Source organism: Mchenga conophoros, linkage group LG11, assembly GCF_057382185.1.
Source record: "Mchenga conophoros isolate Kocher_MC1m ecotype Shallow Benthic linkage group LG11, M_conophoros_male_GT1.1, whole genome shotgun sequence".
Lineage (NCBI taxonomy): Eukaryota > Metazoa > Chordata > Actinopteri > Cichliformes > Cichlidae > Mchenga > Mchenga conophoros.
The window spans coordinates 27,875,956-28,159,472 of record NC_140536.1 but is presented as its reverse complement, the minus strand read 5'-3'; the positions used below and the strand labels follow the sequence as shown (position 1 = coordinate 28,159,472).

Here is a 283,517-nt window from a genome sequence, read left to right as displayed (position 1 = left end):
AGCCTGTAATCATAGTTTCATACTGACCTTAAGGAGGTTTTTATAGGGATTGAGCTGCTTTTGGGGACAGCCTCAAATGCGCATTTTGCTTTTTTAATTTCCCATTTGTCAAGTTTTTGCACAGAAATGCCTTTGGGACGAACAGCGACCACAGTAATCGAGGCAGAATATTGCTGCTTATAATAATACAGTGAGATGGTTAACAATCAAATATGGCTGTCCACATACTTTTGTAAATACGCCGTGCCTTCAACCCCTATCAGAGTAAATCCTGTTGTCTCTTCACCAGCTTACTCCGTGTTGTCTAAACACAGTAGAGTGTCGACCCTCACTTTACCCTCACAGTGGAAAAAGTACTCTGACAGCCTGTGGATCTGAAATGAACAGGCAGTGTGAGGGTGAGAGGAGCTGTGGTGAACGCCCACCTGTCATCTGTAAAGCACTTATTTGAGGTAGATGAGATAAAGTCTTTTATTAGCTTATTTTTCCCCCTCTCCGTCTTTCTCTCTCTCTCAATCCTGCCAAACACACTGTGGATATTCTGTGGTATTCCCGTGAGAGTTTGCCAGCTAAGCATCACCAGTGGACTTCATCACTCATGATTTGGCACAGCCAGGATCACAGAATTCCCTGTTGCTCAGTCACAACGTAATTTCAGCTCATCCGAGTGGATATTTGGGATATCTGAGAACGTCGGGCTGTGTGTACACGAGTGTGCTCCTTGGCCAAAGATCTAGACAGGATGAGCCGAATACTAAGCTTTTAGGAATTAGGAAGACCGTTTCTGGGATGCCTAGGATTCCTTCCGGAAACTTTGCTGTCTGAAATAGAAGGTGAATTTGGGTCCAATGTGTGTGTGTATGCATTTGTAGCCAAGTGAGCGAAATTTACAGCAACAAACTCCCCCTTTCTCTCTTCCTTTTGAGGCCAGAGCCGGCTGTATCCACTCACGAGACTAGAATTATGGGACAGTTATTTGGAAAAGCCTATTATGGTATGAGGACACATCCACTCCTACACACACAAACACACTCAGAGACAGAGACGGTTACAACATCGCAGGTGATAGGAATCAGGCTGTTCCAGTGTTATCAGACCAGAATGTGATGATGCTGTGGATTCCTAAGATACCTAAGTGGTCAGGTTTATTCCCCACTATAGACGGATGTTGCAGACAATTACCTAAGAGCAGCCCAGAGTGCAATAAAACCAAATCTATGCTTCACTAGTTTCCTCTGCATGAAGTCATACAAGGGAAAAAAGAAACAGGTTCACAGATGAAAGGAATTCAGAGGAAAAATGAAGAGAGGCAGAGGATAAACCCGAATCTATCAGGGTAGTGACACACAAACCAGCTCACAGGCTTTCTTTGTCCCCATTACTACCACAGCTATTAGTTCAGAACCCATTTACGGGGTTGACATCACGAGTGTTTATTTAGTTATTTCAGGGCAAACTACCAAACGATGCCTTAAAGCATGACTCCAGCTGATTGGAACTTCTTATTGTCATCTTATTTTTGTAGCTGTGGTCATCCTAATGAACAAAACAAATAGTATTTTACATTCAGTGTTTTCTGAACATGATATCGTTTTAAAAAATTAAAGTTTGCTGGAACTTTGATTTTTGAGATAATACAACATTTTACCACAATTTTGCATAAACTAAATGCTTATGCAAAATTATAAATGTAACCACATCACCGAAAAAATCTTGAGTTGGCCGGTGGTGGAGAGCTGAGTTAGCAGCTACGGTAAGCTATCTAATTAGTCTAATGTAATTAAACAAATTAACATAGGAGCAATGTTAGTTAACTAAAAACCAACCAGGCAGATTATTTGTCAGATAATTATATTTAACTTCCTAGGAACTCCACATATGTGGGCATCACATTTTGGGACGTCTAGACCAAAATACTTAATTTTTCTCTACAAGGGCCTGATATACACTTATGAGGACATTATACTGCCGCTGTACTATCAAAATTTGAAACAAATGTCCTCATATGTGGATCTCATTTTTCTCAAAAACAAAAATTAGGTAAAAAAAAAAATCTGGTAATTCTTTGTTTTTACATTCTTTAGGTCCCAATCAACCCAAATAGCAAAGAAAAAGTAAAAATGCATGCCATGAAAGATCCCATTAAATGATTCAAAATAGCTGAAGGGAAGCCTTGACAGCTAACATCATCCACATTCACAGCAGCTAAGCTCCTGATAATGTTTAACATGAAGCCTTAATGGTATAAAAATGGGTGATATTAGAAATTAGATACATTTTCACAATCATTTTGTTCTGACCTGTAAATGTGTTTGTTTATACTCACCTGCTACTTCATTGTGTGCACCTTGCTAGCACTGGGTATGATTCCAGTTTAGTAAATGGCCTGTATTTGTATAGCGCTTTACTTAGTCCCTATGGACCCCAAAGCGCTTTACACTACATACAGTCATCCACCCATTCACACACACATTCACACACTGGTGATGGAAGCTACATTGTAGCCACAGCTGCTCTGGGGCGCACTGACAGAGGCGAGGCTGCCGGACACTGGGTCCGGCAGCCTCGCCTCTGTCAGTGCCACCGGGCCCTCCAGAACTATTCTTCACAAAATTATCAGAGGGATTCTTGACGCAGATTCAACAAGGTGCTGGAAACACTCCTCAGAGATTTTGCCCCATAATGACATGATAGCGTCACATATTTGCTGCAGATTTCTCAGCTATACATCCATGAAGTGAATCTCCTGATCAACGAGATCCCGAAGGTGTTCTGTTGGATTGAGATCTGGTGAATGGGGAAGCCATTTGAGGACAGTGTCATGTTTACGAAACCTACCGAAGATGGTAAGGGAAAGTGTGCCACGAAACCACCAGCAGCAGCCTTAACCACTGATAGGATGGATCTATACTTTTTTATTTTTTCCATCATGTTGTGACCCTACCATCTAATGTCACAGCATAAATTGAAAATCACCAGGCCAAGCAATGTTTTTCCAATCTTCTGTCTTCCAGTTTTTGTGAGCTTGTATAAACTGTATCCTAGTTTCTTGTTTTTAGCTCCTGGTGTGGTCTTCTGCTGCAGTATCCCATCTATTTTGTGTTCAGAGATGCTCTTCTTCATATTATGGCTGTAACAAGTGGTCATTTGAGTTACTGTTGACAGCTGGAATCATTCTCCTCTGACCACTGACGTCACCCAGAGAACTGCTGCTCACTGGATATTTTCACCTTTTCAGACCTTCAGACCACAGAGGCACAGCTTGTGGGACAATAATGAGGTTTAGATGCGCCGTTATGTTCACCAGGACACACTCCATCACTTGTGCGCACATACCAAACACACCACAGTTATTTTACATGTTTGTTTGTTTTTACGTGTCCATTTGTCAAATTCCGACAAAAGGGCAAAATTAAAATATGCCTCATATTCACAGACCGTCACGTCCTTGACTCTGTCATTTTTAACGTCAAAGTATTTTTTTTCCTGTTCTTTTTTTTCTTTTTAATATTAAAAAACCCCCCACAAACATACATTTTCAGATCCAGAATGAACTGGAAAGAATTCCCCAGTCAGCAGTTCCCACAGCTCACCTACAGCAGCCAATGAGGAACAATAGGCACATTTAGATATGAATAGCTGGCAGCCTACTGAAAGCATTTGAACAGGATGAAGAGATGGCCACAATTGTATTAGATTTACAGTCACAATGAGAACCTTCAGTCATTTCTGCTCTTTCTCCACTGCCGACTATCTAATATCTGTGATAATACCACCTCAAATTGTCTCTCGACTGCATTGGGAGCCTACAAAATTCATGGCTTCCTCCTTGAGATTTGAACAAGTGTACAGTGAAGTAAACAAACTAACCGACAGAACTGCACCAATATTGAGGTCATATCCTTTTTCCTTAATAAATGGGCAGTGGCTTGTGATGAATGCTTGGATCTCAAAATGACCTAGTGATCATCTACTGTGTGTATTTGTGTGTGTGATATCTGTCACTTGGAGGCTCCAAGCACTATTATAACGAGCATACGGTTGGCGTCACATGCATAGCTCATATTAACCCTTCAGCTCTTTTCTGGATCTTCTGTATGGACGTATAAGACTGTGTGTTTCTGCCTGTTTTTTGTTTTTTTGTAATGTGTATTTACAGCCATGTCCGTGTATGCATGTGAGGGTGCTCATCCATGTTAAAGCAACAGTAAGTGTTTTACTCATGTTTTAATGTCTGATTATGTGCAGTGACTCAAGGAAAGAATGAGGCAAAGTCTCTGGCTCAGAGCTACGACTTGAGCGCCATCTCGTTTATCCTCATCTAGCCTCATCATCCGTCTTTATCAAGCCCGCACCCTCCGGTCGCTGTCCTAAACTTTCTGCAGTCAGTGCCCTGAGACAACTCAACCAAGCACCCAGAAAACTCCCTCAAACTCCCACAGCCGCTCAATAAGGACCATTCATAGCCCACACTATAGGAAGGAACAGAACAGAACATTGTGCTGACACACATTTACGCCAATGTAAGGGTGAGCCAGAGGTGAGCAAGAAACCCCCAAGAAGTCCAAATCTAATTTCACACAGAAACACACTAACGGGGCGAGGGAAAGAAAAATGACACAGTGAGAAGCTTCAAATGTAGCTTTCACCTCTGAAGAACTGCAGCCAAACATCCCGACAATCCCACACTCCTCCTCCTCGCTCGATCCCCTTTCTCCTGCGAGAACAAGATCCATGAGTGGCTCCAGCAGATATCTAACCTGGCAAGCATATGTACGCCTGTGTGTCACTGTGTGTGTGTGTGTGTGTGTGTGTGTGTGCACGCGCATGTTCCTCGGGCCGTCCCACGGGGGATACGTGCATCTCGTCTGTGAGTCACAGGCAGAGTCTGTGTCTGTGTGCGAGTCCGTCAGAAGACATCAGCATCAACATCCTTAGTTCACCTCAGGCAGACACACACACACACACACACACACACACACACACACACACACACACACACACATGCATTGTACATCGTCAAACCTCCCCAGGGCTATGTGCTATCCCCCCCCACCCCACATCCCCTCCAGCTGAAACCTCAGTCTCTCCGTTTGCTGTCGATGTCAAACTGGCCGTTCGCTCACACTGGACAAAGGCGTAGCATATGCCTGCCTGCCTGGAAAACACTGGATGAGATACTCAACACAAACAGACATACATTTTTCACCACAGGATGACTGCCTTTTTCTTTTTTTAGCTTTATCCCTAAATAAGTGCAATTATTACATTTCTTAGTTATTTATTTTGTTTATCTTCCCCCAAAAGTTGTTTTGTTGCTGCAAGAAAATGAAAGAAACTCTTAAACATAACCCAAAATGTGCCTTAAAAATGTCTTACTTTCAAATTGTTGTATAGGTTTGTCTTAGATTAGATTTGTTTCTTTTTAAGGATGTGTAACACAATAGCACTCGTATACATTTTTTTTCATTTGCTCAACTTTAAATGTAACGATTCCCCATTTTAAAAAGAGAGACAACATAGATATAAAAGAAAAAGAAGGAACGAGATAAGCGGGTCAACACTGAGACCAAAACCAAAGAAATAGACAGAAAGAAGCGCAGAGAGACAAACAGGCAGACAGGTAGGATTTGGAAAGCGCTGAAACAGACACAGACAGACAAACGAAAAACAGAAAAATGGACCAAGAGACAGACGCAGACTGAGAGGCGGACAGTGGAGTGGACGGCCAGGCTTCACTCTGCACGAGTGCTCCAGGGAGGCTCTCGGCGCTGAGAGTCATTATCGTTCTATGACACAGATGAATAGTGCATTAGCATAAGGGAGGGCCTGACATGACACATGACAGACACAACTCCCTTTCGCTCCGTCACCTTTTCATTTCCTCCCACCGAAAGGAAGAGTTTTCTTTTTTTGGCTCGTTTACATATAATATAAATATGAGTGCATGATTTTAACTACCACAGCAAAGGTTCACTGCGTTAAAATGCCATTCTACCTAATAATACCGCATGAGACAGTTGCTGATAAAATGTGTGTGTGTGTGTTTGCCCTGACAAATAAAAGAGAATATAACAACTCTGCAGTGCCTCACTACACAGCGAGTGTTTGGTAAGAGCCTCTGAATAGACTCGTGGCCTTGTTTGGAGTGTGCCTCATTCTGGTGTGTTGTTTAATGAAGAGCCTCTCAGAAAATATACATACACACACACACACACACACACGCGCACACACACACACACACACACACTACAAATGGTATCAATGGTTTTGCAGCACATGGAAAAATGAGTGCATGTTTGGTAGGTGAGAGCAGCATCCCAAGGTCTTCCATCCGTTCATTGTTCTCCGTTCTTGTTAATAATTTCCAGTGTTTATATGTCCGTGACTATTCCTGGCATGTAATCAGGAGTTTTGTAGAGACAGGCCTGTGCGTAGGGGAAAGTCTCTTACTCTGGCTAAGCTTTTCAGCTCCCTCTCTGTAACTCTGCTGACTGAGTGGAAGTTGCTTCTTGGCTTCTTCCTCATCTTTGTTGACTCACCGGGTAGGCAGCGTGTATGTCCACAAAAATAGCAGGGGGATCCTTTATGCGTATGAGGTGTCCTCCTAATGTGATGGCACAGAGCCATTTAAGCACCTTACCGTTGGTAAACACAGGGATTGCCTGGCCTATCCATCCGGTAATAAGTGGATCAACGTGTGTCCAAGAGCCCAGGCTGCCACTAACTACTGTCCTAATTGGATTAGTGAGTGTGACTCTGTGTGTGTGTGTGTGTGTGTGTGTGTGTGTGTGTGTGTGTGTGTGTGTGTGTGTGTGTGTGTGAGTGTGTGTGTGTGAGAGAGAGAGAGAGAGAGAGAGAGAGAGAGGGTTTCCCCAGCTTACCGTGTCCCAGGTGTGTATAGTAAAGCTGATGGAGTTAGACGCGCGTGTGACGTCATTCTCTAAGAGAGCCATCCGGTCACCACTGTGACCCAGTGGCAGGTTTTGTTCCTTATCACCTGGAAACGTCAGGCAGGAGATTCCATCAGCAACACGTGACGTCATTGAGCGAGAGGTGGAAGCACAGGGGAGGAAAAGACGGGCATTACCTGACAATATCCAACTGAGCAGGGCTCGTAATAAGTCTTTACTCTATACTGCTTAATCAGTGCGATCAGGACAGCCACAAGAAACAACTGTTAATGCACCCGATAACAGCATCTAATTTGGGAATGTAAAAATTTTTAGACAAAGTGTAAGAATTTTAAATTTGAACAATTTTAGAACCAGTGACCTAAGCGCTCTGTTCAAAGTCATGTTTGGTCGCCTGGTGCCTCCCAGTTGCCACAGTTTTCACAGGTCTCTATGCAGTTCTGTGAACATGAGCACATCAGATGATTCAGCAGCTTGTAGAACCGCTTTTAGCTGTTAAATACTTGAACTAATCATTTTCTAAATGATTTTATTCAGCTCTCATATTGTGGTGAACAAATTTTGCCCCACTCTTCTTTACAGTGTTGCTTTCTGGACAGCTTTCTAACATCCCACCGCAGCGTTTCAATCAGGTTGAGGCCATTGCACCTTGATTCTTTTTGTTTTCCAGCCATTCTGTTGTAGATTTGCAGCTGTGCTTGCAATCATTGTCCTGTTGCATGGCCCAGTTTGGCTTCAGCTCGCAGACAACTTCAACTTTGACTCTAAAATACTTTGGTATACAGAGGAGCTCATGTTTAATGGCTGCAAGGTGACTAGGTCCTGTGGCTGCAAGACAAGTTAAAATCATCACACCTTCACTGCTGTGTTTGAAAGCTGGTATGAGGTGATTGTGCTGGTGTTTCCGTTATTGCCAAACGTCTCAACTTTGGTCTCATCTGAGCCAGAAGTCTTGTGCTGTCATGTTGTTTTGAGAGAGAAGAGGCTTTCTCCCAGCAACCCTTCCAAACAAGCCAAACTTGTTCAGTCTTCTAAGTGTACTTTCATGAACTTTAACATTTAACAAGCTAACTGAGGCCTGCAAATCTACTTACCCTCCTAATTCCTATGGAAGCAATAAGGGTGTGCATTGCATGTGTAGTTTTTCACCTGACTGCAGACTTCTATGGAAAATTTCACTTTCAGATATCTGTGTATATGACCAAAAATGTCTATATTGGGGTTTTTTGGTTTTTTTTTAATTATGTATTTATTTGATTTGATTTTTGGTTGTTACAGATGGGACAGACATGACTGGGGTATAGGACAGGGAGAAAGATCAAAAGAAAGAGAGGGAGAGAAAAAAATAAAGGGGAGAAGAGATGGTGAGTAAGGGGGGAAGAAAAAAAAGATAAACAAACAAAACACCTTGATCACCTGTATGGAGATAAGAAAAACAGAAGAGAAAACAAACAAAAAAGAGCAACATAACAAATACAACACCATCTCAATAAACTAGCTAACAGTAGATAACGGTAGATACTAAATATTACATGTTATTGTGCAGCAAACAAGATCGACAGCGCACAATGTGTATTCTAAAGGTTTCTCCATGTAACGATCTGCTAGGGAGTGTGGGGAGCCATAGCCCCGTCCCTCAGCGCATGAAGCAGGTATGGAGGAGATCCAGGCCCCAGACATCCAGAAGCCCCAGAGTACGAGGACCCACGGAGGACCACCACAGAGGCAACGGTGCCACCCTCCTGGGAAGAGCTGAGGAGAGCCCCAAACGAGAGGTCACCCAGCAGCCACGGAGCAGAGGCCAGAGGGGGTTGCAGTGATGTGCCCGCGGGCTTAGCCGGCAGCCAGCTTTGCCAGAGAGGACCAAACCTCAGGCCCAGAGGCCAGAGGGCACCCCACCCCTCAGAAGGGGCCCAGCCGGGCCACAGGCGTCAGGCACAGCTTCCTTCACTTTCTCATTTATGCCGTATATGAAACGTTTATTTGGATCTGTGATGTTTAAACAACAACACAAAATAGTCTGTCTATCCTACTAGCAATTATTACAATGTAATGTTTAGAAAAGAAGCTATCAGTAACTGCAAGCCTACCTACCACTGGATGAGATCATGCACTGAGTGGGAAACACTCCAAAACCGCATCCTGGTATAAAATACAAAGCAGTTCATCTGCATCTGCAAGATCTCAAAATTGTGCATACTTAAGTCAAAACACAATATGATTTGACTATTGTCAGTTTTTACAGTTTTACAGTTTACACAGATTGAACTCAAAAAGTCCCCTTTCTGTCACCTGACCAGTGAAACAAAGTCTAAACCTAGTTTGTTATTTTGCATGTGTGGGCGAGTGAGCGGGGGTAGGGATGCTGAATGTGCCAATCCATAAGCCCCATCGACAGAAAAACTACCGTTCCTCAACCGGAAAGAGCACTGGAGGAGAAACACTCCAACTGGATGTCCTTAGAGCAGTTCAAACACAATATTCAGACTCTTACAAACACAAAAATCAGGCTGGCAAAGTTGTCGATAGTGTATTTTGGCAAATAAAATGAAAATGAATGGACTGAGTGGGACACAGACTGGAGAACTAGCTTGGGAACAGCTTGTTATTTTTATTCATATTAAGCTATTTATACCCAACAAAGCATTTAAACACTTGTTTCATGTATTTAGCAGGTATGAGAGTACATATTGTGCTTAAAAAAGTCAACACATCAGCAGCCAGTTATGAAAGTTAACAGGCAAGAGATACAAGAGTGAGTCTTGCTACAAAAATGTTCCTATTAATTATCTGCATGGTTGCTACACTACACTACACTACTTGCCTTTGTGTGTTTGTAACAAAAATAGTGATTTACACCAGGTTGGGTCAAATTTGAGTCCGTGACTTCATATGATCGCATCGTGTGGATATATTATATTATAAGAGATAGATACCAGATTCAGACGTGGCATTTATTTAAACAGAAATTGCACAATTGCCTAGCTTTTCTAGGCATTTTAAAAATGTTACGGTGGAAATATGGAATGAAATATTTTTTATTGCTGTACAGCAGTTGTTTCCTATTGCAAATGAACAGCAAAGCTAAATGAATGCAACCCTTATCCTGAAATCCAAGCAATATAAGCAAACCAAGCAATAATTGCCGTACAAGCAATCAAGATGTGACTGAAGTGCAGATTTCCAGTTTTGATTGAAGGGGCAGTAAGGCTGAAGAGATATTGTGTTAAACTGAAGGAATTACGGACAGTTCCCCCATTTTAGATGGACAAACATCTTGAGAAAGTTGAGGGTAAACAGGAATATTTCCTCTGGATGAGTCCGACTCTACCAGAGGAAAAGGGGAAAGATGCAGAGAAGACAGCGCGAATGGTGCGAGAGCCAGCAGAGCAGCCGGGGAGCTGTTTAAAGGAGGAGCTGTGGAGCTGCTTTGCGTCTGAGTGAGAGGTCTCTTTGCAGGGATGCCAAACAGATTGTGTGAGACAAAACATCTGGAGCTGATTCGGTTCAACCACATCTTGATTGTTTGCTTTAAAATCAATCATGACAGTGTAAAGGGGCAAAATTACAAAAATTTTATCACAATCCAAATGCTTATGAAGCTTATAACTATTAAAACAACCCAACTTTGTGATCCTGCCTCCTGGGCACTTTAGGTGACTGGTATTTCTGATATGTAAGACTCATTATGCCAGTGAGTGTATGCCTGCTGTCAGTCAGTCAACACTATTATACCAGGTGGTTAGCAAATGGTTGGCTAGCTGGTGAAATGGTTAAATCTTCAGTTGAAAATTACCAACAATCATCCCACAGATGTAATATTATCTACAGCTACTCTTAGTACCATTGATGTTAAGTTAGACTCTTTTTCTCTAATTGATCTTTCTGAGTTAACTTCAATAATTACTTCCTCCAAACCATCAACGTGTCTTTTAGACCCCATTCCTACAAAACTGCACAAAGAAGTCCTGCCATTAATTAATTCTTCGATCTTAAATATGATCAACCTATCTCTAATAATCGGCTATGTACCACAGGCCTTCAAGCTAGCTGTAGTTAAACCTTTACTCAAAAAGCCATCTCTAGACCCAGCAGTCTTAGCTAATTATAGGCCAATCTCCAACCTTCCTTTCATATCAAAAATCCTTGAAAGAGTAGTTGTCAAACAGCTAACAGATCATCTGCAGAGGAATGGTTTATTTGAAGAGTTTCAGTCAGGTTTCAGAGCTCAGCACAGCACAGAAACAGCTTTAGTGAAGGTTACAAATGATCTTCTTATGGCCTCTGACAGTGGACTCATCTCTGTGCTTGTCCTGCTAGACCTCAGTGCAGCGTTCGATACTGTTGATCATAATATCCTATTAGAGCGATTAGAACATGCTGTAGGTATTACAGGTACTGTAGTGGACCACCAGAGAGGCAACGGTGGTTTGTGGTTTGTATCATATCTATCTAATAGACTCCAATTTGTGCATGTAAATGGAGAGTCCTCTTCACACACTGAGGTTAATTATGGAGTTCCACAGGGTTCAGTACTAGGACCAATTCTGTTTACAATATGCATGCTTCCCTTAGGCAGCATCATTAGAAGACATAGCATACATTTTCACTGCTATGCAGATGACACCCAGCTCTATCTGTCCATGAAGCCAGATGACACACACCAATTAGTTAAACTGCAGGAATATCTTAAAGACATAAAGACCTGGATGGCCGCTAACTTTCTGCTTCTTAATTCAGATAAAACTGAGGTTATTGTACTCGGCCCTGAAAATCTTAGAAATATGGTATCTAAGCAGATTCTTACTCTGGATGGCATTACCTTGGCCTCCAGTAACGCTGTGAGGAACCTTGGAGTCATTTTTGACCAGGATATGTCCTTCAATGCACATATTAAACAAATATGTAAGACTGCTTTCTTCCATTTGCGCAACATCTCTAAAATTAGAAATATCCTGTCTCAGAGTGACGCTGAAAAACTAGTTCATGCATTTATTACTTCCAGGCTGGACTACTGTAATTCATTATTATCAGGATGTCCAAAAAACTCACTGAAAAGCCTTCAGCTAATCCAAAATGCTGCAGCAAGAGTACTGACAGGGACTAGAAAGAGAGAGCATATTTCTCCTGTTTTGGCTTCCCTTCATTGGCTTCCTGTTAAATCCAGAATTGAATTCAAAATCCTGCTCCTCACACACAAGGTCTTAAATAATCAGGCCCCGTCTTATCTTAATGACCTTGTAGTACCATATCACCCTATTAGAGCACTTCGCTCTCGCTCTGCAGGCCTACTTGTTGTTCCTAGAGTATTTAAAAGTAGAATGGGAGGGAGAGCCTTCAGTTTTCAGGCCCCTCTTCTGTGGAACCAGCTTCCAGTTTGGATTCGGGAGACAGACACTATCTCTACTTTTAAGATTAGGCTTAAAACTTTCCTTTTTGCTAAAGCATATAGTTAGGGCTGGACCAGGTGACCCTGAATCCTCCCTTAGTTATGCTGCAATAGACATAGGCTGCCGGGGGATTCCCATGATGCACTGAGTTTTTCCTTTCCAGTCACCTTTCTTACTCACTATGTGTTAACAGACCTCTCTGCATTGAATCATATCTGTTATTAACCTCTGTCTCTCTTCCACAGCATGTCTTTTATCCTGTCTTCCTTCTCTCACCCCAACCGGTCGCAGCAGATGGCCGCCCCTCCCTGAGCCTGGTTCTGCCGGAGGTTTCTTCCTGTTAAAAGGGAGTTTTTCCTTCCCACTGTTGCCAAAGTGCTTGCTCATAGGGGGTCATATGATTGTTGGGTTTTTCTCTGTATCTATGAAGCGCCTTGAGGCGACTTATGTTGTGATTTGGCGCTATATAAATAAAATTGAATTGAATTGAATTGAATTGATGGTGTCAAGTGACAGAGAGGGGTAAACTGTAATAAACGCTAAATTGAGCTTCTTTTTATTGAGAACAGCAGTAGATGACTACAATGTGTGGTCTGCTTCTGGTGAACACCAAGACGGGAGCCAAGCTAAAGCACTTGTAAACAATGCAAAACCACCATATAAGTGCAATTTCTAATTGGCTAGAAGAACAATGCGTGATGAACTACTTGAGATTTAAAAATCTGAATATTCTTATATACATAAAAGAAATACAGGAGACTCCAAATACTGTTTCTCTTTCACTTTGATATAAAAGAAGACGTGAGAAAATGAAAATAAGATCAAAGGACACTCAAGGCAATTTATAAAAATCAAACCTATGTACAACAGTGGCAGTACTGCAAATACAGTAACAGAGATGTACGTGGACAGAGCAGCTTGTGAGACGTAAATGGACATCAGTGCAAATGGCCAACAGCAGCAAGTGTGACAGTAGTGCAGATGGTTGCAGTAAAGTGCCAAAGACAGTAAGCATCACTAAAAGAATCAAATGCATTGATATCACGTGTAAGTGAGTGTCAGGGATAGAGGGCAGAGTAGGGAGGTAGTGAAGTTTATCCTCCTGACATCCTGCTTTAACATGTTTATGATAAAAATGAGGCAGGGCTGGAAGAACCGTATCCCCACACGTTTCGATGGATGGACACCCTGAATGCTCCACCCCTAAGTGCATGGCACTGCTCCAGCTGCGCCATCATCAACATCTTAATATTCTACATGGATACACTGGACCAAAATCCTCAGTCCACCTTCTCTGCATATGTCCAAGACATATTAGCCTTGTCATTTCTAATTTTCCCCATTCTGGTCACTCCCAGTGAAAGCCGTAACATTTTTAACTCTGCCACCTTCAGCTCGGCCTCCTGACTTTTTGCCACCATCAACAAACCATACATCGCAGCAGGTCACTCATGCTGCTATCCTGTCACAAATCATCATCAACATTTTAATAGCTTACAGTGTTTGTTGTTGTATATTGGGGGAACTGTGCAACTGGCACGACAATAATTAATAGGAGCTCTTTTGGGGGGGGGGGGGGGAGAGAAATCTCAGAAACAAGCATAAAATAATTCACATGTACATGCTTGTGTAGTTTCAGTGAACCTACCATTTGAAATGTCATCCCACAGCATAATTAGTTATATTGTCTAACAAGAGTGTTGACACAGCAATACAGTAATCTGTCTCTAATCTGTCAGGTCACACACAGAAAGAGTGTTTGCTCACAACAGAACATACTGTGATTAAATGAGTCACAGAACAGCGTGCAGAAGAGGGCAGCGGTTAGAATACTGAGAGATTTACACACGTCTGTGCTCATGAGAGTGTTTATGATTTTTAGAGATTTATGTGGCTTGTTACCACTGATCCTTTGCGGAATGCTAATTAAACAATCATCTTTCATCAGCACAGCCCACGAAAAGGCACAGTGCAGCGACGTATTCAAACCTGTGGGAAAGCCTTTCTTGGCATTGCATTTCAGCAAAGTCACTTTAAAAGCGGAGCCATTCGAGGTCAGTGTGACACTTGCAGCCTCTCACACCGCTGCAAGCCCAGCTTATTCACACATCAAAAACCTTCTCCCACCTAGACCACACACACAAGCACAGCACTCACACATACATGTGTGAATTTAGAGTACATGGGTAATGAGAGACAGGACAGCACTTGGCTTTATTAGTTAACAATATGACTGCAAATACTCATAGGTCAGTGTTAACGGGTTTAACAAACAGAGGTTCCCCATGTAGTGGGGATGTCTGTACTCTACACTGAACTCTGAGAAAGTAAAAACAGATGAGGTTTGTCTTCCCAACTGTAAATTTAAAGTGTCAATTTTCATTGCTTTGCTTTAAAATTGTAAAAAAAAATAATAATAATAACAAATAAAAATCCAGTCCAGTGTTTCTATACTTCACAGGCTGACCCTTCTTGAGTTATTTGAACTGTTTGAATTTATTTTGGATTTTCTCTAATCCACACAGGGTCAAAAGTACACATATAGGCCCAAATATATACATACACTTCCTTAAATCTCAGGACTTGTGCACCCATTTCTTGTTTTGAGACATATGCTGGGATAATGCACCCATTATCCCAGGAAAATATGAAGAAGCAAGAAATAAAGGGTGACTTAAATGACTACATTTAGGTCAATCTACATTTTCATTAAAAAAAAAACAAAAAAAAAAACGGATTTTTCACAGAGACGTCTAATTGACAAGTAAGGATAGCAAAGGGGAAAAGCAATGAATCAACAGCATCTTAATCTTTGTATATGTTATTTATTTTTGCAAAAAATGTTCTTGACAGAAGGGCTACAGTCACACTTTTAAATATAAATTTGTTCTTTTTAGCGTGGGCTGCACTGACATCATTTGGAAAAAAATTACTCTCTCTGTCTCTCTGTTGGAAACAGGATGTTTTTATCAATTATCACTGAAAAGAAGCCTACAAAGACCCCTCAACACTCTGGCCCACGTGCATATACGCATGCACAAACTGTACTCCTACAAAAAAAGCACACATTCACTGCTACCTCAAATCCGTTGCCATTGAGAGGGGAACCTTAGCCAATCAGAGAAAGGAAGGCAACAGAACAGGAAGTGTGGTCACAGTTTGTGTTCATCATCGGCACAGAAATAGCTCTCAGAGAGTAAACAACGCATCCCATTCATAAAAAAAAGCCGGCAAACGCCTACTCCCCTGCAGCGCAACAAGAGGGGAAAGAAGAGATAAAGACAGGGAGAGAAACAGACAAGTGGCAGAAAGAGACAGATACAGTACAGAGACAGACACAAAGAGATGGAAATATACGGCACAGACAAAAAGAAAATGACAAAAGAGCAGCGTGAGATGGGAGGCCGTGGCTCGAGTAAGAAAGAAAGCCTGACTGTGACATCACATCCTCGTCACTGCTGGTTCCACTTCCTTGGTTTGGAAAACACCAGAAACCTACGTCACGTGGTGAGACACTGCTTTCCAGCTCTCACTTTTTCACTTGCAATGTGACACACGCACAAATACACACATGCACCAATACAATATGCGCTATAAGTTACAAACATCCACCGTAAACCCTCGTAACATGAGCGCCCAGCGCATCCATGAGCCTCAACTGGAGTCGCCAGCTGTTTCCCAGCCCACACGTTGTGCCATTAGACCATCCGCTTTCCACTTACACACATAAAACACACCCGCAACATGCTTACCACGTAATACCAGATAAGGAAATTGTTTGGTTACTTGTGTGTGTATGTGTGTGTGACGTGTCAGACAGAGGAAGTGAAGATCTATTTTTAGAAGAGCGGAAGTGTCCACTTCTCTTTCCAGGATTAGCACATAGACATATAGAGGCATGCACAAAGACACACACGCACAGAGAGACACACACGTACGCACAAAGGCAAATGAGAAAAACCAGTGAAAGTGCACACTTCCTTGCCACAAACACCCACACTGTGCATGCTGGTGAGTCTGATGAAATGTGTGAGTTTTAATTTAAAATTACGCAATCGCCTCTTGCAGGTAAAGTTCTTCCAACGTGGAGACATGCAACCGAAAAAACAAAGCTACGCTCTACTCTACAACAAAGGTGTGAAGACAGAACATAGTAGAAAGTCCACAGCTCACACGCAACAGCCAAATGTAAAATGACTTCTATTTCAACTACAACATATACACGACTGCACCCACAGACTGGTTTAACTGCCATCACTTGCTGATCAAACAGCACCTTTCAAGTTTCTGTGATATCCCACAGGATACTCAGGTGATAATAAAGCTGTGTCATTGTAGTACTGATGTCATATGACTGTCATGGCACTAAGAAAAGAGGTGGGTGTTTTCACTTCCATTTACATCACATGGTAACAGGATGAAACTAGCAAGTGAGACATGAGTGGGTGATATTGTCGTTACCTTGATCACTGGACCACAAACCTATCTGCTGTATGACCAGAGACAAAAAAGGGGAAAAAATGGTCCTAGATTGACTGTACGACTCCAGAAACAACCCGTGCTCGCGGGGAAATTAGGCTCGTTCTCATGCAGCATCACTAATGAAACATACTGTAGGCGTCACCCAGTCTGTTTTCATTTTTCACAGAAAATTGTGAAATATTAACAGAGCCCTTCTGCCAGTTAAAGGACCACACTGTGCCTTAGTAGCTTGCGAGGAATACCACTGATTTTGTAGATCAATTTCCTGGAGACATTTCATTTATTTTTAAGTAGGAGGGAAAACTACGCTCTCACACTTTCTGTAAAACTAGATGCTATAAATGATCTTTTGTCTTTTCAAAGGAAAGTGTGTGGCAGCTAAAGAATAGAATTTATGAAAGGAACATGGGTCAAAATAAATGCAATCAGAGGAGTCAAGAAACAATACGGAAATATCTACATCACGTAACTGTGATACTGTAGTTATTTGTACTAAAATGGCTGTTGTTTGGCATCCGAGACTGGAGTTCCCCGACAAGTCCTTGAACGCATAAACAAACAAGGAGTTTTCCCAAATTCTTCCATTTCGTAGCTGCATCGCTACATGATGAAGCAACGCTGACTCAAGGATTAAGGTGACTGAATGTTTTCTTCGGTAGGCCGGCTGTCTCACTGAATGCAATGTTACTACAGCGTGATTTATGTAGCGTAATTGAATACATGGAAACTGCCTGAATGTCTGCAGACAAGCTGGAAATCAATCCAAAAGGGGGTTTCCATCGATTTATCTTGCCAAAGTCACACAACATGGGGAGAATCATTCGGCCTGTGAAAACAGCTTTGAAATATCTTCATTGGCTCTCGGGGAGTTTTGACAAGTCTGATAAATTATCACATGAGTGTCTCAGCTTGAGCTTTACAAACCAAGAGTTGCAAAGGCTGCGACTGCTAAGTACGGGTACAAGTACCATGTAGGAGTTACCTCTGCAGTAGCCAGAAGGTAACAACAACAATTAGCTCATGTAATGAAACAAAGAGTACAATTGTTTTAAACTGAGAGGACCTAAACTTGTCTGAGCAGTACAGGTAACAGATAAATTAACAGAGAGGCAACAGGAAAAAACATAAAAAGCAATTATTGCTAAAATACATAAATAACGAATAAAAATGAATAGCTGTTTGCTAAAAGTAAATTAGACAGTTGGAAGGAGGTTGACCCATTTTTATTATGGAAAAACGTGTATTCCACAAGCAATTGGAGAGTGGTTGCTGGAAACTGCTGGCAGCCACGAAGAGGTACTGTGTGCTGCACAGAAAGCCTCCTTGTGATTGCATTGGTCAGATTTAGCAGTTTGCATGTAGAATACAGACTTGAGTCCAAACAGTCGCTAAGAGATAGTGAAATGTGAAAAAGTGCAGCCCAAACCAAAAACGGAGAACACCTTCAAAGTAAAGGTTGTGCCTTACTGTTGCAATCAACACGTTTTAAATAGTCAGTCTCCAGGCCTGTGTCACCGAGGCGTAAACGAACCGGATGACCAAATAAACAGTCAACTAAAATTCTCAATAAAATGTTTAGGTGTGGTATATTTCAGCATAGTTGAAATAGATTGAGTTGAATGTATTTGATGGTTTCAGATTATCTGAATGGACAGGTGGACCCAAAGTGGTCAGGGATAAATTTAAGACCACCTGCCTAATATTGTGTTGGTCCCTCGTTTGCTACCTTCAGTAAAAGCTTCAGTAGCTCATCTGCCTTTGCTCCCCACATGTATCAGTGAGCCTTGGCTGCTCATGACAGTGTCCTGGTTCACCTTTGATACATACTGATCGCTGCAGACCGGGAACACCCCACAAGAGCTGCCGTTTTCGGAGATCCTCTGACCCCGTTGTCATAATCTGGCCCTCGTCAAACTCACTCTTACACTTGCCACCAAGCACATAGCAGAAGAATGACACAAATTGTGTAACGTAAAAGCACACTGGAAACGTCTAATTCTTGCAAAGAATTTGTCCTCTAAAACCACACTGTGGAAAAAAAGGAAGTTGGCATCAAGCAATGATGAGCTGCTCCTGATGTTTCTAAACAAGAAAAGGAAGATACAGATTCTGGATCCATGATGAAGAGATAATCAGTGTTATTCACTTCATCTGTCAGTGGTCATAATGTTATGCCTGATCGGCGTATGTACTGAGAGTTTTAAACAATGTGGTCAGCGTAACAAAGCGTAGCTTGTTTTTGTGAGCTTTGACAGTTTTATTTCTTCTCTTGACTGTCTCTAATGTTTCATGGAAGTGAAACAACCTCACTGTAGTTTCCCTTTAATGGTGCAAAACATAAATAACCTCAGAATATAGACACCACGGTGTAGCCGAGGTAAAGAGGAAGCAAAGTCGGAGAGTTTTCTAATGTCTTGGGCACAAGAGACAAAAGGAGCGAGAGAGACAGACGATGTTTTCTGCACTGAAATGCTTTTTTTCAGATATCTAAAGTTCTTCTAACACACTCATATGCACACACGAACACTTAGCATGAGTACAAGGGCCAATCCCCTAGCCCCCCCAGAGGTGTACCTCTGGGCTGGTTAATGGACGCACTCACTCATCCTGATACTTTCCTCCCCCCTTAAGCTCATCTTCTACTGCTCCTACTTCTCCCACTCCCCTTTTTTTCCCCACTCCAGTAACATTTTCCACCCCACTGGAAATGAGAATGGGTGGGTGGCTGGGTGAATGGCAAGGCTCCTCACCAGAGCCGTTACAGTCTACACAGAAAAATGGGTCAGGGGGTGGGTGGGTCCTATATTTCAACCTTCCAGGAGTCCATGTGCTATGGATACGTGAATGAGGTGAGCTTAAGATAACAACCCCAAGGGTGGCATCATCTCCAGGCACAAGCTCCTAGTACTGCTCTGATGTTCTGATCCATTATATTCATGTCCAAAAATACTTTTTTTTTCTTTGTGCAGCTTTCCTCTTCAAAAAGAACCGACTATGTGACGGAAAAAATAAGCACGCTTCAAGCCCTCTCATCTCTTGCATCAGTTGGAGCAGGATAAACAGTGCACCAATTTTATCTCACAAACAAGTAACTCTATTCTGACACTGTTTTAAATCTGTGATATACGTCGTTGTGCATGTGGGCGTCTTTGTTGTGTACGTGTGTCAGTGCGCGTGCGTGTGTGTGTGCAAACGTGCGCATGAGCGTATGTGTGAATGGTGTTGATGCGTAGGAGACAGTTACGTGTTTTGGCTTATAACATGGCTGTTGATGGCTTGAGTTGTCATGACGATTTTTAGTAGGACTTCACCATGGTGACCATGACTGGACACACACACACATACAAGTGCAAACACAAATACAATTTTAATCCAGAGCAGCGGAATATTTCCTAAATAAGTCAATGACACACTTTTGTCTTCTCTTCTTTTTTTTTTAGCTTTACACAAATGCAGCTCTTAAGGCTTACTGTTAAATTAGCTCCCGCTGCCACACTAAACAATTTTAAGATACACATTTAGAAATGAATAATGGATACCTGACCCTGCACCACAGTTGGACAGGTCCAAAATAATCAAGTCCTCTTGTTTTACCTCAGATCTCAGGGTAATGTGTCAATACATTTAGTCCCTGAGTGGATCCAAGATGACTCGCTTTGATTACATGGTGCATTATAATTGTTCTTTCCAGGTTTACAGGTGGTGATGATGTGACGAATCCTACTTCCGGGTCTAAAGTAGTCTGCGTTTAATATGGCTTTTGTGTTGTTAACATGTTTAATGTTTTGTATTTTCTTCTATTTAATCTCAAAAAGCTCCTAAAACAGTCAGTGATCACTGTTGACCTCCCTCGGCTTTTATTACCACTAATCATTTATTTAAGCTCAGTTTTTAAAACCTTAGGGTGTAACTACAGCCCAGCCCATGCAGCAGTATATGAATGACTAACCTCGTATTATGGATGGATTATCTCAGTTGTTCTCCTGGCTGAAGTTTGGTCCTTTTACAGCATCCTGCCATGCGATTACATTTGTTCCTGACCACCGAGAACACTCACGGTAACTTTTATCGAGTGGAAAAAAAGTTAGCTTGTTTATATTATGCTAACATAGCTGTGTCGCTAGCGGTCACGTAGCACATCATTATATACCAGCTAGCCAAACTTCAGTTTACTACAGTTAAACTACAGTTTTTCAACCCTCAGTAATGCCATAGTGATCGTTTGATATATGGACCTGCAGCGGAGTTTAGGCCCAGACACGGCTAGTGACGTCAGACTTAACGACCAGATTGAGAAACTGTGAAAAGGTGGTAAAAATTAAATGGATATTTTTTTAAAAAAAACTGCTTTAATGTTTTTACTATTCACCAGAGTGCCACTCACTGGAGTATGATTTTGTATGGGTGCACCACAAGTTAGCTAGGCTCCAATTATCGTCATATGTACTTAAACTGTCCTTTTTATATTGTTATTCTTAAGGGTCTTTTAATGTCTCATTGCTGTCACTCCCTTTTTTTTTTAAATGCATGCTGGGTTTTAGTAGATTGGTCCATTATACTATTACCCAGCATAATAATGAATTGGAATGTCACCAGAATTAATACCTATGGTACATTTCAATATCAAAATTATTAAAATGGAACAGTTCTTATGTTATTTATTTATTTTTATTTATTTTCTATTTGACCAAATGGAGTCAGAAAATTTGATACTCGAGTACTAATCAGTACTAAAAATTAGATACTCATTTGTAACAGTATTGATACAAACAGTTCCATCTTCGCCTCTACCTGACAAACAACTTCACACAGCCCATCTCCACACTAGCAGCTGAACACATGAACAGTAGCGCAACAAACTTAGCAACGTAGCATCTTGACACCTGGGTCTTTATGAAGAATTTCTTAAGGTCAGTAAAGCTCCTGTTTCAACAAGCATTCTACAGCTATCATAAATATTAACCTAACAGATGCACACAATAACTTCACTTGTTTAACTATTAGCAATTACCCACATTAGCAGTTTGTCAAGTTATCATTAGTGTAGCAGCTGGCTGCTATGGCTAATAATAAAACTATAATACTACAGCATTATAGACAGCAAACATTTATCAGTCCTGCCTGTCTGTAACATTAATAGATAGTGTTAATTTAACAGTTTAACACAATTTAAAAAGTGATTTCTCTTCAGGTTTCTGATTGAAGCACATTAGTTTACCAGTAGGGGTGGGTTTTGATAATCGATTTATCGATTAAAATCGATAACATGATATCATTCATTAAAATCCTGAATCGATTTTTTAATATAAATTTATTTTATTTAACAGCTAAAACAGTAAATGAGAGCAGGTACACAGATTCTGCACAAAGACGTAAACACAAAGCACGGACCCGCCGTCGGATCAGAATCAGTTTCTCACCCGACGGCACAGCTGAAAGCCGACAGCTCACTGATTCTGATGTTTTGCCCTTTTTGCGGTAGATTCTGAAGCTGTAGGTTTTATCTCTCTCCAAACAACATTGACTGAACCAGCAGCAACAGAAGATCCAAACTACGCTTCACATTTCGCTTCACATAAACATCGTCATGAGTTCCCTCTTAGGTTTGCTGTTTTGCTTCCACACGATAAAATCACACTTCATGCACAGCTCTCTCTCTCTCTCAGTACACTTCAAGAACAGTTTCCCGTCTAATAATCTGTTTTCTTCAGTATTCGCTTGCTTGTTACGCACAAGTCTACCGTTGTTTACAGTGCTGTCGGCCGCTGTTTTTTTCCTTTTACTTACTTCCGAAAAGAAAACCTAATTTCTGCTGTTCAATAGGCTACTGAACAAAATCTAATAAAACCTCTGTAACTTTGCTCTGCTTCACTTCAGCAGCATCAGGTAATGTTCATATGTTGATTAATGGTTTTCTTTCGTTTTTGATCAACTGCAGAATATTTTTATAAAATCCCAGGCCAGGAAAATCACCTTCACGTTTTTCTGTGTTTTATCCTCAGCTACTTTGACACAAAGACATCTGCTGTGATGCTTACACCTTTGATAAAGTCTCGCAAGTGTCAGCTTTCCTTTTATAGATATAAAAATATGGAAATGTACTGATGCATGATCTGAATTATAATATTTCTGACTGTCTGAGGCAAAATTTCCTTGAATCGAATCGATTCAGGACCTTGTGAATCGGAATCGAATCGATTCTAGAAATCAGTGACGATACCCAGCCCTATTTACCAGCAATTAGTCCAAAATAGTGACAGCCTATCCTACCAACTCAACTTTTAGCAGCAACAGAATGGCTAATAAATGGTTCTGTAATTGAATACAGTTGCTTGAATACAGGATCTTTATTTTTATTAAGTTGTAAAGTTCAGAAGTAAATTCAAATTTACAGTGGTGTGTTTATGTGTTTCCAAAGCTAACTATATGCTGATACATTTAAATTTGGTGTTTACATATTTTGGTATTTACATGTTTACATGTTAGAATATTTACATGGGTACCTTTCAAAGTAATAAAGTAATCAAAGTAATAATAGCAGTAATAAACAGTTGAATTTACTGCAGAGGTTTTCCCTCATTTTTCTAAGCGGAGGACTTTCTGGACTTATCTGACTAGTAGATAGATAGTCACGGGGGTTCGAACAAGGAAGTGTTGGGTTGAAGTGTTTCAAGACTCAATGTGCTGCTAAGAAAGATATCTATCTCCATCTTGCTGTTCTCTGATCTGAGAGAAAATTAGTACCATATAATAAACCCTGATACAGTTATGTGTCTCTTGTCTGTTGCCCCTCAAGGCCATGTGTCTAAAAATGAACTATTATAGAAAAGTTCATCTAAATGACCTCTGTCAGCATTAAGTGATGTAATAGCCAAGGGATTGAAGTATCTGTTTGTTCTACACTGGGGTACAAGGTAACGGAGACCTGGGAGCAATTTTCTGAACTCAGAAAACAAAACATGGTCAGGATGGTTAATAATGTTTTTTGCCGCCTTTATCACCTGTTTTCCCAGAACAAACACAAATCTCTCTGCCTGACCCCCAAGACTTTGGAGCCGGTGTAATATATAAAACACGACACCAGGAAGGCTGTCTTTTGACATCAAAGCTATAATGAACGATGAAGATGATGAAATGTAGTTCTGCAGTATCATTTTTAATCCCATGTGGTAGAGTCTTAACTCTAAAAGAAAGGGTTGCTTTTCATACCATTTGATTTTGTTTTAGCCATCTGACCAAGCAACCAAATCTCTGCAACTGCTGCTGTGATGACCTGACAAAATAAAAGGCAGCAAAACTATCAACATTAGCTTAAAGGTGTTGAAAACTTAACAAAACTTAACTTTCACTTTTTATGCTCTGATTATCTAGTGAAGCTACAGATGGCACAGAATAAAAGTTAAAAACATCCTCCTTTTATTTTCTTCCACAAAACCTAAAAAAAAACATGGTTTCAACGGAGCATGAATATGCACATGAATGGTTGTTAAACTCTTTGTGTTAGCCCTGTGATGGTGTGGTGACCTCTCTCGGTTGTACCCTGCCTTTCTTCCAATGCCAGCCGAGATGGGTTCCAGTAAGGGGTGACTTTAAAGCACTGGTGGCCAGTTGATGGATGAAAGCCTACATGAGTTCGGGGTCACTAACTTCTTTGTCACTCACCACCATGACACACTCTGTGGTAACAAATATACGCAAGACTTCTGCTGTCGGGTAAGACGGCACACATCAGTTAATGTTGCGTCCATGACCATGACTCTGCGGCACAGAGCGCAACAGGCTCCTGCATATTATCTCCCACATATGAAAGACGCAAGCAGACGTCAACCAATCACACACAACAAAGCTCTGACATCAGGGCTGACATGACAGCTAAGCAGGAACAGCTGTGTAGTCCTTACAGGCCACACCACAGCAGAGTGACGCAACAGTGCGCAGTGTGTAAGCGTGCGTGTGCGCGCTTCTGCCAGTGGGACTGCATGCATGTGTGTGTTCCTAGGAGAGTCTAGGTCAGAGTTGCGTCTGTATAGGACAGGCAGCACTGGTGTGGTCGGCGTGGGAGAGATGAATCACATGGTATAACTGAAGCTACATTCCAGTGAAGGGGGAAAAAGAGGAAGAGAGAAGAAAATTCAGAGAAAGTGAGAGGAAAGAACTCAAAAGTCAGGTAGAGAAGGGGAAAGGCTGACCTGACAGAGGTAGTTATTTTAGTGATGTGGTAACACATCCTCATAAAAATCAACTGTTGGACGTAGGAGCAAAGATCACACAAACTGCGCAGAGATAGTGGACATGTGTTTCCATGCTTCTCTGTACTACGTGTTCATGCTGCGTACGGATAGTTGTGTCTGAATGGGTCTGCTCCACTGGGGAAAAGAGGGAATCCTGCCCAGACATTCCATGGCACAGATTCCCAAAGAGTTTCCACTACAAATAAGACTCTCTCACACACACACACACACACACATACACACACACACACACACACACACACACACACACACACACACACACACACACTTCCTCACAGGATGAATTCCTGTCAGATGTTTGATGGGAAACAAAGAATTTAACTATAACACAATGACTGAAGGGAGGCACAGACACTCTGATAGCTATTGGTGTATTAGTGTCATAAAGAGAAGCAGATAACCAGTAAAATAGGCAGACTGTTACAGAGAACACATGTTACCGCAGGCTGCACCCAGCATGCAAATCCCTAACAGGACAGAGCTCCAGATGGGGTTTCCCATAATGCAAAGTAAGGGCAGTCCCTCCAATACAAAAGAAAAGTAAATATATTTCTGTACACTACACTGAAAAAAATACATAATTTATACATACACACCTATGCTGTAAGTGTCATGCTTCACAAAACAGAAGAATAAAAGTAGTCCAACACTTAAATATCTGTGGGGCAAGTACATATGATTTGTCACAAGATCCAAAGCACGCATTGTACTTTGCATTGTAGAAAGTCACTGAGGTGTGAACACAAATTCCAAGTATAAAAGAAAAAAAACATGAAGGAAAGAACCCAACTGTCCCTTGAAACTGTGCATAAAGACTGACGCTAGTGGTCTGTGAAATTATACTTAGATACAACAGTGTTTCCACTCAGTATGCTCATATGCCCAGCAGGGATCATCTTTGCAGAAGTCACCTTGAGAGGATTGCATGTCAGCAAAAAAAAAAAAAAAGAAACAGGTTCCATGTTCGGTTCACTCAAAGCCACAAATTTCAACCCATTGGAGATACCAGACAGAAAGTCAGTGCATCATCCACCTTCTATTAAAAGGGTTTTTTTTCCTTCCCACTGTCACCAAGTGCTTACTCATAGGGGGTCATCTGATTGTTGGGGTTTTTTGCTCTATTACTGTAGAGCAAGGGATGTCAAAATCATTTTACATTGTCAGTCACTTTGCCCTTAAGTGGGCCGGACAGTGAAGCTATATGATAAATGTGTAAAATGACAGAATCAGTGCTGCTCGTCAAAAGTATAAAGTTTTTGTTCATTCATAGAAAATGTTGTTTTTTCTTTTTATTGTGGACTGTAAAAAGCAGACATTTCTATACTAGATCATCGAAAAATAGGACTTTTCTGTGATTTAATTGTTTATCTATTACTTAATTACTTTGGTGTAGTATCAAAGGCAATGGGGGGTCTGTTTATGAATAGAAAAAAACTGTTAAACTTATGAAAATACAGTTAAAAGTTCAAAATCTAGGCACTCCTTCACATTTTCCACAGCTATATAGTGGGCCGGAGTAGAATCTTTGCCAGGGCCGAAATTGCCCTGGCAAAGATTTGGCCTTATGTTTGACAGCTCTGCTGTAGGGTCTTTACCTAACAATATACAGCACCTTGAGATGACTGTTGTGATTTTGTGCTGTATGAATTAAATTGAATTGAACTAACTTTTTGACGGAGAACCGTGAAGATCAAATACAGTGTCAGTCTGTCAGGTAGATGAGGATATTTTACAGGATAAACTTGACCTGCTGGGATGACAGAGAAAAAGGAAAATACTGCAACATGACACAAAAGAAAGTTTTCATGTGAACTCTGGAGAGTTTGGTCAATGTCCAAAATTGTCTTTTCTTACATATTCAGATGCGTTTTTGTTGATGGAGTGCTCCAGTTTTTTTTGCTTGAGTGTCGCCTGTGCTAGTCTCACAGTGGTGCAATCTGACATCACATGGACTTTGTACTACGGAGATGGGAGGACTGTGTACAGCATTTGCATTCTTACATGCATCTCCGCTGGGTGATGTCAAGAAAAGGTCACTGGTTCAGTGCATGTGTGGAAACAGATTAAACAGTTTAACAGTGGCCTGGGAGGAAATGAATCTATCAGAAACCATTTTTCTCAGGCTGGACCAAAGAAATGGGCATATTAACTGCAAAAAACACAAAAAAAAAACACAACAAAGCAAAAAGGAAAATAAATAAAATGAACTTTGACAGTCAACTGACATAAGCCAGTTGCATCGAGTTAAATCTTAAAGCTAACAAAGACGGTTTGGTTTACATAAGACCGAAGCAGGCACAACTTTTCCTCTCTCGTTTTCCCTGTCTTTCTGTCAGTGCCACCGTTCAACAGTTCTTCCTCTCCACCCAACCATCAGAGCTCCCACACCCCAACTACTCATCCATTCATCCAACCGCTTCTCCGCTGCAGTCTCCACTGTGTGGAGTGGGGCAGTGGAGCATTTCCACAGCTGTGGCCAGCAGAGCTTCCAAGGCATCTCACACACATACAGATTTCCAGATGCACACACTGAACCATAAAGCGCCAAGAATTAGGTAAGTCCTAAGCGTACCTTATATAAAGACCAGATATATTCATGAGGAAAAAGAAAATTTTGAGTATGGAAAAGCCATCCTTCACAATCACACACACACACAGACACACACACACACACACACACAGAAACAGACACAATAAAGGCTACTGGTCATGATCATTGTTGAGGTAATGGTGCTGCTTACGCCACTGTGGTTACCTCATGTGCTCTGTTTCTATTCCTGTCTGCTTTGAATATGATGATTCTTCCTGTGTTTTCTGAGTGTGTGTTCGTGTGTGTGTGAGAGAAAGCTCCTACCTACATTTCTTGTCTGTCCATTAATGATAAGTGGCCAATTATAGCAGCTGTCTTTCAGGAGCACATCAAAAAATAACACGCACAGAGTGATAGATATAGACCTCTGCTTTGCATGCGGCAGTCATTTCAAATGTTGAGCTGATGTAAAACTCTGTCATTTGCATGGGAGTGCCGCTAACTTCAGGCGCTTCGGAACTATTTATATTAACAAGAAGACAAATATGCAACTAGGGAATGCACAAATTAAAGCGATATGCAGTGCTCTGCAAATTTTTTACATGCATTTGCACATGCAATAGATGTTCAAGGTGCTGCGAAGAAAAGTCAGCATCATCACTTGAAAACAGCATGTCTAATTTATCACTTTTGGTTACTTAGTAGCACCAATTAATGTGATGCACGTTGAATTATGTGATTTAAAAACAGTGCCATGACTTGGACTCTTCATGTCACTGTGGAAAGCTCGCTATGGCCCTGACTGTGCATGTGGGTTCATAGCCGCGCAGCAGAAAGAATTTAGGAGCTGTCAAATGCCTCTCTGGTGGTATTGCAGACTGGATAATAATCTAAACATCGAAGCTCAGCTCTCCCTCCCCCACCCACTCTAGTTGGTGTGGAAAGCAGCCACGGAGCACTGTAATGTAGCCGTGTTTCCACTGTGGAAGCTTGTTCCTGGATAGAGGCTGCAGTGGAAGTTCCTCCTCATGGACTGAAGGAACACAAGGAGGGAAACAGAGAGCAAGGGAAGGAGTGAGCGATGAGTTTAAAGAAAGGGCAACAGAGAGAAGGGAGACTTTAGAAGAGAGCAAGACAAGGACAAAGAGTAGGCGGAGAGGAGAGTGGAACAGAGACCGTTGATGGGGCGAGGATTACTGACAATGGCTAAGTTGGTTAGTCTACTCTAGGTCATGACCTGCCATTGACCCGAGTCTGGTCTGGCAACTGTCTGAAAGATCAAAAGAGCAGTCTCTCTGCTTCAGCACACAGAAGAAAGCTGAAGCAGAGAAGCTAAAGGTACTCTGGAGTGTCTGACCACTGGAACACTTACTTGGTTAGCAGGTTCCCATACACATTGATTTCAGATAGCAAAAGAAGTTATCAGACACATTAGCAAAAAGTAGGAGTCGTAGCGTTCTGTAGCGGGAAAAAAGGATTTGTAAAAACGCCAACATGCTCAAAAACATTTCCTTATCTTGGCATCACCCTTTCTTTAAACGCACCAGTTACGCCTTCTGTTTCTTCATTTCCACCTTGTGTTACCACAAGTCTCACGAATACACAGAGTGTACTCTGTGGAGGAGTTTATTAATAAACAATGAGAAAAAAAAAAGATCAAGAGATAATCAGTGATACTACCTGAAAATACTGACAGAGTGCATAGCTACATGATTTGTCTACATTATCTAGTTAACGCAAAGGTCAGTAGGCCTGTACTTTAGTCATATTGTGGAGGATTAAATAAAAACTTCGAGAAAGTTTTTTGTTTTGTTTTTTTGAGTGCTCCTTCAACATGTAGCATTTATTGAGTTCTACAGTTGGCCAGTTTGGGTTAAAACACACACTGTCCGAACTATCAGAATCGTTTATTCACTGAAATCAAAAAATCAAGAAAGAAAATTTTTTTAACTAAGCTATGGTACGAGTGTTTAACTTTATAATTACAGCAGTGACCAATGACAGGTTATTGAACTCTAATTGAGCCAATGAGTAGTTTCTTATTACTTAAAACAGCAGAGGCAGAAGACATATCCCGTGGTCGTGAAAAAGATGTTAATCTGTTTCAAAAGGGTCACATTGTTGGCCCGTGCCAAGCAAAGAAAACGAAAAAATTGCCGAATCTACTAACTGCATCTCCCTGGGTCCACTGCATTATTAAAGCCTGGACAGTGAAACTGTGTAGCCTTAATAACTTATCAGAGTTGCTAATCTCATAAAGATTTGACTTTGGAGAAATGGAAAAGGGTCATGTGATCTGATGACTGCATATTTACCCTCTTCCAGAGTAGCGAGTACATCAGGATGAGGGGAGAGCGGGTGAACTGATGCACACGTCATTGCCAAGTGCCTAGTTCATAAGGCTGTGGGGGCAGTGTTATGATCTGGAGTTGCTTCAGTCGGTCAGGTTAAGTTAAGCAGCATTGTAGTTGACCTGACTGACCAGGTTTTTCCATCAGTGGATTTTTTTCTTTCCTAATGCTAAGGACATATTCAAATCAGATAATGGCAGTGCTCATCGGGCTCAAACTGAAAGAGTGGTTCAGGGAGTGTAGGATATCCTTTTCAAACTTGGATTAGACACCACCGAGTCCTAATTTAACCCCACTGAGAATATTTGGGATGTGCTGGTACCTTAAGGAAAAACTAATCCAACTCTGGATGGAAATAATAAGCTTATCCAAACAATGCCAGAGTGAATGCATGGCATTATCAAAGCTGGAGCTGGTCCAACAAATATTAATGTGACTCTTTTTTCTCCTTGATGCCAGGTAGTGTAAAATCCTCCAGGTAAAAGCTCATATAGATCAAAATTCTCCTTTTCAAGGGTGACGCAAATTTTTGTAGCTTTTTATTCTAAAAAAGTTGTTTTTTGTTTTTGTTTTTTATCTTTGTTATTTGAAGCCACAGCCACAAGTTCAGTGAGGATTTCAGAGCGGCAGATGATCCAGCTAGGCCGAGGCTAGAATGAAGTTATTTATCTCACAGGCACACAACTTTCCAAACATTACACAACTTACTGACCAAACATTTAGACAACAGAGCGCTCTCTCTGCATTAGAGTTAGTTAGGTGAATCACATCCGGTGAGTAAGCAGATTATTCAACACTGAGGGAGGGGAGGAGTGCTATCTCCATCATCTCAGTGACAGAACTAAAGCTGCTCTAATTTTCACTCCTACTATCACCAAAGGATCAATAGCATACAGTCATAATCAGAGATAATTCACACAGACACACCGGTAACTGCGAGGAACAGCTCACTGCAGCATTATTAGCCTTTAAGGAAACAACATCCTTGTTCAGCGTTAAGAAAACTCAGCACTACATGTGCGCATGTCTTTAACAAATATGCAAAATATGCTTTTAAAGGAACAACAGTTATTTAACCTGTGAAAACAGTTTCAAGTCGTTCCTGAAGCTGTCAAAAGTTTGAAAGAAAAAGAGCACAGAAGATGCGCACAGGTCAGCCTACTGGGTTTAATTATAAGAAAATGAAAGATTTGAGCTTGACCCAAACTAAAAACCGAGAATGTTTTGGCCTCAGCTGCTTCAATGTGTTTCTTTTTTCCTGGCTTTTATTGCGACATACTAATAATTAAACGGTGGGCGCTTTGAACAAAAGTTTGAGTTTGCGTAAAACTTTTAGTATTTTAAACGAATGTGTTCCAAAATGTTTTTTTCTTTTTGGCTCCATCTCACCTTATTCCCATCAGCATCCTCCTCTGTCACACCAACCCTCTGCATGTCCTCCTCCACTACATCCATAAACTTCCTCTGAGGTCTTCCTCTTTTCCTCCTGCCTGGCAGCTCCATCTTAAACACCCTTTGTCCAGAATATCCACTATCCCTCCTATGCACACGTCCAAACCAAACACTTCAACTGACACTTTTCTCCACCCACTCCACCCTAGCTGCACTCTCTTTCACTCTCTTCTTCACCTCTCTGTTGCTTTGGATGGTTGACCTCCAGATAAGACTTGTTCCATGACATGGCTGGATTAAAAAACAAATGTTAACATTTTAGTCTATCAGCTCTATGCAAATAAGTAGAACTAATGCAGCTTTCTTGTCCAGATTCCCAGTTTTTGTTTCAGACTTGGCAGGACACTGATGCTCAAAAACCTCCAGTTTGGTCGTAGCTCTATTATGTGGTCATCTGTGTGTGTCTGTGGGAGGGCGCTTAGAGTGCAAGTGGAAAAATTAGAGACTTCAAATGATGCAAACGGTGTTCTTTTAACACAGGCAAGTGGGTGTACTTACAATAAAACCGATTTTTGACTTCCAATATTCCCGAAAATTATCCACACTCCTGGAACTCCTTCTGAGCATCTTGCATCAGCATAAAATTATGTAAGCATTTGTTCGAGTATCATACTCCCACACAGCATGTCAGCACTTCCAGCACTTCCAGCATGCCACTCCCCACTTCATGGGGAGTGGCATGCGTAAAGACGCTTCAGGTATGCAGCTGGCTTAATATCAAAAGGGATGTCCTCATGCTCCTTTTCCACTACAAGAATACCTTTTTCTGGGAGTGCCTCTTTCGGTGCATGGAGGGCTTCTGGGAAGATCACAATGGCACCTGTGGGGGGCGTAGCTGTTTTTACAGGATGATGCCCCCGCAGTGGCTATTATTTATCATAATGGATATGTTATATTCTCAGGTAGTTGTTAAACACCATGTTTCAATCGTGAGAAAGAGGTGAAATTTAAATGTCAAAATTGGCAAACAGTGAATCATAAAACGTAATGTTTTTAAAAGGTCAAAGTTAGGAAGAAGGCAAAAAGAAAATCAAATTATCTCATGCAGATTTTATCCAGACTGGAGACCACTTATGGTTTCAGCAAAACCAACAACTAAAAGTGAAAAAGGCAACAAAGATAAAAGAGAAGAAATAAAATTCCTGTGAGATTTTTCTGTTAACGGCGACAACGCGGGTAAAAAGTTCTAACGGTCTAGCCTGCTGTGTATGATTTATGTTATTGTATATGTGCATTTCTGTATGTCCACAATTAGCAGAAGAATAATCTGAAAATTTCCAGCTGTTACCCCTCAAGCTCCTATTACTACAAAGCAACTGGAAAAAGCAAGTGTTCTGACCTTTATTTCATTTTTTTAATGCAATATCTACACATTTTTCTCTTTAACCTCCTAGGACCAGGCGTCCACATATGTGGACATCACATTTTGGGTTATTTAGACCAAAATACTCAATTTTGCTCTTCAACGGCCTGATATCCATTTACGAGGACATTATAGTGCTACTGTTCTATCAAAATTTTAAACGAATATCCTCATATGTGGCTCTGATTTTTCATAAAAACAAAAATAAGGTAAAAAAAAATCTGTTTTTTCTTTGTTTATACATTTATCGGGCCCCAATATGCCCAAATATCAAAGAGAAGTTAAAAATGCATGCAGTGGAAGAGTTCGGGTCTTAGGAGGTTAAGGTAACCAGAAATTTTAAATATTACTCTTATAACCTTTACAGTTGAACACTGCACAAAATATGACTTGAATAAGAAGTGAAACTACAGTTTTGTTTCTGGCTTTGAGTTATGATAGTGTCTTTCACAATGTTAGATAATAACACATACCTATAAAGTCATGCTGTAGAATAGCTGCAAAGCAGATCATCACTTTATTACTTTTTTATTATTATCTTTTGGGGATCTTTCTGGCGTTCTGAGGACATATTGCGATTAATTACTGAAACTCAAAAAAAAGTTAACTTTTCTCGAAGTGATTCTTTCTGGTTTCTTCTTTTTCCACCCACTGCAGCTTCATTTAGTGAAAGTGACATTTCACCTTTAACTTCACAGGATTCGACATACGTCAACTAGAAAGCATACAAAAAATCCCTAGAGATTACCAAAAAAGATTAAAATACTGTTTTGAACTTACAAGTTTCATTTTAAATTATTTACTTAGCAGCAAAAAAAAAGAAACAAAAAGTGATAAATGTAGAATATCCGCAGATCAAAGTAAGTTAGTTCTGCAAACGTACCTCAGTTGAATGTTTATTAAGGCCAATGTCTTAAAGGGTAAAACTATGACACTGCACTGAAAATGAAGTTAAGCTTGTCCTCCCACACGCAATAAAATATCAAAGGTTAGTGGCATTTTAACAAATAAATACACATCCTGAGTCAACTTGCAAAGTAAATGATAAACTCCGGTAATACATGTACAAGCAGGCACTCAATTCACACTGACAGCCAAAGGCAAAAACATGATCAGACAAGTTCGTCCCAAAAAGTTGACATTTGCCGTTCCTTCTCTCGAGGCTAAACCACACAAACCTGATATTTTCAGCGCCGAGACTTATCATGCTTCATTACCAATTGATGCTCCTCACTCCTCCTCAGTTCATTCATACAGTCTGGGGAGGAGTGGAAGGAAGCCTGGCTGTTTTCAGCTCCACATTATTAAAGAATTCAAAATATCTTGATGAAAGTATTTAAAATGCTGTTTTGGTAACACCAGAGTTGCTAACTTTAGTGGCACCCATATACTCATAACATCATGCGATTGCACACTTTCAGACTTGGAAAATCCATTACAAAAACAGTCTGATGTGTCGCCCACTAAGCGACAAGCCCTCGCTGAAAGCGGGGGTGAGAGCAGACAATGCAGTCAAAGTATTCAAGTCACGGAAACATCAAAATTTCTAAACCCAAGGTGATTTTTCAGTGAAATTTCTAGTTTTATAAACAAAAATCACAGACTGTAAATACAAGCAAAAAAAGCTTTTCAGAAATAGTAGTAGGGGTACTGGATGTAAATCTGTTAGCATTTAACTCAGCTGATAAATTTAACGTTAGCTCTTTCAGCCTCAGGCCCCAGGTACCCGCCATCACCTTCAATATCACGTAACTTACCAAGCTCATGACTCACTTGATCATACATGACTGACTGTTAGTGGAGTTAGTAATAATTGCAGTTTTCCTTCCATTACATGAAATACGTCGACTGTGGGGGGGGAAAAAAGATTACAGAATTCGCCGAAGCGTGCATGTTACAACACCGCACAGCACAGAGTCATGCAAATTTTGACATACTATTGAATGACTTGTCGGCGATACTACTATCATACAACCATCCTACATTCAAAATCACTCCAGCCAGCTTTCCTCCTCATCATGATGCTCAGTTTGAACTTCAGTAGGTGGTCTAGACCAGCGGTCCCCAACCTTTTTTGTGCCACGGACAGATTTACGCCCGACAATATTTTCACGGACCGGCCTTTAAGGTGATAAATACAACAAAATAAAACTATTACCGGTACCGAAAAAAGGAGATTTATTCATAACACACGTGAAAAGACCCAGGAAAACCGAGTTAATGATAAAAACGATAACAAAATAACGCTGAAAACCGATAAAAACCCTGAAAACTATACATTTCACACCTGAGCCTCAACTCTCGCGGCCCGGTACCAAACGACTCACGGAAGTGAGGCCCGGTGGTTGGGGACCGCTGGTCTAGACCACGTCTACATGCCCAACGCAATAAGCAGCTGCCTGTGAACGCCTGTTTAGATATTTGCATTAACAGCCAGTAGAACACCTGTACCTAATGAAGTGGCCAGTGACTTTATATACTATTCTAAAGAGTTACAGGAGTAGCAGCAATGAAAATAGTATATGTAGCAAATAACTATATCTCTGTGCTTTTCTTTCAGGCAGCAGACAGATCAAAAGCTTAAAGAGTTAAGAGGGATATCTTTATCCCTTGTAGGTGAACCGTCCACTATCACTTGACTTGGGACTAGAAACACATCAGATACTTAATGGAAGTATCAAAAGTGTCAGCAGGGGGGAATAGCCCAAACAAGGAAACTTTCCACCTCTGCCCACGACTGTGACTCATGCAGAAATGCAACCACTTGTTTATCTCTGTTCTGTGCGAGTGTGTTTGCAAGCGGGACTGTGTTTGCGCGTGTGCATGCCCATGTGGTCACTGTCTGACCCAGAATAACATTACTCTGAGCTATACGGCAAGGTGTCAATCACAGATTAACAACAAGCACTAAAGTTTTAAAAAAAAAATCGCAGTATGCACACATGCGTGCACGCAGACACATTCGGCTCGTGTGCTGAATATTTGAAGGGCAACGAAGACACTGACTCAGCTACCAAAATGTCATCACTCCTTTATGTGAAGCCAGGCTGAACTACAACTACAATTTGTCAAGCACATACCTAAGCTTAAGCTGTGGGAGTGGAATGAGCGGAGGTGAAACTAAAGGAGGTGTGCAGGGCATCCAGCCAAAGGGCACAAGTGTCTCCCCAAAACAAGGCCCAGATGTGACTGTGTGTGGCCTAAAGGTCAACAGTTTCTCACACCGTCCATGAATACAAGCGACTGCAGGCTTGCACAACTTTAAAAATTGCATTCACTGCATGATTCACAATCCTACTTCTTGTTAAATTCAACTCCATGCCAACATTTGTTTCTCCCTCTATCACTTGCAACACCGCCTGTTATCTAAGTGGAGATTCTGCCTGATAGTATTTCTGATATCGCAATTTGAACACTCAGAGAGGGGAAATCCTGCAGCGCCTCAAGGCAAATGACAAAACCACATCACACACTGACGGACAGACTTAGAGTGCGTGTATTAAATTCACGTCCCTGTTTGTTACATCTCCTAGAAAATGGCCTTTAAACAACTGCCTACACGAAGGTGACTCATACACCCACTGCTCACATATTTCCACACTGTCTTATAAATGACATCCTCACACACTTAAATTCACCACTGGTAGTCAAGTTGTAAACTTAAGAGCAACAGCGCTGACACAGATTGTTGTTTCCTTAGAGGTCAGCAGCTCGGCTTCAGAGTGGTAGGTGTACAGGTTTTAATCCAAGGGATATGTTTGGGGGTTTTCTTTATTTTTGTTTGTTTTTCCAATGCCAGGTGCCAACTTGTTTGGGTTTTTTTAATTTCTTCACACCAAGATTGTCTGATGTTAAACAAAAATTCCACTAAATTCAATGTCTTCCTTTTTTGCAGTGTGGTTACCAGGTGCAAAAAATTTTTTTATTGTTTAGGGACTATCAGCTTTTATGTCGCACATATGATGTGCATCTAAAGCTAATATTTAAAGCTGCCATATTACACCCTTTTCTAGCATGTGGATCTGAGTCACACATAAGTCTCCCAGGGTGCTTCTTGTTAAGTTTCAGCTAAAAATAACTCACTGATCATTCCTTCTACCCGGACTGTATACCCCTGGTTCCTAGTTCTGCTTCAAATGCTTTGTTTCAGTGTCTCGTAGCTTTAGAGGTATCAGGAAAATGTGTTTTTATAATGTTGTAAGATTTTTCTTCAGTATAAGATGTGAAACTACAACCAGTATTAAAGATCACAACCAATTTTTGCAAGACAGTTGAATTTTCTCCATGTGCAACATAGAAAATAGCCAACCAATCCACATTGAGCTAAAGTCCCTCCCATTCATAGCCCCGCCCCCTCACCACTAAACGCTCCAAACCTCGATGCAAGTGAAGCGAGAATACCTATATGACTGTTAACAAAAAACAACCATTATCCTCCATGATTAATCCAGAACCTGACCAAGACATTTCAGAATGAGCAAAGCTATTGTGAGTGAAGAAAAAAATAAATAAAATAAAAGGCTGCAAAGCAGCTGCTAGTTTGGAAATCAAGAGCGCTGTTGCCATTTATCTGGGGGCGGTGCCTAGCCTAGCAAATCAAAATATCTCTTACAGACACACTCTTCCTCTTCTATGAAGAAATAGTAGGGTCATGTAGCTATATTTGGAAACTGTGAAAAATTTTGCATGTGACATTCCCTTTAAGGTGATTTAAGGTGATACTTTTCCCCTTCTGTAGTTCAGCACAGATCAAACACTCCAGTAACATCAGACTTCAACGAGAATGTCAAACATCTGAGAAGAGGACAATAAGATGACAACATGTCAAGAGGAGGGGGATTTTCAGTTCATGGCGTATCTTTTGTAGATCTACTCTGTGAGTAATAACATGATTAAAAAATAAAAGTTCACTTTTGTGTTTATGCTATATAGTAATATATAGAAGCTGCGCAGCATTAAACCTGGTTTATGCTTGCCACCGTTAAACGGCTGTTCAACAAAAAAAAAAAAAAAAAAAAACTGTGAAAGTGGCATCACAGCTCCTGGTACAAGCCGCACTTTGGTGTCCTTTTGACTTGTCGTGCACATCTTGATTTTTGTAATGTGGCGTACACTCTCTGAGCCGCCACGTGTTGGTTTTTAAACGCCATTTTAGTGATACGATATCAGAACTGGAGTTCAGAGGTTATACTGACAATGCAGAAAGAGAAACTTGAAAATATGACACTTTCTGCAGAAAACTTGAGGCTGCCTCAAGAACCAGTCACATGACTGCTAACCAGGTGATTTGACTTTGTTTGCAATTTTTAATGCTTGTCAATGAAGGCTTAAGGAAATAATGCCCTCGTTATACAAGCTAGAGACTGGCAACTACCAGTTCCTAGGGATAATCTGTATTCCCTGACCAGTTGGATGAAACATCCTTGTGATTGCTTAAGTCGCCAACATTCACCTGTAATATGGAATGGCATGGAACATCCCGACTGCAATCACTTGCAGCTACTCTTTGAGCTGCAGGGAGACTGTGAAAAGTGTGACACAAATCGGAAACAGAGACCGAGCATGAAGACAAGACGCAGACAAGTCGGCATCTTCCATCAAAACTACAAGTGACTGTGGCGATCTGCTTGAAAGCAAAGCAAAAACATGGAGGTTTTTGGTGATTTCACCCAGAGACAGCCAGCACCCACTCACTTACTACAGTGAGTGAGGAAATACTCATTTTTCCCTCACTGTGCACATGACATCACACAAGAAACTTCTATAGACATTGACAGCAGTGGCGCTTCGTGAAATTATTCCGAGGCAAAAAAATCCATCCCAAACAATTACAAGAATACAATGTAAATAAGAACAGTTTGCTTATACAGCATGTGTGGTTGGCTGAACAAGCCCACCGAATCCATGTTGTGGTCAAACTTCATTAGATGAAGCGTAAGTTCTTGTAAGATTTAAGTTCTAAAAGTTCTCAAATTAATTTCGTAAATTCTGAAATTATACATTGAATTGTCGTGATGCACACCCAAATCATCCAGGTAAGGAAATCCCAAAAAGTTGATTTTGTTCATGTGGGCGTAGCGTTTTCAGTGGGAGAAACATTTCGTCACTCATCCAAGTGACTTCTTCAGTCTCAACTGACTGCAGGTTTTCCCGACCTTATAAACACTATATTTGCACAATAACTCAAACTAGCACCACTAACTAATGGACTGTGGGGGCAGTTTCTTTAAAAGATTTAAAAAGTTGATGTATATCATAAACCAACGCATACAGATCAATATTTAAGGTTTGACTCTCATCATCCACTGGAGCACAAGCTGGGTGTCATTAGGACACTACAACACAGAGCGAACACCATCCCCACAGATAGAGACCAGGGCATGACTGTGGCGTGCAATACAACCAGTGCAATAATTATAAACCAGCCGTGGCTATAACATCTCCTACATGGGATTGTTTTTTTGTTGTTCAGTGCCAGATAAATCAGAATCTAAAGAATCGGTGTGACCGATATAACTGATAAGCTTATCATTTAAAAATGCAAACTGCTGCAGTGTCTCATTAAACAAATGCAAAAGCAACCATTTCCATTTTATCTGAGTTCTGGCTCTGCGTGCCTTTTGCAACCAACAAATGATATGCCCCAAGACAAAAGAGCAGACCTGCTAATCATGACAATATCTGCCCTGTTTCGCAGGATAGACAGGCTTTGAGGGTGTAGAGACAGTTTTCACAGTTCACAATAACAGTTATTATAAGAGAGACGAACCTGTTTCGCTGATCACCAAAAGCAACTAGAAACCTGATAAGTTGGTAGATTAGAGAGTTTCTTTCTCACTTCTTTTTTATTTCTCCTGGCACGCTGCAATGGAGTTAAACATATTCTAATTTCTGTTAATTTTTTGTATATTTTTCTATATCTGTGGCTTAAGGCCAAATACAGAACTCATCAGCAAAAAGAGCAACCATTTAAGGTTGAAACGTGATACGCTGTCATGTGTTGTAGCATGCTGAATCCTGCCTGACGCACACCTGCTGCTCGAAACCGTACATCTGTGTGTTTACGTGAAGATTGTGTGTATGGTTCCTTTCAAATGGTGCTTAAAGAAGCTTGTGTATAAGTGCTTCAGGAAAGATTCCTGAACTGAGATCAAGAGATGATCCAGTCACACGACACAAGAAGTCTACACCCACTGAGATCCTACCACTGTCAGAACAAGCCTTGACCTCAGAAGAAAATATGGACTTGACAATGAGAACAGATAGGCTTAAATGAACCTTTGCACACAATCCCCTCAAATTGAAATTTTAGAGTAAGGAACAATGTGCAGATGAATATTGGAGGATTTGTAAAAGTGACACTTTTGCATAAATACGCTTAAATACATATAAACACTGTTAAAGCACACAGATAAAGAGGCCCAGAAGCTAAGAAACAAACACAAGGCAGTGTTGTATTCACACTGATACCCCAGAATCCTTTAGTGATATACAGTACACCTCCTGTTTTGGGTTAATGGTAACACTTTTCTACACTCCTCTCTCCTGTCTTTGGGCACTGGTGTGATAAGGCAGTGATGGGTTGTATTTCTTGGGCGCTCCTGGGGGGAATCCCCTGGTATAGCAGTGTGTATGTGTGTTTGTGTGCGTCCCCACAGAAAGGGAAGAATGCAACCATTGAGCGCCTGCCATTGCGCCAGCAAGCATCTCCCCCGCACCCTCACCCCCTCCCGTCCTCGCTTGCACTCTGACGTACAGTTGGAGCAGATTTGGTGACATGAAGATAAAAGCTTTCCACTGTTTCGCTCTTTCCTCTTTCTCCAGTGTCACCAGAACGCTGAGTGCCGGTGCCTTGGCCGCGGACATAGAGAGCTCATTCAAAGTGCCACAATCACTTTTTGCTTCTGTTTTGTGATAAGACAGAGTTCAGCGTGTCTTGTTGCAATATGCCCACCAGCAGCTCGGTACATGTGGAGTAAAGACGCTAGACCGCCGTATTATGCAACGGCAGTGACAAGCTGTAGTTTTTTATACAAATGAACTAACTTCCTGTGTGAGTAATCACACTATGTAGACAAGTTCTGAAGAAAAGCAGCAGTAACTGAATCTGTCAGTAATATTTTCCTTGTGGACATGAGTAAGTGACGACAGAGCAAAGGGAACTGATCAGATAAATAAGATCTTGTAGTATTTCACTTACTGCTAAGATGCGCTGGTACTGCATTAACATAATGGCCCATGACAGTATAATTTCCCAAATTAAATGGAATTTTAATGTACTTTATCGGAATCTGAAGTGAATAATATTTATCTACATAATATTTAATAATGGGGTAACAGTTAACGTTTTTACAGGAAAAAAGAATCAAGTAATTTTAAGTGCCGTGTACGGAATTTTAAGTAGTGTGTAGCTTAAGGTTTTTTACATGAAATGACACAAATAATGATGTTGTTGTGATCCTGGATCTGCCACACTGCATTTTGAGTTGTGCATTCTGGTTTTGTTTATTATTATGTTTTCTGACTAGCTCGTTCTAGTCATTTTGATGTTTCTAGCTTTCAATTCGTTTTATTTTCCATGATCTTATTCTCTGGTTTGCTTAGTTGTAGTTTCCAGTTGTTTCTGTTTGCAGTGATTGCTTATATTTGATTCCAGGAGTTTCAGTTTATCTTTTCTCCCCTTGTTTTCCCTATTGTTAAGGCTCCGTCTCTGTGTTTGGTGTTCTCATGTTTTGATCATTTCATGTTTTACTTTGCTAGTTAGCCGTCTCCTGTGTTTGGTATTTAGTTTTACTTCCCCTGTCTTGTTTTCATTTGATTCGTTTTGCCTGTTACTAATTTTGTCCCAGCTGTTGTTTTCCCCAGATTAGTTCCCAGTATATTCAAAGCCTTAGTTTGCACATGTTTGTTGTTGTTTTTTCCTCTATGTCTGCCTCTAAGTATAATAAGTATTCCCCCATCTGGATTTATTGACATTGTTTTGTTTTTGCGTGTCATGCTTTTTTTTTTTTTTACACTATCAAATTTGCTCTTGTATTCTGTTGTGTTCTTTTTTCCCATACTTTTTTTTTAAATTGTAGAATTTCTAAGCACAGTCATTTTAACCCTATGGTAGGGCTGCACGATTTTGCATAAAATGAGAATCACGATTTTTTGGCTTAGAATTGAGATCACGATTCTCTCACGATTTTCTTTTCCAGTATAAATATTTATTGCACTTATTAACTGCACATCAACTTCGTAACAGTTGAGACTGAACATAAAAACAATAAATAAACATAAAAACAACAAATGTCTCACGTTTTGTTGTTGCTGCAACATGTTGTACTGCTTGAAATTCTGTCTCCACCGTTACTCGACACTGTGTGTATAGAGCAGGTAGTGCAACAATAGAAAAATAGTTGCGGGACGGCACTGTGTAGCGTTTGTCTAGGATGTTGATCATTTTCCTAAATCCCTCGTTTTGCTCAGTGTTGATGGGAGCCATATCTTTGGTCAGGTGATAAGTGATAGCCTCCGTAATTTCTTTGTGCCTGCGGGAGTTCGACGGGGGAGGCGCTGTATAAGGTTCCCGTTATTGATGTTTGGGTGGTTGACCGGGACGGATTTTCTCCTGTCACTTTCTCCTCATCCCTGACGTGCTCTCCTTTGTTTTTTCCCTGTTAATTCACAGGGCACAGCTTCTGTATCACGTGGTATAAGGCTCCGCCCTTGTCATTTGTTGAGCAGGAAGAGTGAGCGCTTGTTTTCATGCAGATTACGTCCCGGATCAAAATGCGGTACAATCGTCATCGTCTTTTTGTTTGTTTTTTTATCGTTGTCATTTGGAAATGAGATCGCACATAAGTATGAATCGAGATCGCGATTTTCTAACGATTAATCGTGCAGCCCTACCCTATGGCTAATTAAGAGTAGCGAACCACTTTAAACGCACATCCCAAAAGAGATAGATAGAATGGCACCCTCACATACAGGATGATTACAATGTTGCTGGATATCTGATCAAATTTGCTCATTAGGCCTCATTGACACAGGCCTAGAGGCGGGTGGGTGTTCCCTCAAAAGCTTCCGGTCGATGAAAACTGCGCATTCTCCCCGACTGGTTGGCGAGTGATTGCTGGCAGTTCTGATGTAAAATACCGTGTTGCACTGAAAATCTCAATGTGATTTAATTTGGATGATAGCAAATCAACAATAATTTGCATGGAAGATACTGATATGTCTGCGAACACTTGCCAAATACTCGCTGAGCTCAAGAAAATCATGATGTTTAATAAATTTTACATCGAGTTATAAAGGTCATACAGTTATGAGAGACTTTGAACATGTTTTTAAAAATTGTTTAAAGACAGAAAACAATAGAAATTATGTTTAAAAATGGGTTAAAAGCTAAAGTCATTCAGCGATTCATTGTTTATTTCATTCTTTGTTAAAGTGGTATTATGAGCGATCTGCACAGTGGTCTGAATCTGGTAGCGTGAGATTAATTGCTTTTATCTTCTCCTCCCACTTATCTCTTAGAAATCTATACATTTCTATCATCTAGACAGAGCCCTGACTAGCGAATGAGGGAAATTCTGCGTTTTCCACATTTCATGAAGCCATATGCAAATTGCACTAAATAGTATATGTTTAAATTATTTGATTCAACTAAGAGTCCTCAATGAGGAAACACTGCTTTGTCCCTCTGGTGAACATTTCTCCCCTTTTTAGTGGCTTAGCATTACATGTGTGATTCAAAGCAGAAGTGGAGATTGTTATGCTTTTGTTTCAGAAGGCAGAGCTTTTTCTTGGAAAGAAACCTCCATTTCTGGATTGCACTACTGCTCTGCTAATAGTTGGCAAGATCATGCAAACTAGTGGTGACCACAGCAATCTGCTAGCATCAAACATTTATTGTAGATTTTGTTATGTTCAATTTGGGGTTTGCACTGACACAAAAACCAAAGAAAAAAAATCAACTATGAGTTTGCTCCATTGTTATAAGATCACATGGCTCTACACCCTGTGACATTTGTTCATTTTTTTTTCTTGTATGCAATAAAGAGAGAACAGTCCTTATCATGTTTTATATGTAATATAAAAGGGCATTTGATTACCAATTATGTTCCCAAAAATATAATTACATTCAGATTCTGATAAAATACAATGAATTTCAATTTAATTGTAGGGAAATTACACCCTTAGTTGTGGGCTGTGTTATAAAGATTGTGGCAGAAGATTTTTGCTATTTATGAAAATTGATCACTTCGTTTACTTTTTAGCTGGAGCTCAGTGTGGATTCATTTTTTGCTTCCCAAAAACTGCAAATTTCCAAGAAAATACTTGCTTTTGCTTTTTTTTGTCTGAAGAAAAAAAAACAACAGAATAATCAACTACAGCATGAGATGCAGTGAGAGAACGCCAGGACATGTGACAGCGGGCAAGAAGAGGTCCATTTAAAAAAAAAAAAAAGACTTGAGGTATAGTAGTATTGGTAACTGCACATCCTTTTTTCTGTTCCACCTGTCTTTTCAGCCACAGCCAAGTGTTAAATTAGGATTTTCTATTTCTGGTGTAACCATAGAATGGGGCAGCAAAGAGGTCACAAAGGTGCCAAAGGAAAAAATATATATACAGTGGGGCAAAAAAGTATTTAGTCAGCCACCGATTGTGCAAGTTCCCCCACTTAAAATGATGACAGAGGTCAGTAATTTGCACCAGAGGTACACTTCAACTGTGAGAGACAGAATGTGAAAAAAAATCCATGAATTCACATGGTAGGATTTGTAAAGAATTTATTCGTAAATTAGGGTGGAAAATAAGTATTTGGTCACCTCAAACAAGGAAGATCTCTGGCTCTCACAGACCTGTAACATCTTCTGTAAGAAGCTTTTCTGTCCCCCACTCGTTACTTGTATGAATGGCACCTGTTTGAACTCATCATCTGTATAAAAGACACCTGTCCACAGCCTCAAACAGTCAGACTCCAAACTCCGCCATGGCCAAGACCAAAGAGCTTTCGAAGGACACCAGGAAAAGTATTGTAGACCTGCACCAGACTGGGAAGAGTGAATCTACAATAGGCAAGCAGCTTGGTGTGAAAAAAATCAACTGTGGGAGCAATCATCAGAAAATGGAAGACATACAAGACCACTGATAATCTCCCTCGATCTGGGGCTCCACGCAAGATCTCATCCCGTGGGGTCAAAATGATCATGAGAACGGTGAGCAAAGATCCCAGAACCACACGGGGGGACCTGGTGAATGACCTGCAGAGAGCTGGGACCAAAGTAACAAAGGTCACCATCAGTAACACACTACAACGGCAGGGAATCAAATCCCGCAGTGCCAGACGTGTTCCGCTGCTGAAGCCAGTGCATGTCCAGGCCCGTCTGAAGTTTGCCAGAGAGCACATGGATGATACAGCAGAGGATTGGGAGAATGTCATGTGGTCAGATGAAACCAAAGTAGAACTTTTTGGTATAAACTCAACTCGTCGTGTTCGGAGGAAGAAGAATACTGAGTTGCATCCCAAGAACACCATACCTACTGTGAAGCATGGGGGTGGAAACATCATGCTATGGGGCTGTTTTTCTGCCAAGGGGACAGGACGACTGATCCGTGTTAAGGACAGAATGAATGGGGCCATGTATCGTGAGATTTTGAGCCAAAACCTCCTTCCATCAGTGAGAACTTTGAAGATGAAACGAGGCTGGGTCTTCCAACATGACAATGATCCAAAACACACCGCCCGGGCAACAAAGGAGTGTCTCCGTAAGAAGCATTTGAAAGTCCTGGAGTGGCCTAGCCAGTCTCCAGACCTCAACCCCATAGAAAATCTGTGGCGGGAGTTGAAAGTCCGTGTTGCTCGGCGACAGCCCCAAAACATCACTGCTCTCGAGAAGATCTGCATGGAGGAATGGGCCAAAATACCAGCTACTGTGTGTGCAAACCTGGTAAAGACCTATAGTAAACGTTTGACCTCTGTTATTGCCAACAAAGGTTATGTTACAAAGTATTGAGTTGTATTTTTGTTATTGACCAAATACTTATTTTCCACCCTGATTTACGAATAAATTCTTTACAAATCCTACCATGTGGATTCATGGATTTTTTTTTCACATTCTGTCTCTCACAGTTGAAGTGTACCTCTGGTGCAAATTACTGACCTCTGTCATCATTTTAAGTGGGGGAACTTGCACAATCGGTGGCTGACTAAATACTTTTTTGCCCCACTGTATCTTTAGGGATGTAGGATGTTTCCTTTTTTGTATGGTTTACTCACTTCACTATCTAGCTGGCTGATGAGGGATCTTGTGTTTCAGGTGAAACACAACTACAGGCTTGAGTTCACTTCAGTTCAAACAGTCACATTGTGCGGATTTAGCAACAGAACGTGAACCCTAATACGTAAACAATTCAATTTTAGGTTTGTAACTTTGGCTCTGGTTACAGTTAAGCCTGGTGTTAAACGCGTATTAGCTGTTTTGAGTACAGTGAGTCTTTGGGGAATGAATGCAAATCAATGCAACGTCCTCCTAAGTGACAAAATAAGTGGCTGTGCGAGTGTGACTGAGTGTGAGTGAGTCACCTGATGCCCGACGCTGGCGGACGCAGTTGATTACCCACACATCCAATTCTATTAAAAGGACACGGTCATAATCTCTAATCTCTTCCAAGTCTGGCGGAATAAGAGAGCAGGTTAATCTGGATTACACGTCAGGACCGTGAGCTCACAGCCCAGGCAGCTGATGTGCCAACGAGCCAGGAACAGGAGAAAAATAATGAACACTAACATAAAGATAGCTATAAAATGAGTTTACGCTATATGATTCATACCTGAAGATAAAGACAGTAGAAATGACCAGTAAATTAATTTGCATATGGCGGCACTAGTGGAAAACTTCATCCCCCACCCCCCGAAAGTAGAGGGAATTTATTAGAGGGAATCCCAGCTGAGAAAAGACAAAGAACAACACAAGACATGCAGAAGAAGAACAACTTGTGATCTATGCCATATGGATATGTATGTAGGATATCATCTAGTAATAAGCTTATGATTTACAGAAGATTTGAATACGAGGAACACACAAAAAACATGTGCATTCTTCAAGGTGCATTAAGACACCTGCACTGTCCAGGCACTCATCTGAACCAGAGCAAACCTCCCACCCACCCGCCCGCCCAATTAAATGGAAGAACATAAGTTTAAACAAGCATGAATTGAGTGGAAATGTGAATTAAGAGGGGAAGTTTACGCATAAATCACAACTCTAATGAGCCTCTGGATGGCTGTGGTCTGGTGGCATGTGATCTGTATACCCTGCAGCTGTGATCGTGGCACAAAGGGACTGCCAAAGACTTTCAAAAGTAAAAGTATTAATCACCAGTCACAGTTGAGCAGGCTACAAGCAAAAACTTGGCAACTGGCAGGAATGTCGGATGTCCTGCACATTTCACTGCATAACCTACATACCTTCGAGAGGAATTGGAAGGGAGGGAGGGAGTTTGGGACCGACGATTTGGTGGACAAGCAAGGCTTTTCTTTACATGCACACATGGTTTCCAAGCAAGTGTTTTGCGCGCCCCCCGCAATTTCATGACTTTTATGAAAAACATCCTCTAGTTGACAACTTTTCATCCTCACCACTCAAAAGTGGTTAAAGCTCCCCTGCAGCAGCAGCAGCAGCAGCGGTTTTGCCTCAGCTGATACGCCTCGTGTGAGGAGAAGCAGCAGCAGCAGCAGCGGTGCTGTGCGAAGCTGCAAAGCCATCACATATACAAACCTGTTGACTGTGTCTGTCTGACGACCTGACGGCTATTTATCTTCACATCTACGGTCTTTTCCACCCTGTTTCCCCCGCAGTGAGTGAGAGTGACAGAGAGAGAGCCTGTGCTGTACTGGAACTTTCTCTCTGGGTATGCCTGCTCTACTCTATCAGCTGACTGAAAAACTATCCGGCTAAAATAACAGGTTAACACTGAGTGTGCTGTTTTTGGGGAGCCGAAACTCATTTTCAAACTGCATCCCGAGGCTTCTTTAGCCGAATAAAAACGGGGTCACGGCTAAAAATACCTGTCTATAGCTATATTTGGCTTGGCTGGATCACAATCACAACGCTAAAATAGTCGGGCCCGCCCGACAATGAATAGGATGTCGGCTATCTCACTGTCTCCGTCGGCCAAGAGCTAAAATTAGCAACAAGGCTTGCGTCAATCACGAGCCTCAGTGCGTCAAGGCATTCCCCGCCCCCAGGGGCTGATCATTGGTCGGAATTAGCACGTTGACTGAAAAATGCGCGCCTTGTGATTGGCGGTTGAGAATTATTATTCCCGGCGTCTCCGGGGGCGTTTTTTAATTTTGAGGTTTGAGAGCGCGCAGAAGCGAAACTGATAGCTGCTTCTCACATCCCGTTCAGTGTCTGCTGCCTTCGCTGGCTGCTGACAGTATTTCCCTACTCAAGACCACATTAGCCTCTCCACAGTTTTAAATGTGAGTTTCAAAATTAGAGAGAGAGGGATTTAAATCCACTCCAATGCCATCCTGGCTGAGCTTTTTATGTTTTATTGCTATACAGACATTAATAAATTATATATTTGACTTCCAGTTTCACAAATCAGGTCATTTCACCAGTCTTCAAAACTGTAATCAACAAATTTTTGCGCATATATTTATTTTAAAACATTTTTTTTTTTTTAAACAGCCTTAGCTCATCCAGCTCAACCCACTTAAAATATCCATGTATCAGGGCTTTTCTTGATGTTGTTATCTTTTACCAAAATAAGGCTGTGGGATATTACCTTTTTGTGGGATATTACCCGTTTTTAAAACATATTTATCTGCATTTCTCTTGGAAAAATAACCCAGTTATAGTCTGAGCTTTAGGTGGTGATTTTTCATTTAATGCCTTTGCCTGAAAATTGTTTTCAGACTATGGGCATGAAGCCTGGTGAGACATGCAGACACTAAAGAAATACAGAGTGAACCAAAGTCAAAATAATATGATTTTATTTGCAGCCAGAATAAACACAATTTTGCTAAAGGCTCTCCCTTTTGTGTTAATCGTTAATTCAAAAAACATAAAAGTATGGTTGTGTGGGTTGGCTCCTTCCCTGTTTCTGAGGGGTGTAAAAAGGGGTGTAAAAAGCCAGGAAAAGTTTGAAAACCACTACCTTAAACAAATGCTTGGAAATGAACCTTAGAGAAGCTGATTTATACTAACGGTGATGCTTGATGGTCAGTGCCCTGACCAGAAAACATATCACACATAGTATTATGGTCTTTTTCTGTGAGTTGTGTTTGCAATTGTGTTCTTGGAGATCTGGATTACAAATGATCACTCCTGTAAAGCACTTTGGGTCAACTGTTGTTTTGGTTTGTTGTTTTAAAATCTGCTCTGTACAACAAATAAATAAGCAAATGACTTTACCTAAGATTAAAAAAAAAAAAAAGTCCTTTCTGAGGCCCTTCATTTACAGGTTCATCTGCAATTTCAGGTAAAAATCTGTTCGGAGCACGTTAAAAAGGCACCAAAATTATGCAAGTGTGCTTTTATGGTGGTTTATAATGATATTATAATCTTCATACAATCCCTTCTGGAAACACACCTTAAAAGAGCTCCATTACATGGAGAAATGCTGCTTTTGACATGTTTGATTAAAGTTTACTTGTGGATAGATGTGTACAATGGGTTAAAACATGCTTCTGAAAAGTAATGGAGCACAAGTATCACCAGGTAGTTGATTGGAAATATTTAGATACATCCCAGCATGTGTTCTGTATGGGAAAACATGCTCATGACTAATATTATTGTTACCTTTATTAATATGCTGTGTTTGCAGAAAGAGAAATAGGATATTTTGATGATGAACCTAAATTTAAAATCTATTTTATTAATATTTGTTTGCATTTTTTAAGGTTTTGTGTTTACTTTATACTTTGTTGATTAAGTAATCTAGAAGAACAGCCTCTTTACAGTTCCTGCTAGTGGTGCAGGCTCGCCCGCCGGATCCCCCTCGGCTTCCTCTCCTGCAACCATCAAACCAACCGCCTCGCTCTCTGGCTCTCTCAGATTCTCTCTCCACCCCTCTCGCTCTCTCTTTCCTTGGCACGGCACACGGGGCTTATGTGTCTTGTACTGTACGGAGAGAGAGAGAGGGAGCTCTACACTGGGTGACGTCACCTCTCCCATGGCGTCACATTGACGTAGCGCATACCAAGAGCTCTGTGTGGAGGCAGAGCCCACATAAATGCACTATTTGACTTTCTCCCCTCAGACGGCGCACATAAACAAACGCGCGTTACAAGAGCACACTTTGCAAAGCACCCATCAGCACTGACACACTCAGCAGCACGGGGACGGACGCAGACTCGCTCCTTAGAGCCACTCGGGAGTTTGATGATTTCTTTTTTATTTCATTTTCTACTTTTTATACTTTAGAAAAAGTAAGTGGAAGGAACGGAACTTTTTTTCCTTTTCTTTTTCTAATGCCGACGAATCCAGCGCCTCTCCGAGATCACTAAGAGTGTTTTTATTATTATTTTTCTTTCCTGTCATTATTTTTATCTCTTTGCGGTTGTTCTGGATGGAAAACGGATACTTCACGCGAAGTTATTAGCCCACTACATGTAAAGACGGAACCGCTACAGCAAACAAGTAAGTAAACTGAATGAATGAATGAATCTGTAAAGCTCTGCCTCACATCTTGGCGGAAACACGCCGAAAGAAGATAACCCTCAGCTTTACGTATTTAATTTTTCGCCACCTATATCAAAAGCCATGATGGATTTACTACTCTAACATCATCTGTGCGCGTGCTGCCCAACTTTGTGTGCCTAACCTGTTGCTGCTCACGTCAGCCACCGGCACACGCGTGTTGCCGGTCATGTTTGTTGGTCTGTGCCTATGTGTGGGTTCTCCTACGGCGAATGAGGCTGAACTCTGAATTTAATTTGCGCTGGAGAAGGTATCTTATCCTTTCCGGTTGTCATGGAAATGAGATGCCTCTCACTCTCACAATGAATAGTGGAGTCGGACGCACAAATGGTCTGAGTGAAGAGCGGTGTAACCTACATTCAGGCAGGAGCTCGGAGAGGAGACTTAATGCTCTTTCATTTCAAGCCATGGTGTGTTTGGGTTTTGTGTGTGTGTGTGGGGGGGGGGGGGGGTGTCTTATCGGAGTTTTTTTTTCTTTTTTTAATTTTTAATTTTTTGAGGGGGTGGTGTCTTTTTATAAAATGTATTTATATACATAGATGTGTGTAAGTGCGTGTTTGTGAGGTTGTGGGTGTGTTTGAGTTTAGATATCGCTCGGCTGTCGGTGCCGGACTGCGCTATGATTTAACCTTCAGTAACATGGAGTGAGCGTACAGTTACCATTAACCCGTATATAATAAAACTGGCCCAAGATACACTGGTACTCAAATTGCCTCCGAATTTCATGAGCCATGTATCGCAGGAAAAACACCCTCAACCATAAAGCCACAACAACATTTCTGAAGCCCACCGTGAAGCATGCTCCAGCAGCTATCGTGCCTCTTGGCCAGTCACATAGTTTATAATAATAAGCTGACAACACCGGGTTGAGGTACTTAAGTAAGTTGCTGGTTTTACCTTCTTTCCCCCCCTCAGTTCCCTCACACACACTCAGGTTTACGCATACACGCACGAACGCGCGCACGCAGGCTCCAGTGACAGGCTCCCACTCAGGGCTGATTTACAGTAGGCTAGGCTACTCGCATATTTCTCTGCTCTCTCCTTTATGTCCTTTCTTTTCTCTGTTTCTGTTTGCTGGAAGCCTCGCGCTGTCCGGGGTTATTGGTGCGAGGGGGCTACCGGGGGCTACCGGCGCTCCGGGGCGCGTGCTTTACAGCTCTTTTGTCGTTCTCTTGGTTACCGGTGCGCGCAGGGCCAGAGCCCCACCGGCCGGCTCGGTCTGAGAATAAAGTAGGGGGAGACCGCGGGTTCATTAAAAAAAAAGTTAGAAAAAGGCAGAATGTCTCACTTTGTACAAAAATAAGTTTGTTTGAAGTAAAAACACATCATCTTCATCTCTTTAACTCCCCTCGGAGGCTCTGATTAGAGCGTATTTACGCAGTTACGGGTTTAGCTTCACAACTTTATGTAAGAATGAGATGACTTCAGCTTATTTCAAATTGACTCCCATTTGTGCTGTTACTGTAACAAAATCATTTTTCAGGCCTAAAGATGTCTCTTTTTTTCTCTCAGTGCTCAAATGGCTCCATACACAATTGAATAATGGCTTAACTGTTCCAAATCAGCCCTAATCAAATCAATGTTATACAGCTTGACTTGTCTGTTTACTCTGGTTTGTGCTTTTTTTGTTTATTCCAACCTATTTGGGGGCTGTTGGGAGGGATTACATCTATATAAGAGCCATATTCCGACAAAAGAACCACCGACAGGGGGTTCGTGGGTGTCCAGTAAATCCTTTGAGAAGTGGTTTAAAGTTTGGTGAAAAGTGGCTACTGACATGAAGCTGCAGGTGCTCCTAGTCTTGATCCGTATGAGGGTTGTGGGTTGTCACCAAGCTGTTTTGCGATACACACAGGGAGACTGCGTGGTCTTCTCAACTTGACCGTCTCATAGAGGGGGTCTATGTGTGGCGGAGAGAGAGCCACAGTGAGAGAGAGATAGAGTATATAGGAGTGTGTTACAGAAAGGGGGCGCTCTGGGCCTTGAAATCCTCCGGCCACGGTGCACCCTGCTGCAGTGAGAGGGAGTCGGAGGCGCACGGCGCACGGGAGCCCGCTGGTCTGGTTTCAGGTCCGACTCACAGTTTTCTAGATTTCTCTCTCCCCTCTGGATGAACCCTGAGCAGGCGAATGCGGCGGTGATCAGAGGCAAGAAAAGCGATGGCCCGGAGCCACTGGCGCAAGCTGCTTTTATAAAAGTTGTCACTTTTGTAGGTCTGTATTATGATTTTTTTTTTTTCATTATTATTATTTTGTTTCAGAAGTCGTGCATAGTTTGTTGACTGGTGGAATTTCTGTTTTACGGTGCAAAATATCTATTAGGCAGTAATTATAATAATAATAATAACGGCGAAGACGTTAGTGCTAAAATGAAACCTGTCGCCCACGTAGGCAAAGTTTTGAAATGAACCCAAAGTCCTCAGTTGTGGTTCTCTTTGTAGGATGCACTCAGTGACATATTTATTGTCAGAATTGCCCTATGTTGGATGTAAAAGTCTAAATCTTATCCCTAATTTGCCTTCCAGCGTGTGCACTGGTAGTTATTTGAATTTGCGCCGTCTCAGCGCAGTGCTTTACATCCCCTGTTATCTCTTTCTACTGCTTTTAAACCCGATAAACTGACTGATTCTCTCAGATGAGATTTTTGTGCCAATAACGATTTGCTTTTGAGATGAAACGAAAGCTTTGCTGGTTGTCTTTAAATTGTACAAAAATGTTTCTCTGTCCGATTTTTTTCTAAAAGTGTGAGGAAATTTTGAACACCGAATTTGAATTTGCTGAAGTTTGTGGAAGCAATTTAAACAAAGGTCTCCATTCTTGAGGGAGAAAAAAAAAGAAATAAATTTTCGCTTCTCTTTGAGTAATCTTTTTTTTTTTTAAGTCTTTACGAGCGTTTGAGGCACTTACCTGATTATTCAGCCTGCCACTGGCTTTAACACAGCCATGTCTCACCCAGGCACAGGTTCGGAAGAGCGCGCCCAGCCGAGCTCGGAGCCCCGGCGGTCGGACACTTCCTTAGCGACGCCCGCCGAGCCCTCCCCGCTCCAGGAGCCCTGCCCCGGCCGCAGCCACGCCACCCCTAAATCCCGGACACCCAGCACCATTCAGCGCGAGGCTCTTTCACCAGGTACAGAAACAAGCGCTCAGTCTGTCTTCACTTTCATCTTACCCTTTTTTCTTTCTTTCTTTTTTAATCTCTTTCTCATCTGATGCTTTTGTAACGAGTGCAGCGGCTCTGACACTTTCATTTCGTGTTGCTGTTGTGGAGTGCTTGGTGATATGAGTCGGGTGATTGTTTTATTGTGGGGGGAAAAGAAAAAAACAACATTCCCAAAAATTGAAAAAAAAATATTTAAATACATATATATAATTTTTATTTAGTAGTTTAAAACACAGGGGTTAGATCTGAATATCAGCTGGTAGGCAGTCGTTTTATTTATGTGTATATTTATGCTCTTTTACTCCTGTTAAAGGTCAAAATATGAGTTGAAGTTTCCTCAATGTTCTGGTGATCTTTTGTTTGTGCTGCAGTCGTGAGCCCATGTGTATGTGTGTGGGTTGATTTTGTCTGGCAAGTGAGCTGACATTTCAGTCATTAAGATAAGACAATTCTGAGGCCAGGCACACCTATATCCAAAACCTGGAGGCGAAATGTGAATCATATATATATTTATATATAATACAATCACACACACACAATTTTGTCCATTGTAATTCAATATAGAAACTACACTGTATACCCTGAAGTAACTGGTTGTGTAAGTGTGTCTCTGTGCTTTGTGTTTTGTTTTTTTGTTATTTTTGTGTGCACAGTGTAAAGGGAAAAAAGTAAAAATCACTCTACGCTGTGGGACGCTGACTCCCCGAAAATGTTTTATAGTTTATTGATATAAAGAAAATCTGTGTTTTTGTAATTTATGTCTGCACCTTCATGTTTTCATTTGTTAGATCTATGGCATTCTGACAATGAACAAGCGCACTCAGTTATTGGAACAGCTGCAGTTTGTCCAGTTGAAATGCACACCTCGAGGTTAGAGACTGTTTCCCTTTGCCTCACTATGCTGCACCACCTATGTCTGACTCTGCTTGGGTTGTCTGTCCTCTTGCTTGCACACACACACACACACACAAACAGACACATATGCACACAACTGCTTCAATGCAAGTGTCATAAAGGCGACCCGATGGTGGTATTGGACTTTTGAGAACCCCCTACACTGACTTGCTTTGGTGACATTAACAACTAAGAAGCTCCGGTGATGGATCTCTATTTGCACTTGTGGTGAGTGTGTAAAAGAGGATGCAAGTTTGTAAGCATGGGTGTGTGAGTGAAGGTTAGACACGCCAACAAAAGTCAAGTAACGAAGACGGTGAGACACTCGCAGAGACAAGTGGTTTTACAGGTTTTCAGGATAAGGGTGTATGCTTTTGGTAGAATGAACATATACAAGTCCATGTTGACATCGTGAACATTATAAGCAGATGAACACACGTGGTGGTGGTGGTGTGTGTGTGTACCAGAAGGAATTTCTTTACTCACCCGACAGACAAACATCACACTACTTTGTAGCCTTCCTACCCTTTTCTCTCTCATTCTTTCATCTCTTCACAGAAAAACCAGAAATTTACCATATTTAAATATAAACATGTGCATGTGCCACGTGCAGTAAGTCTTGCACACATTTCTACACTGATGGCCCCTAATCTGAGGCTTGACCTACTGACACAACACAGAGAGCCGCAACCTTTACCACTGTACTCTCCTTTTTTCAGTTTGTTTTTTCTTTCTCTGGTTCTCTTCCTCCTCTGATGCATAATCAGTTTTTTAAAAAAAGGTCTTTAGGTATAGCCCAGAAAGGCCCCGTGACGCCCTTAATGCTGCATGTGTGTTTTTCCACGTGGGTTGAAGAGCTGGTCACTCGCAGAAGAAGAAAAAAAATCTTGATGACGTCAAGCACACGTATGCCTACAGCTTGACTCATATCCTCAATTAAAATAAAAAGAAGGAAAGAAATGTAGCGGCTTAATGAGCCTGCTGATACACTATGCTTGCATATTTAATGGTTAATATAAAAATTAATAAGAATTATTTCAAAGAAAAAATATTTATAGCAAAGAATTTTTAAAAAAATTATTTATCTCAATATATATATATATATATATATATATATATATATATATATATATATATATATATATATAAATCAGGACTATTTTCCTTTTTTTTCTTGCTTTATAAATAGATAAAAGTTCAGGTGAGACCGCTTTGGCGGAGGTATTTGTGAACGCTTTAACAACTGCAGGACCGATATATCCCGTATTTGACTAGACAAACATGACGTACAGGAAAGGGGGCGATTACGGCAGAGCGCGCGCATGCTGGGCGTCAATGGGAGCAGCGCAGTGTTGACAGTTCCCTGCTCGGGAGAGACGAGCAAACACCACAAAAGCCTGCCTGCGCTGACACTCATGACTGATTATTATTATGCACACACACACACACACACGTGCAGACGCACGCAAACGCAGGCGTTGTATATTACGTAAGAGTTTTGATAAGACCATATAGTCCACACACAAACACACACACAGAGAAACGATGAGCTGGTGGCCTGTTGCTGTAGCAGAATTAAATCAAGGGGGGAAAGTGAAGACATGTCGACTGGCGTCTGCAGCAGTTAGAGGAAATATCTGTGTCTGCGTGTCCGTCTTTATCTCAGTGTGCGTGTGCATGAGAGGGTGTGCGTGCACGCGTGTGTGTGAAGGGTCTGTGCAGCAAGCATCCAGCACCACCATGGGGTTCCATTATTATTTAATGTTATCTCATCTGCTTTTCCATCTGACTAACCAGAATACACACACATACAGATTCTTGTATTTGAGCTTCAGGATCATCAACTGCAGCTTCTCTAACTTGACTAACTAGGAAAATCAGCAATGTTCGAAGTTTTGTGTGTGTGTGTTTCAGTATTCAGGGTTTTTTTTTCCCTTTTTTTGCTGTACTTACTCAGTGCAAGTGCAAGAAGTGTTAACAGCAGAAATGGGTGTAAATTGCATCAAATGGAAAGATTTGGTTAAAGCTTTTCACAGCCTCTTCATTGAAAGAAAAACTTTTATAACACTCTGCAAACTGCCTGTTCCAATAGAGCTGTGCAGATTGTTTTTGTTTCTTTCTTTTTTTTATTTTTTAATGGTTGACCCTGTTTAGTATTGCCACTGTGTGCATGTGCATCCAATAGAGTCTGCCTGTATCCTGCAGATTTACTGAACATGAAGCCCTGCTTCTCTGATTAAATCACTGTTTGTAAAATGTCATAAATTCTTCTTCTCTGCCCAGTGATTGTTGCTATATAGCTGTGCCCTACTAACATGGGAATGTGAAGCTTTTGGGATACATGTGGTCTGATGTGCCACGCAGCTCTAACCTGCGTGTGTGCTCTGTTTCCTCCGACAGATATGCCCTGTGTGCAGGCTCAGTACGGGCCGGCCCCTCCAGGCTCAGCCTACTCTGGCCAGTCCTTCAGCTACCAGACTGAAAGCTACAGCTCTGACCTCATGACCCCCGACTACACCAAGCTGGACCTGGGTGGGGGTGAGATCTCTGCAGCTGCCACCACCTCTCTCCCAAGCTTCAATGTCTTTGTGGACGGAAGCTACGAGCCTAAGTCCTCGTGCCTCTACCAGATGCCCACGCACAGGCCCACCATCAAAAAGGAGGAGGAGAGCTACCCAACTGCCCCACCCCTGGAGGCCATGTCCTCCTCCACCATGTACTTTAAACAGTCTCCCCCTTCCACTCCGACCACCCCGTCTCTGCCACCCCAGCCGGGCACCTCCTTCCTGTGGGGGGAGGAGCACCCCCTGGCTCCTTCTCACCCTCACTCTCTACCTTCCAGCCTGGAGACCGGCCCCCTCAAGTCCCCCCGTTTTCCGCACTTCTACCAGCATTCACCGCCCCACAGTGGAGGCAGCGTCGGCGGTTATGATAGCCTGGGAGGAGGGCTGGTTCGCACCTCTTCTTCCTCCTCTTCCTCCTCCTCATCAGTTTCCCATCCTCACGTCCCACCCCTGGAGCAGCCTCTGTACCAGCTGCACCGCGGAGCAGGGAGCAGCAGCCTCGCCTTTCGCTCCCTGGCACTTGGACCTTGTGGCCCTCTACTAGCAGACAGCTTGCCCTCTCCACCCCCGCGTGGCCCACAGGGAGAGGGAACCTGCGCGGTGTGTGGAGACAATGCGGCTTGCCAGCACTACGGCGTACGCACATGTGAGGGCTGCAAAGGCTTCTTCAAGGTAAAAAAAAACAACAACCCACAGCTATTATTAAAGTCTTCCTCTAGTTTCAACCGTTCTGGTCTTTGGTTTTCTTTTGTTTTCTTGTACTTCTGAGTCTTGTGGTTTCTAATAAGACATCACGCACCTGTCCCTCATTTGTACCCCTCTGCATCTTTTGAAGTATTCCTTCTTGTTTCTAACCTCTCACATTCATAACAGACTTTCCATCTTTAAAATCTCAGCCAGAATCTGTAAACTGGCTGCAAGCTGACTGACGTATTTAAGTCGGAGCAGTTTGCTAGCATTTGCCTTGCTCCCACTCTACACCCTTCTCTGTACTCTCTAAATCGTCTTTAGAGTCATTGCGAAAGCACAACACACCCACAGGGGTCGTTTCTCCCAGCAACCAAGTGGGCAAAGTGTGCATAAGCACTGGCTCTGTGTAAATGTGTGCGTGTGTGTTTGTGATTGCTTGCATGAGAACACAGGATGATAAAAACATATATTCTCTCCAAAATAACAGCTGTGTTCAGGAGCTCAGATACTCAGAAATAACGCGGTGTGCGAGCACGTAATGGTGAAGGAATCCTTGAAATCAGTTTTCTGACGGCGTGTTTTTAGTCAATTGGCGGCCACGAATTTGACCACAATTCTCTTGCATAATGCTCAACCCGATATGAATCTGTTTGAAATTTGGTCCCTCAAGTGATTCAACCTAACACTTCTGAACCTGTTGTCTCACATCCCATGTTGCCGCACGTGCTAACGCGCTGACAACACAGTTTAACACAATCCAAGAGCCGGTTTTTAGTCAGACTCATTTTCCATTTTCCTCATGCTGCAAGTCATAAAATACAACAGACGTGACAAGCGAGATATTATATTGCTGTGCATGTGCGTGTATACATAGATATTTGAGGCTTAGTGGCACATCACTTGGAATTACAGTGAACTCGCACTCGGTGACAGTGGAGTAATTCATTTGCACAGTTTTTGAATTAAAACATTTTCCGGCACACTTGTTAAGCATTCTATTGGCTGCACGAGATGAGAGTTAAAATTAAGAGACAGCAAGAAGGAGGGTGCACACACCGAGGTAATTGAATAATGCCTCTGGTAGGTGGAAATGAATTATCCTTCCTTTCAATTAGTTTCACAATTTGTTTTTATTTAGTAATTAATGAAAGCAGCGTCTGGTGGCAGCAGGCTGCGGGCTGTCTGCTCGCTGCAGTGTTCCCTCCGCAGCCACAAAGCCTGTCAAACCTCGCTATGTTTCCTTTACACTCCCTCTCACACACACACACACACATACACACACATATGCAGATGCAGCGAGCCATCCCCGCCTCACGCAACATATGCAGGCAACCACACATATAGAAAAACATACTGTAACATGTGTTTTTTTCACACTGTTACCCCGTGAATCCAGGATGCAGCGGCAGCAGCAGAAACTAAATCATGTGTCTCACACACACCTGCTCCTTGTTCACATATTCTCAGGCAAATCACCTCCATTATCCTGATGGTTTTATTGTGCCCGAAAAATATTTTCCTGATTATATTTAATTATCCATGAATAGTTATTAGGCATTAAACCGTTGTAGAGGCTTGCTGTAAATTATTATTTCATTAGTGCAATTTGAAGCACATTTTCCCCGTGAATTAATTTTAGCTCTTAAACAAGTCAGGGTTGTTGTTTTTTTGTTTTTTTTTGGGCATGTTTATTATTTTGAATAATGTGTTCCATTCACGGGTTTCCATTAATTTAGTGAACCTATTCAGTATTTCAATTTTTAAAATAAAATAAAAAACTATTCCAACTGTTAGTATAATACATTATGTTATCAAAAAAAAGAACATTAAAGTCCCCTGTTTCCATGCACCCACTGTACTAACCAACCGGTGAGCTGTTTTAGACCTGCTACACACTGTTTTAGTTTTCCAGGGCTTGCTTGGTATGTTAGTCCTAGAAATTATGGTAAGCATCCGTGTGCTGGTGAAGATAATTGGAAAAACAAGCTCGGAAACGTGTAAGCTGATCATATAAACCCAGTGTGTAGGATTTTAGAGTTATAAAAACAATAAAGTCAGCTCACGGATACAGATGTCTACATGTGTTTTTGCACTTTTTTGACGGCAGAAACTGAGAATCAGCGGTCGGAAGCAACCAGAGGGGGGTTGGGATTTAAGATGGGTTGGAGAGGGCAAAGTCCCTCAAGGCTTTTAATTTAAGCCGAGGCTATTAGTACATGTTACATGTCAAGAATCTGTCTCTGCACGCCTCTGTCTGGCCCCTACAACAGCCATAGTATCTGCACTCCTGTCAGAATACTTTCAATTGTGAATGTGCTTTCAGTGCACACCACTCATTCCTCAATTCTGACTCAACATCTAACTGAAACTTTTTCACTTTAATCCAGTTCCTGCCCACAGAAACAATATGGCCTGGTGCGAAGTAAATTTAAACTTGTTATTTTAATGAAATTTGGGGTAAACACGAGGAAAAATGACAGGGAAGATTAAATTAATTGAACTAGAACAAAGTGTACTACACACACACACATACACACACACACACATATATATGTATGTATATTTACACATCACATCAGAGACTAGTTATAGCTTTGAAGCTTTGATAGTGACTCCAGTCATCGTTTTTGCTGATTATTAGAAAGCAAAGTCACAAGAGCCCCAACCAACACACACACACAAACGCAGACACACAGATGATAACAGACAGACAGAGAAGAGAAAGGGCCAGCGCTCGCTCATGAGAGCTTAATTTATCGCGCCCTTAATTGATGATTGCAAACTCAGGCTTTTCTTGGAAACAGACATCTAAATTAAGCCTGAGGTCACTGAAGAATTTCCTCCTTGAACAAACAGCAGGGTTAACTTAGCTTATAGACTACTCCACTTTCACCTTTATGCGCACCGCCCAGCACACCGCCAGGGAAACCGGAGATTTTAAAGTTTCAGAGAGGAAAACACAAAAAAGAGTCACAGTTATCTTTAGAACACGCTCCGGGCGTGTTCGCGTGGGCTTTACTGTTGGTTAGTATCGGGAAAAATCGCGTAAATGACTCCGAACCTCTTTAAAAGTGTAAATAAAAGTTTGCGCACGGAAGACTTGTGCGTCATTCAGCCTTCCTCATGTTTAATTCGGACACCATCTAACTGGATGCATCCCCCACCCCCCTTTCTCGACCACATTAATGACCATAACTTACTTATCCTCGCGCGCACGGGTCGCCGACCATTGAAGGGATGAAAGGAGACATTCACAGCGATCTGCGGTGCCATGGCAACGACTCTCATCCGGCACTGGCGCCCATTACGCGTCGGTTCCGCACTCGCGCCGAAGCATATGGAATAATTGGTGTGTTATTGGTCTCCTGGGGGGGACGGGCATGTGCGGCGCGAGGGGTTCCTAATTGGATTTATTTGTTTTGATGTGTTTTAGAAGCGTTAAAGAAGCCGTGGCACTTCCGTTATGTGTAAATTACAGTTCAGTTATAAGCGCTGCCTGAGTGGAGTGCTGGAGTCACAGCGGGTAAACGCGGTGGTAAAGTGAGTATTTGTGGGGGTTTTACGGTGTTGTCATCGCAGGTTCACCCCCGAGTTTAATCTCCTGTCAGACACGGGCAGCGTGGAGCCTTCGGGCCTCATTGGAACTGATAATGTCGGTCTGCGGTCTGTTCGTGCTGCGAGTGAAGAACTTCGTGCTTTTACTGGGACGGTCCGTTCAAAGTATTGCCTTCAATACGCGGTCACGAGCGCGCAGGATTGGCCCCATAGATGCGCGCGCACTACAATCTCACTTATTGTCCTCCCTGTATTCGCTGAGCCCCCTCTCCACTCCCTCCCACGTGGCCCGTTTCTGATTTCATTTTAATAAGGTCAGTAATAATCGCGCGAGCCAGCGGAGGAGAAAACAGCTCCCGCGGGGCCCATTGAGAGAGGCGCGATGCGCGAGGCCCCGAAGGTGCCACGAGCTGACCCGCGAGCTTCACAAACAATCTGATCAGGCAGCTTTCGCGGCCGCTCGTCCCCCACCCCTCTCCACCTCACCCACCCAACTCTACCCCGTCTCAAGGGACCCGCCTCCGCACGCCACGCGCTGGATCTCTATTGTCAGCTGCGGCGCTAATAAAATTGTCCCTCCTGCAGGCGAGGCTTGTTGGGAAATTAATTTTATCTAATTATACTGATGTCACCGCCGCCTTTCAGCGCGTAATTAAAATCTGACCTGCGAGCTTCGCTTTCATTCTTTGACGGGCAAGGAAAGAGAGAGAGAGAGAGAGAGAGAAATTGAATTAAACAAATCAAATATTAGGTGTTGATTGTGTTTGGAGGCTGATTATCGGCATGCCTGTTTCTTCTTTCTCCAGCGCACCGTGCAGAAAAACGCCAAGTATGTCTGTCTGGCCAGTAAGAACTGTCCTGTGGACAAGAGGAGACGCAACCGCTGCCAGTACTGCCGCTTTCAGAAGTGTCTGAGCGTGGGGATGGTGAAGGAAGGTAGGAGATCACACACCTGAATCACACACACACAAACAAGCACATATGCACACAACTGCTTCAATGCAAGTGTCATAAAGGTGACCCGATGGTGGCATTGGACTCTTGAGAGTTAATCCTAATAATGCAACACTAATCAGACCTGCAGTCAGTGATCATAGCCCCCGTCTCTGCAGTCAGTGGTTAATAGGCCGGTAATGGCCCAGCCTGTGGTAGCATCACACAACTGTCTATGCAGAAACGCCTGTCTGTGGTTGGAAGAAAGTATGATACACATCATACCAATTAGTCCCTGCCACCTTTAAAGCCCCTGAGTTCAGTGTTGTTTAGCAGAGCCTCAAAGCTGACCATCTTATGCAAAGATTCTCCCATTATGTCATTGTGTTCACCACATCTGATGCGTTGACTGTTGCTGCATAGTGCACACACACAGACAGACACGTTTCGATGATGTGTAGAATCAGCGTGACACTCAAACTGCCCCCATTCCCATGAGGTTTGTCACCTGTCTCACACCCTGTAATACCCCCACCCACATATCCACATGCATAAACGCAAACAAACCCACACAAAATGCATACTGGATGTCTCTGTGTTGCATTAACACACGTCCGTCTGCAGCCTGCAGAACAGCTCCACTGCCATCTGCTGGCTCGTGGCCTCCTGTGTGTGGAGATCGTGGCAATGTTGGGAGCACTCCTGCAGAGACCTCTCCCAACCTTTTAGTCGTTATTTCGCTGTGATGAAAAGCTGATATCAAGCCGGTCCGCTGGAGGGTAGAACTTGACTGTGCATGCAGAGTTTATATTTCCACGTCCAACTCAAAAACCTCTTGCCTTCTGTGTTTCTCTGTTTTAGTGGTGCGTACTGACAGCTTGAAGGGGCGCAGAGGTCGTCTGCCTTCCAAACCAAAGAGCCCCCTGCAGACGGAGGCATCTCCTCCTTCTCCACCCCTCAGCCTCCTCTCTGCTCTGCTCAGGGCTTATTCTCACTGCACACCTCGTGACCTTGACTACAGCCAGGTAACCCATGCCCTTAACAATTCATTTCAACTGGAGAAATGCATTAGTTTATTTTCGAATACAGATAGTTTACAAGTTATTTCAGTAATTTCTCTTCTTTTCTTGATCTGCAGTTCAGCGCTGCCGACCCGCCATCCTCCTCCTCGGACGTCGAACACATCCACCTCTTCTACAGGCTACTCACCATCTCGATGGAGACCACAAGGTGCTGGGCGGAGAGGCTGCCCGGCTTCTCCGAGCTTCAGCGTGACGATCAGAACCTGCTCATAGACTCCGCCTTCCTGGAGCTGTTTGTGCTGCGATTGGCTCACAGGTAAGTAGGCAGAAATGGAGCCTCTTTTAACACCTGTTTTAAACTTGGATGTCCACTCCTATGCACACCTCTCAAGCTTTTGAACCACACCGACTTACACTTGTACGGGCAACTTTGTTTTGCTTAGCGTCTCAGAAACAAGAGGCACTTAAACCCTTTCCGATTAAAGTACAGTGCATAACTGTGCTGGCAAAGCTGTGTGCTGCTGTGTTGGTGTATCTCCAGAGTGGGAGGAGTGGAGCTGAGTAATCGCCATATGAACCAAATTATGAATGGAGTCTGTAGCTATGACAGCAGCTACACCCACAGAGTTCCGCTCTGCTCGTCTGATATCTGACGCACAGAGAGATCTGTGTGTGTGTTCTGCGGGCTAAAACTGTGCTAACATTGTGAACTGTGAATTGACAAGATCAATTTCCATCTCAAAGTTAGTCAGCTGAGTAACTGAAAAGAGCCGCTGTTATGGAAGGAAATACATATTCAGTTCAGCTGACCAACATAAAAACACAATGGGCTTCATTTACCTCATGCGCCCCCTGATGTATGTATGTGTGTGTGTGTGTGTTTGAGCAAGAGAGCACGTGTGTGTCTCACTGATGGATACCTGTGGTGCCATTGTGACTGCCCCGGCCCATCTTTGCCTCAGAATTACCCTGGGTTACCAGTTTGCTCTTGCAAGGCATGCGGCTGGTTAAATTTATGGGTAGAAGATGGTGGCGGTGGTGGGGGGCTACAAGCTCATCTCTTTGTCTGCGCTGTCGTCTAGGGCAGAAGACCAACACAGTGAGACACGCACACTTACTCACACTCGCTGATGATGTAGAATCCCAACTTTCTGTCCTCCTCCCAGCGTAGGTCCAGGTGCAGGGTGGGTAGAGGATGGGCGGTGCCATCACAGTCCCAGCAGGAGGGGTGATCAGGCTGGGACTCTGACTCACTCTAAAGGGTGGACTCATAGGGGCCTCTTTCAAACACACGTACACACACAGACACACACTGCTCATCTTCCAATCGGCCAAACTCCCACGGCAGAGAGGAAAATGCACACAAACACAGCGCTGTCTTATTTTCTCTGTCTTCCGTGGGAGCGATGGATGCAGCGCATCTCCTCGCTGACCCCGTGCTGAACCTAGATGCCCCGCAGACCCTCACTCAAGCGTGCGTCTGTGTGCTTGTGAGTGTGTGCTCAGAGTGCATAGAGTAAATTTGCTTCGTTCTTCTGGGCCGGCATTGCTGTAAGCACCCCGTTACCTAACAGTTTCTGTGGTTATTGGTCGATTACCGTGGTGACAGCGTAGTCAGGGGTGAGTGGAATGTGTGGCAGACATCCACCTGTGCTTGTGTGCGTGCGTGCATCTGCCTAGATACGCATCTACCAGCCTGTCTGTGTATTTTTGCTCCAGTGGCACTATCTCACACGGGTGAAATGGTCCTGTGAGATATTATTTGGTCAGCTCTGTGTTTACTTAAGCACAGAAATACAGCCGGTATGTTGTGGAAATAACAGGTACTAATATACATCACCAAACGTGCATCGACAAGGACTGTTCACGCTCATGTTCGCGAAATTCTCCAAAAATGACCCTGCTGACGCTAAACTTTTAATAAAGTTTTGAATTTTGACCGATCTCCCCTTCAAGAGGTGTTCTGGAGCAATGCTGTTGATTTTAGTCCCTCAAATCACATTGTGCTCCTGTGCCCCTGTGATACACGCTCGATCAAATCAGAAACACTTCAGCTTTAATTTTATTTCGGGGAAAAGTGAGCAATGACTGTGCTGGTCTGGTTGTCTGTGTTGAATATTCCTCCCTCAGATGCCTTCAGTGCATTACAGTCAAATCCTGCAAATTCACGAGGCACAACATGGGGAATGTGGAACGTAAACGACGATCATCCCTCCAGTCGTCTACTGCGGTACCTTTGGTCTTGAATGCTGCAGACCTTTCCACTAAAAACTGCTTTTTTGTTTATAAGAGAAGATCCAGCTTTCATCACCAGCGATGAGCCCCAACATGACCGTGGGGCCAGTTTGACACAGAAGTTAAGTGGTCTGTGTGCAAGTCTGAGGCCCCGGGTGTAATCGCAGGCGCACAGGTGCAGGAGTTCAGAGCAGAACTTCCAGGGAGTGATCTAAAAATATGAATTTTGCTGGCTTCAAGGGTGCTCAATGATATAACTTTGATCAGCCAAGTACAAGTTTTGAGTTTCACATGTGGAACATTAAGGTCGCACCTGGTGCAGCAATGAAAAATTAGGTGAATCTGTTCTGTGAGAGATGTTTGACAAGAAGTCAGGACTTCAACCTCAGCCTAGAGGAGATGATACGAGGGATCGAAATCAAAAACAAATTTGCTGTTCTTCCCCAGCAATAGGTGAGAATAGGTGAGGGGCATCGTTTCTCAACCTCTTCCTGTTATTCACTTTCTTCTCTGTGCTCTCTTCTTGTGATTTCCTGGAAGTACAAAGAATATTTTGGTCCCGATCGCTGGTGCTAATTGTTTTTGATGTTAGTTGTTAATGCTTTCTCATGTATGTGCATGTGTCTGGCCTAACGGCGTGTCTCTTTTGAACTGAGTCTAATTAGACACAAATAGCGTTGCAGTTTATCCTCATAACTGCCAAACCAAAGTTTGTGCAGGGTGTAATTTGAGGCTTTCCTCCCTTTCCACACTAATTCCCCTCTTTGCTCTCTCTCTCTTTAATATCATCTGTTTTCCAAGTACACACTTTCTCCCCTAGATCTTCCATCTCTCATAGTTTATCCTTCTTCAACTAAACACAGTTGCAGCTCTCCAAAGAAGAGCGGGCTCCTATTTTAGAGACTAATAGAGACCAGTCATAGGTCTCCATCATCCTCTGCTTGCACTCTCTCTCTCTCTCCCTCCTTCTCTGCTTGATGTCAAAGAAGTGGGATGTTGTGTGTCGTGAGTAAGTGATGGTTAAATACATCTGAGAAGACTTTTCATTTCCTTATTAAAACCTTGTGTTTCCACTGCACACCACAGCCTGGGCACATTAAAGCCATAACAGTTTATCTATCTGCAAATATACACGCACACACAGAGCAACCCTCTGCCCTAACCCTTCACCCCACCCTGCCGCAAGGAAACGCAGGAATGTTTTAAAATGCTGTAATTTGGAAACACAACCTTAATCAGCTGCATGCTTGTGTTTGATGTGTGTCCCGTTTCTGCGTGAGTGCGCACACTGCCAGGTTTCTCATTGTTTTTTATTGTAATTGTTTCCTTGCCCCAGCATCTCAAGCTATATTTACAATACATGAGGGAAAATACAGTTTTCTCTGGAAAACGGCGATCTAATCAGTCCACCATTTCCTTCTTTTTTTTCCCCCTTCTTCTTTCTCTCGGTTCCTCAGATCGATGCTGTCGGAGGATAAACTAGTGTTCTGTAACGGCTTGGTGCTGCACAGGTTCCAGTGCCTTCGTGGGTTCGGAGAGTGGCTGGACTCCATCCAGGAATTTTCCGCTCACCTCCAGAACCTAAATCTGGATACCTCTGCCTTCGCCTGCCTGGCCGCCCTTGTGCTGCTCACAGGTAACCACAGATTTTCAATCACGAGCTTACTAGCGAGAGGAACAAGAATCAAGGGGTCCTAATTCTGTGGTTGCATATAGTCACCTGTGCTCAAAGTTATTAACATCGCCTCTCCACTCCTCATAAACACTGCGAATCATTTAAGCTGAACATGAATATACAGATAAAACGCTCGCTCGCTCACCCGCTCGCGCACGCACACGCACGCGCGCGCACACACACACACACACACACACACACACACACAGCATCTTCCTGTTGTCCGGAGCTTTGCCTCCTGGTGATTCAGTGTGACAGTGATCAGGTGGACACATCCTCTAACGTCAGACACACGCTTAAAGACACACATGTGCATGCGTGTTCCCACACATCTCTGCCCCGAAACAAGAACCTGATACCCAGAAGCACCTGCTGCACCTGCCACACACCTGGCCCTCTAATCAGTGTTCATGTGTGAAAAATGAAAGGAGAATCGCAGCCTGCTCTGAGAGCACACACGCTGCAGGCGAGGCAGATTTCGTTTTTTAAGTAAAATGCATCAGGCGACAGAGACTAGTCTGCAGTTAAGTGTTTAAATTCATCTTTTTAAAACAGTTTTAGGGTGTTGGATGCTGTAAAGTAATGTGCAGTAGCTAAAAAAAAAGAATTAAATTAAATAAAAAAATCCCCCTCCCCCTGCTTTTAGCTTCCTTATTTCACCCTGCCCCCGCCGCCTCCTCTTCCTCAACCTCTTTCTGTCTGAGCCCTCCAACCCCATCCTCACCCTCTGGGGGAGCACTTAACTCTGTTCCTGATCGACCAGCCCACCGTGGAGCGCGGCTCTGGAATGGCGTCTGCGGTGTTCTCAGTGGCGCTCTGCCACCTCGGCAAAGCACACAGTGCAAAGCCACGACAGAGCCACCAGAGCCACCAGGCGATCGACCGCTTCAGAGTGGCCTGTGCAGAAAGGCAGTCATCGATCTCTCCCCGGGAGCTCACGCTCATAGAGAAAGAAGGGGTAGGGAGAGCGGGAAGAAAGACAGGGAAGCGGAATTGTGTGGCGAGAGGTCTGAAAGCCGCGCTGAAAGGAGGGCCGGAGTGACTCTGCAGCGGCAAACACAACAAACAAAAGAGTCACATAAACAAACAGTAAATAAGCTTCGGATAATGGATACCTCAAAGTGAGACGGGTCTTAGTGGCAGCCTCCCTGCAGCACAGCTCGTGGTGTGCCTGTATGTGTGTGTTTGTGTTTGGGGGGCTGGACACCCTGTTCTCTGCAGAATGAGTTAGTGTCACATTAAGCCTTGTACGAGTGCCACTGGAGTTGCTATGGGCAGCAGTGTGTGCATTTCTAATTTCATTTTGCTGCTCACAGGGCCACATAATCAGCTAACTGTTGAGCACTTCTGTTCTGCTCTTTGTCTTAATTTCTGAAATTGCACTGACTTTTTTTTCTGTGCAAATGTTTAAAAAAATAAAATAAAAAATGTGCTCATATAGCCGTGCATGTGGACGTACACCAGTGAGAAGGGGGCTTATTAGATTAGACTGAGTATTGATCTGTAGTGAATGAGCCAGGTTAAGGCCTGTTAAGAACATGAGCCATACGGGCTAATGAGGTGGAATTCAATATAAAAGAAGATGTAGCTAATGCTCTTTCAGCTGAATGAGCTCTGATGTATGTATATGTGTGTGTATTTTTTTTCCCCACTGACTTTATTTTGGCCATTTAATGATTATTCTCCTAACATCTCTTTCTCCGTCTTTCTTTCTTGCGAATCTACAGAGCAAATCCCCGGTCTGAAGGACTCAAAGCGGGTTGAGGAGTTGCAGAATAAAGTGATCTGTTGTCTCAGAGACCACCTGGGCTGCAGTCCTTCATCCTCCTCGTCCAAAGCCGCGCCTTCTCTGAGTCGTATTTTGGGTATAAGGGAAGAGCTTCGTTCCCAGAGGACCCAAGGCCTTCAGCGAATCTTCTACCTGAAGCTGGAGGATCTGGTAGCGCCTCCGCCACTGATTGACAGGTTCCTGGACACTCTGCCCTACTGACGACTCGGGCTAACCATGCAGCAAAATGAACCCACGTCACGTCCTGTCAAGGCCTTTCCCCAAAGGAGCATGCAAACACACCCAGAAGAGAGAGAAGAGGCACTCTCTCTCTCTCTCAAGACTGATGCAGCGCACGGAGAGCCAATCTAATATTTTTGACTCGACGGGGACAACCAAACGAGAGCGCCTTTCACTCAAACGGACTACCAGCTAAATGCTTTTCACCTGTATAAAAGACAATTACTCAAACGCTTTACCACTTTTTATTTGGTCCTCCTGTTTCGCCCCACGCTGGGAGGAGGGGGGAGGATGATGAGGCTGAGATGGACAGGAGAAAAGTGACTTTTTTTTTTTTTTTTGACTGTCTTCGCTCCATCTGGGTTGCAGCTTATTCGGCAAAAAAAACAAAAAACAAAAAAAAACAAAGAAAGAACCGACGTTTATGAGTACTGTTTATCTGTGTTTCGGCCTGGCTCGTTCTGTCTGAGGACTTCCATTTAGAAAGGAGGGCTGGGAGAGGTGGCGATGTAAAAGAGAGAGTGCGGGGAGGGGGAGGTGATCGTTCCGAAATGTGCCGACATGTCAGAGGTGGAGCGGCGTAGGCGTAGGTGGGCCAAAATGTTACGACGCAGGACACAGGTGTTTCATAAACACATGGAAGTGGCTGTTGAGGCGGGCTCTTAATTACAAGTGCAATTCCTTAAGTGCTATCGCGCCACAAGAGGAAGGGATGGAGGAGGAGGGGAAATCTAATTTCAAACTCTAAATTATTTTAATACAAAAACTTGTCCTGTACTGTCAGTAGCTAAAAAGAAAGACAGTCTCCCATCTTGCTTTAGACAGCAGAGGAGATACTGTGCACTAACGATCGATGACTGAGTCACCCAGACTTGAACTTTCTCTACTATGTGGTTTTTTGTTTTTTTTTGTTTGTTTGTTTTATTAACTCAGTTTGAAATCATAGGTCGAGTAGAAGTGTGGAGGAATGAACATGGACAGAAATTGGCTTTGGAAGCACTTACACCCTGAGAGGGGCTAGAAGCACAGACACACACCCTACCTGCTCGCCTGGGGGACAGGGAGAGGAGGGTGCTCGACAGACAGCTGTACGTCCAGGGGTGAAACATTCCACGTTCATGCTCTTTTTCTTTATCGTTTTATATATCGCGGCGGCTGTGTGAGTGTGGAGGACATGATCGCCTACCGTCTTTGTGTGTGCGCTTAGACAAGCCAGGATCATATGCATGGTGTGTTATAAGCTGTCGAGAGCTGGCATAGCCTGTCAAAACAGCTCGACCTGTGTTTGTGTCTCAGACTGCAGCTCTATGGGAATCTCCCCAGGGCCTCCACCACCCACTCACACCCTCATGACGACGGTTTTAAAATAAATAAAAAAAATCAAATTCTATAGATATAAATATATATAAATATATATATATATACAAAACTAATATTTTGAAGTGTTTTTAGCTTTTTCAAATATTGTGGTACGAGTTGTGCATTGTTTTTTGAAGAGAAACAAAAAAAGAGAAAAAAAGTTGCTGTTTTTTCAATGTCCTTCTTTGGTTAGAGTTTCCTGTTCGATATGTTGTTGTTTTTTCTTTCTCTTTGGTTCACTGGATTTTCTGTTCAGCACTTTGAAATCATAAACTAGTTCTGATTATTCTGACCCCGGCTGTGTCTTGTGTTTTGATTCTTTATAATTCATTGACAAAAAAAAAGAAAAAGCACAAACAAAATATTGTTTTCTATATAAGGTAACAAAACATCAAATTTCAGCCACATTTTTACATGTTTTTTTTAAGTGTGTGTGTGTGTGTGTGTGTGTGTGTGTGTGTGTGTGTGTGTGTGTGACTTGTCAGACACAAAAGCCTCTTGACAGGTAAAAGGCCTTGTCTCTCTCCTGGGGGACCCTCGGGCTCTCACAGAGAGTAGAGAGGGATTAGGAAAGTGAGGAGGGGGAGGAAGAGGGCGGGGAGAAGAGCTTCATGTTAGCATGAGGTCCAGATCAGCCTCCAGCCTCGTTAAACACCATCGATCGGCACGGTGACATTTCACAGCACATGCCGTCTATACTGTTACCGCCATCACTCACTTGCCATCCTGCACAACAGCGTTACCGCTAACACAGACACACACTCTCTGTCTCTAACAGCCAGGTGATTGATAGCAACTGTTAGACAATTGTGAACAGCTCTACCTGTGCATGTGTGCGGGGAAAAAAGAAGAAGTGGGTAGAAGCAGAAGAAAGTGCACAAAAAAGTAAAGAGTGAGCACGCACCACCACCTCTTCTGTTTTATGATGTTTAAACTTTCCCCTTTGTGAATAAAATAACCATTTTAGAAAGATGAAGCGCAATGGCTTTCAGTGACACATACTAACCTGGAAATGCCCATAAACATTATCAGTTTATTACTTATAATTCTGTGTGTTTGTGAGTGCATGTGGCACATAACAACAAATATCTGTCCAACACTTCACCCTCCTTTGGTTTGGGGGAAGGTGCGTGGGGACTGTGATGTGTTTTTAATGAGTATGCAGGAAAAAAACATTCACACTTTTGTCTTCTTTTTTTTAAAAAAAGTGGTGTGATTGTGTACATGCGAAAGAAAATGAATGAAGTGTTAATATTCCTCCTACAACTGTGTTACTTACATGTAAAATAACATGACATGAAGCAGAGAGCATGAAATGCAAAATCTACGCACACACACAGACACACTCACACGCTGAGCTGTCACTCTCCAAGCCGATCGATCAGTGCTGACAGATAGCAGATACCCAGAGTCTTAATTAGAGGTCCCATTAGAACATATAGACACACACACACACACACTCACAGATTCAAAGCATGTATTCTTCTGGTTCTCAATTCATAAGTTCTTTTCATAAAGCCATGTATAAACAACAGCAAGCATGTTTTCATGTACACATCAAGAGGGCAGGGAAATTAAAATCATGACTATGTTTATGTAGCAGCTTCAGGTTCATGTCTGCTTTTTGTGGAAGCAGTGTCCTGGCTTATTGGACCACCTGCCATAGTTAATGTTATTAGAAACACCTGTGTTTTCCTACCATGACTTGTCACAAAGTCTACCATGACAAAAAAAAACCAGGCCCATATCCACCGAGGCATCAGGATGTGCTAATCACACCTGCCACAACAAAAACCAGTAAAGATTCATGAGGTAAGACATGAACGGAGCTCCCTGCTTGCTTCCTCTCCTGCTGACAGACCTCCCGGATTAGACTGAAACAAATGGCACCTGAGTCCTCCTGGGACCCCAAACGACACATGTTTAAACACACACGGTGGTGTTTCATTCACGCCAAATCACTGATTCCGACTATTCACTTAAACCGGTGCTGTCAAACATAAGGCCCAGGGCCCAGAATTGGCCCATCAGAGACTCTAAACCGGCCCACTGGACAGCTTTGGAAAATGTGAAAGAGAAATTGTGTTTTACAATGGTTTTTTAAAAAAAGGAAAAATTCTTTGTTTTATACCTAAATCACAGTCTGAGCAACAAGCTAGCAGAACATTTCCTGTAATTTTACAGATTTATTTCTTACAGTTTAAGCCCAAAGAGTCATGCTGACACATTTCTTTCATTTCCTACAGCAGCCGTTCTTTATCGTGTAGAAAAACTGGGAACTGCTGATGAAATTTCATGTAATGTTCGTATATTATAACTGACAGAAAGGGCAGTTTTACTGGTCCAGCCCACTTGATGTAAATGAGTTTGACATCCCTGACATAAACATAACCTCACAGCAAGTCTTCACCTTAGACTTGAATGATTTACATAACGGGACATGCTTCTTCTTTGTAAGTACCCTTGATGTGCCCACATCAAGGGTACAACTTACACACGCTCAGACACCTCCTCCTCCTCCTTCTCTCTCTCTCTCTCTCTCTGTCTCCACAAACACAGAGACAGAAACATTTTTGATGATGATTTGCTATTTAGGCTGTCAGCTCTATTCCCTCCTCCCCCTCAGTCTGCAAGTCTGGGAGTCCCCTGAAAGTGGACAGACACACTGGCATAAACACAAGCAAACACATATGAGCACACACACACACACACACACACACACACACACACACACACACACACACACACATTAACAACATGTGTACAGCACCAGGGGAAATCCCCTGTAGCTGGGGACTGTGTGCTGTGGCCCTTCGCATTGGAGCATCCGCTGAGGGAAGAGTGTGTGGGGGGTTGGCCTAAATGTCAAAGGTAAAAGGTGCTGAAGAATAGAAGTGGAAACATGCAATAGACCCACTCACGCTGGCTGATCTCACAGTAGAGGAGGGGGAACCCCAGTCTTTCTTCCAAACGCAACACAGACAAAAAATATCACATCTAATGTTTCCTTCCACAGGATTGATGCTGTTTCACGCACGGTAAAAAGCGGTGTGGAAGACGCGCAAGTGTGAACAATCTAGCATTTCTAACTTGTATTTATTTATTTGTAGCACATGTTCATTTTAGTTTAAATGTCTGGCTGGCAAAAAAAAAAGAAAAGAAAAAAAGAAAGGGCCATGACACATTTTTGAAATGTCATACATTTTCACTTTCACGGTGTATTTTAAAAAACAGTATGACCACATATCAGGGCTGAGGCCAGCAGCTTGGAAATGACTAAGCTGTGAAGTCCAAACGCCCGAACAAAACCCCAACCAGCTTAGAAATGTTAAGTAGCCACAAAAAGTTGATATCTGTGTTAATTTAACTGGTCAGTTTCGCTGTTATGTCATCGTTTATCTTTAACAAAGAACATCAAATATATTGTTTTAAATCTAATAACAATATTCAGATAAATAAGGCTTTTTGGAGGGCAGGGTGAAACTAGTGGCTACTGCATCCTAAATTTTTTAATGTAAGAAATTGAGTGTGCAAATCTTTTAATTTTTTTTAGATGAAGAACAGATGGTAAACAGTCATTTTCCTGAAGCAATAAAATGTGACAGATGGGGGAAATAAACACTACCGTCAGCGGGAGTATTATTTTAGAAACATGTCACTGATTCGCTATCAGAACAGGGATCACGGGGTAGTGATGAGGAACATTATGTTCTGCGGCTGCTGATTGTGGTCGGAAACTATTCGCGGACGTACTGGGAGCTGTTTATAAACAACACCTCTGTCCGAAGAGGCAGCGAGTTGTTGTCTGAACGTTTAAGTTTTTCTTCACAATATGGAGGCTCGCAGTAGTCATTAGCGAGTGTAAATGACTTTGTCGAGTTGTCTTTTTACTGGTAAGTGTCGATGTGCGCCCTGTGAGTTTATGTTTTCAGCAGCGGGCTGATAGCTCCCTGTATCCGGGTGAAGTTACTGAATTAGCTAGTAACTCCGTCTGGGAAGTTTTCTGCCGTTCACAAAGCTCTTGACGTCCTCAGCAGTTAGCTAGTGACACTAATGGATTAATTTAGCGTTACCTGCTGGGCCAGTCTGCTGTCATTAGCCAAACTGAGTGATTTCACTTTCTGTTCAGGGACAGTTCGTGCGACGTGGCCTCGAAATGTGGACTGAAGGGAACAGTAGAAGGCGTCATCAAACACTTTACGTCACTCCGAAGTTAATTGCCATTAACGCTGGAACAAACGAAACAACAAGTAAAATAACCTGGTGTTTTTGTTCTTGTTCTTGTTTTTGTTTGTTTGTTTTGGTATGAACTGCTAATAAGAGTTATATTGCTGTGCAAAAGTTTTGAGCCACTTGTATGTGGGCCTCTGGGGAGAAAATCCAGGACTGACTGTTCCATTGTGCTTTTTCTATTCTGGTATGCTTTTGGAGAATCTGACATTGTATTTGGGATTAATGTCATTGCTGAAAAATTAATTACCTATGGCTTTTTTTTAGGTTTTTTTTTTTCTTTTTTCTTTTTTTAAAGATATCCCAAGCCCCAAACCATGACAGAGCCTCCAGTGTGTTTTACAGATGAATGTAGACACTCATGATTGTCTCCCTTGAAATTTGTATTCATGAGTCCATTACACCTGTTGCAAATATACATACATGCATGCATGCATGCATGCATGCATGCATGCATGCATGCATGTTTTATTTTCCCAAATTGGTTTTTGTGTAATTTGCCCTTTTCCATACATGTTTTATTTTCCCAAATTGGTTTTTGTGTAATTTGCCCTTTTTCACCATATTTCTATTCCGTATGAAAGGCTTCTTGACAGCCACCCTTCCACTGAGACCATTTCTAATGAGGCTTCAGTGAACAGTTGGTGACTCAACTAAAGGACCAATTTCATTTATTTCTTTCTCAGGATACACTGCTCACTATGCCGAAATATTCCAAGTTTTTACCTAATGGCTGTTGGGAATCACCATGTTGGTGCGAACACACTATTTTATGCCTGTCAAACTGTGTGAACATTGGATTTTTTATTTTTTCTCATGGATTCGACTAGGGCTGTGCGATATGACCAAAATCTCATATCCGGATATAAGAATTCTATCGTCCCGATAACGATATGTAACATTTTCTGTAAATTCTGTGAATCTCGTGCAGCTTGTCTTGCGGGAAGTGTTAACAGCTGCGCGTCATGTAGCTGGAGTCGAGTGTTTTAACAGATGCATGAAACGATACATTTTTTAGCCATAAGTTGTAACACCCGCCGTTTTCTTTGTGAGTATTTATTACACGGCGTGCTGCGGGGAAAAGGCTGTTCTAACGTTTGAGTCTAAGGTTTATTTTTTAGCACCTGGCGGCTCTTTTTTTTTTTTTACTTCTCATCCGTAAATAATCTGCTCTTTCACGTGATTCAGTTTATTTTGAAAATTCTTAACAGGATCTTGAGCTTTATTGTGAAAGGTTTGTGTGGAACATAAACAAGCGGACACGCGATGGTGTTACCGTCGTTGTTGCTAACCATAAAGCATAAAAACAGGCGCTTGTCCGTCTGTAGTGTGGTTATATTAAATATAAGAGAAAGAGAGAACTTTAAGAAATTAATATAGCCACTACAGTGACCATCAAAACGATGAAAAAAAAATATTGCCGTAAACAGTTTATTTTGTGACACCACGAAATAAACAATAGCATAAAATGAAACGATAGACGTTTCGTCATCCGATATATATCGTTATATCGAACAGCCCTAGATTCGACTAAAACGAGAACAAATTGTGTATTTTTGGGACAGGCTGCCAGTAAAAATGTTTAACCAATTTTAAAATGTTTAATTTAAAATTGGTTATTTGCTAAGTTGTCTGTTTTCTGAAGGCATGCCATTGGTTCGTCACTTGATTTAGTGCCTTTGATATGCTTGAATTATACATATATCAGTTTTATTATAAACATCTACAGTACAGTGTGAATACAAAGCTGCAAGCTAGTTATCCTCACCAAAGCCCAAATACATGTCTTCAAATGATAGTTTAAACATTAATATACACGAAAAACTGGAGTTTTATCTAGTAACTGTCACTGTTTTTTGTTTGCTTTGTTTCTATCATTTATTTATTTTTTGCCATTTTTTTTTTTTTTAATGACAGTATTTACTGTACTTAAAAACATTTTGACTGTGTAAACACTTCTGTTATGCAGTCCTGTGGAAAACTGAGTACACCATTTGATCCAGTAGCTTGTAGATCCAAGATTCCACCACAGAATTTCAATCAGGTTGAGGTTAACTTTGAGCTGTTGCCTCAGCTTGATTGTTGTCATTCTTAGCTGTTCTGTTGTGGATTTGCTGCTGTGCTTGGGGTCATTGTCTTGCTGCATGAACCAATTAGGGCCAGGCTTTATCTGTCAGACAGATGGCCTCACATTTGAATCTAGAATACTTTGATACACAGAGGGGAATGGCTTGTACATGTCTGTTTTCATAAACAAATGCAAAACGTTAATGACTTAAGCTTAACTATTTGGTGTACAACAGTTTGGCCTGTTTTTTTGTTTTGTTTTGTTTTTTAAAAAAAGGATAGTTAAATATGATTTTCTGTCACACCCCAGTGTAAGTAATGGTCTGATCATGGCCACACTTGTGCAAACTGTCTGGTTATGCCGCCGGACGCTGGCCTTTTGAGGTGGCAGTTTTTTCAGACTTACATGTGCTGCTGAGTTTATTAATTTTGTATATTAAAATACTCTGCTGGTATTTACAGTATCTGTGGGCGCAGCGAGATAAAGCTGAGCAGGTGTCTTGTCAAAGTTACGCAGTAGTGTTGGCTGTGGGCAGTCAGCGGGACACATGGCAGAGGAAGGCAACAAGCTGACACTGAGGCGCCTGGAGGCACCGATCCACAAGTTCATTAAAGTGGCTCTGCCCACAGACCTGGAGAGACTGCAGAAACACCATAACAACATACTGAAGGTGACGGCTCAAATCTGGCTGCACACAGGATCACAACCTCACTTTCAAACTCTTACTTCCAGCCTTCAGATAAATAACTCCTAGTTTCTTTCACAGTACCAGCATACCCAGCAATGGGATCGCCTTCATCAGGAGCATATTAATGCCAGCAGAACTGTTCAGGTATGAAGTGATAACCTGTGAAGTAAATAGAAAAGCAGAGGCGTGTTTGTGTGTATGTGTTTGTTTAGTGAATGTGACAATTGTTTAGAGGATGACATGACTCACCGCCTATTGAAATTCCTGAACAAGCATGACTCTGCGTATTATATTTTTTTTGTCTCCAAAATGTGCACCCCATGACCTCTTTAAATATCGGATCTTGATGTTTCTGATCTGTGCCTGTCATGTTGTTCCAGTTTGAAGATCGAAGTAAAGACAGAGTAAAAGGGCAGCAACCAGTGTCTTTATCCAGTGTTTAAACAGGCAGCATTTGTTGTGACGTCTGAATGAAGGAGAAATGTGTCAGTCATCGTTATCAAGCCTGTTTGAAATGATCTGTGACTCAAACAGATGCCTTTTGAAGCGTGCCAGTATATTAAAACGAATACTGATTTGTGTGAAATAAGTCACTGAGCAACAGAAAAACAGCAGCTTCGCAGAGACAAGTACTCAACATAAGGTCCAGCTACTTTCAGGCACACCTTTTGCTCTTCCTCAGCAGATAGGGTTGATGGAGTATTGTTATAACTCTGCTGGGCGGGCTGGCAGGCAGGCAGGCAACACAGACACCCAAGTTTATGAATGTGATAACTCGAGAGCGAAGCAATGTAGGATGACTTTGAATCTCGGTGACCTTGATCTGAAGGTTGAAGGTGAGAGGTCAAGTTTTCTGAAAGTCTTGTGAATGCAATACCTTGAGAACGAGGGGACGTGGGGTTTTGGAATTCATACCTTCAGTGTACTAGGAGGCTGAGGGGTACCACTGGCCACTGCCAGTATTTTTTTTTTTTTTTTATTTATTGTTTTACAGTTGTGATGGAGGTGATTTGACAGTGAAGTATCCAACAGCAGAAACCACTTTTGAGACTGAAGTCTCCCTCTCTATGTCACCAGCTACGCTGCATGATGTTGATGACAAGAAAATTGCCTCCTGTTGAGCAAATCAATAGCAACGAAATCTGTTCAGCTGGAATTAACAGCATGTGTACATATACACAAACACGTACTTTTGGAAACCGCGTTATCTATATAAATTTACTAAATCAGGACAAGAAAAGAGCTGCTGCTAAACCTAGAATCCATCTTTCTTGTGTTGTGTCCGCATGTGTGTGAACTTGTTCACATAGTGAGTGTGAAATGCCTCAGGGGATGTTGTTGCCTAGAAGCCACCATGTCTCTGAAGGTGAAATAACTCCAAACAGGCACACATCTATCCTCTCACCATTACCTGGCGAACCCTCAGGGGTCCACACAGAGTGCTTTCCCATGTCTTCATGGTGTAAATCCAGAGTAGGAGTTTGTCTGCCCTGCTTTAGATGTTTGTCTGTGTGCTTAATGTTCAAACATAGGAAAATAGGTTGGTTTATGTCATTCAGAGTTCCTATTTTGATCATTGGCACTGCATGCTTATGTTGATTTATTTTATCTGTTTGGAAAAAAGCCTGTTTTCCCACCCATCACCATAACATACTCTCTAGCTAGCCTAGCACCAAGCTAACTCCCAAGAGAAGATTGCAGACAGACCTCAGTAGCCCCACTTTTGCCACACGAGCTACTGCAAACACTTTAACACAGGAGAGCAGAGTCTGTACTGTTTTTATTTGCGGCATTTGTGTTTGAACTACATACAGTCACAGTTAATTTGCAGGCTAAAAGGCACATGACCTTTAGTGTGTTGGTTTTTTTTTTTTTGCTTCTGTGAACAAGGATATGCATATTCATGTCATGTAATTAGCAGAATGTGTTATTGGCACATCTCTGACAACAAAACAAAAGACAAAAACCTGTGAACCCAGGTCATGCTGCTGCCTGGAGGGATGATCGCTGCGATGTTCCTCAGCCTCATATCTAAAGCTTGCACCACTCTTCTTTTATATTCTGGTAGGAAAAAAAACAAAAACAATATGGGTGCAACAATGTATTGAAATACATGAAAGCGTACATAGAAATACAGAATCTGAGGCATATCAGAGTTTGTACAGTTCTAACAAGCTTGAACGTTAATACTTTGTATGACAACCTTTATTCTTCAACATAGCCTGAACTCTCTTAGCCAGATTTCTTCTCATTCAAAGCTCTTCTTTGGGTGTTGTCTGCCTTTTCTTCCATTCTCTGTCAAGGTGATCCCACACTGCTCCAATAAGGTTGAGGTGCGGGTTCTGGGGAGGCCAGTCCGTGACTGATAGTGATGTGATGTTTGCTTTTCTATCCAATTAAATTAACAGACAACTTAGTTAATTTATGTGTAAACACAACACTAGTTAATCTCTTGAGTTTGGGGCCTTGCTATGCTTGAATTACTCGGTGGTCAGTGCTAAGTGGTTTAAGAAACAAACATTTAATTCAGTTTTATTTATATAGCGCCAAATCACAACTACAGTTGCCTCAAGGTGCTTTTTATTGCAAGGTAGACCCTACAATAATACATAAAGTGAAAAACCCAACAATCATATGACATTCCTATGAGCAAGCACTTTGGTAACAGTGGGAAGGAAAAACTCCCTTTTAACAGGAAGAAACCTCCAGCAGAACCAGGCTCAGGGAGGGGCGGCCATCTGCCGCGACTGGTTGGGATGAGGGAGGAAGACGGGATAAAGGACATGCTGTGGAAGAGAGACAGAGATTAATAACAAATATGATTCAATGCAGAGAGGTCTATTAACACACTGAGTGGTAATCAGTGATAATCGACAGGTACAAGAACACGACTGAAACGGAGTAAAATCAGTCCAAAGACAACCTTTGAATGACCTTCACAAAGTCTGGTGAACTATTGTTCAAGATGACTTTAAAAAATAACAGGACAGTCTGATTGCTTGGAAGTAAAATATGAAGGCTCAAAACCTTTGCATAATACTCTAGTTCACATCATTTTGGCAATACAACACACTGAATATGTGTGTGTTGTATTGCCAAAGAAGTTCATTTAGCCAATTGCTAAATGAACAAGAACTTGTGTTTTCTCTTGAATTCAACTGATGTTATGTGTAAAGTAAAAATCATTTTGTTTCCTATTGTGTGAACGGTTATGTTATATGTTTTTGGGCAGAATTGGTTTCAGTGATGGAATATATGATTGTTTTAGCTGTGAGTTGAATATAGTGAACTGTAAGGCACCTGCTCAAAGCACCAAAGGAAAAAAAAAAGTTTAAAAATCTCATCAGAAGCATGTTTCTTCACAGAAATCATTGAATTCAATTCACTTTTAATTATATAATGTCAACTCACAACAACGGTTGCTTCAAGGTGCTTTATATTGTAAGGTAAAGACCCTACCATAATACAGAGAACTAACATATGACCCCTTATGAGCAGGTGCTGTGGCGACAGAGGGATGGCTCAGGCAGGGGCGGCCAGCTGTTGCCACTGGTTCGGGATAAGGGGAGGGGGACAGGACAAAGTAACCATAGTGGTGTGTAAACGCATAATGAGTGAAAAATGTGCGTCAACAAGAAACATTCATCGTGGGAAGCCCCCATCAATGTAATTAAGAGAGGATTCAGAGTCACATGATCCAGCCCTAACTATATGCTGTATCATCTTAAAAGTAGAGAGTTTGTCTGTCTCCCAAATCCAAACTGGAAGCTGGTTTCACAGAAAGGGGGCCTGAAAACTGAAGGCTCTGCCCCCCCTCTTTTAAATATTCTGGGAACCACAAGTAAACCTGCAGTCAGAGCAAAGTGCTCTTTTTGGGTGATATAAATCATGACCTGGTTGCTCAGAAAACTTAACATTGTGACCAAGAACCATTTTAATTGTTACTGAACTACACCCTGCAGACGTATCACAGTGCATCTACTGATGATGACGTGCTTGTGCTCTTGACAGGGTGACAGGATTTAATGTAAACGTTAAGGACTCCCCATCGGCTGAGCTATAATGTCAGGTAGCTGTGAGCTTCCTTTAGCTGGCGGATGTAGACAGCAGAAAGAAAGTAGTGTGTTTTATTTATTTATTTTAATTTTTTTTTTTAAAATGTCACCCGATCATGTTTTGTGCTTTGAACACAGAGTGAATGCCATCTAGTTCCATTAAATGAGGGAAGAAAGAAATTTCACAACTCTCATCCAAACAGTCTTTACAACTGGAGTGTCTGCATGCCAGAGGGAAAATGTATGTTTGATATTGAGATGATTTGAGATGTTACTATTTCCAGATTGGAGATTTTGGATTTGTTATGCCACGTCTGCCTCGTCACATTTTCTATTTTTTTTTTTATTTTTTATTTTTTTTCTTGCATGTTTTTGTTTTGGCAGTGACGGCTGTATTTAACCACAGGTTTGCTTGTCCTTCTGGCCGTCCAAGTGTCCCTTCTCCCTCACATTCATACCACTCACTGTCATTCAAACTGAAAAATGTTCTCTTCTTCTGCGCCTCTGCAGCAGCTGAGAGCCAACATGAGAGAGATGGAGAAGCTGTGCACGCGGGTCCGTGCTGAAGACGCCGACGCTCTGGAAGCACTCATCAAGCCGGTCAGAGACAGGGCGTCAGCCGCCGCACAGGACTTCCTCCGTTTGCACTCTAACCCCGAGCCTCAGCCCGCTCCAGCGTCACCACCTGCCACTCATTCATCCAGCTGTGCATCCAGTAGCTGCCACACTGATGACAATACGAGCGACGTACCAGGATTTGGCAGGCAAAGCCAGGTCCAGCTCCCAGAAATCCCTCCTGATCAGAGAGCAGCTGAGTCCTGGGATAACCTGGAAGAGGTATGCACGTCTGGAACAAGCTTTAGTCTGCCAGTCATAGTCAGATATGTTCTAATTGTTAGGTAAGCTGTATGTATGTATGTATGAATGAAGGAAGTCCTTGGGAATATTCACAAATGTCGTGCTTTAAGCCTGTGTGTTGATTATAAATAAAAAAATCATTTGTCTGTTATGGTGGGGTGTTTTTATCCTACAAGTTTTGACTTATTTCTTTGCTGTGATCTCATAGCAAACAAAGAAGTCGATTTATTGTTTCAGGCATGCAATTTCAATCTCTCTTTTTTTTTTTTTCTTCTTTTTTAGGCCTAATAGGATAATAGCAAACCAACAAAACTATGCCTTACATTTGTTGCTGTATCCACAGTCGCTGCTACTGACTGGGTGGTGTTCTGTGGTCCTTTTTAGTGTGCTGATAGAGAAGCGAGGGTGAGGGGTTTCTCGTATGCATGAACTCTCACCTGGAAAAAGACTTTAAAAGCAACACAGCGGGCGTTTTTTTTCACAGGCGACATGTCATAGTTATCAGCATGGTACGAGAACCCTGAAACTCACACAGCTAAATTTAAATTCATGATTTATTTCACATGTATGCCATGATATCTGTTCCTGCAGACACATTTAGATCTATAGCACATCCTAATTAGTCAGTCTCGTTAATGCAGTTATGAATCCCATTCACTGACAGTCTGGACACTTTGTAGCTGTAGATTTGTACGATAAGCACCTCAAACAAATCAATACAGCATTTTAATTTATTTATTTTTCTCCCCCTTTCAGGATCTGAAGGAGCTGAGCGGTTTGGTGACAGAGTTTTCTATCCTCGTCCATGTGAGTACAAACGCTCAGCTCTGCATTTCTTTGTCTACATGTGTGCACAGCCACCCCTGTGAACAAAAACAATGTGATAGAGGTCTGAGCACCTCCAGGAGGTGGGTGGTGTGTATTTGACCTGTGTGTGTCTGTGTGCGCGTGCTCGCTTGCGTTGCTTGGTAAGGCCCCACTGAGACAAGCTTACACAGAGCAGCTCCGGAGTAGTGCTGGGGCCCCAGAGGCCCTTCAGCGGAGGAGAGATTCAGAAGTAGATGAGTGAGAGTGAAGCAGGGAGAAAGGGGGGGGGCAGGTTTTCACAGGGGGAGGAGAGAGGAGGGGAAACAAGGGATACATCGGAGCAGGTGGAGAACAGACGGCTCAGATTATCAGTCTTATCCTTAGGGATGGAGGGAGGCTGAGTGAAGGAGAGATTAACAGTGAAGAGGAGGGCGGGTAAAGATGTAGCTAGGCTGAAAAAACACAAAGAGGCACGGGGAGGGGGTGTGGCAGAAAGAGCATAGACATGTTGTGGTGTCTCAAGGGTGAAAGGAGCCGTTAGGGGAGTAATATTCCAGCACTCAGCCACAGTGGAAATACTGAGTGAGTGTGAGTGTGTGGTTGTGTCTGTACATGCGTCATGTTTGTGTCTGTTCCGATGTTGGGGCGCCTTCAGGCTTATCTGTATGTTTCTGTGTCTGTACTGAGGCAGAAACACGGCATGAAATTAATTCCCATTACAGTATTATAATAATAGAGCTGTCTGATTGTTTTGGAATTACTGGTGTTAAATGTTATAAACTAACAGCTACGAGGATCTTTTAAACATTCACCAAAACTCATGAACACAGTCAGAACATGGTTAACGTCAAATAACTATTCTAGTCAAGATTCTTTCTTTTGTGAGTGCTGTTATTATATCTGGTTATATTAGGATATTTTTCTTTTAAAATAAAAGTGAACAGTGGGTCATGATCACTTTTAATGGGAGAGTTACATTAACAGTTTTGGGCTTTGGCACTTTTGGTGGAGCTAAAAAAGGAGCTAAAGCTTTTTTTCCCACTTTTTTCTGACATTTTACTGGTTAAATTATTAGTAAAAGCCAAATCTGCAAATTTTTGATTAATCAGAGTAATTATAATAATTGGTTGTTGCCGCTCATTTTATCCCAATTCTCTGTGCCACTGCAGCTTTTAAGCTGGAAAGAAGAATGGTGCAGAAAATGAAAATGTGAAAAATCTAACACACGATCTCTAAGTCTAGGGTTACAGGTTTAAAATCTCCGAAAACCATCACAAAATAACAGGAAGCTTTCACGCGGGTATTCATAAGAGAAGCGGATTTTTAGTTCGCGAGAATGAAAGAAAGAGAAAGAAAGAAACCGTTTTGAGGAAGAAAAATGCTCCGGTTGTTATTTGGTCACTGTGTCCATCCAACCCTCACATGGAGAGAGACAGCTGCCACTCTGAATATTTCATGAGATCTACACAATGCCACACACACGCACACACCATATGACCCCCACCCTCACTGAAATCTCCCTTGAATATACCTGCAGCCTCCAAACACACCCCTCTGTTGTTAACTTGTCCTGCGGAGCAGAATTTGGATGGGTAAAAAAATATCTGCACAACAATTGTGCTTACACGTGTGTCTGTGTGCGCGTGTTTGTAAGTGAATCTGCTTGCTAGCATATGAGTGTGTGTTAATACGTGTTGTGTGTGTCTAACCCCTGCGCATCAGTCCCAGCAGGAGAAGATTGACAGCATAGAGGACAACGTCAACACAGCCGCTGCCAACGTGGAGGAGGGGACCAAGAGCCTGGGGAAGGTGTGTATTAATGTGTGTGTGCTGATAATCTGATGTGTGTGCATGTGTTTGGGAGATGGGGAGATCGATGGCACTTTGCCTCCCAGCCATTCCACAGCGTTTGTCCCTATTGATCTGTTCGAATACGGAGGAAAGCTGCAATTAAGGAAATAGAGAGAGGAGAGGGATGGAGAGAGGCGGGATAAGAGGGGCGACAAGAGACAAGAAGAGAAGTTTGTTTGTATGTTTGCACGTGTGTGTGTGTGTGTGTGTAGCACTGAGAAGAGGTTTAAATGATTGTTTAATAGTTTTCCAGGAGCAGCACTGCCTTTAGCTTAGCACGCCCTTACACTGCTCTGCGCTGAGTGTAAGTCAGCAGACGACTCAGTGCCCTTCACACGTATCACACACTTGAAATGTCGAAAGGTTTGTGTGTAATACCCAGAATGAATCACCTGTTTTTGTCAAATGGCAAACACATGCACGCGCACGCGCACGCGCACGATGAAAATGAACAATCGTGCTTTTCGGTACAGATTTTCCTGACTTTACATTTAGTTTGAGAAATCTAAGAAGCCGTCCATGTTTGTCTTTGTTTGAGCTCACTGTGGAGTAATTGGACTGTAATTACAAACACTCAGAGATGGTGATGACACACAGTCACACCTGTAAATGCTTACATAACTAAAAAAAACAGCCCTCTGTCATCTGCTTTCCTCTTTTGCTTCCTTTAGGACTATCTGCTTGCTTTTGAGTTTTCTGCCAGCACCAAAATACAGTCAGGGTAAATTTCTTTTTTTGAGATCATGACGTAGAAAAAAAATGTATTATATCAGCCTCTCTAGCACAGCTAACACTACTCAGTAATCTGCAGAGTAGTTGAGTTTAAATAAAGGGTCAGAACAATATTGACAGGCATCTTGTTTTCATAATTTTATCATTTTTCAGTTAGCTAATGAGTCTGTGTATGAAATGTTTTAAAAATGTATGAAAATTGTCATTAAATTACCCAGACCAGGCTGATTGTACTGTTTTAGCAGTACAATCAGGGATATTCGATTAGCAGCAAAAGCATCTTTTGGAAGAAATCAGGCAAAATTTATTATTTTATTAAGATTTTCTACCTTAAAGTGGACTTTAAATTGTGAATCAACCAAGTAAAAAGCAAACAAAAACATCTCTGTAAATTATTTGAGCTCTACATCAGGGTCTGTGCATACAGACTGATTAAACAAAAACCCTGTGCTGTTAACAGTCAGGACACACTGACCTTTAAACTTTTTTTCAATAAAGCATTCTTTTTAAGCAGTTTCTTTAAAATTAAATTGACCCAAATAAACTAAACGAAAGCTGACCTCTCTGTAAGGTCACGGGTAGATGGAGTGGGCCGCACATTAGAGGAGGTTGTGGAGAGATAAGGCGGGTGCGAAGGACGTCAGATGTTTTAACGCATTTGAAAGCTTGTAATCTGTCATCAGGTCAAACGGCATTACACACAGACACAGACTCATAGTCACACACGACACCCACGCTTCCTCCACCCTCCACACCTGCACCCAGACTCCTTTTAACTCAGCTCAGATGAAATTAACATTCCCTCAACTGCCACAGGGGTGGGGACAAGCGATGCCAGCTTTTGAACTAGATTAATTTAATGGTGAAGTGTTAATCAAGTGAGTGTCCGCGTGTGTGTGTGTGTGTGAGTGTGAGGTTGGTCAGGGAATCAGTCATTAATTGCCATCAGCAAAGAGCACCTTCCACTCTGATGATAACAGCTGTAATAACACACACAGCCCACATCTCTCTGATTGTTTTTTTCCTAAATGGAGATAATGAAAACGCTTTGATGCAGCCGTGGAAGGTGGAAGTGACGGTTTACATTTACATACGCAAGGCTGTTTGTGTATTTATTTTCTAATATCTCCCTTCTTCTGTGAGTTGATGTGTGATCATGAAAGACGCATCCAAACTCTATCGCTGTCTTGAAGCCACAAAGTACTAATGCCACCAAAGAAAGGTAGGGGGGGGTGTGTGTGTGTGTGTGTGTCTGCGTGTGTGTCTGCGTGTGTGTCTGCGTGTGTGTGTCTGCGTGTCTGCAGCGGTGTTAAATTAAACTAGAACATATCTCTTTTTCCTGTCTCTCCAGGCAGTTGGCTACAAGTTGGCGGTGTTGCCGGTTGCCGGGGCGCTGCTGGGCGGTGTATTAGGAGGCCCACTTGGCCTGCTGGCTGGCTTTAAAGCTGCAGGGGTAGCTGCCGCCCTGGGAGGCGGCGCCCTGGGGTTTGCTGGTGGCAACCTGGTCCAGAAACACCGCCGAGCCAAAGTGGATCTACAGATGAAACCGCTGACGGCGACGCCATCACCGCCACCATCAACACCACCAACAGATGAACCAGAGGCGAGGAAGGACAAATGACCCATCAGCCCCTGGTGTTCCACTGACCTATCACTGACGGTCCTGTATTGACTGACCAATGAACACCTCTGGTGTTGTTGAGCTTCAGAGAGACTGAATGTCGGGTGCTCGCCTTAAACATCGCTGTTACCAAGCACTGTGTAAAACAATTATGTAATGACGGCCTTAATTAAGAGTCACCTGCTGATGTTCCAGGGTGAATGGTGTTTCTGTGGGGATGTTTGTTTTATACACCACTGATTTTGTTCTGAACACAGCACCAGTTTATACTTCAGGGTTTTTTGTTTTTTTTGTGCTTTTTGACTATTGAGCACAACTCTCTACTAAAAACAATGTTCAGCACTCAAATCAAATTACTTTAAGACGGTTTTATCAGACCCTACCAATAATGTGAGCAGTTAATCCATGTTGCTTAGGCTCATTTCCAGGGTGTTCAGGTTTACCGATGGCTATGCCTCAGTTGTTTGATGCAGATAGTAATGTGAACAGCTTTGTGTAAATTTAAGTGATACTTGGTTTTTATAAATTATATTGATGCACAAAGTGCTACTGTCCATACCTTATCCTGCTGCTGCCAAATAAAACATTTCTTTTTAACACTGGCTCTTCATTGGATAAACAGAATGAACTGCAGAAATGACAAAGCTGTAGACAACATCCTGTAAAATGGTTTTTAATTTACTTTTTTTTTTTAACTCTTCTTCTCCTCTGAGATGACAGGTTAAGAAATGGCATCACACTCCCCCCTGTTGGTCTGTATGTGGGCTGATATGTCATTATGCAGGTATCTGTTGGCCTCTGTGGGAAGGGCAGGATGCGCAGTACAAACTTAGCAATGGGTCCCCGTATTCAAGAGCTCCAACTGTGGATTCTCAAGGATCTAGTACCAAAAACTTGTAGACGTATAAAGACAGAAAAGCAATTTTAAGAGAACTCAATTTTAAGTGGCAGACTAAATTTCCACCGTTCATCATGTGGGTTTTCCCCTCATGTTTTGGCCTTTTTACTTTAGCATTGGGAAAGTCTCTTCTCCCCCAGCACGATGACACATTTATCAGATGACAGCAGAAAAAAACAAAAAACAACAACAATCATCATGTTAAAGTACAGTATTTCAAAAAAGCTTCTTCTTTACTTTTGACTCCCAGGAACAGAACTCCAAGGTGTCACTGCCACAACAACCCCAATGAAAAGTACCCAGCCTGCCCTTTGACCTTTAGATTTCACCATATGTCTGTGGATTTAAAAGATTTCTAACAAAAGGATCCTGGCTAGAAATGTTCTGACTGCAGGATGTTTCTCAGCATCTTCAGATGCTTTAGAGGGTGGAGTGGACAGATCTGCCAAGCATTCGTATCCTTCATGACTTCGTTCTGAGTCAGCAGCAGTTCCAGCTTCTTGTGGATTGCTGCCTCAGGTCTGGACACTACAGCTTCCCACACTTTTTCTTTTTTGGTTGATCAAATTACAAAAGAAAATGTCACGTTCCTGTTAATTTGCCTGTGTGTTGCTTTTTCTTCTTCCTCTAAAAGAAATAACATAGCTGAAGGGTTTTCTGTAAAGTATTTCTCTTTGCGGCATGCATTTGACCTTCTGTAAGATCACACGGCTGCTGCAGAGAGGGCCTCCATGCAGCATGATGCTGCCACCACCAGGCTTCATGAAGAGGGATGATGGTGCATTTCTGGTGCAGATTTGTGCTACGTTTATACAAAACATTAAATCTGGTATGACATCCTTTTGATTGGTGGTGGAGGGAGGGAAAGAAAAACCTAACTACAGCCACTGCGGCACAATACGGTAAGAAAAAATATAATGTAAGAAGACCCCAGGGATATTTTATAAGCACAGTAAGGGACATCATAATCAATGACCATGGTACCACTCGTACCAGGGAGAGAAGGGGTGCATCTCAATAGGCTGGAGTAGCTCAGTCTCTTTATCTTCAAGCCATGATTTAAAGTTATGCTACCCCTACCAAATATTCTTCTATTTCTTCTTTGTGTGTGTGTGTGTGTGTAGAAGATATGGAGATAAAGCTACTTCAAACAGGCATACAGTTATAACTTGTGCTATACAAATGAGTTACACTTGAGTTGGTCATATTGAGATGCAGCCATGAGGTCAGTGAGACTAAACGAGTATCTCCTGTCAGACAGGCTGAACTGGACTACCCACAGATAAGAACCGCACAACCGGAGTGAGTGAGGGATCTGTTCTGTTTTTCCTTTTAGTTTTTTCCCCTCAAAAAAAAAAACAAAAAAAAAAACAAAACACAAAATAAAATAAAAAATGCAGGGTGATGTAAAGGAATAAAATAAAGGAAAAAAACAACAACACTGCATTTAATTTAGACCAACATTGAGAGTCCAATGTAGCTCAAACATATTTACAACCTCCAAAGAATAAAAGTAAAAACACTTCTATTGATGTCCCAATGCCCCACACACACATTGTCCCTCTTTAGCCCACCCACGTTTTTGATTCAAAATAAAAATTGTGAAAGTGTTATGAAAATATAGGTTAGCCCAACATGGTTGTGTCATGGACTCCACTCTCCTCCTCCCGTTCTTCTTTCTCCTCGTCGTCTCTTTTTTTTTTTTTTTTCTTCAGTAAGGGTGTTGGGTGTTGCTGTTCTGTCCCACTAGCCTGTCCCAACCCTAACCCCCTCCCTGACCCCGGGGCGTGGCATTGAGTCAGAGGAAGGCTGTTAAGGTCACAGCTCGTCACGGTCTCGGCTGAGGATGGTGTAGCGTGTCTCGCTGGGTGCCAGCTTCTGGAACGAGCTCTCTGGAGGACTGCTGGCTGCTTCTCCGCCCGTCTCCTCCTGAGAGAAGAAATCGGATTTGAAACAAATGGTCAAATTTTGCCTGAACTCCCCCGAAAAAAAAGCGACTCTACTGCCTCCGGTGACTAACCTGTCCAGGCGTGCTGTCCGTGGGGTCGGGCCCGTGGTGGAACTCTCGGTGAAGCTTACCAGAGTGAAGGTCCAAAACAAACTGTTTCAGTTTGCCAGGGACACTAAAAACACAGAAACACATGTTGGACATCAACCATCTTTTATCCAATTTGAGGTTTGTACAGTTGTTCCTAAAAAAACAAACAAAAATAATCCCTAATACAGCTGAAACAAACCCCACTTATTTAGGAGGCTTGTTACCATAACCTTCAAGGGTTACTCCTAAAGGACTTTCAGGGGGTAAAGAGCTAAAGAGTAAAAGGAAAAATTTAATACGGTGGATCATTTATGCATACCAACACACAATGTCCGACAATGGAAAAAGAACTGCTTCAACTACAGCGATGATCAGAATTAGACGTTAATATGAGACGCAGCAGCAGCAGAGGACACCAGTCCCTGCGGACATGTCATCAAGCAGCATTAATCCATATCTACGCCGCCCTGTAAAGTCTCCCTATTAACGACAGGTCATGAGCTGCTGTCATGTCACACAGGCAGCGCTGGTCCCGAGTCACCAGTAACCCAGTGTGCACACGCACATATATATGTATGTGTGTGTTTATATATATATATATATATATATATATATGTATATATATATATAAAAATAAATAAATGTACACTGTGCTAATGCAATTACAAGCCATGTGCCACATGTAGTGGTGATGTGATGTAATTAGGCTGTGGAGGGCTAGTCAGTCCTCGGGGCTTCTGTCTATCTGATCAGACTCTGATTGGGGACGGAGTGGGGGTGCATAATGGTGGGGGCACAATAAATAAGATTAAATTAGATTAGACTGGATTAGTTTAGCACTTATTGCACGTGCCAAATCATGTCACATTAGCTCCAGTGTCCTGGCCCATTCATAAAGGACAGATTTGAGGAGGTGTGACATTTCTCTGGTGTCGAGCGGACAGAGGATTATGGTGTGTGTGTGTGTGTGTGTGTGTAACAAAATTTGTCTTATGAAGAGAAGGTCTCATTATGAAATTAACATTATAACAATACAGGTAAATTTTATATAATTTAGCTGATCAGTATCCAACAGTAATTCCTCAAAACATCCAAAAGAATGCTGGTTATGAAACTGATTGAACACGAGAATGATTCAATTGTAAATTACAAAGTAAAGTCCAGTCGTGGACAGGTTTCATTTGTAGCTGGCCATTTGCTTTTTCTTTCTTTTTTTATTATTGTATGAAACAATAATGAGCCTATATTCCTGTTTGTTAAATCTTGGATATACTTGGATATACTTTTCTTATTTATCAACTTAAAACAAGATTGCCTCATATGGGCAGAGTAACGTCGTACTTACTTGAGGTCTTTGAAGTCGGGGAAGACATACATGTGTCTGAATGAGTCTATGGCGATAACGGGACAGTCAGCTGGCGTTTTTTGGATATGGAGCAGAGGATGGCGGAACTTATCGCAGTCCGCATGAAGGAAGTTTATTGACCCTGAGGGAGGAAAAACCAATAATACCACTTATTGTGAAATATCTAGGAGGGAAGGAATTTACTGACTTGTTGCAATGAATGCACCCTGTTGCAGTACCACGCTCAAATTCAGCAAGCTCTTTAGAAAGAGCCTTTCTTTCACAAATGGCTTTATAAACCCGAGGCAATGGAACTGGCCCGATTCTTGTCAATACAGTATAAAAAGAAAAATGACTTCCCTGACAGATACAAAGTGCACACACTCACCTTTCTCACCGATGAGCTGGCGAGCCACTTCATGCTGGAACTTCTCTAAGCTCTCTGTGTCTTCTTTAAGATGGAACAAGATGAGGAAAGGGATTCCTTCTTCAGTCAGCTCCTGGAAAACACACAGTCAAAAACAGATGGAGTCAGAACCTTTTAAGGCCTCAGCAGTTCCACACAGACTCCACAACAACCCTCCTGTTTTTTGAATGTAAATATATACTTACATCTAGAAGATAAAAACTAAGCAAAAGCAGGTAACAAACCTCTCCATTTTCAAAGGTGATCTCCCTAACCAGAGGCACACACTTGTCCTGGGCCCAGGCATAGGTCAGGTCAAAGTTGGTGAGGGAGCCGAGGTAAACCATGTCAGGAATGCCCTCACCCATAGGTTTGTAGACCACATTGTCTCCACTGAAGCGCTCGGACCTAGACACCTCACTAGGACAGTCAATTTAAGGATATAAACATGAAAGGAAGAATAACGCTGAAACCGTGGACCATCGGTGGATCTAGTTGGTGTCTGTGTCTCACCCGAAAGCGGCCAAGAATGTGCAGTCATCTCGAAGGATGTTGGCAACTTTCTGAAATGTTCGATAGTTGTCAGAGTCCTTGTTTTCAAAGAAACCAACGATGTTTCTCTTGCTCCTCTGTTAACCCCCCCACACACAAAAAAAAGTGTGTATAATTAAATGATATTCATTTTTAAAAGGGGAAACTTGCACATTAACAGAAACTTCCACCTACATCCACAGAATTAATCTCCTCCACTGAGGGCAGCTCTTTCACTGGGTCGACCTGCTGCTGGCGGATGAAGTCAGCGATGGCCGTCACTGACCTCTGACCCCTGTACTCCCTCTTCATCATCATCCCATTGCGGAACAGCTTCAGTGTTGGATACTTGGTGATGCGGTAGCGCTGAGCTATGTCCGCTGCGCTCAGGCAGAGGGGGAGAGGAAGTTAAGCAAAGAAAGAAATCAATTGATGAAGAGTGAGAAGAAGAGTAAAAACACATGGGGATGGGTGGATGGGGAGCGGCGCGGCGACGGAGACAGCAGTTAAACCTCAGTCTGAAAACAGTGCCTTCAGTCAGCTCTGAGCTCTGATCTCCCACATGAAAGCAGCCCCCCCACCAAGAGTAAATATTCTCTCTGCACACAGTGTGTGTGTGTGTGTGTGTGTGTGTGTGTGTGTGTGTGTGTGTGTGTGTGTGTGTGTGTGTGGGGCAGGTGTCAATCTCCCAGCAGGCGGTCTCTAAGCCTTCGGTCTTCACAGGAAGCAGCAGTTTTGTCATTAGCCTTCAAACAGTTTGCAGGTCATCAATAATTCCCTTTAATTTGCTTTATCTCAAAAGGCTGAGGCCGGTGGTTTATGTGGCTGTGCTTTGGTGTGTCGGGCATCTATGTGTACATATGTGCATCAAGTATAGTAAAAGTATAAGAGCGCGCGTGTGAGTGTGTGCGCGCCTTTTTGTTTCCTGTATACAGAATGATGCCGTTAAGAGTTTGAGGTATTAGATCACCAAAAACACGAACCAGTTGGCTCCATTTTCATAATACAGGTACAAACAAATCATAAGCAAATGTCAGTGTCAGAAAGGAAAATTATAAGTATTACTCACAATGCTGGTCACAGTCGACGCGAGCAAACACCACCTGCTTTGTATCAGGGAACTCCTCCCTCACTATGTTAGATGCCTCCTCAAAAATTGGATGGAGCATTTGACTGAATCTACACCTGTGGGATGATCAGGAAAGTGTTTTCTTTATTCCCACTTTAACTGTAGGAATTTCCTACATTACAACAGAAAGCAGTGCATAAAAACCCTTTACAAATGAATAAGGAAAATGTGGAACTTTAGCAAAACACTGGCATTATAATGAGGTGGTCCAATGACACAGAGAGAAACAACACACTTACCAGTCTGCGTAAAAATTCACTAATGCCACCCCAGCATTATCTGCAAGGAAACAAACAGGGAAGAAATGTAAGTCTCTATGTATTACTTGCTCTAATGAAAGTATGTGCAGCTAGTAAAATTAATTAAGAAACCAAATTAAATGTGAACCCCGTCATTTTTCTGTGACTGATGGAAGAAAACAAAACAAAACAAGAAAGCAGTTAGAGAACAATTTAGCCACAGGAAAATGAAATGCTGCTTAATGAAAAGTGGATGAGCCGAGGAATATCAAACAACGGCCATAACAGTGGCGAGCTGCTTATTTCCAGGTCATCTGAGTATTGTAGCAAACACATCTAGAGATTTTGGGAAAGACGTGACTGTGCGACACTACAAAACGTGTTGACAGTAAGATGACACAAAAAACAAAACACAGATTTAAGATGCAAAACCAACAATCAAGATCTTCCTTTGCTACCAATTTAATAAATAAAGAAATATACTTATTTACTTTATTGTCGACACTTAAATGACTAGAGACTGTTTGAACTTGTGTAGATTTGAGGATGTTATCATCGTTCTCTAAAATATTTTTCCCTTTTATATAATGTTTGCTTTAGGACAAATGTGAAGAATAAAGCGTGACGTCTTACTTAGGACGTCGTCAATGTTGTTCGAGTCCAGGCTGACGATTTCTGCCTGTCCGGGAGTAGAGAGGCCCATCACCTACAGACACACATGGAATGGACGGATTAGCAGTTACAACTTAAAACACACATGCCGAGTAAGACCGCTACATCTCCATCTGTGTTATGACTGGGGAAGGACATAGATCAGATTTTATTGATGTGATAGCTCAGTTTGCTTACTGATCAATTATCTGCATGAAAAATAAGCAGAAAAAAGGCTATGAAGTGACTCATGTGTGCAAGAGATCTGCAACCACATCAATAATAAAAAAAATTAATTTATTTTATTGCTCCTATTCTGCCATTGTTTTACTAAGTGTTTTATCCTATTGTGAAGTGTCCTTGGGTGACTTGAAAGGCGCTCATAAATAAAATTTATTATTATTATTATTATTATTAATAATACAGCTTACGATAAAATGTGATTTAAAACAAAAAAATAAAATAAAATAAAAACCACAATGATAATTTTGGAGCTGTTTTCTGTGATCTGGAAGCGCAACTGGAATTGATTTTCAATTCTCATCCTTAATAAGGATGAGTTGAACACTCCTTCCTTAAAACGTAGCACACCACAGTGCTGCTTCACACAATTTTACACCTGAAATCGCCGACAACCAACAGGTTAAATTTAGGGCCACACACAGAAAACCTGGGTCGTTTTGGAGAGCGGTTGAGCCAAGCCAATCAGCTAAAATGTACTTTTGGCTCATGGCTGCCAAAGCAAATATGCATGGCACCATGTTGTTAAGTTCCCAGATGACTAAGTGACAGTGTTTTTTTTATGACCCTGTAGTTGGAGAATTCACAGTAAGGTGTAACGTGTCCATTTGAAAATGAAGGGATGGTTGTGGATTTCAGAACTAAGACTAGAACCATCTCTCCTGTGGCGATAAATGATCAAGACTAATCAGCTTAAATATCTTCTTATAATAAAACACGAAAACAATACAGAGGGGAAGATCAGAGTCAGAATCAGTTTTATTGGCCAATTATGTGTAGACACACAAGGAACTGAGTGCTGGTTACTTCTCTGCTCTCAATGTACGTAACACAATTGCAATAAAATTGCAGGTATGACCTTGAATGACTTTCCTATGATTGCTGAAGAAGAACCAGCCAGTCCTTGATGACCATCCTCCGTCTATGATGTTCAAGGTGCTACCATCTGGCTCCAGATGCGATATGCCAACATGTGGGACAAAAATTAAAAACTCATCTCTCCCAGGTCTCTCTCTCGCCTAGTGTTGGATTTTTAAATCTTTGTGGCATTTTTATGTTGTGTTTATAGTTTATTAATAACTGTGTGTTTGGTGATTTCTGCTGACTGTACAACAAATTGTCTCCAGGTGGAAGTAAAGATAAAAGTAGAGCTTCATGACAGTGGATCCTTTACCAAAAACTTTCCCAGTGTGCCCCAAGAAAACTGAGCGTGAGTGTCATCTTTCCACTGTTTCTTGTTCCTGGGACTGCCCAGAATTCTTCCCTGCAATTCCTGGTACTGAGCTAAATATACAGTGCACACTCCTACTGTTGCCCTGCTTTGTTTGCAGAGCTCTCAAGATTTTTCCACATATGAAATCTGGAAAATGTCGGGTGAATTACGTGAGGATATCATCTGGAGTTGCCCATTCTCACAGGTAGCACATAATATGTACTTCATGTAATTCTCGTCCTTTTTACAGGAAATTTCTCTCCACTCAGTTTATGCTTGTGAGCTGCCCGGAGTAAAGCGCAGAAGACACATTACGACCACTCGTTAGCTGTGAATTACCTGGATTATCATTCTTGGCACAAATCAGCGCAACCAGACATCGCAGAGAGCATGCACTGGGGAGATCACATGTGTCGCTGTTGTGTAATGTCTAGGAAAATGGGAGGTATCAAGTGCAAGCTTCAAAGTGGCCTTGGATTTCTGAGTAAAATATTTATTTTCCCAGGATTTTTTGTTAATTCACTAAGGTTTATATGGAACACAGTATACAGGAAAAGCACTATTTTTCTTTTTTGTCCACACTGTCCAAAATGCACTATAATGGTGGAATGTAGACGTAATAAAGATCTTTGAACATTGAACCATTACACTGAGATGGGTTTTTATTGTGTTTATTTATTTTATACAAGTCGCTTCCGAGATTAAGCCTCAAAACACTCAGCCTTTTTAGGTTTTTTTTATTTATTTATTTATTTTATTTTTATGGTTCAAAGGTGTGAAAATAAGTGTCATAACTTTCTTTCTTTGCCTTGAGCCCTCAAAATATTAGCCAATTCTTAATGTTTTATTCATCACTCAAAGGTGTTCATTGCAAACAATTATTTTGTACGTTTTTGTACAAACATCCTTTTGTCGTCAAATATTTGACAACGCTTAGAAGAAAACACGGGTTGGAACTACAACATGTGCATAACCGGATTACAGCGACATTCCAGGTCTCACATTCTGCAGGGTGCAGAACAGGTGAGACCAGGTTTCTGAGATACAAGTACAATCGAGGTTTCCTATTCACACCCTGCGGGTTTCTAGATTACTTTGTGATAAATGTCAAAGCATTTAAAATGTACAGGAGCACTGACACATGGGAAATTTTACTTTTACTTTGTGGAAAATGGCGAGAGGAACTACAAACACACAGATGCAAATATAAAAGGAAACTGTAGCTAGAATAAACTGTTACTAAATGAGCCTATTTTTAATCATGCAAATGTTACGACAGAAGACAAAACTTTCCTCTTTTACCAATTATTTCATCAAGGCTGTCAGATATTACTCGTGGATCTCCATGCCAGAGCCACTGTAGTCAAAACGTAACATTACAACACACCATCTAGTTATCTGTTGTTATCTTTGCTGACTTAAGATCCTCTTTAAACAGGATACGTGAAGGTCGGCCAGTTCTGAGGAAGTCGACAAACTTGTAAAGAGTGACACAGCTCAAGTGGCCTTAACGTTTGCTCGCACACAAGCCGTCACTGCCTTTTACTTTAAATAAATAATGATTAAAGAAACAAAACAAAACAAACAAAAAAAGACTATCCTACAAAATTAGGGCCGCAAACAACCAATTTCTTCTGTCATTAAATCACATGTTCATCAGGCCTAAATGAAAAAAAAAAAATGCTAACACAATATAGTTTTAATTTGATAATTTTAAGTAAGGAAACAATTTCTCACATTTGAGAAGTTGTGACGTGCAATTTTTCAGTGTTTAACCTATTTTTGTTAATCGGCCCTTATTTATCACAGCAATTCCGCACACAGAGGCAGGCAGATCAGGTGAGGTACCATCCCTTCACGGACACCATCCATCTTGCTTCATATGTGTTAATTAAATTGATTTTAAACTACTTTAAACAACATGTAAATGTGGCACTGGTCTCACTTTTTGGGGGGGGATCGGCCTTGGATGTTTCAGCCATGTCTCAAATAATATTAAGCTAAATACACCTCATGGACAAAAGTGCTGGGCCATACCTCTTAATCAGTCCCATTGCCACAGGTTTATAAAGCTCAGGTGCCTAGTCATGCACGCTTCCTTTAAACATTTGATAAGAGTGGGTTGTTCTAAAGAGATCACTGAAATTTCTTCCCTCCTGGAAATTCCAGATCACTTGTAAATGGTATTATTTCAAAGTGAAAGTGCTTATGAACCAAAGAAACTCAGCTACAACATTGTGCCAAGCTCCAGAGCAATGTCACAGAGTGTGCAAAAGTCACCAGTGTTTTGCTGAATCACTAACTGCAGAGCTCCAGACATCTTCTGGCATCATCATCAGCACAGAAACTAAGCACCATGAGCTTCATGGTACAGGTTTCCATAGCCAAACAGCTCCTGTAGGCTTAATATGATGTAGCCCAGTATTTTTTATATATAAGTGACACAAGTGTTAATGATGTTGACATTTCCTCAACAGGGTCAATAAACTTTCTTCACATGGACTAAAGTAAGTTCCGCCATCCTCTGCTCAGTATCCAGAAAACTCCAGCTGACTGTCCCGTCATGGCCATAGACTCATTCAGACACATTTATGTCTTCCCTGACTTCAAAGACCTCACGCTTTCATTTAAGCTGACCTTGCTTTAAACTGATAAATGTCAAAACTGTGTCTTCATGTCAGTAATTTACTTTGTGACATCATTATGTCATCATCTTTGTTGAAATATATTCCAGATTTTAAAAAATAATAATAAAAAAAAATACAGGTTCGTTTTTGACTTTCTTGTGTATGTGACTAGTTTTCCATTACCTATGGCCCACCTCCCTTCCGCCTCCCAAAAGGAATCACTCACTATTAACACCAGTTTCCTTATATTTTATGGAGTTCTACTTAATTATGTTAATTTACCCAATATTTAGCTATATGTCTGGATCATAAAACTCGGCACCTCATCCGTTTGGTCTCCATCTATCTATTGCTTATATGTAACTAAGCTTTCATGCTACCCAGCTGTTTTCCTTTTTAATTCAAATTGTAATGTTTTTATTTATTTGAAATTAGCACAATGAATCCTTTTGTTGACCGATTAAACTACAGCAGCACCAAAGTATCAGCTCACATCATCAAAAACGGTAACGACTTCCTCAAAGAAGGCACCGCACCAGATTGATATTCGATATCACGGTGGTCTGAAGCTCGCACACAAGTTTTAAGTTTTCACTTCAGGGCACACTGCTCTCTGGCTAGTTCCGGGTTGTCAGCCAATGAGAATGAGCCACAACAGAGGAATTCACCAACCGGCGAGCTTCATTCAGAGACACATACAGAAACACGAATAGTCCCACATTAACTTCAGCATCAATACAGGAGCTAATATTAAAGAAGGTCAAACGCAGCAAACCTTCATAAATCTCTTAAATTAACAATGCTAGCAACTAGAAGTTATCTAACTGCTGTCAATGTGTGGTAGCGCCTAATGCTAGCTTGATGCACTCCTACACCTTAACAAAGTTACCTGCACTCAAACTCTAGCTTTTAACGATTATAGCTACTGCAACTCAAACACATACTGTAAATTACAGCTAGTTCTAACAGTGATGTTCAACACTACCGGCTACACTGCAGCCGGATAACTTGACTAGTTTTGAGGGTTGCAGGAGGAAACACAGCCAGAAGGCCTCCTCTGTGAACCTGCTAAACATCTGCAACACTAACAGCGTACATACTGGTCAACTCAGTCACTTCATAAGCCACGTCCCATGCCAGTAGAGGCTCGTCGCTTAGCTAGCAGCTAACTAACCAGCGGCAATTACTTAGCTAAGCTTAGCTATGGAAGCTACCAACAGCCTGCGGTTACCGTGCACAGTCCACGGCTTTCATTTGAATACATACCAGCAGTACAGCCGTGACAAAGCGGACATCCACAGAGGGAGGTAGTGCTAACAGTTTCATTGTATGGTGCATTTATTGGAGGTGGTGGTGTTAAGTCTTCCCAGTATGTCTCGACGCCGCTCTTCTCACTGCAGCAGGAAGCCGACGGCGAACCAATCTCACGGTGACCACGGAAGCGTGAGCGACACTTCCTGGTAGTTGCTAGGCTTTGTGGATACTGTAGTTTTTCTGGTACCTTCAAGCGGCTCACTTGAATGAAGAGAAAACTCAAATTATGGCGAGTTGTTGTTTTACGATACTAACGGGAGTTGTAGTATTTTGTCAACACAGACAGTGGCGATTCAACGGGACGTCTTGGAAGAAAACTTTTCAAAGATTTTCATCCTCGCCGAAAGAAAACCAAACGGTAAATATGACGACGACGAAGAGGAGTGAAGGGAGCACTTTGTTAAAATGCTATGGCACGAGTGTTTTACTGAGCGGATCCATTGCCAAACACAGTTTTTTTCCTCTGGACTTTTTCAGTGCGATTATGAATAACTGATTTCTCTGAACACGATGGAGTTGCATCATTATGCTTGAGTTTTTTGCAATACTCCTTTGTTCACCGTCTAGCTATGTGCTTTATGTTTTCCAGCTAAAACAAACTTGGTTGCACAAATCTTTTTTAAATATTTAGATACCTACTTTGATTCACAACTCTCCAAAACCTCTGCAAATGTTCTCCATAAAGAACAAGAAGGAGGAAAAAAGACCGTTTGTGGTTAATTGCTGGTTTTTAAATCACTGTTTAACAACTCAGAGCTATAACTATTATAAACAATCTGTTACTCTGAGACATGTCTCCCCTGCCTGTAATCAGTACAGTGTTATGCTGGCAGTTATTTGTTTGAACAGGTGGGCTGATCTCAGTATGTGAGCGAGCCTCTTTCTCTGCCCTGGCAGGAGTCAGGATCAGGACAGGTAGGGGACCTGGATGCACATTCACACCCACTGAGGATGCTCTGAACTGGGAAACATCTGCTGAAGTGTCCCCCTTAACGCAGATATGGTAAGACTCCGGTGCACTTAGTGCAGTTAACCAGGTCTAATTTGATGTATAAATCCCTGAAGTTTGTTTTTCTATTGGTAATGTCTTTAGTGTCTCAGCTGAACTCCCGGTCTTTAAATCTCTCTCTAGAGTCAAGACCGTGTGTAACAAAGCTAATTGTGTGTGTGTGTGCAGCAGCAACCTAATTGTTAAGGAGATTAAGCTGGAATGTTGAATTGAATCCCAGCATTAATATTTTATGGGCTAAAGCTGTCCATAGGGGGCTCACAGTGTGCGAGCAACTCGCAGATGGAGTGGGGAGGATTTCTCAGTGATAAAGAGAGGGAGGAGCTCCATATCCTTTGGGTGTCAGTGCACATTTTATGTATATATATGTAGTTATGAGGTATGAAAAATCCTTTGATAAACTGTCTTTACTGTGTTTGCTCATAGATGATTAATAATGTGAATTAAAGTTGGATCAAAGTTTTGAAGAGCAAACAACTTTTACTGTTATTTTAATTTAGCAAAAATATTATATGTTATTTATATAAAATTACTCATTGAGAAGAGGTAATGATGTAAAAGTTGAATATTGGTCAATTAACTAAATACTACTGAACAGAAGGACATAGGAAAAATGAATATATTGTGGAGGTATGTATGGTGGTCCGCCACAATATATAAATAATTTGGGTGTTGCAACTACTTATTTTTGTGAAAAACTTTGCTGTTGAACTTTAATTATGTTTTGCATACAGTCACAAAAAAGAAAGTATACCCTCTCTCATTTCTAGAGTTGTACATATCAGAACATAAAAAAATCATAATCAACACCAGATATGTTAAACTGTCATTATTTATTTAACAAAAACTAAGCCAAAAAGCAGAATCTGTGTGTGGAGAAGTAAGTACACAGTAAGTAAAGTATTGTTTCCATAGGAGTTAAGAGGTTGATTAGCATCCAGGTGCTGCTAATCAAATCCACTTGTTTTACTCATCATCGGTAATGGTGAGCACCTTTATAAAAGCAGATGTTTTGGCGGCTTGCTGGGAAGGCTTATAAAGCCATTTCAAAACATTTTCAAGTTCCTCATTCTACCATGAGGAAGATTATTCACAAGTGGAAAGCATTCAAGGTAGTTGCCAATCTTTCCAGGATTGGACGTCCCAGGAAATTCACCCAAGGTCAGACTGTGCAATGCTCAATGAAACTGCAAAAGACCCAAGAGGTGCATCTGAGAATCTCCAGGCCTCAGTTTGCATGTTAAATGTTAACGTTCATGACAGAAAGACTGAAGAAAAAACTGAGCTACTACACAGCTTAGGTTTACAAAGCTGCATCTGAACAGACCACAAGACTTCTGGAACAATGTGCTTGACATACAGCAAGACCAAAGTGGAGATGTTTGACCATAATGTACAATGAAAACCAAATACAGCACATCAGCACAAACACCTCATACCAACTGTCAAGCTCGGTGGTGAAAAGGTGATGATTTGGTTTTGTTTTGCAGCCACAGGACCTGGGGACTTTGCACTCATTGAGTTGACCGTGAACTCCTCTGTATATAGGCCATCCTTTTGACAAAACTGGGTCATGCAACAGAAAATTAATCCCAATCACACCGAATCTACAACAGAATGACTGAAAAGAAAAAGAATGAGGTGTTGCAATAACCAAGTTTAAGTCCAGGCTTCAGCCTGATTCAAATGCTGTGATGAGATATTAAATGAGCTGTACATAAACAAATGCCTACGAACCTCAATGAACTGAAGCAACACTGTAAAGAAGAGTAGGTCGAAATTCCTCGACAACGATGTGAGAGACAGATGAAGTCACACAGAAAATGACTGCTTCAGGTTGGTTTTAACGGGGGTTCAGTAAGCTATTGAATGACTGTGTGTACTTCACACATTGCTTCTGTGTTTTGGCTTAGTTTTTGTTAAATAATGTCATGGTGTCATGTGCTGTTGTTCATCTCAGCTTGCTGTGATGTTGTGAGGCATGGAAAATAAGGGTACGAGATGACTAATAACATACAGCGTGTCAGGGTGTTTCCAGGCTCAAAGTGGGAATGCTCCACATTGTCTTAACAGAAGTCTGCATTTCTTAAAAATATATATATGTATATATATAGCTTTGTAAATGATCTCACCGTTTTTTCCTCTTTTTAAAAAAAAAAAAAAAGGTTCAATCTTAAGTATTTTTATAACAGTTCTGGTGAATGTCCTTTGGTGGAAAGACCTAACCCTCATTTTCTGGGTGCCAAAATTTTTTACATGCAGGGAAACCCCAGTGAACATGTTAACCCTTTTCAGCGTCCTCATCTGACAATGTAATTTGTCGTCACACTAGCTGCAGAGTAATGCAGCACACTCTCACACCGATCTGATTTCCTCTGTCCATCTGCTTTCTGTTTTGCCCTCGCCTCCCTTTTCTGCTTTCTCCATCTTTTTTCCATTTCGCATTGCTCCCATTGATTTTTTTGTTTGTTTTTCCAGCTGATTATGTCCCTCTACTCTGATTCGCCGGTGGGCACATTGCTCTCTGCACTTTAATTGGACATTTAATTAGATCACAGTTTTAGTCCAATTAGACTCAGAGGTGTGGGGAAAAGAGGATGGTGGGGAGAAGAGAAAAAAGTCCCCAAGCTGGTGTCTCTGCCCTCCCTACACTGCCTTCTCATTCTCTCCTCTATCTTTTTTCTTCATCTCTCTATTTCTGTCTGCCTTACTGTCTCTCTGCCCTCCCTCCTGAGGGTGGCTCATTAGTGATATAATGGGATGACACAAAACACACAGCTCCTCTAACTCTCAGAGTGTCTCAAGCAGTGGCTGAACTACAGAGACAAGGTTATGGGGACTCTGCTGGTAGTGTTAGAGAACTTGTCTGTTGTTGTTTTTTTTGTTATTGTTGTTGTTTCATCCCTTCTTCTTCTTCTTCTTCTTCTCTTTGAAGCTAAAAAGAGGCTAAGTGAAAATGTTAACAGTCTGCCACTCAAGACAGAATTGATCAGCCCACAAATGTGCACACACACACACACACAACAAACCAATCACAAGCTGGGCAGAACCCTATCGACTTAGTGTGATATCACAACACCTAATGACACTAAGATAAGCTTCACTAGCAGCAGTCAAATTCAGGGCTGCACCAGTTCCCGCCCTCTTTCTCCCCCTTTTGTTGTCGTAGTCTTTGCACGGAGCATAACAACACTGTTTCCCAGTGGATGAAAACACATGGGCGAATGTAAACACGCACAAAAATACACCCTGATGTATGCAGATATGCACGCACTTAGGCTCAGGTGTAAGTTCTCAGAGGGCACAAAGCCAATCTCTGTGTCCCTTAAGCAGTTGTGCGCACACACACACACACATTCTGTGCTTTCTGAGTATCTCAGGAGGAAGATAGAGAGCCAGGCTCTAATGTGCCTCTGCCCACACACACGCCTTTCCATCCTACACTTCATATCTGCATCACTAATCTCTATACATATACCATATGTGTGTGTGTGTGTGTGTGTGTGTATCGCTGGTGTGTGTCTGAGTGAACGGCAGTCAGGCAGGGGTGTTTTAGCCACAGGCGTCACTACCTGACCCCCGTGGCTGTGAGATTGACAGCTGTGGTCCCACCTAATTGCATTACTCTCCCAGGTGATTGGCTCACACCCTAGGGGCTCATTTGTCAGGATGCACTGTGGTAATGATGTAAATTAGCAGATCTATGTGTCACTCAGCCTGCTTCCCTCCTGCTGATTGGCCCCGCTGTGCCCAAGGGCTCGGCCCCCAGCTGAGGGAGCCAGCTCATTGGTCCTTAGGGAAACAGGAAGTCCCCAAGAAATAGGGCTTTACAGATTGGGGATCCTTAAGGGCTGATATTATCCTTCCTCCAACATCTATACCTGTCAGTCAAAAAAAATCGAGGAACCGACCCCTGAAGCTTCTCTCTTCTATCAGATACATGCATGTAGGAACCCATAATAACCCCGTGATGGCTAAGAAGCTAAGGGCTCTCTGCTCTAACTGTATAAACGGTAATAAAAATGTTTGCGTGTGTGTGTGCGTGCTCTAGAAATGAAATAAAGGCCACAGGCTCAGGCTCTGTCCCCCATTGCTAACCCAGCATGCCCTAGTCATGTCGCCTATCAAAAGCAGACACCTTCACAGTGACAGACAAGTAGAGAAGCACACACACACACTTTTTTACCTGTTTGTCTCAACGGCATCAATTGAAGCGTTACTTTCAGTGAGTGTGTGTCTGTCAGGAGGCAGCAGCGCGTATGTTTGCAGCACTCCTGTCGTGTTTCTGAAAGGTTTCGTCGGAGTGTCTAGATTCTTTGTTAAAATCTCTGCAGTTATATGAGGCAGAATATGAATAAAGACTAAATAATGTCAGCATCAGCATGAATCAATACTCATACAGATGCACAATCACTTGGTCTGGACCTCAGTCCATGATCAATGGTTTACTCTGAGTTATTGTCTTCATATTAACAAGCGGAGTGCTCCCTGAGGAACGCGTATGAATGGCTAAATGAGACCACTCCAAACCTCTCAACAGGACCTTGTGTTGTGTTTACACCCTCCTTTGTCTAGTTTCAGACGCTGCATTGCAAAAGCCTTTTTAGCCAAATTTGGATGCACTGTAGGTGTTTCCAAAACACTCAGGTCCTCATAAAACTCTAATTGCCCACTCTTGGTGATATGAATGTCCCTCGCATAGATTCAGATATTGACTCGTGTCCCTCATGTTGCTGTTTGGCCAAATTATAACTTTTGTTTATTTATTTATTTATTTTCCTGCATCTAATATTATTCATAAATCAATTCATATTTTAGTCTGACTGCTGGGGGCTTTCAAATAGACTTGAGAAGTGTAGAAAAGGGTAAAAATTAATGGACAGAAGGAAAGAAGTTTGGCTTGAGTGCACGACTTAAAGGAGGTCTTGTGATCATCTCTTTTTTTTGTATAAAAGAAATCATAATAATAAAATTGTATTACTTGTTTGTGCAGCTCTGGAATATCTGCTGTTTGTGCGTGCATTAAGTTAAATATTTGCAGACTCTGTGAGTGTCTGAGTGAGCATTTCCATCTGCATTACTGACTGGGGTAATGACTTTAAATTAGAGACGTTTGTGGTTGATTTTGGTAAAGCTCGTGTAAAAACTCTCTCTCACGGAAAATCCCTTCCCATGACATGGCACATGTGCCAAACACACACGCTGACACACTAACACACACCTTCAAGGTGCCGCTCCCCCACTACTACCACCACCACCCGCTTGATCTCACACATAGCCTTACCTCGCAGTAAATGTTGTAACGAACTTGTATTAAGTCTCTGCCACTACTTGGCAGTGCGTGAGAAAGCAGGAGCATGATGGGTAATTGCCGTGCTGCACGCAGTGTCTACGGGAGCTCTCTTTACGAGGTGACTAGGGGGAGGAAGAGGGGGATGAGAAACGATGGATGGAAGACACCGCAGTGTTCCCTCACCTCCCCGACCAAAAGTTTAGAAGTGTTTTTAAAGCTGCGAATGCTTAACACTTATCAGTAACTCCCCTCTGCTGTATCGGCATGAAGTCTCTTTAGATGGTCAGTTTTGGGTAGCATCAGATCTGGGAGTTAATGAAAACGTCTCGGAGAAAACTCTGATTGTGGCATCAGTTTGTACCTCCAGCATTTATGTGTTTAAGGGCAATAATTGATTTCTGTGCTGCGCTCCGCAGGGCTTGTCCCACATCTCCAAACCGAACACACAAACTCACACATGCATGCGCGCTCACACACACACACAGATATAAACACGGCAAGGCATGCTGCAGTATTAATGAGACATGAATAAGACATGAAGAGAGACCCCCCTCTTACACGCTCACACAGGGTCTCCCCCTCCCCAGCTGCTTCCTGTCTGCACGTTACCCAGCTTTCACTGCGCTCTGGTTAAGTGGGGCCAGGAAGAGATTTAACCCCCTCAGCGGGAGCACACACACACACACACACACACACACACACACACACACACACTCGCAGTCCCTACTGCCAGCTCACATTAGCTCCCTGATTTTGTTATCGGCTGTACGCATTTTGCTGTACGATCGACTGCTTGTGGAGCTTCAGGTGTTTATTATCTGCCCGCAAGACGATCCGTGTGTAACATAGTAATGGCCTCCTGAATGGCTCAATCACTGTTTGCTTAGTATACAGAAAAACTGTGTCTATATTCTCTGATCTCGAGAAACGCAGTTTTATTTAGAATATATTTATTTGTCACACAATATGATATTATACTGAACATGAAGCACTTAATTGTGAGTGTGTCCAGTAATGAGGGTGTGCTTTGAGTCAAGTGAATGCAAAGGAAACTGTCTAGACTCAGTTTAATGTCACTTTGTTAAACTGTGTGTGTGTATATGTGTTGCTGCAGCTCCAGTTGTGACCTTCCATCTGTTTGTGTTGCAGGCCTCAGCGACGTCCAGCCCGGGACCTGCCTCTCTGGGCTCGCAGGTTCATGCAGCAGCTGTCAACGGAGACAGAAGCGCTCTCCTCAAACTCATCACCGGTAAGCAGCACATCTTAGGTTCATGAAGTCACACGAGTCATGGCATGTGGCATAAATTAGAAATGTGCAGTAAAAGAATATAAGAGGGCAAATATGAGGATGCAGGTTATGAGTGCTAAAGTGCTTCCTTGTGACTCTTAGCAGCTCCAAATAAATAGTTTTTTCTCTTTAAGTACAAGAACTTACAAGAATGAATTCTGTGGATTTTCACCAAAATCGTGGTCTCTATTGGGGTCTTAACCTCTGACTTAAACCTTCTGTTGTGCTTCATGTGTGTCCACATGTAGCAGAGCCCTTGCTGAAGGACCGTGAGGACCAGTTCGGCCGGACCCCTTTGATGTACTGCGTGCTGGCTGACCGTCTGGACTGCGCAGAGATTCTGCTGAAAGCCGGAGCATCAGTCAACAAGACCGACCTCAGCCAGCGAACCGCTTTGCACCTTGCTGCACAGAAGGTACGGGCATTCGCAGATGTGCAGGTGAACACTGGAGCACACACATAAAGCACACTAATGTCATCAGTTACGTATGTCGGCCCTTTTTATGTCATTATCCTGACAAAATTCATTCGCAAAGGCCATAATTGGATAGATTTATTAAAGTGAAATGAATATGAACCCAAGGTGTGATCTCATAGAAGTTAAATAACAGAGAAATTTTGACAGTCTGTCAGCTCCAATGGGAAGCCAGTGCCCCCTAGTGGCTGTAATTATGGCCTTAGGGCAGGGGTGCCCAATCCCGGTCCTCGAGAGCTACTATCCTGCAGCTTTTAGATGCATCCCTACTCCAACACAGCTGAATCAAATGGTTTGATCTCTTCAGCATGCCATCATGTTTGGCAAAGGCCTGATAACAAGCCATTCATTTGATTCAGGTGTGTGGGAACAAGGATGCATCTAAAAGCTGCAGGACGGTAGCTCTCGAGGACCGGGATTGGGCACCCCTGCCTTAGGGCTTATTGAAGATAATATGACCTGATTTATGGGCCTCAGACACAAGCAGTGTAGCTATGAGCTTCCTATGCACATGCTTGTACATGAAGAATTATTCTGCATGGAGTATTTCTGCTGTTTCAATCTACACACTTAGGGACAATGAAGACAAAGAGTTAATGACAAAACCTCCAGAGTGATGAGAACAACGGGGATGTGGTGCTAATAATATCTCTTTACCTCTCTGTTATTTATTGGCAGCTTCTTTTATTAGAGTGTACTGATACAGGATCATCATATCACTGAAGGGAGAGGGAAGGTAATAGGTTACTAGGATCTGTCTCGTAGATGGGGAGTGTGTGTATGTTGGGGGATGCTAGTGATGGGAAGCCCTGTCTCTTTGACATCTGATCAATAAGTGGCTGAGACAGCGAGAGAGGCAAGGGATTACTGATCTAATTGGACTGAGAATAGGAGGACAGGAACACACACACACTCTCTTAGAGTCTAGATGCATGCTCACACACGAGATAGATCTGTCAGTCTGTGGCTTTGTGGTCACAGAACGATACTAAACACCCTCACACATGTTCACCCTCGCACTGCTGCTGTGTGGCCACTGTTGCACCCAGTGGCCTGCTGGTGAAAGACCAAAAAAGTGAGTATAAAGATGATGACGATGATGAGGAGGGGATGGCAGGCAGAGTGCTGCTGTTTACTGTTTAACAGCTCATCACACACACTGAGGAGTGAGGCAGGAGGAGGGAACGAAGATGGATGACCTGTGGATTGAACCAGACGTGGCTAAAAGCCCGGGGAGTGTGTGTGTGTGTGTGTGGGAGTGTGTGTGTCATTGTTGCTGGTTCATGACTAATGTTGAGGAGAATTGGCGATTTCTGAGCTTCTTATCAGCACAGTTTGTCCCTCTTGGTTGCTGCAGGGGAACGTGCGTTTCCTGAAGCTGCTGCTGTCCAGGCGTGCTAACTGGCTGCAGAAAGATTTAGAGGAAATGACCCCACTCCACCTGGCCACCAGACACCCCTCACCTAAAGCGCTCGCCCTGCTCCTCAAACATATTGGACCTGGAGAGGTTGACACACAGGACAAGAATAAGGTAGTGGAGTAGAGTGCGTAAATATCCATCTGTCTTTATAACTGTTCTCAGTCACAAAACAGCCAGCCAGGGCGTCAAGCCATTAACCTTCAAACAGACTCACTCAAAGCCATTTGGTAGATGCAGCGGCGGTTTTAAGTCATACACACATTAAGTCATACATACATAAACACGTTCAGTGAAAAGCTTAACAAGCTGTAGCTTTGTCCTGTGTTCTTGCTGATAAAACCACAAACACACAGTGTTCTCTGTCTGCTCAACCTGATGTGTATCTGACATCAGTAGTTAGTTTTGTAATAATCCAATATGCATCATCGTGTCAGATGACAGTGGTTTCAGCAAATCTCAGAATAGCTCAGTTGTCGGCATCTAGGTTTAAATCTCAGCTCACTGGTGGATCTTCAATATGAGCTTTGTGTAGCACGTTCCCTCATATTTCCTGGCTGTATCATAGTGTAGTGATTTTTTTTTTGAAGTGGAAACCTCAAACCCAGTCTTACGACTGCCCATTTTAATTTTAGCACCATTGACAAATCTTTGTGTCATCTTTTATCGTCATTCTGTCGACAGCAAACTGCTCTTCACTGGTCAGCTTTTTATAACCGACCAGAACACGTTCGCCTTCTGATCAAGCACGACTCCAACATCGGCATCCCAGACAGTGAAGGCAAGATCCCCCTGCACTGGGCTGCACACAGTCAGGAGCCCAGTGCCACAGAAACTGTCCGCTGTATACTGGTACACGCCATATCCACACACACGATCACAAATTCATTTGTCTTCATTTCCCATCCTCACACATCAAACCTGCATGTTTGCATCTTTTCTTGTTACTGTCTGTGTTTGTGTAAAGGAAGCAGCACCCACTGAGTCCCTGCTGAACTGGCAGGACTATGAGGGTCGGACGCCCCTTCACTTTGCCGTTGCTGATGGCAACGAGGCAGTAGTGGAGGTGCTGACGTCTTATGAGGGCTGTAATGTAACAGCTTATGATAACCTCTTCAGAACACCGCTGCACTGGGCTGCTTTGCTGGGTGAGTTGACACACATCTTATATGCAGTTTATTATTACAAGAACCTGCAAGAATTTCAGGCTTTTTAGAAATTATATCCTTAAAAGCTAAACTACCAGTCGAATTTAGAATCCACATTTTTTCCTTTCTAGCAGCTTAGGTTTCAGTCTCTCAGCCACTTTGGTGATGGGCAGGTTTGCAAATGAGGTTAGGCAGAAGTGTCCATTTACTCCATTTCAGTGTTTGCAGATGACACTGTAGTGAGAACAGGGAGCAGGTGAAAAATAGGTAAAAGGGTGGAGGTATGCTCTGGAGAGAAGAGGAATGAAAGATGCTTGAAGCGAGACAGAATACATGTGTGTGAATGAGAGGGAGACAGGTGGAAAGGTAAAGATACAGGAGTAGAGGTAGTGGAGATGGATGAGGTGAAATACCTGGGGTCAATCCGAATCCAAAGCAAAAGACAGTGCACAAGAGAGGTAAAGAAGAGTGTAGGGATAGGGTGGAGTGGGTGTTATGAGTATGAGGGGTGATTTTTGACAGAAGGACAGCAACAAGAGTGCAGATGGTAGTGAGACCTGCAATGATGTATGGTTTGGAGATGGTGGCACTGACACAAAGCCGAGCTGCAGGTGGCAGAATTTAAGATTTTCATTGGGAGTTGCAAGGATGGACAAGATTAGAAATGAGAACATCAGAGGGACAGCTGGGGTCACATGTTTAGGAGACAAAGTTAGAGAGGCAAGGCTAAGATGATTTGGACATATGCAGTGGAGGGATAGTCGGTATACTGGACAGAGGTTGTTGACGCTGGAGCTCACAGACAGGAGGAAGAGGAGGAAGTACTCATAGGAGGTCCATGGATGTAGGAAAGGTAGGACCTGTAGAGGGTTGGTGTGACAGAGACATGGTCAGATTTCATGACTACTAGTGAGAGCAGCCAAAAGAAGAAGAATGGATCAGATAAAATGGCATTAAAATGTGTGGTGTGAAGGCAACACCCTGACTTTTTCTCTGGTTCCTCCAGCAGTTCTATTTATTTAGTCCTATTGTGTGAACACTTCCAGTTATCTTACACTTTCACTCAAAAGTTTGAAGTGCTTTTTAGATCAGAAATGTTATAAGTGACCATCAAAGATTAATACTGTCATTAATCATAAGTCATTTTTAACTGAATGTCTGTGGAAGGAATACAGACGCACATTTCAGCAACCACCCTGTTCCAGTGAGACTTGAATCGATTAAGTTAACACAGCAGATAGCAAATGTGCTGTTTTTAAAAAAAGGAAAAAATGTGCCTATTTGGGCGTGTGGCAAATCATCCTAAATGGGTTTGATCATAGTCACACAGAAAATAAAATAAAATTCCTTCAGAAACTTCACAATATACAAGTTCTGAGAAACTGAGTCTTGTACTTAAAAACCAGTTAAAGCAAACAAACAAATGATTTCATAGAAAAGTGGGAACTACTCAGTAGTCTCAAAAGTGTGCAAAATTGGCTTTAACCAGAACAGAAAGAGAAGTGGGAGGCCGAGGTGCAAAACTACGTCTGTGGTTTAAAATAAGACATCTCACAGGGGCACAACTGAAAACATCATTAAACAGTCGTCATACAAGCAATTTTTTGCTGGTTTGTGACGTATTTTCATATATTTGTCGCTCAGAATAGCCTTTATTTACATCAAAAATGACTCCAAACTTCTGGGTGACAGCATGTGTGATAGCGACCTGTTTATTTCTTTAGTGTCACGTTAACTGTACAAACAAAAACACACGCTGCATCTGTAAGATGGTGTGGTTGAGCTGTCGTCCTGGCGCTTCACATCCTTGTTTCCCAGCATGTCCCTCTGATGAAAAACGTGTCTTTTTCAGGCCATGCGAAAATTGTCCACCTGCTGCTGGAGAGGAACACATCAGGCACTATTCCCTCAGACAGCCAAGGGGCAACACCTCTGCACTATGGGGCACAAAGCAACAATGCTGTGAGTCACTGACTCACATATTGTTACCTCCGCCAAGGAGGTTGTGTTTTGGTAGTGTTTTCCTGTCGTGCTGTCTGTAAACACGATGTCTCAAAAAGTTTTGAAATAATTCCAATAAAACTTTGTAGGGGTGTAGAGTGGGCTTATGTTAACAATCCATTGAAATCTGGCTTATATCCACCAAGGTCTTCAAGGTCCCCTTAATGGAAAATTGACAAAAAGTCTTATAAATGAGAAACTATTTAACTTAGACTCTTACAAGTGTTACTGATATTTGAAAGTCCTACACCAGACAGTTTAAACGCTTGATTATTCAAACGCCTGTTTTAAATTACAGCAGAATAATAAACCAGATCTTCATCTTGTTAGTTTGTTGTAATTATGTTTCAGTATCTTCACCTTGGTCCAAAAAACAACACAAATAACCTGCGTTTTTCTTTCTGTGTGCATGAAGGAGACAGTTGGCGTATTCCTGTCCCATCCGTCGGTGAAAGACGAGCCCGATCTAGAGGGGAGAACAGCGTTCATGTGGGCTGCTGGGAAGGGCAGTGACGATGTCATTCGCACCATGCTGGCCCTCACCCCAAACATTGACATCAACATGGCAGACAAGTACGGTGGCACTGGTGAGGACTTGACAAACCAGAGGAGGAACTAAAGCTCCTCCGAACTGCTTTGGCCCACTTCCCCTGTCCTCTGTGTGCTTCGAGGGAATGATGACATAATTTCCCTGGTCTTAATGCTCTATGTACACATACATACATACCTTTGTCCTTACTGGTTGCTTGTTTTAAAGTTGGGATGATGATGTCACAGGGGATTCCCCCAAAAGTGCAAAAGAGGCAGTGAGATCACAGGAGAGAGGGAAGTGATACTGTGAGCAAAATTAATGTGAGCTCGTCACAGACACGCACTACTGCCAGCACTGTCCTTTGACAAACACACATACATGCTGGCGCACACGACTTCCCGCCACGCTTTGACCCCCCGGGGCTATTTGAACCTATAATCTCCATGGCGATAGCCCCTCTGCTCGACGGTCATTGTTTATGCATGAATTACATGCAACGGTTGAATCATGCTAATTAGACAGTGTGAAGGGCAGTGTAAATGACCGAATCACTTCCATGCACTTGACTCCAGTCTGTACTGTCTGGGGACTGGAGTGAGGGCAAGGTGGGATTTCCACAAGGAGGATTAAGTGCACCACTCCTCATTAAATGTCTCCCCCTGTTTAACCCTTCACTGACCAGGCTTTAGTCACAGCCCAAACAGGAGCATCAGTCAAAGGAGTGATGTGGAGAAAAAGAAGGGACAGACCTGAGGAGTGATTCAGGACATCATGTTTTATCATGTGCATGTGTGTGTGTGTGTGTGTTTAAACAGCGCTCCATGCGGCCTCCCTGTCAGGCCATGAGAGCACAGTGAAGCTGCTTTTGGAGAAGGGCGCAATGGTTGACTCTCTGGATGTCATGAAACACACACCACTGTTTCGTGCCTGTGAGATGGGACACAGAGATGTCATACTAACACTGATCAAAGGTGAGTGTTCATTAACATATGTTAGTTACACTTTCTCAGTAATTTCGGGAAAGTCTTATTTCCTTTTTCAGTTTTCCTGTGGTCTTTGTAGTCATGCGAATGTTTTGAATAAAGGTTCTGCACGTGTTGACCTGGTGGACGTAGATGGTCACACTGCTCTACACTGGGCAGCTCTAGGAGGGAACGCTGAAGTCTGTCAGATACTGATGGAGAATGGGATAAGTCCCAATGTACAGGTATGCATAAACATATTTCACTAAGGGAGTAGTTGTTTTTAATACTTGGATTAAAATCATTTGCAGGCAACGGGCGTCTAAAGTATAGAAGCCTAGCTAAGCTAAGCTGTCTTATTTATAAAGAGATTTGAAACAGCAAGTGCTGACTAAAGTGCTTAAGAACAGAATAAATATACAAAACCATTTATACAAAAACAATTAAAACAATGAAAATCACCTCTCACACTGTGGAAAGTGAAAAGAGGTAGGTTTAAGAAGTGACTTAAAATGGGCAGTGCAGAAGCCTGTCTAATATGCAGTGGCAGCGAATTCCACAACTTAGGTGCTGCCACAGCAAAAGATCTGTTCCCTCTGAGCTTTTGCTGTGCCCTCGCATTATCTAGGAGCAGCTGATCAGCTGACCTGAGCAACCAGCATGGTGAGTGCACATGTAAGAGCTTAGTTAGGGTGGGGTAAGACTATTTAAAGGCTTAAAAACAAACAAAAGAAGCCATAGACATGTTGTGTTTCCTCTCCTATGATGATCCACCAGATGTGCTGCTTGTTTGTCAGTCTCTCCATTATATAACTGGGTCATTATCCATTTGCAGTGTGAAGTGTGTCTGATCTGTTGACAGCATTTGGCTGAATCTAAGCAAAGAGTACACTCTACTGTTCATCCTGCAACTTCTGTCAGCAGCCAGATCATCAATGAACACTAGTGACCCAGTTCCTCTGGATCATACATGCCCATACCATAACATTGCCTCTGCCATGTTTGACAGATGATGTGGTATGCTTTAGATCATGAGTTGTTTCTCTCTTTTTCCAGGCTTTTCTCTTCACATCATTCTAGTACAAGTTCATCTTGCTTTCATCCATCCTAGAATTCTTCCAGACCTGTTTTGGCTCTTTTAGATAGTTTTCTTGCAAAGTGTAATCGGACCTTCTTGTTCGTGAGTGTAACCAATGGTTTGCACCTTGTTGTACACCCTCTGTCTTCATATTCATAAAGGGTGTCTTTCAATTGTGGACTTGGAAAGTGATACTCCTACCTCGTCAAGTGTGTTCTTGATTCAGATAGGTGGTGTAAAGTTGTTTTTCTTAATCCTGGAAATAATCCTCATCACACACTCTAGTTTTAGTTTTTAGTCCTTTTGGTGTTTCACAACATGGCAGCCATGCCAAAATGGGTATCTCTGCAAGTTTGATTTGGTAGAGTGGAACACCAGATGCCCTTCCTGACACAACCCCAAAAGGGATTTTTGTCTCCGACTGCAATCTAACCAGCGACCCTTCAGGTGTCTAATTTATATGTTAACCACTACACCATTCTTTTTAAGAATGTACCAGGTTTCTGATTTGGCTTCTACTAAAGTTTTTGCTATCTGTCTGATAGGTTCATTTTGTTTCAGCCTACTGATAGCCTCCTTCACACACTAGATAACTATAACTGATAAAGTAACCATTAGGATTAAATCGTCCAAATTCAGTTTAAAATTACAGGTTAATAAAAGGTTACAGTGAACATACTAGAGCAGGAGAGGGGATGAAAGGATGTTTTTTTTCTTTAATATGAAGCGTGACCACTCACCCTCTACCTCAGCCCTGCAGCAAAATGCAATAAAGTTTAACCAAAGCCAACGTGCTGCTGCAGTAGTGTGTCATATTAAATTGTCATGGTCAATTGGAAACATTTAGTCATAAATTTTTGTTACAGTTACTTCTATTTCATTTAAACTGCTTTCATTTGGTAGTGTTTCACCTGTGTGTTCCGTTCTTTAGAGCAACAGAAACTATCTCTGGTTAATAATCATAAAACAACATTGTTATGGATAATCTAATACAGCACCGAGTGACTTCCTAGTTACATACTGAACATGAATTTTGGATTTTGTCCTCATTAACGACCAAAAACAGTTTGGATTCTCGTGTCCAGCGTAAAGCATATGGCTGATCATTGTGAACTTCAAAGCTGTCTATGTCGTAGCTCCAAAACTTCTGATCTGCTGTGTAAACTTTTTGCAGGATCATGCAGGAAGGACTCCACTGCAGTGCGCAGCTTACGGTGGTTACATCACCTGCATGGCTGTTCTCATGGAGAACCACGCTGATCCTAATATACAGGACAAGGAGGTAAGAAATTGCCTGTATTTGCTTGAATACACTTTCATGTCTGACTTTTTTTTGTAAGGTTTAAACATACAACGTTAATGCTGTTTTTTTCTTTATGGGGGTCCAGGGCCGGACCGCTCTCCACTGGTCATGTAACAATGGCTACCTTGACGCTGTGAAACTGCTGCTGGGCTACAATGCCTTTCCCAATCAAATGGAGCACAGTGAGGAGAGGTGAGAACTGAGACCACAATGAAAGCAGCCGAGGTGAAGCTTAAAAAGTAGGAAAATAGATGTATGAATCACACTGTTTATGCTGTGCAGGTACACCCCTCTGGACTATGCTCTGCTGGGGGGGCACAGTGAGGTGACTCAGTTCATGCTGGAGCATGGTGCTCTGTCCATAGCAGCTATCCAGGACATCGCTGCCGCCTCAATCCAGGCGGTCTACAAGGGCTACACTGTCCGCAAGGCCTTCAGGGAGAGAAAGCAGCTCCTCATGCGACACGAGCAACTGCGCAAGGATGCAGCCAAGTGAGAGACACATATAGGGTCATGCCAGAGTTATAGGTATAATGGTAAAGTGAAGGAATTGGCATAACTAGCTTTTATTAACCAGCGTTAACAGAGCCTAGCAGTGATCTCCTTATGGCATCTGACAGTGGACTCATGTCTGTGCTTGTTCTGCTAGGTTTCAGTGCAGCATTTGACACTGTTGACCACAATATTGTATACATTAGAATACACAGTATTAAAGAAATACACTGCAGGGGTTTCAATCATATCTGTCTGACGGACTCAAATTTGTTCATGTAGATGGGGAGTCTTCTTCAAACGCAAAGGTTATTGAGGGAGTTCCACAGGGTCCTGTGCTGGGACCAATACTGTTTATATTATTTCCCTTAGAAAGCATTATGAGAAAACATTACATATATTTTCATTGCTATGCAGATGATACCCAGCTATATTTGTCTATGAAGCCAGGTGACACACAGCAACTAGTTAAACTACAAGCATGTCTTAAAGACATAAAGATCTGACCTCTTCACTGGATGGTATAATCTTGCCTTGCAATAACACTTTGAGGAATCTTGGAGTTATTTTTGACCAAGATATGTCCTTCAGTGCGCATATTAAACATACAGGCTTTACTATTGGAATGTATTATTATCGGGCTGTCCTAAAACACCCTGAAAGGATGATCCAGAATGCTGGAGTGAGTGTACTTACATATTTTTCCCATGTTAGCTTCTTGAATCTTTCTACTCATATAATCAATCTGAAATATCAAGCCCCATAGGTATATGTTAAGGATACATGGAGCATGCATCTGCATACCTCTGTTGCATTTCTGTGAAAAGCTGAGGGACACCCAAGTTTATGAATATGATAAATCGAGAATGAGGTGACATAAGATTTTCAAATTGACATCATAGGTCGATCTCCTAAAACTCTTGGATGAGTTAAAATCCGAGTGAGCTTCACCTCAAACTCAGAGGAAAGGAAGTTTTTCCTCCCCTCCGTCGCCGAGTCCTTACTCATAGGGGCTCATCAGACTTCTCTCTCTAACATTGTAGGGTCTTTACCCTACAATATAAACAGGTGTCTGACTGAATTGAATTGAAAATATTATTTAGTGAACATTAACACATTTGGTTTGGTTAACATTTGGTTGCCCAGACAAACCCAGAACCACCACACACTTAAGCTGTAATCACCGATTACATGGCTTCATGGTGTTTATATTCATTAGAAGTTACTCACTGACATCCCTCTGTTTGTCTCACACTGTGTCTCGCAAATTACATTTACTTTGCCTTTGAAGCAGTCACACTCTCTCCATATCTATCTTTCTTTCTGTCAGCCCAGCACACACATACGTCTCCTCTCTGTCTGCCTCTTCCGACTCGTTCTTCTTCTGCCATTTGCTCACCAGTCTCATCTTTATTCTCTTAAACAACACTTTTGACAAGTAAATTTGTTTTCAGAGGGCACATTGACTTCAGGTTTTTATGGTAATCCAAGCAGGCAGTTTTATTTAGACATGCCTTTTAAGCAAAGCTTTTTTTCCACATATTACTAATGATAAGCTAATATCCTTATCAGATTATATTCAAGCTGTATAGAAGACGTCCAGGAATGTTCTTAAAAAAAGGTCCAGAGTTAGAAAATAACCAGAAACCTACAATACTGCCTGTACCAAATGACGAGGTTTCTTTTGCATTTTTTGCCTGGTTTTCTTTGTGTTTAGAAAGCGAGAAGAGGAACAGCGGAAGAGAGAAGCCGTGCAGCAAGTTTCAGGGGCCACAGCAGAGAAACGGAGGGTTTCACCCGTGAAAGCAGAGCAAGAAAAGCTGTCCTTAGTGAGCATTATAGAGGACTTATCCTTGAATGATTCGTCTGTGGAAACAAAGAAATCATCCAAAGCTGAACGCACTAAGAGCAAAGAGGAGAGACACAGAGGTACAAAAATACAGAAATCCTCAAATTTAGTCTGAAGTGTAAGTGTTAATGCGCTTACAAGTGAGGACACGCCTGTGCAATATCGCTTTAATAACTAACCATAATCACATCCCTTGTCTTTATTTTACCCTGTTAAAAAAAACAAACAAGGTGTGAATGCGGGAGTGAATGTGAGTGCGAATGGTTGTCTCTGTCTATGTGTTAGCCCTGCGACGGACTGGCAACCTGTCCAGGGTGTACTCTGCCTCTCACCCTAGGACAGCTGGGATAGGCTCCAGCACCCCCCGCGACCCTAAAAAAGGATAAGCGTCAGTGGATGGATGGATGGATAGATAGATAAAAATATAAACCACACTGCAACAGAAGTCAGTAAAAGTGTTTTATCAGTACTTTGTAAGTCTGCCTTTCTTTTTGATGAGACACTGAATCCTCTTCAGAATGATGGATGTCACTGTTGCATACTTATTTGAGGATATATTCTGCCATTCTCCTGGGACGGTTTTTTCAGCTGGTCTTTGCGGAAAGTTTTGTGCTCCTCTGCTTTTCACCTTCATACCTCAAATGTGTTCTGTTAGATTCAAGCCATGCAACACATTTGGCCAGTTTTTACTTTACTTTACACCGATTCTGCCAGTGTGCTTTGGATCTTTGTGATGCAGGAATATTTGGCTCATTTGTTTTGATAATTTTCTGTAATACTTGTTGCCATCATGGAGTCTGATATCATCAAACCACTGCCTTTGAGTTTCCCGCTCAGGTTTGCAGTGAACTTGCTGGACTCCATCGTAGACAGTCCTTTACACTGTCCAAGCTGTCAACAAAGCTTTGACTCCCTTGTGTCTGAATTACTTTCAAAGCTGTGCAGTAGCACGCTGTCTGTGGACAACCACTACACCACACTTCTGATTAGTGATCTTGTGGCTCGTTCTGTTCTTTTCTGCAGCTGCAGCTCAGTCTTTGCTGATTTTTAGTGGCTCACTTATCTTCCCGTGTCCTTTACCATCTTTTTGATGACAATCAGATTTTTTAATTTCACTAAAAAAATTATTTTGTATAATCATGATGCAAATATACAGATATGCACAGCACATCAGATCCAAAATGAGAGAAGTTCCAGTCTTCAAAGCTAATTTCATAAACTCATTCATGCAATTAACTAACTAGAAATCAGAGGTGGACTCAATTTAGTTGGTCAGCAGCCTGTATAGTCAGTTTAGTCTGGAGTATTTAACTCTGTGAAATAATGCATTTTGAATCATTGACTTTAAATTGATATTGCACAGAGGTGTACTTTTAAACACTAATTTTAAACACTTTTTAGGTGTTTAAAATGAACTTTTAATTGAGCAAATGCATTCATCTTGACTAAACAGTACAGACAGTGGTGTTTTATTCATTTACATGATCTTTATTTTTTCATTTCAACTCCACTCCAACCAGTTCACAAAAGCAGGTCCTCTAGAAGAGGTAAAGAAGCTGAACCGCATGATTGTCCTGAAGCTTTGGGCTGCAGTCATGTGAGCAGTGATGCTTCCCCCGATGCTCTGCAGACCACAAGGCTGACAGAACTTCTCTCCCCTTCCGGCTTCAGACCCACACCTCCCTCCATGCCCAAATTCAGGGAACGACTTTTGTCAAACTCACCCAGTCCTTCCACAGCGGTTTCCTCTGTGGACCAAACTGAGGCCGGTAGAAGAGACTGCATGCCTCTAAAAAAGAGTAATGCTCACATGAGCGTGCAGACTGCCCGGGCAATTACCAATGCCCACACCTCTCCACAAAAACACAGACGACATAAGGCGCGTACTTCAGAGAAGGCCACAACCAAAGACCAAACTCGCTCAGCCTCATTAAGAAGGAGTTCATCTGTAGATCACAAAAGCCCCCCAAGAAAGGCTCAATCTGCCGCACACGCACCAATGTCAACACGTGCACACAGGGAGTACAACAAGGAGCATCGCAGGAGGAGGAACGAGGCTGCACGCATCATCCAGCGTGCCTGGAGAAGGCGAGTTTACATTTTTCTCCTTGATCGTGTTTGTGTTTGTACCAGGAGGGTTGGGGGAGATTGGCAGCGCAGTATGATATCATAAGGCACACTTTATTGTCACCTTAGGGAAATTTTTTGTGGACTCAAGTGCCGTCACAGAAGCTGCCTTCACTAAGAGTCAGTAAACATTAAAAGAAAAGAGAAATTAATAAATAGATTTTAAAAAGGGGCCTATCACAACATTCAATACACACATTGCAGATAATCTTAAAAACTGTTATTTAAATGCTTGATCGATGCTGGGACAAATGAATTTTTTTGAAGCGATTCAGACCGCATTTAGCATTCAAAATTTTGGGGCAGTGCCATGTGGCACCCACATGTGCCCCCTTGTGAATACTTTCCCGCCCCCGTCTTTAGTCTGGATGCCATGAACAGTGGAGCAGTGGGGGGGAGAGCGTGGGAGAGGGTTGAGACAAGAAGACGTAGGACATAAAGGCTGTAATCTAGAAGTTTCATAGTATTTTAACAAGAGGCTAAAAGTTCAGCCGGGCTGCTCTAATAGCTACCAGAAGCCTCTCGTTGCTTTTCTCTCTGTCTTGCACACACTGCGTTTCTCTTAGTGGATGCCAGTCCACTGCAGGAGGCCCTCTGTTTCTCCTCAGCTTCACAGTTATATTGTGTATATGTTGCCTATTAATTTCCTTGAGTAAACTGTTTACTTTGTTTATGCTTAGTGAGAATTAGTGCGAGGACTTGCCAGCTTTTAAAGCTTTGAACGCTGTTAGAGATGATTTTTATAGAACTGCGTGCATGTGTTTGTGTGGATGTGTGTTTGCAGGTTTTGTGCACGCAGACGGAGGGAGGTAAAAGCCCATGAAGAGGTGGAGTCCAGACATTCAAACTACACCCATAACAGGAAGAAGGTGGAAATCCGAGCTCAACCTGCTAAGCCAACACAGAGTAAGAGCTCTGTGCTCCAAAGCATCTACGGTAAGATCACCAGCATACTGCCCCAAAACTGTTTTTAGTTTCCCGAATCATTCTATTGCTTTATTTACACTCACCAGACACTTTATTAGGCACACCTGCTCATTAATGTAAATAGAATAGAATAGAATAGAATTCAACTTTATTGTCATTGCACATGCACAGGTACAGGGCAACGAAATGCAGTTTGCATCCATCCAGAAGTGCTTTAGTGATATAGATATATTACAATATATATTAGCAATAGTATAGATATGTAAGTATATTACAGAAATGGGTCTATTATGGTATGTTATAATGTACACGGTATGAAGTATGTTGTGAATATTCTATAACTATAAGTATGTACAGGCTGTAGTGAGTACAAGCTATGTACAGGATATGAACAGGATATAAATATGAAAAACTATACAGAATATGAAATAAATAACTTTACAGAAATCTGAGATATACAGCTATACAGAAATGGGAACTATGCAAGTTGTAAACAGTTGTAGGATTAAAGATTATTGAATGTACAGAATGATTATTTACACAGAGCTATACAGTAGTGCAGTTAAGATAAGTGAGGGTGTAGATAGTTTCTACAGAGGCTATATAAAGTGCTAGTGGTTGTGAGTGGTGGTTCAGTCCATGTTATTATTGTGTTTGAGGGTACAGTTGTCCATTGTGGGTGTGTGTATGTTCAGTCCATGAGTTTAACGTGGGTCAGATGTCAGGAGGCAGAGTTCAGGAGTCTGACAGCTGTGGGGAAGAAGCTGTTCCGGTACCTGGTGGTCTTAGTCCGGAGGCTCCTGTGGCGCCTCCCAGAGGGCAGGAGGGTGAAGAGTCCATGTGATGGGTGACTGGGGTCTTTGATGATTTTCCCAGCCCTTTTCAGACACCGCTTCCTGTAGATGTCTTTTATGGCAGGAAGTGGTGCTCCGGCGATGCGCTGGGCAGTTTTCACGACCCTCTGCAACGCCTTCCAGTCCGAGGCAGAGCAGTTCCCGTACCAGACTGTTATACAGTTGGTCAGGATGCTCTCGATGGTGCAGCGATAGAAGTTCACCAGGATGTCTGAGGACAGGTGGTTCTTCCTCAGAGTCCTCAAGAAGAAGAGGCGCTGGTGAGCCTTCTTGACCAGCTTGGAGCAGTTGGTCGTCCAGGTGAGATCCTCGGAGATGTGGACTCCCAGGAACTTGAAGCTGCTCACACGCTCCACAGCCGTCCCCTTAATGTGGATGGGTGGATGTGGGTCAGCATTCCTCCTGTGATAAAAAACCGCTAAATAGCAGATTCTGGAGAGACACTGAGCCTCGCGTTGTTCACGCGCCGCCATATCTAATCAGGCAATCACACACCTGCGATTCAGTGTATTTCGGCTTGTAGATGTGGTCAAGATGACCTGGTTAAGATGAAACTGATCATCAAAATACGGCAGAAAAATTATTTTCTACACTTCACAGGCTGGTCAAACTCTAAGGGCAAAATGAATGAAAAGCCTACTTTTCTATGGATCAGAGAGTTTTAATATCATTGTCACTTGATCAAAACTGTAAGTCAGAGAGGAAACGGTCAGGTAATGAGTGAGAAACAGTGGTGTTATTAAAGATGTTTAAGGAATTGAGCATCTGCCCGTCTTAATTAAAAGTGGTATTAAAAGCAGATGAAGCTACAAATCAAGGTGTATAGAACAGACCGTAAGCAATATCTTATAAACGTTGAATGACAGAAAGATCTTAGTGTTAAAGAAAATGTAGATCTTCTGGGATTTTCCCACACAATCATCTCTGAATGGACTGGAAAAAAAAAAGACATCCAGTGAGCAGCAGTTCTCTAGTTTGAAATCCCTTATTGATGCCAGAGGTCAGAGGAGTATGGAAGCCCGTTTCTGCCACTAAAAAAAAAAAAAAGTATCCAAAACTCTAAATTTCGAGTTATCTTTCTCAAAATTTTGACTTATTAATTTGAAATTTTGAGAAAAGTAGCTTGAAATGTTGACTTTTTTCAAAAGTTTGAGTTAATAATCAGTAATCTACATGAATGACGTAATTTCCTTGTTACCCGGAAGCGGAAGCCCTCAGCTACAAATGCTACAGTTAAGCTACCAGTATAACAGCCAGTCATGAATGCACAAATTGCTGATTATTTTCAGCGTAGCGTCACAAATGATGAAATGCTTGTGTTATGAGCTGAATCACATGGTGTTACTATCAGCAAACGTACTCTTGAAAGCGCCAGTTTGTTGCGATCCGGTTTTGAGTGTGCAGTCCACGTAGATTACTGATGGCAGAGATAACTCAAAATATCGAGTTACTTTTCTTAAAATTTCAAGTTAATAAGTCAAAATTTCAAGAAAATAAGTTGAAATTTTGAGTTAATAAGTCGATATTTCGAGTTATGGATACTTTTTTTTTTAGTGGCGGAAACGGGCTTCCATAGAGGAGAATGCCCAGAGGCAACAGTAACTCAGTTAACTACTCATTATAGTCAAGGTATGCAGAAGAGCACCTCTGAGCACACAACATGCCTGGTCCACTGAATCCTGGTTTCTGCTGTGACATTCAGATGGTAGGATCAGAATTTGGCATAAACAGCATGGAAGCACAGGTCCACCCTACCTCATATCACTGGTTCAAGCTGCTCTTGTTTGTGATGTGGGTGATATTTTCTTGACACACTTTGGACCCCTTAGTATCAAATGAGCATCATTTAAATGCTGCAGCTTACCTGAGTGTAGTTGCTGACTGTGTCCATCCCTTTATGACTTCTGATGGCTGCTTCCAGCAAGATAATCCACCGTGTCACAAAGACCAGACCATCTTAAACTGGTTTCTTGAACCAAATAGTAAGTTCACTGTACTCAGAAACCACTACAGTCACCACATCTCAATACAATAGAGCACCTTTGGGATGTGGTGGAACAGGAGAGTCACATTGTGGACACGTTTACAAGAACTGTGCCGTGCTGTCGTGTCAATATGGTCCGAAAATCTCTAAGAAATGTTTCCAGTTCAATCTTTGCCATAAAGAATTTCATAATATATTTCACATATATTTAATATATCTTTCTCTCACATCTATTTAAAAATGTGTGGTCGATCCTGTGACATTCCACTGAACTCTGAAAAAGGAGAAGCATGAAAACTGAGCAGAGCTATTTTAGACTAAACCTTTGAGAGCAATGCTGCACTTAATTGCTCTGGTAATGTAATATTGGATTAATCAGGATGATGGCTCACCGCTGAAATAATGACTTTTCAATTTCCAAACATTAAGTTTTAATGTTTCTAGTGGCTGAAAAGCTCAACAAATGCAACACTGTGACCTGTGAGTCTGCCTGAGTGCACACCAAAACACGAAAAACACTTTTTTGGGGAGGAGTGTTGTCATGTGAGCAAAGAGATGATAGGAAATGAGGATGCTGGGAAAGCACTCTTAACAGAAGCAGGCACCTTGCAGTTTGTAAACAAGCAATAATGGCCAAAAGACAGCCATGCTAATAAACATGTTATAGAAATTATCACCTGCAACTTTGCCACATTAGAAACAATGGATATCAAGTGTAGGAAAAGCAGCTTTAATTTTAACTCTAATAGTTGTAGATGAACTCTTGGTGTGCACTGACCCTTTGCAGTTTTAAAGCAGCTTGTGCACGCTGCAACTCCTGAGTTAAATATGCTTATTAGGAATGTTTTTAATTGGCTAAACCTTGAACTCGTGTTCGGTTAAGTTAGCAGAAAATAGTGGCTGAGAAATCAGTGAGTCGGATGTGCAGCATGAATTAAAGCTTTAGCATTTGAAGATTTTGTAAGATTAAAAGAAGAAGAAGTTACAAATCCAGCTGTGTAAGAAACACTGTAAGCGACCCGTGGAAATGTCTGGCTAATGCTTCAATCCACACGCCGGGACGGTATCAGCCTGGTTTCCCGCGTGGAAGCTCTGGTAAGGTTTCGCCCTCACAGACAGGCCTGACCTTCTTAACACATCACCAGGTGATGATGGGAGGACAGACAGAAGCCTTGCTGCGCCAAAACACAGAAGCCCGCACAGCCTCTCTGCTCACGGTCCGATCCGGTCTTCTGACGTTGTTTTCCCCTCCCCCTTCTCGCCTCTCCTCCCTCTCTACCTGACAGTGCTGGCACTGTGAAAAGTTCAGAGCTGTCAGGGGGAATGTCAGACGACTGCGTAGAGCTATCTGCTGAACACACACATTAACAACACCCCCCCTCCCAAACACACACACACACACACACGAGAGTCATTTTATTACTCCGTCTCTCGTATCTTGAAGTAGACAGATGTATGAACTGTGGACGCTATCACCTGCACGCTTAATTATTATAAACCATTTTTAAAAATAGCTTTCCAACACTCTTATATCTAAAAAATCTGTGTCAGAACAAGATCTTGTTTTCATCACAGATAAAAAAAAATTTATTACTTGTTTAATTTGCTAATATAAAAAACTTATGTGTTTAAATATTATTTTTAACGTCCCAGACAACAAGACTGGTAGTGGTTAATGTATTTCTCTCATACATGAAAGCTCCCCAGTTGAATTGTATGAGTGGACACAAACCCCGCCACAGAGTCCTAGAGCTGGTCTCAACCCTTAGATCTTGTAAAGGAAATTTGTAAAAATCTGTCCTGGAGTCACCTTAGAATAAGTGGGCAAGTGAAACTGCAAACCCCACCCTCCCTAAAGAGTGTACATATGAAAAGTGGAGTAGTAAGCATACAACAAGTGGAGCTCAGTGAGAAAAAAAACTAGATTCTGTCCTGGGCCACTGTGCCGCTCCCTGACCTGTCCTTTAAAACTATGACCTACAAGCCAATAAAATGGGGTTCCAAAGTGATTAACCTGTATTTGGCTGACTTCCAGGTATTTCTTGGAAGGAGTCTACGACTTGCGATTAAAAAAATTGAAACTTTTATGTTAGCCTGCAATTAAATAGGTGGTGATGGCTTTATATTGGTAGATAGTGGTTAGGTCTACTGAGAGCACGAAGGAAACCAAATATGTGAAAGCCTATGTCAAAACAGCGCCTTTCCCACTGCATACTAGGAGCAATTGCCCTGGCCTATATTAGCAGGGGTCTTCACATTTACTCAGTTTTATGGGCAAGATGTAACAGGACCAAACCTGGCACATTCTCCCCTGTGAAGTGCTATTGGGGACAGTTGTCTTCTTAACAGTCATGTCTAGAGATGGACCGATCCGATATTACGTATCGGTATCGGTCCGATACTGACCTAAATTACTGGATCGGATATCGGAGAAAAATAAAAAATGTAATCCGATCCATTAAATATCACGAAAGCACCTCACAAAACTTGCAACACGCCGTAACTCACCTCAGAACGTTAGCACGTCGGAGCAGTATGCATCACCTGATAGAGCGGCTGTGGCATGCGGGACCTGTCGGTGGTCTGGATAGCATTTGGAGCTTCGCTAGCAACCCGGCATTTCATCTCCGACAAAGTTATCCCCGAGAGAAGTAAAGCAAGTGTGTAAGTCCATCTCTGAATGTTTGTAAAGCATTCCTGCGTTAAGCTTAACAAGCGACTGCCTCTCGCTCTCCGGCTGCTACTTCAATCATGAAACTGCTTAATGATCAGCTGATCGGCTTTTCTGTCGCGAGTCCGTCTCTCTTGTTTGTTTTTGGCCCACTTTGCACCAGAAAGAGGAAACCAGCGGCTGAACAACAGCAGCACGTTTAAGCTTGATCAGCTGTTGTTAGAATTTATTTAATATTACTTTCTACTCCAGGATCGTTTTCTACGTAGCTGACGCTGGTAACTGTGCAGGGGCGGATCTAGCAAAGTTTAGCCAGGGGGGCCGATAGGTGGTGAAGAGGGAGCTGAGTGTAAAAGCGAAGCTCTCAATTTACCGGTCGATCTACGTCCCTACCCTCACCTATGGCCACGAGCTGTGGGTAGTGACCGAAAGAACGACATCGCGGATACAAGCGGCAGAAATGAGCTTCCTCCGAAGGGTGGCTGGCCTCTCCCTTAGAGATAGGGTGAGAAGTTCGGCCATCCGGGAGGGGCTCAGAGTAGAGCAGCTGCTGCTCCACATCGAAAGGAGCCAGCTGAGGTGGTTCGGGCATCTGACAAGGATGCCCCCTGGGCGCCTCCTGGGTGAGGTGTTCCAGGCATGTCCCACCGGGAGGAGGCCCCGGGGCAGACCCAGGACATGCTGGAGAGATTATATCTCTCGGCTGGCCTGGGAACGCCTTGGTATTCCCCCGGATAAGCTGGAGGAGGTGGCTGGGGAGAGGGAGGTCTGGGCCTCTTTGCTTAGGCTGCTGCCCCCGCGACCCGGCCCCGGAAAAAGCGGATGAAAATGGATGGATGGAATAGAAGTCAATTACTGTATATAGTGACTATTAAGTCTAATATATATACCCTAGTAAGCTATAGTACTTTTTTCCTTTGGGAAGGTACCATCTGTGCAGTCTGCAATTTTGTTGAAGAAAGATGTTGAATCTATTTAATATTTCTTGAAAAATAATTGATTTCTGTGCATTTTTTTTCACACTGCATCAAATTAAGGTTGATTACGTCGATTAAGCATCATGAGGTGGAGCGTGAGGGGTGGTTCCCTATTTTTTATTTATTTATTTTTGTTGTTGCTGGGAGTTGGAACCCTATTAGTTAGGTTGCTTAATATTTACGCTAAGTACTCTTTAAAATACCAGAATAGGGAGGATGGTGTAGGTTTAAGTTTATTAGATTGATCAGTATTGGTGAACTATGAAATTTTTTTTTTTGCATACAGGTATAACAGAATAGCTTTAGTGTAGTTGTTGTTTTAAACTTCAGTATGAACTTATACAAAATGCAGCAAGATATTTAAAAAACAGTTTTGTTGATTAAAAAACACTATATCGGATTCATATCGGTATCGGCAGATATCCAAATTTATGATATCGGTATCGGTATCGGACATAAAAAAGTGGTATCGTGCCATCTCTAGTCATGTCTGGCAATCTGGTAGTTAATATTTCTAAGCACAAAATACTAACTAAATCGCTATTTCTCTCATAGTGAAACACAAAATGAATGCTATGAAAGAGAGCTTCAGGTTATGTTTTTATCCCTGGTTCTCTGAGTAGCATGAGCGAGTGTCTCACCGAACCAACCTCTTTGCTAGGGAAGTGAGGAAGAGGTGGGCTTTTTTGAATTACATCTGACGCTATGTGAGCCTATTATATAGGAAGGCCTATATAACATGGGCATCATTTAGCTAACAGTAAAGGCTGTTGATCCAAATCGTGGCAAGCTGTGGCGAGTTGATCTGAGTAGGTTCTAATGGAAAAGGGGCTTATGTGTCCACCTAAAGGAGGACGGGGGGGTATGTACAGGACAAAAACATTTACTAGGCCCCAGCGAGATTTGAACTCGCGACCCCTGGTTTACAAGACCAGTGCTCTAACCACTGAGCTATAGGGCCTTTGCTGAAGTAACACCCATGGATACACTACATAAAGACAATCAGACCATTGCACAAGCATGGGTGTGAACTGAACTTGATCAACCAGTTAAAGGAGTGCTCTTACAAGGGTGTTTTGTAAAATGCACCTTGGCAGCAGTGGCCCTGCTCATGGAAAAGGCTTTCGGTTAGTCACATATTCGACGACAGGCTGGTGGCAGCCCCCAACTACCAGGGGGTGGCTTGTCAGTGAAATGCTCTTATACACCACCCGGGGAATTTGGGCTTTCAGATAAACGTGGAAGAGAGTAGTCTAAGGAGCTTGGAAAGAAAAGCGTCTGGACTTCTTTAAGTTGCTTGAAGATGTTTCACCTCTCATCCAAATGGTGGAGAGTCCCAGATTTAAACCCAGTGGGTCCCCCAAAGAGGGACAAAGGACCCCCTGATGATCCTCTACCTAGTAAAAGAGAGTACATTGAGACCATCTACTTTCATAGGGCTCAGGTCTAGACTTCTCCGGGTGAGAGCATTTCTATCTTAAGGCCATACAGCCATCCCTAGCACAGTTTCACAGAGGCAACACAAGTTAGCCTCAAACAGTGCAAGAGGCTGCTAGGCCTGATAGCTTAGCAGCTGTAGCTTCCTCTGTAGTGACGATGCCACTGGACATGAGACTTCACAGGTGGGAGCTTCTTCCCTGTGATGTACTACTGGGGACAGTTGTCTTCTTAACAGGCATGTCTGGCAATCCGGGAATTAGTATTTGTCCCCCTAGTGTGACACAAAATGCAAAACATAACCCCGGTTCTAAAGTAGTACTCGTCAGGCTAGGACTCCGCAGTCTATTTACACCTACAGACCAGTGGACACTCTTTCAATGATGAGGATGTACACATCCTGGACAGGTAGGAATGCTGGTTTGAACGGAGAGTCAAGGAGGCCACTTACTAGGGGTGCAACGATACACAAAATTCACGGTTCGGTTCGATACTTTGGTGTCACGGTTTTTTCGATACAAAAAAAAAAGTTCATGCCTTTTTAACTTGTCATTTATTAAATTTTCACGGCACATTCCGCACCACATCTCTGTGCGTTCATCATTTGTTTGAAGCCAGCTCACCTCCTGCAACTACTTTTCCGAGAATACGTGCTTCTTTTGTGGTTCGGACTCCTTTTGACATTTCTTTGGAGGTGGAGGAACATCACAGTAATTGCTTAAAGGAGCTTCTTCGACATCTTTAAGAGTTTTAAACAAATGTCTGTCTTCCTCCTGAAAATCTTATGTACGCAAACACGCGTTGCAACTTCTTATCTTGTGCGCGTTTTTTATTTTGACAGCGAATGCGCACCTGCAGACCACTTATGTGCAGCCCTGGTTATTTAGCTTGTCATATTGCAGCCACAGAAATTCTTTGTCCATGAAACCATAAAGCTACACTTTCTTTTTGCCTTATAGTCTGATTTGTCATAACTTTTCCGTTTTGTGGTGAGCTTTTCTTTGGCTGTCACTTTGTTGTGTCCTCACCCGTTGCCTACCGGTGGTGGTCAGAGGGCCCGGTGGCGCCAATGTCCGGCTGCCTCGCCTCTGTCAGTGCGACAGTGCCCGACGGGCAGGGCAGAGATAGATTTTGGTAGCCCGACTGGAAAAATCGCTAGCCCCGGGACGTCGGGCTAGCGATTTTGCGAGCCCTGTATCTGATTGAGGAATCACTCATCTTTGGAAAAGAGTGTTTATTACAGAGAAATGGCTCTTTCCAAAATAAAAGCTATACTATACGCTTCTTCTGGGCTATAGTCTCAGCAGCATATTAAACATATCAGGTCCCCATAAGGAGAATCCTGTGCTAACGGCTGTCCAAATGACTCGGTTAAAGTTTGTAGCATGCGTGCTTGTTGTTTTTGTCTGCTTCCACTTGTCTTTGCACTAGGATGATGTCGGCGTAAATGTGCAGTCATATTCGTTGTGTTCCCACTAGTGCTGTCAGTGTAAAAAATCTCGTTGAAATGACGTTAACGCCACAACACGGCAAATCTCCGTTAACGAGCTACCGCAGATCGCCCCGTGCGTGGGGCTGGACAGCCAACACGTTAACGAGCTAACTGCCTAACTGCGCTAACACACTAGCTCCCACCCATGTAATTGAGCATTGCGTGGCACATCCAACATACTGTTTTACTTTAGTCCATGACGCGCTTACCTTCAGGGTCATACTTCACATGAAAACCAAAATAGTTCCAAACGCCAGATCTGAATGAGGGTGGGGGAGGTTCAATTTGCCATGTTGCAAGGAGAGCTTAACTTCTGTCTCGCTAGCTTGCCCTGCGCTCAGTGAATCTGCATTCGACTCCTCCGCCTAGGCTGCAATGTCGAGCGCAGATCCACTGAGCGCTCAACACAGACAGCATCGTCAGACGGAAAGTTGATAAAATAAATTAACATTTTTGTATTGTTCGATACATATGCGTACCAAACCGAAAGCACTGTATCGAACGGTTCAATATCGATACGAGTATCGTTGCACCCCTACCATTTACGTGAAAAGGGAAAGACCATCTCTGAATCAAGGAGGGGACCTAATGGTACGTCTTTTGCCATCTTAAAATGCTGTGATTGCAGCCATTCCCCAACTCTCTGTGAATGGTACTCATGGCCATTGATCTGTGGTCTTTGATCAACGAATTGGCTTTGAACTGGTTGTTGATCAATGGGCATGACAATTTGCATATTATTGATCAAGGAACTGACCTCACAGCCCATTGTTCATTCAGTGGGCTGGTTTCAGTTATTGTGCAATCTACTGTTTATAAGGTTGGGGAAACCTGCAGTCTACTGAGACTGAAAAAATCACTTGGATGAGTGACGAAACATTTCTCCCTCTGAAAACGCTACGTCCAGATGAACAGAATCAACCTTTTGAGATTTAATTACCTGGATGATTAAGAATGCATCAAGACTCTTTTTAAGGGAGTTTCTGTCCAGGCAATGTGTGCAGCTGCATCCTGGGCCTCACCTCACACATTTGCTAGATTTTACAGGCTAGATATAACAGCACCTAACCAGGCACATTCAGTCCTCAGTGCATGTTCTTCACAGCTGGGAGCTTCTTCCCTGTGAAGTACTACTGGGGACAGTTGTCTTCTAAACAGTCATGTCTGGCAATCCGGGAGTTAGTATTTGTCCCCCTAGTGTGACACAAAATTAATGCTATGAAAGAGAACTTAAGGTTATGTCTATAACCCCGGTTCTATGAGTAGTATGAGCGAATGTTTCACCAGACCACCCTCTTTGCTAGGGAAGTGAGGAAAAGGTGGGCTTGTTTTGAATTACATCTGATGCTATGTCAGCCTATTATATAGGGAGGCCCTAGCCTCTCCTGACATGGGCGTCACTTAGCCAGCCTGTAAGGGTTCGGTGAGTGATTAGAGCATCTCGTTTATGAAACTCAAAACCACCATTTTTGAAACCGGAGAAAAATGGCTACAAAAATTAACGCTGTTGTCCCCAACTCTAACAAAAAGTCCCAGACCAAGCAACAGGTATAAAGTCACATCGACGTCCACCTTTGCTGTAGCGTTTGTTACGCATACCAAATACGTCATGGGATGCTCAGCCGAGTTGCTATAATGACAACAACGCACTTTCTGTGGTACTTGATTGTAATGGAAAACCAGTCGTTCCGAGTTGATCTGAGTAGGTTCTAAGGGAAAAGGGGCTTATGTGTCCACCTAGAGGAGGACCAAAACATTTACTAGGCCCCAGCGAGATTTGAACTCGCGACCCCTGGTTTACAAGACCAGTGCTCTAACCACTGAGCTATAGGGCCTTTGCTGAAGTAACACCCATGGATACACTACATAAAGACAATCAGACCATTGCACAAGCATGGGTGTGAACTGAACTTGATCAACCAGTTAAAGGAGTGCTCTTACAAGGGTGTTTTGTAAAATGCACCTTGGCAGCAGTGGCCCTGCTCATGGAAAAGGCTTTCGGTTAGTCACATATTCGACGACAGGCTGGTGGCAGCCCCCAACTACCAGGGGGTGGCTTGTCAGTGAAATGCTCTTATACACCACCCGGGGAATTTGGGCTTTCAGATAAACGTGGAAGAGAGTAGTCTAAGGAGCTTGGAAAGAAAAGCGTCTGGACTTCTTTAAGTTGCTTGAAGATGTTTCACCTCTCATCCAAATGGTGGAGAGTCCCAGATTTAAACCCAGTGGGTCCCCCAAAGAGGGACAAAGGACCCCCTGATGATCCTCTACCTAGTAAAAGAGAGTACATTGAGACCATCTACTTTCATAGGGCTCAGGTCTAGACTTCTCCGGGTGAGAGCATTTCTATCTTAAGGCCATACAGCCATCCCTAGCACAGTTTCACAGAGGCAACACAAGTTAGCCTCAAACAGTGCAAGAGGCTGCTAGGCCTGATAGCTTAGCAGCTGTAGCTTCCTCTGTAGTGACGATGCCACTGGACATGAGACTTCACAGGTGGGAGCTTCTTCCCTGTGAAGTACTACTGGGGACAGTTGTCTTCTTAACAGGCATGTCTGGCAATCCGGGAATTAGTATTTGTCCCCCTAGTGTGACACAAAATGCAAAACATAACCCCGGTTCTAAAGTAGTACTCGTCAGGCTAGGACTCCGCAGTCTATTTACACCTACAGACCAGTGGACACTCTTTCAATGATGAGGATGTACACATCCTGGACAGGTAGGAATGCTGGTTTGAACGGAGAGTCAAGGAGGCCACTTACTAGGGGTGCAACGATACACAAAATTCACGGTTCGGTTCGATACTTTGGTGTCACGGTTTTTTCGATACAAAAAAAAAAGTTCATGCCTTTTTAACTTGTCATTTATTAAATTTTCACGGCACATTCCGCACCACATCTCTGTGCGTTCATCATTTGTTTGAAGCCAGCTCACCTCCTGCAACTACTTTTCCGAGAATACGTGCTTCTTTTGTGGTTCGGACTCCTTTTGACATTTCTTTGGAGGTGGAGGAACATCACAGTAATTGCTTAAAGGAGCTTCTTCGACATCTTTAAGAGTTCTAAACAAATGTCTGTCCTCCTCCTGAAAATCTTATGTACGCAAACACGCGTTGCAACTTCTTATCTTGTGCGCGTTTTTTATTTTGACAGCGAATGCGCACCTGCAGACCACTTATGTGCAGCCCTGGTTATTTAGCTTGTCATATTGCAGCCACAGAAATTCTTTGTCCATGAAACCATAAAGCTGCACTTTCTTTTTGCCTTATAGTCTGATTTGTCATAACTTTTCCGTTTTGTGGTGAGCTTTTCTTTGGCTGTCACTTTGTTGTGTCCTCACCCGTTGCCTACCGGTGGTGGTCAGAGGGCCCGGTGGCGCCAATGTCCGGCTGCCTCGCCTCTGTCAGTGCGACAGTGCCCGACGGGCAGGGCAGAGATAGATTTTGGTAGCCCGACTGGAAAAATCGCTAGCCCCGGGACGTCGGGCTAGCGATTTTGCGAGCCCTGTATCTGATTGAGGAATCACTCATCTTTGGAAAAGAGTGTTTATTACAGAGAAATGGCTCTTTCCAAAATAAAAGCTATACTATACGCTTCTTCTGGGCTATAGTCTCAGCAGCATATTAAACATATCAGGTCCCCATAAGGAGAATCCTGTGCTAACGGCTGTCCAAATGACTCGGTTAAAGTTTGTAGCATGCGTGCTTGTTGTTTTTGTCTGCTTCCACTTGTCTTTGCACTAGGATGATGTCGGCGTAAATGTGCAGTCATATTCGTTGTGTTCCCACTAGTGCTGTCAGTGTAAAAAATCTCGTTGAAATGACGTTAACGCCACAACACGGCAAATCTCCGTTAACGAGCTACCGCAGATCGCCCCGTGCGTGGGGCTGGACAGCCAACACGTTAACGAGCTAACTGCCTAACTGCGCTAACACACTAGCTCCCACCCATGTAATTGAGCATTGCGTGGCACATCCAACATACTGTTTTACTTTAGTCCATGACGCGCTTACCTTCAGGGTCATACTTCACATGAAAACCAAAATAGTTCCAAACGCCAGATCTGAATGAGGGTGGGGGAGGTTCAATTTGCCATGTTGCAAGGAGAGCTTAACTTCTGTCTCGCTAGCTTGCCCTGCGCTCAGTGAATCTGCATTCGACTCCTCCGCCTAGGCTGCACTGTCGAGCGCAGATCCACTGAGCGCTCAACACAGACAGCATCGTCAGACGGAAAGTTGATAAAATAAATTAAAATTTTTGTATTGTTCGATACATATGCGTACCGAACCGAAAGCACTGTATCGAACGGTTCAATATCGATACGAGTATCGTTGCACCCCTACCATTTACGTGAAAAGGGAAAGACCATCTCTGAATCAAGGAGGGGACCTAATGGTACGTCTTTTGCCATCTTAAAATGCTGTGATTGCAGCCATTCCCCAACTCTCTGTGAATGGTACTCATGGCCATTGATCTGTGGTCTTTGATCAACGAATTGGCTTTGAACTGGTTGTTGATCAATGGGCATGACAATTTGCATATTATTGATCAAGGAACTGACCTCACAGCCCATTGTTCATTCAGCGGGCTGGTTTCAGTTATTGTGCAATCTACTGTTTATAAGGTTGGGGAAACCTGCAGTCTACTGAGACTGAAAAAATCACTTGGATGAGTGACGAAACATTTCTCCCTCTGAAAACGCTACGTCCAGATGAACAGAATCAACCTTTTGAGATTTAATTACCTGGATGATTAAGAATGCATCAAGACTCTTTTTAAGGGAGTTTCTGTCCAGGCGATGTGTGCAGCTGCATCCTGGGCCTCACCTCACACATTTGCTAGATTTTACAGGCTAGATATAACAGCACCTAACCAGGCACATTCAGTCCTCAGTGCATGTTCTTCACAGCTGGGAGCTTCTTCCCTGTGAAGTACTACTGGGGACAGTTGTCTTCTAAACATGCATGTCTGGCAATCCGGGAGTTAGTATTTGTCCCCCTAGTGTGACACAAAATTAATGCTATGAAAGAGAACTTAAGGTTATGTCTATAACCCCGGTTCTATGAGTAGTATGAGCGAATGTTTCACCAGACCACCCTCTTTGCTAGGGAAGTGAGGAAAAGGTGGGCTTGTTTTGAATTACATCTGATGCTATGTCAGCCTATTATATAGGGAGGCCCTAGCCTCTCCTGACATGGGCGTCACTTAGCCAGCCTGTAAGGGTTCGGTGAGTGATTAGAGCATCTCGTTTATGAAACTCAAAACCACCATTTTTGAAACCGGAGAAAAATGGCTACAAAACTTAACGCTGTTGTCCCCAACTCTAACAAAAAGTCCCAGACCAAGCAACAGGTATAAAGTCACATCGACGTCCACCTTTGCTGTAGCGTTTGTTACGCATACCAAATACGTCATGGGATGCTCAGCCGAGTTGCTATAATGACAACAACGCACTTTCTGTGGTACTTGATTGTAATGGAAAACCAGTCGTTCCGAGTTGATCTGAGTAGGTTCTAAGGGAAAAGGGGCTTATGTGTCCACCTAGAGGAGGACCAAAACATTTACTAGGCCCCAGCGAGATTTGAACTCGCGACCCCTGGTTTACAAGACCAGTGCTCTAACCACTGAGCTATAGGGCCTTTGCTGACATAACACCCATGGATACACTACATAAAGACAACCGTAGCATAGCTCAAGTGTGGGTGTGCACTCTGAACTTGATCAAACAGTTAAAGGAGTGCCCAGGGCTTTAGTATCCAACACTAGCTGCCTTGTGTTCAGAGACCATTCACATTGCATTGCTGGAAACCTTAATTTCACCCACACTTTACTGTGGGCCGTTTATTTCCACCTCCCCATATATCCCCACACAGAAAGTATCTAAGATTTGCTTTCCAGGAGATAGCATATGAGTTTGTGGTCCTGCCTTTTGGCCTCTCACAAGGGTGTTTGTAAAATGCACCGAGGCAGCAGTGGCCCAGCTCAGGGAAAAGGCTTTCGGGTAGCCACATACTTCAACGACTGGCTGGTGGCAGCCCCCAACTGCCATGGGGTGGCTTGTCACTCAAATGCTTTTATACACCCTAGCAATGTTTCGCAGAGGCAATACGAGTTATCCTAAAACTGTGCCAGATACTGCTAGGCCTGCTAGCTTCCTCTATAGTGACGATGCTACTGGACATGAGGCTTTCAGAGGTGGGTGGTCTTACAGGGACTAGACCTTCACTGTGATGGCCACCGTCATGTAAGAGTCTCCCTAGACTTTTTCCCCAGGATGGTTTCAGCCAAGAAGGTAAAAATTCTGTCCTTTAAGACAGCTCTATTGATTGTTTTAGCTTCAGCTAAGCTTGTAGGAAAAATCCACGCTCCCTCGGTGTAGAGGTTGTGCATTCAGTGCTCCCCTTATAATACGAAGGTCAGTATGCCACTCAACACCACCTTTTCCCCAAAAGTTATTTGGATATTTTCCCCTATGGAACTGCCGGCCTTTTACCTGCTGCCTTTCTCTTAAGAGGAGCAACAGTGGCTGCATACCTTGTTTCCAGTCTGTGCTCTGCGTATTCATATGGACAGAACCCAGAGTTTTAGACAAAGTGACCAGCTGTTTGTATCTTGCGCTAAACCACATATAGGAAAGCCTGTGCCTAAAGAGCGTCTTTCCCACTGATAGTTGGAGCAATTCCCCAGGCCTATTCTAGTAGGGGTCTTAAGCCTCCTGCTGGCCTGTGTGCACATTCCACTAAGGGTCTGGCAACCTCATGGACTCTCTTTAAGGCAGAGGTGTCCAACTCCAGGCCTCAAGGGCTGGTATCCTGCAAGTTTTAGATATCACCCTGGGTCAACACACCTGAATCAAATGATTAGTTCATTACCAGGCCTCTGGAGAACTTGAAGACATATTGAGGAGGTAATTTAGTCATTTAAATCAGCTGTGTTACATCAAGGATACATCTAAAGTCTGTAGGACACCGGCCCTTCAGGCCTGGAGTTGGACACCCCTGCTTTAAGGGATCCCAAAAGGTTGATTCTGTTCATCTGGACGTAGCGTTTTCAATGGGAGAAACGTTTCATCACTCATCCAAGTGACTTCTTCAGTCTCAGCTGGCTGCAGGTTTCCCCAACCTTATAAACGGTACTTTGCACAATAACTGAAACCAGCCCGCTGAATGAACAATGAGATGTGAGGTCAGTTCCTTGATCATTAATATGCAAATTGTCATGACCATTGATCAACAACCACTGATCAAAGCCCACTGATCAAAGACCATTGATCAACTTACTTGTTTTGCATCGGAAACCATAGCAAAATACAGAGAGTGTCCCTAGCAGCCATAAGAGAGAAGGATGCCACACTGAGGATGTGGACAAGTAGGTGAAAGATTTGTCTGACATACAACTCACCCAAGCAGCGAAAATCATCCTTACAAAAAGGTTGAACTTTGCTGTTATGCTGAAACAAATCCACGAGTTGAACTGATCACAGCCACAGAAACAGAAATTTCAAACAACAATGTTGTAGATGTGGAAGCAGAGCAACCAGGGATGAAAGTTTAGGCCTGTCTCAGCAATGCAAATCCCCAAGCATCCAACATCAGGATGGAGGAGAGGAAGGCACTCACACCACTTAGTAATGACAACAACATAATCATCCTTCCGGCAGACAAGGGTAGGTGCACAGTCTTGCTAAAATCAGAAAGACTATCGTGAGAAAATGTTGTCACTGTTCAGTGACAAAAATACTTATGAGCCCCTGAAACGAGACCCAGGAAGTGGTTACAGGAAGAGGGTGATAGATTGTCTGAAGCAGTTAGAATAAGACAATGCTATTGACCGGACCTCATACCACAGGCTATACCCAGGGGAATCTACACCAAGTCTGTATGGTTTACCGAAGATACATAAACACGGTGTACCTTTAAGACCAATTGTCTGTATGATCAACTCGGTCACCTATAATATTTCTAAGTTTCTGGCTTCGATCCTCAACCCATTGGGGTAGGCAGCTCTGAACACCACACCCAGAACACCTTGGGTTTTGTTTAAAAGGTGAGAGATGACCATCTACACTGCAGACTTCTCTCACAACTTCACCCAGTACTTCTTGCAGAAATTCGCTGACGACTCTGCAATAGTTGACCTCATCACTGATGGGGACCACAAGGGTTACAGAGAACTGAGCCAAGGCTTTGTGAACTGGTGCCAGCAGAACTACCTCCAGATCAACACTAGAAAAACCAAGGAGCTGGTGGTAGACTTCCGCAGGCACAAACATCCTCCACTGCAACCACTAAACATCCAAGGTATGGACCTGTAGACAGCTACAGGTACCTTGGTGTTCATCTAAACAATAAACTGGACTGGACTCACAATTCAAATGCTCTCTACAGAAAAGGGAAGAGCAGGCTGTACCTGCTCAGGTCTTTTGGAGTGAAGGTCCCACTCCTGAAGACCTTCTAGGACTCTGTGTTTACCTCAGCCAACTTTTACAGTGTGGTCTGCTGGGGCAACAGGTTGGCCTTCTTAGACTGGGAGATTTCCATCAGTAATGGGGGACATTTAAAAGCTAATGTGTACTGTAAACCTGTGCATACGGATCAGTATTTAAGTTCTGACTCTCATCATCCACTGGAGCACAAACTGGGTGTCATCAGGACGCTACACCATAGAGCGAACACCATCCCTACAGACACAGCAGCCACGGAAGCAGAAGACCAGCAGGTCAAGAAGGCCCTGAGTAAATGTGGTTATCCCAGCTGGACATTTATCAGAAATCTTCAGGAGAGAAGGACAACTGATGCCTAAGCAAAAACACGTAGTGATCCCCTATGTTTCAGGAGTATCAGAACTGTTGCTACATTGCTACGTCCAGATGAACAGAATCAACCTTTTGAGATTTAATTACCTGGATGATTAAGAATGCATCAAGACTCTTTTTAAGGGAGTTTCTGTCCAGGCGATGTGTGCAGCTGCATCCTGGGCCTCACCTCACACATTTGCTAGATTTTACAGGCTAGATATAACAGCACCTAACCAGGCACATTCAGTCCTCAGTGCATGTTCTTCACAGCTGGGAGCTTCTTCCCTGTGAAGTACTACTGGGGACAGTTGTCTTCTAAACATGCATGTCTGGCAATCCGGGAGTTAGTATTTGTCCCCCTAGTGTGACACAAAATGAATGCTATGAAAGAGAACTTAAGGTTATGTCTATAACCCCGGTTCTATGAGTAGTATGAGCGAGTGTTTCACCAGACCACCCTCTTTGCTAGGGAAGTGAGGAAAAGGTGGGCTTGTTTTGAATTACATCTGATGCTATGTCAGCCTATTATATAGGGAGGCCCTAGCCTCTCCTGACATGGGCATCACTTAGCCAGCCTGTAAGGGCTCACAGACCGAGCAGCAGGTATACAGTGACCTCGACGTCCACCTTTGCTGTAGCGTTTGTTACGCATACCAAATACGTCATGGGATGCTCAGCCGAGTTGCTATAATGACAACAACGCACTTTCTGTGGTACTTGATTGTAATGAAAAACCAGTCGTTCCGAGTTGATCTGAGTAGGTTCTAATGGAAAAGGGGCTTATGTGTCCACCTAGAGGAGGACCAAAACATTTACTAGGCCCCAGCGAGATTTGAACTCGCGACCCCTGGTTTACAAGACCAGTGCTCTAACCACTGAGCTATAGGGCCTTTGCTGACATAACACCCATGGATACACTACATAAAGACAACCGTAGCATAGCTCAAGTGTGGGTGTGGACTCTGAACTTGATCAAACAGTTAAAGGAGTGCCCAGGGCTTTAGTATCCAACACTAGCTGCCTTGTGTTCAGAGACCATTCACATTGCATTGCTGGAAACCTTAATTTCACCCACACTTTACTGTGGGACGTTTTTTTCCACATCCCCATATATCCCCACACAGAAAGTATCTAAAATTTGCTTTCCAGGAGATAGCATATGAGTTTGTGGTCCTGCCTTTTGGCCTCTCACAAGGGTGTTTGTAAAATGCACCGAGGCAGCAGTGGCCCTGCTCGGGGAAAAGGCTTTCGGGTAGCCACATACTTCAACGACTGACTGGTGGCAGACCCCAACTGCCTCCAGTCAGTGTGGAAAAGAGCACGTTGAGACCAACTCAACGCACTACTTTCATAGGGCTCAGGTCTAGACGTCTCTGGGTGAGAGCATTTCTGTCCTCAAAGAGAACATTGGCCATACAGTCATCCCTAGCACTGTTTCGCAGAGGCAACCCAAGTTATCCTCAAACAGTCCCAGAGGCTGCTAGCTTCCTTTGTAGTGATGATGCCACTGAACATGGGACTTTCAGAAGTGGGTAGGATCACAGGGACTAGACCCTCACTGTGACGGCCACCATCATGTGAGAGTCTCTCCAGACTGTTCATTTGTGCTCCACGAGTGTAAGAAACAAGATTTCCTGTCTCAGATTGTTACCGTGGGGATGGTTTCAGCCAAGAAGGTAAAATTTCTGTGCTTGAAGACAGCTCTATTGATTATTTTAGCTTCAGCTACGTTTGTAGGAGAAATCCACGCTCTTTCAGTGTAGAGGTTGTGAAATGAGTTCTCCCCAAATAGGTATGCCACAGTGGCTGCATACCTTGTTTCCAGTCTGTGCTCTGCGTATCTATATGGACAGAACCCAGAGTTTTAGACAAAGTGACCAGCTGTTTGTAGCTTGCGCTAAACCACATATAGAAAAGCCTGTGCCTAAAGAGCGCCTTTTCCACTGGATAGTTCGAGCAATTTCCCTGGCCTATTCTAGTAGGGGTCTTAAGCCTCTTGCTGGCTTGTGTGCAGATTCCACTAAGGGTCTGGCAACCTTGGTCCTGTAAAAAAATATTTACAGGACCAAAAAGTTTGCTAGGCCCCAGTGAGATTTGAACTCACGACCCCTGGTTTACAAGACCAGTGCTCTAACCACTGAGCTATAGGGCCTTTGCTGAAGTAACACCCATGGATACACTACATAAAGACAACCGGACAACAGAACAAGCAAGGGTGTGAGCCCTGGACTAGATCAACCAGTTAAAGGAGCGCCCCAGGCTTTGGTATCCAACATCAACTACCTGTGTTCAGAAACCATTCACATTATGTAGCTGGACAGCTTAATTTCATCAGCTCTTTACTTTACTGCCCTTTAGGCAACTCAAAGTCCAGACGAGGGCGTTCATTTCGGGACTCTCAGTCTCAGCTGCTCTTGGACATCCCTCAACGCACCCAGAGCCAGTGTAAGTGCCTGTGCACACAAACACACCTTTATTTATCAAGTACAAGTTTCTACAAAAGTTATTAAATGCTTGTCTTTTTTAGTGAGCGGTATAGACTGTGTGCCTTTGACTGACACCATGAATCAAGCCAAGCTCTACTCTTACCACCTGAGACCACATAGCGCAGGACAGGGGACACGAGGCCGGGGAAAACATTGAAAAACCACACACACACACACACATCATGTTCTTTGATGTTTTCTCAGCTGGCTGATAGTCTTGCCTCTATAGAATTACTCTACGCATTGTTCACTCAATGTGCCAAGTTTTCTAAAATTAAGCCATATGACATCAGAGCCATGACCTCACAGGGTGGGGTTAAGTCTACAGAAAATGGTGTGTGTAAAAGATAACCTTTCATCCATTGTGGAAGGAACACATACACACTCCATCTCCCTCCTTCTCCGTTGCTGTCGCACACACACTGAGATAACCTTTCCTCCCGTTGTGGAGAATGAGGCAGTCTATCAACAGCCAGTCATAGAGATAGCCCACCTGCAGCCACCGAGACAGACACACACACACACACACACACACACACACACACACACTCTCTAGTCTTAAAGTGCTTTCCCTCTCAAAAGTATTATTTGTGAACTATGCTGTTTTTGCTGTTCTTTTTTATTTGCACAGAACAATCTTTATTATGTACTTTTATAAATATATACTGGATGTTTTAAAATGTGTTATTAAAAAAAAATGTGAAAAATAAAAACTAAAACAAAAGAAAGAGTCCTCTGATTTAACTTCATTTTGCCTTTATTCTGCTTACCCACCACTCCTTTTAATACAAAGTCACTTAAGTAGCCACTGGACGACCGTTCAGTATTAACACTCAAAAAAGAGAATACACAGTTACCAGGGCTGTGAAAAAAACAGTAAAGAAGAAAGGACAAGAATGTGGAGTACTTTAAAACAAAAAACAAAAAAGTTCTCATTGTCTTCTGTATGAAAGTGTGATCATGTGTACTTGTCACTACTGAGCCCTGCGTGTTGTCATTGTGACTGTAACATGTTTGGGAGGCTAAACTGAGCAATACACCACGTACTGTTGGGCGCATCCGTTAGTATATGTCTCGAAGGCCCAGATTACCACGGTGAGCAGACGAGCCGTGAGCCACGGTGACGCTGTAACAGTAGAGCAGGTCTGTCAGCCACTGCTCCCTGGTTGCACCCCGGGAGAACCTCTGAAACACACGTACAAAGTAATCTGGTGATCAATCTCCATCCGTGTCATTCAAATACCTTCAATTGAATATGCCTGCATCTGTGTGGGCGCGTTTACCGTGAGGTGCTGGAGGATTTCTTGCAGCAGAGTGGTGTTGGCCAGCAGCTGGCTGTGGAGCGACGTGTGCTGCAGCAGCATGGAGAGAATCTGTCCAAGCTGCGGCAGCTCCTCCTCGTTCAGATTGGCAACGCGCAACGACTGCAGGACAACCCGCAGCAGGCGAGGAATGCTGCTCAGCGCTGTCACGCAAGCACCCCAAATTGCTTCCCTGCAAATGTCAAGCAAGGGTGTTAACACATTCGATCAAAATCAATCAGCACAGATCACTGAAAGAGTTTCAAGCACACCTTTTGTGGTTGGTTTCAGTAGGTGCCTCCTGCTGCAGGGTGAGGAGCAACGACAACAGGCTGAGGCAGCACTGTGACAAGAAGCGCAACACAGGCTCAAGGGGCAGGACTGAGAGATCCAGCAGTCTGGATACAGCTCTCAGCAGCCCGGCCGCCATGCTGTCGGAAACCACCTCTAACTTGGTCTGAGACACACACACACACACACACACACACACACACACACACACACACACACACACACACACACCAAAAGTATAAATAAAATAAAACTGCCATAAACAAACTTTATGTAAAAAAATCAGTGTGATTTACTGCATGCTTAATAACAACAGTCTCTTACCAGGTAGTTGCAAATGCCAGTTTGTAAGATGTCAAAGCACTGAGACTTTGAGCCCAGAGTTTCCAGACAGTGGCACACTTCCTATAAATCAAACAGTTATTTTGGTTATGACCATATTCATACATGTGTCTCACTGATGCAATGATTTCAAAGTCCGAATGTGTGACTGAGGGATCTGACTGCAGATATGTAAGCACACGAGCTCTAAAACAGACATACACACTCCATCAACAGATTTTCTGCTCTTATTTCATCTTTTTGTTAAAAAAAAAAAAAAAAAAAAAAAAAAAAAACACAACTTTTTATTTTGTTGCATTCTTCACAAATACAGGTACAAAAACAAAACAAAAACAGGAAGAAGGAAACTAAGTATGTAACTGGATTACATACATCAGTTTCTCCCAGTTTATTGTAAATTGATCACCATAATATTTGAATAAAAAGTAATTCTCTCAGTTTCTTGAATATTACTCACTATGGCAATCCATTTATTCTCAGCTGGGGGTTCAGATTTAAAGATTTTACAGGTTACTGCTAAAATCCTTAATAAGTATTTATCTTTGACAGGTAAACTGCTCATAATTGTACAAAAAAGAAAAATTACTCTCTCTTCCAAATAACAGTGTGCACTGCCCTTGTTACCTCCTCCCAACGTATTTTTAAAAAAATATTTTAACTCCATGGTGGCCCATAAAAAAAAAAAGAAAGCATACAGAAAGAATGCAATATTCCCGATTGTCACTTGACTACCAAAGATGTGACATACAAATTACTTTTAGTTTCAGTTTCACTATTTTCACTTTCCAGATTGTCAGCAAGTGAGTGGTTTCAGGTCTAAACCACCGACATGCCACTAACTTTTTAAAAGTGAAAAATAAGGCTCAGCTTTCCGTCATTAACTTGAAATCCAAATCAAATTTCTCATTAACTTTTATCAAATTTAGGTGCGTGTGTGTGAGCCGGTGGGTGTCTGAACGGTGCACCTGTTGGCATTCTCGCCGTCATTAAAAACAATCCCATCTCATTAGCCGAACTGGAGTTGACACAGTCCGTCCTTAATGCCGCCCCCCCTTCCTTCCATCCTCACCAAGCGTCCCCCTCCGCTCCCCCTTCCTTCCACTTCCCTATGATTGACTCAGACAGGGAGATGAGAGAGGTAGGATCTGAGACCTTAATTGAGGAGCTGAATTAGTGATTATAAGCCCCCCACTTGCTCACACACTCACACACTCTTGCCCCAGGGCACAGTTACGTTAACGGTAATTTCTGTGCAGAAATGTCACTCTCCCATCATGCCATGGGCTCTCATTAGCATTTGTGCATATCCACTATGCCCGATAACCACGCATCTCCAACCTGCGCAACGCGATAAACGTTCCCCTCTCAGCCGGAGTGCAACGATAAAGCTTCCACCCTCTGAGCTCAATAGGAGAGACGAAGAGAGACCGGGGGGAACGACAGACCACAGCTGTGTCCAGAATATCAAAACAATGTCTTTTCTACCCCTTCCTTCACCTGTAAGTCTGGGTCTCCTCCAGATTTATTTCTAATGTTAAATTAAGGGTTTAGGTGTGGGATTAAAAAGGTGAACAGTGAACACACCTCAACAATGTCCCAGTGGTGTGTGAACTGCTCCAGCGGGGTGGGGTAGAGGCTGAGAGGTGAAAGAGCGACGGGAGGCAGGACACTGTCATCCTCTGCCTCCTGCAGGGAGGCGAGCTGTTCGGACGAGAAGCCTATGAGGGTGGAGAACAGGAAGCTGAAATAGTCCACGTGCTGCAATGCCGCTTCCTGGCTCCCAGCTGTCCAGCTGCTCAGAGGGGACCTGGAGAACATAATCAGTGATCATGTTACACAATCAAAAACCCTGAATTGTTATTTGAATCTCAGGCTTTGTAAATTTTGAAAGTTCTCACATTTCAAACACTTTAGGATTATTCAGGATTTGATTTCAGTGTTCTTCTATTTTCAAGAATATTAAGAATAACAGCACACTGAAATATAATTATGAAAACTTCTTCCTTGCCCTGTGGGGGAATATAGATTTGTAACAGTGAGAAATGTGTGTGAATAACAGGGTGTTTCATAAAGCCCGGGAGACACATGCAGACCATCTTCTCAATACTCCATGACGATCCTGCATTCCAGCCTCAAAAAGAGCTCTTTGTACAACACTCGAGACACACACACACACCCGTACACACACTCCAAATTTGTATAACACTGCCCCACTGACATAAGAATAAGGTCAAACATGGCAGCACACACATATCATCACAGAGAAAGGTTAACTGGGGATGATAATAGAACAAAATATAATAATAAAAAAAAAGTGGTTTAATTGTCACAAGGAAGTTGAATATCAAAAATACAGAATATTCATCTCAGTTTATGTCAACAAGCAGGTAATAGATCATAAAAGCTGTCACTGATTTGTCTGTGAAAGAACAACACTGCCATCTGATGGTGATCAGGCAGAGCGTCGTTTGTGTGCCTGTGTGCCAGCAACCATCTGCTGTCAAACACAACTGTGTTCATGTGCTTTCCAAAGCGGGTCTGAAAGCTCACCTAAGATGTATGATACGAATCAGAGAGGCGGCGAGGCCGGCAGAGATTCGTCCAGCAGTGCAGCAGCTGCTCAGATTGGCCAGAAGAGGCTGGGACATCTTGGGGAGGAAGTAGAGCAGCTGCACCATTCGCTGCTGGGACTCTGATGGTAAGAGCACCACAACCCCATCCTGTGGATCTTCACAGACAAACAGAGATGCACAAGTCACGTGTAATTATGGACAGACAGCAATGCTGTGCACCCTGTGGGGATTTAACGAGGAGCTCTATCTGGAAAATTAGGACCAATACTTGGAAAACCAGACTATGTTGGGACCAGTAAAAGAGAAAGACGAAAGACATAACTACTACAGTATTGGCTCAGATAATGCGTCTGTGTGTGTGGTGTTCTGCCCGTCTCTGACGCACATGCTGATGTCAGAAGCTCTCAGACAAAAGGAGTCTTGTGATGGTGAATTGCTGGCTCTGCGGCAGTTTCTATCAGAAACACCCCCCCTCCTCCCCTTCCAAACCCCCTCTGTTACACACCAGCTATCTAACTATCTGACCATTCTCTGAGCTGTTCTTATGGACGGGTTTCCAGCAATGTACAAAGTTGCCTGGAGTGGCTAACACAGCGTTGTAGTGCCTCCTATGGGAACTACTCTAGTTAGAGAGTCAGATTTTTGGAGGTCTGTATACCTTTGCTAGACCTATGCATGCAACATATGAATATAAGGAAAATGACAGGAAAAAAAAGCTTCTACACTTCTTCTTTTAGGTTAATTTTGTGATTCCAACCTCTGATTGCAAATTAATGCATTTCTACACCTACAGTATTTTTCCCTGGTCGTGATGTGTCTGTAACCTCGGAGTGTTCTTCCCTCAGTTTGGTCTTTTACACACACAAAAGTTCAAGTGAACTAAAGTCGATCAAGAGCTGCAAGAATTTGTATTTTATAGAACAGATTTAAACTGTAAAAATAAAAACTCCTTCGAGGATGCCAATGTTCACATTTTGGATAAAGACAGATGGTTTGAAAGAGGAGTGAAAGAAGCCATCTATGTCCACTGTGAACGACCATCCTTGAACAGAGGTGGTGGCTTGCGACATGAACCGCTGCCACCTACAATCCAGTTTTGAGGCACCTTAACGCCCACTCACATCTTGCATCAATTGATCTCAATAAGTCACATGATTGTTTCACCCGAAACCTGTGCTGATAATGACCCCACACCCTTTTCCACACCTTGGCTCATGTGATGAGACACATGCTCAACAGTGGGCCAACAGCCTTCTTAAGGGACAACTCCCACTAGGGCTTAAATACCTCTCCACCATGTGGTCTGAGGAACGAAGAGAAAAAAAAACAAAAAAAAAACCACACACACGGAGAAACTAACAACAGGTCAGTAATATGATTTGGTATAAAAAAATTAATTAATTAATTAAAAAAAAAAGAGCCTCTCAGAGAGGCAGAGGTTCATCAACCTGGAAAAAAAAAACCTATGTCTACAAACTGGAAAAATTTCAGAAAAATGTTCCTCAACGTTAAATTACTACGTTTGTTTATATTGGAGGCCCGTGCTCTCAGGTGTGATTCCATCATGGAAATGATTGCACCGGCTCAGGAACACTTCCAGAAATCTTTGTCTAAGAACACAGTTCACCGTCCACAAGTGCAGGTTAAAGCCCTGTCATGCATATGTGCAGATGATCTACAAACACTGCAGTCTTTTAAGATGGACTGATCCAAAGAGGAAAAGAGTCCAGTGGTTAGATAAATCAAAATTGAAAATTCTTTTTGGGGGAAAAAAAAAGAAAATGGACACCATGTCCTTCAAAATAAAGAAGAGAGGGATAATCTGGCTTGTTGTCAGTGCTCAGTTTAAAAGCCAGCATCTCTGATGGTATGGCAGTTAGCACATGTGGAAAGGGACAATCAACACTGAAAGGTATATACAGGTTTTAGGGTAACATGTTCCCATCCAGATGATGGGGGTGGGGGGGGGGGGGGTGTCCCCCAGGATAGGCCTTACATAAAGACACTCTTAAAAAAACAAAAAAAATTAAAAACTTTAGACTTTCGTGATCTGAAAAGATCTTCATGCGCAACAGTGATATTATATTTCAGAAAACTGATTCAATTTGGAACATAGGCTACATCCACATGTACTCGGGTATTTTTGAAAAAGGAGATTTTCTGTTTCCTTAAAAAAAAATAAAAAATAAAAATAAAAAAAATCCCGTCCAAATGTGCAGTTTTGAAAAAAATATCTCCGTCCACATGTAAACGCTAAAAACAAAAGGTTGGCCAATCAGAAGCCTGGGAGGGAAAGACTAAACAGGGTTTTGTGCCCTCACAAAACCTTAAGCACTTCTGAAAAGTTTTTGTTTTTCTGGAACGGCAGATAATTTTGTGTTACTTTTCAAGTGCCATTTTCAAGTGCCTTAATCATTTCAAATGTTAATAATAAAGACAGTATTTTGGCTGTTGTGTAGACTCACAACTTAGGAATGAACAAAATGCATACAGCATAAATGAATTTAATTTAAAAAAAAAAATTATTTATTCAAAACCGACATTGGGATTTGGGTTGTGAGAGCGTCTGTGTTGAATGTAGAGGCCACATCCGAAGTTCACTCTGATGCCTCTGTCTTTCTAAATGGAGGGACAATAACTCCGTGTATATGTAAGCGTGGAAAAACTGCAAATAGTAAGATTAACAGCAACACTATTTTGTCTATATAATTTATTTCATGTAAACAATAAGGTGTGCGTGAGTAAATCTCCGTTTCCACACCTAAACACAAAAACTGAGTTTTCGAAAATCTCCACCCTGCCAGGAGTTTTTTTTTAAATGTCCGTTTTCAGTGAACCAAAACATCATTTACATGTGGACGAAAGGCCCAAACGCATAGAAAAATCTGCGTTTTCAAAAATATCCGTGTACGTCTGGACGTAGCCATAATCTGTGCTGGTTAGGTCTGCATCATGAATAACCATGGCGATGTATCCTGGTAATAAGTGAACCACCTCCATAATACTGAAAACTCAGGACTAAACTTGAGGGAACCTTTAACAGTCCAAATCCTGCTTCGTTGTGCAGATCTCTGGTAGCAGGAGTCACATCATGACAGATTACACACTTCAGGGGTCTCAGTTCTCAAGTATGATTGCTGCATTTGCTCCCCCACCCCAAAAAACATTTCTCAAGCGGCCCCAAACATTATGATCACTGCATTTTCATGCTCACCATACAGCGTGCAGGCATGCGTCTGCAGACTGCTGAGCATGTCTTTGTTGCCTCGAGAAGCAGCGGCCTGGATGGAAAGGATGAGCTGCGCAGACAGCATTGGGTTACGGTGGCCCAACTGGGACAACTGCACAGGAAGAGATGCCAACCAGCGAGACAGCACCTTGCTCCTTCAGAGAGAGACAAAAAGGGCATGTGAACCCAAGGCCACCACATCAAGGCCTGATGTTATTACACAACTGTTACAGTTCTTACATCTGAGCACAAGTTAATGTGACCACAAAAGTGAGACAGATTTATTTTTACACTACATTTTGTTTACGAGCAAAAATAAAGCTATTCAGGGAAGCCACAGATGTGATAATGGTTAGTTTTGATTTTGTTCTTTGTAGTTTGGGACAGTTAAGAAACAATTACATGAAAAAAAAGCATAATTTCATGTGGACTGTGCAACACATGATCATCATAAATCTTCTACAATCTTTTATTCAGAACAAGTTAAATGGATAGTCTGAAACTCAGAAACAATGCAGCTGTAGGAGAGGACTGTGGTATATGTGCAGTGCTTCACAGTTTAATAATTACTCCATGTTTTAGATGTGTTAAGAGGGATACATGAGTTTATTTTTGCTGTGGTGACAGTTACATGATTTGGCTGCACAGTCACACCATATAAAAATAAAATCAATCAATTCCGACCTCCTCAGAATCAGCTAGAATATTTAATGAAGGCATGAAAAACTTTCCTTTCACAATAAGACAATTTTTTTCCTATTTACGGGCCCTTAGAGTACACAGCATAGGGCTGAAATATGACTAGTTTTGATTTATGTTATTTTTTCTAGTATTTTTGGAGCTCTTATAACTTATAGAGCGCAAAAGATATCCTAGTGGAATTTCCAGGGCTGGAAAATTATTTTAAACTCTCTTAAACTCTTTAAATCAACTCCATTTTACACACACTTCAATGCCGCAATCTAAAGCCAGTTCTGGTTCTTGTTCAGTACAGTTTTTTTTCTATGACCACCAGTGAGCATCAATATCATGGGATATATCAAAGTTCAGCAGCAGAACTGATCCAATTTACTGGCTTTGATGTGGAGTAACAAGCATTTGTACTCTAGATCTTTTATCTGTTTGCTGATTTACTGGAGAAAACTTCAAAAAGACAATTTTGGGCAACAGCATATTAAAGCTCTACTTTTCACCTACAAGTTTTCTTCTTTATCAGAATAACCTGTAATATAATTAACATTATAACACTCTTATAACAGTTTTCCCTGCAATTTGAGCTTGGATCACAGAGGGCCAGGGGGATACTCTCCTTGCATTTGTTGCTTTACTGCCTATTCAGCTTGTGACTATTTTCTTTTGGCATGTCCCCTTTACTCACTTTACTAAGCTGCTGTCACCTCATAGTCCTGATCCGGGGACCCTCCAGAGCCTTCATCGTGAGAGGCTTTGATTGATTTTACATGGAATGACCCGTATACAAGAACTCTAAATCAGCAGCTAGCAAAATGTGAGCTGGGACAACTGCTTGGGCATAAAGTCACTGCAGGGGATGCCTGAATGATGAAGGAGAAACTACTTTCAGCTGCTTCCTTAATCATAAGTGGATGCTACAGCAGGTAGCTCTGTGTTTGCAATTTAAAATATATTTTTCCTTAAACCAGATTTTTGTCCTGTCACGGCAGAGAACCAGGGATCTTTTGCTTGTTTGGCCAAAGTGTAAACTACTAAATTATGTAGAAAAATACGACAAAAAACTCAAATGAATGATTATTTATGCTGATGCTATCATCCTGCCTTCTATATCTCCAACAATTATGCCATGTGGTTCATGAACTTTTGGAAAACAGCTGTTCAAAAATCCTACTTGTTAAGGCAAGGCAAGTAAGAACAAGTTACCTGGTTAGGTGTGCATGCCCTTGCTCCTGCAGGTAAAGCTTGCTGTAGAACGATAGCAGCAGTGATCGTGTCTGCAGAGGGAGGTTTCTTTGCTTGTAGTAGATATACACTGCTGCCAACAGGTCCTCTGTCACTGCTGCACAAACATGGACATTATGACACAGTTTTAACATCTCTCTCTAATTAATATATATAAATATATAAATATATATTTACTTTTGCTTCTTTGTGTTAGCACCATCTTCCACACGGTACCCAGCAGCATTTGCAGCTGCCTGTAGCTCAGCTTCACTCCGCTACCCAGAGTGTCTCGGACAAACGTACTCAGTGGTGTCAGCCAGTCTCCATCTGCCTCTTGGCCAACGCCCTGCTTCTGGCTAAGGGACACCATCACCTGGCAGAGTGTGATGTTGAGGGCAAGAGGATCCACAGTTGGACCAGGAAGGGCTGCTGTCTGTTTGCTCCTGAAGAGTGCAGAGTGAGATGAGGGCAATCTTAGCTAGTCTGAATTTCATACACAGTAAATAACCACCAGTAGAGGATCAGACTGTATTGACTGCTTAAATCTTTTACAGTTTTTAAAACGAAGAACTCAAAACTTGCAGTTTAGCGCTATGCACAAACATATAGGTGAAAAAGAAAAAAAAACAACCAAAACTTTACAAAAAAAAAATGTATGAATTAAAAAAAAAAAAAAAAAGTTCTTAAATAGATGGCAGTCAGCCTCCAACAAGTCAACATCTATTATCCATTCAAATATGGCAAAAAAACATACAAATTTGTATTAATACAAATGTAAATAAAAGAAGATGTGAATTTAAATATTTTGAGAAATGTAAACATTTTAAGCATATCATGTTTGTGTTCCTCATCAGTGCCTTTGATGGCAGATCGTTAAGCTTCCCTGCATCTTATCACAAGCTGTGAGTCAAGAGAAAAGTGTGAAACAGGCAGAGGAAAAGTGTAATGTGATGCATCCTTGGGCAATGAGGCATCTAACTTATTTATTAATAACATTAAATCTAATGTCATTAATAAATAAGAGGCAACATTGCGGCACAGTGGTTACAGCTGTCCCCACAGGTTAACAGAACTCACCTGCCTCACATAAAGTAGGTTCTGGGCTTAAACCCCTCTGTGGTTTCTTTGCTCTTTTCTACTCAGTTGATTACTCAAAGCACTTTCTTACTGCAAGTCTCACTCACCCAATCACACACATCTATGCCTAAGCACTTTCTCACGTTCACTCAAACTGATTCACCGCGGCAACGCGAGGATACTTTATCATTTACAATTTGAACTGATTTTCTGATTGGTAGACAGCCGACTCTACCACCTAAGGCCTGATTTAGACTTCTGTGTTAGGGCTGTTCGATATAACGATATATATCGAATGACGATATAAAAACGTCTATCGTTTCATTTTACGCTATCGTTTGTTTCATGGTGTCGCAAAATAAACTGTTTACGGCAATATTTTTTCACCGTTCTGATGGTCACTGTAGTGGCTATATTAATTTCTTAAAGTTCTCTCTTTCTCTTATATTTAATATAATCACACTACTGATGGACAAGCACCTGTTTTTATGCGTTGTGGTTAGCAACAACGACAGTAACACCATGGCGTGTCCGCTTGCTTATGTACCACATAAACCTTTCACAATAAAGCTCAAGATCCTGTTGAGACTTTTCAAAATAAACTGAATCACGTGAAAGAGCAGATTATTTATGGATGAGAAGTTAAAAAAAAGAGCCGCCAGGTGCTAAAAAAATAAATAAGCAGTGTCAGCTGATAGAAAAAAATAAATAAATGTTGGGACTTCTTTCTCTCCTGGCCTGCTCTTTGTTGTGGTCAGATTTCTCTGGGCAAACCGATTTGTCCCTCTAGACTTTTTTGTACATTCTCACACGTCCATTCTGATAGTTTCCAGTAATTTTCTGATATTTGTGAGTCCTTACAGTGATGCTAGGGTTATTATTCCTAATAAACAGGCAATGATTGTTAAATTCAAAAACTGTAGCAAAAAAGGAGCCATAAATGCACAAAAGGAAATAACGGTACTAAACAGGCCAATCAAGGCAGCTGCAGGCTGCGTCAAACTGCCGTGTAGTTACATTTCCAGCAAGATGTACGTCAGGTTACGCCATAAGGTTTCAGATGGGTTTGCAGTTATGGCGTAAATTTCCAACTGAAGCATTAGCCACAGTCTCCCTGGGTACTCCAGCTTCCTTCCAGAGTCCACAGAAAATCGACTGTAGGCATAAATTTCAATAGTTGTCTGCCCTTCTGTGTCAGCCGATCAACAGGCTGCTGACCGGCCCAGGATGTACACTGGTTGTCTTTACAGTGGTTGCCTGTCCCTTTTAAAATGATAGACCTTCTACACCTATACACTCCACAAAGGTCTCTCAGATAAACTGACAAGTCACTCCTTGCTGTCCCCATGTCGAGACTGAAACACTGGGGGGACGGAGCTTTCGCTGTTGTGGGCCCTAAATTATGGAATAAGCTGCCCCTCCATATTAGGCTGGCCCCAACACTTGAAATGTTCAAATCACTTTTAAAAATACACCTTTTTTCCAAGGCTTTTTAGGAGTAGTACTAGAGTCAGCTTTTAGTCAGTTTTAGGTCACTCTTAATCTTTTTATTTTGTTAATTTTATTCCTTGTATATTTTATTGTCCGTTTTACTCATGTTTTATATTTAATATATACTGATTTATTTTTATCTTCCTTTTTTCACTTATGTATTTATTTTATTGTTATTTATATATACTTCTTTTTCTGCTTAATGCATGTTTTTTTAACTGTTATCTCTGTTTTTTTTATTACTGGAAAGCACTTTGGTCAACTATGTTGTTTTTAAACTGCTCAATAAATAAAGTTAGATTGGACTGGATTGGATGTACCCCACTTCTCACCCCATGACAGCTACGTATTAATAAAAACACCAAAGATAAAAAGAATGCCAAGAATGAACTTTCTTACCTTTTGAGATCAATTTTCTTTTTATGTCTGGGTGTATCCCGGCTCCCATAGGGAAAGTTTTTAATGAAGTGCTGCTTAAAATCTCCCAGGTATTCTTTACGGAACCACGCATCCTAAAGAAAACAAAAATATCTGTGAGGTTGATCAAACATTTACATTAAAATAAAATGAAAAAACAAAACAAAAACAAAAGACATGCAAGTCACATCTCACCAGTGCATCCTGGTTCTCCCGCTGTGGGGCCAGTTTTCTCAGCAACTGCAGAATAGACAAGACCTGGAACATTACTGACATGGCATCTGGAGTGAGTAGGTGGGCCCCCTCTGTGTTATTCCACGGGCTGTCATTGGTGCTGGCCTCGACCCACACTTCCAGCAGGAGAGGCACAAGAGTAGCTGCAAACTTTTGAACAGTCTCAGCTGAGTCTAGACCCTCACTTACTGTAGCTCCTGGATCCTGCTCAGGTCTGCACAGTGAAAGAATTAAAAAAAAAACCAAATGAAAAAACAAAACAAACAAAAAAAAAGAAGCTTAAACTGAACTATTTCTGGACGGCTACTAAAGTCAGAGATTTCATACCTAAGTTTAAAGGTGGAGTGTGGAGTTGGTTTGGCCCCAGAATGTTCATAAATCTTAACTCCAACCTTGCTGTACGTTAGCTCTTCCCAGTTGAGATGAAGAGGTGTAAATCGGCCTTCTCCACTAGAACCAAAAACTCTTTCAGTTGGGACAGACATATCACTTTCCTCCGTTGGTCTTTCCTCAACAACTGCCTGGAGAAAGCGCCCAAGCCTGAGATACAAGTACAACAAACAGGAAGATTGGGATTCAGAGTTATTCACTTAGATTTTTCCTGATTGTGTTTACATGCAGCTTCCATACCTGAGAAGAACAGAAAGCCGCCACTGCTGGCTCGTCACAGCCCTGTTAGGGTTGATGGACAGCGCCCAGGTCCAAGCCTTGGAGTCTGAAGCTTTTTTGGCTCCTCCACTGTTCTGTCTGTGAGAGATCATCTCTAGGAAGTTAGTGAGGAGAACTGCAGGCCGTGCGGCTAGCAGAGCAGGGTAGTGCTCTAGGAACACGTCGAGGACATTTATGGCATCCTCCTGGATTCCTGTCTCGATATGCGTCATAGCACAAGACAAATGAGCACTGAGGAGGGGGAAAAACGGTGCCACGCGTTCTGCAGGCACACACTGTGCAATATACCTGTAAGCAAGTTAAAACAAGTTTGTTTACTTTAGACACATTTAAACAAAGAAAAAAAATGTGTTTGTTGTAGTTTTGACATGCTTGTCTAACCTGAGCACACGTGCAGCTGCCACACGAACATTGTGATCCTTGTCTGTTAAAACAGCTGCCACTTCTGAAAGCAAGCGTGAAAGATGCTGCTCTAACAAAGAGGGACTGATGGACAGCAACTCTTTCAAACCTAACAAGGCACTGTGTTTCACATTCGCGTTGTAATGGTGCAGCTGAGACAGGAGGTCCTGTGGAAGGAGGGAATAAAATGAGATAAATTTGTTTCTGTTGTTCTTCTTCGTTTGGCTGCTCCCTTTAAGGGTCACCACAGTGATCATATGCCTCCTCACAGTAAATGTCTCCAAATTACAGCACTCTTGCAGCTTTCCTTCAGTCAAAAATCACCCATCTCCGTCCACTGCATGCACTCTTTTCTTCACATCTTATGTACACTGTCTGTTGCTTTGCATGTCTGACACCAGGTATTTAAACTCATCCACCTTCACAACCTCTAATCCTTGCATCTTCGCCTTTCCACCTGCCTCACTCTCATTCACACACATTTATTCTGTCTTGCTTCTAATGACTTTCATTCCTCTTCCGTCCGCAACATATTTCTACTTGCTCTCTACTCTCACTACGGAAGAAGACGAACTTGTTATATTCAATGAAACAAGCCTATAGCATGCTTTTTTTTAAACTTGCTAAAATCTGAAAAGATCTCAGATCTTACATTAATACCGAGCTGTTTGTGTGTTGTGGGTCCACTCGTGTCTCTCTTTAGCTGCTCAGACAGATAGATCCCCTTGGACCGAAAGTTGGTGTTGGTGGCGTTATCAGCTCTGGGCTTCTTCTTTCCCACTTTTAGCTTCACTTTCTGGAAGTCATCCTGCCTCTTCTTCTTTTTGGCCTTCATCTCTGCAGTCTAGACTGCTGTCAGTGTAATGACACATGAAGGTAGCGGGAAGTGAATTAATGCACTCATTTTAATGACACATAAACCTATGGTAAATCGAACACGTATCAATAATAACATAATTTGTGTCAGGACCATTAACATTGTTATTTTTACTCTCAATAGTACATTTCGATACTCAGCAGCACAGCTAGCTTGCTTTGCTAACTTATCTATCATTTCCCTGCAACAGTTTTTAGCGGTAGTAGTTAATTGTACTCACCACAATAAAAATGTCTGCAGTCTAAAGTCGGAAATTTACACTACATAAAGCATCCATTAAAATGTGTCCACCCGGCTAACGACTAAACATACACACACATAAACAAAGAAAATGATCTTTATTCGGTCTCGTGTGGCTACATTGGGTCCTTTGATTATGTGTGTGTACATGGTCACAAAGAGTGCGCCTTAGATGTGTGCACTTCAGCTGCTGCTCCTGCGGGGCTTATAATAAATGAAACCACCAAACTGGGGAAAAGTGCGAGTTTATAGCTGCTCGAGCGTCATCATGTGCGCAAACTTGAAATAAAATGAAAAACACAAGCCTTCTTTTCTTAGGTAATTCACTATTTCTCTTCAATTTTGCTGCTGGACGCTAATGCGGTGTATAAAATAAACGCACCAAAAAAAAAGCTGCCCTCGAAGATGCCTTGGAACAATTAACTTAATAGTTTATAATAAAATTGAAAGCACAAATAAATGATAATAATTGTCATTTTGTTTCCTCTAAGAGAATAGATTAGGTCTTTCTGTGAAGCGCGGACACAAAATAGCGCTACATCATGTTTTGGTTTTGGTTTTTTTTAACCGGCGAGTTCATCAGACTACAATCTTCTCCCGAAGCTCGGTTTGTATTGTATTCTCCTTTCACCTTGAGCTAGGAGGAACTCGCGGTTTGCACTTAATTATCTCGTGTAAGTTTGATAATATAATACACTTGATTACGTTATGTGGATAGCTATCATATGTGGCGTTTGCGGTCGCTAAGATGTGTCTTACAGGCACATTTTCTTTTCAAATAATTTATGTAAATTAAGGCTCTGCTTGTGGCCCTCCCACAGCTAACAGCGCTAACATTTGATGATTAAAGAAACGAGACGTCTTTAAATCTTTTTGTTTTTTAAATAAAACTACGACGCATTGAAGTTTGTTTGGGCGATACTGCAGAAAATTGTGTTTCTGGTGATAATATTTAACTAAAAGACAACACTTTTGAGACTCCCTGTTTCGTTGTTGTTCCTGCATTCAAATGATAATTATAAGCAAAATAGATATGAATTACTTAAATACAAATATAAGATAATTAAAACTGAGTTTTCAATATTACAAGATTTTTTTTAAAGGTGGCCCTTTCTTCTTTTGTATTTGTATTACTTAGATTTATTTCCGCCTACGCTGCTACCTTTTCAGAATCAGAATCAGAATGGGGTTTATTGCCAAATATTGAGCAGGTTTACAACATTAGGAAATTGCTGCGGTGCTTCAGTGCAAACATAGTGTCATAAATAGCACTTAAATAGACATGGAAAAAAATAAAAGTAGGGATAAGAATTAAAAGTGCTACGTGGAAAGATATGTGCATGAGATATACATGAGATATATACATGAGAATAAGAATTAAGAGTGCTACGTTGAAAGATATATACATGAGTGCAGGTGGTGATCAGTGCCAAACATGGAATGATGCAGTGACACAGCGTAGGGTCATGTGTTAGTGGCGGGTACAGTCATATGGTTATTGTTCATGTGTCCAACAGCAGAGGGGAAGAAACTGTTCTTATGGCGAGAGGTTCTGGTGCGAATGGACCGGAGCCTCCTGCCTGAGGGGAGCAGGTCAAACAGACTGTGTCCAGGGTGAGAAGGGTCAGCTGAGATCCGAGCTGCACGCCGCAATGTCCTGGAGGTGTACAGGTCCTGCAAAGATGGGAGTCTGCAGCCAATCACCTTCTCAGCAGAGCGCACAACACGCTGCAGTCTCTGTTTGTCCCTGATAGTGGCTCCAGCGTACCACACGGTGATGGAGGAGGTGAGGATGGACTCGATGATTGCAGTGTAGAACTGCATCATCGTCCGTGTTGGCAGGTTGAATTTCTTCAGCTGCCTCAGGAAGTACATCCTCTGCTGGGCTTTCTTGATGACGGAGGTGATGGTGGGCTCCCACTTCAGGTCCTGGGTGATGGTGGTACCCAGGAAGCGGAATGAGTCCACAGAGGTGATGGGGGTGTCAGTCAGGATGATGGGGGGGAGTGGGGCTGTGTGCTTCCTGAAGTCCACAATAATCTCCACTGTCTTCTGGGCATTCAGCACCAGGTTGTTGTGGCTGCACCAGGACACCAGACGTTCAACCTCCCTCCTGTAGGCAGACTCGTCCCCGTTCGAGATGAGTCCAATAACGGTGGTGTTTTCACCAGTACTGTTGCTGTTCTGTTTCGTTGATAAAGTTATTAAAATATTGAAAAAAGAAATCTAAGATCGTTTAAAAAGTATTGTCTGTAGTAACAATACTGCCCTTTGTTTTGAATGGCTAGTCCTCGAAAGCACATGTAGATGGGGTGTAGCATGTTTCCCAAAACAAATTTAACAGCTAATCACCTGGCTGGATCAGAAAGTCGCAACTTAGAGAAAATGTTATAAATTTATAAATTCTCCTTTTTGTTTTTTGCAATCAGATAAACATTATCAAACTCTAAAATATAGTATAGATTTGCATATTTTAAAAGACGTTACATATCTTACAACATATAGTGTGATCCGAGGACGAGTGATTAACACATCAAGATTTGAGTATTCACCCTTGTGAAGTCCCCGTGATCTTATCACAGTACTAATGCAGCCACCATATTTTGTGGTGGCTGTAGCTCAGGAGGGTAGAGGAGATCATCTACTCAGGTTGGCTGCTCCAATCTGCATGCCAGATGAGACGGTGAATCCCAAGTTGCTCTCAGATGCGTTCATTTGAGTTTGAATGTGTGTGTATGTTGGACAGAAAGCAGGTGTAGAAAAAAGTGCTGAATGGGTGAATGAGGCATGTTGTGTAAAAGAGCTTTGAGTGCTCGCGTAGAGTATTTATACTATTGTGATTGTCAGTATGTTTTATCCAACAAAATGAAGTTATCTCACTTCATTTAATTTTTACTGAGATTGTATAAACATACAACAGCGTCACTAAAACCTGCTATAAGTATTGCTATTCATTTTGTCAATTATTACTGATTACATGCAATTTGTTTATAACACAGCAGTTAACTGTGGTAAATTGTTGGAAATCGTGAAAATCGTGTATCTGCCTAAACATGGGCACAAATTCACATTTAACTATTACATTTATACTCAGCAACCTTTTTTTCCAACAAGAATTTAAGCAGACTACAACCAGCTTGCAGTCAGTTATGTCGAGTACCCTCGAATTGTGCTCATTGACACAGACTCATTCAGAGTGATGGGCAACATGTTGCCAATCTGTCTGCATTTATAAATTAAATGGTAATTATTTGTAAAGCTTCAGCAGTTTTTCTGAGAGTAATTACTGTCAGTCCAAATAAGAGTGTGACTGTTTCCAGAAAGGTTTCCTTCTATCAGACCTGTGCAGTCACCTTGTGGTCAAAAGTAGTTGTGGGTGTGCAACTCTGGGCAGGCATCTAGTCACCACAACTTGCAGAATGTGAAAATATTTAATACATCGACCATGCGGTGTTAAGGTTTTAGTTGTTTGGTTGTTTTTTAGTAGCTGCAATCAGGTTGCTCTATATTTTTACTCTTGACTGAGCCATTACCTTGATCTGAATTAGGAGGTACTACTCTTCAGTTATGGAAAACCTATACCATGAAGCCCCTTGGGCAATGTTTTCATGCTGATGTCAATGCCACAGGAGGTTTGGAGCTCTGCAGTTACTGAGTCAGCAGAGCACTGGTGGCTTTTACACACTATCCATCTCAGCGATACTGCTCTGTAACTTTACATGGTCACCGATTGTGTAATATCTATTAGGGAAGAAATTTCACAAACTGACTTTTGCAGTGGTGTTATAGTATATTAGGAAATGTTTTTGTCCATATAGTGTATTTTGGACTGAGAAAAACATAATTGTTACAATTGCAGTTAGCTCACAATGCTGCTGATTCCATGTACCAGTTGATTCCCAAGAAATAGTTGGAAGAATTATCATATAACCTTTTAAATTGCTACATAGCATGTTGGTCCTCTTTAAAATATTGTTTCTCACATATAAGTGCTTGCATGGGCTTGCTCCAAGTTATTTATCCGATCTCTTACAATCCCATGTCCCATACCTCTATGATCAGCAGCTTTTAGTAAATTAAAATTCCCAGTTCAGAGCTCTACTTTGCTCACCCTATCACTAAAGAAAAGCTCATCCACTTTTCAGAGAAAGCGCATTTCTGCCACTTGTATCTGGAGTCTCATTCTTTCATCTTTAAAAGAATTAACAATTATAGTGTTAACAAAAAATCAGACCTAGAGTAACAGATTTGTGGCATTTTTCAACACCGATGCTCCATCTAGTGACAGATGGCTGCATAACAATTTAGCAGCATTGGGCATCACTTAAAAAATTTAATTTAGAACAATTAGATTAAACAACGAGTATGTTTAATGTTGACTAGTGACACAGCGACGATTAGTCGACTGGTTGCACGCATCCCTAGTTTTAACTGTGCAATTAGTTCTAGTATGTGTAATGATTTGATAACCAGCAATAAGACATCATTTGTCTTGTAGTGACAAAGCTGAGGAAATGGAGGATGAGAATTCAGGAAACCAGCCTCCACCACAAAGTGGGCCCCCAAATCCAAAGAAGAATCCAAAGGTAAGTGTCAGTCCTTGGCTCTACTTCAGTGCCACATGAGCCCAAGTGTGCAGTATCAAAAACCTAAAGTAAAAATGTGGGATTTCCTATAATATCCCCCCATCCTCCCCAAATTTTGCTGTTGTGGTACCTGATGGAGTGCCGGGGTGCAGCAGCCCTGAACTTGTGGGCTTCCTGCTTGCTCCTGTGCCATCAGGCCTGCTTCATTTGCAGTCTTGTCACTGAAGACAATATTCACTGGCTCTGGCCTCACGTCTGCGGCCTGTCAAACCTGTTGTGGTTTAAAGAATTGTTGTTTTGTTTGTTTGTTTTTAACACTGGTTTTATTCACGTTGGTGTTCCGAATATATTCTAAAGTGAGATAAACTGGCTTCTCTTAAACGGTACCACATGGCAGGCCACTCATTTTTTACTACTGAGCGCTGTCACATTCAAAAGTGGTAGTCACGGATCACTTGCTGATTCAAATCCTCGAGGACTTAAAGTCAATGGCGACATATCCAGTCCAGTTTTTCCCTAAGAGACGTTGTTACATCACTGCTCAATTAAACGGCAGGTAGTAGACACGTCACCGTTCTGTACAACCACTGTGCATGAGGTTAAAAACTCAAAAGTTCATTATTTGCTACAAAAATTATGATCTCCCACCAGTGAACAAAGCTCCACTGGTGAAGTCAGTACTTTACAGCAGAGTACCCTCAGTCCTGGATTTCTATCTCCAAACCACACTCTCCTGGTGTTTATCAGTAACATGCAGTTACTTAAAATGTAAATTAGCTGCAAAACAGTAAATCACTGCAGGAATTACAGTGATTATTTACATTTCTGCTTAGATATTTAACTTCAATAATCTAAACTCAGTGTCTTCAATTTTTGGCTGCTTATGTCTGTCTTATCTCCTTTTGCTTATCTTGAAGAAAGTTGTATGCTTGGAAATATGTTTTCTTTATTAGTAGGTATCCTCAAATGAAGTGGCGTCCACCTCAGCACCTGCCTCTAACGGGAACCACCTCCATATTTCACACAGCTGACATCACTCTTATCATTGAAGGGGGTGTATGTTTAGTTGTTTCCAAAGGGTTTCTGTTTGCTGTTGTCTGTCAAGCTCAAATTTGGGGCTTTCAAACACATCACACTGACCACAGTGCACGGTGGTAGAAGAGCATGTTCTCTTCTACCAGTTTCATTGTCAGATCGCTGAGGTCTTGACCTCAGCCTCCCTCAGTGCGGCCACTGCGGCAGGTGTAACAACCCAGTTTCTTCCCTGTAGTAACAAATTGTTGCTGGTCTACATTCTCACTTGGTGAGGATTTAGACACCATTTATACACATTCCTGTGACTGTCACTGCTTAATGCAGGCGTCAAAGAGGATGAGAACGTAATGGTTGTGTGGCGGACCTGGACAAGGAGTTCAGTCCTCTGCTTAGTGTCATCCTGTCACTAATTTCCTGTGTGTCTCTCTCCTTCTCGTGGGTTTATTCCCTCTGCTGACAGAGAAGGCAGCTGCAGCATTCTGCTGATATAGGTAAGTCCTTTTACACACGGTGCCACTTCCAGTGTTGAGAGTTGAAGCTTGAGACCTTGGTTTCCATGCTTCATGTCACGTGTGGTGGCATGTTCACCACTCAGTGAGGCTCACAACCTCAGAGATTTGAGGATGGGGGTGGTGAGTCTTATGTGGTGCAGTCTACTGTTTTGGTCTTTGGAGATCACTGCAAAAGTATTCACGCAAAACATTTCCTGCTTAAAAGTTTCCTATTTAGAAGTCCAGTTTTCGGAATGGTTTTTGGACGTTTTCTAAATAATTTTAATAACAACCCAACCCAGTCTCATTAAGATGTTGCTACACTGAAGAGCAGCACCATTATCCTTAAAAGCGCACGACACATGGCTTATGCTACCATGCATCTGCACTGGTTACTAATTAAGTTTTAATGCACTTGTTTCTTTTTAATACTGCTGAATGCAATATCAATTTTTTACCAGTTGCCTGTGTTACACTGGCTTGACTTTGTTTTTAAATTATGTGTTAATTTTATCGTGCGTTTGCAAAAGGAATGCTTTGGTGAATGCAACACAGAAGTTACCGCTCTGCGGCTGCGCACGGTGAGAAGCAGTGCATCACGGGATGTGTTGTTCTGCAGCTCAGTTTGGGCCTAAATGGGGGTTAACTTAGAGCTCCTGTTATTTTTTGTTTGTTTGTTTTTTCTCCCAAGCGCACATGGGAAGTTTGGGTTGATCCATCCATGTAAAATCTGGAATAAATTCCAGTCCATTAAACATTGCAGGTTGTGAAACAGTACAGTATAATTGCAATTAGTTTTTTACTAGTTTTCAGGATATGTCTTGTTTTAGTTATAAATTCAGCCTCTACTTAATGCTGACCACTATTATGTTTTCCCAGTTTTCTCCAAAGGATCTTCTATCCATACTGTGCCCTCGCTCAACAAAATCTTGAAGGGTATCACAGACTGTGTGATTGGTAAGCAGCGTAGGGATTTTCCTCACATCTATCTACTTTACCTCCTCTCCTTCTTGCATAAAGAAGTGAATAATCAATAATCATTGTGTCTGCAGGCCTTCAGTATGTGTGGGAGTACCGCAGCCCCAGTAAATCTGTCCCTCCACACTACCAGTGCAAACTGTGCGCCATGGCCAGCTTGCAGCATGACATTGTTGACCATGTGAAAGGCTGGAAACACTGCTATAGATACATGGTGAGTGTTGTCTGTTTCAAAGTCTGCACACGAGGTTGCAGAATCATTTGCATTGTTTTATTCTGATTTTCACACAGAAAAAGACCCACCCTGACAAGATTACGCATGAGGAGGAAGATGCCGTGAAAGACCCTGCTATCAGAAAATCCATTAAAGAAGCTGCGGCTGAATTTGAAAAGACGGAGGGGAGGGGACAAATCAAGGTGAGCGCTACACCTGTGATAGTTCAGTTTTTATGTTATATGTAATGTTGGTCTGCTGAATTGGTGTGTTTGCTCTGGGATTTTTACTTTTCTCTTACTAGACAAAAGTTCAAATTCTGTCTCCAAGGTACTGCCAGATAACTTCATCTTTGTTTGGTCCACATAAAACTTTTATATTGCAGATGGGGCTAAAAGTCTCCCATGTTTACATTCGAGGGGTGGGTGCACTTAACAATATGTTGGATTTGATCATTTTCTGTTCCCGTTGTCACATTTAGGTGATCCTCAGGGAGCCCTTTGACATTCCTGCTTTTAAAGGACTACGTAAGTTATTCTGCTCTGTTTGCATCCAATGTTTTTAAGTTCTCAAAAACTAAGATCAGCTTCTCAGTTTAAAAAATAAATAACAATTTTTCCTACTTAGCTGGGGTCAAAGCTTAGCTTAGCATTCAACAACACTAAAAGATTTCCATTATTTCGCATTAGTTGTTAATTTCACACATCCTTCCATCACAGGCTCTGCTATTCCTAAAGCCGGGCCTTCACCAGCTCCAGGAATGGGACAAATGGGGCCACCCTTTGGCGAGTTCTTTGTGATTGACATTAATTTTCTCAGTGTGCATGAATATCTCTGTTCTATTAAAATAAAAATATGTGAACTGAAATGTAATAAACCTGAATCTCACAGGTCCCAGGTTCTCTGAATCAAGATTCCCAGGGGAGTTTCATCCTGATTATCCCGTAGATGAATTTGGGGAGTCCGGCTTTGGAGGCTACTCCTCCAGGGAAGACTTTTCTGACTCTGGTATGGATCGGGGAAATTTCATGGATAATATGGGTCGCGGTTCAGGTAGTGGAAGAGACACCTATAGAAGGAGTGGACTGCTGGATGAACGTCCAAACAAAATGTATTCAGGCGAGTACCAGGGCAACCGGATGGGTAGTAGCTTGATGGACAGACCAATGGACAGGCCGGGATTAATGGGGGCAGCTCCAGAATCTAGCAGCCTTCCCCATACTTTGCTCACATACCTGGTAGGTTTCTTACAATAGGTTTAAAGTCAGCATCTTTTTTTCTTTTTTTTTATATTCATATTTATATTCAGAAAGTAATTTTACAAAATGTGTTTTTAGGATACTTTCAGGATAGAGAATGAGAGCGATGCCCAGCTGGTGCTGAAGGTGACGCAGAAACTAACAGATGTGCTGATGGAGTATCGACTCAGGAGTGTTTCAGGGGTGTGTTTTGAGTTGTTGCTTCTTCTTCTTTTTTTAACAGTATCTATCCTAGAAATAATTTTGAAACCAAACACTAAAGATCAGCCTTCAAACCTTATTTGGCGAGCTGAGTACTAAAGTTCTAATTTAATTTTAACCATTTCAGCTGTGTGCACTAGGTTTCCTTTGCTCTGAAAGGATGAGCAAAACCAGATTTACTTTTTCAGATGTTTCACTTGTCCCTCAGATTAAAACATTTATTTTGTGGCATCTGTTTCCTCCTCAGGGGCCCAACAGCTTATCATTGAGTTCCACAAACTTCTCTTCACCCCCTAGAATGCAAAGCAGTAGCAACCGATTCTCAGGTGGCCTCTCAGGTATACATGCACCTTCTCCCAGACTTTTTATGACAGATCCATGGCTCAAATATCAAGGACTGTTAAATGAAGGACTCCAAAGGAGTGTGTGGCATCATTCTTTGCTGTCCACTTATTAATAGTTTGCTTTTTTTGCAGGTCCATCCCGATACAATGACGGTCCGCCCAGGTATTACAAATAAGAGATGCAACAAGTCTGTCTTCTCATCTTTCTGTACTACATGCACAGGGGTCATTGTCCAGATGTTGATTTCATGTACTTTTGAAAAAAATATATATTTTCATGCACTGGGTTTTCAGTCTTTTGCTGTCCTTGTTTTAATTATGTTTATTTCTTCATAATATGGCAAGATTTATAACGTGGAAGGATTTACATGTCTGCTGTTGTATCCAGCAACTTTACCTGATCATTTTAGTTTAAGTTTCACAGCGATTAAAAGCTATTAATGGACATAAAGATATGTTTGTGGTTGATTTCATGTCCCCATCAAAGTATTTCCAGATGCTGACGGATCCTCTAGGTTAGGAAGTTGTATTTGAGACCTTCCTTGTGCAGTATCGGACACAAATAACTAGCTCGATTGGTTTCTTTTCATCTTGGGTGCAGGTTCTGAAAGTTCCATCTTCCATCCAACAGGGATTTTTCCATTGGCAGTTGTATTTGGTGAATAAATAAACCAACAAAGTATTTCAGGATTTATTTTAAACAGTACAAATGATTTATGAACAGGAAGGTATTAGAAAAGCAGAATCATGTTTCATGCAAGAAATGTTGCCACAAACAGAACTGGTCAAAAACTTGAATGAATAAATGAATGAATGAATGAATAAAGCTTTGAACAGTCTCGCACAGCTCTGTCCACATTAGAGCGCTGTCTAAAAATAGTCAAACTTATTTTGCCAAGATGTCCTCCATCTGCCTCATGGTAATGCACGTCAGAAGCACCTTCGTCCCCAGAAAGTCTTTCCCGTGGAGCCTCTGAGCCAGCGCAGCAAGCTTCTTTGACTTAAACTGAATCACGGCCTCACCGATGCCACTTCCCTCACTGTTGCGCAGTAACGCAATGTTGTCCTTCTTTATTTTGTACTTGCTGAAAAGGCTTTTGATTTGATCTTTCTGCACATCTGCCGGCATGTTTCTTATAAACAGGCAAGTCTTAGCTTCCAGGCCCATGTCCGCACCCAGTGACCCCTCAGAGGCATCAACTAGGCCAGATTTCCTCTTTAGATTTGGTTTCGTTCTTGGGTCTTTGGGCTTTAGACGATGCTTGAGACTTTTAAGATGCATTTTGCTCATCTTTTCTCTCATTGCCTCCTTTGTGATTGATGAGACTGTAATAGTATTGGAGCCTACGTGGCAGCCAGTGAGATTCATTGCATAGTCGAAATCTTCAGTTCGATTAAAAAGGAGAAAAGCAGTGTCTGTTCTGTTGCCTTCTTTGTCGAGCAGATGCAGTACATTTTTGTGTGGAATGGTTGCACATCCAAACAACTCTTTTATTTCAGTCTTGGTCATCGTTTTTGGCAGATTGCTTACCATAACAATGTACTCCACAGCTGGAGTTCCTGACTCACTGTCAACTTTTAGCTTTTTTGGTCCATTAGTTAGCAGCTGGTTGATGGACTTCCTCTTGGGGCGCAGTACAGAAGCAGATTTTTGCCTGTGGTTTACACTTTCTTTAAGAGGGTACTGGTGGCGTTCTTGTATCGCCTCAACATCAACAGCATCTTCACATTCCTGCAGCGCGCTATTCCATATCTTCTCACACGCTCCACGAACATCCACGCAGAAGGGGCCCAGTGATTGCTGGTTAAAGTTAAGAGCAGCACTTGCATCCTGCATTGTAGCAAACTTCACAAGGCAGCCATGGTTTAATCCCAACCTCACATTTACTATGGCTTCCTGTACAGTCAGCCCTCTGAAAAAATGGCAGATATCATCTTTTGTGGTTGAGGGTGGCAGACCAAAGAGCCTGACGTAGCCTGGCTGTGAGTTTAGAGTTTGCTCTGGTGTCCTCTCCTCTTTCCCTACAGCAGCAGGACAGTCTGCGATGAGGACATCTCTTTGGTGGGTTGGCTGAAGACCTTGGAGAACAGTACAAATCCCAAGAAGAAAGGCTGCACTGGGATCAAGAGATTGTGCATCTGAAGTCTGTATATCTGCAGGACTGTGATGAACATTCTGTGCCTTCACAGATAGATTTGAACTAGCACGACTAACTGGGTATGTAGAAGAAGGTGAAAGACTTGCAGTATTATCGCGAGGCCTAGTATTTGAACTCATGCGATTTACAGCGGCACGTGGTCGCAGTCTAACAGCATGGTGGGAGGCTTTCTTCTTCTCCTTTAAAACTGTCTCTAATCTATGCTCCAGCTCTTCCATCTTGCTTATGTGCAGAGTCACCTTAGAGCCTTTGAGTACATTTCCAGTCAGCCGCATGGCCAGCTGGGCCTCTCTTTCTGTGTTGAATGCAATAAAGGCCTCTTGGAGCCTTCCTCCCACAATGCACACTCCACCATCAGGAATTCGCACAGAGCCAAAGAAAGCCCGAATATCTTCAATACCCGCCTTGGCATCCAGACCTTTCAGTCGCAGGATTATGGTCATTTTGCTGCTACCAGGTCACCAAGTTATGAGATACCTTTAAAAAAAAGTGAGAGAGAAGGAAAACGGCTGAAATGAGCCAAAATATGGGCTGTGTGTTAGCATACGACCACGAAACGCACATTCAGTGAGAACACGTGTCCTGCTGGTGGAAAGCAAAAGAGAAGGCGCAGGAAAAACACGTTTTCTTCTTTCCTTGAAATCCGAACAAATACTCACCACAGCCACTCACAACAGATACTGGTTAAAAGCTGGCATGGCGGGCGTTGTCACTGCTGTAAACCCGACTAAACTTTTAGTCATGGACCCATGCTTAAAATCTCTTTTGTCCCGCCTCTCCCGCTTAACCCCTTACCCCGTTGATTTTTTATAGACTTACCGCCACCTGCTGGAGGGGAGCGTAACTCCTGGGAGAACTGGTACATCACTGTACATCAAAAATAATCTGCATGACATTGCCCTCAGCTCTCTTTTTTCCAGTGTCCTCGTTGATTCAACACAATCATGTCCTGTGAGCCTAAACATATCCCCGTTTCTATGTGTGTGTTGTTGTTGTTTTTTTCCAAATAAAATAAGAGCAAAAATGGTTTCAGCAAATTACTAAAGTGCAAATTATTAAATAAAATTAGTAATTTATCCATAAAAAGCTAGAAAAAAAACATACCTTGAGTGTTGGTTTCCTAAACTAAGAATTGATCCGTCATGAATTTGAAAATGAGTAAGTTTCAGTTATTTACCTGAACTCTCTTTGTAAGGCTTGTGCAGCTGCTCTCCTGTTTTAAAGCGTTTCACTTAAATCTTTAGATTTTTAAAATCTTACTTGATCACTAAGAGATGCGGTCTCTCCTCCCCTGAGGTCTATGCCGATATATTAACATACGTACTTTGTGTAAGGAAGTGGAAATGCAAGATGCAGCTGCAGATTATGTTTCCTGTCAAAAGTCCCGTATGACTCACACGTTAAAACCCAAACAAAAACAAGTAATTACTACTTTGCAATAGGTGTATTTTCTAAAATCTTGCTCTTCTGAAAAGCTGGTTAGATCTTCAGCTTGTGTTTATCAGTACCTTAAGCAGTGAAGGTTTTCAATGTGCCTATTTGCAGTGAAATCGGTGAAAACACCCTTATTTATTTTATTTTAAACTACCCGATGTGGTGGCCTCTTGTGAATAAAGGAGCAGATCAAAGTAACTTTATATTATTTAGAACAATGTAGGAGGCAGGTGTAAAAATTAAAGCTGAGTTTAAATACTTTGGGTTAACCATCCAAAGCAACAGACCGTGCACAAGAGAGGTAAAGAAGGGCGTCCAGACAGGGTGAAGTAGAGCAGCAAGTGTGAAAGGGGAGGTGGCAAGGTTTAGAAGACTGCCGTCAGACCTGCTATGATTTATTGTACTTACAAAAGACAGGAGACCAGAGCTAAAGGTATTAACGTTTTCACTGGGAGGGATCGGACTGGACAGAATTCGAAACATTTACATTTAAGTACACATTTAAATAAAGTTACAATCAAATTAAAATAAAGTTACATCTCATATATGAAGAAAATCCACTTTATGAATTTATAATGGAGCTAAACTAATGGTCAGATTAATACTAATTAATTTCCCCTAAAATAAAAAAAGTATTTTATATAGAAATCTTTTAAATGAATTTAACTGTTTTATTTCAGGTATGGGTTGTTGTTGTTTTTTTTGGTTTTTTTTACTCATTTGCGTCATCACGTCATCACGTCGCATAAAGCACTGTGGGTAAAAAAAGGGGAGAACGTTGTTTACCATGGCGACGGAGACGCTACAGTTTGTCGTTAACAGACACAAAGTGCCTGTAACGTTGTTTATTTTAATGTACATCGACGTCCTGCGGTGCCAGCCGTTCACCATCCCCTTCAGGACTCCATCAGACTGCGGCGCGGAGGAGTTTTTCGATATTTCGAGTTTGTCGTGTGTGAGGTGCGGTCCAAATCAGCGGCGGAGCACAACAGGTCGGTTAACCTCACCATCATCACACCGCATCACCGGAATCGAGCAAACGACGCCACTTTGAAAATAAAAGTGTCTTACCGTTAATCAAATAAAGTTTAAGTCTAACCACAAAGAAGCCAAAGTAAGCTAGGGTGCTCGGTGCAAAAATAATGAGCTCAGGAGCTAGCACGCTGCTGAGATAAAGAGGTATGCACGGAGTCTGTTTGACGTTAAGTAAAGTTAGACAGCAGGTTTGAGCTGAAATGCAAGTAATGCTGAACAGAGCTGATCACATGCAAATAATATTATTTCAAACAAGAGCACAAAGCAGCCAGGTGCGCTTGGAGAGCACAGGAGGACACAAACACTGCTTTCAGAGGAGTCCTGCTTGCTGTAAGCCTTCTGACTTGTGATAATCTGAGAGGAAGCTAAATAGATGGCTCTTTTATAATTTATAATTCTCAAACTAATGACGGCTTCTGACATGAGCACCGTTCATGTTAGAAGCCTCCGTTTTCCCACAGTTACCGTTTGCTGTGTATTCTCAACTACTGTGGATTACTTTGATCATAAAGAAATCTTATTGCCAATTCAACCTTATTTTGTAACATATAGGTCTTCATTTTAGTTGTACTTCTTTTTCCTTCTTTCTTTTAGCTGCTCCCCTTAGGGGGTCACCAAAGCAGATCATCTACCGCCATCTCACTGTGTCCCTGCATCCTCCTCTGTCACACCAATCCTCTGCATGTCCTCTCCCATCAATAACCTCTGTGGTCTTCTTCTTTTTCTCTTACCCTGCGGCTCCACATTTGGCATTCTTTGTCAATTGTACCCACTATCCACCCTCTGTCCAAACCATCTCAGCCTTGCCTCACTAAGTTTGTCTCCAACATTTTAGGTTGTAATTAAACTGTCTTAAATAAAAGATCCTGTTACACACTTGATCCTAGATCCCAGAGTGCCTGTGCTCATCTAATGCTTTCCCCAAACTTTATGGGTGTATGATATATGTATATGTGGAAAAGGTGACCATCGTTGTTTTTTTGTTGTTGTTGTTATTTGTTTTTGGGGGTTTTTCTATTGTCAAATGGGAAAAGATGCAGTGATTAATTTTCTCTAGCCATTGCAGGAAACTAGAGGAAGAACAGCCTTCCTAAGAGCCCTCTTTTATACTCATTTGTCAGGCACTTCACCTGCTCTCTCTCTTCCCATTTTTTCCCCTTCTTTCTCTCCCTTTACCAAGCATGGCTTGCTTGTTGAGGCCCATCCCATTGTTTCTCCCGTTCTCTCTGACCTCTCACCCACATAATTTAAGGCAAATTCAAGCTCACTTAATCACGATAGTTACATTTTCTTTTTTTCTATGTTGTACACAAACATGATTTCTCATTAGCTCAATTACATATGATATCATGACACTTCAACTGCTTTACTTCTTTTCAGCTCTGTCACATGTGAATATACCTTTTGTCTTCATGACTCTGTGTTTATCAATTGCAACTTACTCAATATAATTCTTTTATTCAAAATCATGCATGATGGACCAGAGACTCACATTTCTCTGTCTTTTACGCGCTGCCCGCTTAGTGCTCTCACTCGCATAGAGAGAGACAAGGACACACCGTAGTTGTAACAATGTGCCCAGAATCTAGGCAAAAGTCAAGCATTAAAACCATTTTATTACTCAAACCACATTTTCTCATTCATCATATTGATCAGGTTTACTCTTGATTATGTTCTAGAAAGAGTTAAGTAGGATTCCCTATTAGCAAAATTACATATGGATAAACTCTGTTTTAGCACTATGTATCACTTTAACCATAAAAAGACTGGATGTTAGGTCCTTTTTTTTCCACTTTTGACGGTGTTTCTCAATCTTTCACAAAATAAAAATACTTCAGATAGGGCAAAAACAGAGTTTATTCAATTCTAACCAGCATGAAGGCCAATATTTATTATGATCACCTTTATTCTTTATCACACCATGAACTTTCTTAGACCAACGTTCTCGTAATGTCTTAAGTACTCTTCAGGAAACGTTCTCCAGGCTTCTTTGAGGACATTTAAAGCTCTTAGCTCTTGGATGTTTGCTGCTTCATCTTTGTCAAGATGAAGCAATGAGAAATGTTGAATGTTTTATTCCCTCCTTTTCCAAATCAGACACTGAAACCATTGAACCGAAAGTGTGAATCTTTTCCCACAAAGTGCCAGCAGCAGCAGCATTATAGAGTCACCACATAAATCAAATGTAAGAAGGAAAAAGAGCATAGCGGGTAGTGCTTTCACTTTATTACACGATTGCCCAACACTTTAGTTTAACAATAACAAAAGTAACTTAACCGTGTAACTCTGGGAGCTGTACAATGTTATCATATACTAAAATTTAAAAACTGAAGAAATATTTTCTACCTGGGATGTTGTATCCTGTGTCGAGTTTGTAACCAGCTGCGAATCAGTGATTTTAACCCGTCGTTTGCTCTTCCTGTCACATGAAGTGAAGCTACCGAGTGCTACAGCACTTGGTTGAGTAATTTGTTTACTCTGTGTCGCACATCTCCAGCTGCTCGTATCTCCTCCTCCTGTGCCGTCACACCCTCTATGTACTCATGCAGTGTTTTTTTTTTGTTTTTTTGTTTTTGTTTTTTGCTTCATTTGATGAAACAAGTTTGTCGTTTCCAGCTTTAGTGGGGACAGTTTTCTTGCCTGTTTTTGCAAAACATGGAGGTTTTTGTTAACTAAAAATCGTCATCGGTAGCTCACACGTGGCTCTCGCTTTCAGGCACGTCTGGGTTCGTCTCCCGTTATAGGCACCACAGAAAATAAATTAATGACATTGCTGTACCTGATGGTACTTCTCTGTGTTCCGAATTCCTTCAATTTTCACAAGTTCTTTGACACCACTGACTGAAATACCATTTGGTGGGGGGTTTTATGATTGAATGATTCATATGTGAATCATCTTAAAATTGTTGGGTATAAGGATTACACTGAGAAAAACTGAAGAACTATTGTTCAAGGCAGCTTTTAAAAAAACATTACAAGAAGATCTGGTTCCTTGGAAGCAAAATATAAAGAAATGAGGGGTCCCTCAAGACTTTTGCACAGTACTTAAATTAAGAGAGAACTAGACCACAGCAGATTATCTAGACTATGAAAACTGTCTGCTTTTAAAGGAATCCAGCATCAAGGACTTAGTTCTAACTTCTGATTCATACAGTGAGTGACGGGGTGGTTAGGGTTAATCTTTTCACACTCGAGTGTGTTTGCCCCTCCTGAACATCAGTGCAGTTATGCCATCACTTTCAAAGCCAACAAACAGTGCAACAAATTTCTGATGTAGATTATCAGTTTGACACTCAGTAATAATAATAGATTGGATTTATATAGCGCTTTTCTAGGCACCCAAAGCGCTTTACAATTCCACTACTCTCGCATTCACACACTGGTGGAGGCAGCTACACATGTAGCCACAGCTGCCCTGGGGCAGACTGACAGAAGCGAGGCTGCTATATTGCGTCATCGGCCCCTCTGGCCAACACCAGTAGGAGGTAGGGTAAAGTGTCTTGCCCAAGGACATGATGACCAGGACAGAGAGCCCAGGTATCGAACCGGCGACCTTCGTGTTACAGATACGCTTCCCAACCCCCTGAGCCACGGCCAGGGTTATGACAAAATATGACAATCTGCTGCTCTGAATTGCTTTCATTTACTTAGCCAGGGGTAGTTTTTATGCTCCAAATGTCTGCTGGCACTTGTTTGCTGCTGATTGAAGAGCTATGCATGGATCAGTGTGGGTTTAGAAGGATACAGGATCAGTCTACTTAGGAGTGCTGGCAGTGAAAGTTGGATTCTCATTTCGTTGTAGTTTGGCCTACAGATAGCATTAAGCTTAGAGGGGAAGATAAATGTCATCCCCTTTTTTTTCATAAAAAAAAAAAGAAAACTCAGTAGAGGATGTGTAGATCAAAGCTTGTGAAATCACATCCTGTATCCTGTGTATTTGCTCTTTATTCTGTTTGCAGAAACTGCAGAAACAATTCCTTTAGAAAGAACAAAAAAAGACTGAAGAAAATGAGATACATGCAACTAAACCTGCCAATCTAGAAGGATGTGTGCCTGTCATTGTTTTGTGACACATTGTGGCAGGGCCACTTCTTCGCTTGGTCTTTACTTGTAAAAAAAAAAAAAAAAAAAAACCAAATACAGCATAAACACCACATAAAAACACTGTTAAAACATTGTTTAAAACATTTTGGAGGGGTTGTCATTGCATTAATATCTCTGAGCTGAAAGCTACGCAACATATCCAGTGTTCCCTCAAAGTTTAAATTGGGTTTCTTACTGTTTTCAGGACTGAGCTGTGTCTGCCAGAGTGGGTACAAAACTGTTACCACTGATAAAGCGTCCATTTCTTGTGAGAAATGTCTCCCAAACAAACCGGTACGTATAGTTTTTCACTTTTATTTCGTTTTTGTTTTGTTTTTTAATTTGATGTAAGATAGTTTGTATCTTAGGTTATGTGAGCTCTTACAGTGTTCTCTGTTTTTATTTACAGGGCGTCACAAAAGATGGGTTTGGTTGTATTCGCTGTCCAGGCGGCCTCAGTAATGACGGAAAGTGCCAGTGCCCCCCTGGTGATGTCCTGGGTGAGTCACTGGTAATAGGAATGCAGTAAACAGTGGTACAGTCGTTGGTACTGTCATAGAAGAAGGTACTGGGTTTGAATCTGCCGTCCAGCTGGGGACCTTTCTGTGTGGAGTTTGTGTGTTCTTACTTTGCTTATGCAAGCTCTCTCTAGCTTCATCGCACAGCCCGAAGACATGAAATGTGAATGTGCATGGTTGTCTGTGACCCTGTGTTGGCAACCTGTGCAGAGGGAATCTCCCTCTCAAACTAATAAGCTAATAAATTGAATGAAAAACCGTAATAATTGTGCATTTGCTGCATGAAAGGTTGTTTTTGTTTTTCAGTGGAAAGAGATCTCAATGGAACCCTCTTGGAAGAGGCCAGGTGTGAAACGTGCGATGAAGACAGTCCTGCTTTGTCGGTACCAAACAGGAATGGAGACAGGTGTTTTGTCTGACTAAAATCTGCATATTTGAAGAGATTAATTAAGTACAGTCTCATTTCGTTCAGAGACTGTACTTTGAACGAAACAGATGATTTCACTGTTCCACTGTGGCACAGAAAGGCAGCATTAGAGATTTTAAAATGTCCAATATTGATCCCAAAAAGATGATTCTGTTTATCTGGACGTAGCGTTCTTTTTGTATGCACAGACATTTGTTTTTACTCCTGCTAGTTCTGTCTGAGTTGTAGTAAAGTCTGCCTTGACTGCAGATCTTGCTTGTATGGTATGTGAGAAATGGAGTGATACCTAAAATTGCCTTTTAGGTGTGAGAGATGTCTGGCTGCCTACGTTAATACCTCTTGTGCATGTAAATCTCCTAACGTCCCGGTGAGTCCAGACAATCTTGACCCTTTTGACATCTTAAACATCCCACATCATTAAATTAAGAGGCTATAGGATTGCATCTGTGATTGTTTTGTGATTTATTTTTTTCTCTCTCCCCAGGGAGGAGGTTTATGTTTCCCTCCTGGTATCATCTCCACCAATGTCAATCCCACTGTCACTTATTCTCAGTTGGTGAGTCTCCTTCTCTCTGATTTCTTGGTAAATTTTTTGATGTTTTTTTTTGTTCTTTTTTTCTTTGTCTTTTTTATTTTTTTTTTAAACTCTGATCTGTTTTTCGCCTTGCAGAAGTTCAGTGTCCAGTCAGCCTGGTTCCTGGAAAACCTCTACTCCTCTTCCTCAGCTTGCCTTGTAAATCCAAGACTTTATGTATTTTATAAGTAATTCTTCATCTAAAATCATGGGAAGCAAGTTTAAGTCACATTCCAATATTGTCATAAACAATGTCCCTACTATGTCACTTGTCACAAATCATTAGATTTTTTTTAAAGCCAACCCCTGAGGTGGCTTTTAAAATATGTGTAATGTGCTTTGTTACGAGTGCTGTGTGCCGGTATTATTCTGATGTATTTAGCAGTGCTGTGTAAACAAGTCGTGTTCCTACAGGGCTTCTCCAACCTGACGGCGTGTCAGGCTCTTGGAAACATGTGTGTGATGAACATGCACTCTTTCAGCAGTGCATCTACAGATGCCTGTGCACTCTTCAACAACATCTTCAGATTCAGGGCTGCTTTGAGCTCAACCCAAGGCATTTCTTACTGGTAATCATGTATAAATTATGCGACCTTTCTGTAAACGTGAATGAATCGTGTTGTAGTTTACCCTGAGTGAATGCTCACAACTCTTCAGGAGAGCTAATCTGCCGTGGCTTTATTACGGGGATGAACCAGGAGTTGCCATTCGCGTGCTTCAGACTGATCCTGTTCCAATTGGGTTTAGCTTCAGAGGTAAAAACAAGGTAAGTACTTGAATTTAAGCCTCTTTACATTAAAACAGAATAGTAATGAAAATAACTGTGAAAGACAATGATAGCAGTAAATAAACATTTTTTGGCACCTTAAATTGAGATGTAAAATTAAAAAGTAAATGTTCTTTTAATTGACATTTTTGTTGTGTGTGTTTTTTGTCAGAACACAGACTTTAGACTGCTTGCTGCTGTCTACAATGTCAGAGGAGAGTTCCTCAGATGGGAGCAAGTGGGAGGACAAAATCTGCAGGTAAAACCCTTTGAATACTACTCTACAGCACAGCCCCTTAGAAAATTAGACTTATTTGCAGAAGCTGTTTAAGAGCCAAATGAGTACAGTGAACTCACTGTACTCAAATGGCCTCCACAATCACCAGATATCAATCCAGTAGAGCGCTTTTGGGATGTGGTGGAACCAGAGATTCACATCATGTATTATCAGCCAATAAATTTGCAGCAACTGTGCGATGCTGTCATGTCAATATGGACCAAAATCTCTACGGGATGATTCCAGCACCTTGTCAAATCTGTGCCATGAAGAATTAAGACTATTTAAAGTGTCCAGTGAATGTAAATTGTAATTGTAAATTGGGACATTTTGTGAGTTTATTACTAATAAGAAAACAAAACAGTGAATATTCCCCTTTTTGCCTTTTAATGTTAGTTTTTGTTTCTCTGTAAAGATGTCTAATTGTATTGCAGATTATTGTCTTGCGATGTATCGAGTGTAACAGAATCACTGTGTCATGATGTTATCCTTTACATGAAGTATTCCGATAGTTTTGTTAACTTATTCTGTGATTCTTACCTAACTAAAAGAGTTGGAGTTTTTCCGTGTTAAGCATGTTGTCGTCTTCCTCTCCTCGCTCTTTTAGCTTTGTCCACAGCCAAAAACCAAACGGGCAGCAGCCTTCAGCTTTGGGACAGCTTACAAAGAAAGTGTGAGTTTCTTTTATTTCACTTGACTGAGAAAAAGAATACAAACTCTCTAAAATGCTGAGTGGTAATATAAGCTGTCTGTGTGTGCGCAGTGTGTTCTCTCAGTAGCACAGCTGTTTGCCACCCACCCCGAACCATTGTTCTATGACGTCTTCCTGGACCTCGGTGGAGGAGAAAACACAAAACTTCTACCCCTGCCCACACTGATCCAGAACCAGCAATACAATGGAAGATTCATCAACCAAGGTTGGATTTATATAGACTGTTGTGAAAAAGCATTTGCCCCCCACAAACACTTACATGTTTCCAATAATCAAACAAAAAATAATCAAACAAAGAAAGACAGAGTAAGTACAAAATGAAGTTTTTAAATGATGGTTTATTAAAGGGGGGAAAAAGCTATCCGACCTTACCTGGCACTGTGTCAGAATTTATTTATTTTTTGTTTACTCAGGTTCTCTTCTTCTGATTAAAATTTGTTTGATGACCTCAAACACGTAAGTGTGACAAATATGGAGCCAAAAAATAAGAAGGAGGGGGGTAAATACTTTTTCACAGCTATAAGTGTGTTTTTGCTTGCATTTCTTTGACAAATGATTTTGTTTTTATACAGAGAGCATGAACAACTGGTACTTGTCTCGACGAATGTTTCTCGTCGACACCCTGAGCGGAAGAGAAAAGAGCACAAGTTCTCAGCCTAAAGTCATCCGTGTAGCCAGCAGTGTTAAAATAAGGTAGGCTCCCGCTGTGGAAATAAGGAAACTCATGTTTTTTATGAGTTCTTAATGATGGTTTCTCGTTTGGCTCTCGGCGAAGGCGGTCGCACTTTTTCCCTCCTCCTCCTTCCCCTTATCTTCCCTGCTTAGCCTCTTGTGTCCTTGTCCTGTCTTGTGTGTATTACTTTCCCTGGAACAGTCTCTCACTGTCGTTCTCTAAGACCTAAAAGAGAATTATGGATTTGATCAACTGGTCTCTGAATGCTATTGACACCCTTTTCTCAACGAGAAGTCTGGGCTCGGGAGAGCCCGAGTGCCCTGGAGGGACTTTTCCTGCCGGATACACGATGGACGGGTGGCAGAAATGGAGGCTCATGTGCCTGGCGGAACTGTCGATCGAGGACGCTGAAGATATCTGCCTATTCGGAACCATGATAACAGGGTTCTTGCTGATTGGAGCTGGTTTGGCCCTGGCTTATCGGAGAATTAAGAGAGCGGAACCGGCTGTTCAAACCACCCCAAGGCTGCCCGCTGGGATTGAAACGATGGGACGAGGCGCGACTTCTCACAACGAAAGCAGCATGGTTAAGACCTTGGAGACGCTTACAGCTGCTGTGAAGACTCAAAATAACACCATTGAGCGTATATTGGGATACATCAAGGAGAGGCCTGCTCAAAATGACATCTTTGAGCGAAAGTTGGATCACATCGCAGAACGGCTCACTGCAGTTGTGAGGTCTCAGAGTCAAAAGAATGACAACACCACGGAACGGAAGTTTGATACCATCATGGGGAGGCTCGCGGTTCTCCAACGGGAGATTGAGAGACCAGTGTCGGAGTGTCCAAGGCTGGAGCCGAACAAAAACTCCCAGATAATGACTGTGTGTTGACTATTCTTCCCATTCAATGCAAGGCCACCTGGGTTGGCTGGCAGACTGTTTACTTAGCCTGATAGGGCGGAGGACACTGTCTCAGCTGAACTCTGGACACGCACACACATACACTTACACTGATAAACATGCACTCATCCCCCTCCCTTTCCAAACGCCTTCGATGCTTGTTTCCTGCGTGGGAACACGGCGGGTCTGTGTGCGGCGCTGGAATGGTAGCGCTGTGCAGGGCGGCTGCTGTGTTCGCTTCGGATTACTCTTCACCCCCCACCCAATCCTGTGGCTTGTAATGTCTTTCACAAGTTGTGCTGTGGACATTTATGTGCTTTTTGTGCAGAGGAGTTTTTTTGTTTCCTGTTCTCATGCTGTCCTACCATGGAAGCACAGCATCAGTAGAGGTCTCTTTTTGTCCTCTTGTACTTTCCCATTGTTGTGTATATTTCAGTGTTTTTTCTGTAACGCTACCGATCTCTGACTTGTATCCCCATTTAATGTCTGTGTTGTGTGTGTAAGGTCAGGGGGGTCCCATTTCACTGCAGGGCAACCTGCATGTGGCGAATAAAGCATTGATTGATTGATTGATTGATTGATTGATTGATTGGTTTTGCTGGTATTGATGAGACGTGTTTGGTAGGTTTCAGTTGGTTCCACGAACCCAGGAAGGGAAGGTGTTTCCCCCTCTAATGACTGTGACCTACACAGATGTTCTCATCACGGATCTCAACACTCAAACTGTGGCTGTGAGTGGGTCGCACACTCGCACATTGTTGTCATTATGCTTTCGTTTAAAGCTTAATTTTGACGATTACACCTAATCCCTTGATCTCAGTTGTTAAGTTTGACTAAATTAGTTGATTTGTTTATCTCGAAGCAAGTTTTTGAGTGTTTGCACTGAATTAATTTGTGTTCTTCTAGACAACCTTTGCTGTAGAGTATGAGATGGATCAGAGTGAGGCTCGCTTAAAGACAGATGTGAGTAAAAGTTTGAAAGAAATGTTGATGAAACACAGGGGAGGAGTTCTTGTATGCAGCTGCTGTTACAGCAAAAAGCGATGCAGGATCAACTCTGATTTTTTTTTCTTGCTTAGATTGCTCTGGGTGTGTTGGGTGGGGTGGCCGTGCTCTATTCCCTGCTGAAGACCATCAGCTGGAAGAGGAGGATTGCATCTTCCTTCATTGATCTGGAGGTCCTGTGCCTTTATCCTTTAATGTACTTCAGAACTATCTGTCGCTGTAACCACATGAAGTAATGTTGGTTTCTCCTGTCTTTCTTCAGACGATGGTGAAGTTTCTGTTGTTTTATGCTGGTGACCTGGCCAATGTTTTCTTTGCTGTCACTGTGGGAACTGGACTCTACTGGCTTATCTTTTACAAAGTATGTCTCATTCCCTTAAACAGCAGGTCTTTCTTTTATAGGATTATTTCTATTCTTGTGAGCTCTTTAATATGAATGTCAATGTCTCCTTTCTCTAGTTTTTTTTCCACTTCAGTCTTTTTGCATGGCTTTTAACAGCTTTTGTTTTCTTCTCTCCACTCTGTAGACATTAAAGGCAAGTTTTTTTCCTCCTCTACCTTTCCTTATCAGCACTGTTAATATTTAGATGTAGTGATTGCTGCTTTCTGGTACTTATTTGTGTCTGTGTCTGCTTAGGCCCAACAGTTTGTGTCAGTCCTGTTACCACTGCCGGCTCAGGAGGAGCAGTTTGTGACATACATCGGCTGCGCCTTTGCTCTAAAGGTTAGACACCAGCTGAGCAGATATAACAATGAGCAGTATCCTTGCTGAAAGCTAGATGGTATGCTTCAATCTGGAATACTGAAAATGTGTTATTTGGTGTGATTGTATCCAAGGCTGTCCAGTTTCTCCATAAGCTGGCCCTGCAGGTTACGGTTGATATATTTCTCATCGACTGGGAGAGGCCACGAACTAAAACTAATAGATCTGTGCCAGGTATCAACATGCTTACTTTTAGCTTCATAAGTGGTAAATGACTAGTTGCTTAAAATAATTATCCACATTGACTACTGTTTCAGTGAGTGGCGAATCAAAACATGACACCTCGCCAGTCAGCATCTGGAGGACTTACTTTGTGGCCAATGAATGGAATGAGATTCAGACAATCCGCAAGATCAGTCCGACTTTTCAGATCATGACTGTGCTTTTCTTCCTTGAGGTACATCTCCCACAATTATGGCCCTTTTGTTCATTTTGCAGCTTTTGCTACATCTCAAATTCTTGTTGCTGACATGCCATCCTGTCTTATCTAGGTGCTGGGCTTCTCAAACCTGGCCTTGAGGGACCCCTGGTCAAATTTACAGCGATCTCCCGAAGAATACACCCCCTCATACAGCCTGACACTGCGCTATGGTGTGGCAGCCTTGCTGTGGCTCTGCATTGGGCTTCTGCAGGTGCACAGCCTCCATTTGCTCACTTAACTTTTCTTTCCTTCACATCCATTCTCACCTCATTCTTTCCTAAGGTATCAGTGAAATGTACCCCTTTGAACCCCTTAAAAGATGTCCTTTAAACCCTACAGGTGATTTTCTTCACTGTGTTTTATGCACACTTTGTGGAGGACAAAATCCGTCAGTTTGTAGATCTCTGCTCAGTCAGTAATGTAAGTAGCGGGCATTGCATGAAGCCATTTTTTTCTGTCTTTATGGCCTGGATAAACATTTTTTTTGTGTTTGTTTCTGTGCAGATTTCTGTGTTTATCTTATCATATCGCTGCTTTGGATACTACATTCATGGCCGTTCGGTTCATGGACATGCAGATACAAACATGGAGGAGATGAACAACAATTTGAGAAGAGAAGCCGTATGTACCCCAACAGGCTTTTAGTCTACCTCTCACTAGTGTTTTCAGCTGACTTACATGCTTTTTTTAAATTTATTTTTTTAAGGAGTCACTGTGTGCTCAGAGGGGTTTACTCCCCAACACAGAAGTCCAGACCTTTCAGGTGTCTCTTACCAGCCGTCTGGGGATGCATTATAAAAAAATACAGGAATCAATCAGCAGGGTAAGTCCTGACCACAGTCATGTCTGCACCTCAGCTATGAATGTTCTGTTTAATGGTACTGTTAGTCTGCAGACTGATCAGTACAGCTGCCTATCCCTCTAATAAGAGAGTAAAAGTGTTTAAAGCAGTTGTCTGAACGGAACTTGTTAAACAGTACTCTACCAGTAATGACAGACAGCCATGGAAAAGCTGCTCTGATGTTTACATTTATTTGGCTTCTTTTCTTTGCATCACAAATATCACTGCACAGTCTTGTAGTAGAAATTGGTATTACACAAATCATATAAAATGTGGTTCCCGGGGTTTAAAAGTGAAGCCAACACAGAAGTACTTTAAGCTTGCATTCTTTTGTAAGGCCACCAGGGGGTGACAGATGTGGTTGTAAAAAGTTTATGTAAAATAGACCCTCTGTTCAAATCTTCCTAAACACTTTCCTGTTCACTGTTAAGTTCTCAGTCACTGACTTCAGGTCATACTGACTAAAACATTCAGTCTGTTTTGTATCTTTGAGTCATTCTAAGTTTCAGGAAGGGTGTTTTAGCATTGACAGTGAGCTGGAAATGACAAGTCGTTAACCAATGAGCATCAGATTTAATAGTCAGACCCATCCCCACTCGCCACATCTGGTTTCAAAACACCAAGATGGCAACAGGACTCCCCAAACAAGTGGGCGACATCATGGTAGCTACACCCATGTTTTATACTGTCTGTGGTGTTGCACTAAACTATCACACGGACTAATTTTAGCTTCAGGTCTTGTCCTTGCAGTACAACTCATAAACATTTTGGATATGAAAATGTTTATGAGTGGGACGATCGTGGCTCAAGAGTTAGGAGTTCGCCTTGTAATCGGAAGGTTGCCAGTTCGAGCCCTGGCTCAGACAGTCTCGTCGTTGTGTCCTTAGGCAAGACACTTCACCCGTTGCCTATTGGTGGTGGTCAGAGTCCGGCAGCCTCGCCTCTGTCAGTGCGCCCCAGGGTGGCTGTGGCTACAACGTAGCTTGCCATCACCAGTGTGTGAATGTGTGTGTGAATGGGTGGATGACTGGATATGTAAAGTGCTTTGAGGTCCTTAGGGACTATTAAAAGCGCTATATAAATACAGGCCATTTACCATTTACCATATGAAGTCAAAGCAGTGGTTTTCTTGGGGGGGTTTTCTCAGAGCTTTTATCAATTTGGTAACTTTTATTCATAAGTGCCTTTAAAGGAGTTGATTGTGTCTTGTCCTCCAGAGGAACCAGCCATCACGACTAACAGACGCATCCACGCTCAGCTCGCTCGAGCCGCACTTCAAAGCTTACCAAGCCATGAACCACTTCCTGGGATGTGTTATTGACCATGTTAGTACAAACACTCAAGAATAAACTCACTCAGCAAACTAAAAGCAGCAGAGTTTGATCTGACCTGATTCTAGTAGAACAGTTTGCTTATTTCTGTCTTATGTCGTATCATTTGAAAAGGCCCACTCTGACATGGACTACATAGTGAAGGACAAGCTGACGTTTGAGAGTGTCATAGGGATGGAGTTTCTTGAACCCACTGAGAAAAGCATCTTTTACAATGGTGATGGTCTGGGCCAGAGTACATTTCAGTTTGTTTGTCTCCACCTACGTGTGTGTACATGATGTCTGTTTGCACTTCTCGTGGCAGATAAGGCGCACACTTTTAGTAACGTGCTGTATTATGGAAACGAGGCCACACTGCTGATCTTTGACACCTTGTTCTTCTGTGTCGTCGACCTTGGATCCCAGAGCTTTTTGCTTGCAGCTGTGCTTACATACGTGCAGCAAGTGGTCAGTATTTTTTGTCCGTACTGCATGTTCTCAGCACCGCCTAAAAAGTACTCGCAGTAATCAACCTTCTCGTTCTTTACAGATATTTCGCTTTTTGCGTAACAGTTTGGGAAGGAAGAACCTCGCCAACAAGACTCTGGTGGATGAGAGGTTCCTAATTTAAAATTCGTTGCTAGATTGTTGATATCATCTTTGTTAATTAGCTGCATTTCTTTCACAGATGTTTACTATTTACAGATTCTGTCCTTTTTGCACTTATTTTAATAAGTGGTTCTGTAATAAGTGTTTTTTACTGCTGATTTTGATGTAAATATTCAAATTTTTTGACATATTTTTGATGATTAAATGTTTTTTATGACATGATAATCATCCTGTTTTTTATTAAATTTTATTATATTTTTTAGGTAAAGAATAGTAGCGTATCCGGTAGCTATATAAACAAAGGATGATGTACATGCTCATATTCTTATGAACCCAATATTATTTATAACACAATATATTTAACATCTCTGGGTATGTTGGTGGATTCTTGTTGACAGTAAGCAGCGCTATTACATGTCACCACTGGATTTTAGATGAATCAAACATGCTCATAGATTTAAAAAATCAGTCTCCTTATTTTATTCCATAAGAAATATGTGTTTGGGGGGGGGGGGGGGGGGGGGGTTGTTTTCTTTTGTTTATATATATGTAAATCCAAACAGAATTTTAATTGTATAGAGGAAGGTTCCTGACTGAAGCTAGAAAAACACTGGCCAGCATGAAAAAGTTATAATCTTTTATTTTTATTTCTCTCTGTCTTGGTTTTCTTTCTTGACTGTGTGCCTTTTAATGCAGATGCTTTACTGAAATATGTCTGGCTCTGTTACCTCAGGCATAGTGGGGAATGTTCTCATTGCCTTTTGCTGTTGCATATTCCAAATCCGGCACACTACCAGTGCACTGTTCATGCTACCATGGTATGGTATTGCATTAGTACACATGGTGTTACATCTGTGAAGACTCCATCAATGATGAGTGGTGTAACTCCTACAAAGAGGTTTGGTGCATTGAAAAAAAATTTGGGAAATATTTCAGCAAGGTAATGCTTAACTGCACTGCATGATTTACAGTATGGTGGTTCCATAGATTAACTGACTAACCTGGCCTGCCTGGATTCCAGACTTGTGAAGACATTAGAACACCTCCAAGCTGCTGAACTCAAGAAAAAATATTAATAATTTTCTTTCAATAGTACAGAAACTGGGCTCATTAATACACAAAGTGTTCTTAAAAGAAGAAGCATTGCAGTGCGGTGCTAAATAGACCGAATCCTTTTTTTTTTTCTTTAAACGTCTTGCTGACATCAAATTTAAATCCATCCATAGCCCAACCAAGGTAGCCCATCTGCTTCAAGTTTCAACATACCATAGATTATCATCTGCATACCTGCATAACGTGTGGTTTTTGAGTTACTGTTGTCTTCCTATCAGCTCAAACCGGACTGCCCAGTCTCCTGTGACATCAACAAGGCATTTTCACCTAGTGAACTGGATGTTTTCTGTTTTTCGGACCACTCGCTGTGAAACCCGGAGAAGTGTGGCACCAACCATTCTACTTTCAAAGTCACTTAAATCACTGTTCATCCCCACTCTGATGCTCCATTTGAACTTCAGCAGTTCGTTTTGATCATGTCTACATGTCTAAATGCATTGAGTTGCTGCCACTTGATTGCCTGAGTGGATATTTAGAAGGATAAGAGGAACAGATGTACTTAACAAATCTTTTTTTTTTCTGGTTTATTTTAAGACTCTTTTATTCTTCAAATGACAAATTGTAAATTCAGAAACAAAATAAAACATTATAAATGTACAGATTATAAAATTGTTTATTAAATTATAAAATTTACATATACTAAAAACTAAAAAGCGGATCGCTTTTCTTGGGTCACAGCAGTTCTGATCCTATCTAGAAGTGGGGCTTTAAAAAGCACATCCTGACTTTGTGCATGTGGTTATGCTTCTACGTCATCACGTCTGCTAGCCCTTAGCCAATCAGAGTTCACTCCGCCGGGTGGCGCTCCCGAATGATACACAGAGGGGTCGGCGTTAAGCCATGAGCTCAAATAACTTCTTTACATCCGCTGGTTGAGGTAAGCCATAACTTTGCACCTCGTTTGAACTTTTCACTCTTGCAGGTTAAGATGCGTTGAAGTCCGGAGAATTTTTCCCGGGTGTAGTCGCGTCTTATGTAAGCAAACCGTATCCAGTTTGGTGGGTGTAACCTGGACACCACTAGCAGCCGTTAGCATGAATTTGGCTACTGTACCCATTTAACTAACCTTGTTTGACAGCTTTCCTGTTCCTATTTTATTGTCATGTTGTGGCTCTGAGACTACGCCTCCATGTTTTTAGTCGGACTCCTCCAATACTGGCTGGTTGGTTTACAGACCTGCTTTGCAACTAGCAAGGAAAGGCTAGTGATGACAACAAACATGGCAACTTAGTTGCAGAGATCCAAGCTGGGACGGGCCCTCAGTGGTCTGTGTGCCTCACACATAGTTTGGGCTTTCTCCATATGGGGTCAGCCTGCAAGACGCCGTCACTGTAAGGAGTACGTTTTTACCCGAGCATCCATCACCTTTGTTGCTCCATCACTGTCCGCACACTTTAAGAGTTTTTCCACATTTTGATGGTCTGTAGATATAACAGGCGAAACATAGAGCGGAAACGTCTTTTTAGGAGCTGGTAATTTTATTTTTACAGTTCTGACGCTATTTTACTTCCGTAATACAGGTCTTTTTCCCCCTTTCTTTTCTTTTTTAGACTAGTGGAAAGAAAACGCTCAAAGTACACATTTGCTTGTTTATTCTATTAAGGTTTGACTGCTGGAAGTGTATGCACACTGCCTTATTTGCATGTCTGGATATGTAGCTTCTTACCATTTTAAATACATAAAGGTATCTGACTGTTTTCAGAATCAGCTGAGGAAGTTTCATATCTGTTGGTTTCTCTTTTCACCCTGTTCTCGTGACTCGTCTTAAATTATTAAATGAGGGCAGATTTTATGAACAGTTGCAGTGAGGATCCGGTTTACTGGGTCATCCTGACCAGTCATTTAGATTCAAGAACTAAATGTCAGGGGCGAGTTACTGCCAGGGCTATTTTTAACAGTCAGTGTGCAGAGTTGCTGACCTATAGAGAAGAGTGCAGAGTACAACTCACGGCAGATGTCGTCTCCAGTGGCGCTATCTCTAATCCAGGTTTTTCTCAATACTCCAGGACAGAAATGGTTAAACCTCGTCAAACTATATAAACTAAACTAAAACACTTTCTATTATTCCTGAAGGAGGCTCTACACTGGCCCCTATCTGAGATTATGGGACATAATCACTGTAACAATATCTTTGAGAGTTGACATTTCTTCTCTAAATATTCAACACAGTGTTCATGCAAATTTAATTTATGAATAAGAGCAATTTTGTTGAGAGTACACGCTCACCGGAGCTACTTTATTAGGTACACATTGCTAGTGCTGGTTTTGACCTCCTTTTTGCCTTCAGAACTGTCTTAACTCTTTGTGGCACAGATTCAACAAGGTGCCTGAAACATTTGTCAGAGATTTTGGTCCATATTGACACAGTGGCATTAGACTATTACTGCAGATTGGTCAGCTGCACATCTATGATCTGAATCTCTGGTTTCACCACATCAAAAATTGCTCAATTTGATTGAGATCTGTTGACTGTGAAGGCTATTTGAGTGCAGTGAACGTGGTGTGTTATCCTGCTGGAGGCAGCCATCAGAAGATGGTACGCTGTGGTCATAAAGGGATGCATATGATCAGCAACAATACTCGAGTAAGTTGAGGCGCTTTATCAATGTTCATGTGGTACTGAAGGGTCCAAAGTGTGCAAAAAAAAAGAAAAAAAAACATCCCCCACACCACAAGGATTAATACAAGGCACCATGAGTCTGTGTGAATTTTTCAGTTTCCTGTTACTAGCTGACAGAAGGGACACTTGGTGTGGTCTTCTGTTGTTGTAGCCCATCTGCTTCAAGGTTTGATATATTTCGTGCATGCAGAGATGCTCTTCTGCATACCTTAGTTATTATTTGAGTTACTGTTGCCTTCCGATAAGCTTAAAGCAGTCTGGTGATTCTCTACTGACCTCTGGCATTGATGCCTTTTCACCCACTTACTTTTTCACCTACTTTTTTCAGACCTTTGGCTGTAAGCCCTAGATATGTCTGTTTGGTAGAATCCCAGTAGATCTGTAGTTTCTGAAATACTCAAAACCATCCCTTTGGCACCATCAACCATGCCACATATAAAGTCACTAAAATCACCGTTTTTCCCCATTCTGATGCTTGTGAGTTGCTGCCATGTGATCGTCTGATTGAATAGTTGTACTTAATAAAGTGACCAGCCTCATAAATGTTTTTACTTCAAATTGAGGCTTTGTGGTCCTGCACTACTGTAACACATTATGCAGCAAGGACCTTCTGTTTGTCTCTCTTTCTCTATTGTTTCAAACTAGGGCTGCCACAAACGATTATTTTGATAGTCGACTAGTCACAGATTATTTTTGCGATTAGTGGACTAATCAGATCATGCATCCATTAGACGTACAGCGTGCAGCTTATTGCACCGCACCAGCATGCATCTGCTCTTATATAACTATCATTAGCTTACAGCTTTAAGTGTTTAAGGTATGTGCTAACTAAAAGTAAAGACAAGATGGTAGTTTATTAAATTGTAATGAAATTTGCAGATTGTTTCGGTGAAGTTTAATAAACTCCTTGCTATCTAAAATATAATGGGACGCCGGAGTACATTCCCGAGCATCTCACACTTCTGATAATCGGTTGTCTTCTTGAGGTTTATTCAGCTGTGTAAAAACTACAACTTTAATCTCAGCCAAACCGATTTACTCAGGAACAAATAAAATACAAAAAAAAAGCCAAACAATAACATTTTAAGTTATCTAAGTGACTTATATTACATGTTTAACCTGAGTAGCGAAAGACCATGGTGGGTTTGAAACCGATTTGCCGGGAGTCCGGTGTTCTCACAGGCTCTAGTGAGCCTTGCCCCCGGCTAGCTATTGAGCTAGTGGGTAACAGACGTCTCCGAAAGCGTCGGAGCGCTTTTGAAAATATGTTGGTGTCTTGATAAACTGAGAAGATATTTGAGGTTTACAAAGCTACATTCTCACCTAAAAATATGTTAAAAGTTTATTTTGTGACCCAGAAAGAATAACTAGAAAAATTTGCATTTCCTGCAAAAATGCTGTGTGGATGCCTTAACGCTGAAGATTTCTGCTGAAAAAGTTGAAAAAAAAATGTTGCCCTAGAGCAGGATTTGAACGTTGCCCTTCTGGTCTCAAGGCGGCTTCTCATCTCACTGAGCCAAACTGATTCTCACAAAGAAGAGGCGGAGAGACTGACAATTGTGCTAAAATGAGCGGAAGCGGCTGAGAATTGTGCTGATAAGAGGTGAAAGGCTGAAAACTTGGCAGAAAAGAGGTGAATTAGCAGAATTTCTGCTGAAAAGAGTATTTTCTGAAAACAGCTGAGATTTGTGCTAATAAGAGGTGAAAAGGCTGAAAGTTTTTCAGAAGAGGTTAATTAAGCAGAATTTGGGCAGAAAAGAGGTGAAAATTCTGCTGAAAAGAGTTCTATTAGCAGAATTTCTGCTGAAAAGAGTTAAAAAAGTTTAACTGTTAACTGAAAGAAATGTTTCCATAAGCGGGATTTGAACCCAGGCCTCCCAGTCTGAGAACGGATGCTCATCTCACTGAGCTAGAACACAGGTCAACCTGGCAAGGAAAATCAGTGAGGCCACTGATAATATGGCAGAAATGGGCAAAAAATATTGCAAAAAAATTCAATATCTCAAAAAGTATAGAAGTTATGAGCACCAAAAGTCATAGCCCGCATTAGCAGAAATAGCAGAATTTTTTAAAAGTTTGAATGGCGAAAATCGGATAAAAACTGTGGGAGTCGTTAAGTGCCAAAAAGTGTACGGAAGCAACTAGAATATAGTGGAATAAATAGAAACAGGAACTCAATAGTGTGGATGCCCTCAAAGGGCATCCACACAATAAGAGTAATATTAAAACTAACTAGCTGCTGCCATTGTTGGAAACTGAGCTGGGCTGCGCTATGAATTCTGGGCAGCGCTGCCATCTTCTGTTTCAGTCCGTTATTACACTCTTAAATTCAGTCGTAAACGATTTTGATTGTCGACGTAATTGTGACTAGTCGACTAATTGTGGCAGCCCTATTTCAAACAATGAAGGACTTGTTCATCCAGTATGTAGTTGGTCAGCATGCTGTGTGTTTAAGCGCTAAAGAAATGGCGATACAGAGATCACAACTATTTAAAGATCCCCTCCTCAACACAACTATTCCTGAGCACAGAAGTAGGGCTGCTCAATTAATCGAATTTTAATCACGATTACGATATGGGCTTTCAACGATCATTAAAAATGACTGAGCCGATTATTAGCCCCTCCCTCATTTATCTGCGACACCTTAAAGGCCGGTCCGTGAAAATATTGTCGGGCATAAACCGGTCCGTGGCGCAAAAAAGGTTGGAGACCGCTGATTAAGAGGACCCGAGGGAAGCTCGGAAAGCTAAGCAGAAGTTATTTGGAGAGGAGAGTGACTGCCGTTGGTTGAAAAGAGAGGTAAAAAAAAAAAAAAAAAACTTCAGTGGTGTTGCACACTATTTTATATTATTTTTTAAAGTCATTGTTAACCCTTTAAATCCGGTCAGAGCAGCACGCTCCGTTTTGTGTAACTACTTTTAAATCCCTGTAGAATCTGAACCATGTAAGCTAGCGCAATAATTTGTTTTGCATATGAAACCGGAGGAGTTGTACTTACAACTTATGCCATCAGCTTGTCCTCGGTCACGGTTTCCTTCCACATAAAGCTTTGCAAAAATTGCATAAAAAGCGCTTGCAGGAACAAAAACATAATATTCCAGAAACACCAGCTGTTCATAACACTTCCCACAGTGAAACAGATGTCAGCGCGAACTGTCGCATGTCCGCCATTTCCTGGCCGAAACCGGAAGTGACGTCATTTTCGCGGAAATGTAGTTTTTTACTTGTATATCTTAAAAACCTCTACTGGTCATGTTTGACTTTTCTGAATAGTTTCTGGGATGCTTTGAACTCGAATTGCACTGCTGGAAATAGTTTATTTTGATGCACGTGCTGTTTTCTTTGCAAATTTGCATCATAGGATTGTTTTTTTTGTTTTACCTGCAGTTTATATAAAAATTGGTGTATCTCCAAAATAAAACTATGAAGACACTCAAAATAAATTTCCTGTTGTTGTAAACTATTTTTTGCAACTTTTTTGTATTTAAAGTTTTGAAGGATAAGCCTCTTAAATTTCTCCAAGTAGAAATATATGTAAAAAAACAAAACAAAAACGATTTTCAATTTTTTTGTAGTTTATTGCACTTTTTTGCAATTAATGTAGTTACTATGGACTTAATGCATACATATTATTAAAATATGGGCTATAACAGTTATTTAGCAACTTGAAATGCTCCCACAAATGGCACTACAACATGTAAAAAAATAATATAAGCTCTGGCGGACTTGGTTCTATAGTAGGTCTTAAAGGGTTAAATAAATATCGTCAAATAATCGCGATCTCAATTTCAGTGAAAATAATCGTGATTATCATTTTTGCCATAATCGAGCAGCCCTACACAGAAGTATTGAAATTCATGTATTTTTTTACTGCATCATCTTTACATGGATCCCTTACTTTGACCTATTCTGTTTCACAGTAATGTTGGGCTCCATAAAGTTTCCAGTACAGCAAGCAGTCAATCAACAGCCCAACATTTAACCAGCGAACTGATTTAATCTGAATTGCCCACAGGCAAAATATGTGAATGGTCACTGCAGGAGTCAGGTTTAAAGGATTTGTCTGAACATTAACTTTCAAGTATCATGTCGGCAGTTACTATGGAAAAACTGTTTTTACGTTATTCTGTCATAAAGCTTACGACCAGCTGCAAAATCTCGTCACATCATCCCAGTTTGTTTGCACAGTGTTTGCTTAATGGTCTATGCCAGGGACACTCTGCCCCTCTGCTGATGAATGCAGCTTAAAGAAAAGGACCTCCATCTGCTGCTCTCTGACCGCTGTACCTCTTCAATAGGTGTGGTTACATCAGCACTGCAGAGTGTGTGTGTGTGTGCGCGCCTGCCTGCCTGCCTGCAGGGTACCGTCAGCCATGCCTGTGACATCTCAGCTGCTCAGGGCTTTGCCTCGCTCCAAGGTCTTGGCCTCCAGTCTGTTACCATGCCAACAACACCAGTCCCAGTTTGGGCCTGTAGCTCACCTACCTGCCTCAAGAAAGTCGGCTCACATGTGGCAACGACGCCAGCCATCAAGAAGTTACCAGACATCCTCAGTTCTCCACAGCTACATCCTCACCCCTCCGCAGGTCAACTCCATTCTCAAAGCCAACGAGTACAGCTTTAAGGTTTGTTGGGTTGTAGATAAAATGCATTTTGCCATCCGTAGTAGCATTGCTGTAGTTTACTATTCATGCTGTAATCCCAGGTGCCAGAGTTTGATGGGAAAAATGTGTCTTCGGTGATGGGTTTCGAAAGTAATCAGCTGCCAGCCAACGCTCCCATCGAAGATCGCCGCAGCGCAGCCACGTGCCTGCAGACGCGAGGGATGCTGCTCGGCGTGTTTGACGGCCACGCTGGCTGCGCCTGTGCACAGGTAAACTGGGACACTTAGCCTGCGTGTCATTTTAACTGGTTATCTTACTTTTCTCCAGCAGCGTAGCTTGGACTCAAACTCAAACCTTACTACTTTTTCTTTCTTGTTTTTCTTGGCAGACCCTCATTTTCTTCATCAAACTTTATCCAGAAAGTTGATTATTTAGCTCGTATTGAATTGAATATTGAAAGAAAATGCTCAGACATGTCAGATTGAGTAAAAAAACCTCATAATTGTCGATAATTTGTGGTCTATTTTTCCTCAGTGACATTTATTGTCACTAGCTCTGACACAGTTATCCTGCATAGCATTTTAACTGATTAGCTTTCTTTGCTCTAAAGGCGTAGCTTGCAAATCCAAACGATTGTGATTGAATTTTTTTTGGTGCAATCTGCAAACTATCCATCCATCCATTCGCTTCTGCTTCTCCTTTTCAGGGTCGCGGGGGGCGCTGGAGCCTATCCCAGCTTGAATTTTTTTTGGTGCAATCTGCAAACTAACAATGTGTAAATATTTCATTTTGTGCAAATATTTGAAAGGCTGCACAGCTGTTGGGGCACGATGCACCTTTCTGTGTTATGTTTGCCACTGTGTGTCGTTCCTGTGCAACAAACTCTTCTCTGCAGGCGCTGAGTGAGCGGTTGTTTTACTACATAGCAGTGTCACTGCTGCCCCACAACACTCTGTGTGAGCTTGAGGCAGCGGTGGAGGCCGGCAGGGCTCTTAGTCCCATCTTGCAGTGGCACAAACACCCCAACGACTACTTCAGTAGGGAGGCTCAGAGGCTCTACTTCAACAGCCTTCGAACCTACTGGCAGGAATTAATCGATCTAACCAGGTGAGGAATGTGAAAGTCAGCAGAGTACACACTTCTACGTCTAAAGGCCACTGTGTTAAAAAACAAAGAAACAAACAAAGAACCCCCCCACCCCGGGCGTTTTGTATTAAAATGAGAGCAATTCGTTTCTCAAACTTTCTCAAGCAGCCTCTGCTGGACTCAGCTCAGCGTTTGCCTCACAAATGTGTGTTCATTGCCTGGGTTTTCACTGGGTACGTCTAATCAGATCATCACACAGCAGCAGCTAAGTGCATTTAGGCTTGTAGACATGGTCAAGACGACCGCCCAGTGGTGTCAGCTAGTAACAGAAAACTGAGGATGCAGTTTGCATGGGTTCACCAAAACTGGACAAAAGAAGCTTTCCTTGTCTGATGAGTCTCAAATTCTGCTGTGACATTTTGGATGACAGGGTCTGAATTTGGTGTAAACAACATGAAAGCACAGATCCATCCTGCTGTGCATCAGCAGTTCAGGCTGCTGGTGGTGTAATAGTATAGGGGAAATGTTCTTGGCACAGTTTGGGCCCCCTTAGCATAAACATCATTTTGCAGCCTACCCGAGGAGTCGTAGTGGCCTGCATCTTCTGTTGTCTTCAAGGTGTACCTAATAAAATGTCCAGTTAATGTATGATGTTTACAAATGCATTCTTTGTCTTTTGGCCTTTCCAGTATGTCAAAAGCATTAGTAGACCGTCATCTGTTCTGATTCACAGAAGTGTAATTTTTCTCCCCAGTGTTTGGCCTTGGCAAACATTTCCTTCTTTCTCATTTTATTTTCATCTTTACCTGGTAGCAGCACACCCACACCAACATAGGCCGGTGTGTTGTTTTCCAGTAGTGCTGTTTTTGGTCTCTGTTCTCGACCTGTGCCTCCTGCTTTTATCCGATTCACTCAAGTGTTCTCCCTGTTTTCAGCCCAGGTGACGTTCCAGACACCCGCGAGGCGTTGCTGAATGCCTTCAAGAGGCTCGACAATGATATTTCACTGGAAGCTCAGGTATGAACTGTAAAAAATCCAAGGTGTGCCTTGTGAACATGCTAATACAGTTTGGTGTGACTAGTTTATGTTCCAAGTTTTACTTTAAGGAGGCAAACTTAGGAGCTCTGAATTAACTCCCAAGTGAGACCCTGAGTGTCATCGACTCATTTTATCATTAGAGTAATTTCTGGCCTTTTATCATCTCCCTGATTTACTTTCCATGTCTGACATTATTTCAGCTTCATTATGAAACTTGCAGTGGTTATTATTGCAGTTGTAGCCCAGGGCAGTCCTCCTCATAGTGTGCCCGCATGCAGTGTAAGCTGATATTGGCTGAGCACAAATTCAGAATATCACGGACATGTTAGCCTGATTTAAATTGTGCCAAGACTTGAGTTCAGTTTGACACATTAAGCCACATATTGAATAACATTTCTCCACAGCAGCAATGCCAAAAAATGTGAGCATCCAAATTTAAACTTTTATGGCTCAAAGGGGAGCTTGTGTGTCAGTGCCTGCCTGTCTAGTAAGCACAGTCCTTTCCTGCTTTATTTTGCTCTGCAGGTTGGAGACCCAAATGCTTTTTTGCACTACTGGGTTCTGAGAGTGGCCTTTTCTGGAGCAACAGCCTGTGTGGCTCACATTGATGGACCAGACCTGTATGAACAATAAATACATGGTTTAATGCATTATAGCAACATTAAAGGGATGAAATAGATTTTTTTGTAACGTTGTCTCTTTGTTTCTGAAGCTTTATAGCCAATGCAGGAGATGCTCGGGCAGTTTTGGGTGTCCAAGAGGAGGATGGTTCATTCAGCGCTCACACATTCTCCAATGACCATAACGCCCAGAATGAGAGCGAGGTGGCTCGGATACGGAGCGAACACCCTCCATCAGAGAGAAAAACGGTCATCCGTCAGGTACTGCACTCGTTAATCTGCTCATTGTGATTGTGTTTACAACCTTTATTAAAACCTCGCCACCATATTTTTCTTCTTTGTCAGGAGCGGCTGCTCGGCTTGCTCATGCCTTTCCGTGCGTTCGGGGATGTGAAGTTCAAGTGGAGCATTGAGCTGCAGAAGCGCGTCTTGGAGTCCGGACCTGATCAGCTTCACGAAAATGAGCATACCAAGTTTATCCCCCCGAACTATCACACCCCTCCTTACTTGACCGCTGAGCCCGAGATCACGTATCACAAGCTGAGGCCACAGGATCGCTTCCTGGTAAGATGCAGCGGCGGTGCTGTCACCCATCCATCCATTCTCTTTTGCTTATCCAGTTCAGGAGCTGGAGCCTATGCCAGCTGTCACAGATGCAGGGTAAACCCTGGACAGGATCCCGGCCTGTCAGTTAACCTAACCCCCGCTGCTGTGTCATACAAAATACATACAATGTGTTTTACATCAGGACATTTATTTCCTGGCAGTCTTATCGTTTTTCCACATCTGTCCCAAAAATATACTGCCCTTCAACATTTTGAAAACTTGTATGTCTACAGTCACGATGATCAATGCAACATCATCCCCATTCTTAACAAAGCTCTCATTCTTCACTGGTTAAAGGGCCCAGCATTAGTTGATTTAAAGCCCCGCATAAATCCGAGACGTAGGAACTGATCCAAAGAGTTGACACCTGGACATTTATTCTATTTATAAAATTAAACACATTATGGATCTGGGGTCTATATTTTATGTCAATAGGCTGAATAATGTCAGATTTTATGAGTCACATCTAATTAACTCTGAGAACTGAATAATGTGCTCTGAATCCTGATGTTTGTACCATTGTTCTCCTCAAAGTAGGCATCCATCCTCCAGATGTACCTTTTTTTCATTGCATGTAAAAGTGGGCTGTGCTATTTATTTAATTAAAAAGAAAGCTCTTCTTTTGAGGAAATATCTAGCTAATGCATGCTGTGTGACCTTTTCAAACAAAGGCTGTATTTATGAAGAAATAATTAGGTTTAGATGACTTATTCTCAGTGCCAGTATTTTCCCAAGCGAATGAATAATGTTAGCTACAGCTCCCATGCCGGCTTCAGTTACTACACTTGAATGTTTTCTGACTTACAGTTGTGGTTTTAAGTGTAAATACATTCATCATGGGCATGAATCTCATTGTGATTTTGGTCTTTTAATGATTTCTTTCGGTAGATTATATATACAATTATATGACTCTTCTCTCGGCAGGTGATTGGCTCTGATGGCCTTTGGGAGACCCTCCACAGGCAGGAAGTGATTCGTATCGTCGGGGAGTATTTGACTGGGGTCCACCAGCATCAGCCGCTCAAAGTCGGAGGATACAGGGTGACCTTGGGACAAATGCAGGGGCTGCTCGAGGAGCGAAAGGCTCGTGCGTCCTCAGCATTTGAAGATCAGAACGCCGCCACCCACCTGATGCGCCACGCGGTGGGAAACAACGAGTTTGGCACAGTGGACCACGAGAGGCTGTCAAAGATGCTGTCACTGCCCGAGGAGCTGGCTCGCATGTACCGCGATGACATCACCATCATCATCACGCAGTTTAACCCTCATGTGATTGGAGCACAGAGACAGGAAGGCCAGTCATGAGCTGCTCATTAGCCATGTAACGCTGATCACACACACACAGCAGATCTGTATCTAAGCACACCGAGGACAAACCGGCCATATTCAGTATCTGTCCACCGGTAAATATCATTGTTTTAACACTATATAAAGAGTGTTATTTGTCTGTATGCAGTGCTGCGGTTTCTTATTAATATGTCAGCTAAAAACTGGATGACGTTTCTTATAACGTGTTATTTATGCTGCCGCTCGTTGCCATTTTCGTGTACACTTCTCTTTGTAATAAGACACTGTTACAAACTGAAAATCTAGAAACTTCCAAAAAGGGTAAAGGACGTGGGAGTGGCTTAAAAAGCAATGAGGCTTTTAGCAACAGGGCTGACTCCACCTGTTGTTCTATTATGGATTTTAAATAGGCTGTGCCCCGACTGTAGCGTGCTCTCGTTTTCGGCTACAAGCAGGATGCAGTCATTTCTCTTTGTAGTTTGTTTCTGAGGGACTGTTGTTACGACCTGGGCTGATTCATTGACTTGTTTTTACCCTGTGACATTGTATGAGATGTTCTTGGTGAATCTAAACACAGATGCTTTGTTCTGTGTTTACAGTGAGATCTACTCCACTGATTTCAGAGTGTTAAGGTGTTCACATTGATGTCCACGTCCAATGTGGAGGTAAATACTCTAGAATGTAGGCTACAAGCCAACTCTTAAACCTCATACGGCTCAAAATAAAGTTGAGGGCTCACAGTTTAAGTTAGAGGGAAGTCATTCTGTTACACAGAGAAACTAGGGAGGAAGGAGTTGTAGTTTGAGTGCTCGCTGCTCGCATTAAAGGCTTAACTTGGGAAGAAGAGATGTTTTTTTCATCCTTAAGGTCACAAACTGGAAAGGTCAGGAACTGGTGACATAAGTGATCGTTTTCACTTTGAATCCAGTGTACTTTCACACAGAGCAATGACAAAAGCACCTCACTGAAGATCTGAGCTGTATGAGTACACTGATATTTACCTGTCTACTAACAAATGGAGTTATTCTCCATATGTAATGCTGCTTTGTATCCGTGATAATAGAGGATCAAAGTCAGACTTCCTGTTAATGTGCACCTTAATGCACACACTGACCTTGTTTGTTTGTTTTTTTTGTTTGTTTTTTTACCTTGAGTTTCTTTTCCAAATATTGAAGGGTTAAAAACCATATACATATGACAGGTCATTTATAGTGTAACAGGTTGTTGCAGATTGGAAGTTTATCATTCATGTGATTAATAAGAATCAAAGCAGCAAACAAACCCCTCCTGTTACTTAGAAATCAGGGTTGTGGTTGTTGAATGAGCAGAATGTACATTTGAAAGAAGCTGTTTGAATAGTAAATATTATTTATTCAGCTTTTGGAGTATGTGACACATCATTTCTGTTGTATGTATAAATTTTAACTTATGTGGGTTGAGTTTTGTATATGGAATGCTTTAATAAAACGCCAAATACAGAAATCCTGGTACTGTTCGGTTTGTTTTGGGTTATACAAAGAAGGCCACCAGAATAGTGCTTCAGCCAGGAAGGTTCTGACCTTCAAACACCTGGAAGGTCAGTATGCCTCAGGTGTGTCGTCACTATACACACAGGTAGGTTAAATGTTACATGTGGCGCAGTGCTCATGGGACAGTTGGAGCTTTACTGTGTTTGCTGCCACTAGGTGGTGCTGTTGCGCCAAACAGGCCAAGTGTCAAAAAGAGGCCAGAGGAGGTTTAACTACAACACAAACCTGTCGCTATGCTGTCGTCGGAGATTTGTGCTACAGCTGTGTCCTATAAGTTAACAGATGCACTTGGGCCAGCTTCAGTAGAGACACCAGTTCAACTGCTCGTTAATGCAAATATTGATGAATCAGCAACTTCATTGCATTTAGGCATGTAGACACATCAGGGTGCTCTGCTGTAGTTGAAACGGAGCAACTGAATGATTTTAACTCTTTATGAACCCAGCAAAGTTGTTGGTTCCTGATGGGCTGGTTTGAGTATTTAAGTTCAGTATTTCTGAGTGCCATGAATAATTAAAGCTGCTCCGAAGCAAAAGAAGCTTCAATCTGGTATTACCAAGCTGGACCTAATGAAGTGACCGGTGAGCAATGCAGCATTCAGATGCAAAAGTCAAAAATATCTTCTTTTTTTTTTTGTAGCTTGTGATTAAAATAAATCCAAATTTTAATCTTTCTTCTGATTTTTTTTTTCCCCCCACTCCTTTCACATGGAGAAGATCAACATATTAAAAGAGGATTGTAGTAATGATTTTATAAAATCTTTATTTGTATAAATCTGCATTTTACTTGCTTTTAGTTAATCCTTTAAAAGATCCTTGAACACACAAGCACAAGCTAACACAGCAGCCTTGTAAAGTTGTTACTACACTGGATGCACCATAAAACGATTTCAGCGTTTTTAAGACTTGGAATGATAATGACCCCGCCTCCAGGGTACAACAGGCTGTGTGACTGGGTCGTGAACATTGCAGCATGGCTTGTGTCATCAAACCCTGATGTACAATTGTCCAGGAGCAGCTGTTGCTCTCACCCCCAGGTTCTGCCAGAGAGGTTTCTTCCTGTTAAAAGGGAGTTTTTCCTTCCCACTGTCACCAAGTGCTTACTCACATGGAGTCATCTGATTGTGTGTGTCTGATCTGTCTTTACCTTTCAATATAAAGGACTTTGAGGAGACTTGTTCTGAACTGGTGTTTCAACTGAATTGCTATGTCACAAAGAGTCAGTGAGAGATGAATGCCTTACTGTATAAGCATTTTATTTCATTGTTGCGCTCACACTCAGTGGGTGTCTGGAAGAACTCGTGTGCATAGGTGACATTAGCCACTTTACTGGAAATAAACACCTCTGCGTATTTTGGTCAGTCACACACGTTGCTTCCGCTGCTCCAAGGACGTTATTTCCAGATTAGTGTGTAAATGATGAGTGAGTGCCTTTGTTTTACGGAAATTATAATGCAAATCACCCTTCATAATAAAACTGACTCACCAGAGTGCAGTATTACAACAGAGGCAAGCAATTAAATCAATCCTATCCAGCGCTAAGAGTGGCAACAGCTTCACTTATAATCTTTATGCATTTGTTGTCATGGAGCTAGATTAGCAATGAATGAAATTTTGAAGCAGGAAGCAGGTGAACTTCTGTTCGGGGCTTGTAAAGAAATAAAGGAGAAACTTGCACTTACATATGTATGTATGGAATACCCACACAGACATTTTTATTAACTTCTTTGGCAGCAGATATTCATACTTTGCGGTACTTTGAATGTTTTCATACACATATAGTTGATTTATTAGACAGCTGGCATCATACTAAAGTTGATTTTATGTTTGATTTAGGCTTATGGAATACATGTGCAGTACAAATAAGCTGATTTAAGTGGGAATACATCAATATAATTCTTCTATAATAGGGGAAAAGGCTCCTCTTGTAGAGTAGGGACTTTAACATGTGTGTGGGTGGGTGTGTGCTGATGGTGAGGCTTGATATCCAGAGGTGGTGGTCATCATTCACACCGTTAGGTCCAACTGTCTGCCCCTCCACCTCGTCTCCTCTGTACCTCAACATTTGAACTTCTCCCCCCAGCTCTGTATGAGTGTGTGTGTTTGTGTGTGAGCCATGTGTGTGTATGTTGTGGAAAGTGTTGCTGGGATACCGACAAGGAGAGAGTGCAGACATAAACACTGAAAAGGGTCCACGCCAAGTTCATCCTCATCAGCATGAAAGATGAAGCTCAGCCCACTCCCCCGTTTGGATTTTGGTATCTGCAACAGGCTGTTCGATGACTCACACACACAAAAACATGGCACATGGATCGGAGGGATACAATATTCATGGCAGCACATGTGATCCCCACCTTCAGCTCTCACATGTAAGTATTGTGCTTGTTTGGACCACTTTGTGTTGCATAAAAGCTAAAAAAGAAATCATGCCATGCCCCTTTCAGCACCGTCAACAATCTGCGTCTCCCACTGACAAAGAGATGAGTCATCGCCCTCTGAGGCAGCATCGTGGCCTTGACTGCTCAGCGGCAGATGAGCAGGAAGGAGGATGGGGGACGCAACAGTACAAGCAGAGCAATCCCAACCCCGGGCTTCCACAGGACAGAGATACTGTATAGCACACATACTGTACCTTACATCACCCATCACCTGCTGCACCACATGTCTGCCCTGATGTGTAGGGGGAAAAAACGATGCCGTGAAAACCAAAGTGGTCCCCAGTTTTTGTCGTTTATTGAGAAACAGAGCAGTAAACGAACTTTACAAAAAAAACAAAAAAAACAACAAAGTTGTTCGTGACACAAGTGATCTGTTTGAGTTTGATGTTAAACAACGTTTAATGGTTAGCTGTTACAGTCAAGGTAGAGAAGAGAGTAACACACAAAGTGTCTGGGCCCAAAAAATATATATAATTAAATGGTGGGAGATGATGAAATAGCTAATGAACCGGCCAGAGTCTGGCAGTGAAATCATAATATATTTATTCAACAAATGAGTGATTAGCATGGGACCACCTAACAGATTAATTAAGGGATGCACAACATTTGTTAATGATGTTCATGTTGTAAATATAATAAAATAAGCTAAAGTAGATGTGCGAGGACTCATTTGAGTTTCAGGCCTGGAGTATTTTACCACAGATATTTTATGGGTCAGTGTACCTGTCCTATCTTATTTAATAGGCAGGTGAGAATTTAAATCTAAATAATCCCAAGTTGTGTGTGTAGTCTAGTCTGGTTTTAAGAATCTAAGTTATAATTAAGATAAGGACCGAGCAGGAAGACTGGTTTAAGGCTCTGGTTGGAGAATTTTCCTCCTATCTCAAACATTGTACACACTGTTGATCTCTTGGAGGCTAATTTCTGATTTGTGTTACTGGCACATATAAATAAGAGACTCGGAAACCATCTGCGTCGTGTCTACATCATGGCATTCCTCTCGTCCTCTTCGGCCTGGGCTTTTCTTTGGCTCTTTTTGTTGATGCGTTTGATCACTACAACGAACACGATAACTGCGAAAGGAGGAGACATAAAACAGAAGTCAGTCACTGGAACACAAAACTTCACACTGACACTGTTGGACAGTCTAACGGTTTGTGTGAAACTTGGTTTTATCAGATAACAGATTTATTTTGGGGTTTGTTAGAATTACCGCAGAATCCCAGAATGCCAGCCAGGATCCCAATGGTGGGTCCCATTCCATAACTGAGCGCCGCTCCTTCTGGTGCAACGTAGCAGTAGCCCAGCTCTGTGCAGTTACATACTTTCACTGTGAAGGAGACAAAATGGAAAGTAAAGTATGACGGGCCAGCTGATTACACTAAAATATCATCAACTTTTCCTTATTTTGTTCCTAACTTTTAGCTTTCTATCAGCAGCCTATGATGAACTGGGTGATTTACTGGATACAGCACTAAACTGGGCACTGATGCAGATAATCAGTTATGGTAAAAAGAAAAAACACCCAGATTAAACTCTAAATTAAGATTTTAGAAATCAGGAAATAATAAAAAAAAGACTATACATGTCTCATTTAGCATGTTAAATGTAAAAGTAAAAGAAGTGTGGCTTGTTTGGAAGGGCTTTCACACACTCTTTCTGCATTTTGGTGTAGATTATGTGGAATAATTAATGAACATGTTGCGTGATTTTGGATTTTCCTGATTTTTTTTAAAACCTTATAAGAACTATATTTTTTTATTATGTCCTGGTGTGTAAAACATTAGAAGGGATGCCTTTCTTGCCGTGACTGTAGAATATTGCCAGAAGTAAGGCTTACAAATGTGACTCACCCTCAAATGCCTGTGGGACTCCCACACCTGCTTTGTCTTTAACGGTAATGGGAAGTGAGAAGGTTTTATCTTGAGTTGGTGGTTTCTTCAGTTTCAGTTCAGCTGTTGTATCTGTGTGACACACAAAGAAAAACACATAAAATGTTCTAAGCTGAACACAGAAACGTGCGTCTTTACATCTTAGTTTGATGTTTTTCGTTTTACATTACAGATGTAAGCGTACCGTCAACTTGGTTCAGCTCCCAGTTGGGAGATTTCCCGGTTTTGGTGCCAAAGCTGAAAGTGAACGGCTGGGAGAAAGGGTCGCTGTCTGAGTCTTCGGCCTTTATGAGAACAGGTTTGGGATTCTTCATGCAGATGAAGGCCTGGGTCTCCATCAGTTTGGGGACGTTGTCGTTCACGTCCAACAGCCTTACATGCAGGTCACGCTCAGTGGCCTTCTCCGGGTTGGCTTCAGAGGGAATATCAGAGAGTATGAAAAATGTGGTCTCACCCACAAGTAGTTTGTTTTATAAAGGCGAGCAGCGGTCAGTATTTAATGGTCAAAAGCCTTAAACACATGAAGATCTACAGGAGCTTCTGAAAGGTAATGAAAGTGTTTGTATGCAGATGTTTCTTATTGTGTTTCAAACTATTTTAGCCGATATGTCTCACACTGTGTGGCCTATAAAGGAAAAGCTGTAGAGCAGTGTCTTCTCTCACCCTTTTCGAAGGCAGTGACAGTGACTTTGAACGAGTCCACCTTCTCTCTGTCCAGTTTTTCTTTGGTCCTGATCTCTCCTGTGGCAGCATCCAACTCCAGCCAGCCTTGAGTGTCACCGTCCAGCTTATATCTGCACACAAACACAATCATCAATCATCGGTCTGGCACAGTCAATGATGAAGCGCACACTGAGCTGGTGGCCAGGGGAAACATCGGTAGTCAAAACGAATCAATGGTCTGTTTTCTGTACATGTGGTAGTCAGAGAAGAGGATAATTCAAACTAGCAGTCAGTGCTCAACAAGGCCAAAGCCATCAATGCGCTGCATGTGGTGTATCCAGCCACTTCATGCATCAGCTAAGAGGAAGATTAGGATCAGTTAAGGAAAAACAGTTTTGAAAAGCAATGCACTGTGTGAAAGAAGTGAAACTTTGTTTTTTAGACCACGCTTTGTGGAGGAAGTTTATTAAAGTAAAGTCAGGAATTCTCTCAGCTGCTTCCGTTCTACAAAGTTTCACAAAACTGAAATATACACTATATTACCAAAGGTATTCACTCATCCATCCAAATAATTGAATTCAGGTGTTCCGATCACTTCCGTGGCCACGGGTATAAAATCAAGCACTGACTGCATGAAAACTGTTTCTACAAACATTTTTGAAAGAGTGGGTCGCTCTCAGGAGTTCAGTGAATTCCAGCGTGGTACCGTGCTAAAATCCCACTACCAAATTTTCCACAGTCAGCTGTTAGTGGTATTAACGTTGGGAATAAGAGCAATCCAATTACAGAGCCAGGACAGACGATGTTGAGGTGCATAGTGCACATTGTTCACCAACTTTCTGCAGAGTTAGTTGCAGACCCCCAAACTTCATGTGGCCTTCAGATTATCTCAAGAACAGTGCAAAGAGAGCTTCGTGTAATGGATTTGGCAGTGCCCAAGAGAACAGTACTTGTCTGATTGCATTGGGCCAACGTGTGAGCTGTTTTGCAGGAGTTGCGCTTTTAGTTCTAATGAAGGAACTTTTAATGCTTCAGCATACCAACACATTTTGAACAATTTCATGCTCCCAACTTTGTGGGAACAGTTTGGGGATGGCCCTGTCCTGTTCCAAAATGGTTGCACACCAGTACACAAAGCGAGGTCCATAAAGATGTGGATGAGTGAGGCTGGTGTGGAAGAACTTGACTGGCCTGCACAGTCCTGACTTCAACCTGATCCCAAGAACACCTTTGGGGTGAATTACAGTGGAAACTGTGAGGCAGGCCTTCTTATCCAAAATCAGTGTCTGACCTCACAAATTCCCTGTAAACACTTGTTTCCAAGACAAGCTAAAGCTGTTACAGCTGCAAAGGGTGGGCTGACATCATATTAAACCCTATCAATTAAGAATGGGATGTCACTCAAGTTCATTTGAGTATGACGGCTGATAAGTGAATACTTTTGGGAATACAGTGTAATTGTAACAACAAAAAAAATTGCAACACAAGTTTTGACTTAAAATGTTACACATACCTTAACCCCTGGCATTAGGTAGAGGGGCATTACCCTTAGCTGCATCTTCCTGTACACTGTGTATATTTCCTGTATTATGTAGCAGCTTTCACTAAATCTTTAAACAGCTACAACTTTTTAAGTACTTAGGACCCAGACACTGTGCAGTCACTGGTGTGTTTACCCGATCTCTTTGCCCTCTGGGTCCTTTGCATGCACAGTGAGCAGCACGGATCCTTTGGTGATGTTTTCATATATGGTCACATCCAGGATGTCCATGCTGAACTTTGGAGCCTCGTCTACATCGATGACCGACACAGAGAAAAAGGCGGTGGACTCGCTGCCATACTTGAGACTTTCCATCAGCGGCTCTGGGTTACGAGCATCAATCTGGAGCCTGTAACTGGGAGAGGTCTCAAAGTCCAGAGGCTGTTAGGAAGGAGGAGAAAAAAAAGGTTTTAGAGGAACCACAAAAGAAAAGAGAGGCAGAGATGATGATGAAAGTTTACAACAGAGTGTTGAAAAGCACTAAAATCCAAATGAGTTATATGGACATGCAGGTTTAGGGGTAAACAAGGATCATTTACTATGGCCATAAAATCATGTATGACCAAACTCTAATGTTGCTGTTACATGCATGATGACTACTAGCTTCAGCTCTTTCATTTTCAACAATTATAAGCAAAAATATAAAAAAAGATACAAAGACAACAAAAAACTCCATCACGAGAAATTAATAATCTGAACTATTTAAAAGGGACCAGAAATGTTGGAGCAGCTACTTAAAGATCAAAGTTTGCAAGAAATGAAACAGAGAGAATGGAGATCACCACCTTAGCCAGAACCAGATAACCAACACCTTTGCCGTCAGTTTCCACGGCAAAGACGTCGTCGGTGTTTCCTTCAGAGATGATGAACTGGATCTCCGAGCTGCCGGTGTCTGGGTCGTCATTATCTGTCGCTTTGATGGTCAGAAGTGTGTGTCCCAGAGGAGTGTCCTCTGTCAGAGTCTCGTTGCCGTACTGCATACGGACACAGAAACAGACACAGTAACAATGCCAGCCAGTCAGAATGAGGAACAAGAGCCAGCGTTCGAAAGGTTCCCATACTTACATCATTCTTCTCAAACTTGGGCAGCTCATCATTGACGTCAATGACCTTGACGACAACCTTACAATTTGTGCTGAATTCTGTGAGAGAAAAGCCATAAAAACTTCATCCAAAGTTAAAAGCGTTAACTAAACTCAGCCTACAGGTGTGCTTTCATACAGTATGTTACCTGCGTCACTGACTCGGACATTGAGGTTGTAGACCGCATTTTCCCTTCGCCGCAGCAAGTGCAGTGTACGAATTGCTCCAGAAGATTCGTCGATGGAGAAGGTTTTGGAGGCGGTGGGTGGATTTTGGGACAAGATGGTGTAAGTCAAAACAGAATTCAGTGTCCCTTCTTTATCGCTATCATGAGCCAGCAGCTCTCCTACGAGACCACCTGAAGGAGATGCAGTGAGAATCCCTCACGTCTGTCATGAAACTTCGAAAAAACTTTTTTACAAATTGGAAATATTCTTGAATTCAACAGGCTGCCTGTGAAGAAACCACCACCCATATGGATGCTGCGCACCTCGACGGAGGCATCCTTACCTACAGGCTCATTCTCCTGGAACTCAAACACAGTCTCCTCATCGCACACAGGTGCGTTGTCATTCACATCGTCCACCAACACGTAAATCTCCATGGGTGGATCCACTTCGTTGTCATTTTCATCCTTTGCGAGCACCACCAGGATGAACTGGAAACGGAATCAACTGAAGCTCAAGAAAAACTCCTAGAAGTGCGTCTTTATTTTTATATAACTTATTGAACAAATGTGTTATCTACCCTCTCTTTGCTTTCTCTGTCCAGCTTCTCTGTCACCATTATTTCTCCATTTTGTGTGATCTCAAAGGGGAATTTCAGCTCTCGCTCCTTCTGGACCAGTACGTATCTGGCATCAGGGTCATTAGACTGGACCTGGATGGAGAGAGAGAGACAGGCAGGGTCCAGACTAGGATGGTCAGTTGATGGATAAAGATGAGAGGCAGTTAGGAGTATGAATATATGAATCTCAGCACACCTTAGCAATGGTTAGTGGGTATGTTTCCTCTAAGTTTTCTCTAATGCGTATGGGTCCGGGATTCTTCCACAGGTTTTGCTGCACAGCAATCTGGACTCTGCTGTTTCCACTTAGTGCATTCTGCGAAGCTCCTTCCAGGTCCTGCACGCGCACAAACAGGGTGTAGTCTGGGTCTTCCAGGGGGTCCAAGTTTTGCCGTCTCATCTCTGACACCACAAGTGGAGAATAAATATTTTAATTTGAACCAAGGAGTTTTTCTTTGGGGTAAAACTCACTAAAACATTCCAGCAAATCTCTTATTCTGAAAAGCTGAGTCCGATGGACGCGACTAAACCTCTCTCCCCAACTGAACTCATCAACTCAGCACCCAGCGCTAATTGCTGACAGCAACTTCTTCATTACAGTCTGTTTATCTACATTAACACAATCCTTCAATCTGCACCATCATATGCTCCGACTTTAAAGAGCACCATCAAAGCCCAGATGTTGTTGTCTATGTTCTTATTATTCTTCGTCCTTCATCGTGAAATTTCTCCACTGTTGCAGCTGCAACTCAAGCTTATTTTCAATATTAATCGTTTAGATGAGTATTTGCTCCATTAAACTGTTCATCTTGACTATAAAACGTCTGAAAATTGTGTGAGATTATGCCCAGATCTTGTTAACTGACAGCGTTAACTGTTCAGCTTTACTGACGACTCTTTTGGAAACAAACCTGCTCTCTGCACACAGGTGAAGAAGGGGTTGTGTTCGTAGGGGACCTCCTGCACCGAACAGTAGTCATCGAACTTTCTCTTCAGAGTTTCAATGCTCCGATCTTCTCCCCTGGCATACTGGATGCCCTCCCTTGCCTTTAACAGCTGCTGCCCTGTTAAAACAACACACACGCATCAAACACCAGCGAGCATGCTCACACACATCGCAGACGCGCTTCAGGTGATCTAAGAGGGGAAACAAACTCCTAATTGAACTCAAAGTAATCAGTGATGAGCGTCACGCGACACATTTAGGCAACCTGCCTTCAATCAGCATTAATCTTGAGTACACAAGATGATCTGCCAGATTACAGGCAGAGACGGTGGCCACAGATTAAAGACTTTTCCACGGATGCCACACAGAGTTCTGTGCTTCTATGGCTGGCTTCAGGTCTCTGTGCAACCCAACGTTATTGTTGTAATCTAAAACTAAACTAAAATTAGATGTGAAAAAACCAAAACATTTTATTTAACTGTGAAAAAAATTTAAAACCAACTGAAACGATTTTGTAAACTTGGAAAACTTACTAAAATATATATATTATGACCTAAATCCATTAAAATAGTGGTAAGTGAAGAAGTGTGCAGAGGTTATAATAAATATATATTTATTTCTCCCTGTATAAACCGGTCATATATACACATGTCAGGTGTGCAGAGGAAATGTCCTCACTTGTTAATTTGGTAAAATTTGTATCACAAACTGCCTGATGAGGATTCGATGGATGTTTTTATTGAGGTTTGGATGTCTACAACCCTGTGAGTTGACTGCTTTTAAAAATGTTCTTTATATTGTAATATCTAAGTTGATTTTCCAAAATCTTGCCTCTGGTATTTGCTATAAATAATAAAGTAATAAAGACGAAATTAACACTGAAACTAATAAAAATTAAACAAAAATGAAACATTTTAAAAAACAATAAAAAATAAGGTAAAATCATAAAACCCAATCTGGAAAGCAAAAAGTCAAAATGAAATCAAAATAAATACTTACTAGAAGCACAAATCCCCCTGAAGCTGATCTAAAACTTTGATGTTTTCATTACAATATGAAGACATCGCCTGGTTGTGGCTTCACTGTGATGTCGTAGTGCTTCTTACTGAAGAAATAAAAGGCATGTTGTGCAGCTCTCTTCGTGCTCTTTCACATGATATATTACTCAATATTGTTTCTTGAATTTTCTTTCAAGCTTAACTTTGACCTTGGGTGCTAACAATGAAAGTCAAGGTCAAATGCTTAACCAACCCAGATACTGACCTAGTAAACTGTTGTTAAACTTGAAAAAACAATGGGTAATGTAAAGATTTTCCTGATTTTCACATTTTGTGTGGCCTTCACCTGATTTTCACTAAAATCAGATCAGCTCGAGCTGTTATTGGTATTTACCATCACACTGAATGATAATCATAAAACTGTGGATGCTGCACTGCTAACACACAGACTGATTACATACTGCTTCCCTCTCCGGGGGGAGAGCTGTGAGAACTTTGGTGCTACCTTGCTCTGTTGTGGAGATCTCTCCAGTGTCGGGGTTGATCTGAAACAGCTTTGTGTCTCGTATGCTGGGGATCTCGCTGACCAGGCTGTATCTCAGACGAGCGTTTGGAGTCTCCGGGTCATCCTGATCCGTCGCAAACACTCGGGTAAATGGGACAGCTAGAGCCACACAGAAAACTTACGTTAAAGTCATAGAGACAGGTATGGTGACTCACACTGTCTACTTAAAGAAATACTGCTTAACCCACATGCATAGAAGGAATCCTTTAAAGGGTTCTCTGAAAAAACAAATACAGTGGTGCACGCTTTATCCTTTGAGCTACACATTAGCTGCACTTTAATTTAACACCAAACATATTACTATGTACTCAAATTGATGGTTGTAGGGTGGCTGGAGCCAGCTGCCATTAGCAGAGAGGCGGGGTACACTATTGGCAATATGTCACATGATCAATTAACTTAACCCAACTAACTGCATTTCTTTGAACTGTGGAAGGAAGCCGGAGTACTTGGTGAGATCAAGCAAACTCTACACAGAAAGGTCAGATGCAGGATTCAAACCCAGGACCTACTTGCTGTGAGGTGCTACCGCCACGCCACACTACTGTCCCAAAACTCTTTCATTTTTGACTTACGTTTAAAACTCAAATGTGTAGATCTAAACAAACTTGGTGTCACAGCTTGAGTTTAAAGTCCCAGGTTTGAGCAGAAAGCATTCAGTGGCAAAATGAAAAAGATCAAACATCCACTGTGATGACTGCCCGGCTGCACTGAAGACCTCTGCAAGCTGACTTTCATAATCAAGTAAAATTAAAGCCTCGAAGGGGAGAAATGAAGCTCTAATTCTTTTATCTGCTTTGAAAAATCACTCTCATTAAAATGAATAGCACATGTAATTTGCAGGTTATGGACTAAAAGATGCAAACTCCTTAAATCACGTGTACTCTTCAGCATAAAGGTTTACTTAAAAAAGATGAAAGTGTTGAAATCAACAGGGGGCAGCTGTTATTACTGCCCGTGATGAACTAGACGTAAGGCCACCTGTTCTATCATAAGTACTTTAAAAAAGATCGAGCGAGCAAGGATAAAAAATAAATATATGCAAAGCAAAAATGTCACAACAGGTAGAAGTGTGCACAACCTGCTGGCGTATTCTCCCGAACCACAGCTGTGTAGACACTCTGGTTGAAGTACGGTGCTTTGTTGTTGACATCCAAAACATTTATGGTCACATAAATCGGGCCCTCCACCACTTCTTCATCTGCCAGTGCCTCCACCTGTGCACGAACATGAGTTTTTATGCACGAGTGTGTGTCCCGTGTGCCTAATGCAATGTGAGCACGGTTTTCCATGTGTTTGAATAAAGATATCGTGTTACCATGATAATGTAGTGCTCCTCTCGCGACCAGTCCAGAGGTTGTTCCAGATAAAGCCACCCATCCTTTGAAATACTAATGTCTTGCCCACCTTCTCCACTCAGCCTGAAGTTATTAACATGTGGATCTGTCACCTGAAACTAAGGAGTGAAAGAAGCAGACGAGAAAAATCAGGACACTTTGACCACAAAAAACAGGTCTGTTCATCGCTTCTTGAGTTTCATTTGATCTCAGAAAAAAAAGTGGTAACTTTTTAAGTGAACAAAAAGGGGAAAACACCATAACTTCCTTAAAAGATCACATACTTGACAGTTAATCTGAGTATGACTGCAAGTTTCTGATTTGCACGCATTAATGGAAGAAGTACTCTTCTGCATTTTAAACCAGTATATAAATACAACATATTCAAATAAAAACACAAGGATCCGCTGTAAAAACCCCACTGAAGTAAAAGTGCACAACAGTAAAAGTGATCAATGTTAAATGTTTATATTAATGTATCACCGCTGTAACATAAGTAACATCCAGCTGCTGTTGCCATTGGTCCAGTGGTTTCCAGATCAGAGGCTACACTAAAAGAATGGGGTGTTTAGAAATATCTCTATTTTTAAAAGAAGCATGTATCTGTTTTTGAAACTGAAATAACATTAAAATTAACCAAAAACTCACACAAAATGCCTAAAATGATTCATGGAAACATTAATCGTGAAGCATTACTGAGGTATCTGTAAAGGAGTACAGAGTACAGAGCCCCACTTCATTGTAACTCAATGAAAATTCATTGCATTTGGGCACCGCTACAGCTCACCTGGCTGAACAGATGACTCATATGCCAAAAGGTTGCTGAGTTCTGGGTCTGATTCTGGCCCAAACCGTTTGCTGTGAGTCAGACCCCCCACCTGCTCTCTAAAAAAGTCTAATCGATCTAAATCCCATCCGATTACATTAGTGCGTCTGAAGACAGCTGTAGCTAGTAAATGTAAAAATGATTTAACTTTGCCACGTCATTCTCTCTGTAAACATGATAGCTCGAAAAGTTTTTAATGAATTTGGATAAAACTTCATAGAGATATAGATTTGGGTCACGTTAACGATCAGTTAAAATCTGGCTTACATCCACCAAGGTCTTCAAGGTCATCTTGAGATTTAATCATCAAAAATTGACAAAAAATATTATTTTCACAAGTGTGGTGTGGTGTGTCAACATATAGAAACCACTGTATAACGATTTCAAATATAATGTCACATTTGACCTCTGACCTCTCCTTAAAGGTAAATGGACTGATCTGAAGGTCAAAGTGATAATAATGCAGAGCTGTTTATAACTATGTTTCTTACTGCCATTGTTTGTCTTGATGACAAGGTATACAGGGCACATAGAGAATGAAATATGGGCATTCTAAATATCAGATTAATGTGGACCTTTGACCTCTCATTTCACATCTGCCCTTCTTTCAGGTTCACTCCATAATGCGCTAAAGAAAGTGTTTGATGAGAAAGAGAAGAAGCTGCCTAGTTATCTAGAAATAAATTGTAGTGTAATATTGTATAACAAGCTCAGGTTATTCATGTCTAGTTATTTAAATCAATGCCTATTATCCATAACCTACTGCTACATAATGTTTGTGTATTCAAAGTAAGCATCTGTGATACCACTTTTCTCTGATTTATACTGAACTATAAATTTCTTAAAGTACTTTAAAAAGAAGAAGAGAAAACATAATGAATATATACAAAATCCAATAAAGTTCCCATAAAAGTAACCACTGTCCAGAGAGTGAGCTGCCTTGGTGGAGGATTGCGCTTTCTGCTGCTTCTTGTTTTATTAATAAATTTGATTGAGTGCTGAGCGTCAGGAACCGCAGGCTTTGTGGGTGTGATTATGCACTCAGAGCGGTTAAAGAAAAACTTTCCCCTGGAGCCAGTCAGAGTATTCTTGTTCTAGGAAGTAAAAATGAATTCCATGTGGACATTTACAAAAAAGGAGATGGATGTAGCACCTATTTTTCACAGAGCAGGTCAAACTGGTTCGGACTCTCTAGAGACTAAAATGGTACCTACAAAACCCACAGAGTCAACAGAAAGGAAAAATCTTTTAGGGCCTGCTAATAATAAAGAGTTACGTCTGAAACTGGCTACCTGGTGGAGCCAGTTATCTCCAACAACCGGACAATGGCCCCAAATACAGCTCCAAACTGTGTGACGACAATTCGAGAGGAAGCAGTCAGCTCATTATGAAGTGCCCAGCGTGGTCACCGGACCTCAAACCGGTGACCACACGCAGGCAGGTGAAGTACAGCAGCTGTTGTGGGAATAGTTTGACTGCATGGTATGCAAGAAATGGCAATGAAACCAATCGAACCGATGGAGCTAATCAAAGTCCAGCAGGAAGTCTGACTTTAAATCCAAGAAACCCAACTTAAGTGTTAAATATCTGCAAAGCTACAGCTGCTGCAAATAGACGACTGATTGATTAAAATGGAGGTTTGATGGAGAGCGAGAGTTTATGGGAGATAAAGTATCGAAATTTCAGGAGCGGGACCATGCCTCCAAACACGCTCCTTCCGGTTCTTATCTATATATGTTCCCCCAGTTCTACAAGCTGTTCATTCTCATTTACGTGCCCCAGCCTCCCTCCCCTTTTTAAGTCTTTAATTTCTTCACTTGTATTTAGTACACTGGGATCTGGTAGGCCTAGGAGCTGCCACAAGTCCCCTTCGAGGCCTCAATTCACATCCAAGCCATTCACCTTTATCTACTAAAACACTGTCAAACCTAAAATGAGAACACGCTCCCAGCTAGTGAAAAAACAATATGATGATGATGTTACCAAACTTTTACAGTAAACGTGAAGGCTTGTGAGATGGCCGACAGAGGAGCAATAACAAAGCAACAAAGATCTGCAACAATACTTTATATTCAGAGTTTTTCTTTTTTACTATTTATTATTTTCCTATCTTGATTAAGATAAGATAACTTCTCAGGTGCAGGTTCTGGTTTAGTGACACTTATCTGACTGAGGTGTTTGATAAATGGAGTGCGTGGCACATGTGCAGCTCATCCACCTCAAAAATGGACAATATTACACCAGCTGCTGCCATGCTTATATTACCTGAAACAAAGGATAGGGCACTGGGGTCGCCTCTGGCACATCCAGCACTGTGTTCTCAAAGGGGCCCTTCTTCTCCTCCAGATCCTTCCCACCAGCCTATTACAGCGCAGAAATAAAGGTTAAAGGTCATCGAGTACAGAAAAGGGCAAGAAAAAATGAAAACCTCTCACACTCATACCTAAATTTGCCATTTTAGCTTTAGCTCCGGTGAAATCAGTCAAGCATTGAGGGCAGTATTTACAGCCCAGTTATTTATTGAACCAAAATGACTTAACAGTGGAGGAACTTTTATATTCGACTACATGATGGGAGAGCAAAGTCTACAGACAAAGGGCCCACGCTCCGTTTAGCAACCCTTTCTGTGAGTGTTTTAAAATGAGTCACTGAGGGCTGTTTCACAGACTCTTCGTTAACCTTGCTGATAGTTGTAAGTGTTTTCTTTCATGCGCTCCCTGTGTAGCATTTATCAACGCTGACTATTTCACAGATCTTTTAACAGGTTCATGCATTTGAATATGTATTGAAGAACAGCAGCAGCAGTTGGCCGGCGCTCGTGTACTCACAATGCTGAGCAGCAGCGGGAGCAACAACAGATGCACCATGGGTGTCATTATCACAGCCTGAGAAGGAAGAGGAAGACGAGGAGGAGGGTTAGAAAAAAATGTTTAAGGAGGTTTCAGAGGTTGTGTCATTTTTGTGGAAAATATTCACTGTGCTCTACTGTTGCGGAAACACTAAAAAACCCATGTAGTGGATTATTACCAATTCCACAGAGGAATCTTTAAACCCTCTCAACCCTTTTCTCCGTTCAGTGCAGTGTGTCATTGATGTGCAATGTCCACAGTGTCACAAAGAAAGCGTGTCCTCTGTCCTTGAATCTGCACATGTGCACTGTATCTCGCTTTGTGCATACTTTGTGCTGAAGTGCTTACACATGGGACTCCACCTACACCTTCCAGGTTAACCACCCACCCGAGTGCACAGAAGAAAATGAAAGTCGATGCCTTTTAAAGCAGCGTCAGGTGTTCGTGTCCGAGTCTTTCTCTTTCTGTAAAGTGGGTGTACACATATGTATATATGTATATGACACCAAACCAGTGCAATGACTTTAGGGCTGTCTCCTCAGACGCTTGAATAAACATAACTTCAATGAATCTGTAGCTTTTCCTGCATTTTGCATTTAAAGCAACCGTTTCCCCTGAAAAAAATGTACTACACAGAATGCACTGAATGCAGAAGCATCCAAGTTATAAGGCCAGAGTAATGCTTGTTTACTAAAGAAATAATGTGACAGTCGCTACTGACAATTAAAGAAAAATCACACTTTTAATTCTTTTAAGTTGGTAAATAAGATATGTAGAGATTCTGGAGCTGTAAAGTTCAAGCGAAACAGAAGGGTAAAGCCAAAGGGTTGAGTGAAGGTGACATTGAGTCGAGCCAAATGACCTTTTTGTGCCAAAGGACACTTTTGAAGTCACCCCATTGTCTGAACACCTTATTTATCTGCAGGTTTTCTGCATTTTATAAGAATATCTGTCTCCATGTTGTTAACTAACATCTGCTGCGAAGCAGACCTTTAACTGGCAAGTCCCTCAGCAGTGTCACTAGTTTCTAAACGTCCACCTACAGCGACTTAACTGGTATGCAGAGGAGAAACTAACAGACGTTTGACACTTGATTAAATTGAAGCTGGGATAAATACACAAACATGGATCCAAAGCTACAGGCCCCTCTCGCTTTATCCTCTTAGATCAATGGCTGGATGACCTTTGTCTGGCTATATTCAGCTGCTATGATACCAAATTTAAAGTCCCGTTCACTTACCTTCCTCCTATTCTAAAATGCTGAGAACAACCCAGGAAGAAGGAGAGCAGTAAGGCAGTAAAATATGCCAACACCTTATCTAAGGCCCTGCCAAAGTCAAGTCAAGATCATGGCCCTTCAGCGATAATCTGAGAACATTTTAAACCCGTCATCGCACAATCTATAAAAACCAACACAAGCAGTCCTGTTTGTTTCTGGCGACACACCCGAAAAATAATTCTCCAAATTCTCCTGAAACAAACCTGAAACTTGGGAGACAAGAGAGCGAGGTGGCTTACCTTAGAGGAGAGAGCAACTGAGACACTCGTCAGACTGATCTGAGCAGCTCCATCCTGTCCTGGTCAAACGTTAACCAGCCACTAACCAGCAATGTTTTATTGGATCTAATGATTGTCTAATCACCCTGCCCTTCTGCCAAGCTGGCCAATGGGAAAGAAGCAGACAAAAGCAACAAAGACAGGAAGAAAAGAACAATTATAAATAAAGAATTCAATAAAACACCTGTCTATTAAAGTAAGATGGGGGTTTTATTGAAACACTCAACTGCTTGTGGATTTGTAGAGTACTGATTAGTGTTTGTAAAACAACAAACTCTTTAAAGGGAACGTCTCAGCAAAGCATTTGTGAATTTTAGCCGGCATGTACGTGAATTCTGGACAAAAATAGAACAAGAAGCGGGGAAAACGAGGGGGGGAAATTTGTGTAATCGTTCTCATTTCTTCGCTGCTCATTGTTTAAGTTTCTGATTACCTCTTAGACTTTGACCTATGCACCATTGCTGTGCTTCCTGGCAGATTTTCCATCAGCAGCAGCGCCTGATAAGGAGCTATGCGTAGACAATAGGACCGACTCCCTGATTGCACTGACAATCCACTGCCTCATGGGAATGCAAAGCTTTGAGGTCAATTCAGGAGGTCAAGACGCACATGAAACTGTAAAAACAGGAAAAAGAAGGTGTGTCTTAAAGGCTTCATCTTTATGACCCAACCTCACACGTATCAGCTGGAATTATCTGTTATATGACCTGATGCATAAAGTCATCCTGAGCTGAGAGGTTTACAAGCTGTGGAGAGCTGCTTGGACACACAAACCACAAAACTGTGCGACTGTAGGAAAACAGGCTGCGAGTGAGTCACTGTTTCACAGGCCTCGCTATTTAACCAGAACCTATGACTGGAGAGTCGATGGTTCAGCAGATGAAGCTGGAAGTGACTCTGTTATGTAAAGCGTGGCTCTGTATGTGCACACAGCCCGGTATTGCGGCCAACACCATCTGCCCGACGCTCTCTGAACCAAACACACTTCCTCTGAATGTTACCTTGGCAACACATTTTTCTGCATTTGACCGTTTTCCCAACAACACCGAGCTTGAGAGCTTGTCCGGTGCCACACTGGGAGCCAAATCACCGTACCCAATCAGACGCGCAGGGGACTAATGTTGCTGAAGTAAGTTCAGGTTTAATGTCACCACCTGACTCATCCTGCATCAGCGCAGTGTTGCTGCGAGACCCTATTTGTCCAAGTGTGTCTCCTTTGTGTCAAAGCTGAGTCACCCATTATCATTTCTCATCAGTGATGTGGAGATGGCAGACAAAAGAGTGTTATTTTTTTCCCTTCCAAAAGCTGTTATGTCACTTTATTTAATCAAGCAACACTTAAAACAAAAAAAAGATACATTATCAATGTGGTTTTATGTACAACAAGTGCAAAATACGACACGTATAAATAAAGTAACTGTCAAAAGATCATCGTACACATAATCAAAGACATTAACTGCACAAAGTAGCTTACAAATCATAGCACTTTGGGATCAACAGTCAAAATTTGGCAAAAATCGGAGCAAACTGATCAGGAAAAAAGAGAAGAAAGGAGAGAAAAGGCTGTTAAAATGCGTTTGTTCGAAACACAAACAACAAAATAAATAAATAAATAACTTCCTTTTCTCAGTTTCCATCAGCTGGTCTCTAATCTTAGACATTTCTGTCACACAGACACGAGGCCTCTAACAAAGTTCATTTCAAAGGCAGACAATCTAAGCCGAATCCTCTCAGTCTGTGCCGGATTGCAACGCGTTCCTAACACCGTCCCGGCTGTTTGGAGGGTGGATGTGAACACCGTGAAGGCTGCGTGCGAACCATCCAACTTTGTAGCCACCTCAGATGTAGGCTTATCCTCCACCTAGTAACTTGTTCTCCTGCTCAAAGGTGTGATGTAGATCTGGCTTCATCCATCAGGCTCCTACAGCACAGAGAGATCATGGCAGGACTTGGATTTCAGCCAGAACGCCACGCTGGGGTTGTTCTTTGCCACCACTTTGTCAAGGAAACGTTTGGCTTTCATAGGGATGCTCTCTCGGCGGGTAGTGCAGCTTCTGTGCCTGCGGCGTTTGTTGGCTTCTTTGGAGTCCCGTCGTAGACGTAGCTGTCGCACTATGCCGCGGAAAGCCTCCCAGACGTTGTGCTGCATGGCGGCCGAAGTCTCGATGAACTTGCAGTCGAACACAGCGGCACAAGCGCGGCCCTCTGAAACAGGGAGGAGACAGTTTCAGGCACTTGATCATCTTATCAAAAGAAGAGAAGCATAAACAGACTGAGATTAGGCCTCCTTACCGCTCACTGACACCTCTCTGCGTCGCACCAGGTCACACTTGTTCCCCACAAGGATAATCGGTGTGTTCTGGGCAGGGCGGAAGCGACGCAGGGTTATCCGGAGCTCAGATGCTCTCAGGTATGAGGCCCGGTCAGTTATAGAGTACAGCAACAGGTAGGCATCCCCAGTCTGCATGTACCGCTCGTACATACATTCACTGTCAGTCTGAAAACCACACACAGGGCTTAGTATGCTCACACACAGGCAGGTGAAGTCTCTTCTTTGATTCATTTTGTAAAAAAACTCACCTCTGAATCCCAGGTGTCAATCAGAGTTATAGAGGCAGGCTCTCCATCCACTTCAATTTCCTTTTCAGTCACTTCATCTGAATTTAAACAGGAATCAAACACTTAGATCTGAGTTAAATCAGCAAAACGTCAAACAGCATTATTATTAGAATAACTGCAGTGCTAAGGTTTTATTATAGAATAAGATTTATTAATCCCATAGCAGGGAAATTTACATTGTTATTGTAAATTTACATTGTTATAGCAGGGCAGCTAACGCAAAAATAGAAGACAAATATGCACTATACAAAGTAGAATAAATACAATTTATTTCTTCTACTTTATGATTTCTATTACTATGTTATTTTATATATATTCATATAACAATATATACACGAGTATTACAGGAAGAATAGAAGTGTAACTTTCTCGGGCACTTTAATAAGGTCTTTCTCTCACCTCCACAGAGCTCGCAGTCGTCGCTGTCCATGCTGTCCGCTGCACCGGCGAAGATGCTGGCGAAAGCCGTCTTACCGACCCCGCTGGCCCCCAGCAGCACCACCCGATACGGTCTCCCGGGCTCCGCGGAGTGCTCCCCGGCGGAGTCGGTGGAGATGACTGAGTCCGAGGAGGACCAGCTCCCTCTGCTCCCGTCCGACTCCCCGGCGGAGCTGGCGCAGGATTTGGAGCGAGAGATGCAGGCGGGGACCCTCGCCAGGAGGCTGTCCGAGAGCGGGTGGCTGCCCGCGTCGCAGATGCTCCACCGGTGGAGCTCGTTCTGCAGGCGGAGGCTGTGACGGCGCACACTGGACAGCATGGTGCCGGCAGCAAAATCGGGATGGACTGGATTATACACAGCGGTGGGATTAAACCTCTTCCAGCACATACAAACAGCCTTCTTACTTCTTAAAAGACACTTCAGAAGCTTTTTATCCTTCTCAGGTGAACCAGAAGCGTCTCGTTTCTCTGGGATTAAAGGTGACTAAACTTAGTCTCAGATAATCAGAAGTTCCCCCCTGTTGGTGTCTACTGCATTAACTCAGGCCCAAGACCTCAATATGCTGCTTAAACCTGTTTCTGCGGAACACCGATTTCAAAGTTTAATTCGTGCATTTCCAAAAATACAAATAAAACACACTTTCTGGATAAATCCCGGAGCGAAATTTACAGCTTCTGCCTTCTTGATGTGTCTGCAGCCTCATCCCTCGGTAATCTCCAGCTGAGTGAAGTCTCTTAATGCCCTGATGGGGTTTCCCTGCAGTTTATATAGACGGATGGGGGCGGGGGGAGGTCACACAAGTAGAGCATGGGAGAGTGGATGCAAAGCCGTGATGTGCTGGGTACTCACTGTTTTGGTTCATGCGCACGGTGTGCGGCAGCTCAGATGATATTAAAATGACTGTGCGGCAGTGACATACGGTTCAGCACCACCGCATTACACGTGTGCAGAGCCTGTAACACTGATATGCTCCTATAGAGACGCCTCACTGCTGAAATTTATTTTATAGGATTCAACCAAAGGTTTGTGACACGTTCCCAATTCGTATTAGAAAGTTTATAAATCCAGGATCAATCTGCTTCTGATTACTGTCACAGTTACACTCACTGGCCACTTTGTTAGGGACACCTATTCAACTGCACATATTGCAAATATCAGCCAGTCACATGACAGAAACTCAATACATTTAGGCGCAATACTGAGCATCAGAATGCGGAAGAAAGGTGTTTAAGTGACTTCAAATGTGGCACAGGCTGGTCTGAGTATTTCAGAAACTGCTGATCTGCTATCTGTAAGGTATCTCTAAGGTTTACAGAGAAGGATCTGAAAAAGAGGAAATATCTAATGAGCCACATTTCTCCAGGGGAAAATGCCTTGTTGATGTTAGAGGAGAATGGCCAGGCTGCTTTGAGCTGATAGGAAAGCAACGGTAACTCAAATAACCACTCGCTACCGCCAAGATATACAGAAGAGCATCCCTGAACACATCAAACCTTTAAGCAGATGGACTACAGGAGCAGAAGACCACTCTGGGTTCCACTATGCTGAGCTAACAGTAAGAAACTAAGGCTTGGGATTGCCAAAACTGGACAAGAGAAGATTAGAAAAACTTAGGCTGGTCTGATGAGTCTCAATTTCTTCAGCAACATTCAGAAGGTAGGGTTAGAACTCGGTATATATCATGAAAGCATGGATCCATCAAGCCTGGTAACAAAGAGAGGAAAAGAGCAACCGCTTTCACTTTGCACCATTTCTTTGAAAATTCAGAGTTTATAAAAAATAAAACCTTTTGTTCCTAGAGTTTCTGAATAAACTTGTTAGTATATTAGGATCCATATGTCTGTGAAGGTTCTCAGTCATCCAGGTCATCGTAGTGTAAAGTGTAAGGAGCTTGGAAAGAAAAGCGTCTGGACTTCTTTAAGTTGCTTGAAGACGTTTCACCTCATCTGAGAAGCTTCTTCAGTTCTGAAGGATTCATAGGTTTAGATCAATACAGTAACTGAATTATTGAAAAATGTAAAACAATCAGTAGCGTATGTATGTTCCCAACTAAAATGGCTTTTCTTTTAAATTTAATACCATCACAAGCAGAATTAAAACCAGCTACAATAAAAACAACAATATCTAGACTTCAGTGGTAACATAAAACAATCAAAATGACTATTTGGATGCTCAAGTTTTATAATGTTGCGTCCATCATATGACCAAAAAAGTGTCTGCTGTGAAAAACATCTTTTATACAAATGCCTGGTGGTGAAATCACTTGTGATCATTCTCTCTTGTGAACCTCCAGCTTTTTCTTTTTGTGAAATCTGTAATTTGTGAGATGAAGGTCAGAAAAAAAAGATTACATAAGTTTTAATCAATAGTTTTATTATCTTTAATGTTTGGAATCTAAACAACGTAAATTTATCTGCACTTCATTAAGAGAAACTGGTGAAGGGCTGCAGATGAAAACAAGCTTTTACCAATACATTTTTCTGTTCAAATAAATAAATAAATGCATACAGTGCATTCAGGTGTAGTTTATATAAATATGGGAGCACTGTGTAAGCCCATGCATGCAGGTCACAGTTGTAAGCATAATAAAAACTCTCATGAATAGAGCGTATCCAAACTGCTTTGGTCTGATCGAACGTCCTTGAGGATAACAGATGGAGGGAGACAGCGCGATGAAGAGCTCGGTCCTTCATACTGTAAATATGCTGTTCAGTGCGACTCGTTCAGACATTCTGTTTTGTTTTCTTACCCTGCAGACAGCATACTGTAAAGCCGACATGTTAACAGCAACCGGTTCACATAAAAGGTTTTTCTCTGTACACAATATTTGCCGCAATGTTCAGAAGCAAGTGGGAACAACCACTAGTATTGTTCTTTCCACCTACACTTTTACCATCTGAAAGCAACAGGCGTGTGTCAAGAACACAAAAAGCCTTCAGTACTATGGTACTATTATGCCAACAGAGCACGTCGCTCTCAGACTGCCAGCTTACTTGTGGTTCCTAGAGTATTTAAAAGTAGAACGGGAGGCAGAGGCTTGGGCCCAGTTTGGATTTGGGAGACAGACACCCTCTCTACTTTTAAGATTCCCTTTTGATAAAGCATATAGTTATGACTGGATCAGGTGACCCTGAATCCTCCATTAGTTATGCCTAGACTGCTGGGGGCTTCCCTTGATGCACGGTTTCTTCTTCACTTTCTTTTTTTCACTCACTGTGCTTATAGTGATTATTATTCATCTCTGGCTTTTGCCCGTGCGCCTTTGTCCCGTATTCCTCCCCTCACTCTCAACCGGTGGCGGCACATGGCCGCCCCTCCCTGAGCCTGGTTCAGTTATAGGTTTCTTCCTGTTAAAAGGGAGTTTTTCCTTTCCACTGTTGCCGAGTTGTTGCTCATAGGGGATCTTCTGACATGTGGGATATTCTTGAACTGAATTAAACTGAACCAGAGCTGCAGCTATTAGTAATTAATTTAAAGAAATGTAAAATAATGATAAAAAAATTATCTTTAGTGTTAACTTTTGCCACTTTCTTTTGTCCAACATGACTGTAAATAGAGATCCCCTTTTATAGAATACAGTAACAGGTTAACTGATAACAAAAACAACAGTCTTTAACTGTGAGTACAAAATGAAGGTGAATCTGCATTGTGTCTGCTCAACTCTGCTCTAAACTATAACAGATGCTGGCTTATTTTTTATATGGACGAGTCAGTAATTACCATTATTCATGTATCAGCGTTGAGAAAGTTCTTTGAGCATAAATGAGCCACACCTCTGCTGCTGCCTGGCCAACCTGGCAGATGATTAACAGACATATCATCATGGAACAAACAAAGGGAGCGCGATTTATTCCCAAATCCTAGTTTTCCCCCAATACAGACCTTTAACATGGCATAAAGCAGCTAATAAATATCAAACATTAAGAAGTAGCATTTAATGGGTTTATTTTAATTTACTAAACTTCCTGGTTAGGTTAATCACATATCAAAAGCTGTGCAATATTTCAAAAAATATTTAACTAATTATTAATTCACTACATTTTATCAGCACATGCAAGACAAAAACAGAGATTTGTTCCATCTAATTAGCACTAATACTACAGTGAATGTGGCTGCACCAGACGCTGAACAAGCTTTGAAGGAAAAGGAGTGGCTGCACCTGATAACGGAGTTTTATATCACAGAATCAACACACCCTGGCTACATAGATTTATTAGCTGCAATTCAGCAGTCGCTGGGTTAAGAAACTGATAACTATCATGTCAAACACCCTCATTATCATCGTACGGTGATATTTTCTGTTTTCTGTCAGAGAATCCTCTTTCTGCCAGAAATGTCTAAATAAAAGCTGCCCTGAGATCAGCTGGCAGCAGCATACTGCCAACGGATTGTAAAAAGTAGTATTTTATGAATGACCTCTCTAACAACATATGCAAATGTCCAGAGAGACTGCATTCAACTTGTAAACTGCATTCAACTCGCAAACATGAGATTCTCATTAGGAAAAGCACTTTTTGAGTGAGGGATTGAGCGACTGAGGGTTATTACAGTAATTGTTGGATTATGCACCCCACCCCCGACTGTTGTTTTTCCAGACTTTCGGGACTGACGGGCTGCGCTCTCATCTGCGGGACCTGCTGCTCTGCATTATAGCTCTGATCTGCTTGACAGATGACTGGGAAACATTAAATCCTTGTTAAGTGCTGGAGCAGGCCCAGGGTCAGGAGGAGGGGATTGAGGGAAGGGTTACACTTTGGCGGGCTGCAGATTGGCAGGGTGATGTTGATGGTGAGAGAGTGAGAAGTGACCTATTTTTTTTTTTTCCTATCGCCTAATACAAAACAGATTTTGATGAAGGTGCTGCTCATACACGGAAGCTGCCCAGTTCAACCCCGGCTTAATCCCAGTCTGATCTGATGGTTCATTTTGGTGTAAAACGTGATGCAGCAGACAATTTAAAGACAAATACTACACTTGGGGAGAATGTCTCTTGGAGGAAGTATAGTAATGATAGTTGGTCATGTACCTGAAATTAGAAGATGGACGTGCACCTTAAAATAAGGAGCAGCCTGGAAAACTGGGAGATTCAGTCAAAGTTGAAATGAAATGTAAATGCTGGTGGAGGAGAAACCAGTTGCGCATAAAAGACCAGGAAACAGTTTTAGCTTTAATATTTGCTTTTGGGAATTTACACTGAAGTTGAATTGAGTTTTTGTTGTTGTCTAGATGTGTCAACTGGTTTTAATCTGACAATATTATTAACCTGTACAAGTCAGGCGGCATGTACTGCATTTACTGTTTGTCAATCTGTGATGTTATGTGTGTGAAATCGTTCCTCGGCACAATAATTGTCATCAACAGGAGATAGAAGGGATGCATAAATGTGCCAAAATATCTGTTTCTTCTGCTTCTCCACTTCAGGCTCAAGGGGAGGATGGAGTCCATCCCAGCTGTAACAGGGCGAGAAGCGGGGAAGACTCTGGGACAGTTCGACCTTCAGTTGGAGGACTAATACACATAAACACAGACAACAATTCACGCTCACATTTATACCTGCAGTTAATTCACCAATTAATTAACCTTATCTGATTTATGTCTTTGTACTGTGAGGGGATGACAGAGTACCTGGAGAAAACCCACACAGGCCTGGAGAGAACATGCAAACTCTCCACACAAAAGACCCGCCTTGGATTCGAACCCAACCCCTTCCTGGAGCAACATCTCCCAAACCTCATGCTACCCACAAAAGTGTTGTGATGTAGACAAAGAATATTATCTTCAGGTTTGAGGGATAATCACATCTGTGTGTAAGCTGTTAAGTAGCGAGATAAAGAGAAACCAGATGGAGGCGCACAATCTTAAATATGTGGATCTCAAGCTTTATGCATTTTATAAACCAATTTAACATTAACTGGCTTTTCTGCTTATGCAGTTGCTGCAAGAATACATATTTAAATTTTAAAAGGACTAACACAAAAAATTGTCTGTGATTTAAATTTAAAGACATTAGTTTAAAGATTTTAAACTAATATTTTATGCCTTTTATTTCTAATCCTGTAAAGTTATACAGAGAACAGTACAGGAACAATAACAAAAGGAGCACCACAGAAAATCAGAGAATAAGTAGGTTGATCAATATTGTCCATTGGATTGGATTCCAGCTAACTGATGGTGAACATTTGTTTCAGAAGGGCAGTCTGCTTTTCAACAATGTAAGCTGTTAATTCTTTGCTAGGTAGCAACCACATAAATCTGCTCAAGCTCAAGTGCGTCCACAGAGGAGCCACCAAGCATCGAGTTCACATCCTGAATCCTAAATAAGAAGCACAGATGGCATCTAGTGACCATGCTGATGCACAAGCGTCGGAATATTTCTGAAACATTTATCCAGCTTTGACGTCAGAGACACCTTGACTATTAATGAATGAAATATGGGAAATGCAACCTCAGTGGGGGTTACATCAGAGGTTTGGCTATCCAGCTGTGACAGTGTAGTTAGATCTTCCACTCAGGTCCTGGGATCACAAGGACTAAGTGCCCAATCTGTCTTCATCAAAACCACCGTGTCCCTTCCTCCCCCTCCAGCGGCGGAAAGTCATTCACCCTTTAAATCGTCGAGCTGGAACTCGGCTTAAAAGGGGGATTGGAGGTTCAGCCAGCGGCAGCCAGTAAGAGCTTTACAGAGAGAGAGAGAGAGGAAGAGAGAGACAGACAAATTCCACCTCACGCACCCACCAGCACATGGCCTCAAAGACCTGATTAGGATCAATATCCTGTTTGGAAGAGTGACACTCTTCAGTCCGGCACGTGTCCGATAACAATAGCGAGGAGATGCGACGCAAAATACAATTACTCTGAAACAACAAACAGCATCTTACATCAGCAAAGCCAAGCTGCAGCAGGACCCGTAGTAAGTTGCTTGGTGACAGTTGCTAAGCCACCACTGGTTTCTGTCTAAGGTCTCTCTCTTTTTTTTTTTTTTTAATGTCTGAACTCAGGGACTTTCAATTGTGGTGAAGATGCTGTCCTTACTTTACGAGGTTACCAAGTTTTCAGGCAGATTACCCTGAAATTTTGTTTAATGGTGCTTGAACTAAGTTGGGGAATATTACACATATCAGTAGAATTCTTTTTTAACTTGGTTCTATTATTCACCTACTAAAAGGACTAAAACTAATCAGAAGAGCAGGAGTAATCAGCCTCAAGGTGCTTTAGGTTGTAAGGTAAAGACCTTACAATAATACAGAGGAAGCAGAAAACAATCAGATAGCTCACGGAAATCAGAAATCCAGTATTGTAAGTCAAGAGTGTTGCGTTTCATATTTTATTATAAATTACTATTTAAACAGTATAAATACTGTATGTAGGTATTCTTCAGCCTAATTCAGTACATGCAGCTACAATCATGTGGGAAAACTGCAGATTTGAGAACTGTCCAGATTAAGATCTAGACGGTTCTCCACCCAGAGGGTAAGTCGCACAAAGTCACTGTTCAGGATGCTGCAGCGAAGCCTGTTGTTGGAAAGTTCATTGGAAGGGAAAAAGTGCAAAAAGCAACCTATGGTGACCTTGAGAGGATTGTTAAGAAAAGTTAATTCAAGAACTTGGGAGAGGCTCACTAAGACTGACTGAGGCATGTGCTGGAGCACCATCAGCACAGATGTCTTCAGGAAAGGAGCTGTGGCTGTCATATTCCTAATATCCAACCACTCCTGAACCAGACAGTTTTACGTCACTGTTGCTCAATGATCCGAGGTAAGTAAACTTTGCATTTCATTTTGAAATCAAGGTCTGGAAGAACTGTGGAGAGGGACACAATCCAGTGCAGTTTGGTGATTCAGTGGGTCATCTGCTGATGTTTGCAGTGGTTGCTCCTCTGTGTTTTACCAAATCCAAAGTCAGTGAAGCATTTAACCAGGAAACTTTAGATTCAGAGAATTAATGCTTCCATCTGCTGACTGCTGATCTATGATGAAAAATATCCGACTCAGAAATACAGATGATCTGTAAACTGCTGTAAAAGCAGCCTGGGCTTCAGTGACACCTCAGCAGTCCAACAAGCTGATCACCTCCATGTTACAACACACTGACACAGTAATTTGTGGTAAAGGAGCTCCAACCAAGAAGTAAGCTTATAAATAATTATACCTTTCAGAAGCTGGACATTCCTGTTAATCTCTTTTTAAAAAAAAAAAAAGGTCTCAGGAACTATTCAGTTCTCCGGTATTTCCTGTACACATAGAGCACTAACAATAAAAATAAATAAATCTTTGAATCTTTTTTTAATGGGTGATTCAATTTTATTTATTTAGCCCCAAATCAAACCTGTCGCCTCAAGGTTCTGACAACATCCAATATGCCACCTCCTCCAGGAGGACAACAAGATGTTTCCAAGCCAGCCAGATGAGATAATCTCTCCAGCGACTGCCCCGTGTCGCGAGGTCCTGGTGGCTAGGCCTTAGCCCAAAAAAGTGATGTGGGTTCAGTGCTTAGTAGATCAGATGGCAGTCCCAGGTGAAAGTCCTGGCGCTCCGATCTCTGGTGTTCAAAACTGGCTATACTAACACTGAAATATTCACCTCACGTTTATTGAAAATAAAATATATGAAAGTTTCTGAGGAGCACTAGCATACTAAAACAATAATGTATAACACCACATATCTGTGTACATCTTGGCTCTGTATGTAGAAGCCAATTATCTATAAATTGTATTCCCAACACCAGTCAGTTATCGAGTACCTGCACATCTCAATTAGCATCCACACATTTACTTAGGCAGGTTCATTTTGCTGTTTTCTTTCATATACTTGCACTTCTCTTTGTGATTTCTACATCCTAAACTGATGAGCTTCCGGAGGGCCTACATTTGATAGCAAAATGACATATTTAATATATTGCACAACATGCAACGTTCATATGAGGCCGAATCCTGGCACAGGAAGTGTTGTGTTTCAATTCCCATTGTGTCCACAGAATAACAGCAGGTGTGTGCGTAATCGTCCAACTGTCATATGCATACAAAAAAGTTATCATCCCAGAGACCCATTTATTATACAACAAAGTTGCTTAACAATCACGCACTGTGGTGATCCTCGAATAAATGATAATTGCACTGCATGGAAATGCATTGTATACTAGAGCACAGTCAATCTGACAGACCGAGACTCAAATCATATGTGAATTCTGGGTGTGCACACTCACACGCAGAAACTACATGCTGTAACTCCCACGCGGCAGCTATGTGTTGTAGAGCATGAACAGACCAGTGTCATCCAAAATAATAGACTGAACAGACTGCAGTATGGCCCACATCGACAGCCCAGCAGATTTGCTCGCTCCACAGTAACGTGTGTGGTCATTGCATAACAAATTCTGACATTAAAGCACGACAGTGGAGGCCAGAGATGCTTTGCCCTTCCCATTGGGATGGGTGGGTGGGGGGTGGGGGCTCATTCTCACTAAGCAAACTGCTGTAAACAAATTCTTTTGAATGTAAATACATTCTCTCCATTCACTGGGCACCCCACAGAAACATAAATCCTACCAATGACATAATAAATATTCCCTTGGATAGAAATGTCTGTTGAATGGCCGTACCCATGATATAAATCTGTATTTTATATGCGCCTCTTCCACCAGCAAGAACTTTTCAAACGCTGACAAATGTTAAACATTTCTTAATCATTTATGCTTATTTTATAGAATTATACAGTGAATTATTTTGCATAAATAAACAAAAGGTGAATATTTTAGGGCAATACAGAATCTCATGAGCAAAGCGGTTTTAAAACTACTGGAAATAGCGTAACGTGCAGCAGTGGTGGAGCGTTATTCATACGTCAAATCGAGGCTGACAAAGTCCAGAGGACCTGAAGAGGTTTGTGCAGAAAGCTATGCGAGTGTGCGTCACGCGAGTTGGTTGTTTACTGGGTTGCGTGAGAGATGGTGGTCTGGAAGGCGAAAGTGATGTTGTTTCGCGCGTGATCGAGGTAGGGGTCAGAGAAGGAGTGTGTGTCACCGGAGAAATGTCTCCACTGCATGAGCTCGGACATGCTGAGATGCTTCTGTGTCGCCCCCTTACGGTCACCTTGACGACCGAGCTGGCAGGGCCGTTCGGAAACCAGCTCCTCCTCCTCTGTGATAGCTGAAAATGAAGACCGCAAAGATGTGAGGAGGCATGATTCTTTGTCTTTTCGTGCTCTGGTGTCAGCATGTGTGGCGTGTATGTGAGCCTACCGCTGAGTGTGCCATCCATGCCGCAGCCACAGTTCAGCAGGTCATGAGTCAGGCAGGGCGTCTCCGTCAGGCTGAAAAGATCTCGCAGGTCACTGGTGGAGAAACTCGTGTGCTCTGCCCCTTTCCCCATGTCAACCACGGTTCCAGAGAGTCCCTGTTTGGACACCTGTCGCTGAAATATACGCTCCTCAATGGTGCCTGAGAGAAAGAAACAAAACTTTAAAACACTGTTGATATGGTGCACTTTTTTTTTTTTTGTTCGGAATTTGTATTTACGTGTTCTTGCCTGCAGTGAGAAGACGGTAGATGTGCACAGTCTTCTTCTGTCCATCTCTCCACACCCGAGCCATGGCCTGGACAGAGAAGAGGGGGGAGGATAACACACATGTATTCAGTGCCCTCTGCTGGATTTGCATGTACTCGTACACAAGGGCAGCTTCACACTTGTTCGATTCAATTCATCTCCCCTAAGCAACGACCTCCGGGCCATAAATATTGGGCCAAAGTGTGTCAAAGGAAATCAGTTCTCACAGATTTCCATATTAGAAATGCCTATTTTTTTAATACCTATTTGATCTTTTTCTCCCTGATAACAACACTGATAATTTTCAGTTTCTTTTAAGTGTGTCTTAGTGAAATCCTTCACATGTTTTGGTTCCTGTCATTTCCATCGTGTTCTTTTTTTATTTTCATCGTGGGGTTTTTTCCCCCACTTCTGTTGTTTTTTAATATTTCTGTGTCATGGTTACCATGTCCATCTTTTACATACAGCTCACGATGGATACCAATAAAACCAAAGGCACTTTTAAACTTCAAACAACCCCAACATTTGAGTTTTTCTACCTTTTCAGACTATTACTGTTTGTATTTTACCTGAATGTCATTGGCAGGGTTCCAGTCGATGTCGTATAGCACCAGGTGGGAAGCGCCAATGAGATTAAGCCCAACCCCACCTGCTTTAGAGCTCAGCAGAAACAGGAAGTTCTGAGAATAGGGACTGTTGAAACTGTCGACCAGTCGCTGCCTCTGGTTCGTGGGGGTATGTCCGTCCAGCCGACAGAAGGTGTAGCCCATGTGTACACACAGGTCCTGGAGCAAGTCTAGCGTCCGAGTGTAGTTTGACACTACGACCACCCTGCAGGAGCACACCTACTATCAAATGTGACGCTTGATAAATAAAGTTTAAAAAAAATCCAGATGATCCAAACAATCAATAGCATCTTAGCGTCACACAAAAACACACCTGTCTGAAGAGCTCAGCTGTCTAATGGCGGCAAGCAGGTCCGTAAGAACCAGCAGTTTTCCAGAGTCAGCCATGGTGAATCCTCCTGAAGAATAGGATTCTGGGAAGAGATCTGCCAGCCCCTCATATAATGAACTCTCCACAGAGCCAGCATCTGTCCTCTCCTACCAACAGAACAACCCATGTTCATGGTTAGGACTGGGATTCACGATTATATATTTATAGTTTCCACTATGATCACAGGTTTCTGTCCCCCCAGCCAGCTCATAAAAAAATTAACCTTAACAGTGACGTGGAGCAGTCCGGGGTGATTACAGAGCTTTTTCAGTGCGGTGATGCAAGCCAGATGTGTGTGGGTTTGAGTGGAGCCCTGAAGGCAGGCCCTGAAGACTCTGTGGCAGAGGAGGTGCTTGTACAGCTCTCGTTGCAGAGGGGACGGCTCGCAAAACAACGTCCAGTCGAGGCGAGGAGGCAGGTAGCGGTTGATGATTTCCTGCGTCCGCCTCAAGATGAACATGCCAGTCAGACGAGAGAGCTCGGTCGCTCGCTCCTCTCCCAAAACTCTCTCCTCCTGTTGGCAGTGGAAGATGTAAGATCAGGTTTAACACCAGATAACATTTTTATAACAACTGCACAGGAAAGAGAAAGGAGATGGGATTACCTCTGTGCATGAGGGCTGTCTGGAGCGCAGGATTGGTTCCTCGTATACTTTTCTATAAGCAGTCGATGAGCCCAGAATCCCAGGGTTCACAAACTCAATGATGGCGTAGAACTCCTGCAGGTCGTTTTGAACTGGAGTGCCTTCAAAAGCACAAAAAACAGTCTGTTATAAAACATCTGCAAGCAGTTGTAGCTGCCATTCAGAAACTCCCTTATCGCTTTCACCTGTAAGTATGACTCTGCGATTACACTTGAGGCTGCTGAGGGCTGATGATGTTTTGATGTTGCTATTCTTTAATCTGTGACCCTCATCACAGATTATAAGACCAAAATCAACTTTCTGGACCTGAAAACAGAAGGAAATTACAAGATAAGAGTACAAAGATCAAACAGCTTCGTTGGAAAAAGCACGCTATGAGACATCGGGAGAACATACCTGCTCCAGGCAGCGCAGCAGCATTTCATAGCTTATCACAAGAACGGTGTGCAGTGGGGACAAAACAAACTGCTCTATCCTGTGGTCCTAAATACATTTCAATGAAGAAAAAAATGGAATTACTTAATAAACTCCAGATTAAAGTAGATGATTCATTCAGATACTATTATATTATTTACAAAAAAGATATTAAATCAAGAAAAGCCGGCAATAAAAATGGAGTAACATAATTAAGTTATTGAATAAGAGAGAAGAATTATTGCAATAGAATAAAATAGAAAGCTTATAATAAAATGGATGGATTTTTTTTAAAACCACAGACATGTAACTAAGAGCATGTGGGTTCCTTCTGAGTTTTAAGCAGTGTGACTTGTTGCTGTATGCACTTTAATACAGAATGGATAACAGGTTATATACATATGCACTAAAGCAGTGAGTTCACATTCGCTTTCCAAATAAAATCATGTTGTTTCATGATTAACTGAACCAAGGACTTGTAATTATAAAACAGAATAACCTGATCCACAGTGAAAACACTGATCCTCTCACGGCCCAGCCACTTGTTGAATTCTGCGGCCCAGTTCTGTACCAGGCTGCCAGGTGTAACCACAAGCACACGCTTAGCAACTGGCCTCCCACCATAAGGTCCCTGCTTCAGCAACGTCCAAGACAGCGCCACGCTCTGGAGAGTCTTTCCCAGACCCATTTCGTCGGCCAGGATCGCACCGTAGCAACCTGCAGCTCTGAAGCACAGACACATAAGCACAACATCAAACCAGTGGCTCCGTTTTGTTTTGTTTTGTTTTTTGTGTGGCGCTACAACAGATTAATTAAGAGGTTTTTTGCACAGCATTTCATGATAGCCAAACAGCACTGTCACCTCATGCCCATGACACACTCGTAGAGGAAGAGCAGGCCATCCCTCTGGTGCGGTCGCAGGTGTGTGGTCAGGTGTGGGTCAAGCACAACATCGACCATAGGAAGCCCTGACTTGTTATTTAACCACTGGTGGTTGGCGGAAGGGCGAGGCATCACCAGTGCACCTAAAACGATATGAAATAATATTATTAAAATACATTATAAATATATTTTTTGCCAATTTATGTAGGTAATAACTTAATGCATCATCAAACTCCAACTTTATCCACACACCTGGAGCGAGGGGGTCATGGCGAGGTCTGCGAGTTTGTTCCTCCTCTGGTTTTGTTTCTCTGTGGCCCGCTCCGCCCACCATTGTTGGAGGGCAAAAAGGTTTGAATGCCAAGCGGCAGGAGGGTGGTGGAGCAGACTTTGTGTTTAACTCCACTCGCTCTGTTTGGACCTCCTGAAAACAGCGCCCCTTGGCAAAGTCCTCAGCAGAAATGACTCCCATCACCTCCACCTCTTTCCCACCAATCATGAGAGTCTCTCCCTCGGAAAGCGAGGCCAGCTCCGACACCTTGTAGCCACTACCTACAGTTCAGATATGCACACTTGTCAGGATCAAGGGTAGTAGGAGAAATCAACTAGTATTGACCTACTTAGCCCTTTAGCATATTTTAATGTTTAATGCAGTAAGCTTCAGTTAAGTGTAAAAAGTATGCTTGTAGAATTTTATTTAAGATTTGAGTATTTAACTATTTTCCAGTGTTTCATGATCCAAAAACAGGCCTCTGGGGCTGACTATGCACAACTAAGGCAAAGAGGCAATAATACCTTACTTGACAGAAGCCTGGGTATTTTCCTGTTATTTTTATATTTGATCTTGAGTAAATTAAATGTCAGGTAAATAATTTTAATTACAGTACTGATTACTTTGCTTTCATTGAGTCTTAAGTCAGTCTTAATTTCTTTATATTTTGCAAGGAAAATGTGAAATAAATAGGTTCAGCAATTTACTGAAATGTGTAAATGGAGTTTTTTGGTGCAAAAATCACATTTTATGCCTTTCACACTCTGTCACCTTTGATATTCTTGTTAGATTAGACAAAAGAAATGTAAAGAAATTATGTATTTTTCTGACAAGCTGCTAATGATAAAGTAATTGTCTTTGCCAAGTTGTTTGTTATGTAACACTGGCTCATCCTTCGAATTAGGTGCCTTTTTATTGCTTGAATGATTCATAGATCTGCATTTACAAGACTGCAGTGAAAATGAGTGAAAAAGTAGCTGAAGTTCAAAGAAAAACTTTGAAAGTCCTCGAGAAAGCCTGGAGAACTACAAGTCTAGCTCCTTGGAAGCCAAATATAAAGAAATGCAGGCTATCTCAAGGCTTTTTGTATATAGTATTATATTAAAATTGGGCAGTTGTCATTTTAAATACAAGCAACAACTATACAGGTGACGAATTAAAATTTGATGTTGGTGTCCGTCTTACCCTTTCCGATATCCTTCCCCTCCATATCTTTAAGAGTGACTGTGCGTCCTCTTGTCACCAGCACTGCGTCTCCCTCCCAGCGCTTATGTTTCTTCTTGCTGGCCTTACACCACACCACACTGAAGTAACGCGCCCCCTCCTGACTGCAGCCAGAGTCTGAGCCTGCAGGAGGCTGAGGGGTTTGGGGAGACCCAGGAGGGCCATCATTCACTCCTGTAACACAAAGACATAAAACAAAGTCAGATCCACCAGATGTACATGGGAAATTGACCAGCAGAGGTCACTGTCGCATCAAGCTTTTCAGCATAAAGGCTTCTACACGCCATTGTTGGCTCCACCTATCATGGAAACAAAATACAACATGTACAAGGCTCAAACAGTTAGCACCGTGAAACAATGCAAATGTCAGCAGATGCAGTCACCTTATGATCTTTCATCAGCTTCTACAAGACGGATTAAAGATGATTTCCTATAAAAGTGGAACACGTGACTTGGAAATAAACAGAGGACCAGAGGAAAATGGATCTTCTTTTTAATACAAACACGTGAACGCATAGACAAACAGTAAGAGAAATGGGCAACACTTGTATAACAACAGTACAATACAATCAATGTTGAACTCACAATAAATAGCAGTAACACCAAAAACCATCAGGGCCCCTCCCTTCTTTTGTTCGCGCAGCCGGTCAACAGTTCAGCAACCAGCGAGAATTACTCACTCGAACATTTTTGTTATCCCAATAACAGATTAAGGCCTTCAAAAGTTTACCTTGTGCTTCAGTCCTGGTATCTCTAAAATTTGCTACTGGAGTGCTTTCTTGTGGCGACATGAATGGTTTTTGTACGAAGTCTACAGAATGAATAAAAGCGGCTATAAAAATTGTTTTGATAACCAAAACCTCTAGTGGAAAGTGGATTTCTACAGATGCCAGAATGGGTGGAAATGTTCTTTACACAGAGATAACAACACGTCGCTCACACTGACATCAAGTGCTTTAACTCTTACATTCATATTTTTCCAACAATCTTAGACAATAAAGATCATTAATGCCTTGCTGGCACTCCTGTAATTAGAGACTGATGGTAGGTGTAGGCAGGAAGAGCACCACTGAGGTACATTATCAGTCAATACTACAAATATTCCCTTCCAAAATTTGGACTTTTATACATATTGGCCTGTCACAGTGTTACTGATGTGAGCTTTGTTTTATTACATAGATGTTTGTCCCCACTTTTGGTACTCATGGACACGATGATGCATTTTTAACACAGACAAGCACAAAGACGGATGGCAGCAGGCGTTATTATCCTAATTATCCTGCAGGACGTAAACAGGTTATCTGTGTGTATACGAGGCACTATGTTTCCAAAAGAAAGTCAAGTCCTGAAACTGATCTCACACAACCAAAATAAAACAAAATTAGTGACTGCTCCAAAGCACTTTTTTTCCTTTTTCTTTTTTTTTAAAAACTGTACTACTCAGAGCCCCTCCCTTTCTCACAGTGACCACAGAAGTGCATGTTGATACTTGTTATAGAGAAATGGGCAGTCCGTGTCTCAGTCGGGTTGCCTTCAGTTTCTCCACTTTGATCTTGGCTCGCAGCAGTTCCTCCTCCAGTTCCTGCTTCCTCTTCAGCCCCTCTCTCTTCTCCTCCAGGTACAGGGCCACCTTCCTGTGATTGGCCAGCACCAGCTCGTGCTCCTCTTTGGCCAGTTGCAGAGGCCGAAACCTGTCCGGCTCGTGGTGAGGGTAGATGTCGTTGGGGTAGAGCTCATGGCGTAAGGGCAGCGGCGAGGTGGAGAGAGGGATGTTAACAGAGGAAGGAGCTGGAGATAACGACGCTTCATAATCATGGATGCTGCCCAAGTCCTGCTCTCCCTCTCGCTCCTGGCCTCCTTCCAGCCGTGGTCCTGTGTGCGCTGGGAGGATGGGAAGGTCTGGCGGTGGCTTTACATCCTGTTCAGCGTCCAGCTGGACCACCTCATGGGGGATACTTGGGACAGATGCAGAGTAATCCTGAAGTCCAGCCAGAGATGAGCTGCTGCCAGGATGTTCGATAGGAGAGTTGTGCTTGCTGTATATTAATCTACAAATGGGAAAAACAGGATTAAAAAAATAAATAAATAAGTGAGCCTGGAGTGCTTAAGCAGCATTTACTATATCTTGTTTATGTGAAGTGTGTTGAAACCTCTGCAGGTAGGTAAATCAATCAAAGAATTAGGTGAATGATCAGGGTGGTTACAACCTCACACGTGTGAAGCGTTTTTGATCCCACTCTTATTCATCACTAGGATTTCTAACTGTGATGACTGCCTTTTAATCTGAATTATTCAGTGTATTTTTCTCCTCTGCGTACTCTCTTAATCCAGCATGAGGATATTTAGCAGTGTCTTACTTTTTGTAGTGCTGAGAACACAAGATAAATAATTGTTTTGGAGCCAAGTTTCTGATAGAATTATCAATGTGAAAACCAGACCTATGTATTTTCCAAATGTACTGATGAGCCGCCAGTAAATGATGGCAGGTCATGCAGTATGTCCTCTTGAGCCTGACAGTGTTCAGTGAGTAATCTGATTGGGTTTGGGAGCATGAACGGCAGCCCCTCCTCTCCCTCGGTATGTCCAAAACTCTCATGTGACTTGTGTTATCCTTTATCTTTGTGTGTGTATGTGTTCTCATAAGTGCAACCGTACCTGCGCAGCGCCTGGTCCTTTTCGTGGATGGGCACGTGGTGAAACAGGTGAGGGATCATCTCCATAATTCTCCTGGTTGGCTCGGAGATGCTTGCTCTGTACTCTGGCTGGGCGTGTCTCCTCTGCATCACTTCCTGCTTGGCTGACTCCTTCAGTCTCTTGTAGAGGGTCCGGAGGCCCTGAGCTGTGCGATGGGGTCTGTCTCCTCCCAGGGCATTGTACTGTTCAGCAACAGTGTCCCAGCACTTGTTCTTGTCCACGATGACCGCGTGCTTGTTGGTGTGCTCCTCCAGGATTCGGATGTGAGGCCGGACCAGCTTCAACAGGTCCAGCTTCTCAGAGAGGGTGAAGTTGGAGGAGCGGGCTTTACCCACCATACTGGACAAAAACACAGAGCTGGATGCCATCTTCTAGCATACTGGGCTCACGCAGACCAAGTCTGGCCTATGGCTGTCACCCTTTAGTAACCACACTCAGTGGTGTGGGCTTCTCTCTCTTCCCACCTGTCTTTTTTTCAGTCCCCGCCGCTCTCTTCTCCTGGTCCACGGTGACACACCAACACTGGTCTAACTCAGAGACATGTCACATTTCCCCCCTTCGTCTTCTTCCTCTCCAAATCAAACATAGGCTATGTCTAACAAGTGCATGGATTCTCACACTACTCCTGGACTCCCTCTCAGCTACGTTGCACAACAAAAACAGGCTGTGCTGCACACAATAAGAATCAGGCTTAACTAGGCCAGCCTCGTTTAGGCCCCCGCCTACCGCGGAGGGCTTTGGATGAATTCCTCCCAGCTTAGGCTGACGTAGCTAAGCCGCTTAAGCCCAGCCCGACCTACTTACAGCTCGGTCTCTCTAAACCCCAAACCGAGCACAGCACAGAGCACAGCAGAGATACACCGGCTCTACAGTGTGACAAAGGGAGTGCTGCAGAGGGACACTGCCCTCTGCACATGTGCCACAACAGTTTGCAAACAGCACACTGTAAGGTGTTAAAGTGTCACATGTCTAACGTCCTAAAGTGAGTGATGCTTTGAATCAGCGCCGGCTTAACTAACTGAACCGGGGGGGAGGGGTCTGTGAGCGCGCTGCGCATGTCCGTGGAACCCGCGCTTCTGGCCGTGCTTCAGTGTAGAATGAATGCAGACGGGGAACGCCAGCTCCGCAGCGCACGCGGCGACTTCGTTGATTAAATACGTGTGTGGGGCGCGTGCAAAAACAGCTCCAGGAAAGCGTGCTCGCGCCGCGCGGTCTCAGGAAGTAAAACAGAAGCACTGGCTGCTCCGACAGGAGGAAGGGGAGGAGAAGGAGACGCTGATCCCGAGCACAGTCCGAATCTGGCCGCTAATTTGCATAATGCTGGACCTGCTGTCACTCAGCCTTCGCCCGCCCGGTTTAACATCTATCCTGTGTGCGTGTTATTATTAGACAGAGCGGAATGCTATTTATATAAACGTTATATCTCATTATAGTGTCTGCTTGAAGCCTCTGCGCGGGGTTTGCTCGAGTTAGACTTTGCAATATAACAGCGAATTTAAACAGCAGTGGTTGGTACGTGTAGGGCACATTATGAGGAATAATCGCTAATGTGGTGGTGATGACGATGATGATGATGTCCATGTAATTTATAATACTGGCTCTGCAGTGTTATAAATTACATGGACAGGCCAGTAGCTGTAAACTCTCTTTTGGGACCAGCCATACCTTATTTTACACAGCAAACATGAAAAAGCTTCAGGTCCTGAATGATCCATTTAGGACCGACAACCTCAAGCCAAATATTTGTAATTAGTAACGTCCCTCCCTTTAATGCTGTGTATCGATTAACCGATTATACAAATGTAGCCCAAAAAACCCCAAAATAGATTGCACGACACATTTTTAAGGAATAAATTACAAAAAATAAAAAGCAAAATGCCCGATGTTGCAAATATGATACAAATTTAATCTCATATATCAAATTACTATTTTTTTTTTTTGTCAGAAGGGTCATTGTACGCTACATTTTCAAAAAGTTGGAAAGTTATTTTATGGTTCAGGGTTTAAAGGATTTAGAAACACGATATATTATCTTGTATATTATTATAATTATGTTGTTTATAGAAATCCTGGAGGATTTTCCGGTTTGTGTTCTAGTCACTGCACATTTTTGTGTTGTTTATTTACTATTTAATATTTCTTCTTTTGTACTGATATGGACTGCAGGTGGCTGTGAATGCAAAGTAGATGGTGTGGCTCAAGTAAATATACAGCAGAGCTTTGTGTTCAAGGTGACAGTGTTTGTATCATCTCTATCTTTCTTTTAAAAAGACAACAGAATCAGTATTGTTCTGTATGTACACATTAATATACATGATGCTTTTTGCCTGAGGCAAAAAAAAAAATTGCCAGCAGTGTGACAACGTCTGTCCCCCTTCCTCATCTTTTGCATATTTGTCACATTTACATGTTTCAGATCATCAAACAAATTTAAATATTAGACAAAAATAACCTGAGTAAATTCAAAAAGTAATTTTTAAATTATAATGTATTAAGGGGGGAAAGTTATCCGAGCCTACATGAAAAATTAACTGCCACCTTTGTAAAATCATAAATTAATTGATTAACCACAATTTTTAGAAAGTTAAGTTCCGTTTCTCTGTCTACACCCGAGTCTGATTAATGCCAGACCTGCTGAGTTACTAAAACCAGTCTGACAAAGTGAAGTAGGTTCAAAGATAAAGCAACACATCATGCCACGATCTAAAGAAACAGCTGAGAAACAAAGTCACTGACTCACAACTGTCAGTCAGGCTTTGGCTTTGGGTTCCAGTGAACCACAAATGCAGAAAACTGAACAGCGGTGAACCTTCCCAGGAATGACTGGTCTACCAAAATTACTCAAAGAGTGCATCGACGAGTCATCCAGCAGGTCACGAAAGAACCCAGAACAGCATCTAAAGAATTGCAGGCCTCACTCACCTCAGTTAAGGTCAGAGTTTATGATTCAACAATAACAAAGAGAAGGCATCCATAGGAGAGTTCAAGGAGAAAAGTACTGCTGACCAGAGAGATCACAAAGGCTCGTCTCACATTTGCCAAAGAAAAACATCTTGATGATCCTCGAGACTTTTGGGAAAATATTCTGTGGACTGACAACACAAAAGTTGAGCCTTCTGGAAGGTTTGAATCCTGTTACATCTGACGTAACACAGCATTACATAAAAAGAGCATCGTACGAACAGTCAAAAGTGGTCGTACAGTACTCTGATGTCTACGTGGACGTGGACAATTTGCTGCAATTGAACCATGAATTCTGCTCTTTATCAGAAAATCCTGAAGGAGAATGTCCAGCCATCTTTTTGAGTCCTGAAGCTTAAGCTCAGGTTCTGCAGCAGGAAATTGATCCAAAACACACCAACTCAAAATGTCTTAAAAAAGAAAAGAAAAAAGAAGAAGAAGAAGAAGAAGACGGTTTTGGAGTGTCCTAGTCAAAGTCTGGATTTAAATGTGTTTGAGAGGCTTTGACATGACCTTAAACAAGCCACTCATGCTGGAAAACCCTCCAATGTGGCTGAACTAAAGTAATTCTGCAAAGAAGAGTGGGCCAAAATTCCTCCATAGTGATGTTAAAGACTCATTGCTACTTATCGCAAACACTTGATCGCAGTTCTTGCTGCCAAGGATGGCACAAGCAGTTATTAAGTTCAAGGGCAATTACTTTTTTCACACAGCATCAGGTAGGTTTAGACAGCTTTTCCCCCTTAATGAATAAAATCATCATTTAAAAAAAAAAACCCCACTTCATTTTGTATTTGCTTGGGTTGTCTTTTTCTAATATTAAAATGTATTTGATGATGTCAAACATGTAAGTGTGACAAATATGCAAAAAAAAATGATTAGCAATAAAGCAAAATGAAATCTTGCATAGATTTATTGCTCCAGACGCCTTGAGGCTAAAAACGATTGAAAACCATAATTAACGACATTTTAGAATATTTGTCATAAATAAAGTACAATTATCAAAAACAATAATAGTCCCATTAAAAAATATTAATGTATAAAATATAACAGAGCCCACAGCTTGGTCACTTGAGCGCTAATGAAACAGAAACGGCTGTTTCAGTAGAATCTTCATGACTAAACTACCTAAACCTAATGAGGCATCAGGTATGCTGCATGCTGAGGCTTGCACTGTCTTTGTCATTGTAACACACAGGGTTAATTGGTTTAGCTTTTAATCTCACCTGCATTTAATTAAAAACTAATTGGAAGTCTTGTTTGGTTTAAGAGCTATCCATCTTAAATAACAGCTTGTAATGGAACCATGATTTTGTTTTCTGGTGGAAATCTTGAAGCTTTTCTCATTTTCAAACGTTGCATCTCCTTGTCTCCTCAAGGAGAGGGGAATGCTTGCTGGATTAACTTTAAGCAAAGACACGCAGGTATACTCTTCACGGTCAAGAAAAATGGTGGGAGGCACAGCTGGAATACTTAAATCATGGTACAAGAAGAATCCTATCTGAAACTCTACCTCTAAGTTGTAGCAATAACTCAGTGATCACACCATCAACCCTTCACTATTTGTGGGTGTGATTAAAAAAATAACTACGTTTAATTAAAAGAAATATAAAAGTCATCATGAGCAATGTTATGTCCATCTGATTCATCAGACTCCTTTCCTTCCTGGCCTTCCACTCTTTGTTGTGGTCTTTTTTTCCTCTCTCTCTCATATGAGGCAAACATATTTGTCCCCATATTTGTCTTTGCACATTCCCTGACATACATTGCTGAAACTATGAGAATCTCCCTCCAGGAATCAACTGACATTTGTAAGTTTTCATATTGCTGCTATGATTATTAAATTGGGCATAAGAAGTGAGAAGATGGGGCAAGAAAAAGGCAAGGCTTTACATGGCTGTTTGTTTTTTACCTGCTGGTTTATAGTCTTCAGCAGAGGCTCCTAATCCAGGGTTCTGATGCTTTGTCTCAGCCTCATTTTCCTTACTCTCAGTTGCACTGAGAACACGAGCCAGAACCTTTGACAAGGCTGGGGCAGCTTCAGGCTGGACGTTAAACTCTGTCTTACTTGCACCTGGTGTTGCAAGGCTTCTCTGGATCTGCGAAATGAGGTACGGACAAAAGAGAATTCTTAATATGAGGAAGTGTGATTAAAAAAATAATGGAAAATAATCAAATTAGAATTATAAATACTGAGGGTTTAATACTGTAGGAAAAATGTTGAGAAAAAAAATTACTTTATCCAGTGCATTGCCTGAACCAAGTTTGGGGGTCAAAGGCTTGGATTGAGCCACAGAAAGTGAAGTACATGCACCAGGTGGCACAAATCGAGACTTTTTCACTGCATTACCCAAGAGCTTGCTGGGAGCTCCAGAGCGCCGCATCTTTCTTTTTCCTAAAGACAAAAAGCAACCGATACAATAGTCAGATTGTCTATTCTTATTTAATTCACTTAATGTACAGAATTCACCTGCTTGCTGCATACATGCTACTACTGTACATTACCTAATGTATATATTATATATAATGTCCCCCCTTTGCACAAGTCGAGGAGCGTGTCAGGTTACATTTCACTGTGTGTTATACTTGTATAACTATACATGTGATGAATAAAGAACCTTGATCCTACAAGCAGATTAATAAAATACAAATACAGTAACATTTGGTTGACACAAAATCCCAACAAACACCTGGACTTGCCTTAAGGCGTTACTGCATGATTACCGCTTATTACAGACGGTTTAATATCCTTTGAGTGGTTTAAAATCAGGGGGGGAAAAGAAAACAAAAATATCTTCCTCAAAGGTACTCACTTTAATAACTTCGTGAGGCATGTAGCAAAAACTATCTCGTCCGCTCAAAACAAATCCAACTCCAACACTATTCCTTTTAATGTCACAGTCCTTTAGCATTATATGAACACATCTAGCTAATGATTTGTCCCTATTAATAGCAAAAAATTGAAAACTTGGATTATTTGCATATGTAAATTCTGCACTGGGTAAACTGTGCATATCGAGACGAAAATAACTCACTCAATCCTTTTTTATCATACATAAATCCTTGGGGTCACTATCCCTCTGATGGCTTTCTAGCTTTTTCACGTCCTCAATTCCTGCTTATGCTGGAATAATCGGCATATCACGATAATTTCTAGATAGCAACATGAACCTGTTACACAGCCAGCTAGCTAACACTAGCATAAAGATGATAATAACGCGGTTGGAAGTCTAATTTAGGCTTTATTATCAAGTCAGATAACGTGTGACAACGTATTGTACATACCCCGACGAGCTAAAAGTTAGAAGAAAACACCTGACATCGCAGCCTTTAACTCAATTGCAACAGAACTCGTCTTGTCTTTCCTCTTCAGTGACTCTAGCAGCGGTTCAGTTTCTCCCGCTGAACAGTTTGAAGAATCTGATTCGTCGAACCAATACAAATGGGCGTGGTTAAAACGAAAGGGTACGTTTGGTTCTTCTGTCCCTACAGTTTAGCCGTCGCATTCAATGTAGTTTATATCCCGCTTGAATTTCAGCAACCGGTCGATCGATAACTTGTGAATCGAGCTCACCTACTACTCACTTCATCCCTTCATTAAATCACAGTGAAAGCGTGAAAGGAGGAATATTTGGGAAATCTAAATATTGGTATAACCGTTTAAGTAAGCTGCTAATCGTAATATTTTGTTTCACTAGCACAGCTACCACAGTAAACTCGCCTCACATGTTTTTTGCAAGGCTAAGGCAAACGTGTCAACTTTTCAAAATTTACCGCAAATTACTCAATTTGAGGGTACCTGAAAGTAATACTTATATAGTAGTTGTATTAAGTTATTTTCGCTAATACTTAATTATATTGACATTTAATAATATTAATTATTAATACTGATATTAAATGATAATACTGACAGGACATTTATTAAGGGGGGAAAAAAACTATCCAAACCTCCAAACCTTTCTGCATAATTCAAGTGAGGTTGAGCTTCAGGGTAAGAACGGATGGCTGGACATTCTCCTTCAGGATTTTCTGGTAGACAGTAGAATTTATGGTCCCATCAATTACAGCAAATCATCCAGGTCCTAAAGCAGCAAAGCAGCCCCAGACCATTACACTATCACCACCTTGTTTAACTGTTGATATGATGCTTTTTTAATTAAGTGTTTTATGCAGTTTAGTTTTATGCAGTTAGTTTTATGCAGAGGTAACCAGACTCAACCCTTCCAGAAAGTTAAATTTTTGTCTTGAGGATCATCAAGATTGATGTAAAATGACTTTATTTACACTGGCATCCCGAAGATCTTTGTCTAACATTAAAAATTAGTTTGATGATCTGAAAGATTTAAGTGTGAAGATATACAAAAAACTAAGAAACCAGGAAGGGGGGAATACTTTTTCAGAGGACTGTATGCATAAGAGAGCTTTACTTGGTACGGGGTCATTTTGAATTACTGTTTGTGTGATTGTAAGTCTTACTGAGAGGATATAAAGAGAACAGGATGATGAGTCCAGGCATTTGGTGTGCTCTTTGATTTTTGTGATCATGCGTTCTTGTGCCATCTGATATTGAGTCTGTAATCCAATCATGGAGGGAGAGAGTGTAATCCATCTTAATCCCACATTCAGAGAGAGAGGGAGAGGGAGAGAGGGAGAAACCTAGGATAGGGTGGGTCATTAAGAGAGAGAAAAACAGCTGAAGGACAGCAGTAATCTCTGAATGCTTCACAACAGCAACACAGGTTTTTAATAGCTAGACAACAACACTGCTGCAGAACTTGTCTGCTTTAGACTCGGTGTTCAGTGTTTTACTGTAATTCGGCCTGTCTCTCTCATCTGATCTGGTCCCGTCTGACAGCTGCCTTCCTGTGTCCTGAACCCTTGTTGTCAGGGTTACCTCTCCACGGAGACGCACTCTCAAAGGTAGGGGAGGGCTTCAAAGGAGAGGAGACCCTCACCTTTATGGTGTTAAGAGTGAGGATGTGGCAGAGATAGGACGGCAGGTTGCCCGTGGAGGAAAGAGTGGAGTCAAAACCTGCAGAAAGAAGGAAGTAGGAGTTGGTTGAAGTGAAAGTTGACATCTGAGGTAAGATAAAAAGAAAAGAAACAAATGAGGAAACAAGACTGCTTCCTGCTTTACCCGTGTGTTGTTTAATCTGTTTAACTTTTTTTTTCTTTTTTTATTAGGATGGGCTATGATCTGGAGAGGTTTGTAGGTTACGTGAATGAGGGTCTACTGTGCTGTGTATGTCGAGATGTGCTGGAGCGCCCCCTCCAGGCACCCTGTGAACATGCTTACTGCAGCTCCTGCATCAGCACCTGGCTGGTCCATCACCACTCCTGTCCTGAGGACAGACTGCCACTGGATGTGGGTAGCCTCAAACCACTGTACAGGTCAGTCTCCGTCTCCTGCAGTTGTGCTCCTTGCTTCACTTCCTCGTAATCATGCACTCTTAAGTTTTGCAGATAAGTTTTCATGCAAGTCAGTAGCGTTATAACAGTATGCTGCTTTTCTCACTCTAAGAGTTTCTGTCTGTGTTGGTTTGATTTGCAGGTACATGCGTAATGATCTGAACCGTCTGCAGATCCGCTGTGTGAATGCAGCACAGGGGTGTGAGGTGGTCTGCTCCCTGGAGAGCCTCCACTCACACGAGGACGAGTGTGAATTTGCCTTCATATCCTGCGCTAACACAGGTACATGACAACATCACACCGGACAAAACACTATTCATGCAGTGTGTTTTTATAAGTCTTTATGACAGTAAAAGTCAAACTGCAATCCTCATGGATGTGTATGTTACAACTGTAATGTGACACGTCTGTGGGGGTGAACAACAGGTGGGCCCTGTTGTTGTCTTGGCTACCCCAGGAACAGGTGCACTTTTAGGACTGAAAGCTCCCACAAGCCTCACACAGAGAGCACTGTGTGAGAGTCGGCTTTCATTCATTCTTTAATGAGTGATTTTTAGGTCTGTTTGAAACATGTACATGCAAGTGTGCGCTTTTGTGCTCACCATGTGTCTGTGACCCGTGTTTGGCAGGTGGAGAGTACATATGTTACCACTGTGGTAGGTTGAATCACATGCGGTGTGTGTGCATGCGGTGTGCAGTTTAAGTCACTAAAATCACCTGAAATTTCTGCTGTTGTGTGACTGCAGTGATCTGTGACTACATTGTAGATTTAATAACTCTACTTTAGATACACAAAGTGTTTACAAAGTACATTTTTGGTGGTGTTAGTAGATTATCTCCTCTTTGTACACACAGATGATTTTTATGGAAAAATTCGTGCCTGCAAATAAATTTCATCTTTGTGGAGATGCTTTAGAAGCCTGTCTTATACACTGATAACGTGGTGGCTCCATGCGAGGCCTTTGCACCCTTGTGACTTTTCCCTCTCAGGCTGTCCCGTGCAGGTCGAGAGGCGGGGCTTGGAGGCTCACCTGTCAGAATGTAGCTTTCGCAGCAGGGAGTGTCCTAATGGTTGCGGCCACACGCTGCTCTCCATTGACCAGACACAACATAACTGTGTAGCGGAGCTGCGCACTGAGGTGGAGATGCTCAGGTAAGCTCTTCTGTGCTCTCTTCTAAGCCTGAACTCAGAGGTAACACCACCATCATGACTTGGTCTCATTAAATGTCAACTGTAGGGTGGAGATGCTGTGCAAGGTGGAAGAGGTGAGACGAGAGATGGAGTCTCGGCTGGACTCGCAGAGGAGACACATGGTGCAGAAAGAGTCTCAGCTGAAGAACGAGGTGGAGGAGCTCAAGGTAAAATGTCCTGTTACCACATAAATGCAACAGAAGATAGTACTAAAGCACAGATTTGTGACCATGGGATACATTTACTATGAAAGTACAATGCAGTGCAAATCATTTAAAAAATGCTGAAAGTTTAAAGGCAAAATGCTTTTAGAAGTCTGAACTGTGTGAATGTCATCTTAGCATTCAGACTTTTTTGCTCGGGTGCCATATTTTTTAAAAACAGTGAGAACTGTTTTTTTCACTGTCCTTTTGAAATAAGCAAGGCCTGAAAATTATATCTGATTCCTCACACTGCAGGACACCTTCTCAGGCCCATAAATGGTGGCAGTTTACAGATCTTTTTTAAGTCCATAAAATCACAATAAAAAAAAAAGAAAAGAAAGTACACTTATCGGTCATTTAAAAAATAATCTGTTTCGTAGCAGGTTCTAAAATTAATAAATACAACCTCAGGTGAACCACACAGCTAAATGACATAACACATAACAAAACTAAGCCAGAATGCAGAAGCAGTGTATGTACAGTTTTACTGGATACAAAGGATTTAAGAGGGAATTGAAGCCACGTGCCGATAATCAAATGCACTTAACTGGCATGACAATCTCTAAAGAAGCAGGCAGTTTGCTGTTTTGGAGCATTAAGATGTGTGTTAAGACAATACCAATGAGGCTTAACATCAGTAATGATATTAACAATCTGGGAAAGGTTATACGGTCATTTCCAAACTGTTTGATTATACAGCAAGGAAGATTATTTACAAGCAGAAAACACTCAAGACAGTTGCCAGTTTTCCCAGGAGTGGATATCCCAGTGTCAGACTGTGCAGTGCTGAGAGAAACTGTAAAAAAAAAACAAAAAAAAAACAAACTACCTCCAGACTCTACATGCCACAACTTATTAAAAGTTGAAGTTCATGACAGCACAATTAAGTATGGCGTGTTTGGAAGGGTTGCAGGAGAAAGCATCTTCTCTTTAAAAAGAACATGGCAGCACAGCTTAAGTTTGCAAAGATGCATTTGAACAAAGAGTTCTGGGACAATGTTGTCTGGACAGATGAGGTGAATATTTGGAAGTCAAACACAATCAAAACAAACACGTCACACCAACTGAGAAGCACGGTGGTGGTGAGGTGATGATTTGGGCTGGATTTGTATTCACTGGAATACACCATGTAATCATTGAGTTAACCGTGAACTCCTCTGTATACCAAATTGTTCTAGAGTCAAATGCGAGGACATCTGTCCAGGAGCTAAAGCCTGGCTGAAATTGGCATCACACATAAAACTACTCTATTGCTTCACGTCATATCCTGTCTGTGCAGGGTCAGCTATCCCGTGTGATGTGTGACATGCGTGCACTGCTAGGTGCAGAGCGTTTGAGGAGACAAGAGCTGGCAGAGGCAGAGCTGGAGAAAAGAGAACTGCTACAGGTCCTCAGAGACCTGCAGCCCACCAGGAGCCAGAATCCCACTGAACAGGCAGCCAGGGACCAGCATCAGGGAGAGGTGCAGACATCAGGCTGGGAACTCCACACCGAGCCAACCAGACATCAACAGAGAGAGGCTTCTTCACATGCCTCCAGTCTGTCACTGCATTCAGCCCAGGCTTCACATGCATCAGGCCCACCCCCATCACCACAGCTGGGTGAGGTAGGGCGCAAGGGTGGGACCCGGAGTCTGACCTTGGACTGCATTAAAAAGAAGAGCAGGGAGGTGACAGTGATCTGAAAAAGCTGCAATATATGAAATCTTTATTTTTGTATTATTTAGCAACAAAATTAGGGTTTGGGTAAAACATGTTACAAAAGAAAGGTTTTGCTACGCTGTGTTTTTAATGCTTAAAGATCAGCTCTTTGTGTGTTGGATTTTTGAACCACCTGACGTCATTTTAAGTGTATCGTCAGTGAGCTTCAAGAAGTTGGAATCCCCAAACGTATATTTTTTTTTTACACCTGAGGTTAACCACATAACGATTCAGCGTGAGTTTTTGTGAAATGTAAAAAAATAGACAAGTTTAAAAAAATATATGTTGAATTCATTTTTTCAATGGGAGAGAACGTTCAATAAAAACGGAATTTTCAAAAAATATGAATTTTCTGGCAATTATTTCATGGTTTCGACTTTTAAGGGTTAACGGTCACATATTCCACCTATTTAAGATATATTAATGTTAGTCCCACATGACCACATAGTTCAAGTTTCCATAATATCCCATAATACCAACCGTGTCTGTATACCACTGGTTTTGTGCTCCTTTTCGAACAGTTTCAGGGTTTGCGAATGAGATCAGCCTTAGAAATAAAAAAAATCACCACCAACAACAAAAAAACGGGAAAAATGCAGCAGCTGCAGCCGTTGCAAACACAGTGATAGACAGCACAAGAGGGATCGCATTTTTAAACATTTTATCTGAGAACCACAGACGATTTATTTATTTGACATTCCCTTAAAACACACACAAAGGCCTCATTTTGCTATCACTTTTATTTTCTGAATACAGCTAATAATAACAAAACTGAAAACATCAACACAGTCTGTACATTATTTGTGACAACATCATACCACCACGTTTCCATGGAGACAGCATATATAATATCCTGATTGGCCCTTCTGTTGCCGTGAGAGGCTGCAGTCATTGTCCAGGAGGATTTACCTGGTGAAGGAGCGAACATGTCTGCCCCTCCCACCTCCGCTCCCTCCTCCACCGCTGAACTTGCTCCCCTGAGATCCTCTTCCCCCTCCACCGCCTCCACCGACGCCTCCCCCGGCACCACCGCCACCTCCTCCGCCGCTAATCCACGACAGGCCAGTACCTCCTCTGCCGCGTGGAGCTCGATCCCGAAGAGCCAGCCGATACGCACCTGAAGTGTGGAACGAGTGAATCAAACTTTTTTTTCCCCCTATAACACCTTTAATACAGGTCAAAGCGATAAAAAAGTAAAACAAATGCAATAAAACAGAACATAAAAGACTGAAAAAGAGAGCGGTATAAAATGTAAAACTGTGTGTGTGGTCCTTACTTGCAGGGGATTGCCGAGAAGGCAGTGGCCCTCGAGTGAAGTTGCTCTGTCCTCCGCGGGGTTCACTGTAGGTCCCTCTGTGAGTAACAGCTGGAACCTGACCACTCCACGATGACCCTCGGCCTCCTTCTCTCCGAGTGTAGTTTCCTACAGAACGGGGGAAAAAAGGGGGGGATTTGTCACCCTCTGCTGGACAATTGATGTATTTTAGTTGCAGTTTGTGCAGGGCTAAACGAAACACAGTATTTCCCAGGATAATGACCAGGATTCCCTGCTGTGTGCTGCATGTAATGATGAGGCAACTATGACAATGTCCTGGCAACTATGAGACTCGTGCGTATCTGATAGTACATACCTGACAGCAGTACACCTTTAGGCTGTGGTGGAGTGAAAAAGCGAGTCTGGCTGTGGAAAGTAGCTCTGCCTCTGTTACCAGTGAACAGCCCTCTGGTGGGAGGTTTGGGGGCGCTTTTTGGAGGTCGTTTAGGAGGCAGAAGCCCTAGAGGGGTCGTAATGTCTTTAAACTCCGCTGCAACAAAGTCATCCACGTGCATGCTGGGAGGACGGGAAGTATTCTGTTTGCGCAGGCGGAAGATATCATGCGGTCGGCAGACATTCTGCCCAAACCCTCCTCGACCTCCTCGGCCACGAGGAGCAGCCATGATGTGAGCTCTCTTTGCAGGCTCGACGTAGTCAGACTTCCCACTGCAGAGACAAACACAAGATGACACCATGAAACTGATCTTAAACTAGATTCTGTGCGAATAAAAATATATAGAAATCACAATGACGCTGTACCTAGACGTAATGAACGTCTCATGCTTGTGTTTGCCCAGCCGGAAGCCTTTCGTAGGTTTTGTGTGACCCGGAGAGGACGGCTCAGACAAGAAGGAGCGCTCCAGCTCCGCCTTCAGGTCCAGTTCTGGACAACACTCCTGAGCCAGACCCACCAGATCCACCTTCACCTGCCACACAGACAAAAAGGTAATCATACATATTATATAGAAAACATAAACAGACCATGTAATGTTGTTGCTTGTGGTATTTCCAAATTCCTTACAAGCCAGAGAAGCAAAGAACCTCAACTTAAAAAAATCCTTTAAATCCCTTAAAGATAGAGAAGCAAAGAACGTTTACTTAAAAAAGAAGAGGAAGAACATAGCACTGAACAGAAAGCACTTAAAATATGTGAGAGGACTCTAAGAAGTGGATAGTAGATAAATATAAATATCCAAAATATAGGACTCATCCTATTGAATCTTCCTGTCATAGTAGTCATTTTACATCCATCCCATCCTCTTCTGCTTATCTTGGGTCACGAACCCAGAGAAACTCAGACCTCGCTCTCCCCAGCCACTCCCTCCAGCTTATCGAGGAGTTCCCTCGCCAGACCAGGTAAGACATGCCCAGAACACCTCACCCAGAAGGCGCCCAGGAGGCATCCTCGTCAGATGCCCAAACCCCCTGGACTGGCTCCGTTAGATGTGGAGGAGTAGCAGCTCCAGTCGGAGCGCCTCTCAAACAACTGCACTCCCTATCACTCACCCCATCACTAAGGGAGGGGCCAGCCACAACAACTGCAATTTTGTAGTTACACCCATATGGTGCACAGTGAATCAAATACTTTTTTACAGACCATGATGCTCCCACTAAGCTAACACGGTAACAGCAACAAATATTTCTTTTTGACTCGATATACCAGAGTTTCAGTAGCAGAAAAGGATTCATAACTGCTGGTGATGTGAAAAAATTCTACATCAACAAAGATCAAGTAAAAAAAAAAAAAAAAAAAAGCAATAATACAAAAACGCATAAAACAGTGAATAAAACAGAAGCTGTAATCAAATTTTCATCCAAAAATGATTAACCATAAATGTGCACGCCAAACATAAGCTCTAGAGATTCTTGGAAATGTACACACACACACACACACACACACACACACACACACACACACACACACACACACACTCTTACCATATCAAGGTCTGTTTCAATGTCATCAGTCTGGAACGGAGAGAACCACAGAGCCTTCAGCTGCTCATCCAGAGCTTCAGACAGAATGAAAACCGTCCTACAGACAATAAAGGCCCAGGGCAATGATCAGTTTACCGTTCCCATTAATTTTTCACATGGCTCATGTGTAAGTGGTTGTTGTTATGAATATCTGATTCAATCAATCTGTCACCGCAAACTGCGATCCTCCCTCGCTCCAGCTGTATAAGCTTCACAACTCGAAGTGATGAGGAGAAAATGATTCAGTATTAATACGTCACGCGGAGGACCAACCTGTGATTAAACTGGGCCCCGAGTGTTTCTGGTGCTGGCAGAGTGGGCTCGGTGTCAGCTGCAGGAGGCGTGTCTGTGGCCGCCTGCAACGTCTGCCTCAGAGCAATCACGTTCTCCAACATGGTCTCCAGGGAATCATCATCTTTACATAGTTTCTAAAGACATAGACAAAAGCATTGAAAGTTTGAGGTCAAGGCAGCCCGGACCTTTATTTTGATAAACACAATGTACTTGTGTGCATCTTTCATACCGCTATCTGTTTTTCCAAAGCAGGTATTGGATGTGACTCTGACTCCTCCCACTGGAGCAGAGCTTTCATTTCAGAGCCCGACAGCAACCGTGGAGGAACAAAAGCAGGATCCTCGCTCGAGCCGTGACCCTCTTCAGCACACTGGATTAAAACGAGGACAGGTACAGAATGAAGAGCAAATATGATTGGAGATAAGCTGGAAAAAGCTTGAGAAAAGAAGCGATTATCAGAAGGACAAGACAAAATATGCAATGAAAAAGCCTTTCCTTTATGCGGAGCCAGTCATTTCTGTGAGGTGATGCATTATTAATAGAGCTTTTTAAAAGCGGCTGCAGAAGGAAACTCTTAGAAAAGGAAAACTAAATTACTAGCATGAACACGTAAGGACAAGGAGGAATGCTTTCAAAGAAGCGACGTCCTTGCTGTAGTCTCTTTTGTAGTCTTTTGTCCAAATATTTTTCACAGAAGTAACACTTACTTAAAAAAAATGATGCTGCTTACACTTCTGATTAAACACCAACCGACTCTGATCGGCTCCTCTTTATGACTCCGTCTCTAAAGAGGATTGTTTGTTTGCTTTTATTGTTTAGGGCTCCTCCAGACTAATCATTTAGCTGTACGTATTCCTTCAGTGCTTCATTTGTTTTTTTGAAAAACTGCTCTGTTCTCAAACAGATTACCTTTAATTTAATGCTGAGCCTTTCTTCTGTTTTTATTGTCAAATATACAGTTTTATTTATTATGTTGTGATTTGTGTTTGCTGTATTGCTTTGTTCTCTGTTAGTTTAAAGGGACAGGATCCTGATTTTAATGATCATCTAAGCAGTACTTACCATTGGTTCTGTGTGGAGGATCTGCCTGAGAAAGTCGAGCAGAGATGAGAGCAGATCTGCTGAGTCTTTGTTGAAGGACAACACCAGCCTCTTCAGCAGCGAGCACAGCCCAGCGCCATGTTTCTTCAGAGCACTGAAACAGAGATAATCAGAGGTAATCAACGTCTCCTTTAACTAAGACAAAGGCACAGTGTGCCGTAGCAACATGGCAGGGTGGTATTGGTGGGGAAGCAGTTACGCCAAATAAACAAGAAAAGGTTCTTGTTTACACTTTGAGGTGGTAGAGTCCGTAGTCGTGCTCTGTGAGGAATGTCAAAGTCCTGATGCAGGTGAGGAGGAGGGGCACGCTGCTCTCTGCGTTCCCCAAAACCTCCAACAGAGAACTGCACACCGATGACATCATCTCTCGTCCCGGAAGTGCATTGGCCAGCTGCTCAGCCTCTGACACACAGCTTTCACCAGGTGGAGACACCACGAGAGAAATGTCCTGGTGAAGACAGTTTTACAGTTTTTAGTATTTTTCCATTAAAAGATTTATTTTCTTTTTTAAATTTGTGTACTTCCAGCTTTACCTGGTCACACAGTGACTGTAATATTGTCCCCACTAGTACACTGCACTGCTGCTGATGTATGGAGTGATCCGTTGGAGGAACCAACAGAGACAACAACAAGGGGAACAGGTCGGCCAGCTGTTCATCTCCAGAAACTGACCCGGACAGCAGATGCAGTGTTGCACTCTTACAGGCTCTCTGAGACACCAGAGTATCCATCAAAGAAAGGAGCCGCAGGACCTGGGCCCAGGAGACGCTTTTTCCCTCTGCCCTGCAAGTAACAGGTTACAGACATTTGAAATATGATTTACAGGAAAAAACACAGACGCTATGTTGATGTGTGAGTTTGTGCATCCTTCACTCACGGCTGCAGCTCCTCCAGTAGGAGCTCCAGCAGGGTCTTCATGATGTGTGTTGCAGTGGGTGAAGACAAGTCTGCCAGCTGAACGCACACTCTCCTGAGTATGGCCAGGAGAGGAGGGCAGGTGGTGGTGCACACACATTTGAATGCCTCGGAAAACACTTTCCACTGTGCGCGAATGTGCATGCTCCACAGCTTCCTTGTGTTTAAGGCTACAGCCACATCTTGGACTGATGTCACCTGTGGAGCCAAAGGCCTTCTAATATTAATGTGTGTATGAAGACAAGAATATCAGAGCAGGTTAAAGCGCAGGATAGAGAGAGTTACCTGAGTGCTATGCATTGGCAGTGGAAGAGGCAGAAGCTCAGACAGCAGTGTCAGACCAGAGAAAAGGCCTTCAGAAGCTTTGAGAAGTGAGCTCAAAACCTCCTTTAGCATCAGAGACCACGTGTTGCTGGCCAGAGTCTCTTCTGTATGGGTCACCTGTAGCATGACACAAACATGGTGTCTCTTAAAAATCTCAACTGAAGCCCCATTTAGTATCAAAACTGTTATCTGATGCCGCACACACCTCCTCATTAACACCCTGCGTAAAGGTGAGCAGGACGTCAACAATGAGCACTTGCACTCTGGTCTCCTCCCCATCAAGACGCCCAGAAGCAGGAATGGAGCACACTATCATGTGAAGCGTCACCAACACGCTGGCCACGCGAGTGTCCCTGAACTGGAAAGCTCCGCCGCGCAGCAGCTCGGTGAGCATGGTGCGAAGCAACCGCAGCGTGCTGATACATATACTGAGGATCATGCAGCGCTGCGGCGTCGGACCCATGTGCCCGTGCACGCGCCACGGCTGCAGTAACACGCTGCATAGCTTCTGCAGGACACGCACACACGTATCGAGACCCTCCCCAGAGAAAAGCTGGACTCCTGCAAGGCTCCACTTCAGATCCCTCTGCTGACCTGTGGAGTGGAGAAGGAGCTGCTGAAAAACCATCTAATCTAATCTCAACATAAAGTGAAAACTATAAAAAAGCAAACAGAATAAAAACAAAGTCATATTTGGGGTCAAAGTTTGGTTGGGGTCCTTACCTTCTACAGCAGGAGGTGGGCAGGCGATGTGACAGAGGACCCTCAGAGCAGTGACCAGCCCGGTTCCCTCAGCAGTTAACACATTTTCTACATTCTGGAGTCAAAAGAAAACCATGTTCAGGATGACAAACCGCTTTGAAAAATACATCACAGAGCACTTCAGTGAAGAGTTAACTTTTTTTATCCCCCTGGATTTTTCTGTGGATTTCAGAGATGTGAGTCAGCTTACCAGCTGGTGTAGATGCTTATAAGCCAAAAAACATTTCATTTACTTTACCTTGCAGAGTGTTTAATGAGTGAGAGCTCTGTACCTGTTTGATATAGTCGATAAGGGTGGGAATGCTGCCAATCTCAAAGCGAAGCTTCTCCACTGGCTCCAACCATTTACTGAGCTCTAAAGAAACGCACACACAAAGACACTCAAACAATTAAAACTGTCTTATATAGAATGCAGAATGCAATGATTTGCAAAGCAAATCTCATAAACGCACATTTTATTCTCCTCCCGAGGGCATATGTGAGGGTAGAAACCAATGAGCTTGATTTCATTTTGGAGAAAATCGGATCAAGATCACAAAAAATGTAAACAATATACTAAGGCTTGGGGGACATCGTTGAGACATGTTTACTGTGTAACATCCCCTCTTTTAACAGCAGTCCATAATCTTGAAACTGATGAGCCCAGCCGTTGTCCGAGTCGTGTTTGACATAAGATTTTAGCAGCTCAACAGCACCGAGTTTTCTGTGCGGCGTTTTAGGTTTCATGATGCTACAAATGTTCTCATTTGGTGAGAAGTCTGGACTGCAGAGAGGACCGTTCAGCACCAAGACTCTGCTCCTATGAAGCCATGCTGCTGTAACAGATGCAGCAAACAGTTTGGCATCGTCTTGCTGAAAAATGAAAGGCACTCCCTGAAAAAGAAATCATCTGGGTGGGAGCATGCATGCATGGTACCTTTCCTGATGTGTAAGCTGACATACCATAAGAGATGGAAGCGAGTACTGAGCACTGACAACAAGCTAGATGATCTCTTCAGTCTGGAGAACATGGTGTCCGTGTTTTCCACTTTACCTCTGTACATTTTAAACAAACTTTGGCCCAGAGGAGACAGCAGTGTTTCTGGATCATGTTCACAAAGGGCTTCTTCACTGCATGACAGAGCTTTAACCTGCATGGTGAAATGTGTTTACATTTCTGGAAGCCTTCATGAGCCCATGAAGTGATTTCAATGACAGAATCGTGCCTGTTTTTAATGCAGTGCCACCTGAGATCAGCGGCAGCGATACTGATTTTCTTGCGCTCAGATATTTCTCCAGATTCTTGGAATCATTTAAAGATGAGACAGTCAAATTCTTTACAATTTACATGTTTTTGCAGACCAATTCTTACTTCTAAGAAACTCAGCCTGTCTAAGATGCGTTTTTTATACCCACTCATGTTACTGACCTGTTGCCAGGTAACCTAATTAGCTGCAAAATGTTCCTACAGCTGTTTCTCTTACTTTTCCAGTCTTTTGTTTCCCTCTCCCATTTTTTTTTTAAACATGCAGCATCCCAAATATATTTGAGCTGGCACTTAAATATAGTTGTGACATTGATGAGAATTACCCTGTAACTTGGCATTGGTGTCATCAGCCTTGGCTATAGAGAGCAGCGGAGCGGCATATTGTTCCATCATCCGCAGCTCATTAGAATTCTGCACCACCAGTAAGACCAGCATGCAGGCGTAGTTATATGTCACCGCTTTGCGAGCCTTCCCCTCACTAACAGAGGAAGAGAGACAAAAAAACATGAATTTATACTGAAGTCAAATCAGAGAACAAGAAAAAAGGTTGGGGAGAAGAAATGGTAGGGAATAACAAGTGTACCCCTGTCCGTCCTTGCTGTGGTGCTGGAGCAGCGTGACCAGACAGGAAAGGTTGTTATCCAGGCTGAAAACATGAGCTACGGCGCTGCGTCCAGTCTGCGTAAAGGTCATCAGGTAAAGCGCATGGAGCGTGCCCAGTATATCTGGATTGTCACCTTCATCTAGGCCTGCACCACCGTCTCCTCCTGTAGCCACATGGCTCATGAGTTCTGACACGCCTTGCAGAGCATGCAGGGCCTGTATCAGCCACACGCCAAAGCCCTCTTCACCGCACCCTGGCCCAATCAGACCCGCTTCTCCCCCAGTACACATGCTCTCCTCTGCCTCGGACTCTGCCATCGACGCCAGGAGGCGCAACAGCAGGTTGGTGGGTGTGGGCTGGGCGAGAAGGAAGAGCAGACCCGACTGGGTGAGCGACAGGAAGCGCAGAAGCTCTCTGACAGCTTGAGTGACCCCAAGATGGCCGGCTGCAGCAGCTGCTGACAACACCACCGTTGTGCTCTCCAGAAAATGACATGCATGCATATACCTGAAAGAGGTCCAGGGCAAAAATACACATGTATTAATGTGTCTAAATTATATTTAAATTTATGCTACACTGTGATGCTTATGTCTTAGTATGTACCTATACAGTGATGGGTAGGGGTTGTCCCTCTCCTGTGGCCCTGTAATTCTAGCAGTAGTGGGGAAGGCTTTCCCAGGAGGTTGCACCATGCAATGAGGGGCTGTTTCTAGCAGGTGATGTAGCTCTTCCAAAGCACCTGCCAACCTATCGAGCTCTGCCTCACTCAGAGCGGTGGAGCTTAGCGAAGGCTCCTCTTCCATAGGGCTCTCTGCATCATCCATCTCCTCCTGAGGATGATGGCCAGGCAGGATTACCACAAAAACATTCTCAGCCACTGAAACATATATGAAAGTGTGGGTGTGAATGGGTGTTGTTACCTGTTGTGGTTCACTCAATGCAGCTGCTGCATGCTGTAGGTCAACCAGCACCTCATACATGTGGCTTTTCTGTAATATAGCATTTCCAGCTGTTATGACCCTCACCGTTTCCTCATGCAGGAACAGCTGGACCAGACGCTGTGAAGCAGGATAAAGTATAGATGGTCAGACTTGATCAGTCAGAGGAATTATTTCAGACACAATCATCTTAATTTAGATGTGCATAATTTAAAGCTGGTTTAATATTCAATTCATTCTCTAGAAACCAACAAGAACATCTGTATATGATGGAAATAAAAGTAGATGAATGATGATTGGATATTTCTTGCTAACCTGGTAGCCACTCTTCTCTGAATTTCCTGCATGTAGGAAGGCCTCCACCCCTGCAGGAGCGCTGATCAGAGCATCCAAAGCTCTTAGGATACTCAGCTTCAGTGTGGAGGAGACGTGGTCTGTATGGAGCAGCTCCAGCAGCACATTCAGAACCCCTTCATGCAGCAGCATCGTGAGACCCTGAGGACACTCTGCCAGGTATGAAGCTAGCTTAGCACCAGCCTTCAGCTGTCTGAGGTTAAGGGCAATGGGCTGTTTGAGAGCAACCTCCATACTGAGAGCTTGGAGAGTCCACTGGACTAAAACTCTAACAGAGTCCTCTATCTCTCCCTCTCCCCTTTTAACTAAATAAGCCAACCCTTTGGCCAGAAGTCCAGGAGCCTCTTCCAGAGCACTGACCCATCGTGCATCTCTGTCATCACCAATACTAGCTAAGAGTTCTTTCAGCTGAGCCACAGCCTCAGCTTCCTCTCCTCCTGCTGGTCCTTCTGCTCCACCTGCCTCCTTGGGCTCCTCCACAGTGGCCTTCTCAAACTGTATATCAAAGCGAGTTTTGTATGGAGGCGTGAAATAGAGCAAGGGTCGGAGTTCTCGTTCATATGGGTCGTACTGGACCGGTGGAACAGATGCAAGATCCTCAGGAGTGTAGTCCATGTCAAAGTTCTGCAACTTGAAGCTGCCGTTATCCAGATCGTCCTCATCGCTGGAAATCTGTTCATAGCCATCATTATCTATAAGAAGGTGGAAAGGTTGTTTAGGAGGGAGTTTATTCACTTTAAAAGCATTATAAAAATGCATCATCTGTTTCATAATAATGTATATAAAACCGAGTGAGAATAAGGAGGCCAGCGGAAACTATATAGTCCCTCTCATACAGAGCTGCATACACTCACAAACCTGGCACCACCTGGCAGCATCACTCACAACATGCAGGGTTAGTTTTGCATGCATGACAGAAACTCAGCGACGGCTGTGAGGACGTGTCAGGAAGACATCCACATGTCGGCTTATGAAGTCTAACCATAAGCCTTCAGAGCTGCCCTCAGGGGTGTTCTGAGAGTTTGCACCACCCAGCAGTTCGAGATGGATGCAGCATGCCAGAGCACACACTCTCTCACTCTCAGTCCCAAATGGACCCTGCTCCCGTGGACCCGAGATATCTGGCAACCACGAGCAGAGTTGATTTTCTAGAGGAGAAGCGTCCATTTGGGTTTGCAGACAATCCTACTCTTGCATAAGAACTCCCCTACCTTCCTCCATCTCCTCTTCCTCGTCCTCACCCTCATCCTCCTCCTCCTCTTCTTCATCCTCCTCCTCCGGCGCACTCCCCTCAGTCCGTGTATCTTCTTCCTCCTCCTGCTCCTCCTCTTCCTCCTCCTCCTCGGCCTCTTCTTCTTGTTCAGCATCCGAGTACGTCTCGTCAGCGGGCAGCGATCTTTCAGGCGACACGTTCTCCAGGTAGTCGTCACGGCCCTCGGTCGGCTCTTCCTTGGCCACGCCCACTGTAGATTTTACAACAACACACACGGCACACAAACATACAGAGTACAACCCATTTAATAACAAGAACTCATTAATAAATGATACTGTATCATTCTTATTGAGAATGTGTTACATTTCTTCTGCACAGCTATCTCCCCACTCTTACACTAACCAACAAATCTTATCACCCCATTGTTAAAGAGTCTGCACTGGCTTCCGGTTAAACTTGGGTATACGTTTAAAGTCTTGGTTCTTACTTTAACAGCCTTATGAGGTGAGGCCCCCACTTATACTGTCTATCCACCCCATTTTTCTAAGCAGGATCCTCAGGTCCGCAGATAGAGGTCTTCTAGTGATTCCACGTACCTTTCTGAAAACTACGGGGGATTCATAACCTCAGTGTCAAAACTGGAACAGCTTACAAATCTCTCTCCGCACCCTTGACTCTCTGGCCTTCTTTGAAAAACAGGTTAAAACCTATCTACTAAGAAGTTTGGTTTTGACATTGTTTGTTTATTTATTTATTTATTTTTCACCTCTCTAAAACACTTTGGTTCTGGTCTTACAAGGAGCTATATAAATAATTTACCTACTTACAATTTATCTTAGCGGGAGGAAGAACTGAGCGTAACTCTAAACAGAATGAGTTTTATATGACCTTATGTTTTCATATTTTTACATCATTTTTTAGTATGTGGAGAATTTTTCTATATAAAGAAACACTTTATTATTATTACTAATTACTGTCTCAGCAGCTAAAGCAATAGCCAAATACGTTTTTTAAAAGTGGCTGAAATAGTGAGATATATTATAGTTCATACCCGTCATTTGAACCTGCTCCTCATCATCATCATCCGGGGGTGGAGGACCAGGTGGGGTGCGAGGCCCTCTGGGTGCTGGTCTTGGTGGGCTGCCATTGTACTGGTCATCTTTTTCCCACTCTTAAAAGCACAATTTAAAGTAGGAAAATGTGGGAGAAGAAGAGATTTACAGGTTTGCAATCACTATTTTTTTCCTAGTCTTGGGGAGGTTTCTGCCCAATGAATGAATGTATTTCTCGTGACGGTCAGTTTTAAATCACCTTGTTTAAGGATCCTCTTGAGCCCGCTGGGCTGTTGAGGGGGTGGTGGTGGAGGGGGAGGAGGTGAGTCTTGGTCGTGTCCATGCGGCCGCTCCGCTGTCCCGTACACCGCAACAGTCAGAGTTGTGTACCAGCCACGCAACACTAGGCCATCTGTATTCACCTGCATGAACAAATCCATTTAATTATCCACGAATCAGCAGGGTGGGAAGAAGAATGAAAAAACCTACTCGTCCATGAATGACCATTTACCTTTCCGCTGGGTCTGAACACAATGGACTTGTTTTCATCATATTCCAAACTGAGGGCAGAAAGCAAGACAGAGCAGGTTAAAGCGAGAGTGCTGATATGAACCAGTGCTAAACTAACATATGTTTGTTCCTCATGAGTCTCTGTGTTTATTTTCAGCACGTGAGTTTAAACTAGCATATAATTGCTGTGTAGCTATGTCTAAAACACACATACACCCGCACCGTGCTCTATATCGCACTCTGCCCTTACTTGCTTACTACTTCTAATAAAAGGCATTTACCTTTTTATGTGACAGGTCACATGACATGATGACCTCTTCTAAAATTATAATTATCTGGTTCAACTGGTCACAACATACTGACATATATGGTAGTTATTCCAAGCAGATACAGTAGTTTGAGGGTTTTACAAGTCAAACAGGTCTTAATCAGGCTTCATGTTAGATTGATTTCTTATCTAAGAAATGTTGTTCATAAATATTACATTCACATCTATTAAAAATTTGTAAGATACTATGAAAGCAATCACACTGGTTTGAAAAATCTCCTCCCAAACTTCCCAGTAGGGATAATAAGTCGGGTGTGTTATGTTTGCACAGTTTTTTTGTTCTTTTTTAATAACGCTGACACAATGGCCACCTTTAAGTACAGGCTTACGCTCTGGTGCTACTGCATATACCTGTGTTATTATGAGGTTAGAACAAAAATACTTGACTCAAACATTCCACCAATCACCTATTTCACTGAGACCTTGACATTTTTTCTGCTGCAGTGTGGGCACGGTTTCTGGAGAGACCAGTTGACCAAGCATAAGAACAAAGACACCTGAATATGGGAGCGTGCGTGAGAACAGGTCTCAGATGCTACCGTGACTGGTTCTACAGGTGAGACAGACTTTTTGAGATTGAACCAGGAAATGGAGAGGTAGAGAACGAGAAACGGTTTAAAAAACAAAACAGGAGAGGGGAGAGTGAAAATAATTCTCACCTGCCCAGTCTGTGGAAGGTGGGGCTGTTGGGTTTGGTAACATTATTGAAGAACAGCTCCAACTGGAAGGCATGAGGAGAAGTCTCTCTGGAAACAAAAAAAAAAAGAAAAAAAAGAATCAGGACTCGAGTATCCAGAGGACCTTATAACTCTGAGTGACCCATCAACGATACGATGTGCGATTTGATATTAAACACTCAGTTGTAGCTACATTTGTAGGTACACAAATAGAATTTAATGCCTTTAATTCAACAAAAAACGGATCATAGTAGCTATGATAAAAGTAGCTTTTATGGCAGAACTTTGAACCAGATGTTACTTATACATCATGAGTTTCATGGATTTCCAGAAAATAAATGCACTTTATCATAATATCAATACTACCACAATGCATACCAATGCTAGAGGACTGTGCATTCTTGAGTCTGTTCATTGAGCTAAATTACATCACTCAGCAGGTTTGGGGGAAATTGAGACCTGTTCAACAATGGAGCTCAGGTGTCAAATGCACACACTTCTTTATTCACAGAAGCTTCTCCATTTCCCCCAGACACACACATTTATCTCAGGTATCCATAGCAAAAAAACAAACAAAAAAAACAGCGACCCCAAGACATCTCTAAAGGCAATATAGCAATAACACCGAAGGTTTTTTGCAACTCAAAACCAATTCAACGTTCGCTTTTCTTATATAATTCTGATTTCTAGTATTGGGACAAAGATGACACCATTGAGTATTGCCTCTTTTCCACTAGCACCTACTTGACTTTACCCAGTTTTCAGGGGTTTCCATTAAGTGGTAGTACCAGGTGCATTTTAGTACTTGGCCAGGGTACCAAACGACTTGAGTCGAGCTAAAAATCTGACACTAACAGACTGCATGTCATTGATTGGCCAGAGAATGATATCACTGGATGAGTCAGACGCCTTCAAAAGACTCAAACATGCCATTTTTAAAACTCAGCAACGATGGAAATGCAAACAAACCAACGCTGTGATCCAACAACGAGGTTCAGATATTTTTGTGCTAAAGGTAGCCAGAACACTGTTGTGTTTGTGGCAAGTACAAATGATATCAATCAACTTTCGGGCCACATTGCTATAACGGGCAATAAATGGCACTTTTCTATCCTAAACAGGAATTTATGCTTCAGCTGAAAACATACGCCATGACCTGACAGTTTTTGAATTTATTGGTGACAGAATAACAATTGTCACTTCAGCATGAGAAAAAATAACCATAGATATAAAGACTCAAAAATGTCAGCAAATTCCTGGAGGGAGATTACCAAAACTATCGGAATGGACTTAAGGGAAGGTATAAAGAAGTGGAACAACTACAAGGACAAAAGGCCCCACAAAAGGCTTTAAAAAACAAAACAAAGTCACATCATTTCATTTGTTTCTATCAGCTGGCAACACATATAAAACACCGGGACATCACTACAAGGTAATTAATATGTAATGCACCAGCGCAAGCGTCAATGCCAGCATTGACATCAGCCATTTATGTAGAGTGTTGTAAACTTTACAAAGATTCCCCATAGAAGTCTGAATCAGACTTGGCTCATGACTCAAAGTGCTTTAGCCTATGGCTTTTAAGCACTTTCTCACTATCATGCACAAATCAATGGATTCATCTGAGGCAATCTGTGTTCTGAAATGAAACCTTATCAGTTCTATGCAGAAGTTAAAGGTTTCTCTGCACAATTCTGAGGTAAAATGGTCCATTGAGTCATGTAAAGCTCAGGTTGTGGTTTTGCTTTAGTAGAAGACTACATTGAGGAGGACGGTAGCCACACTGAAATGGTGTTTGCCTTTTAAAGGTACAGTCTCAAAATTAGTAAAAAGACAACAGTGCAATATACATGCTGGCAACGCTATTAGAATTCGTTTGGCCTGACTGGGTGTAGCCAGTAAGATGCATGAGTGTGTTTTCAAGCAGGGATGGTGAATCTTACCCAAACGCTCTGCTGTCAGGTAGGTTACTATGAGCTTTGATCCCTGGAGGAATGACCCGCACCTCTGTGATCAGCACCCCGCAAGGAAACCGCACCACGTCTATGTTGGTTAACTGAAACAAAGGAGACATGATTGCTGATACAAACAATGATGAAATGTTTCATTTATAACCTACGCCTTCCGCATTAGTCACTTTTACTCCCGCTTCGAGGTAAACATGCTCCCTGACACTTTAAAGTTAGCATTAGCCACCTGGCTAACCACCAATCAAACTGTGCAAAGACACAAAAGACGGCAACTCTTTGAGCTACTAATGTATAAGGATTAAATTCACATCAAACAAACGCGTTATGTATAAACGGGCAGCTGTGCAGTAATCGCTGCTTAAAACCAGGATAATGACATCACATAGCTGCTAAGGTTAGCTAACGGCGTTAGCCTGGAAGTTAAGCATCCTTCCTCAAAACTCCTGAACGCGCTTGAAACTAACTTTTAATGCAGGTAGTCATGGAGTAAACATAAAAGCGTGTGTTTAAGTGTTAAACAACACTACCTCTGCACTCTGATGCTTAAACGTATCCAGAAAAAGAAGCTCCGTTGAAGGGTCCCCCGCCATCGCTCCACTGCTATCGGCCGGGCCAGGGGTAAACTTCCGGATTAAAGTCAATACTTCCGGAGCAAGCACCCCCCCTACAAAAACAAAACAAAATAAATAAAATAAATAAATTATTATTATTATTATTAGTAGTAGTAGTAGTAATAGTTGTTGTTGGTATGAGAAATTTAGTTGGAAAATTCATATTTGCTTCGATTTAGATTTAGGAGAGAAAAAAGTTGAAAAGTGTTCTGAAGGATATTTCTTTCTTTTGTAAGACATTTTATTTTGTATTTAAAAAAGTTTAAATCAGTTAATCATATCAGAAAATCAGAATTTAATAACTTTATGATTTAATAACATGATAGCTCCACTTGGTCTGTAGTAGTATTTTTAAAACTGATTTCACGGATTTTTCTTTCTGTATTTCAGCAAAAAATTAGATTTTTTTTCTCACACTCATTTTCTCTTCTTCTTCTTCTTCTCATTATTATTATTATTATTATTATTATTATTATTATTATTATTGTTGTTGTTGTTGTTGTTGTCAATTCCCTTAAAAGACAAAATATTTTTTTATTTAAAAAAAAAGACTACAATTCGAATTATTGAATTGTTATAAAGACATTTACTATTTATGAAATATTTTAATAATTGACTACATAGTAACTAAAGTGTATATACTTCAAATTTGTTATTATTATTGTTATTATTATTATTATTATTATTTATTATTTGTTTTTTCTCGTTGTTGTTTTATACTAATAACCATTTATTACCTTTTCTGTCCCGCGTGAGCTGCCACGTACTAAACTTTGAACCACTTGAAAGAGGGACGGGCCAGGTAAAGGGGTCACGTGGTCGCACAGGTAGCTTCCCTACAAAAGCGGTGAGCGTTCAGCCATTGCTTCGCGATGGTGACTGCGGGAGGCTTCACATAAAATCTCACAGGCGACAAAACTTTGGATTTACGGGCTCACCTTTGCGCTCAGGTGTCAGAGTAAAGGCGTTTCTACCTCCCGCGTCCCGCTCGCGTCTCACATCCCGCTGATCTTCAGTCCCTTTTAGTCTCGTTTAGTATTAGATTAGTTTTCTGTGTGTTTGCGGTTCTTTTTTTAAAAATTCAGATGACGGCGCAGGTAGACTACCTGGTGGTGGTTTTCACCGCCACATCTGGCGCGAGCGGAGATCTCCTGGGGTCTGACGAGAAGGAGCTCGTGCAGTTGGTTTGGCAGCTCGTGGATGTAAAGAACAAAAAGGTAAAAACTCACTTGTAGGCTGCTTGTTCTTACTTGCTAATCATCGTGACTCCAAAGCAGGAAATGTGGTGTTCAAAGGAGTGGACAGGTGGACTGCAAACAGCGATACATGATGTCAGACCAATATTAATAAGGAAAAAAAAAGTGTGCCAGGGGGATTTTTGTGGGATTCCTCCTTACGCGCACCTGTTCAGAAATCATTGTTCGCTTTAATTACAAAAAACCTTCTGCCTTATGTGTAAGACGTTTAAATTGCTCCTTTGCTGCTTTCCACTGTGATAATATCTATGTAGCAAACACACATATTTCACGCTGGTTTTATTATATTGTTCCAAAGCCTCTGAGTTTCTAGCTAGGCTGGCTGTTTCAAGGCTGACTTGTTTTTTTCCTCTCTGAACCAGTTGGGCAAGGTGAATGAGCTCCTCATAAAGCCTGACCTCTCAGACTTGACAGAAGAAAAAGAGGAGGAGGATGTGGTGGAGGAGAGCGTGGAACAGGAGAATGGATCTGGAGCAGACTGTGTGTACAAAGCACCGAGTGTTGATAAAGCTTTAAACATGGTAATGTCTTCAAAGTAGCCAGAAAGCCATTAATAGGCCATTTATAGATTATTAATTACAGTTACAGCACTGGTTAAAGCAGCTGTATTAAAGTCCATACCTCTAAATGTTTTTACAGTTTCATCTGCAACTGACAAATGAGGTGAACAGCGCGGGCGCAGGCACGTCGGTGTGTTTGTGTACAGACGGGCAGCTCCACATCCGCCAAGTGATTCACCCCGAGGCCGCGAGCAAGGTGAGCGGGGCGGGGAAACACGCCTAGCAGCCAGGGCGGATGTTTCACTCACTCACTGCTGCGGGAGCCTTCGACGCTCTCAGAGGGCTGTGTTGTGTCAGCACCGCACTGCTCGCTGAACTTTAATGTTAACACTGAAAGCTGATCTACAGGAGAAGCCACTGCGGTGACACACGCCCATGCGTATACCGCACACTCGTGCACATAAAAGACAGGCACACATGATGCTCATGAAATTTCTCCTGAGTGCCTTCAAACTGTGTGTTAATGATACAAGAAGTAGGCAGTGCATGCTCTTGTGGCCTGTGCAAACATGAGTTTCACAGCAATAAAAACAGAAGCTGCTGATGGGCCTTTCACTCACACTGTATTCCTCTCCAGAACATCCTGGTCCCAGACTGTTTCTACTCTTTCTTTGACCTTCGGAAGGAGTTCAAGAAGCACTTCCCCGCTCCTGACCTCAAAGCTCTGAATGTCCACACCATGGCAGAGTGTATCCTTTTAACACGTCACCTGTTTACATTAACATTTCATGTCCTGTTGCCTGTTTATGCCGTCTAAGTCATGGATTTCCAGACATTTGTTTTTTTTGCTCGATTGATTTGATCCGATTGATTGGTTCTTTCTCATACTGTGCATTGCATTACCCTCAAAAATCCACAACACACGCATTAAGCAGTTGGCTGTAGGGATAAAGGTTTTGAAATGCAAATAAGGAAAGAGTGGCAGCACCTTACTAAGCCCTTAGTGAAAGAGTGTGTGTTTACCCAACAGGACCAACCCCATACACACACACACACACACACACGCACACACAGGTATAGGAAGAAAAACACGTGAGTGTATTGCTGTTCTGTTTTCACTTTTTTCATTTTTTCACACACCTGTCTATTCTGTCATGATTTGGGAAAAAACAGATCAGACCTAGTTTTAAAAAATGTATTAAACCAGCAACAGAAATTATTTGGGAGCAGGCGAATGACTCCGCTCATATACAACCGGATCTTCTTTTGAATAGGACAGAGGGCTGGCAACTCTAAATGCAGATGAACCTCCTGGTTAAATGGAACTCAGTTACCAAAGAGGGCCTGGTTACGGCCATGATGATCAGTGTAGCGATCTTGCGGATATCCTGCCTTTTAATACTCCAGGTTGATTCAGAGAAGGTGTAGAAGAAAGCTGAGAGAGTGGGCTCCACCCAAAGCATACAACTCCAACTAAATTGAAAATGGACTTAGGAAATGAGAGAGAGGAAAAAAAGAAGAAATCAAACGTCCAATCCTGCTGGACCACGATGCATTCATGATTAATAACACTGTCGCTCTCTTGCTTGTGCTCCTTAACCACCTCCTCCTCAGCTCTTAGTATACCTGTTGATGTGCCCACCATGTGGGACCCCTCTGCCACACCGGATCCATCGGTCCCTTTGCCTGCAGAAGTAGCCACACAGCAGCTTCAGGTTATGTCCAGCGTTGTCCTGGCACTGCTATCCGAGCCATTTTGTAAGTACCACGTACATTACCGAGTAATGTTAGCAAACACATCAGTAAATCGATTTACTACTAATGAGTTCCAAAACTGTGTTACTTTAAGTAAAACCCTGCTGTGAACTAAACTAGAAAATCAATTAGGACCTCTTTTAAGGATAACTGAAATTTCCTTTAATCATTTCCCCCCCAAAAATGGATGATCCAAGATTCATAGTACTACTTTTGAGCGTGCCACTTAACAAACCGGTACTTAAGAAAGGAAAGATATGTAAGGTCTTACCTGATTTAGACTTTAACCATTTGCTTTGCCTTTTAAAAACGGTCTCAGCTTGATTACTTTGTGTGTTATCATGGTGACTCTGTCACTTTGCTGTTGCAGGCCACACGTTTTCGAACCCCGAGAGAGTTAGTGAGAAGTTCGAGAGTGGCACTTGGTGAGTAACATTTATTAAAGATACACGTTATTTTTGTTCCCTGATAATCCACTGTAATAATACCTGTGTGTGTGTGTGTGTGTGCAGCAGTAAAATGGAGAAAGTGTGCGACAACACGGTGATCCGAGCCAGAGGATTGCCGTGGCAGTCTTCTGACCAGGATATCGCTCGATTTTTCAGAGGCCTCAACATCGCCAAGTACGTTGCTGACATCTTTAAAGGCGCACATTTTTACACTGTTTATCATCTTTTTTTAATCACTGATGACACCCAGAAAGCTGCTGCTGACAGAGGTTTTCAGAGAGGCTTTATAACCCCCTTCATATGCTGTTCTCTTTAGAGGAGGGGTTGCATTGTGCCTGAATGCTCAAGGGAGGAGGAATGGAGAAGCTCTGGTTCGCTTTGTGAGCGAGGAACACAGAGAGCTGGCGTTGCAGAGACACAAACACCACATGGGGAATAGATATATTGAGGTAAGGCGTCTGGACACAGTAGAATCAGCCACATCACCAAATTATTGTCCCATCACTAAACATCGTTCCCTCTATCGGCAGGTTTATAAAGCGACAGGAGATGACTTCCTGAAGATAGCAGGAGGTGGGAAGTTCATATATCTGTTAGCTTAAGTGCAGCCGCCTGGTTTATGTGTGTATATAGTGAAACTGAGTTGAAAAAGAGGACTTTTGAAGTCTTTGAGATCTTCTATGGTGCTATTTTATTAATACTTCAGCAACTTCTTATATGAGCTTGAATTCATGTATTTAGTAATAATGATTTTTAGGAGTTGAAAATGTTTCAGGACCTTTGTAAATGTCTCCAGGTCCATTGGGATTTTTCCTTCATGCCACTTGTAATCTTAAAAGAAAAATTATTATTAGCACAAAAAGCTGTTGGTTATGACTCAGTGATACCATTTAATGGCAACACAGCCTTTTATGAAGGGCAATAAGTTTGTCAACAAGGCACAGCTCATCACTGAGTCATTTGACCTGAATATTAATAATTTTACTCACATGATGAACGCCTCCCAGAAACCAGAAGTGACCTCATTACATAAAGCTAAAGTTTATCGTCATACAGATGAGAGATTTAGACGATTACTCAAAATCACAGAGGCTTGAAAAGTCAGATTTAGCATCACTCTTATCAATTGCAGAAGAAGAAGGAGGCCAACTAACACTAGTTGAACGGGCTTGCCCGTGTCATTCTCTCTGTGTCAGGTACGTCTCATGAGGTAGCAATGTTCCTGTCCCGCGAGGACCAGATCATAGTGAGGATGCGAGGCCTCCCTTTCACCGCCACGCACGAGCAGGTGCTCGCCTTCTTCTCGCCAGAGGATGAACTTAAAGAGACGTGTCCCGTCAGCGGGGGAAAGGACGGCATCCTGTTTGTTCGCTACCCAGATGGACGTCCCACCGGCGACGCGTTTGTTTTGTTTGCCTGTGAAGAACATGCTCAGTGCGCCTTGAGGAAACACAAGGAAATCCTGGGGAAAAGATATATCGAGCTTTTTAAGAGTACGGCAGCAGAGGTGCAGCAGGTACGCCGGGGTGTTTCTTCGCTTTGTTTTACGGTGTGCGGTTGAGTGAAATGTGCTTGATTGTGTGCTCACTTGTAGGTTTTAGAGGAGAAAAACTGTTTGTTTATTTGGCCACAGCAGCAAAGAGTGACAACGTGAGGGTGTGTTTCTTATCTTCTCAGGCAGTTGTAGGCATTATAGGAGAGATGCTCATGGGTGGGGACCAGTAAAACAAGGTGGACTGTGTGTGCATGTTTCCCTACAAACGGTTATTCTAGCTGCTCCTTTCTCTTTTGAACTTTCTTTCGCTCTTCGTGTGCTCCACTGCTCTTTGTGTCTCTTTGGCATTCATTTTCTTATCTTTCTGGACTGATAAGCAGACAGTCCACCTACATATCTATGCAGAGGCCTTTCGTGGTGTGTGTGTGTGTGTGTGTGTGAGACACTTGCGAGGTTTATTGGTCCTCTCCAGAAATGCAAACACGCTGGTGTCCTGTTGGCACCACGCCAGCTCCTGTCTGACGTTGCGTCATATTTAAACACAGCTTGGACTTGGCTTTGTTCTGCTTGAGATGTTTGCTTTTGAGTTATAGTTAGTGACTTTTACCTGTCAGTACTAGAGGAGAAAGGGTTTCCTAAAACTTCACTGCGTACTCGGTAGGTTTTTGCTTTAGGCAGGGTATGTAATTTGAAACTGTGTCTTAGGTGCTAAACAGGTACTCCTCAACCCCTCTGATCTCCGTGGCCCCTGCCCCTCTGATGCCTGTGCTGCCCACGGTGTCTCTTCTGCCCCCTCCTGGTGGAGTGAGAGACTGCCTGCGGCTGAGAGGGCTGCCGTACACGGCGAGCATAGAGGACATCCTCACCTTCCTGGGCGAGTTTACACAGGATATCAGACCGCATGGAGTGCACATGGTCCTCAACCAGCAGGTACATGCAGCACCCACACTGACACACCCATTGACTCACATGCTTTCTAGCACAAATTTACAGGTGTTGCGGAGTAATCTCTGATTCGTCTCCGCTTTCAGGGTCGTCCGTCAGGTGACTGCTTCATCCAGATGACATCAGCTGAGCGAGCGCTCCAAGCTTCGCAGCGGCTTCACAAGCATGTGATGTCCAGCCAGCGTGGGGCAAACAGCCGCTACGTGGAGGTGTTTCCCTGCAGCGCAGAGGAGATGGGCCTCGTGCTGATGGGAGGCTCGCTCTCGCACACGCATACACACACATACACCCGGAGCAGGAGTGGGACAGGGCTCAGCCCGCCGCCATGTAAGTCAAGACGTAAGTGCTGCTGGGAGCTGGGTTGCTTCGGGACTGCAGGGTAGGTGGGCTCCTGCCTTGTGCAGGGTTGCTGGGTTTTTCTCCAATCTCAAACTGTGGGAAGATGAGGAAATCTGGTCTAACCAGGAGGATCGAAAACTGTGTGTCTGAGAGTTTGTGTTGGTGTATGTGAGTGTGTCACCTCTTTGTAATTTAGTGTGATTAAATTACCCATCTGCATGACCTAATAAACCTAATGGGGTAACCATCCTTTTTTCAGTTGTTGCCTGTGTTCACACATTTAGATGAAAATACTGTAGTTTGTTTTTAGTGGCATGTTTGTCGATCTCATAAATTCCACTCTCTTACACTGCTGAAGTATTTCATAAAAATCTGAAAGGGTTGGGAAAGTGTAAGCAAGACAGTTTGATTCCAGCTATCTTCATAAAACATCAAAAATGGCTTACATCTCTCTAATCTTATCAGATGAGTAGAGGTGGTTGTGGGATTAGGCCTCAATGGCCTGGCACACCTCTGGTGTGTGCATCTCCTGTGCTTGTCCAATCAGGAGCTGTGTAAAGGCTGTGGGCATATCTGAACGCTGGTGCGTAGATGGTGGATTGATCTCTGTGTGTGTAGTCCTTCGACTTAAATGTGGACTCTTAGTTTTCAAAAAGAGAGGATTATAACACGTCTAATGGTTATGAGCTGTTTAATATGAAATAGTTCACATTAGTGAAAGGGACACAACACAGGGATTCAAGGCTAGACATGCGGGTTTTAAAAAGGTCCATGATGAGATGAAATTAAATGTTGAAAATGCACACACAGACTGCAGGAACAGCCAGAATCACCATGCAAGGAGGATAAAGTGCTCAGGCGGCACTGTCCCCTGCATTTAGACAGTGTCTCTGTTCTCTGACAGCGCTGTGGCTCTCGTTTTGCTAATATTTAATACTTGGAAGGCTTTATGCATGAATGCATATGAGAAAGTATAAACCAGATGCTGCTAAACACTGACAACTGTCGAGTGAATTAAAAGCATCTTACCTGCTCCGAAATTACACAGAGGTGATAATAAAATACTGAAATAATGAAACATACAGGTTACAGGCCCATCGGTGGTCCAGCGTAGTGTACAATACGCTGACGCTTTCATTGTTTGCCACGTGCATACATTCAAAGTGTGTCAGGTGCTGAGTGATGTTGTGGAGGGTCATTGTTTGTAGATTTGCATGAGCACCTCTCCAAAAAACAAACAATGACCTTGCAGACTTCTCCACCATGTCTCTGTTCACGCGTGTCTCTGTTCGTCTGGTTAAAAATCTTTTACCTCTCCTCCTCGCCAGGTTTATCGCCACCATCTTATTCCTTCACACCTGCTCCACCTGTCCTGCCTCCAGAGGCTGCTGCTGCTCTCTACCCTCCCATTGGGCAGGTGGTCCTGGCTCCTCGCCCCCTACCACCAGGACATGCCTACTACCCCGCCTCAGCTCAGCTATACATGAACTACGCAGCCTACTACCCCAGGTAAACAATGGTATTTACAGATGAAGGGATTTATTGAATCAGAGATTAAATGGCTCAGCTTGTGAAAATATTTTCAAAAATGTTTAAATATTAAATATTTGCATTGGTGAATAGGTGAGAGGTCTGTTAGTGGAAGGTCCAAAGGGAAAACTCTCTTCATTGCCGAAATTATTTGATTTTATCTGTTTGAAAAGTTTTGATTTGTCTGATTAGTTCGCATAAAGGTCACAGAAAGTTATTGTTTTAACAGTGTGCAGGAATTCTCACAGTTTTTACCTCTCAGCCTTCAAAGCCTGAGGGGCTATTGTCGGCATCCTGCCAGGCGGGCGGGCAGCCTGGACACCTAAGTTTGTGAATGCTATAACTCGAGAACAAAGCGACATAGGAGCTTCAAATTGTTACCATAGTAATATCTACTAAAAATCTCAGATGAGTTCAAATCTCAGTGACCTTGACAGAGGTCAAGCTTTCTGAAAATCTTGTGAACTCAAAAAGAAATTCACCTTGTTCCAGCTGAAAATCTGTAAATACAGTGGGGCAAAAAAGTATTTAGTGAGCCACCGATTGTGCAAGTTCCTCCACCTAAAATGATGACAGAGGTCAGTAATTTGCACCAGAGGTACACTTCAACTGTGAGAGACAGAATGTGAAAAAAAAAATCCATGAATTCACATGGTAGGATTTGTAAAGAATTTATTCGTAAATCAGGGTGGAAAATAAGTATTTGGTCACCTCAAACAAGGAAAATCTCTGGCTCTCACAGACCTGTAACGTCTTCTGTAAGAAGCTTTTCTGTCCCCCACTCGTCACCTGTATGAATGGCACCTGTTTGAACTGATCATCTGTATAAAAGACACCTGTCCACAGCCTCAAACAGTCAGACTCCAAACTCCGCCATGGCCAAGACCAAAGAGCTTTTGAAGGACACCAGGAAAAGTATTGTAGACCTGCACCAGACTGGGAAGAGTGAATCTACAATAGGCAAGCAGCTTGGTGTGAAAAAATGAACTGTGGGAGCAAACATCAGAAAATGGAAGACATACAAGACCACTGATAATCTCCCTCGATCTGGGGCTCCACGCAAGATCTCATCCCGTGGGGTCAAAATGATCATGAGAACGGTGAGCAAAGATCCCAGAACCACACGGGGGGACCTGGTGAATGACCTGCAGAGAGCTGGGACCAAAGTAACAAAGGTCACCATCAGTAACACACTACAACGGCAGGGAATCAAATCCCGCAGTGCCAGATGTGTTCCGCTGCTGAAGCCAGTGCATGTCCAGGCCCGTCTGAAGTTTGCCAGAGAGCACATGGATGATACAGCAGAGGATTGGGAGAATGTCATGTGGTCAGATGATACCAAAGTAGAACTTTTTGGTATAAACTCAACTCGTCGTGTTTGGAGGAAGAAGAATACTGAGTTGCATCCCAAGAACACCATACCTACTGTGAAGCATGGGGGTGGAAACATCATGCTATGGGGCTGTTTTTCTGCCAAGGGGACAGGACGACTGATCCGTGTTAAGGACAGAATGAATGGGGCCATGTATCGTGAGATTTTGAGCCAAAACCTCCTTCCATCAGTGAGAACTTTGAAGATGAAACGAGGCTGGGTCTTCCAACATGACAATGATCCAAAACACACCGCCCGGGCAACAAAGGAGTGGCTCCGTAAGAAGCATTTGAAAGTCCTGGAGTGGCCTAGCCAGTCTCCAGACCTCAACCCCATAGAAAATCTGTGGCGGGAGTTGAAAGTCCGTGTTGCTCGGCGACAGCCCCAAAACATCACTGCTCTCGAGAAGATCTGCATGGAGGAATGGGCCAAAATACCAGCTACTGTGTGTGCAAACCTGGTAAAGACCTATAGTAAACGTTTGACCTCTGTTATTGCCAACAAAGGTTATGTTACAAAGTATTGAGTTGTATTTTTGTTATTGACCAAATACTTATTTTCCACCCTGATTTACGAATAAATTCTTTACAAATCCTACCATGTGGATTCATGGATTTTTTTTTTTCACATTTTGTCTCTCACAGTTGAAGTGTACCTCTGGTGCAAATTACTGACCTCTGTCATCATTTTAGGTGGGGGAACTTGCACAATCGGTGGCTGACTAAATACTTTTTTGCCCCACTGTATGTACACATTTACCTGAAATATCCTTGATGCTTTGTGAGAGCTTACTGTTGTTTCTCCCATTAAGTAATCTTCCTTTCTCACATTAAATCAACCACTCCTGAATTTCTATAAAGAAATTTACGAGCCAACCGACGCTAAGCCGAGGCTGCCGGGTGGTGTTTACTTGTGGGTTGTTTACTGGTGGGTGAAGTTGCTCTCAGACAAACTCTCAGATCCAGGCAGAGCTTCCATTTCTCACATGTAGCACATAAGAGGTGGATTCCCCAGTCCTGGCATACCCCTGTGAATGGAAATAGTCCATTTGGTTTAGGGAGCTGCCTGTGTAGAGCTGCTGGACACTTATTTACTTGCTTTATTCATAAAGATATGCACACTTTGTACTGCAAGGCCGGCAGGTTAAAGACTGAGTGTTGGGCTTGAGTGATTCATATATTTATATTTCTCTCATAAAGCCCTGCAAAAGTTCAGGATGTGCATAAGAAATGTGGAACTGCTATCCACGCTTGATCTTCTTCATTCTTAGTCATCTTCTTCTTTGAACCGCCTGCATAGCATCAATCAAAATCAAAATAGTTTTACTTTCACTGAAACATGTTGTGTACATTAGTGAGTGATTAAAAACACCTAAAACTTGCAATAACTATAAAGGTTTTTTCCCATTTAAAAAAAGAAAAGAGGTCGAGCATTTTGTACTTGGTTGAATTATATACTGCCAAGGAGAAAGGCTGGGGCAAGGGTAGTTAATGACTGAAGTCTGCGTTATCAAAGTACTTGGTAAACAAGCATTGACCTCTGGTTCTCTTTGGTGAGCCATCAGAGACTGAGAGAGCAGCTCACTCAAAGACAACACCCAGAGTTACTCCCAGTCTTGTTTTTCCTGAATCCTGCTGCATACGTTGTGTTTTCTGAGAAGATACATGTTTATGCTGGTTTTGTACTTAGGATAACAGTCTCTGTCCTTTTTCCCTTCTTGTTGTTTTCCTTCTTTTTTTCTTTTCCAGTCCACCTGGCTCACCTAACACCTTAGGTTTCTTCCCCTCCCCCTCCTCCATTGCCTCGCCGGGAGGCCTGGTGCGTATGCCCGGTCTGACCTACAACAGCAACGGAGTCAAAGAGCTCATAAATGCAGTGCAGGGTTACCAGGTAAGAGGTGGCGTCCTTCAAATGCACCGTGCACTTAGCATTTTATTAATGAAGTTCCTATAATGGAGATTTTCTGTGCCTTCAGAGCTCTCATACCTCACTGTAGGATCTAAAGTGTTGTATTCAAATCTCCTCGTATTATGGGTGTGTATTGTCAGGCATCCACTGTGTTTGCCCAGAGGCTATCAAACTAGTTTATCCTGTCTCCTCTCCCTGTTCTGTCACACACGGATTGCTGCTTGCTTCAACTTGAACTGGAGAATCTCAGATCTTATTTAAACCTGAAAGAGTACGAAGAATCTGAAGATAAATTATGACATGATAAGGACTACTTTAAGCAATATATTGAGACAGACTGGGTTTTGTTTTCTGTATTTTAAAGGCCTTTAGATTAGTGTCTATGGCTACATGTGTCTCAGCCCCCATCTCTATCATTCCTCCCCCTTCCTCATGCCACAGTATGCTCCCGAGGATGCTTTCATGCACGCCCACGGGCCCGTGCACACTCATGACCCGACCAGGACATTGCTTACGCAGCCCAAAGAATGGGTGTGTATTTAAGGTGTCTGAGGCAGGTGGCAGGTAAGGATTGGCTGAGGGATCAGTCAGGGGGATTTAATTTAGAGAAGGTGTTGTAGCTGTGGTTTTACTGGTCACCAGGGCTTACAGGGCACCATTTTCCACATTAATGGGGAATTTTCAGGTATTTCCTTTTGACTAGGTTAAATAATTGGAGGAAATCTCTTGGTTTTTAGGTATTTCATGGGTTTTCACATGGCGTTTGTTTAACCTTTTTTCTGTCCGCTCGTGAAGCCTTTAATGAAAACACTGAGCACCACATAGCCGACTGACCGTCCACTGAACCCTCTCCCCTTTGACTGTACAGGCATGGTCCTTTTTCTGCATGTCGAGACAGCGTGAAAGTCAAATAGCGGGCGCAAGAAACTCCTCAGTGGTGACATTTTCATCACAGAACAACATAAAAATATTGTGAAAGTGAAAGTAGCTGCTTTAAAGTTTGAATTGTTCTCTTACCCAGATAACCAGTAATAAGTCCTCATTTTTACTGTTACATTGCAGTATTAAAGATACATTTTTTTTAATGTTTCATACATCAATACAAGGATATTATAGGTACATAAAACTAGGTATGAAAATGTATATAGTTAACCTAAATTTAAAAAAAAAACAACTTACCTCCCCCCCTCTCAAAACTCCCCCTAAAACTAACTAAAATAGCATTTTGTACTTTATGCTCAATTTCTTTTTGAATGCATTAATCCTGAGGAGGTAATGACACAGATGTTTAGTGAGACTGCCATATCCACTTGGCTGTGAGTCATGTGTTTTTATTGTAACGCTTGTTCTGAGCTTCTAGAATTTTCCACCTGACAAATGATAATTAGAAACACTAAAAAGAACACAGAAACGAATAAAATTGAAACGGTAAAGACCCTAAAATAACAGAAGGGAACTGCAACAACACACCTAAGGGCAAGCGCTTGGCAACAGTGAGAAGGAGAAACTCCCTTTTTGCAGGAAGAATCTTCTGGCAGAACCAGGTTAACTGTAATCTTATAGATATATTTATTAACGTCCTTTCTCAGACATTTGTGATTACCTGCTGCTTCACGCCAAAATGTCTGCTGCGAAACTGGCCTGCTGAAGAGTAAAATTACTTTACAGAACAATTGCAACAATACCTAAGGGGGCGGGGCTTAGTCAACGGTCAGATGGTGCTGTCGCAATGTGGTAGTGTAATAGATGGGTAATAACAGCTTTAGGTGATTGAGAAGGTGATGGGTAATGTCTGGTGCAGGTGCTCTTTTTTTTGTTGTTGTTGGGGGCTAAAACTCTTTCCTCACCCTTGTTCTTCTTCTCTCCGCAGAATCCTGCAGAGTCTGTTTCCCTCCTGAGCAGCAGTCTGATTGGTCAGTGCAGCTCAAGTGAGGCTCCTCTTATGTCACTACCTGCTCTCATGACCAAGCCAGGGGGGCAGTATTTGGATTTGACCCTGCTCTAGGGTCACATGTGATAATTTGGTATATGTCAAAGACTTGTTAGATTTTTTTTTAAATAGCCTTTTAGATGTGTTATTTATATCTTTAGCAACAGAAATTAATGTATTTTATACCAAATTCTCTGTGGCCTTAGCCAACAATAGCATTCTCATCTTATATTGCACATTGTGTATTTTAAAAGCTTTATAGAGATTTTTTAACCTGTTCTATTGTAATCATTACGGTACATATTTGTTAGCCAAACTAGAGAGGAGTGACTTAGTAGCAATTGAGCTAAACGTTTAAGCTTTTCTGTGAAGAGTGAAAGTGTGTGAGTGTGAAAGAGATGAGAATGAGTATTACGCATGGCTGTGTTGAGATGTTTTATTACATAATCTGTTAATGCAGTACATTGTATGTGTTTATATACATTTGATACAGTACACAGTGATTGTATTGGAAGCTTTAGTGCATGAAGAAGTTAGTAGTGAAACTTTAAGATGTTTACATAATGCCAAATATCAATGCACTGCTAATCAATAAGACTACTAATGAAAACAATAGCAGTATGTTTGAATGATATCCTATATGTTACACTGTGAGTTTGTCTGATAGCCTGGACCTTGTTATGAGGCCTCAATTTACAAAAACTGTGACATCTCACACTTCATTAGCCCCTCCTTGTTGTGTATTTGGATTCAGCTGAAAAGAAGACAGTCCCACTTCTCAGTAATTTAACTACAAATTTGCATTCTTCAAGAGGGCTCAGATCACAAGCTCTCAGCTTACTGTGCAAAGAGTAAAGCCAGAGCCGGTTTATGACCACTTCTGTGACATATTTTTAGCAGTCCATCACACTTTCCTTGTCTTCTTTCCACCGTCTACGCTGTTATTGGAGAACGTTTTTGAACAAACAGGTTGCTCTAAGAAATCTAATCACCGTACTTCTTTTGAACCTGTAGATTTTTAGGAAAGGCGAAAAGGAAAGGAAATGAAGGACGTGTCGGATATGTTTCATGTGAATTTAAATGCCGTTTATGCTCAGCATAAAGTTGATGTTTGGGCTTCATGTTTCTGTACGCATGTGCCACAGCAGGATTTAATCCTCCTCAGGACGCCCTACTGCAGGCATGCTGAAAAAGAAAAAGAAAAACAAACAATAAACTTAACATGTCAAGTTTGTCATCCTCCAGCTGTTTGATTTCACTGTTTACCTTCTGATCATTTCACTTTGCCGTGTAGTATGCCTGTTTGTGTCTCATGAGGGTTTTTAAAGTGCAGGAGTGCAAATATGCAGGTGGAGCTTGTCTCGTGACACAACGTGGCTCAGGGCGAAACTGTGGGAACTCCCTCTCACTGTCCTCAGCGATTACCTCTGCGGTGCCCGCATACACATGCTATAGCAAAGAAGCTATTGTCATCTAGACACACTGAACACATTATGTGAGAGGATGGCCTCTCTTTTTACTGCGTGGAAAAGAGCAGAAAATAGATCAGGAAGTGGGAAGAGAGAAGGAAAGCAGACAAAACCATGTCAGACCCCCTCAGGGCAGAGTTACATTGTGTAATACAATCTTCTGCACCCCACCCAAATAATCTCTTTTAAAAACACTTAGTCACCCACTCACAAAACACACACACACACTCACACACACACTGTCCAAACCAGCAGGAAGAATTTATTTATTTTTATCCATGTGACAAAGTTTTTCTCACCTTTTTGACGTCTGGAAAATAAATGTATTGTCTGTAAGATGTTGTGGAGAAATCCAGTGAAGTTACACTGGTATGAAAAAAGTGCAGATAAGTGCAGCTCATTTAGGGAATTTTTAATTTATTGATTGAACTGAGCACGTCTTAGATTTAAAGAATCAGAGTAGATTAAATCAAATCTTTTATTAAGAAAATAATCCAGGGTTTGTCAGGGACAGACAACTATCAGGAAAAGGGAAGGTTTTTTTTTAATAACAAGAGGATTATTTTAGTTATTTAACATTTAGCAGGAGATGATCTTTAATCTTTTTCATGTTCCACACTTATATCCTGTCCTTGCAACATTTACTTATGTGGATGAAGTCCCCACAAACCCAAAGAAACCCATGTCACTCAGTATGAAATGTTTTTGGAGCCATTTTCACAGAGCTAGTGTTAATAAAAGTGTTTATTTAAAAGTGTATAATAGGTATAAACTACCTGTGCAGGGGCAGGTCTAGAAGGTAGCACTTAATATCATTTATAAGGTATGTTTGACATATGTTTTATAGATTATAGGCCAGTTTAAACACAGGCAATCATTTTTTCAGCAAATACCTGAAATCACTTATTGGCACAACACTGTCCATGTGATCTGGATGCTATCGCTATCTTTTTTCAAATAGCAGACACACAACTGGACATCTTCTTTCAGTGAAGTTGAAAAGTCAGGTTGATGAAGCAATGACACAAAGAAAAAAACTTATTATTATTATTATAATGGAGAGTTTTTTACATTTTCAAAACGCTGATAGTTTAGACGCAGCATGACTGACAGAGAAGATTTGCAGTGGTCTGCAGAGTTACAGCCTGGAGTAAAACATGCAGTTGGTGCACACAGAAATGCAGTGGCAAAATATGGATTCTAAATCCACTACAATGCACATTGTCTGCTTGCAGTTGATACAGTTAAGCTCCTGAGGCAGCATGTTCTTTAACTCATTTGAGAAGCCATAGACTTTCATGTAAGGCTCATACATTCACAACGAATGGCTGGAAGTTCAGCAAAAAATGTATATAGGCCAGCCCAGAGAGTTTCAGAAGCTTGGTATCAGAAAATGAGCATGCAGTCACTTTGCATGGTGCAATATGATGGACAGTCTACCTGCAGTGCTCCAGGTCTATTAAGATATCGCTAACGAGGGAAGTAAAGAAGGTCTATGGAGGTTTAGTATATAGAATCATGGAGGGCAACGTATTCGACTGTCTACCCACTCTTTTAAGTACATTAAGTACATTAAGTGAAGGAGTCGGCTTTCTATTTTTGCCTGTCTTTATGTAACATCATGTATGTCATTTTCTGTCTTTGCAATGTGACCTGCAGCAAGGTTATTATAGTTAACTACAAAACATATAAAAATTTTAGTTTAGGAATTTTGAAAAATTAAAACTGAAAGGATTTTGTGACCTTCGAAAACTAATTTAGAGGAAATATCCTTATTTTAGTGTTTGTTAGTGTGGTAAACATTTGAATCAAAACTTGCCTTATGACGCTTTGATAGACAAATATCTATTGTGGATGTCCACGACACTGTGAGTCAGCTGCTTTTAGAAAGTTCTGTTTTTATTGTAAAACCTGTACTGACTTTCCAGAATCTTGCCTCTGACACACATACATGTACAACATAGTTAATGAAGATTAAAAATAACACAGAAACAAACTGAAGTGAATTAAAGAGTGAACAGCTTTTTGTATGTAGTGACAGTTAACTGTAACAAGCTGCCTAGTGTCTTTATCTTCTTTTATTCCCCGATGCAGTCTAACAAAGGGTTTAATGACAGAACAAAAGCGTCTACGTGTTTTATATAGTTTCAGGTGTTTGTTTCTTAACCACATTGTCTTTGTGGTTAACAGGAGACCATTCAAACTCCACTTAATATTGGTTTTTAAAGGCGTGGCTGTCACTTTAGCTTACAGGGCTTCCTTCAGCTGCTCAGCTGTTAAAAGGTTAGATTGTTAAAAAAGGTTAGATTTGTCCTGTTCATGTGTAAAACTTCTTGTTTGTGAGGGAACCAAGCCCTGTAATCGAAGTAGGAGTATTTTATCATCTATAGATGTGCAAGAGGGCACACAGTTTTTAGAATGTAAAAAACGTTAATCATTGTTTTATTAATGCTTAAATGTTAATCAATCTTAAAAGACTGAGCCCATTAAAAAAAATGGTAGAAACACCTCTGTTCCTTTAACTGTTCCTGTGCCTGTTAATTTCTCAAATATCAATTCCCAGAAAAGCAGAAGATCCCATTTGTTGTGGTCACCATAACTGCGGTGTTTGCTCGCCCCTCCTCTGCTACTGTGCAGCTTTGTGAGAAAAACAAATTCCACAACGAATTTAAGCTTGTAATGCAGGTTGAGCTGAGAAATTATGAAGGACGATTTTGCAGTTGTTTCAAAACCAGTGGGAGGGCCAAATGCCGAAGTCTGCGCAGGCTTCCCCCATTTTTAAAAAACTGAATCATTTACAGCCGATTCACTTCGAAGCAGTTCTTCTCTCCCTCCCTCTTTCTGCTGTGCTGCATCTCACCTTGAAG

The 283,517-nt window shown here is 42.2% G+C and overlaps 16 protein-coding genes and 5 non-coding genes across 46 annotated transcripts; 8 read left to right on the top strand and 13 right to left on the bottom strand.

Moving 5' to 3' along the window:
* Positions 1-49,896: 49,896 nt before the first annotated feature.
* Positions 49,897-70,819, top strand: nr4a3 (nuclear receptor subfamily 4, group A, member 3). Of its 5 annotated transcripts, none has more exons than XM_085292210.1 (9): positions 49,897-50,373; positions 53,389-53,559; positions 54,381-54,462; positions 56,887-57,722; positions 62,102-62,231; positions 63,090-63,253; positions 63,367-63,566; positions 66,943-67,121; positions 68,888-70,819. In XM_085292210.1, the coding sequence occupies exons 3-9, from the start codon at positions 54,399-54,401 to the stop codon at positions 69,148-69,150; spliced, it is 1,836 nt and encodes a 611-aa protein (XP_085148336.1). In that variant the 5' UTR covers positions 49,897-50,373; positions 53,389-53,559; positions 54,381-54,398; the 3' UTR covers positions 69,151-70,819. The 5 variants fall into 5 exon arrangements, with proteins under 5 accessions (XP_085148336.1, XP_085148339.1, XP_085148335.1 ...); XM_085292211.1 differs by lacking the exon at positions 49,897-50,373 and adding an exon at positions 52,568-52,642; XM_085292213.1 differs by lacking the exon at positions 54,381-54,462 and having other exon boundaries at positions 50,242-50,373.
* A 3,422-nt stretch (positions 70,820-74,241) lies between these two features.
* stx17 (syntaxin 17) lies at positions 74,242-88,034 on the top strand. Of its 3 annotated transcripts, XM_085292206.1 has the most exons (8): positions 74,242-74,420; positions 74,657-74,777; positions 77,287-77,495; positions 77,592-77,657; positions 82,079-82,405; positions 83,183-83,233; positions 84,956-85,042; positions 87,168-88,034. In XM_085292206.1, exons 3-8 carry the CDS (start codon positions 77,373-77,375, stop codon positions 87,435-87,437), a joined length of 924 nt encoding a protein of 307 aa, XP_085148332.1. In that variant the 5' UTR covers positions 74,242-74,420; positions 74,657-74,777; positions 77,287-77,372; the 3' UTR covers positions 87,438-88,034. The 3 variants fall into 3 exon arrangements, with proteins under 3 accessions (XP_085148332.1, XP_085148333.1, XP_085148334.1); XM_085292207.1 differs by lacking the exon at positions 74,657-74,777; XM_085292208.1 differs by lacking the exons at positions 74,242-74,420; positions 74,657-74,777 and adding an exon at positions 74,815-74,944.
* Positions 88,035-89,760: 1,726 nt separating this feature from the next.
* Positions 89,761-100,177, bottom strand: erp44 (endoplasmic reticulum protein 44). The gene is made up of 11 exons (XM_085292205.1): positions 100,021-100,177; positions 94,657-94,729; positions 94,024-94,063; positions 93,725-93,840; positions 92,851-93,035; positions 92,638-92,753; positions 92,370-92,544; positions 92,107-92,218; positions 91,719-91,860; positions 90,356-90,458; positions 89,761-90,264 (listed from the first exon to the last, which is right to left on the bottom strand). The coding sequence occupies exons 1-11, from the start codon at positions 100,090-100,092 to the stop codon at positions 90,154-90,156; spliced, it is 1,245 nt and encodes a 414-aa protein (XP_085148331.1). The 5' UTR covers positions 100,093-100,177; the 3' UTR covers positions 89,761-90,153.
* On the top strand, positions 100,122-143,433 carry invs (inversin). Of its 3 annotated transcripts, none has more exons than XM_085292200.1 (19): positions 100,126-100,426; positions 100,966-101,071; positions 107,520-107,619; positions 107,910-108,073; positions 109,491-109,664; positions 110,235-110,402; positions 110,518-110,698; positions 112,551-112,660; positions 113,115-113,286; positions 114,047-114,202; positions 114,317-114,438; positions 116,446-116,553; positions 116,660-116,766; positions 116,857-117,066; positions 118,784-118,995; positions 120,436-121,003; positions 121,827-121,978; positions 142,539-142,625; positions 142,708-143,433. In XM_085292200.1, exons 2-19 carry the CDS (start codon positions 101,069-101,071, stop codon positions 142,821-142,823), a joined length of 2,910 nt encoding a protein of 969 aa, XP_085148326.1. In that variant the 5' UTR covers positions 100,126-100,426; positions 100,966-101,068; the 3' UTR covers positions 142,824-143,433. The 3 variants fall into 3 exon arrangements, with proteins under 3 accessions (XP_085148327.1, XP_085148326.1, XP_085148325.1); XM_085292199.1 differs by having other exon boundaries at positions 100,127-100,426; positions 107,907-108,073; XM_085292201.1 differs by lacking the exons at positions 120,436-121,003; positions 121,827-121,978; positions 142,539-142,625; positions 142,708-143,433 and adding an exon at positions 119,146-119,280 and having other exon boundaries at positions 100,122-100,426; positions 107,907-108,073.
* Positions 129,344-129,416, bottom strand: trnat-ugu (transfer RNA threonine (anticodon UGU)). Its single transcript has one exon. It is a non-coding gene; the product is annotated as a tRNA-Thr (tRNA).
* Positions 133,147-133,219, bottom strand: trnat-ugu (transfer RNA threonine (anticodon UGU)). Its single transcript has one exon. It is a non-coding gene; the product is annotated as a tRNA-Thr (tRNA).
* trnat-ugu (transfer RNA threonine (anticodon UGU)) lies at positions 136,950-137,022 on the bottom strand. Its single transcript has one exon. It is a non-coding gene; the product is annotated as a tRNA-Thr (tRNA).
* Positions 140,998-141,070, bottom strand: trnat-ugu (transfer RNA threonine (anticodon UGU)). The gene has a single exon. It is a non-coding gene; the product is annotated as a tRNA-Thr (tRNA).
* trnat-ugu (transfer RNA threonine (anticodon UGU)) lies at positions 142,260-142,332 on the bottom strand. Its single transcript has one exon. It is a non-coding gene; the product is annotated as a tRNA-Thr (tRNA).
* tex10 (testis expressed 10) lies at positions 143,406-157,883 on the bottom strand. 3 transcript variants are annotated; one of them, XM_085292202.1, is made up of 16 exons: positions 157,707-157,883; positions 157,262-157,461; positions 156,589-156,776; positions 156,169-156,495; positions 155,866-156,078; positions 155,500-155,752; positions 155,287-155,399; positions 152,515-152,762; positions 152,299-152,434; positions 150,388-150,557; positions 147,151-147,328; positions 146,185-146,407; positions 144,583-144,663; positions 144,240-144,424; positions 143,950-144,160; positions 143,406-143,851 (listed from the first exon to the last, which is right to left on the bottom strand). In XM_085292202.1, the coding sequence occupies exons 2-16, from the start codon at positions 157,442-157,444 to the stop codon at positions 143,729-143,731; spliced, it is 2,832 nt and encodes a 943-aa protein (XP_085148328.1). In that variant the 5' UTR covers positions 157,445-157,461; positions 157,707-157,883; the 3' UTR covers positions 143,406-143,728. The 3 variants fall into 3 exon arrangements, with proteins under 3 accessions (XP_085148328.1, XP_085148330.1, XP_085148329.1); XM_085292204.1 differs by having other exon boundaries at positions 152,299-152,431; XM_085292203.1 differs by having other exon boundaries at positions 157,262-157,458.
* A 430-nt stretch (positions 157,884-158,313) lies between these two features.
* Positions 158,314-167,285, top strand: LOC146564410 (uncharacterized). 2 transcript variants are annotated; one of them, XM_085292195.1, is made up of 12 exons: positions 158,314-158,400; positions 162,225-162,312; positions 163,808-163,838; positions 164,718-164,795; positions 164,891-165,030; positions 165,108-165,233; positions 165,512-165,557; positions 165,750-165,815; positions 165,922-166,268; positions 166,368-166,472; positions 166,738-166,828; positions 166,967-167,285. In XM_085292195.1, exons 2-12 carry the CDS (start codon positions 162,241-162,243, stop codon positions 167,008-167,010), a joined length of 1,146 nt encoding a protein of 381 aa, XP_085148321.1. In that variant the 5' UTR covers positions 158,314-158,400; positions 162,225-162,240; the 3' UTR covers positions 167,011-167,285. The 2 variants fall into 2 exon arrangements, with proteins under 2 accessions (XP_085148321.1, XP_085148322.1); XM_085292196.1 differs by lacking the exon at positions 158,314-158,400 and adding an exon at positions 159,050-159,512.
* Positions 167,286-167,349: 64 nt separating this feature from the next.
* On the bottom strand, positions 167,350-173,918 carry rbm12ba (RNA binding motif protein 12Ba). Of its 4 annotated transcripts, none has more exons than XM_085292192.1 (2): positions 173,809-173,918; positions 167,350-169,470 (listed from the first exon to the last, which is right to left on the bottom strand). In XM_085292192.1, the coding sequence occupies exon 2, from the start codon at positions 169,434-169,436 to the stop codon at positions 167,721-167,723; it is 1,716 nt and encodes a 571-aa protein (XP_085148318.1). In that variant the 5' UTR covers positions 169,437-169,470; positions 173,809-173,918; the 3' UTR covers positions 167,350-167,720. The 4 variants fall into 4 exon arrangements, with proteins under 4 accessions (XP_085148318.1, XP_085148319.1, XP_085148320.1 ...); XM_085292193.1 differs by lacking the exon at positions 173,809-173,918 and adding an exon at positions 170,171-170,302; XM_085292194.1 differs by lacking the exon at positions 173,809-173,918 and adding an exon at positions 170,254-170,275.
* On the top strand, positions 171,175-185,817 carry tmem67 (transmembrane protein 67). 2 transcript variants are annotated; one of them, XM_085292190.1, is made up of 28 exons: positions 171,177-171,419; positions 175,751-175,839; positions 175,955-176,045; positions 176,370-176,469; positions 176,794-176,857; positions 176,975-177,046; positions 177,161-177,223; positions 177,479-177,633; positions 177,722-177,830; positions 178,003-178,089; positions 178,715-178,780; positions 178,871-179,024; positions 179,392-179,512; positions 181,019-181,124; positions 181,300-181,356; positions 181,473-181,571; positions 181,661-181,759; positions 182,036-182,122; positions 182,236-182,335; positions 182,419-182,558; positions 182,653-182,793; positions 182,922-183,002; positions 183,087-183,203; positions 183,289-183,405; positions 184,641-184,748; positions 184,869-184,971; positions 185,059-185,201; positions 185,284-185,816. In XM_085292190.1, exons 1-28 carry the CDS (start codon positions 171,215-171,217, stop codon positions 185,362-185,364), a joined length of 2,955 nt encoding a protein of 984 aa, XP_085148316.1. In that variant the 5' UTR covers positions 171,177-171,214; the 3' UTR covers positions 185,365-185,816. The 2 variants fall into 2 exon arrangements, with proteins under 2 accessions (XP_085148315.1, XP_085148316.1); XM_085292189.1 differs by having other exon boundaries at positions 171,175-171,419; positions 182,922-183,203; positions 185,284-185,817.
* A 1,364-nt stretch (positions 185,818-187,181) lies between these two features.
* On the top strand, positions 187,182-199,798 carry pdp1 (pyruvate dehydrogenase phosphatase catalytic subunit 1). 2 transcript variants are annotated; one of them, XR_014894428.1, is made up of 10 exons: positions 187,182-187,332; positions 193,374-193,700; positions 193,781-193,948; positions 194,575-194,786; positions 195,701-195,782; positions 196,329-196,423; positions 196,516-196,684; positions 196,769-196,987; positions 197,954-198,432; positions 198,916-199,798. XR_014894428.1 is itself a non-coding variant. In XM_085292188.1 (9 exons), the coding sequence occupies exons 2-9, from the start codon at positions 193,449-193,451 to the stop codon at positions 198,332-198,334; spliced, it is 1,578 nt and encodes a 525-aa protein (XP_085148314.1). In that variant the 5' UTR covers positions 187,182-187,332; positions 193,374-193,448; the 3' UTR covers positions 198,335-199,798. The 2 variants fall into 2 exon arrangements, 1 of the variants encoding a protein (XP_085148314.1); XM_085292188.1 differs by having other exon boundaries at positions 197,954-199,798.
* A 2,757-nt stretch (positions 199,799-202,555) lies between these two features.
* On the bottom strand, positions 202,556-217,371 carry cdh17 (cadherin 17, LI cadherin (liver-intestine)). Its single transcript, XM_085292187.1, has 19 exons — positions 217,286-217,371; positions 215,747-215,803; positions 215,184-215,279; positions 212,074-212,211; positions 211,837-211,972; positions 210,696-210,854; positions 209,158-209,310; positions 208,443-208,648; positions 208,208-208,339; positions 207,971-208,118; positions 207,609-207,818; positions 207,443-207,519; positions 207,163-207,351; positions 206,514-206,758; positions 204,838-204,968; positions 204,359-204,586; positions 204,136-204,246; positions 203,496-203,612; positions 202,556-203,355 (listed from the first exon to the last, which is right to left on the bottom strand). The coding sequence occupies exons 2-19, from the start codon at positions 215,792-215,794 to the stop codon at positions 203,264-203,266; spliced, it is 2,616 nt and encodes an 871-aa protein (XP_085148313.1). The 5' UTR covers positions 215,795-215,803; positions 217,286-217,371; the 3' UTR covers positions 202,556-203,263.
* A 1,255-nt stretch (positions 217,372-218,626) lies between these two features.
* gem (GTP binding protein overexpressed in skeletal muscle) lies at positions 218,627-221,292 on the bottom strand. Its single transcript, XM_085292184.1, has 4 exons — positions 220,343-221,292; positions 219,905-219,981; positions 219,617-219,821; positions 218,627-219,529 (listed from the first exon to the last, which is right to left on the bottom strand). Exons 1-4 carry the CDS (start codon positions 220,767-220,769, stop codon positions 219,246-219,248), a joined length of 993 nt encoding a protein of 330 aa, XP_085148310.1. The 5' UTR covers positions 220,770-221,292; the 3' UTR covers positions 218,627-219,245.
* A 1,382-nt stretch (positions 221,293-222,674) lies between these two features.
* rad54b (RAD54 homolog B) lies at positions 222,675-244,407 on the bottom strand. 2 transcript variants are annotated; one of them, XM_085292182.1, is made up of 16 exons: positions 244,293-244,407; positions 243,245-243,402; positions 242,920-243,106; positions 235,314-235,526; positions 234,110-234,409; positions 233,838-234,000; positions 233,475-233,700; positions 232,958-233,044; positions 232,747-232,867; positions 232,523-232,662; positions 232,142-232,432; positions 231,862-232,025; positions 231,492-231,753; positions 230,905-230,971; positions 230,619-230,816; positions 222,675-230,526 (listed from the first exon to the last, which is right to left on the bottom strand). In XM_085292182.1, the coding sequence occupies exons 2-16, from the start codon at positions 243,389-243,391 to the stop codon at positions 230,306-230,308; spliced, it is 2,787 nt and encodes a 928-aa protein (XP_085148308.1). In that variant the 5' UTR covers positions 243,392-243,402; positions 244,293-244,407; the 3' UTR covers positions 222,675-230,305. The 2 variants fall into 2 exon arrangements, with proteins under 2 accessions (XP_085148308.1, XP_085148309.1); XM_085292183.1 differs by lacking the exons at positions 242,920-243,106; positions 243,245-243,402; positions 244,293-244,407 and adding an exon at positions 238,511-239,470.
* LOC146564404 (fibrinogen silencer-binding protein-like) lies at positions 235,832-238,514 on the bottom strand. Its single transcript, XM_085292186.1, has 2 exons — positions 238,008-238,514; positions 235,832-237,400 (listed from the first exon to the last, which is right to left on the bottom strand). Exons 1-2 carry the CDS (start codon positions 238,412-238,414, stop codon positions 236,845-236,847), a joined length of 963 nt encoding a protein of 320 aa, XP_085148312.1. The 5' UTR covers positions 238,415-238,514; the 3' UTR covers positions 235,832-236,844.
* A 615-nt stretch (positions 244,408-245,022) lies between the features above and the next one.
* Positions 245,023-250,162, top strand: rnf41l (ring finger protein 41, like). The gene is made up of 6 exons (XM_085292181.1): positions 245,023-246,090; positions 246,192-246,398; positions 246,559-246,698; positions 247,407-247,569; positions 247,655-247,775; positions 249,091-250,162. The coding sequence occupies exons 2-6, from the start codon at positions 246,193-246,195 to the stop codon at positions 249,493-249,495; spliced, it is 1,035 nt and encodes a 344-aa protein (XP_085148307.1). The 5' UTR covers positions 245,023-246,090; position 246,192; the 3' UTR covers positions 249,496-250,162.
* Positions 250,163-250,233: 71 nt separating this feature from the next.
* Positions 250,234-265,709, bottom strand: virma (vir like m6A methyltransferase associated). Of its 6 annotated transcripts, none has more exons than XM_085292177.1 (27): positions 265,619-265,709; positions 265,065-265,177; positions 263,104-263,190; positions 262,118-262,166; positions 261,866-262,028; positions 261,606-261,725; positions 260,553-260,804; positions 259,303-260,033; positions 258,970-259,107; positions 258,653-258,879; positions 258,029-258,556; positions 257,769-257,923; positions 256,472-256,554; positions 256,161-256,254; positions 255,643-256,031; positions 255,399-255,554; positions 255,076-255,311; positions 254,732-254,981; positions 254,429-254,646; positions 254,160-254,292; positions 253,327-253,467; positions 253,077-253,231; positions 252,765-252,861; positions 251,586-251,752; positions 251,143-251,492; positions 250,788-250,934; positions 250,234-250,676 (listed from the first exon to the last, which is right to left on the bottom strand). In XM_085292177.1, the coding sequence occupies exons 1-27, from the start codon at positions 265,679-265,681 to the stop codon at positions 250,417-250,419; spliced, it is 5,502 nt and encodes a 1,833-aa protein (XP_085148303.1). In that variant the 5' UTR covers positions 265,682-265,709; the 3' UTR covers positions 250,234-250,416. The 6 variants fall into 6 exon arrangements, with proteins under 6 accessions (XP_085148303.1, XP_085148305.1, XP_085148304.1 ...); XM_085292179.1 differs by having other exon boundaries at positions 250,234-250,628; XM_085292178.1 differs by having other exon boundaries at positions 260,583-260,804.
* A 787-nt stretch (positions 265,710-266,496) lies between these two features.
* Positions 266,497-280,410, top strand: esrp1 (epithelial splicing regulatory protein 1). Of its 4 annotated transcripts, none has more exons than XM_085292168.1 (16): positions 266,497-266,919; positions 267,321-267,479; positions 267,598-267,714; positions 268,096-268,207; positions 269,073-269,216; positions 269,584-269,638; positions 269,726-269,836; positions 269,979-270,111; positions 270,193-270,235; positions 270,859-271,178; positions 271,863-272,087; positions 272,189-272,441; positions 273,770-273,950; positions 277,092-277,233; positions 277,693-277,782; positions 279,122-280,410. In XM_085292168.1, the coding sequence occupies exons 1-16, from the start codon at positions 266,788-266,790 to the stop codon at positions 279,254-279,256; spliced, it is 2,352 nt and encodes a 783-aa protein (XP_085148294.1). In that variant the 5' UTR covers positions 266,497-266,787; the 3' UTR covers positions 279,257-280,410. The 4 variants fall into 4 exon arrangements, with proteins under 4 accessions (XP_085148294.1, XP_085148295.1, XP_085148297.1 ...); XM_085292169.1 differs by having other exon boundaries at positions 266,498-266,919; positions 272,189-272,429; XM_085292171.1 differs by having other exon boundaries at positions 266,499-266,919; positions 277,693-277,815; positions 279,122-279,253.
* Positions 280,411-283,517: the final 3,107 nt, after the last annotated feature.

Coding starts and splice junctions, on each gene's coding strand:
- LOC146564410 (XM_085292195.1), top strand. CDS start 162,241: ATGGAGGATGAGAATTCAGGAAACCAGCCTCCACCACAAAGTGGGCCC. Junction 165,816..165,921: donor ACAAATGGGGCCACCCTTTG/GCGAGTTCTTTG, acceptor TGAATCTCACAG/GTCCCAGGTTCTCTGAATCA. Junction 166,829..166,966: donor ATTCTCAGGTGGCCTCTCAG/GTATACATGCAC, acceptor CTTTTTTTGCAG/GTCCATCCCGATACAATGAC.
- erp44 (XM_085292205.1), bottom strand. CDS start 100,092: ATGCACCATACAATGAAACTGTTAGCACTACCTCCCTCTGTGGATGTC. Junction 93,036..93,724: donor CGTCGACTGTGACCAGCATT/GTGAGTAATACT, acceptor GCCTGAGCGCAG/CGGACATAGCTCAGCGCTAC. Junction 92,219..92,369: donor TCACCTTTGAAAATGGAGAG/GTTTGTTACCTG, acceptor TGTGTTTTCCAG/GAGCTGACTGAAGAAGGAAT.
- nr4a3 (XM_085292209.1), top strand. CDS start 52,544: ATGAACCCTGAGCAGGCGAATGCGGCGGTGATCAGAGGCAAGAAAAGC. Junction 52,647..53,388: donor AAAAGTTGTCACTTTTGTAG/GTCTGTATTATG, acceptor TGTCTCACCCAG/GCACAGGTTCGGAAGAGCGC. Junction 63,567..66,942: donor GTGCTGCGATTGGCTCACAG/GTAAGTAGGCAG, acceptor TCGGTTCCTCAG/ATCGATGCTGTCGGAGGATA.
- rad54b (XM_085292182.1), bottom strand. CDS start 243,391: ATGCGGCGCTCTGGAGCTCCCAGCAAGCTCTTGGGTAATGCAGTGAAA. Junction 233,701..233,837: donor GAGTGTGTCATGGGCATGAG/GTGACAGTGCTG, acceptor TCTGTGCTTCAG/AGCTGCAGGTTGCTACGGTG. Junction 231,754..231,861: donor CAGCTGAGCTCTTCAGACAG/GTGTGTTTTTGT, acceptor GTGCTCCTGCAG/GGTGGTCGTAGTGTCAAACT.
- invs (XM_085292199.1), top strand. Junction 116,767..116,856: donor ATGGAGCACAGTGAGGAGAG/GTGAGAACTGAG, acceptor TATGCTGTGCAG/GTACACCCCTCTGGACTATG. Junction 121,004..121,826: donor ATCCAGCGTGCCTGGAGAAG/GCGAGTTTACAT, acceptor GTGTGTTTGCAG/GTTTTGTGCACGCAGACGGA.
- LOC146564404 (XM_085292186.1), bottom strand. CDS start 238,414: ATGGCATCCAGCTCTGTGTTTTTGTCCAGTATGGTGGGTAAAGCCCGC. Junction 237,401..238,007: donor AAGGACCAGGCGCTGCGCAG/GTACGGTTGCAC, acceptor TCCCATTTGTAG/ATTAATATACAGCAAGCACA.
- tmem67 (XM_085292189.1), top strand. CDS start 171,215: ATGGCGACGGAGACGCTACAGTTTGTCGTTAACAGACACAAAGTGCCT. Junction 176,046..176,369: donor CCCCCCTGGTGATGTCCTGG/GTGAGTCACTGG, acceptor TTTGTTTTTCAG/TGGAAAGAGATCTCAATGGA. Junction 176,470..176,793: donor CCAAACAGGAATGGAGACAG/GTGTTTTGTCTG, acceptor ATTGCCTTTTAG/GTGTGAGAGATGTCTGGCTG.
- esrp1 (XM_085292168.1), top strand. CDS start 266,788: ATGACGGCGCAGGTAGACTACCTGGTGGTGGTTTTCACCGCCACATCT. Junction 272,088..272,188: donor ACATGGTCCTCAACCAGCAG/GTACATGCAGCA, acceptor CTCCGCTTTCAG/GGTCGTCCGTCAGGTGACTG. Junction 277,783..279,121: donor TTACGCAGCCCAAAGAATGG/GTGTGTATTTAA, acceptor TTCTCTCCGCAG/AATCCTGCAGAGTCTGTTTC.
- tex10 (XM_085292202.1), bottom strand. CDS start 157,444: ATGAAGGCCAAAAAGAAGAAGAGGCAGGATGACTTCCAGAAAGTGAAG. Junction 155,400..155,499: donor GGGAGAACCAGGATGCACTG/GTGAGATGTGAC, acceptor TGTTTTCTTTAG/GATGCGTGGTTCCGTAAAGA. Junction 144,161..144,239: donor ACTGAAACCAACCACAAAAG/GTGTGCTTGAAA, acceptor TGACATTTGCAG/GGAAGCAATTTGGGGTGCTT.
- rbm12ba (XM_085292192.1), bottom strand. CDS start 169,436: ATGACCATAATCCTGCGACTGAAAGGTCTGGATGCCAAGGCGGGTATT.
- pdp1 (XM_085292188.1), top strand. CDS start 193,449: ATGCCTGTGACATCTCAGCTGCTCAGGGCTTTGCCTCGCTCCAAGGTC. Junction 196,685..196,768: donor GAAAAACGGTCATCCGTCAG/GTACTGCACTCG, acceptor CTTCTTTGTCAG/GAGCGGCTGCTCGGCTTGCT. Junction 196,988..197,953: donor GGCCACAGGATCGCTTCCTG/GTAAGATGCAGC, acceptor TTCTCTCGGCAG/GTGATTGGCTCTGATGGCCT.
- cdh17 (XM_085292187.1), bottom strand. CDS start 215,794: ATGACACCCATGGTGCATCTGTTGTTGCTCCCGCTGCTGCTCAGCATT. Junction 211,973..212,073: donor AGGAGCACTACATTATCATG/GTAACACGATAT, acceptor GTTCGTGCACAG/GTGGAGGCACTGGCAGATGA. Junction 209,311..210,695: donor GATCTCCACAACAGAGCAAG/GTAGCACCAAAG, acceptor TTGTTTTAACAG/GGCAGCAGCTGTTAAAGGCA.
- gem (XM_085292184.1), bottom strand. CDS start 220,769: ATGTGCTGGAAGAGGTTTAATCCCACCGCTGTGTATAATCCAGTCCAT. Junction 219,982..220,342: donor CGACTGCGAGCTCTGTGGAG/GTGAGAGAAAGA, acceptor GTTTAAATTCAG/ATGAAGTGACTGAAAAGGAA. Junction 219,530..219,616: donor CAGAGAGGTGTCAGTGAGCG/GTAAGGAGGCCT, acceptor TCCCTGTTTCAG/AGGGCCGCGCTTGTGCCGCT.
- rnf41l (XM_085292181.1), top strand. CDS start 246,193: ATGGGCTATGATCTGGAGAGGTTTGTAGGTTACGTGAATGAGGGTCTA. Junction 247,570..247,654: donor ACTGAGGTGGAGATGCTCAG/GTAAGCTCTTCT, acceptor TGTCAACTGTAG/GGTGGAGATGCTGTGCAAGG. Junction 247,776..249,090: donor ACGAGGTGGAGGAGCTCAAG/GTAAAATGTCCT, acceptor CTGTCTGTGCAG/GGTCAGCTATCCCGTGTGAT.
- virma (XM_085292174.1), bottom strand. CDS start 265,681: ATGGCGGGGGACCCTTCAACGGAGCTTCTTTTTCTGGATACGTTTAAG. Junction 255,312..255,398: donor TGCCAATGCATAGCACTCAG/GTAACTCTCTCT, acceptor TTGGCTCCACAG/GTGACATCAGTCCAAGATGT. Junction 251,493..251,585: donor GAGACGTTCATTACGTCTAG/GTACAGCGTCAT, acceptor TTGTCTCTGCAG/TGGGAAGTCTGACTACGTCG.
- stx17 (XM_085292207.1), top strand. CDS start 77,373: ATGGCAGAGGAAGGCAACAAGCTGACACTGAGGCGCCTGGAGGCACCG. Junction 77,496..77,591: donor ACCATAACAACATACTGAAG/GTGACGGCTCAA, acceptor TTTCTTTCACAG/TACCAGCATACCCAGCAATG. Junction 83,234..84,955: donor AGTTTTCTATCCTCGTCCAT/GTGAGTACAAAC, acceptor CCTGCGCATCAG/TCCCAGCAGGAGAAGATTGA.